General features: G+C 45.5%; 2 long non-coding RNA genes across 8 annotated transcripts; one reads left to right on the top strand and one right to left on the bottom strand.

Moving 5' to 3' along the window:
* Positions 1-70394: 70394 nt before the first annotated feature.
* On the bottom strand, positions 70395-122940 carry LOC119971173. Of its 7 annotated transcripts, XR_005461769.1 has the most exons (8): positions 122517-122940; positions 107753-107829; positions 107513-107621; positions 107030-107370; positions 90027-90239; positions 75875-75925; positions 73406-73769; positions 70395-70997 (listed from the first exon to the last, which is right to left on the bottom strand). It is a non-coding gene; the product is annotated as an uncharacterized LOC119971173 (long non-coding RNA). The 7 variants fall into 7 exon arrangements; XR_005461767.1 differs by having other exon boundaries at positions 70395-73769; XR_005461766.1 differs by lacking the exons at positions 70395-70997; positions 73406-73769; positions 75875-75925 and adding exons at positions 112779-112830; positions 121727-121788 and having other exon boundaries at positions 89909-90239.
* A 7423-nt stretch (positions 122941-130363) lies between these two features.
* Positions 130364-207110, top strand: LOC119971174. The gene is made up of 4 exons (XR_005461770.1): positions 130364-130675; positions 138513-138619; positions 140196-140304; positions 205704-207110. It is a non-coding gene; the product is annotated as an uncharacterized LOC119971174 (long non-coding RNA).
* Positions 207111-288358: the final 81248 nt, after the last annotated feature.

Genomic DNA, 288358 nt, shown 5'->3' with positions numbered 1-288358 from the left:
CTGACGAATGCCTCGGAGCTTGGATCTTTCCTCGGTCTCGGTAATTATTACGGGACGTTCCTTTTGAACTTGGCTACCACGTTGGCTCCCATACACCTTCTTCTGAAAAAGGATCACATATGGACTTGGGGCCGGCCGCAGGATGCAGCTTTTCAGTGGGTAAAAGAACTGTTGTCGTCTTCCGGGTTACTGGCCCATTATGATCCGGCCAAGCCCTTGCGCATCACATGTGATGCTTCCGCCTATGGAATTGGGGCTGTTCTGTCCCAACGACTGGAGGACGGAAGGGAACGGCCGATAGCTTTCACCTCATGAATGTTGGCTGTGGCGAAAAGAATGTACGTGCAAATAGCCTGGCGGTGATATTCGTCAAAGTGAATATTTATCCTCGTCGCCAGTTTTGTAAAGGGCAACAGAAGGAGTTCACATGAGTTGTCGAGAAAGACAAAACATTTTATTTAACACGTTAACTACTTTGTACAGCCAGTCTTCTCTAGTCAGTGCCTGACTGGCCGACTCTATTTATACAAAGGCACATGAACTGTGTTAAGGGACCCCTGTCCCCCTATAGGTAGGCGCTTGTATTCTGCGAGCTTCATGCGGTAGTGGATTATCCCTGCCCCCTAAGACCTGTGTGGGTTATAACAAACAGGTGTAATTTAAAAGAATTCACTTGCCAATTTAGTGAGTGCTTAACTATTTAAGTGCTTTGGTTGTAAGAAACACAGCGACAGGTTTTCTTGTGAGTTTTTAAAGAAAAGGTCATAGTCAGCGGGACCGCAATCCGCTGTGTGTTTCGTGGTGACCGAGGCGGCCCGCCATTAGCCAGTGGCCGGATCTTCCAGTCCCTCCGTTGCAAATGGGGTTTCCCGTTGAATGCACCCCCCCCCCCCCCCCCCCCCCCCCCCACTGCCGGGAAACCTGCAGTGGGGATGCGCGTCGGTGGCACCGGACAATCCGGTCGGTGCAAACAGCCAGTATTTATTGTACTTAACACCCAATCTAAATAAAAATGCTCTAACCCTCACTCTCACATATATTCAAGAGTTTACACACAGCCACTTAACTTACAAAGTGGGTTAAATTGTATAACGGTCCAAAAAAAAGTCAATTGTATACAGGTCCTGTAGATTGAAGGCTGGGATGATTTCAGACTGGGCTCGTTGGTCTTTCCAGAGTCTGCGTCGAGACTATTTAAAGATGTTGATGGATGATTTGCAAATAATCCAAATAACCTTGCATTGTGGCTTTTGAAATTTTCCCCAAATGTTAGGGGGTTGTGACCTATGTAGACTAAGGTCCCTTTATATTCATTTTTGACATTTATTACAAATTGCTTGAGAGCAAGTAGTAGTCTTTGGTCTGGGTTTTTCAGATGACAGGGCCTCTGTCCCCACCATTCAAAGAGCATTTGGGAGGAATCTTACCAGAAAATGGCAAAGTGCCAGTCCTGGCGAGAAAAACAGAGTGAATTGGTTGACTCTGTCAATGGGATTTCTCAAGGAATCTTGAACCTCTGAGAAAAAAAGTGAGTGGCCTTAGTTAACACCATCACTTGGGTGAGGGGGGGACTCTTAGAGCTGGGAGGCAGCGCCAAACAGATTGGGAAGCCATCTTTGAAGGGCGCTCAACCATCGCTGCAACCTAACAGTGCTCATTTGGAACACTGGATTAGCTTAGGAAGCCTTGACCAAGGAAGACCTGCTTCATACTTCCTATGGGCCATGTAAATTTCCAAAGAAAGTTCTGGATAGCCACACAACTACCTGTAGTATCGCTTCAGCCTCCTCTGTGGGGGCATATTTGGCAATGGACCAAGTTACTGTGCAATCAGAGAAAGAACCAGGAACTTTTTCCTCTAATTGCTTTGCCTCCCTAACCTCCCTCCGTCTCTCTATGACTACTGGGGAAGTTGCTACCATAGATCTGCCAGATCATTATCTAGGAGCAGGTCAATCCTGTCAATAGGTTAACTGCGAACAATCTCTATGGTAACCTGTCCTGAAATGATGTCACAGTGCCAGGGTGAATGAGCCTCCCCCACCCCCACACACCACCACCTCCTCCACACCCCTCCCCTGAGTGCTGCACTCACGTGAGCTCCTTTGGGAGGTCTACTTTCCAGGTTCATGCCTTTGGAGACTAGTCGGGTTTCACGTTGTTCTACCGGGCGGCATGGTGGCATAGTTATCACTACTGCCTCACAGCACCAGGGACCCGAGTTCAATTCCATCTTTGGGTGACTCTCTGTGTGGAGTTTGCACTTTTCTCCCCGTGTCTGCGTGGGTTCCTCTGGGTGCTCCAGTTTCTTTCATCAGTCCAAAAATGTGAAAGGATGGGGATAATTGCATCGTGCATTTTCATCAACGTAAAATGAGATGTTAGTTTTTTGTGATAGTTTCCACTCCCATCATCAAACCTGCCTGATGTAAACAGGAGTGGAAAATCCCAACCAATGTGTTGGGAACCTTCAAGAATTTGGTCAAATTCTACTGCACCTACAGTTTCATGTTTACAGGGGTTTACTTCTGGGGTCAGAGCCACAGTCTTGTCCGCTTTGATTTCTGTCAGGGTGCTTTGCCTGCACTGGTCTGATGCATCCCAACAAAACCAATTGGTTCTCCCTTTAATTTCCAACAATCAGTTGGGAGGTGACCTGCTTTCTTACAATGGAAACACACAGGCTTACGGGCATCACTCCTGTTTTCAGCACCTTCCTTTTGGCCTGAGGAGGGACCCATGCGTCTCCATTCTTACTTTCTTTTTGGAGGTACTAAGATACGGATTTGTGGATAGACTCCTAATCATCAGCCATAATTGCTGCTAGTCTGGCTTTGTAGGCCCTCTGCTCGTCAACATTGGCATTCATGGAAAGGGGGAGTGAGTTTTAGAATTTCTCGAGGAGAATCACATCTCTGAGGTTTTTGTACCAGGAATATATCTTGAGCACCTATATCCATTGGTTGAAAACAAGTCACTTAACCCTTTCGATCTCAATGCATGTGTGCTCAGGTTGATTCCAGGAACTTCCAAATGTTTTGTGAAACACCTCTGGTACCCAATCATATTCACTCAGGATGACATTTTTGGACCCCGACGTCATGTTGAGTCGGGGCCGGCGCGCTGAAGAAGTCCCCTGCACATGCAAATGTTGGTGCGGCCCAACTGCGCATGCACAGGTTGGCGTGGTGCCCATTTGGTGCCGGGAAGGGAGGCTGGAGTCACCGTGGGGGCCAGAATCGGTTGTCCCCGTGCCCGTTTCGCACCGTCATGAAACGCGACGGAGTTCACGTCGGCGCGGACACTTCATCTCCATTTTGGAAAATCGCCCCTGCATATCTCACTCTTTCCTGGAATTCTCCCCCCTCCTTTCTTTCCTTTCTCTCACTTAATTTTTCCTGGAATTCTCTTTCTTTTTTTTTTCCTGCCTTTCTCATTCCTCTTTTGTTGTGTGAAATTCTAAGCTCTAGATTCCGCTGCTCCAGCTAGATCTAATGCCGTATCTTTGCTTATGCCAGCCAGTCCATTTTTAGATTCCATGCACAACGCCTGTTCATAGAATCGTAGAATTTACCGTGCAGAAGAGGCCATTTGGCCCATCGAGCCTGCCCCAGCCCTTGGAAAGGGCACCTTACTTAAGCCCACACCTACACCCTATCCCCATAACCCAGTAACCGCACCTATCCTTTTTGGATACTAAGGGCAATTTAGCATGACCAATCCACCTAACCTGCACATCTTTGGACTGTGGGAGGAAACGTGAGCACCCAGAGGAAACCCACACACACCCGGGGAGAATGTGCAGACACCGCACTGACAGTGACCCAAGCCGGGAATCGAACTCCGGTCCATGGCCCTGTGAAGCAACAGTGCTAGCCACTGTGCAACCGTGCTACCCAAATGTTCTTCAGGTTCAGTTAAAATGTGAGTGGCCAAAGGTTTTCGGATTTCAGGTTTCCTTGTGTTTGGCCAAACATTCACTTCCAAATGTCTAGGCGCATTCCATGGCCCCGCAATCTTTCAATAAGGAACACATCCCCGCGGAGATCCACAGCCATTTTACACTCCAATGAGCATTGATTGGAGATTGGCAGACTTCTGCCCCTCACTTGGGGGGACATCCCACCTTTGAGAACTGTCAGCTAATCTGATTGGCCGGCAGGTCTCAAGTCCCTCCATGAACAGTGCTGCAGTGGCTGGAAGAGGCACTGCAAGAAGCTTCCTGAGCCTGTGTCCAGAAAAAGTTAAGTGTCGGGGTCTGGATGAGGAGGGTAGGAAAGGCCCGGGGTGTTCCGAGGGGGGTGATTGGGAGATAGCCTGGGATGGAGGTGGGGGGCAGGGCTGGGTAGGGTGATCTGCAGGTCACTGAACCTTATCAGCCATGATTGAATGGCAGAGCAGACTTAATGGGCCTCGTAGCCCAATTCTGCTCCCATGTCTTATGTTCTTATGGTGGCCTCCAGTCAGAAAGGAAATTATGATGGAAGCACCTCCCACCTCTTTCCCAGCCATCACCACCCCCTTTCCGCCCAGGATCTAACTCCCTTTATTTCCAGCCTCCCCCCCACCCCCCCCCCCCCCCCCACCCCCCGCCTCTAGGGATGTCATCCAGTCCTGAAAGACATGTTTGTTAGGTGAATTGAACATTCTGAATTCTCCCTCAGTGTACCCGAACAGGTGCCATAGTATGGTGACTAGGGGATTTTCACAGTAACTTCATTGCAGTGTTAATAAGCTTACTTGTGACATGAATAAAGATTATAATTATCATCTACCAGCCTAAAAATTGAAGCAGGGCAGGAAAAGGCCCTTAAATGGCCACTAAGGACCTGAATTGAGGCAAGGATAAGCTTCCCCTTCAAGACCCTATCCAATCCAGCTTAAAATCTGTACCACATTGGGCAGGCAGGAACCCTAACGGAATCTACTTCAAGCAATTTTGCCCTCCACCCTGCCTCAGAACCCACCAGAGGGAAGGAGGGCATAAAATTCTGGCCCAAGACATTTGATTCGGTCTATGAAGGCCTTGTATGTAAATATGTTAAGTATTCTGGCACTGTAAGCCACAAGAAAACCGGCATGGAAACACTTCAATACTTCTCGGGAAATTTGATTTCCCGCTGCTAATTCCTCATTGTGAAGTTGGTCCTGTAGCCCATGTGAAGGAAGGGAAGTAACCCACAATTTCTGTGATGATCAGGTGAGAAATGATAGAGTAACTCTCCTCTCTTTTGTGGGCAGCACGGTAGCGCAATGAATAGCATTGTGGCTTCACAGCGCCAGGGTCCCAGGTTCAATTCCCCGCTGGGTCACTGTCTGTGTGGAGTCTGCACATACTCCCTGGGCGGAATCGGGAGGGCCGTCGTGAACTCAGCCGAGTTTCATGACGGCCTCGGAGGCCGCTCCTCACCCCCTATTCTCCCCTCCCGGCGGGGCTAGGAGTGGCGCTCTGTAACTCTCGGCCGCCGGGCAGCGCGCCGGGAGTGACGCGACGGTGGTGCCTATGTGACGACAGCCGCGCATGCGCAGGTTGGCTGGCTCCAACCCGCGCATGCGCGGCTGACGTCACGATGGCTGACAACTCGAACCCGCGCATGCGCGGTGGCCGTCTTTCCCCTCAGCCGCCCCGCAAGACGTGGCGGCTTGATCTTGCGGGGCGACGGAGGGGAAATAGTGCGTCCGATTGAGACGCCGGGCCGACGATCGGTGGGCACCGATCGCGGGTCTGTCCCCTCCCAAGCACAGTCGTGGTGCTCATTCCCCACCAGGCCCCCTACAAGCCCCAAAACGGGCATCTCACGGCGATTTCACGACGGCAGCGACCAGGTGTGGTTGCCGCCGTCGTGAAACGGTCGCGGATGGCAGGCCGCTCGGCACATCTGGATCGGAGAATTGCCGGTCGCCGTGAAAAACGGCGAGCGGCGATTCTTCCGAGCGGGGGGTGGGAGAACCGTGGGGGGCGCCAGGCGGTCGTGAAATTAGTCGGGGTGCCCTCCCATGATTCTCCCACCCAGCGTGGGGAGCGGAGAATCGCGCCCCCTGTGTCTGCGTGGGTTTCCTCCTGGTGCTCCGGTTTCCTCCCGCAGTCCAAAGACGTGCAGGTTAGGTGGATTGGCCATGGTAAATTGCCCTTAGTGACCAAAAAGTTTCCGAGCGGTTATTGGGTCACGGGGATAGGGTGGAAGTGAGGGCTTAAGTGGGTCGGTGCAGATTCGATGGGCCAAATGGCCTCCTTCTGCACTGTATGTTCTACGTTCTTTTCACCCTCAGGTTGATGGCAACAGGTCTTTTTAAAGAATTTGCTTGTTAATTTAGTGAGTAACTATTTAAGTGCTGTGACTATAAAAGGCACACAAAGACAGGTTTTCTTGGAACACACACATTAAAACGGTGCAAAGATGTTGGTGGCCTTTTCTTCAGGAGTCAGGAGTTGTTGGGCTGATACTGAAGTCCCTGCCAGTGACATGTGGATGGTCATTTGATGATTAGCAGAATTGTTTTTTTATTCGTTCTTGCGCTGTGGGGGTTGCCAGCTAGGACAGTATTTTTTATCCATCCATAATCGTTCTTGGTAAGGAGTTGACGAGCTGCCTTCTTGAACTGCTGCTGCCTATGTGGTGTAGATAGTTCTGTTCGGAAGAGAGTTCAAGGGTTTCAACCCAGCAACAGTGAAAGAACAGCGATATACTTCCAAGTCATGACTATGAATTGGAGGTGAACCTGGAGGTGGCTATGTTCCAATGTGTCTGGACCCTTGTTCTTTGAGGAGGCAGAGGTTGCAATTTTGGAAGGTACTTTTGAAGGAGGCATGGGGAGTTGCAGCAGTGCATCTTGTAGATGGTGCACACAGCTGGACATGTACATTGGTGATGGAGGGAGTGAACATTTAGGGCAGCGGATGGAGTGCTGATCAGACAGCCTGCTTTTACTTATATGGCGTTGAGCTTCTTGAATGTTGCTGGAGCTGGATTCATCCAGGAAAGTGGAGAGTATTCCATTACACTCGTGAATTGTGCCTTACATGGTGGACAGACTGATGCGCTATCAATTGCACTTAAAGACTCGAATCGGTACAAGAGAGGCTTTATTACCGTGAGATGTTTATCCTCCGACTGCAGCTGGTAGAATGGCAGCTCAGGAGAACTCATACATATTTATACTGCTCCCTGTGGCCGGAGCTAGCCAGCAGGGGCTACCAACGAACCTGTAATACAGGTACTGCTGTACATCCCCTAATACAAGCACACACACAATTACACAGTGGTGGATCACCACACAGACATTGGAGAATCCCGCCCTATTTGTCCGCTCAAGCTATGATTAAGGTGTTAACAGCTGGTCAGGCTGTGAAATCACCCACAGGAGAGGCTGGGTCTGCTTTTAGTTTTTGTTCCTCAGCCCTGCCCTATGTCTGTTTTTGTTTCATTTTAGTCTTTTGCTTTGGGTTCTGAGCAAACGAGTGTTGTTTCTCAGACAGATTTCTGAAAGCTTCTCTCCAAGCATTTTGAGAATAAATCTGTCAGCCACAAAGTGCTAACTTTATTAATAAGAGGCATTTGACCTGTATGTATACTTTGTTTAATTGAAATTTAATAAGTAGATGGAAAAGGAAGCTCAAAGACCTTATTTTATTTTTTTCTCGAAGAACTGTTTAGCTGTTAATTGAAAATCTGTTTTTTCCTTGAGTGTTAATGGGGTTAATCCTGTGGCAATAATGAAGTTTGCTTTAATAACCAAATATCCCTGTTCATCAGTGGCATCACTCCAGGGGGTGAAGTATCCTTTCCTCAGTTTACAAATTGAAAAATTGCTGGGGTTTCTCGCCCAGTTTCCCAATATAAATTGGGGGTCTGGTCTGGTACCCGAACAGGTTTAAGATGGAACCTTTATGGCACAGCAGACATTGCAAGGGAGAAGCAATAGCATGCTGAAGTTAAATCAGAGAGGAGTAGAGTTATGGAACAAAAGCAGGGAAATTGAATTAATTGTACTACATTTCCAAACAGCTAGTATGAGCACAATGGGCCGAACAGTCTTATTACGTGCTGTATGATTCGAGGAATCAATGCCTTGAAGAGGTGCAGATGACATTACAGGTGTAAAAGTAAAATTACAGCTTTCAATTTCAACCCCACCAGCCCATTAGCTTTCCTTTACAGCCTTATCAACCTGAAGTGCTGCCTTTTATGTCATTTGAACCTGTATTGCCAAATCCCTCTGCTTTTCAAAAGCACCAAGTCTACTTTCATTTAGAACGTAATTACTATGTTCTTTTTCTCAACCAAAATTTATCATCTTCCCCTTGCTGACAATGATCAGCCCCAAACATTTTTAGCCCATCCCACCACCGTATCAATATCGCTTTGCAGCTTTGTCTGGTCTTCTAAATAATTAACTGCAACCCCTCTTTAGGAATCATCTGCAAATTTCAACATTGCTCCCTCTAAGCGTAAATCCCATTCATTAACATAGACAGCAAACAGATGTGGTCCCAGAACTGAATCATGTAGGACACCACTATGAAATTCCAACTGCTCTGAAAAATTTCAATCAATTCATACTCCATTTTCTCTCTTCCAACCAACTTTTAATTCAGCTTGACACAGTCCCTCTCATTCCTTGCCTACACAAACCCTCCCTGCAGCATGTATTGCTCCTATTGCAAATATCACTGCTCCATGTCTATTCAGATGGTGAAAGTGAGGAGTTTTAGTAAAGACAGGCCAGAATTTTACATTGCTCACGCGGAAGCATGGCCGACCTGGAAGCTCAAACGTCAACTTGCACGACATTCCAGTCGTTTTCAGCGTTTTTCCATTGCACTTTATTTTTTTATGGGTCTGCAGCTTCCAGGGACTGCATCTCAGTGGTTGTCCTCCTCAGGGGGCCCATTAGAAGCACCAGGCTTTCCTCCCTTTCCTCGGCGCTCGCCTTCTTAAGAACATAGAACATGCAGTGAAGAAGGAGGCCATTCGGCCCATCGAGTCTGCACCGACCCACTTAAGCCCTCACTTCCACCCTATCCCCGTAATCCAAGAACCCCTCCTAACCTTTTTGGTCACTGAGGGGCAATTTATCATGGCCAATCCACCTAACCTGCAAATCTTTGGATTGTGGGAGGCAACCGGAGCACCCGGAGGAAACCGTCTTCTCGCCCTCCCCAGCAGCACCGAGCCTTACTCAGCTCGTGCTGCATGATGGATGCCCGTTAATTGGCTAGACAGCGTGGCAATCACATTCCGGGCCAATCACAGCTCCTCGGGGATCACGGCTACCCACACAAGATGATGACACCAGTGCGGAGACCACAAACACCCACTAAGACTCGGTACAATGAGGCTCATGCTTTTGCACGTGCGTAGGTCAAGCAGCCGATAGGCCTGCTAAAGATATGCTCCAGTGTCTGGTCTGGTCAGACAGAGCCCTCCAGTAGTGTCCACGTACAGTATCCCACATCATCATGGTGCGCTCTGCACAAACTGGCACTGCAACGGGGCAGGTTTCTGGATGAGAAAGAGATGAAGGTGTTCCATGTCTCCTCTGATGAGGGAGGTGATAGTCAACCGCTGGAGGAAGGATCCCAGGTAATGACCAGGACTCGAATGGGGTGTAGGGCTAGGGACGCCCTGATCGCCACCTGATTTGAGAGGAACCGAGCTAGGGTGGCCAGATTTGTCCCCCCATGAGGTTTGAGATCATTACATTTCTGCTCAGCCAGTAGAAGATCATTGTCTTCATCACTCCTTTAATGGGCAGTGCGTACGATCCAATGATGCAGGAGAATGATGATGATTTGCAGTGAGGACAGAGAAATAGAACAGAGAACATACAGTGCAGAAGTAGGCCATTCGGCCCATCGAGTCTGCACCGACCCACTTAAGCCCTCACTTCCACCCTATCCCCGTAACCCAATAACCCCTCCTAACCTTTTTTGGTCACTAAGGGCAATTTAGCATGGCCAATCCACCTAACCTGCACGTCTTTCGACTGTGGGTGGAAACCGGAGTACCCGGAGGAAACCCACGCAGACACGGGGAGAACGTGCAGACTCCACACAGACAGTGACCCAGCCGGGAATCGAACCTGGGACCCTGGCGCTGTGAAGCCACAGTGATATCCACTTGTGCTACCGTGCTGCCCACACTTATTCTCTGCGACTGTTGGACTCCTGTCTGGCAGCCACGTGAGCGTGATCTGCCATTGAACAGGGTGATCTGGAGGTGATGACACATGTTAGCTGCTACTGCCTCCTCTGAGATAAGGAGTCCCGGTGTGTGTCTCCACCAACTGAGGAGGTGGACAGACTCTCAGTTTTCAGCCGATGTCTTCCTCATGTTCAAGGAATGCTGGTTGGTATGAGAGGCTTGAGCAATATTCAGGGTGGGGGGCTGACTGAGTTGGGGGATTACCAGGACCATCTTGACACAGTGGGAGGGGGGAGGACCGTTGAGCTTCCATTCTCTGAGGGAAGATGGAGGATGCACCAAACTTGTGCAGGGGTTGCCAGAGCATTCCATAATGAAGTGAGAGTGGGGAGGCATTTTATGGGTGATCAACGTGACATTGATTACATTAAATGGTTCTAACACCCGTGACCTATCTCTACTCATGCCCAGGTTCACCCGTGCCCACGATGTAACTATCGTTTCTTTGTTTTCCTCAACCTCCGGCTCCATCTAGGCGTATTCCCAGGATCAACAGCTGGGGATGAGGCGGCTGCTGATTTCTTGCTGCCTGAGGTGACGTTGGCTGGTGTCCCCTGGAGAACCAGGACTTTGAGGGTCCGGGCCTGCTTTCGGGAAACGTGTGTGTTGTAGTGCAGATGCCACCCTTGCAGTGTTGGCCTTGTTGCCTCGGAGTGATGGCAGCATCTCCTCAGACAGAAGATGATGGGACTCCTCCAGTCGGCCTTGCAGTCTTCGGGGGATGCTGACATCCCTTCCTGATATTGATGACTTTGCCTTTATAGCCCCAACAGCTCCGGGATGACCAGACTCAGGGGCACATCATCTGACTGGGGCAGAGCTGAGTCCTGGGATTCAGAATTCCTTTCAGTGCCAGATCTCCGGGATGACCCTGCCTCCACCTGCTCTATGAATTCAGCTGTGAGGTACTGACCAGTGAGTGACCCAGACGTCTGCCTACTAGTTAATCCCACCAAGGTGTGAATATCTGCTCTGGTATAGGGTGCAGGTGACAGCAGTGACTCCTCCTCGATTCTTGTTTCTGAGTTGTCTCCCTCGGAGTTGCTCGGGTCTGTGGTGAGGGGGAACAAGGCTGGTCGACTGATTGACCTGCAAGGGAAAGTAGGTGGCATTTGTGCGTCACAGGAACGGACTGAGAGAGGGAAGTTAACTCACGTGAGGCTTGTGCCATGGCTGGGTGTATTGAGAGTTCTCATTTTTGTCTCTAGCTCCCACTGTGCCCTCTACACAGATGTGGCCGTGCCCCTCACTGGCCAGCTCAAGGGCTCTTTCATCAATGGGGGTTGTCGTCTTGAGCTCGGTCATGACTCCAGCAGACTGTCGTTGGTTGTGCTCAAGTCTGTCTGCAATGAGGCAGATGGGAGTGTGCAGTCGTGCCACGTCAGATGGTAATGACATCTGGCATGCATGGGAAGTGAGTGGGAGTGGGGATTTGAGAAGGGTAATGGGGAGTGCGGACTGGGGGTCAAGGCCGCATAATGTGATTGGGAGAGAGATCACTGTGGAGCTCATAGAATCATAGAAGTTACAGTACAGAAGGAGGCCATTCGGCCCATCGAGTCTGTGCCAGCTCTTGGAAAGAGCACCCTACTTGAGCCCATGCCTCCACCCTATCCCCGTAACCCAGTAACTCCAGCTAGCCTTTTTTGGACCCTAAGAGCAATTTAGCATAGCCAATCCACCTAACCTGCACATCTTTGGACTGTGGGAGGAAACCGGAGCACCCGGAGGAAACCCGCGCAGACACGGGGGGAACGTGCAGACTCTGCACAGACAATGACCCATGCTGGGAATCGAACCTGGGACCCTGGAGCTGTGAAGCAACTGTGCTAACCACTGTGCCATCGAGCTGCCCACTTGTGTGAGCGGTGCAGTAGGATACATGAGGAGACTTTTTTACCCTGGCTGCACGAACAAGATCATTAATCTTCTTCTAACACTGTAGCCCCGTGCTCTTATGGAACAAGCTGTCACTCACTATCGCGGTCACATATTCCGTGGCGGGGCTGTGGTGACCTTGCTTGCTGATCGGGGTAGAGGCTGTCATGCCCCTGCGCCACTCTATCCAGATGTTTGATGGGGGCTCCCTCACTGGAATGTGGAGCAGTCTCCCCGGCACCCGACTGGACTTGGGACAAATATTGGGGAGGCATTTAAAAGGAGCGCCTCACTAATGGCAGAGATTAAGTTCTGCCAAACCGATCAAATCAGAGGAAAGCAGCCACGAGTGTGGTATGAAATTCAGAAAATATATTTTTTCAGTGGCTGAATATTTGGTGATTTTTCTCACCAGCGACGCCGGTCGGTTTCTCTCTGGTTTTCTCCCTGAGACCAGCATTTGGAGGGCGAATTTGCACTCGCATTTGCCATTAATGAGAATAGCGACTTGAGTGCAAAGTACCAGAAGAAACGGGAAATTAGGTTCTCGCTGCCTATTTTCACTGCCCTCGCCAGTGACAGAACGAGGATCCTACCCAGAGAAGGTGGGAACCTCATTTAAATACATTTTAATGAATCTGCATATTATTACAGGTCCAACCCATCACATGATTTCCCCCCTCACCGAATATTCAACCTTGCAAATGTGACGTCACATCAGCAAGGTTCACAATAGCTTTATAAAGATGGGAAAGAGTCAAGGGAATCCCAGGGACCCCTGGTGGGAGAGTGACATGCACGGGCAGTACCCTGGCACTGCCCTATGGAACATGCTGGCACTGTCAGCCTGCACCAACCTGGCAGTGTCATACCGTGCCAATCTGACAGTGTTAGACTGTGCCAACCTGGCAGTGTCAGCCTGCACCAACCTGGCAGTGTCATACCGTGCCAATCTGACAGTGTTAGACTATTCCAACCTGGCAGTGTCAGCCTGCACCAACCTGGCAGTGTCATACCGTGCCAATCTGACAGTGTTGGACTGTGCCAACCTGGCAGTGTCAGCCTGCACCAACCTGGCAGTGTCATACCGTGCCAATCTGACAGTGTTAGACTGTGCCAACCTGCCAGTGTCATACGGTGCCAACCTGGCAGTGTCAGACTGTGCCAACCTGGCAGTGTCATACTGTGCCAATCTGACAGTGTCATACGGTGCCAACCTGGCAGTGTCAGACTGTGCCAACCTGGCAGTGTCATACTGTGCCAATCTGGCAGTGTCATACTGTGCCAATCTGGCAGTGTCAGACTGTGCCAACCTGACATTATCAGCCTATGCCAACCTGTTCCAAGGGAACAGGGGCCTCACGGTAGCATGGTGGTTAGCATCAATGCTTCACAGCTCCAGGGTCCCAGGTTCGAATCCCGGCTGGGTCACTGTCTGTGTGGAGTCTGCACGTCCTCCCCGTGTGTGCGTGGGTTTCCTCCGGGTGCTCCGGTTTCCTCCCACAGTCCAAAGATGTGTGGGTTAGGTGGATTAGCCATGCTAAATTGCCCGTAGTGTAAGGTTAATGGGGGGATTGTTGGGTTACGGGTATACGGGTTACGTGGGTTTAAGTAGGGTGATCATTTGCTCGGCACAACATTGAGGGCCGAAGGGCCTGTTCTGTGCTGTACTGTTCTATGTTCTATGTTCTATGGAAGTGCCAAGGCTGTGCCCTCTAGGTAGCCCAATTGGGGGAATTCCCGTTATGTGTGGTGGGGAAGAGAGTGCTGAGGTCTTTGAAGTGGGGGACTCGGCAGTGACGGGGGAGTGGTCAGCCACATGTGGGACCTGGAATTGAGGGGGTGCCTGGTAGTGAGGGGGAGAGGCAGCAATACTGCCATGGTGGCTGTGGGGGAGCCCCCAATAATGGAGAGGGGGAGCCCTCGATGATTGTCTCGTTGTGCAGTGGAGGGAGGGGGAAGAGCTCCCTAAAATTGTGCCATTGGGGGAGAGAGCCCCAGAACAGGCTGGGGGGAGTTTAACCTCAGTGCACTGTTTAAATATGGCACCCTGATCTCTGTGGAGCTGGCCTTGCCAGGTCTATCAGGCTCACCAGATTGACAGCGTAACCCCCCCCCCCCCCGGATTTTCTTCCATCGGAGAGGCTCATGACCTAGTCTGAAAAGCTGGCAGTCCATCTAGAGAGATACCCGCCCACTTTCAGCCAGAGCCTCAGTCTGACAAATTCTGAGAAAATCCCACCCTTAGAAAAAATACCAGAAACTTCTGCCCATAGATAAGTTTAGATCTTTTAAATAATTGTAAACCATTCACTTTGCTCATGCAGTACATCCATTTTACCATTGATATGTTTTAGAATTATCCTTTCCTCATTATTCTTTTCTCTAACCTACTCTCTGTAGTTACCCTTGGGTGGGACTATCCGTCCCTCCATCGCGTGTTTTGCAGCGGTGGAGATGGCCCACCATTGGCCAGCGATGGGATCTTCCATCCCCGTCGGCGGGAAGGGTTGTAAAATTCCACCTCCTGTGCTCTTCTCCCCGTATCTAACTGGTACACTTTATAGTATTCCTTTACTCCATATACCATTAGCGTTATCTGCATGACTATTATCCTCATCTACTTCTGCCTTCATCATCAGGTACTGGTTAGCTTATATTTTCCTGAGGCCCCCTCTTCCACAGTTGAGATTTTGGTTGTATGTATGCACAATACATACAGGATAGATCCCAGCTGTCGAGGATTCAGTTCATAGCCAAACAAATTGGAATGCCTCCTCTTGACATCACATTAGCTTTAGCTATGCATTGGTCTCCCAAATATTCTTGTCCTTTCCTATTCTCGCAACATAGTCATCTTCATGTCACTAAATGTGAGGCTTCATTTCTAAACTTGTTTCTTCAGATGCATTTTTTACCTACATCGTTAACTGCTTCATAGGCCACAAGAACTATTTTCTTCCCCACATCTTGAACACTCTTTTCCAGTTCTGTAACATGTCCTTATCCTGTGAGATCCAGTGAGGCAACAAAGAATCTTGAACTGTTAGTCCCAACAAAGATCATGGCAGCTTATCCAACTCCTGACTCTCCTACCATGAATGTGTGTTAATACTCACTACATTTTTAAAACATTTTTTTCCAATTAAGGGGCAGTTTAGTGTGGCTAATCCACCTACCCTGCACACCTTTGGGTTGTAGGGGTGGAGACTCACGCAGACACATGGAAAATGTGCAAACTGCACACGGACAGTGACCTGGGGTCGGGATCGAACCCGGGTCCTCGACGTCATGAGGCAGCAGTGCTAACGACTGCACCACCTACACTCACTACTTTTTATAGTTACTACTCATCCCTTTGTTTGGAAACCATCAGTTACTAAATTATGTGTAGAGTTTTTCAAAGACTTTAAATCATGGGGATGGTAAAGCTGCTAAGTAGGCATTGCCTATCAGGATAAGAACTTGTGTTAATTGACTAGCAAATTGTAAAAAAAAAAAGGCACTAGGTGTTAGAAATATGAATTTGATGAGATTATGTTTTAGGATTGTCTCTTTAATTTAGGATAAAATGGAGCAATTCTGACTGACAACAAACCTGGATAGATTGGTTGTTAATTGTGTGAGAAGGTGTGAGATATTCAAACCTTTATTGGATAGTTAATTTGCATTTCTTCCTGGATACATGGACCATATGATTCACATAAAAACATAGGAAATAGTAGCAGAAGTGAGCCATTTGGCCACTCGAGTGTGCTCCGCCATTTAAATACATCATGGCTGAACTTCAGGTGAAACATCATTTTCTTTCATTATCCCCGATGACTTGATATCTTTACTGTCTAGAAACGTGTTGATCTCTGTCTTGAACATACTCAGTGACTGACCCTTCACTCTGCCGTAGAGAATTCCAAAGATTTACAACACTCTAAGTGGAAAATATCTACTTATCTGCGTCCTAAACTGTTCCTGCTCAAAGGATCGGGAAAGAGAGGGCAGTGATTGAAAGTGATTTGCAAAAGAAACAAATGTGATGTGAGAAGCATTTTTTTTTGCACAGTGACTGGTTTGGGTCAAGAATGCACTGCCTGGAAGTATGGTGCAGGCAGGTTCAATCAAGGCATTCAAGAAGGCATTAGATGATTATTTGATCAGAAACAATGTGCAGGGTTACGGGGTAAACATAGAACATAGAACAGTACAGCACAGAACAGGCCCTTCAGCCCTCAATGTTGTGCCGAGCCATGATCACCCTACTCAAACCCACATATCCACCCTATACCCGTAACCCAACAAACCCCCCTTAACCTTACTTTTTATTAGGACACTACGGGCAATTTAGCATGGCCAATCCACCTAACCCGCACATCTTTGGACTGTGGGAGGAAACCGGAGCACCCGGAGGAAACCCACGCACACAGGGGGAGGACGTGCAGACTCCACACAGACAGTGACCCAGCCGGGAATCGAACCTGGGACCCTGGAGCTGTGTAGCATTTATGCTAACCACCATGCTACCCTGCTGCCCCTACTAAAGGCAAGGGGAAAGTCATAATGCTCATTCGAAGAGCCAGTGAGGACTTGATGGTCTGAATGGGCTCCTTCTGCACCGTAACAATTGGGTGGTGACTCCGAAGTTTTCACTGAAATGGCCAATTAGTGGCCGGAGGGCATACCCAATTAAGGACAGTGAGTAGGCTCTCAAAACTGGAAGGCCAACAGGAGGACCTCCACCTTGGAAGGAGCTGCAGCTTGCAAGTTCAGAGAGAAAGAGAGAGAGAGCATGTCTATCTTAAAACATGCTCTCCCCAACTTCTGACACTTCCCAATTTGAAAATGGGCACAGCTCTTGGGGCACACGTGTGGAGAGGGAAGACTTCAATTTCAGTTGCTCTGTGTTCAATAGCTTTGCTTGGCCATTAATATATACAAATTTCCTATTCTGCACCGAATCCCACCTCCAGAAAAATGACCCTTGGATTACACAATGATGACAAAGCAATAGGCCAACGACAGGATTTTCACACCTTCCTATCTCCATACTCCCCCCACAGGGAGGCAGAAATTCTTCCCCCCATGTACTTGACAAGGCCATACATATTTAATAATATTCAAATAGCTTATGATGTTCCCAGGGCTTTGTTATTTTGATACACCATTTGATACCGGATTTAATTTCATGCATTCTTTCTGCAAACCCATCACAAAATTCCTACAATATTTTATTGGAGAGATGAAGTGCTACATAATACATATCTGGAAGTCTATCTCCTCAGCACATCTCTTCACTCTCTCCCCACCAGTGAACCAGGAGATACAATTTTGTTTAGTAATGCAATATGCCAAGGTAACGGCTTCTCCGCACAATTTTAATATGTTCTTTTGTACAAATTCATATAGGGTGCATAAATCAACTATGCCTTCAACTGTTACTGAACCACCGCATACCACAAATGATTAAGGAATCAGTTCTTGCATGCTGTTCTTGAGTCACTTGGACATGGTCCGCAACATGACAAACAAAACTCCTGACAAGGGTAGCAGCCTGTAAGTGGCCGACTGCTCGCTGTGCCATTTTATTTCTGGGAAACAGAGCAATCAGAAAGAATTTGCTGGAAAACAGTAGGAGTTCAAAATTCAGCCAATCTGGCAGTTTTGTTGGTTTTCTTATTATGTGTAATTCAGGCATGATTTTCCTCTAAAAATCATGTAAAATGCAGAGTCAAACAGGACCTGTGGAAGTTCTATTGTATTATCCTACAGCTAGCTTTCAGCTTTCCCCCCAATCTTTACTCATTATTTTCTGAAAATTGTATAAAACCTTTGGACCGCAAATGAAATGTATCCTTTTTATCTATAATATAGGAATAACTATTCTCATTGAAATTATGTCTCTCCCTCCTCCAATTATTCTGCATATTATGCTCTGCTACCTCGCAGTGACCCACTCACAATCCATCCCCGGCTCAGAAATCCCAGTCAAACAATTTATTCTCAACCTTCTGTCAATGCCACTTGAGGAGGTACATGAGGTAAGTATGACTTCACTCATTCTTCGATTGCTTTGCTCCTCTCTTTCCCATCAGAGCCGGGTTTGGGGACAGACGGGATAGGAAGGTCTTGGGGAGTGATGTTGGGTCAAGATCCTGACACGATCCTACTCTTCTTTTGGCAAAAAATGGATGCCTCACCTCACCCAACCTCCCTAATCGGCTTGCGAATGCTGGGGAAGGATGACAATCAGTTTGTTTCACTAAACAGCACCTTCCAGTTGAGAACGTCTGGTTCCCGACTCAAAGTTGGCCCCGCCATCGAAGCTGCGATGAAAATAAAAAGATTCCACCCCCACCTCCCCCCCCCCCCCCTCCCCCCCCCCCCCCCCCCCCCCCCACAAATGTCTCTGCTCAACACTTTCTGCAGAAGGCCTGGCAAAGACTGCCATTTATGTCTACGCTGAATTAAATGTTAACCGGTCCGCTAACATTTCACAGAATAGCATGCAATCTCATAAACTCAGGTGCAATACTTGGTGCAGATCCCACAACGTGAGTACACAATTTACTTTGACTTTTTATCTCCCTATTTTACAGCATTTTCCCTCCCCGCCCCAGGGGCTGGTTTAGCTCACTCGGCTAAATCGCTGGCTTTTAAAGCAGACCAAGCAGGCCAGCAGCACGGTTCGATTCCCGTACCAGCCTCCCCGGACAGGCGCCGGAATGTGGCGACTAGGGGGCTTTTCACAGTAACTTCATTGAAGCCTACTCGTGACAATAAGCGATTTTCATTCATTTCATTTCATTTTTACCTCTTCTTTGGTTAAACCACCAAACTCCAAGTACGGCCCTTTACAACATCAATGCTGTTCCCTGACTGACTGACCAGAAGCCAGGTTGAAAAATGCCGAAAGGGGTCCCATTCAATGTTGTTCTATCCCCCCCCCCCCCTCCCCCCCCCCCCGCCCGCCCCCACACCGCACCACCACCACCCTATTCCCAAACAATCCAATCTCGATTGTGGGATAATCCCCTGAGAAAGTTAAAATATAACTGTCATTTTTTTACACCCAGTTCCAGTTTGGAGACCAATACTGGAATAGTGACAAAACCAAGGTGCTAGAAATATGCAGTTGACAGGCCAGCAGCTGAGAAGTGTGAAGGAAGATTAATGTTTCATGTGGTTAACCTTTGATAAGAAAGCTGTCAGTACAGTCTCCAGCTGAAAAGTTAATCTGTTTTCTTCTCTCTTCCTCAAATGTTGACTGATTTACTATGCGCTTGCAACACTCCTTACTTTGATTTCAGTTTGCCAGAATTTGTACCTATCCCCCTTTATAACTGGGCATTGTAACTGCCAATCATTTTCTCAATCCAAACCTCAATGCTCCAATTTTGCTAACAAGGTTTCAAAGCATCGCTGCTTTTAAAACAGCTACTCGTAAAAATTTTGACCATGTCTTCGCGGTACAAGAAGTTATTTTACAGTTCAAGCTTACAGTTATGTATGATAAAAAAACACAGCCACTTATAATGTTCCTCCGAAAATGAAGTCCATCCTTCAGAACCTATCACAATAATAAACAGCATACCTTAATCACGGTAATGTGGAAAACAATGCTTCAAATAAATAAAGTGAAGCATTTCATGCTTACAATTAGTTTCATTAAATTGATGTTTCAGCTAAAAAATAGCTAATTTATCCATCCAAAATTCAAGATAATGTAACAATGTCACATACATGAATGATGTGGTCTGTGTAACTGGCTTAATGAATAAAAATCTCCTGTGGATTTTAATGGCTCCGATATTCTCACTATATGTAAATCAAGTACAAATATTGGGGTTTATTAGCTATTAAATCATCACAAACCAGTTAAATACACAGATAACATTTAAACAAATTGTGTACACTAATTGTTTTCTGCATGCTTTCAACAAAATCTATGCACAGGTGGACTTAAGTGATAAAACCACACATTGGTTTCCCAAATCATGGCATGCTATTGTGTAATCTAAAATTGGTCATAAACTATTGATGCACTTTCTACAGGCATGGGAGTTGCGTATGCAACATATATAAATGAAATCGATATATGCCTGTTTTTTAAAAGATTAATTTGATCAACAATGTAGTTAATTTTCCCTTTTCCATTAAATTGATGTTAAAATCTCACCGTACGTTAATTGTTGTTCCATAGAAACCATCAAATGTTTGAGTACTTTTTATGTCGTTCCTATATGTTCAGATCGAACTTTGCTTTATAAAATGTCATGCCCTCTCACATACAAACAACTTTTGTCCTTTGTAATCTCTCTTTGGAGTTTCCAAGCACAATGCATTTTAACATTTCTATGGCAAGTTAAAGCACCAAATGCGACTCAACTTCAACCCACCTTTTTCTGTGTGGTACAGAGAATCGCAAGCATGACTGTTCATTTTAGAGCATCAATTACTCCAAGTGAAATAATTAAAACTCCAGACAAAAGTCACCAGTGAATTTCTTAAAAGCCAATTTATTTCTCCACTTCAGCAGTAACAGATTTCATGCGCATCGCTTAATCACAATCAGATTTTAATTATTGGAGAACCCTTAATATACAAAATTATCCTATGTTTTTCTATTAATATTATGTGGAATTATGTGCATCTTTGATTTGTTTGGAAAGTCTTTCAAAAAGCTTGAAATCTGATAATAGAGTCCAGGGCAGCACGGTAGCATTGTGGATAGCACAATCACTTAACAGCTCCAGGGTCCCAGGTTCGATTCTGGCCTAGGTCACTGTCTGTGTGGAATCTGCATATCCTCCCCATGTGTGCGTGGGTTTCCTCCAGGTGCTCCGGTTTCCTCCCACAGTCCAAAGATGTGCAGGTTAAGTGGATTGGCCATGATAAATTGCCCTTAGTGTCCAAAATTGCCCTTAGTGTTGGGTGGGGTTACTGGGTTATGGGGATAGGGTGGAGGTGTTAACCTTGGGTAGGGTGCTCTTTCCAAGAGCCGGTGCAGACTCGATGGGCCGAATGGCCTCCTTTTGTACTGTAAATTCTATGATCTATAAGAACAAACATTACAATTCTAAAAGGCAAATTTCAATTTGAAAGAATTAGTTGCAGTTAAACTTTGCTACTTTTATATTCCATTCCCCTTTCAATAAATGATAACATTCCATTTGCCTTTCTAATCACATGCTGTACATGCAGATTAACCATTGTGACTCATGTACCAGGGCACCCAGATCCTTCTGTACCACAAAGTTCTGCAATCTCTTTACTTTTAAATAATGCACTACTTTTCTTTTCCGCCTGCCAAAGTGAACAAGTTCACATTTACCCATATTATACTTCTTCTGCCAGTTTTTTCCCCATTGCTTAACCTGTCTTTATCCCTTTGCAGTCTCTCTACCTCCTCTTAACAACTTGCCTTCCTACCTAATTTGGTGTTGTTGGCAAATGTAATTACCATACATTCAATCCTTTCATCCAAATAATTGCAGTAATTGCAAATAGTTAAGGACGCAACACTGATCCATGTGACACTTTCACAGGAGCTTTTCACAGTAACTTCATTGAAGCCTACCCACAACAATAAGCGATTTTCATTTCATTTTTCATTTCATTTCATTTTCACTTCATTAGTTACAACTTGCCAACCTGTAAAAGACTCATTTATCTCAACCCTCTGCTTCCTGTCAGCTAACCAATCTTTTATCATGCTAATGAGTTACACCCAACGCCATATTCTCTTACCTGATGAAGTAATAATTGACGTGGAAATTCAAGTATACCACGGCCAGAATTCTCTGGTCATTTGCTGATGGCAGTATTCTCTGGTCCCATTGGCAATGCAGCCCAGCCTGTGGGTTTCCTGGTGGAGTAGGATGGCTTTAATGGGTTTTCCCATTGACAGCGGCAGGAGCAGACAATCCCACCACCAACGAATGGCGCGTGCCTCCCACTGCCTGGAAACACATGGCTGGAGGGTCAGACAATCAGGCCCCACATCTACAGGCTTTCCATCATCCACTTTGCATATCCCTTTCTTAAGATATTTTAACAAATTAGTTAAACATGATTTACCTTTTACAAAGCCAAGGACCAGCAGCAGGGTCAGCAATAGCATCTGGAAGGCAGTGGCAGCCATGCAGGCAGCATGACCAGAGGACCGCTGTCCAATGTCAGACGATGACCAACGACCTCCACCGAGCTGCAAGAGTAAATTACCACCTCTCTGCTGCCCCCTACCCTCACAAATGGCTGGCCGACACTTCGCACCCTCCCCATATCTGATCTTCGTGCTTGTTCCTCAGAAGCCCCTGGTGCCCATCAACACATGTCCAGGTGCAGTGTCCATGTATGCCACCTGCTACAGACCCCCGTGACCCATCAAGCATGCGGCTCACGATGCCTGCTCTTTGTCACCTCAGGAGAAGATAGCCGATTATAGGCAAGAAACTGCCAAGGTCAGGGTGGGGGGGAGGGGGGGGGGGAACGCCAGAGAGTCCTCACCCCCTCTGAGGAATGGGCCTGGAAATCACAGGGTTGTTTGAGGAGAGAGCAGTCACTGGCAGCGGAATTGGCCTGCACCACAGAGGTGAAGGGGGTAAGGAGGCCAATGGGGAGGATAGGGGAAGAGGGGTTGAGGGGAAAGATGTAAATGGGGTGAGAGGTGATTGGAGATTTGTGGGGAAGGAGGGAAATGGGGGAAGAAGGAATGGGGAAGGGAGGGAAATTGTAGGGGGTTGAGCTCATAGACAGAGCGCCCTATGAGAATCTGGTGAGGGTGAAGGCCTCACCCATCCTCCGGGAATGTTGGACCTTTCCTCCGCCTGTCCTCCATCCTCCTACTCCTCCTCCAGCTCCTCCCCGGGTTCATTCTCCAGCTCCTCTTGGTCCACCTCCTCCTAATGTCATCCTGCTGCTGTGCCAGGTTGTAGAGGGCACAGCAGACCACCACAAAGTGGAAGACCCTCTGTGGGATGTACTTCAGTGCACCACCAGAACGGCAGTTATCAGAATCTCATTTTGAGCAGTCTGATGCACCACTCAATCATAGCATGGGTGGAAACATGGGCCTCGTTATGCGAGGTCTCCATGTGGGTCTCAGGCCTCCGCACTGGCGTCATCATCCAGGACTTCAGTGGATATCCCTTGCTCCCCGAGAGCCAACCCATCATCCTGTGGTCTTTGAAGGTTCCGGGGAGGTCCAAGTGCCCGACGATTTGGCTGTCATGCAAGCTCCCCGAGTAGCAGACACACGCATACGTGATTATGGAGGTGATGGTTGCACATGATCTGAACATTCAGTGAGTGGGATTCCTTCCTGTTAATAAAGGGCATTCGCTTCTACCATGGAGCACGCAGGGTGACATGCATGCCATTGATTGCCCCCTGGACCTTGTGCATCTCAGCAATGGCAGAAATTCCTGCAGCCCAGGCATCTTGGTGGGTCTGGTCCAGCTCAAAGGTGATAAAATTTGATACCCGGGCATACAGGGCATCAGTGACCTCCCGGGTGCACCTGTGGGGTGTAGAGTGTAAAATGCTGCACAGGTCCCCGCTCGAGCCCTGGAATGAACTGGTGGCATAAATGTTGAGAGCTGCGATGACCTTCCCGGCCATCGGAAGTGGATGGCCTCCTCCTCCACGGAGTGCCATGTCTGCGAGGATATGGCACAGGTGTCACATTGTCTCTTTATTGAGACAGAGCCTTCTGCGGCACATGCTGTCATCATCTCTTTGAAAGACCAATAATACCTGCACACCTTGAGCTGTTGCTGGCCTCCCCCTCAGAACTCATTGACGAGTTCCTCCTGAGCCTGATTGGAGGCCAGGTCTTTAGGGTGTGCGGTGGCTCCTGCACATGAGGTACCGCCTCCAGCCTGCGTCATCGCTGCTGCCGCCTCCGGCGTCTGGCCACCTGGGCTGCCACCAGCAAAGCAAGATGCTTTTTCGGAGAGTTGATGCAGACTCAATGGCCAAATGGCCTCCTTCTGCACTATAGGGAATCTATAAGGTCAGCATATTGACACAATGGTGAGCACTGCTGCCTCACGACGCCGAGGTCCCAGGTTCGATCCCGGCTCCAGGTCACTCTCCGTGTGGACTTTTCACGTTATCCCCGTACTTGCGTGGGTTTCGCCCCCACAACCCAAAAATGTGCAGGCTAGGTGGATTGGCCACATTAAATGGCCCCTTAACTGGAAAAAATAAATTTTTATAAAACCTATGAATTCTCTGAAAACTATTCCCAAAGTGACTATGTTTCCTATTTCTTATCTCTACGTAAACTGATTCTACATCTTGTTCTTTTGAGCTAAGGTAATCTCTCGTTACTGTAGCAATTACATCCTTAATTCCTGGTTTTCTATCTTTTTGAAATGTCAAGTATCCTTCAATGCTCACGTCCCAGCCCTGGACACCCTGCAACCATGTTTCTGTGATGGCTACCAGGTCATATGTATTTACTTCTAATTGTACTAGCAATTCATCCATTTTGTTATGAATCATAGAATCACAGAATCCCTACAGCGCAGAAGTAGGCTATTTGGCCCATAGAGTCTGTGCCAACCCTCTGAAAGAGCCCACCTATGCCCACTCTCCCGCCTTATCCCTGCAGCCCCCCCCCCCTCAACCTTCGAACACTAAGGGGCAATTTAGCATGGCCAATCCATCTAACTTGCACATCTTTGGACGAAGTGCATTCAGATACAGAAACTTAACTTTTTACCAGTTTTGCAATCTCTGGCCTTATCTGCTGGTACACACTTGAGTTTGAACTCTCTGAACCTCTCTGCCACACTCGGGTTATCTTTACTCAAATCGTTATGTATGCTGGCTAAAGGGGGCGGCCACAATTATTGTTATGAAGATGCTTACCTGTAAATATTCATGTTAAATTTTTGTGTTTTCCTTTTTTTTTCTTTTTTCTCTCTCTCTAATAACTTGTAATTTGTCATATATAAAATATGAAAACTCAATAAAAAAACATTTATAAAAAAAAATCTTTACTCAAATCGCGACCCAGCCCTGGTACCTAATTGTTACTCTTTGATTTACCACATCACCTATCACATGATCCCTTCCCCCCACTACTTGGTTGAAAACTCTCTCTACGGCCCAAGTAATCCAACTTGCTGGAACACCGGTCCCAACATGGTTCAGGTGAAGCCGATCCAAATATTACGGTTCCCACTTTCCTCAGTGCTGGTGACAGCACTAACCTTTGAGCCATGCATTAATTTCTCTAAACCTATTTACCCGATGCAAATTTACTTCTGGAAAACATACAGGAAATCAACTGGTTTATCCTCATAATGTACTCAATGTTAATGTCTTGTCAATTATATTGTTAAGATTAAGAGAAATGTTGATGGGTATTAATTGTCTTTGAGGACATATAAATAGGGATAGTTCGGACACTGGGGAGAGTGGGAGGAGAGCTGTGAGACTAAGCATGTCAATAAACTCTCTTAATAAAGAAAAGCTTTATGTCTTGCTTTCATCTTCACCAACCAACTTGGATCCATTAACACTGAAAACTGTTACGCAAGGCAGATTTGCGTTCTCATATAGTACAGAGTATGAACAGTAGTTAAAATTTCACCTGAGTTTTTCACATCATACCATGCACTCGTGACTGATATTATTGAAAAGGAGCACAAATATTTTGGTAGGTTTAAAATTTTAACATATCTATACCATAAAACAATATTAGATTTTTAAAAATCACCTGGATTGTATTTAATTTGTGTTTAATGTAACTAAAAAGATATATAAAATAACCCTGGAGGCAATAGTAAAATTGAATTGTTTTGCCAAGCCATTTAAGAGAGAATATAAATAAGTTTATGAATTACAGATCCGTACATATTCTAAATACATCAGCTTGTGCAAACTACATTTTAACAGAATAACTCTCTCATCCGGTTACAATTTCTTTGTGAGGAATGATATTATTTGCAAGAGTTTGTGGTTGATTTTATGAAATACAAGAGCAAGTGCTGCGATCCGGTGTTCCGAAAAGAGAATGGCACTCGAAAGAAGTGGCCTGTCAAAGACAAGGCTACAATTCGCCCTTTGAGTGTGGCCCTTGCTGGGAGTACTGATTTTACCCTCCAGTGATTATAGTCCTCTGAATGTATGCACAGCCTCAAAATTACTGTTGATCATTTTCGCAGACAAAAGCATCTGTTAACCATTTCTTGGTGCAGGCAGACAAAAGCTGTCCTTTGAGTACGATGCGAACAGTTTCACAGTCTCTCCGTTGTTTTAACAGAGGTGCTAACCTATGCCTCCAATGAAATAGTGAGCAGAGGAATGATATGCAAAAGCATCAAAGCTTTGCATCTGCTTAAATTGGCAACAACAGGCTCGTATCTTTTGTTTAAGAATGTATTTTTGTAGCTGCTGTCATAAAGTATGAGAATTGCTCAAATATTTTTATTTTTCTTTGTTGTAAATTTCTTAAACTAAGTGCACACACAGAATATGTTCTTCTCGGGAATAAATTTTGCTGACACTAAGCTATCATTATGAGTTATGAAATAAGAGAGAGGCTCACATCAACATGTACATTTCTTTACTAGTACCTGTCTGTTCTTAAAATACTTGTTAACTTCCAACCACCATGCAGAAATCACTTTCACAAACAGAAGACATTATATGATGCAGAAGAAATAATTTATTGAACTTTAGGTCAATTTTAGACAATTATCTCAAACTGTGATGAATTATTTTTTCTCTCTCAATAAATCTATGAGTAATTGAGCTGCTATTAATTAATAATAAAAAAGATCTGCTGATACCCTGGAGAATGGCATTAATTATGAATACAAAAAATTGTCATTATTAAAATGAAACATTTCCATTTCAAAGTAAGTGATAAGCATTTCTAATGCAAATGAGATTTTGCATTTTTATTTGTGCCATTTTAACATGATCACAAAAGATGTTTCGTTAACCATTTCTTGGTCAAGCAGATTGTCCTCCAAGTATAATGGCAACAGTTTGAGAGTCTATTAATTGCTACGATTTAAATATTGGCAACGTACACAATAGTGACAGCATGTTAAAATAATTGTCTGTGAATTGTTTCTGAGAAATGTGATAACACAATATTGGCGTGGGTTTTGTTGCACTAATAATAGTGGGGCTGTCAGCCTTAGAGGGTAATCCTGACAGCAACTTCTGGCGCCCTCCACAGGCTGCGTTGTCACAATCTTCACCAGTAGAATCTACATAGAAATCATTGCAATGCTAGAAACCCAGGATAATTACTAACTAGTCTTACCCTAAAGGCAGAGGGGGAAAAAAATGACGACTATGGCATCCGAGTCTAACTGAGTTTTTAATTGCATAATAAGTGATAATTACTCACGAACAGCCTCTCCGGCCCAGAAACAATATTACAAGTGTCTCTCTCAGGAGAGCATTAATATTGCATATGTTTTTAAAATAATAAAGGTATTTTATTTGTTTGTGTTTTTTCTCTTTTATGTTTTTCACTTAATCCCATGTGTGTATCTCAATCTTTATTTTGTTTCCCATATAATAATTTAAATGTAATTTACATGTTTTTTAAACTTTCTGCTAGCCTGTGTAATTCAGTAAGAATTCTTAAAGCCGATTGAGTGAACATCATCTTTTCCTTGTTTACATTTGCCACAGATCCCCAGTGGAGGATGCCACACTTGATCAGGCACCATATTACTCGTAATTTCACTGACAAGATCGTGAATATCTCTGGTCAACACTATGTGTGGTGAATGTGAAAGCCAGGCCATTATTTCAACACATGTCTTTCTTCTCTTGCATTGACAAGTTTGCCCGGCTTAAAAATGGCAAACAAATATGAGCAGAAATTGAACTTATCTCATGCTGGGAGATAGAGAGTGGCTGAAGAATGGGCATCATAGACTCTTTCAATCAATAGACTGCTAAGAGTAGATTGAATATTTAATCCACCTTATAGGTTCAAACTTTCCAAATATTCATTCCTGTGGCAAAGAATGTAAACTTGCTATCAGCAAATTTTATACATATTCTTATTAACCGGTTATCAACTACATCTTCTTTTAAAGAGTGATATCTGTAATACAACTAACATTTGACTCAACTTCACATATTATCCTCTAAAATTTGGGCAAAGTAGTTATGTAAACATTACTTTTAGCAGAGAGTACATACAAAATAGAAACCTCCAAACAAAGGGGCCTGGGATGATTGCTAATGATGGGAGTACCATTAAACACGTAGGGTGGGATTCTCCAGTCTCTGACGCCAAAATCGCGTCACTCATGCTATTTTCTTTCGGGATCCTGGCGTGGTGACTGCGGACTGAGTCTAGCACTGTCACAGTCGGGGGGGGAACCAATCTGTGGGCATGGGGGGCTTTGGCAGGGACTGGGGGCACTGGTGGGGGGTGATCGGGGGCTCTACACTGCATGCCTGTTCGCACCCCACCAGACAGAAAACCGGTGGAGGTTTTGCGCCATTTCTTTGGGTGTACAACGCCACTGTTCCCATGCAGGCGTCATAACGTCATCTCAAAATAGGGGAATCCAAAATAGGTTCTTTAACATAAACTCTTTCTTGACATCATGGAACACCCATCGGATAATGTTCAAGAATTGTTCAGGAACATGTTCAGGAATTACTCTTGGAGGATTAAAGATTTTTTTGAAAAAATGTTGATTATTGAGCGGAATATCGAACGATTGTTCCTCCTATGTAGGATGGGATTTTAGGAATTGTGAGTTTGGTGGTCCCAACAGCGCTTCCTGCCCTATCTAGCAATTCAGTATTGAAGTATCAAGGTAAAGAGTCTCTGAGATATAGGTAAGTTTCGCCAAGGCACATCAACAAGCAATCACAGTCGCAGCTATTGTATAAAATATAATGCTGGACTAACACAAGTAAGATCAAAATAAGGAAGCGCACTAGCTGACTTCAAAATAACTAAAAGGGGTCAATAAGCTAGAGAGAGTTAAAGCTTATATGAACATTATATTGCCATTTATGTTGCCATGGGAAATAAATACTGGGCCAGGGACTTTTCTCATTATCATTTATTGTGTATCTTTGAGTTCTTAAAACAAACATCACAGTAGCATAGCAATGGCTACCCATCATTCTAGTGAGCTCCAGCATCAAACTCTGAACTTGAATATTCAATGCTACAGTCTACAGGAGGCTGTATAGAGCCATCCAAATCTTATTTTATAAAATCTTGGTTAATGAGTAGAACATCATCATTCACTTATTGGACCTGGGTTCAAGCTGAGCTGAGATGTTGCTGAAGACGACTAGTAATCAAGCAAAATGGGGTTGTGCAGTGACAACTAATAGCCAGTAAGAATTAGTTTGCGCCAAAAAGTGCATTTTACTCATCACCAGGTGGTAGTTTCCCTCAACAGAGGCACACGTGCAGGTATCACGACTGCAGGAAGGGAAGATGATAATACTGGTGCGATGAAGTTGGCATTAAGGTGCATTGTACCCCTACTAGATTCACGTCGGTTCTATCCTGTCTGCTCATGTTACCTCTGTCCTAGGGCTGCCATAAACAGCACAAAGAAAAAAATAGCCAGATTGAAAAGTAGGGTTAAAGAAGCAGACCAAATGGGAGCGAATCAGTGGACATGAAACAAAGTGCCACAGAAATCCACCTGCTAGTTTTTTGGGCCACGGGGAGTTCCTCTCCACTGAGGCCACACTTTAGTGGATTTGTTGCACTGGCGAGCTGCAGGATCAGGTCCTCCCAGATCAGGTGCCATCTTGACTGGCTGCCACGATCTCAACACGCCCCCTTTCAGGAAGCCCACCCCCCACTTCCTGGACCCAACCCTCTCACCCCCCAACATTCCCGTGGCCCCTGTAACATCCCTCGCCCCCCTTTAATGGTCAAGGCCCCCATGGGCGCGACCCCTGGTGGTGTCAACCTGGCAAGGACACCTTGGCACTGCAAACATGGCATCCTGGCAGTGCCCCTGGCACCCTTGAAGTGCCACTGGGAAACCTGGCAGTGCCAGGGAGAGTGCCAGGGTACCACCCTGCCCTGTTCCCGCCCACCCGAGTGATCTAATAGCCTGCTCCATGCAGAGTGAGCTGGGTGACTTGCGATTGGCCTGACGCGATGACCAACCTGAGCCCCTCGTGGGATTCGCGCACGGCTCTGCACACGGTGCAACGCGGTGGCCGAATCCCGCCCATATAATGCAACTTAATCACACAACCTAAAAACAACACGGGAGTGAACACAAGACTTGGATTTCATGGGCAAAACCACAAGAAACAATAAAATGCTTACATTGAGAAAGAATGAAACAAAAAATTGGAATATAAAAGTGGCCTATGTAACTTAATAAAACGATTTTTAAACAAATATCTTTCTGAAATTTTGACTTGAAGAAATCAAACCCTCCTTTTGCAAGTTCTGCCTAATTTCAGAGTCATAAAAGGTGGACAGATGCGACAGTTAATTCATTAAATCTGACCCTAACTTGTATTGTTAGGAAAACAGTTGAACAACCAGTGGCAAAGAATTCACAGCTGCAGTTCAATAGGTTGGCACCATCTCAAAATAGTGGGCCTGATTGAAAAGGGAGAATATATAGTTCATTGTATTTATCTTGAAGTAAAATTGCCATGCATTTTTAATGATTTGATTTCGGAAATATGTGTATGAAATCAACTTGTCAATGATTGTGAGCCAGTTGAATAAATCCTTTCCCCAACACACGCCACTTTGAGCAAGTATATACATTTTCTTTTTTAGTTTTTAACATTTACCTTGTCATATGATCTTAATTTAATAAGCAGAATTGGCCTCAAATATTTCCCTCGGTTAGGCACATTTGCTGTCTGGATCTTTTCTGGGAGAACATTGAGTCAGACTTGGTATTCTCTTTGTTATAGATCCTGCTCTTTCACTTAGATTCATATTTCCCATAGATGCTTTGCAATTTTCAATCCAATTTGAAAAAAAGAGAAAATAGCAGGAAATATAAGTTCATATAGCAGGGGACTAATTGAATAGTTCTTGCAAAGGTCTAGCACAAGCATGATGGGCTGTATGGCCTGCCTTTTCATTTATGCACTGGATGTGGGACATGATTTTCCATTCAGCGATGCCGGAATCACGAAATGTGACTGGGTGGAGAATCGCAGGTCGGCCGAATATCGAGGTCAGTGCGGGCACTTGATGGAATGCCATGCTCCAGTGCCTCAACAGCGGCATCAATACATTCCACCCCACAAGTACAGTAAATGCTATTGGCATATCATTAGCCGGCCTGACCCGGTATTCCCTGGGGCCACTGCGATGATCTGCCTCCGGTGGGAGGAATTGCTGACAGCGGGTTGCACTTGTGGTTTAAAAAATTGGGAAACAGGCTCCGTGGCTGTTGAGGGAGAGAGAGCAAGTAGGACCTGCAGTGGCGCAACCATGGGCTGCCGGACCTGCCTTTGGCAGAGCTGGCTGGGGGTGGGGTGGGGGGGGTCTGGAGGGCCGGGGGGGGGGGGGGGGGGGGGGGGGGGGGGGGGGGGAAGCCCAAGGGTGGGCTGTGGGGTCAGAGTGGGGTTCAGGCACCGACCACCACTACTGTAGCCTGCAGGGCAGCCATCTTGCTGTTCATCCCAGTGACCACCCACCGTGGCACGTGGTTGCGCAGAATGACACCCACAGTAGCTCCTCCAGGAGGTCGCCGGACGGGGGCCATGGAGCATTCCGTCGGCATGGTAGGGCCAGTCACTGGTACTTCTGCCGGCAGGGATAGGTGCTGGGGCCAGAGGCCCCCCACAGTTCCAGCCACCAATGGGGTCAGAGGTGTGATGCGGAGGGCAGAGAGCCAGGGGTCTAGCTCGGAGTGGCGTGGGATGATGGCGGAGGAAGGGGTAGGACATGCGGGAGTAGGGGCTTCAGTGCAGAGGGGGGCCATTGCGTAGCCCATTGGACCTGGTTGGGCACGGGGCTATGCACCATGCTAACATGTCTGCCTTTCACCCCCTGCAGACAACGGACTTTGAAATTCAATCAGGAACAGTGGACTTCATCCTGCCCACTGCAGCCCCTGGGGGATATACGAGCATGAGCTGCTCAGGGAGGACCCTGCAGCAGCGGAGCCTGCCCCAAAGGAACAGGAGGCAATCGATGAGGATGGAGAACCGATCACCCAACAGTTGGAGAAGAAGGCGGGAAGGAGGTGCCGCATCAGGCCTCGCTTGTGCCGGCAGCACCTGTCATTCAAGGACCTGTGGACCAGGCATGTGAGCAGGGGCACAGTGTGAGGTGATTTATCTGCAAGTTCATGGCTCATCTGGAACCGTGGGCATATGGAGGAGGATACCTGCTCTCAATGGCCTTCAAGGTGACGGTTACCCTGAATCTTTATGCAACGGAGTCCTTCCAGGTGCCGAGTGGGAACCTGTCCGGGATCTTACAGGGATACTATATGCTTGGTCAGCATAACATGTCAGCTTCAATGTGGACTGAGTGCACCAGGATACCCTGGCAACAGGGTTTGCCGCCATTACGAGGGTGCCCCAGGCACAGGGGGTGATCGATGGGATACATTTCCCTCTACGAGCACCGGCCCACGACGGGCCGGTCCTCACATAGCAAAAGGGGTTCCACTCCATGAACGTGCAGCTGATGTGTGACCATGATCACATCATGCACGTCTGTGCCGAAACCCAGGAAGTGTGCACGACGCCTTCATCCCAGCAAACACGACCGTCCCTGACACCTTCGAGGAGGACCTCAAGGTTTACCGACTAGGTGGTCTGGCCAACGGCACAAACCCACCCACCACCCCACTCCCACACCCCCCCCCACCCACCCCCGCCTGGCCAACCACCCCTTCCCATAACCACCCATCTTACACCAACTGTCCCCGCCCCTGCCAGCAACCCCTTCCGTGATTCCAATCTGTGGTTGCGGCCCCTGGGTTGGCAGTAACGGGGCTGGATTCTCCGCCACACCGCGCCACATTTCTGTTTCACCCCGCTGGCGGGATGCTCCGTTATGCCTGGCCGGTCAATGGGGTTTCCCATTGTGGGGCACCCCACGCCGTCAAGAAACCCCCGTGCTGCCGGCAAAATGGATCATCCCACTGGCGGAGAATCCAGCTCCGCAGTCCCACCGAGCCCTTGGGGGACGGGGTTGGGCAAGAGGGAGGTGAGGAGTAGCGGGGTGACCTGCAGGCTCCGACCTGGAGGCCCCGGCCCATGACCACCCCCACCGTCCACCTATCTCTGTCCTCCCCAGCACAGCTCAATCTAGCCCAACCAATCCCTCACAACCCTTCCGAAAGAGCACCAAGGCAGGTTGGAACTTTTGTGTTTGTTTCATGAATAACAAGAACATCACTGTAAGGTTTGTTTCACAGTCCCTAAAACTATCCCAAGCCAACTTAACTGGTATCTACTTTTCTGGTCTTATGGGCCCTAAGACTATGTCTAGGTGGATCCCCAGGCGGTAAATCAGGAGTGGAGGCGGCCTGCATGTCAGCCAGTGACTGGGCAATGCCAACGACACCCTCAGCCATAACCAGTAGTGAAAGGTCGAAGCTCTGGAGCGCTGCTGCAATGTCCATGAGGTCCTTATACATAACTGCCTGTGACAGGGCAGCCCTGTCCTGTGCCTCGGCCACCGCCTGCACAGAGTGCCCCAGGCTTTGAATGTCCTGACCCATGGCCAATACCTTCACCCCAAGGCCTCCATTGTGGACACTACACGTGCGGTGTTGGTATGAGTGGCACACATGGTCGACATCGCCTCCTGCGCCTGCACGCGGTTGGACTCCTCCAACTGCACCTGCTGCCGCTGGATGGTAGCTGGCAGTCCCTCATGTAGTCCCTTCTTCTTCTAGGTGGTAACAGATATGGGTTTGGAAGGTGCTGCCTAAGAAGCCTTGGTGAGCTCCTGAATTGCATCTTATCAGTGGTACATACTACTGCCACTGTTCGTTTGTCGGTGCTGGAGGTGAATGTTTGTGGAACGGGTGCCAGTCAAGTGGCTGCTTTGTCCTGGATGGTGTTGAGCTTCTTGAGTGTTGTTGGAGCTGCACTCATCAAGGAAAGTGGGGAGTATTTCATTACGCTCCTGACTTGTGCTTTATGAACAGGCCTTGGGAGTCAGGAGGTGAGTTACTCACCACAGGATTCCTAGCCTCTGCCCTGCTCGTATAGCTACAGTATTTATATGGCTAGTCCAGTTCAGTTTCTGGTCAATGGTAAACTCCAGGGTGTTGATAGTGGGGGATTCAGGGATGGTAATACCATTGAATGTCATGGGGTGATGGTTAGATTCTCCCTTGTTGGAGATAGTCATTGCCTGGCACTTGTCAGCCCAAGCCAGGATGGTGTCCAAGGCTTGCTGCTTTTGGACATAAAAGAATGCTTCAGTTCCTTCTGTTGTGTTATGATTTGATATTTCTAAAAAAAAGTGGCATTCCTATTTCTAATTGAAATTATGAAACTACATAAATTTATCTTTAACTACCTTCTTTAAAAGAATGTACAGCACAATATTAGTAATAGATACATGAATATCTACAGATTCTAGGTGTATGCTTGTGGTTTTCCATTGAGTGCAATATAGTTTAATTCACCTTCCAAGGTCTAATATAGTGACATCTCTGGAGTAACCCGGGAGAGACAAAATGTTGACTATTACTTGGAAACGGAATTTGTCCTCATGGAAGTTTGGCTGATCAGGAGCTTTGTGGTCTTATTCTGGCAACCAGAATCACATAATCAGAGAATTAATCATAGAATTTACAGTGCAGAAGGAGGCCATTCGGCCCATCGAGTCTTCACTGACTCTTGGAAAGAGCACCCACTCAAGCCCACACCTTCACCCTATCCCCATAAACCAGTAACCCCCATCTAACCTAAGGACAATTGATCATGGCCAAACCACTTAACCTGCACATATTTGGACTGTGGGAGGAAACCAGAGCACCCGGAGGAAACCCACGCAGACAGGGGGAGAACGTGCAGACTCTGCCCAGGCAGTGACCCAATAATGGGGAAAGGGCTGAGAATTGCATTGGGAGACAGTGTGCATAAATACGTGAATCTGGTAAAAAGGAAGAAACCCTTAATATCAAGATGAGCAGTCACGAGTTTGTGACAGAGGAACTGTTTTATTGATTGTGAATCCTGGTATGCAGGCAGACAAAGTCTACCCAGCGAAAACATCTGGATACACAATGCATTACAATTAGGTTTACCACAAAAGATTGATGAGTGGCAATGGAAATAGAGCATCCCCACACTTTCACCATGGAATTAGTTCTGGTGGGTCATTGTTGAGATTGTTAACTAAGAAATTCATCGAAAAATAGGAATATTAATGTCAAGTAGCATATCTGTTACTCTTAGTGGATCGGAACTTCCTGTCCTTTTTATTAATTCTCGCAGGGTGTTTTTTTCTGTCATTGCTGAAGGGACAATTGTGTTTCCTTTAATTTGTGGAATAGTTTTCAAATTGACTAAAATTACTTTTGGAATTGCACAGAAACATTTTTATATCTTTTTATGTGGTGGTTTTCTTGTTCTACAATATCACCAAATCACAGAAAGAAGTGGACTCATTGCTCGATTAACAGGCAGTTACATTTTCAACATGTGCAAATATTTTAAACAACTTGTTCAAAACAGTAGGCTTCTGATAATGGCATAAAGAAAACTGAAAATAGAGGACAGGTATAAATAAGTATATTTATAACGATTAGTGGGGCAATTGGAAAGTGCAGTCGGGTATGCCTGTGCAATATTGAGCATGCTAAACACTGAATGTGTAATTAGCCATTTAATAATTGCTTTCTTTGTTGTGTTTGATGCTCCTGAGGATGTAAGAAGCCAGCTTGGGTGAGTCACTCTCACCTTAGCTTCAGCACAGTTAATGGCAAAGTAAAGCTCCCATTACTCTGCCTGAACAATATGACCACGGGAGCACAGTGGTTAGCACAGTTGCTTCACAGCTCCTGGGTCCCAGGTTCGATTCCCGGCTTGAGTCACTGTCTGTGTGGAGTCTGCACGTTCTCCCCGTGTGTGCGTGGGTTTCCTCTGGGTACTCCGGTTTCCTCCCACAGTCCAAAGATGTGCAGGTTAGGTGGATTGGCCATTGTAAATTGCCCTTAGTGTCCAAAAAGGTTTGGTGGAGTTGCTGGGTTACGGGGATAAAGAGGATAGGGTGGAAGCATGGGGCTTAAGTAGGGTGCTCTTTCCAAGGGCCAGTGCAGATGGGCTGCATTCGATGGGCTGAATGGCCTCCTTCTGCACTGTCAATTCTATGATGAACCTCCAATGCACAATACAAATTTTTAAAAATATATCTTTATTCAAGTAAGGAATGTACATAACAACATCTGAACAATCAATCAATAATAAAATAAACAAAATGAAATCCTCCTAATTTGAGATTTTTTTCCTCTTATTTCTATTAAACCATACCCTTTGTTCTCTCCTCCCCCCCCCCCCCCCGCCAAACACATAGCCCATCTCCCCTCCCCGCTTTAACCGCTGGCAACAAATAGATCTGTAAATAGAGATAAGAATAATTCCTGTCTCATCCAGAATTCCCCATTTAAGCCACAAAGGGCAAACTTAATTTTCTCAGGTTTAAGGAATTCCACACGATTCCCCAACCATGTCGATATTTTTTGCGGATCTTCGGATTTTCATTCTAATAAAATTCGCCTCCAAGCAATCAATGTGGCAAAGGCCACCACATCGGCTCTTTTCCCTTCTATTAATCCTGGTATTTCTGACACTCCAAAAATTGCCTCAAGGGGTCCAGGTAATATTTCCATCTCCACAATTATTGATACCATTTTAAACACCCAGGTCCGAACCCCCACTAATCGTGAACATGACCAGAACATGTGGACATAGTTAGCTGGTCCCCCTTTACACCTCTCACATTTATCTAATACCTCCTTGAAGAATCTACTCATTCTTTCCTCATATGGGCTCCGTGTATTATCTTGAATTGTATGAAGTTTATTCGAGCACATGAACGTAAAATATAGACCCTGTGTATAATTTCACTCCATAGCCCCCATTCCTATGCCATATCCAACTTTTTCTCCCACTTTTGTTTTATTTTTTTCAATTAGTGTTTTCTTTGTGTCCACCAGCCATCTATAAATGTTAGTAATTTTCTCATCTCCCACATAATCTGGAAAGAGCAATTTATCAAGGAGGCTGTTATCTGGTAGTCGAGGGAAAGAGGACAACTCCTTTTTCACCCACTTCTGTAATTAAAGAAATTGAAGCTTCTCCTCCTTCTGCATTTTGTGTTTTTCCCTCAAGTCTTCAAACTTCGCAAATCTACCTACCAAGTCTTTTATAATGTAAATTCTTTCACCTCTTAATACCAGCATTATCTTAGATCTCTCTAAATGAGATTGTCATATAAACACGAGTTTTGTGCTATGGCACATGTCTTCTCAAATCTATTTTGAGACCGTGCAAACTTATTTTTCACATAGTATTGCAGGACTCAGATTAGGAGAGGCTTTCATGGTTGTGAAATAATAGTGAATAATTAAAAATATAACCTTTTGGTTCTTGTGGATTGGTACCATATTAAACATTAGGTGATTACCTATTGAGCTATCAGAGGAGTCATTCAGGAGTTCTTTACGCAGAATTCTAACAAGAGAAGCGTCTGACTTACTAGTTTGCACTCAATATGCCTCCACATGCCATTGAATTCCACATGGCCACTCAAGATGGCAATAGGCAAACAAGAAGTACCCACAAAACTGCTAATGCTGCAAAAAATGATGTCTAAAGAAACTGGGGCTGGATTCTCCCCTACCCAGCGGGGTGCGGGGTCCCGGTGGGGGCGGGATTCACGCCGCCCCCCCGGCGATTCTCCGACCCGGCGGGGGGTCAGAGAATACAGCCCCTGGTGTCAGATCAAAGGCACAAAATTACATTTTGTTTTATAAATTTAGAGTACCCAATTATTTTTTCCAATTAAGGGGCAATTTAGAGTGGCCACTCCACCTACCCTGCACGTCTTTTTGGGTTGTGGGGGCGAAACCCACGCAGACACGGGGAGAATGTGCAAACTCCACACAGACAGTGACCCAGGGCCAGGATTCGAATCCACGTCCTCAGCGCCGTAGGCAACACTGCTAACCACTGTGCCACCGTGCTGCCCTACAAAATTACATTTACATGTTAGTCTCCCAATATCGAATACGATCCTAATGTCATTCGCAACAACGTGTTCCAAAATGTCAAAGATGCTAACATTGGTCAATGTTTTGCATACTTGGTATTCTCAGGACTTTTACTTTAAAGAAAGTCATTTTTACGTTTCTGTCATATTTCTAGATTTGTGTTTCATCTGCTGCAGTTTCCTGCAATTAATTTCAAATTTGAGTCATCTATGTTTTAATTTGATTCAAAGCATTGTGGTCTTCTGACAGAAATGAAGTATTATGTTTTACCAACTATGTCTCAAAGCCACCCAGTATAGTAATAAATTACGAACACTATTAAGCATTGGGAACACCTACTCGATGGCAAATGTGAGCTGCGTATATAATTGTCTTGCTTACCAACTAATGGACATGCAAGTGGACCTCTTTATTAAGCTATTTCAATATTATCAGCTGTCAGTTTTACTTTGACCCTCTTTCAATGCACTAACTGATGCAATTGCATTGGTGTCCCCAATCTCTGCACTTGTTTCAGTATGCACAGTTAGAGCCCATCCAACAAGCATAATTGACAGATTCCCCTTCTGGTACAGCAGTCCCCAGGAGCCAGCTAATACAACCTCCAACACTTTATTATTGGTCAATTTGGGTTTTCTGCCCACTTAAGTAGCAGAGGTGAGGGTCTCTGTGGCCAGCATAATCAATAAGACCAGTCACTTTCACGGTGTTTCAATGCTACTCAGCAGAAGGTAGGCATGTGCTGCCAAATCAGAAAATCAGAAAATGCACTGTTTCTTTGCTATTTTATTTTAAAAAGGCATACAGAACCAACAGGAAATTTCATCAAGCACTCTGAGTTGAGTCAGATAAATAACAGTTGCATTATTTTAAAAATGGCTCAAACTAGTTTTACATTCATGAAATTAATTCTGGAAATGCCAACTGATCGTACCTACGTTTGTTCCTCAGTTGAGGACTAACTACTGATGCTAACTATTAAACCTCACAGTTTATGAATTTAAGTTTTCCTTCAGATGGAACTATTGATTTCTTTTCCTTTATTTTGCATCAGGTAATTGTTTTGTTTTTAGCTATATATATGCATTCTTAAGCTTCCAATACATTTGAAATTGAATCTGTTTCAGATCTTCAGGGATGTGTTGTCAAATTCAAATATCTTGTTATATGTGAACTGATTTTAAAAATCTTTTCATCTAAGATTTGAACAGAAACTGAAATTTTTAACTGCGTCTTGCTGAATCTAGCTATATCTTGCTGACTGCTTTAATTTTTTTTTATATTCTTAAAGGGCATGATCACCACATATTCAAAAAAACAACAACACAATAAGGCATGGCCACAAAATTATGGCTAACAGTTCAATTCATGGTTTACATTTCATTGTAAAAAATGTACTATAATCAACATGAATAACATACCATTTAATCTGTTCATCTTGTAATCTTTATGCCCACATGAAAGTGTTACTTGAGGCATACCATACAGTGTAACATTGCTAAATATTAATTCAGTAAAACTAGATGAGTTTGAAGCTAGTTGTTGCAACATATTTGAAAGCCAGCAACATAGGTTAGCATTCGCAATCTCCCTGGTCGCTCAGTTTCCAATTACGGCATTGCTGTGTAGGTGCTTCATATCGAGTTCAAACCCAAAGGCAAGGAGAGTACAATCATTTACAGAGTTATCATCGGGCTGCTCTTGCACATCTCCTTATAACTACTTCAGAGTTGCACCAGATGTACAGGGCAGCTGAATAAGGGATACAAATCCCGAAGAAAGGCAAAGACAAATTTCAAAGTTAATACAAGATAAGGAAAGACAATGAAGAAAATACAAATGCAACCATTTAAAGCAGCAATATAGTTTATGACAGCAATTTTTTATTTTAAATTTAGAGTACCCAATTGTATATTCTTTTCCAATTAAGGGGCAATTTAGCGTGGCCAATCCACCTAACCTGCACATCTTTGGGTTGTGGGGGTGAAACCCACACAGACATGAGGAGAATGTGCAAACTCCACACGGTCAATGACCCAGGGCCGGGATTCGAACCCGGGTCCTCAGCGCCACAGTCCCAGTGATGATAGCAATTTTAAAGGCAAATTACATCTTACAACATGAGTAGCAACAAGGGGCACGGTCTACCTGAATGGGAACAGAGTCCCGTAATGCGTGCGATTATCCGGGTGTTTTTCAACGCCCAGAGCACCGAGAAACACCACAAAATTGGGTAGATTGGGGTTGAGAGTGGGGAATGTATTGCCGAGGTCGCACTTAGTCCCATTTCCTGCACTGCAGAGCTCTGCTCACCAGAATTGATATCGCAGGATCAGATCTCCCAATCTCCCGACGCAACCCCCAAAACCCCCACAAGCCCCAACGCACCTATAAGGGGGTCCTCGCCCCTCTTCCACACACCAGCACAGGTGTGCTGGTCGCCGGTCTGGGCCTAGTCTCCTTCACAGGAAAAATGCTGGCCTGGGACCCTGACAGTGCCCCTGCCAACTGGCAGTGCCACCTGAGCACCTCAGCTGGCACCCAGATGGCACTGCCAGGGTGCTAGTAACAAGGTGCCCAGGTTGCACCAGCAGTGCCATGGTGCCACCAGCTCTAGAGGGAAAGCACCTGTGAGCCTCCAATCCCCTGGGAGACCCTCATGCGTACCATTCTGTCTGGTCCCCGATTTTGGAGACCAGCACCAGACAGCACTCACATGTGGGGTCGAATTCTCCGACCCCCCCCCCCCCCCCCCCACCCCCCCCACCCCCCGGAGGGTCGGGGAATCGCCCGGGGCCGGCGTAAATCCCGCCCCCGCCGTGGCCGGAATTCTCCGCCATCCGGGAATCGGCGGGAGTGGGAATCACGCCCCGCCGGTCGGCGGGCCCCCCACGGCAATTCTCCGGCCCCGATGGGCCGAAGTCCCGCCGCTGTCGGGCCTCTCCCGCCAACTTGGTTTAAACCACCTCTGTGCCGGCAGGATTGGCGGCACGAGCGGGACCCCGGGGACCTGGGGGGGGGGGGGCTTGGGGCGATTAGACCCCGGGGGTGTCCCCACGGTGGCCTGGCCCGTGATCAGGGCCCACCGAGTGCCGTGCGGGCACACTTTTTCTTCCGCCGCCGCCATGGCGGAGGTGGACGAGACACCCTCTACCGCGCATGCGTCGGTGGTGACGTCAGCAGCCGCTGACGCTCCGGCGCATGCGCGGACTCACGCCAGCTGGGGAAGGCCTTTCGGCCAGCCCCGACGCCGGCCAGCTTAGCGCCAAAGGCCGTTGGCGCCAGTCGCCGGAGCGGGAGCCACTCCGGCGCGGGCCTAGCCCCTAAAGGTGCGGAGACCCACCGCCCCGCCGGATAGGGGAGAATTTTGCCCGAGGTCTCCAAGGCAAGGTGGTTAGATCCTTTGTGTAGATTGTGGGAGAGCATATTACAGTGAGCTGGCTGGCTCACTTTAATATGGAGATCTTTTAAAAAGTGATCATGCCCACATAGCGACATCTCACAAGATCAAGTTCGATGTCACGAGGTGTGGCAAGCCAGGTAGATCCTGGCAGCGGGATCTACCGGCCGTGCCACCTTTCGGGCGCTATGATGCCGGTAGATCTCACCCAAGAACTTATCTTTTTAACAGCACCATTCACATCATAAAACATCCCAACATGCATCAGAATTATCAATCAGGAAGAGCAGCACGGTGGCGCAGTGGATTAGCCTTGCTGCCTTACGGTGCTGAGGTCCCAGGTTTGATCCTGGCTCTGGGTCACTCTCCGTGTGGAGTTTGCATATTCTCCCCATGTTTGCATGGGTCTCGTCCCCACAACCCAAAGATGCACAGGCTAGGTGGATTGGCCACGTTAAATTGCCCCTTAATTGGAAAAAATGAATTGGGTACTCTAAAATTAAAAAAAAGAATTATCAATCAGCATTTGGCATGGAGTCATGTAAGGAGACATCAGGACGGATGACAGAAAATGTGGTCAGAGAGGTAGGTTTTAAGAAGCACCTTAAAAAGGTGAGAGATGTGGATAGATGGAGGCATTTCGGGAGGAGGTTCCAGAGTTAGGGGTCAATGCAATGAAAGCACTGAAGCCAATGGTGGAGCAATGAAAGTTGGGGATGTGCAACATGGCAGAACTGAAGGAGCACAGTGTTCCTGTCGTACTGGAGGAGGTTATAGAGATAGGGAAGGGGAAGAGGCCATGAAGGGATATGAAAACAAGGATGAGGATTTCAAAATTACGGCATTGCCGGGCAGAGAGCCAGTGCAGGCCAGCAAGAGAAGGGTGATGATTGAATGGGAGTTGGTGAGAGTTAAGACTTTAGATGAGCACACATTTATGTAGGATGCAAGATGGAAGGCCGATCAAGTCTCCAGGTAAGAAAAGGAATTGGGTGGGTTTCAGCAGAAGATGAGCTGATACAGGGTTGGAGTTGAGTGATGTTCTAGGGGTGGAAGAAAGTGGTTTTAGTGATGTAGCAAATATGTGGACAGAAACTCATCTCTGTGACAAATGTGACACCAAATTTGGGAGCAGTTTAGTTCAGCTTCAGATAGCGGTCAGGGAAAGGAATGAAACACTAGGGAACAGGCCTAGTGTTGGGGACCATAGGCAGTGGATTCCGCCATCCCTGTAGTTAATTCAAGTAGATAATAGCTCATCCAACACCGGATTTTGGACAATCAATATGGCAAACCAGAAACAGTGGAAGGGTGAAGAAATGTGATGGTAAAATGGAGCTGAGTGTCATCCCTGTACATATGGAACCTGATGTTGTGTTTTGGAAGATATCACCAAGGGACAACATGTAGATGAGAAATGGAAGATGGACAATGGAAGATTAGGGCAGCACGGTAGCACAAGTGGATAGCACTGTGGCTTCACAGCGCCAGGGTCCTAGGTTTGATTCCCCGCTGGGTCACTGTCTGTGCAGAGTCTGCATGTTCTCCCCGTGTCTGTGTGTATTTCCTCCGGGTGTCCGGTTTCCTCCCACAGTCCAAAGACGTGCAGGTTAGGTGGATTGGCCATGCTAAATTGCCCTTAGTGCCCAAAAAAGGTTAGAGGGGTTATTGAGTTACGGGAATAGAGTGGAAGTGAGGCCTTAAGTGGGTTGATGCAGACTTGATGGTCTGAATGGCCTTCTTCTGCACTGTATGTTCTATGTTCTATGTTTTAAAAAGGATAGATCTTTGGAGGATTCCAGAAGTAATGGTGCAGGGGTGGGAAGGGAACTGTTGAGGCTATCTTCTGGTTTTGATTCAATAGGTAAGAATGGAACAAGGCAAGGGCAGCTTCACACTGCTGGATAACAGAGGAACGGTGTTGAAGGAGGATAATGTAGTTCACCTTTTTGAAAGTTGCAGCGAGGATGAGAAAGACGAGGAGGGTTAGCTTACCATGGTCAATGACATAAAATGTCGTTTGCGATTTAAGTAAGGACTGTTTCAATAGTGAGGTAAATCAACGCCAGTGATGTTTTATTAAGTATATGTGGGAGGCAATGAAATATTGCCTGCAGGTGCGGCCACAATGCACAAGATACAGAGGCAGTGAAAACGATTCCGAGGAGACCAACGAGGAACTGTATGCTTTACACCAGAGTGATGGAGACATTAAGGAAATTCAATCCAGTGGAATAATTTTTAAAAACCTTAATTCAAACAGCTAAAGAAATAAAATGGAATTGGAGATGTATCTTGAACACAAACCAAACATCAGAACCAGAGAATATGAATTAAATTGAGAAATCTCCATCTTGACTTAACATCAGAAATAACTTGAGATGGAAACGTTGTCTTATGAAATAGACTGACAACTAATGCAGTAAATACTGACCCCATTGAAACACTCACTCGGGAATTGGATCAATTCTTGATTTATTGAGGGATAAAAGGGTGTGCATTTGGAGTAAAACATAGATTTTAAAAAAGGTCTTATCAGGTACAGAAAAGGAAAGGGAATGCAGACAAATGCCTTTATTCACTGCTGCATATTTATATTCTTCTGTGCAAGCCGCAGACTTCCCTGGTGCAATAGAAAGAGCTTTTACACCGGCATATTGCTTGTCTCAACCCTTCCGCAGGAGGAAACAAATAATTGACCTGATACCATGCTAATGGTGCCAGGTATTTTACCTTTATTATTTGGCAACATTTCGACACCACAGATACAAAGCGAAACTAACTTCTGAGAAGAGTCTTGATACCTCTAAATCTATTGGATCACATATGTTGGCAAAGTAGGTACACAGGCCGGTGAGGGGTGACTCTCAATCCCATTCTCCTTTGATGAAGCAAATATGATCAATTTCATAGCTCCTTATTGATATGGCTGAAAGATAATTAAGCATGTAAGGAATCATGCACAAGAACCTGAATTATAGGGCAGCACGGTGGCCTAGTGGTTAGCACAACCGCCTCACGGCGCTGAGGTCCCAGGTTCGATCCCGGCTCTGGGTCACTGTCCGTGTGGAGTTTGCATATTCTCCCCGTGTCTGCGTGGGTTCCGCCCCCACAACCCAAAAAATGTGCAGAGTAGGTGGATTGGCCACGCTAAATTGCCCCTTAATTGGAAAAAATAATTGGGTAATCTAAATTTATAAAAAAAAAAAAGAACCTGAATTATTGCTGTACTATACAGCATGTGCAGCAGTACTCACTAGGCAGAATCCTGTGGTTCTTCAAACATAATCGAGCATCGGAGCCATTTCTGGGTCCTAACCTCATACTAGCGGTTGGGGTGCAAATATGATAGATCTTCCCAGAGGCAGATAATTAAGAGTCAATCCCAGGCCCGTCACCCAATCAAGGGAAGCAGCAGGTTTCCTGACAATGCAGGCCCAGTCAGAGGACTTGCAACTTTGGAAGGACAGCAGCCGCACTGACAGTAGTGGGCGCCGCCGCTGCAGAACGGTGACTGCGAGGGCGCCCCCACCTAATTGAATGAATGGTGGTCGCAGGTGCCAGGTCGTCCCAATGAAGAGGAAGCCCCTCCTCAGGTTAGCTGGTGCAGGGCAGCAGCTGATGGCTGTGGCCAGGGAGTAAGTGTTAAAACAGGAGGCCTCAGAAGCCTCCCAGGTAAGCTGCTGTGGAGCAACACAATGAGGGGTATGCCTGGCACTGTGGAGATCGCTCGGAGGCGGGTACGTACCAGGCCGCTGACCCAATGTAGGCACTTCTCTGAAATTCCATGTGCGCCTGCTCTTAAGTTGCCCCACAGAACAGAAAGATTCTGCGCACAAAAAAGCGCAAGAAGAGGTTATTCTCCATTTGCCGCACAACTCGGAACATCTAAACTTTTCAGAACAGAAGTAAATTTTCTTCTAGTATCGCGGAGTATCTTGAGTTTGTTTTTAAAATATCCAAATACAGTGTCATATACTAATTGTAAGGTGAAAGTCAGATAACTCAGTAATATGGGCTGCAATAGGGCCATGCAACCCCAGAGGGCCCCAGGCCATAGGCATTAGGCCCAAGCAATGATAGGTTAGTTGAGCAAAATATAAGGGCCCTAAACTGAAGCTTTGCGCAGGGTGCACACACAAGGCAAACACTTCCTTTACAGTAATTAGCTTGTTCGTTTTAAAACCAATGCGTCTTTTTAGAAATTTAGCTCACAGGCCGAAATACATTGTTCAAGGTGCAACAAAACCAATATCAAATCTCCGAGCCAATGAAATAATCCAGCTAAGAGAAAAAAATATAAGTAATCCATATTTATGATTTCAAAGAAAAATAGTACTCTCTCTGGAAAACTTAAAAAAAACACTAAAATTCTAACATTTATAGTCATGGCACCTTTACAAAATCCTGATTTATTGTCTTCTGAATACAGAAAAATACAATCTATGGTCTGAATGCTTCCTTTGTTTAATCAAAGAAAAAATCCAAATCATTTACTACAAGCAATTTCACATGCTGTGATAATGAAGTATAAAAACCTTTAGTATCATTCAAAGAACAAATTTCCTACATTACTTAGTACCAGCCAAGCTCTTTGTGTAGCCCTGCAGCCGCACACATTCCATGTCTCACTCAAACAAAAGACGTACAAATTCATTAAACTATTTAATTATGTGTCTTTATTTTTCTCCATTAGCAATCCATGCCAGTACAAAGTAAATAAAAGCTGCCTAGTTTCTTGAGCAACAGCAGTGATTGAGGTTTTTATTCAATTTACAATAAAGGCCCTTTTTTCTCTTGGCCAGTTTCCTACAAGCCCTGCAAATGGGAGCATTCAACTGTACACACAGAGCAAGAATCTAAAACAGCAGTAGCACTCGGCATGGCAAGCACATACCATGCAAGCATTAAAGCTGCCAGCGCCAATAGCGGCAGAAAAGTGCTTCAGTTACAAACAGAAAGGATATTAGCTTTTTTCCTAGTAAATTTGCTTTTTACATCTATTTCTTTTCAGAAGGGTTGTTATTGAGCTTAGTGTCCACAAATGCCATTGATCTGCCTGTGACTCAATCTATACACTCTTACTTTGACAGAAGCTCAGCATGTAAGCAATACAAATCCTAGTTAGGCTACAAACTTATTGATTTTATAGATTTCTCCCAAAGTTGTGATAATGATATATCATTGTTAAATTTGGTAGAACAAACTGCTTTTCCAATCTGTCAATGCAAGCATGAAAACCAATTCACAGCCTTGTTTAGAGATTTTCCTTCAGTAGGATAACTACTGCAAGCGGAAACAGATCGCCAATATCCAGCTGGTGCAGCTGCTTGATGGATGACACCTTGTCTGATGCCCCTTCCGATCCACAGTGTGTTATGTCACACAGAGTTTTACTCACTGCCAATAATCATCAATGCAGTTTTTCATAATCTTTTCTTAAGCAACTTAAATTTAATATACACTCACATACCATTTATTTTCCTGGTAGATTTTCTGTGAATGCTTTACTCTAAAAATGAATGCTGATGGACGAAATTCAATGTTAATTACAGACTCACTAAGCAAAAATGAAAACACTATTTTGAGGGGGGGGGATTTTTTTTTGAGTCATTCTCGATCTATAAAATATTAGTCATTTACAGGGATTGTGCGATTTTTAGGATTGTGTGTTGTAGATTTTACAAGGCATAGGATAACTTGCAGCTAAAGTTGCTCATGATTTTTTTTTTCCCTAGGAATCAGGCACATGTGTTCTTGCACACTTCACAGCATCTGAGTGCACAATTAATTTTATGGTGGATGAGTTTTTCTTTTTCTGAAAATCTGTTCATAATTGTGCTGGTTGAATTTGCGGGAGCTTTCACAGAGAATGATGACTTCCCCCTTCCGGATTTGTTCTGCTCCTATGGGAGGTGCAATTTAGATAGTGCATTATCGATTTTTGCCATAATAGGTACAGAGGTACCTCTCTGGCCTGTTCAGTCTGCCCACTCACAACATCAGGATTGTCAGCTGCTGTGAGACAGCCTGTCATTATTTTTTTCAAGCAAATCCATCACAGAAAAAGGTGATGAAAATAAAATTATTTTCACCTTGCTACAGAGAAGAATGGCTGTGTCCTCCACTGAAATTATTCTTAATGCCTTCTGGTAACAAAGTAGAGGGTAATCAGAAAACAGAAGGAAATGGTTTGTGAAGGATAATTTACTTTTAATTTGCCTCAGACACTCCTGTGATTTTTTTTTGATGTCGAGTAATAAAAGGTGCTATATTTTCTTTAAAGGGATACTAATTAGGACGGCAATGTGGAACTTGACTAGTAAATCACTTACGGTATAAAAAATGAAGACTAGCTCTACCAGGAAGAAAATTTGAAATGAGATTTGTAAATTCGAACCCTTTCAAGTGGTAGCTTCGGAATGAAATGAGATCGTCAACAATTACTTGTGGAAAATAGGACATGCAAAAGTAAGAGCCTCAGGGCTTGTCATTCCTGACCCCTGGAAGATTAGTGAGTCTGTTGAAGCTCATCTACTAAAGCCCAACCCAGGGGGAAAAAAAATTGATACTTAAAAAAAATGTTGCCTCATTACATTAAACCAGCAAAGAGGCACTCAAAAGAGATTGTTTATAAAATTGTTTAAGAAAATCATCTGACTTTGTGTTTGTTAGACTTACGTACTAGTTAGTGGAGCACAGTTGTCTGTGTACATCAAGGAAAACAAAGAAAGAAATGTCCTTAACTGTCACTTTTAATAAGAGGAGTCAACATGCCTCTATTCAGGTTAAATATTGCCCTGTCACTTTTCAATTGAGTCAACAGATTTTTTTAAAAAGTCAAAGCATAGTGTATGCAAAAATCTGTCATAATGTGACAGATCTGTCCTCATTCAGCAAATTCTATTGTGAAATCTGAAAAGTAACTTTTCATAATCAGCAATGACATCAAAAGAAGCATTTGCATGAAAACAATGACTTTTCTAATTTAATGAAAGCTTGCAGGTCTCCATTGTAAAGTTTACAAAAACCTCATGCATTTGCATTTTCTGACAGAATCATTTGGCAAAAATATGGATTTATAGCAGAACTGCCTTGGAGTGAAGCCCCTTCATGATGATGACATGTAACATGGAGCAAAAATTGAAAATTAAGTTAGATTGTGATCTTCAGCGGAATTTCTTGCAGAACTTTGATTATAAAATGCAAAACCTTTTTGCTGTAACTATAAAGCAATACAAAACATTAGTGAAGCATTTTCCACGTTTGTTAAGTCGGTCGTTTAATTAATGTCACTGTTATTGATGAAGGAAAACAAATTTCTGATTAATTAACAAGGGTTGCAATGTGACCAGAATGCACGAAATATCAAAATATGGGCAGCTTGGGGGTACTTGATAATTATCTCAAAGCTGCCCATCTGTCAGTGATGTGGAAAAAAATTAGACCCAAACTTTTTTTTCAATGATCAAAATGATCAAAAAAGACAGACTCAATGGTCAAAAAAGACAAACTATCCAATCACAACAGCTGTATTGTCATGAAATTGATCTTTCCGAATGGTTGCTGAAAGACTCAAATCAAATCTCAAGAGTTGAAATATTATGGCAGATAGTTCTTTCTGCCATGGCATTTTGACTACACGACCAGAGTTACAGCAAGCTTTGTTTTTAGTTCTATTACTTGAGCTGTTATTAAAATCCCCCCCAAAAATCTGGACAAATAAAATGTTCATCCATTTACAATGAACGAGAACTAGTTTCATTTTTGTCATTATCATTTTTTTTTTGTCCTCTTAGAGAGTGCAAAGATTTCATATCCTTAAGGTCCCTCCACAAACTAAATCATTTTTCCTGCTGGCTATCATGTCTGAATGCGTATTGTTTTCAAATTTGCTGCCCTTTTCTGATGGTGAGCTTTATTTTTTCTGATCACTATTTCCTCAAGGATTTTTACTGAACTTATTACAAAGAGCATACTGTGGCAAGTCACTTAAAATTTGAAATCCACTGATTTCCTCATAGTTATCACATAATATGCATGTTCGGTTTTCAGATATTATTCCATTTGGTTTGTAAAAAGGGAACTCAAGCCTATTTGAAAGGATTATAAGTTTAAATGATTTACCCATAAGCATGATCCTTCAGTAAATGCTTTGAACAACGTGCAATCATATTGTGAAGAAGTCTAATTCATTATATATCACCCAAAAAAAGGATAGTTTGAGGTCAGCACTCCTCCATAATGTGAATTAATGGTCCACCATGATGCCATGGTAACATATAACCTGTACCTTTGCATAATTTTCCATATCTTTTTTCATTAAAATAAACAAAATATCATAAGTGATGGATTTTCAGAAGCATTACAAATACAAATTGATTTTTGTGCTGGTAAAAATGAGTTTTTTTTGAGAAGTATAATGTGTGTTTGCAGCATATCAGAGGTAGTTGCGGAAAATATAAGCGGGTAACATATTGGCAAGGAGGGAAGATTGGCTAGCTAACAGGAAACAGAGAGTTTGCATAAATGGGTCAATTCCTGGTTGGCAAGATGTGATGAGTGGTGTTCCACAGGGATCAGTGCTGGGGCCTCAAATTTTACAGTGTATATAAATGACTTGGATAGAGGAACGAATGTACGGATGTCAAATTCACTGACGATGCAAAGATGGGTAGGGAAGTAAATTGTGAAGAGGACTTAAGAATGCTACAAAGGTTTACCACAGATTGGTAAAATGAGTGGGCAAAAATCTGGCAAATGGAGTAATGTGGGCAAATATAAAATTGTCCATTTTGCAGGAAGACGAATATAGAAGCATTTTATCTAAATGACGAGAGATTGCTGAGCTCTGAGATTCAGAGGGATATGTGTGTCCAAGTGGATGAATGAGAAACGGTTAGTATGCAGGTACAGCAAATAAGTAGGAAAGCTAACAAAATGTTATTGTTTATTGTGAAGTGAATAGAATGCAAAAGTCGGGAGGTTATGCTTTCATTGTAAAGGGCACTGTTAAGACCACATCTAGAGTACTGTGGTAATGGTCTCCTTATTTAAGGGAGGTTGTAAATACGTTAGAAGCAGTTCAGAGAAGATTTACTAGACTAATACCAGGAATGGGCGGGTTGTTTTATGAGGAAAGGTTGGACAGTTAGACGTGTATCCAGAACAGTAAGAGGCAGCCTGATTGACACTTCTAATATCCTGAGGGATCTTGACCTGGTGCGTGTGGAGAGAATTAATATTGTCAGGGAATCTAGAACTGGGGTCACTCTTGAAAAATAAGGGATCGCTCATTTAAGACAGAGATGAGGGGAAATCTTTTCTCTCAGAGGGTCGCAGAGGGTTGTGCGTCTCTGGTACTCTCTTTCTGTAAAGGCAGTGGAAGAGTGTCTCTGAATGTTCTGAAGGCAAAGCTAGATTAATTCTTGATAAGCAAGGGGGTGAAACGTTATTGGGGTTAGGAGGGAATGTAGAATTGAGATTGCAATCAGATCAGTCATGATTTTATTTAGTGGCGGTGCAGATTCGATGGGCCGAGTGGCCTACGCCTGCTCCTAATTTGTATGTTTGTAGCAAAACAGCATTGCAAGTAGATAGTTTGAACTATTATTAAGAAAGGAAATAGTTGAAGGAGAGATTAAGGGCGCGATTCAGCAGCCTCGTCACACCCAACTTGGTGTCAGGATGAGGCCGTTGAATGTCGCGAGAGGCCACTCGTAGATTTGTAACGCTCAAAACGTATCGTGAGATTTAACAAAAGCATGTGAGACGTCACGATGTGGATTTTGCCCTCACTGGTCATGACCCAGATGTGCATATATAAATGAGCCATACGGATTCACCCAGTGCCCGGAGTCAATGGCCGTGCCTTGGAGACCTTGCCAGGGTGCTGTTTAGCACTGCTTCACACAAACATGAACCATGACATCTGGGGGGTCTCCAAGGCCATTGGAGACCCCTGGGTGGTCGCAATGTCACAAACTGCATTTCTCCACAAAATGGCAAGACTACGTTTGGAACGGAAGAATGGAATGAGTTTGAGAAAATTACTCCAGTTGATTATTTTCTAAACTGGGTAGAATTCTCCAATACCTCTCCCTTCAAATCTATAGATTTTTCACTGTTGCAGAAATAAAAAGATTGATTAAAATCATATCATGATCAACAATTAGTTGATTTTTATAAACATAGTAAAGGTTTCATATCCCGCACAGGAATTACGGAGTGGGAATGATTATCTTCTCCGTGGTTCTCGCGGAGGACGAGCGCCCCCGCTAAGGGGCAGGGCTCCTTCAAAAAAACTTTGTGCTGGAACTTGGCCCTGCCCACAAAGCTGGTCATGGGCCCCAGTTCGAATTAATCACATTGCAAGTTTCTGTTAAATGCATCCACTTTCAGACCCCATCCACCACCTCTCTCTTCCACCTGCTGAACGCCTTCTATCACTCAATGATTTCTCCAATAACTTGTCTCACTTCCTGAAAATTAAAGGTGTGGCTTTGGGTACCCGCATGGGCCCCAGTTACACCTGTCTTTTTGTGGGTAATGTGGAACACTCCTTGGGCTGGATTCTCCTCTACCCGGCGGGGAGGGGGATCCCGGCGGGATGGAGTGGCGTGAACCACTCCGGCGTCTGGCCATCCCAACGGTGCGGATTTCTCTGCACCTTTAGGGGCCAAGCCCTCACCTTGAGGGGCTAGGCCCACGCCGGAGTAGTTGCCGTCCCGCCGGCCGGCGTGGAAGGCCTTTGGCGCCACGCCAGCCGGGGCCGAAGGGACTTCGCCAGCCAGCGGAAGTCCTCGCATGCATGGGAGGATCAGCGGCTGCTGACGTCATCCGCGCGCATGCGCAGGGGCGGGTGTCACTTCACGTCGGCCATTGTGGAGGCTACGGCCGGCGCGTAGGAAAAGAGTGCCCCCACGGCACAGGCCCGCCCGCAGATCGGCGGGCCCCGATCGCGGGACAGGCCACCGTGGGGGCACCCCCCGGAGCCAGGTCGCCCCCCCCCCCAGGACCCTGGAACCCGCCCGCGCCACCTGGTCCCGCCGGTAAGGGAGGTGTTTTGATTCACGCCAGCGGGACCGGCATTACAGCAGCGAGACTTCGGCCCATCGCGGGCTGGAGAATTGCCGAGAGGGGGGGGCTCGCTGACCGGCGCGGCGCGATTCCCGCCCCCCTCCGGCGAATCTCCGACTGGTACCACTTCATGCTCTTGTCTGGATCTGGAAAAAAAATCTATCAATTTTGTTTCTAATTTCCACCCTTTTCTCACATTTACATTGTCCTTCTCCGTCACTTCTCTTCCCTTTCTTGATCTATCTCCATTTCAGGAGATAGACTGACCACCGATTTTCATTACAAGTCAACTGACTCCCACAGCTACCTTGACTACAGCTCCTCACACATTGCTTCCTGCAAGGACGCCATCCCATTCTCCCAGCTTCTCCTCCTCTGTCACATCGGTTACGATGATGCCACCTTCGAAAATGACTTTTCTGACATGTATGCCTGTTTCCTTAACCGAGGTTCCCCCAAACCTATGGCTGGCTGGGCACTCAACTGGATTTGACCCATTTCCCGCACCCCTGCCCTCACCCCTTTCCATCCCTCGCATAACCATGATAGGGTCCCCCTTGTCCTCACTTTGCACCCCACAAGCCTCCACATTCAAGAGGTCATCCTCTGTGATTTCCTTCAACTTCAGCATGATGCCACCTAGAAACACATCTACCCCTCACCCTCACTGTAAGCATTCTGCAGGGACCACCCCCTTTGTGACACCCTGGTCCACTCCTCCATTACAAGTAGATGGGTTACCGTCAGGGGAGGCAGAGGGAACCGGCAGGCAGTGCAGGGATCCCCTGTGGTCGTTCCCCTCTATAACAAGTATACCGTTTTGGATACTGTTGCGGGGGACGACTTACCAGGGGTAAGCAATAGGGCGCAGGTCTCTGGCACAGAGTCTGTCCCTGTTGCTCAGAAGGGAAGGGAGAAGAGGAACAGAGCACTTGTCATTGGGGACTCCATAGTTAGAGGAACAGACAGGAGGTTCTGTGGGAACGAAAGAGACTCACGGTTGGTGTGTTGCCTCCCAGGTGCCAGGGTTCGTGATGTCTCTGATCGTGTTTTTGGGATCCTTAAAGGGGAGGGGGAGCAGCCCCAAGTCGTGGTCCACATAGGTACCAACGACATAGGTAGGAAGAGAGATGGGGATTTGAGACAGAAATTCAGGGAGCTAGGGTGGAAGCTGAGAGCTAGAACAAACAGAGTTGTTATCTCTGGGTTGTTACCCGTGCCACGTGCTAGCGAAGTAAGAAATAAGGAGAGAGAGGAGTTGAACACGTGGCTACAGGGATGGTGCAGGAGGGAGGGTTTTGGTTTCCTGGATAATTGGGGCTCATTCTGGGGTAGGTGGGACCTCTACAAACAGGATGGTCTTCACCTGAACCAGAGGGGTACCAATATCCTGGGAGGGAGATTTGCTAGTGCTCTTCGGGGGGGTTTAAACTAATTCAGCAGGGGGATGGGAACCTAAATTGTAGACCCAGTGTACAGGATGTTGAGAGTAGTGAGGTCAGGGATAGGGTTAAAAGTTCGAAAGAGGGCACCGGCAAGCAGGACGCTGGTTTGAAGTGTGTCTACTTCAACGCCAGGAGCATCCGGAATAAGGTGGGTGAGCTTGCAGCATGGGTTGGTACCTGGGATCTCGATGTTGTGGCGATTTCGGAGACATGGGTAGAGCAGGGACAGGAATGGTTGTTGCAGGTTCCAGGATTTAGATGTTTCTGTAAGAACAGAGAAGATGGTAAAAGAGGGGGGGGTGTGGCATTGTTAATCAAGGAAAGTATTACGGCGGTAGAAAGGACGCTTGAGGACTCGTCTACTGAGGCAGTATGGGCCGAGGTTAGGAACAGTAGAGGAGAGGTCACCCTGTTGGGAGTTGTCTATAGACCTCCGAATAGTCCCAGAGATGTAGAGGAAAGGATTGCAAAGATGATTCTTGACAGGAGCGAGAGTAACAGGGTAGTTGTTATGGGGGACTTTAACTTTCCAAATATTGACTGGAAATACTATAGTTCGAGTACTATAGATGGGTCAGTTTTTGTGCAGTGTGTGCAGGAGGGTTTTCTGACACAGTATGTAGACAGGCCAACAAGGGGCGAGGCCACATTGGATTTGGTACTGGGTAATGAACCCGGCCAGGTGTTAGATTTAGATGTAGGTGAGCACTTTGGTGATAGTGATCACAACTCGGTTATGTTTACTTTAGCAATGGGCAGGGATAGGTATATACCGCAAGGCAAGAATTATAGCTGGGGGAAAGGCAATTATGATGCTATTCGGCAAGATTTAGGAGGTATAGGATGGGGAAGGAAACTGCAGGGGATGGGTACAATCGAAATGTGGAGCTTTTTCAAGGAACAGCTACTGCGTGTCCTTGATAAGTATGTACCTGTCAGGCAGGGAGGAAGTTGTCGAGCAAGGGAGCCGTGGTTTACTAAGGAAGTTGAAGCACTTGTCAAGAGGAAGAAGAAGGCTTATGTTAGGATGAGACATGAAGGCTCAGTTAGGGCGCTTGAGAGTTACAAGTTAGCCAGGAAGGACCTAAAGGGAGAGTTAAGAAGAGCGAGGAGAGGACACGAAAAGTCGTTGGCGGATAGGATCAAGGAAAACCCTAAGGCTTTCTATAGGTATATCAGGAACAAAAGAATGACTCGAGTAAGATTAGGGCCAATCAAGGATAGCAGTGGAAAGTTGTGTGTGGAATCAGAGGAGATAGGGGAAGCATTAAATGGATATTTTTCGTCAGTGTTTACACTGGAGAAAGACAATGTTGTCGAGGAGAACACTCAGGTTCAGTCGACCAGGCTAGATGGAATTGAGGTTCAAAAGGAGGAGGTGTTAGCAATTTTAGAAAATGTCAAAATCGACAAGTCCCCTGGGCCAGATGGGATTTATCCTAGGATTCTCTGGGAAGCCAGGGAGGAGATTGCTGAGCCTTTGTCCTTGATCTTTATGTCGTCTTTGTCGACAGGAATAGTGCCGGAAGACTGGAGGATAGCAAATGTTGCCCCCTTGTTCAAGAAGGGGAGTAGAGACAACCCTGGTAATTATAGACCTGTGAGCCTTACTTCGGTTGTGGGTAAAATGTTGGAAAAGGTTATAAGAGATAGGGTTTATAATCATCTTGAAAAGAACAAGTTGATTAGCGATACTCAACACGGTTTTGTGAAGGGTAGGTCATGTCTCACAAACCTTATTGAGTTTTTTGAGAAGGTGACCAAACAGGTGGATCAGGGTAAAGCTGTTGATGTGGTGTATATGGATTTCAGTAAGGCGTTTGATAAAGTTCCCCATGGTAGGCTATTGCAGAAAATAAGGAAGTATGGAATTGAAGGTGATTTAGCGGTTTGGATCAGTAATTGGCTAGCTGAAAGAAGACAGAGGGTGGTGGTTGATGGCAAATGTTCATCCTGGAGTTCAGTTACTAGTGGTGTACCGCAAGGATCTGTTTTGGGGCCACTGCTGTTTGTAATTTTTATAAATGACCTGGAAGAGGGTGTAGAAGGATGGGTTAGTAAATTTGCAGATGACACGAAGGTCGGTGGAGTTGTGGATAGTGCTGAAGGATGTTATAGGATACAGAGGGACATAGATAAGCTGCAGAGCTGGGCTGAGAGGTGGCAGATGGAGTTTAATGTGGAAAAGTGTGAGGTGGTTCACTTTGGAAGGAGTAACAGGAATGCAGAGTACTGGGCTAATGGCAAGATTCTTGGTAGTGTAGATGAACAGAGAGATCTCGGCATCCAGGTACATAAATCCCTGAAAGTTGCCACCCAGGTTAATAGGGCTGTTAAGAAGGCATATGGTGTGCTAGCCTTTATAAGCAGGGGGATTGAGTTTCGGAACCACAAGGTCATGCTGCAGCTGTACATAACTCTGGTGCGGCCACACCTGGAGTACTGCGTGCAGTTCTGGTCACCACATTATAGGAAGGATGTGGAAGCTTTGGAAAGGGTTCAGAGGAGATTTACTAGGATGTTGCCTGGTATGGAGGGAAGGTCTTACGAGGAAAGGCTCAGGGAATTGAGGTTGTTTTCGTTAGAGAGGAGAAGGCTGAGAGGTGACTTAATAGAGACATATAAGATAGTCAGAGGGTTAGATAGGGTGGACAGTGAGAGTCTTTTTCCTCGGATGGTGATGACCAACACGAGGGGACATAGCTTTAAATTGAGGGGTGAGAGATATAGGACAGATGTCAGAGGCAGTTTCTTTACTCAGAGAGTAGTAGGGGTGTGGAACGCCCTGCCTGCAATAGTAGTAGACTCGCCAACTTTAAGGGTATTTAAGTGGTCACTGGATAGACATATGGATGAAAATGGAATAGTGTAGGTCAGATAGGCTTCAGATGGTTTCACAGGTCGGCGCAACATCGAGGGCCGAAGGGCCCGTACTGCGCTGTAGTGTTCTATGTTCTATGTTCTATGTTCTACCCCCAACTCCCCATTCCCTTCCAACAGCACCATTCCTTGAAATCACAGAAGGTGCAACAACTGCCACTTTATCTCCTTGCTCCTCCTTGTATTGAAGGCCCCAATCATTCCATTCAGGTCAGGTGAAGCAGTGTTCCACCTGCATCTGCTTCAAATTGATCAACTTTATTTGATTCTCCCAATGCAGTCTCCCCTACCTTGGGGAGACTAAATGCAGACTGGGTGCAGCAAGAGGTAGAAATTTGCCTAGAGGCAGCAATCAGCAGTATTCAAAAAGCCCCAATGATATGCGTCTCCACAAGTTTAGAAGGAAATTTAGATATGAATCAAATATGAATGGCTTATGAGGAGAAACACCTTATAGACATTTGGGGCGATCAATGAGGTATACATATGTTAATGTAGAGTCAAGGAAGTTGATAGGGACAGACAGCCAAATACATGGAAGGCATAATCAAAGATGAACAAAGGTATAATTGGCCAAACAATCCGAAATCAAGTGCAGTTGACACCTCTCAGACTCCTAAGCAGACAAGATAGTTTTCCAGTTCGCAACCTAGAAGTCAAGTTCACATGAAACAAGCATCTAAGTCTCAAAGCCAAGGCAGTGCAGAAAACATTCATAACAGCAGTTTCAGATATCTTTGATGGACCAGGAAGAGACGTATCCAAGACTTGAGTACCATTCCTGTTTTGTGCTGTAACAATGAGCGGGTTATTTAATTTAGATGATGTTTGGAGAATAGGGGAACTCGTACAGGGTACAGGTTTCATAGATACATTTTGGAATAATACTTTGCATAAACTGTGTGTGGTGTGTGTTTAGTCATTCATAGACTGCAATTGTCTGAGAGTAGAGTAGTCCGCTTCATATGTATTTGTCTTTTCTTTACTTTAATAAATAGTATTTATGAATTTTTACACAATGACTAGACTGTTCATTCACACTGGGATTTCACTTCTCTCCTCAAATCAAAACAAAACTATACACCGGCACAAATTGGTATTCCAAATTAGGATACCCTCACAGTTAACATCAGTGTGCTTCATGGCATCTCATACCCACATACTGTGATGCTCCATGGAAGCCCAACGCAAACTGAAGGAGCAGCATCTCATCTTTCGACTAGGCATGTTACAGCCCTCAGGATTCAACATTTTGTTCAATAACTTTAGACTGTGACCTTTCCCCTTCATCTTGACCATTTTTTATATATCCAAACTGTCGTGTTGGCCGACGGCGTCAACATGGCCTCAGGGTCAGCCATTCTGGCACCTACAGGGGGGGGGGGGATGGCACTGGAGTGACCCTCGCCGCTCCAGCTGCTGATCCCGGCGTAAACTGGGCGCCGCAGGGTCCGTGTATGCGTGGTGGCACCGGCACCAACGCGGGCATGCGCAGTGGCTCCCTTCTCCACGCCAGCCCCGCGCAACATGGCGTAGGGCAACAGGGACCGGCGCGGAAGAAAGGAGGCCCCCAGCCCGAGAGGCCGGCCCGCCGATCGGTGGATCCCGATCATGGGCCAGGCCACAACGGAGGCCCCCCCCCCCTCCAGGGTTGGACCCCCCCTCCCCACCCCACAGGCCGCCCCCGGACCCTTCCACGCCAAGGTCCTGCCGGCTAGGAGCAGGTTAGAACGGCACCGGCGGGACTCGGGATTTTGGTTATGGCAGCACAGCCCATCCCGGCCGAGAATCGGTACACGGCCCCCGACCGGCGCCACACCGGCACCAGTTGTCCGCTCTGCAGGGAATCGCGTACAACCTCATTGAGCTTTCTGCAGCAAAATTCATCCTCTAGATTATCCCTGGCAGGAACTCAGCTTGAAATGAGGGAAGAGGGGTTGGAGAGGAAAGCACGAGACCCATGGTCACAGAATTAAGTTTGCTCATTGTGTCAGATGGCAGGATGACGGTGAGCAGATATTGAGAAGATTCCATCATCCCCAATGTTTTCAGAAATTTTAGATGCTATGGGTACCATTTCAGCTGGCACCATTGATGCTAATAGGCACTTCCTCTGTAGGGCTCAGGAGATATATGCTCAATTCTATTGTGTGCTACTTTGTCATAGAATCATAGAACCCCTACAGCTCAGAAAAAGGCCATTTGACCCATCAAGTCCATCTGCACTATCCCCGTAACCTTAACTAACATTTTGGGCTCTAAGGGGCAACTTAGCATGGCCAATCCACCTAACCTACACATCTTTAGATTGTGGGAGGAAACCGGAGGACCAGAAGGAAACACACGCAGGCACGGGGAGAACGTACAGACTCCACACAGACCGACACCCAAGGCTGGAATTGAACTCATGTATCTGGTGCGGTGAGGTAACAGTGCTAACCACTGAGCCACCGTGCCACCTGTCCTACAACAGAGAGGAAAGATTTTCAGTGATTGTGAGGCACAATGATGTGCTTGTCATGGCTGAATAGCTGGAGGTATGTGAATGCAGGGAGAGGTGGATGTCAGGCTGCCTGCATTGGTTAGCATGTGAGGGTGAGCTGGAGTATCTGGATGTTAGATACAAATTCTGATGCAAGGAATTGGTGCTTGGTACGTGTTGGGGATTTGGTGCATTAAGCACTGTAAGACTGTTGGTGGAGTGGTGAGTAGATATCAGGTAAAGATGTATTCTTCGGCCTATACCCCCATGTCAAGTCATTAGACTGCTGCCAGGTCCAGGGGTTGAAGACTGCGGAGGTTGAGCTTTCTAGCCACCTGCACCCATTCCATTCTGAGGATGTCCTGGAGTTTCTCCTTCTGCCCACATGCAACATTGATGTCTCCAGTGCTGCATCAGTCAGCCTGGATACTTCCGCCTGCTCTGCAATTCATTTTTATGGAGTTTCCACTACAGAAATCTGTTTTTCCAGTTTGCCTTGACGAGCAAGCAGACTGCCTGTACCACATGGTCAGGAATCAACGTTGATGGCGTCAGGTATGTAGGTTAGCACTGCTGCCTCACCGCGCCAGGGATCTGGGTTCAATTTCAGCCTTGGGTAACTGTCTGTGTGGAGTTCTCCCCGTGTCTGCGTGTGTTTCCTCCGGGTGCTCCGGTTTCCTCCCACAGTCCAAAGGTGTGCAGGTTAGGTGGAATGGCCTTCATCAATTGCCCCTTAGTGTCCAGGGATGTGCAGGTTAGGGTATGGGCATAGGGTGGGGAGTGATCCTGAGTCAAGTGCACTTTCAGAGGGTCAGTGCAGACTCGATGGGCTGAATGGCCTCCTTCTGCACTGTTGGGATTTTATGTAGTCTTCTATGTGGTTCCCCTGTGGAACAAGTACAGCAGATTTCCCAAGGGGAGATTTCCCAAGGAGAAGTTGTTCTTGTGAAGTTCCCGCAATTCCAGGTGAACGGACAAGTTGGACAAGGAACAAGAGAGTGGGAATTTTGGTAAGCCACAAGAAGGTAGCCACAACAGCCAAGGTCTGCAGGTGTAGGTGTTTGGATGGAGCAACCATGTAGGTTTCCCTTGTTAGTAACTGAATATTATAATTAGACAAGCATTTTGAGGCTGTAACTGATTAACTATATTCACCTGACATAAATGAAGTCATTAGAACTATTAACTGTAATTGGATATCAATGACTTCAGAAAAAATGTATACTTGTGATTAATATATGCAAATTACTTGTAAGATAACCAAAGGTATAATTACAATGTATCACTCAGGGAATCCTTGCACCATTTTGTGGACATGGTTCCCCTGCATGCTTGAATAAACCGGTGAAAAAAGAATCCTGTCTCCTCCTGGTCTCTTGCGTTGTGAAGTCAAACCCATGCAGCTGGATAGTCGGTAGTTCCTCTGACATGATCTGAACAGGTGGGTGAACAGGTGCATAATGACATTGTACGAGCCAGGCCCCAACCCCTTCAAATGCATCATCAAATAAGTCACATAAATCAAAGCTCAAATGTATCGTGACCACAGTGAGGGTGACGTTAGATTGCCCCTGAAAATAGCTTAGGAATAACCCACACCCGTTCAATGGAATGCAGGTCGCATGCCAAATCTGTGCTCCCGGCTCACTTGAGTGTTCTCTGTGATCAGTCAGTGCTGACACCACACTGTCCTCTGGCAGCACATCGGTCTTCAGAATCATACCTACCAGTGTGGCTAAAAGTTACACTGCACCTCTTATAGGGGTTGTGAATTGTGATTGGAGCAGATGTTGGGAAATTAATGTCACCATTTTTCCCTTTGAGAGAGAGCTGACTGCTGGTGATTTAACCTGAAGGTCACCGCACCTCAGGCAAGGGACAAGGTTGAGAAGGTGGGGCCTTCGTGCTAACCCCAACCAGCACGGGAATTGAGCCCACGCTGTTGGCATCGCTCTGCGGTTATCTACAGCTTTACTTGAGTGCATTGTACTGAAGTCACTCCCCAGCTTTTCAAACTGATTTTAAGTTAAAACAAAGTTACTGGTTTAAATTCTAGAGGTGGTTTCCAGTGACTACTTTTATTTCACTTTAAATTTACTAAATTAGTTGTATCTACGCTCAAGTTAATAAGCTTTACCAAAATATATTAAATATGTTGCATGTATGATCATAGAACCAAATGGTGTGACACGGTAAGATTTCCTGACCAAGCTGTAAGGAACACTTACTGAGAAAACATTTCATTGACATGTTCTAAGCATTTCTGAAACAGAAAATGTATATAGATTAAATTTTCACAATTAATCACTCCCATATCAAGATTATGACCCTCAACCAAAACAACTTTCAGTCCCAAAATACTTTAAATTGAAGCAATAATTCAACTGTAAACTTTGCCTAGACTAACAAACCTGCAAACTGAATTGAAGGGTGACCCAGCAATTATTCACAAATAGTTTCCATGGAGATACAGAATGTTTAATTTTCAATGAACATGCGTTTCCTTATGGGGCAAGAGTCCCACGGGAAATATGGTCCAACTGTGACTAACAAAAGAAGTTAGAGATTGCATTAAAGGAAGAGGTATAAAATGTTGCCAAAAACAATTGTAAGCCTGAGGAATGTTTGGTGAGGATGATCAAGGTTGATAAGAGGAAATAGAACATAAACGTGGATTATTCTTATCCTGTGTTCTTTATATGTCCTTTTTGTTTTACTTATTGTCATTGTCCTCCAATGCAACAGTAAGATAAATATTATCCAGTCCAAAAAAGTACAAATGGCACTCAAAGTTGTTCTAATGAGTTTAATTCAATGGAGTAAAAGCAAAATGCTGCGGATGCTGGAAATCTGAAATAAAAATAGAAAGTGCCAGAAAAACTCCGCATGTCTGTCAGCACCTGCGGAGGGAGACAAACAGAGTTTCTAGTTCATATGAAGAAGTCACATAGGACTTGAGTTGTGAAATGTGACTCTTCTTCACAGCAGAAGAAGACTCTGAGGAAGAGTCATCCGAACTAGAAATGTTGGGTGAGATTCAGCCAAGACATTTCTAAGGGCACGATTTAGCGGCCTCATTGTGCCCGACTCGGTGTTGGGACAAGGCCATTGAATCTTGCGATAGGCCTCCATCGGTAATTGCGACGCTCAAAACATTTCGCGAGATCCAATGGAAACTCGCGATGCATCGCAAAGTGGTGGATCTCACTCTCGCTGGGTGAGATACAGGCGCACAAATGCAAATTGGGTCATTTAAATGTGCGCTCGTCCAATTCATGAGGGACCCCGAATTCGCTGGCCTCGCCAGCGAGACCTCAACCATGTGTCGTTTGATACTGACTCACAAGGTCATGAACTAGGCATGATGGCACCTCAGGGTGTCTGCCTGGGGAGTTGAGGCCCCAGATGGTCGGGGACAGGGCAGGTTGGTACCGTGGCACTCCTCTTGCATCTGGGAATCATGACACTACCAGGATGCCCAGCTGGCACTGACAGGTTGCCAGGGCACTGACAGGCTGCCAGGGCACTGCCAGGCTGGCAGTGCCAAGGTGCCCAGGTTCCAGGTTGGCCATGCCAGTGATCAGCTGGGGGAGGAGGGGGCTCAAAGACCCCAGAAGAGGTGAAGTGGGGGGGGGGGGGATTCTGAAGCCTCGTTGGGGGCACTGAGGGGGAGAGGGGGTCGAATGATTGGGGCTGCCTTTAAAATTGGTGCCCCAATCCATAAGTACTCTTCAGATTACCTGTGCAGAAAATGACTTAAAGAGTGGGCTCAACAGGGAGACCCCTTCATATCCCTGGCACCCATGCCCCTCCCCACTTTTCCCTTCATGGGTATGGACCCCCTCAGCCCCGACCTTTGGCAGCACCACCATGGCACTGGACACCCTGCACTGCCAGCCTGGCATCCAGTAAGTGCTCTTGGCACTCTTGCAGTGCCTAATTGGCACTGCTGTATTAGGCACTGCCAGGGTGTCCAGTTGGCTCTACCAGGATTCCTGGAAGCAAGGGGGGAGTGCCTGCGTACTGTCTGTCCTGTCCCTGACCACCCCGGGAGGGGCTCCAATGAAATCCAAGACCCCTGAGTGGCCATCATGACTGGTCTGTGCTGGTGGAGACCAATACTAATCGGTGCCTGGTTGAGGCCTTGCTGGTGCGGCCAGTGAGTCCCAGGCGCTGGGTGAACGCGGCGTTGGCACATTTAAATGAGAAAATATCATCGTTTGGATCATGCCATCGTTGGCAGTGATCCATATTATGCTTGGCGTCATGAGTCAGGTGACTCACAATCCGCTCGGCGCCCGGCGTGAAACCCAATTTGAGCTTCTCCCGGGATTCACCCGTCACATCCAGCTCTGCGCCGGGCACAACACGGTGGCTGAAATACACCCATTAACTCTGTTTCTCTCTCTGTAGGTGCTGCAAGACCTGCTGGATTTTCCAGCACGTTTTATTTTTTATTCATTCAGTGGAAAACTGGTCGGACGATGACTGTAGCTCGTCTTGTGTTGTTAAAAAAGACTTTGGGTTCAATCATCTTCATCATCAGTAGAATGGAAGTGTGCAGATTTCTGTTGATGTATTTACAATATTTAGTAGTAATTATTAGAGAATAAACTAGCTCAACACATAAAAACAGCTTGTCACAGCTTTTATAAACATGTATAAATGAACAGATTAGCAAAAGTAAATGCGGATCCCTTACAAGCAGAAACAGGAGAGATTGTGGGGATGTGGGAAACGCCACGGTAAAAGGCAAAAGGGGCCACAGGTTAAGTATCCTTTATCCGTGCATCCAAAAACCAAACACATCCACCAGCCTCACTTTATTTGAACCTCATCAACCTTTAGGGTGGGGATATCCAGTTGTTTGCCTGCACTATTCGTCTGTGGTAAATATTACTTTTCCAGACATTTTATTTACTTTAGACTATAGCTAGCCTACGTTTAGGCTATCATAGTGTAAGTTTATATGCAGTATCTGAAAATCAAAATCATATGAAAACTGAAACGCAATCGGCCCCAAGGGTTTTGGATAAAGGATACACTGCCTGTAGCGTGGATCAGAAATCTAAGGGTATTATTATTATTAATATATAAATTGTATTGCAGAAATGATTGGGACTTCATTTCCCACATCCTAATGTTTCTGAAGATCAATAGATAGCGGTTGCATTGTTTTTGACATTTCCGAATTCCTAGATCTTTAAATTGTCCTCACAGATTGAAAGGTACTAAGAGTAATCCTAATATTCATGAAAGGAGAGAGAGAGAGAGAGGGAGAGAGAAAGGAGAGAGAGAGAGAGAGAGAGAGAAAGAGAGGCAGGAGGAGAAACTGCAGGTCAGTTTAAAAGTAAGGAAAATGCTAGATCTATTATGAGGAACATGGTAACAAGGAACTTAGAAAAACTTCATATAATATCTTTATTGTCACAAGTAGGCTTACATTAACACTGCAATGAAGTTACCATGAAAAGCTCCTAGTCGCCACATTCCAGTGCCTGTTCGGGTACACAGAGGGAGAATTCAGAATGTCCAAACTATCTAACAGCACGTCTTTTGGGACTTGTGGAAGGAAACTAAAGCACCCAGAAGAAACCCATGCAGACACGGGAGAGAAAGTGCAGGCTCTGCACAGAGAGTGACCCGAACCGGGAATCAAACCTGGGACCCTGTAACTGGAGAGTTAATGTGTGTTGGGTAATTGTGTTTAACAAACATTTTTTGAGGTTGTAACTAGTAGGGTAAATAAGGATGAACCAGAAAGGTATGATGATAATCTCGGGGGATTTTAATCTGCATGTAGACTGTGAAAATCAAATGGGCAAAGCGTAGATGAGGAGTTTATAGAAATTTTTTGGGATAGTTTTTAAAACAACACGTTCTGCGGCCAACCAGTGGGCAAGCTATCCTAGACCTGCGGCTGGATTCTCCATTATTGAGACTATGTCCCCATGCCGGCATCAAAATGGTGGAGTTATACTCCTGAAAATCCTGCAAAAAAAGTGAAACGAATTGATAGCCCTGCAGGGGGTTAGCAGGGTGCTGGAGTTAATCTCGCAACTTTTGCTGCAGATACGGGCCCCCGCACTTCCGGTTCAGAGGCCGCGTGTGCGCACGGCGGCAGCCTCCAGCGGCCGCGCCGTACTCCAGGTGGACTCGGACCGCGGAGGTAGCCCACAAAGGAGACACCCCCGATCGGCCGCGCGTCCGACCCTCAAACCATTAATTCCCCGGCCGCCTATAAGGCACACCCCCGGCCTCCGATCCGCTCGCCCCCGACCAGGGTGGCTGAGGACTGAGTCTGCAGCCGCCACGCGAGCATCCCTGCCGGCAATAGTAGGTTAGTTCCACACCATCGTGAACCCGGCCGGTCGGGAGGCGGAGGATTGCTGACCGGGCCTCTGGCAATGGCCCCTGGTGGCAAGGCATACTCCCCGGTGACTCCGATATCTGGTGCCTGGAGAATCGCCGAACCGGCGCTGGGCCCGATTACGGCATCAAACTGGATTCTCCGCCCCCGCGCTGGCCGCAATTTCAGCGTCTCGGTGCAGAGAATCCAGACCCTGGTATTTTGTAATGAGATAGGATTACTGATAACCTTATAGTGAAGGCACCCATAATTAGCAGCAATCATAACATGATTGAATTTTACATTCAGTTTGAGGGAAGAGAAGATTACATCCAGGATTAGCATTTTAAACATAAATAATGGCAATAATGAGGGCATGAAAGTGCAACATGAAAAAGCAAAGTGGCAAATGTGTTTAAGGGACATTTAAAGGGATATTTTAGAATACATGGTATAGACACATTGCAATGAGAAAGACAACTTCCAAGGAGAGGGCCCATCATCCGTGGTTAACTAAAAAAGTTAAAGACAGTAATTAACTTTAAGAAAAAGCATGCTGTGGGCCTGGGCTCACATGGCTGTGGATTGGGGCAACTATTTGCCAGTGTGACCCTGACACGGTTGACCACTCGGTGGGTCAAGGGGATAAATATTTAAGGTAGGTGCCCCCAAGCCCATCGGAGGGAACCCTCCCCCCGAATGCAAACCCTGCCCACCGACCCTTCAGCATCCCATCAGAACCCCCCACCTGAGAACAGCTCCATATCAGAGAACCCCATAACAGAGAAGGCGCCATAACAGAGAGACTCCCCATATCAGACACCCCCATATCAGACAACTCCATAACAGAGACCCCACCTTAACAAAGGACCACCCACATTCCCCCCTCCCTCCATCTGTCATCCCTGCCTGAAAGCTAAGGAGCAGTCAGGCAGAAACAGTGACAAATCATTGCTTTTTCACTCGCCTGTCCCTTACATTTGCTGCCTCAAATAGAGGTGTAGAAAGCGACAGCTGTTAGAAAGTCAAAACCAGGCCTTAAACCCCAAAGAATAATTTGATCTACAAGGCTTGTATTCATTTTCAAAGAGAAATAGCTTTCAATGAGCTGTAATTGACCGGGTAATAGCTTCTGGACAGCTATATGCCTGGATTGTTTATTTTCATTTCCATTTACAATTGAATGTATCTCAAGCACACTGTTATGAACCTAACTGCAATGTTTATAAACATCTAACTATGATTGACAGCTCCTGGTCACATTAAAAGCAGTTAAGTGTTTTCAGCTGAGAAAAACAGCAAGTTTATAAACATTGTGGTTAGGTTCACAGCAGAATAGTTGGAATGCAGTCAAGCATGAAGGGAAGTGAAAATGAAGAATCCAGGCATCTGGCTGTCTGGGATCTATTACCCTGTCGATTACAGCCTACAAGCAATGAATAGAAATCCTGCAGACCAAAGAATCTGAGCGGGTTTGAAGCCTTGTGATGTGTTTTGACTTTCTAATAGCTGCTGCTTTCTGGGCAGCTGAATGAAGTAGCAGATGTTTTTTATTCATCACGGGGTGTGGGCATTGCAGGCTGTGCCAGCATTTATTGCCTATCCCTAATTTCCCTTGAGGGGGCAGTTCAGAGTTTTCTGTTTTTATTTCAGGTTTCGAACTGCTGCAGTTTACTTTTATTCAGGTGAGTTAAAATCATTCAACCATTTTGAGTGCAACTTGTACTTTTTTGGACTGGATAATAATGATCGTATTGCAAGGCAGATATAAGCAAAATAAAATGTACACAGGCTATTAATAATCTAGATTTATAATTAGGTTCCTTTGATTTTAGTGTTTCAGTGAACTCTCCAATGGGTCTCCCTTCGAATGAACATTAAAGTAATTGAAGGGTAACCCAGCAACTGTTCATAAATAGGATCCAAGGACCCGCAGTATGCATGTGAAATCTCACACTTTAAATCACGCGGCTGTTCAATCTATCAGCTCAACCTGTTAAAACTCTTTCTAAGAGTAATCAGCTTGAAATATATTCCTAGTTGTGGTTTCAGGCAGTGGGAACTGTCGACCAACTTACTATGCAACATTCCCAAAATATTTCAGGACGTGATACATCTTGATTGGAGAGAACAGAGTGAGAATGCCCTGGAAAATGGGCAATCAGGAGACTAATTTTGTACGATCAATCATGGTACAATAGTATAATAATTGAAGCATAAATACCGCATTAATAGCAAAAACTGATTGGAGTGACACACAGAAGAGCATTGAATTTCCTCGCAGGGATTCACTCAATCACATAATTGAGGCATTATTTCATTTTTGTGTCGGCATGGTCACACTCTTGCCTGCGAGACTTCTGGGTTTAAGTCCCACACCAGTGCTAGAGCACAAAAATCGAGGTTGACCCTGCAATGCAGCCCTGAGGGGGTTCTGCATTGTCCAATGTGCAGTCTCTTGGATGAGCCATGAAACCGAGGCCCCATCCACCTGCTCAGCTGGATGTAAGCGATCCCATGGAACTATTTTGAAGATGCGGAGGCAGGTTATCCCTGGTTTCTTGGCCAATATTCATCCCTCAGTCAACATCATTAGAGCATGTTATATTGCTGTTTGTGGGAGTTTGCTGTGCTCAAACTGCCATGTTTCTTGTGATACAATACTTCAAAAGTGCTTCATTAGCTGTAAAGTGCTTTGAGTGATCAGGGGTCATGAAAAACACTATGTAAATGAAAGTCCCCTTCCTCGTTCATAAGACCCAATCAAAAGAAAATGATTCAAAACATTTACGTTGGTTATCATCAGTTTGTAATCAACTGCCATTTGTCCGTGGGGCAAAGTTTAGAGGAGATATGCAGGGCAGGTTCTTTACACAGAGGGTGGTGAGTGTCTGGAACGCATTGCCAGGGGAGGTTGTGGAAGCAGATACATTAATGGTGTAAAAAAGGCATCTCGACAAATACATGATAGGATGGGTATAGCGGGATACGGCGCAAGGAAGTGCTGAGAGTTTTGGCCAAGGGTGGCATCATGACCAATACAGGTTTGGAGGGCCAAAGGGCCTGTTCCTGTGCTGTATTGTTCTTTGCTTATGTTGTAATTACACACTCCCACCAGTAGTGGTACCAAAGTAGCTCAGCTTTACACCTCAGTTGCTCTGCCGGTCCTGCAGAGGAACATAAATGCTCGATCTAAGTCTATTTCCCCAATTCCCAAATGATCTTACATATAACTATCAATAATAAAGACAAATGGAATTGCACAAAAATGGGAGAATTTATGGCTGTAAAAAGGGGACTGAATAATACCTGTATGCCTGGTCCATGTCTCCCCTATTTGCTTTGCTGAACCTTACACTTGGCTATACCCCCCAAGAGATTTTATATGGGCCGTACCGGCTAAGGTTATTCACGAAGGCCCCGCCTTCTGAACCTTGACCCTTGCCTGAGGTATGGTGATCCCAAGGTTAAATCACCACCCGTCAGCTCTCCCCCCTCAAAGGGGAAAGTGGCCTCTGGTCATTTGGGACTATGGTGACTCTACTTTACATTACTTTATTCAACCCAGTTGTGACACCTTCCACTTACATGAATGACATGAAGCATCTGGGTATTTAGATCAACAGACTCAGCCCTCCACTTGGATAGCGGTGTCAGTGCAAGAAAACTGGTGAACAATAAATGCAAGAAGGTGAATTGGGAGACATACTGGGGAGTAAGGCTGAATAGGTAGGCATTGATCAGGCTTTTTGAGGCAGGGGAAAGAAGTCACAAAGTGGAGCGGCCAAATTGAATGCTCCACAATGTGGGGCTGAAAGACTGATAATCATCCAACACAGAAAAGAGAAGGGAGACTGAAAAGAAGGCCTGAATCAAAAGGCAGTGGGAAAGTACAGGAACAAGAACCTTCAGAGGTGGAAGGGACAAAGCTATGAAGTTAATTATTACAAGGAGTTTTAAACTGATGAGAGAAAATAAATCCAAATGCAATCTCCAACAAACTTCATAGCATACATGTGTTAAAAATCGCTGTATGAAGTGATTACCAATAGTAGTCTCACAGTTACGTCAGGAATAGGAGGAGTCAGCCATTCAGCCCCTCAAACCTGCTGTGTCATTCAAGTAGATTGTGGCTGATCATATACCTCAGTGTTTATCTTATAGACCAAGTCTGTCCCTCTTTCCAAATGGGCTGGTAATTGGCGAGAAACAGGAAGGAAAAGATTGGAAAAGGAGGAGGATCCGAAGAATGGAATTAGAGGAAAATGATATTATGTTCACACTATTGTCTTACTTTATTCACGTGTTATTTTCACTGTCAGAAATAAATCAGGAACACAAGGGCCCAACTCCCTAGTGAAAATGTGTTCCATAATCCATGGACATGCAAGTGAGTAGTAACGACCTTTTGCCGAAGAAGATCGGAAGTCAGAATTACTCGACTTACAATTTAGTAATCACACAAGGCAACAAGATCTTCCGAAGTGGTGCAATAAATTTTGTTTTATTTCTTTATCCTTTACATTCAGTTCCATTACTTCGAGAAAAAAATCATTTATTTTAAAAGTTCCTTTCATTTAATTATGGTAGGGTGGGACGGGAAGTACATAGAGTTCTGTATTATTTACTCCCGTAATCATGTAAACCAGCTTTCATCTCTCCTTGAAGATATTTGGTTGCTGTGCTGAAAATTAAGAGGGAATTTAGGTTAAACTATTTAGGCTGTTAGACTCCCACAGGGGAAGAGTTAAAACAATTAGTTCCATGAGTGAACAGCTTTTATTTTTTAATTAAACAAATGTTCGTTCATAAAATTGCTTGATTGTAGGACTAGATGGTGTACCAGAGTGCAGCACAGCAGAGTGGTAGGGTGAGGGTTTGCAGCTGTGATCATTTACATAGCAAATTCACAACATCGGGGAGATTTACCAAGTAATAGTTGGTGAGTGGGAGAAGATAGAAAAAGAAAAAAATACTAGAAGGTTGTAACATACTGAGCTACCCTGGAAGTCTTTGAACATCCAGCTATTAGAGTGATATTTATAAAGATCAGGGAATGGAGGAAAGCTGTACTGCAGAAAGACCTAAATAGGAGAAAAAGAATTGCATTGAGCAATGAGAAAAACAAGTTTAAAACATCACACGTCTTGCAAAATATTGTTCATGAAGGCAATACAACATTCAGTGTCCATAAGTAAAAGTTCTAGTCAAAATCAACCTAATCCTAAAGGCCAACATTTATTTAAAATTTCAATACACATTATTTCTTCTGATAACTCGGAAGTGCTTATTAGCCATAAAATACATTGTTAATTAGCATTGCGGTCAACTGTAATACTGTAATTGGACATGCAACAAGCCACATTGTTCAACTGCACATGGCATGTGGAAGTTTCCAGTTTACTTTCAGGAATGTTATTCACTGCCGGAGTGATATAGATCTCAAATGGGAGCTTTAAAGCTAATGGTCACAGAATATTACAATGGTCTTCAATGATCCCGTCACTGGTGCAGACCCAAGGTCTACAGGATGCAGCATCAGCAACCTTTCAGGAGCAGTCGAACAGCCTTGAGGAGCAGGAGATTGTGCCGACAATATGTGGCATTCAGGCCAACACTGAACAGATGGTATCTGCGGTGGAAGCCTTGGGTGAGAAAGTTGCAGCTGTGGGTCAAGGCAGCCAAGGCTTGGGGCACACTGTGTGGTCAAATGCAGAAGCTCGGACAGGGGAGCCCAGTCACAGGCAGCCATGTACTGGGCCCACATGGTCATTGCTGTGGCACTGAAGAGCTTGGCCCAATCACAAAGGTTCATGGCTGAGGGCATTGAGAGCATTGGCCAGGCGCCTGCTGATCTGGGCCAGTCACAGAGAGACATGACCGAGGTTCTGACAGCTGTAACTGAGGTGCAGAGGAACGTATTGCATTCACTGAGGGATATTACCCAGTCTCTGTGCTCTATGGCTGTGGGCATCGGGGTCCCTGGTTGAGACGAGAGCAGGCCTCCAGGACTGGCAGCACCAGGTGACGGTGGTGCCACCGGAGCTCACTCCGGTCTCACCTTAGTCCCAGGGAGCAACCCGGGGGCCATCGAGCACCCCTAGGGAGGAAGAAGGGATGGAGCCTGTGCCAGTGCCTCCCGCAAGGAGGTGCTGGAACACCTCAGGGCTTCTGAATCCCCCCCCCCCCCCCCACCTGACACTGGCACATGTCATGGGCAGCAGGCAGAACAGGGTGGCACCTTGTCACATACGACACCCGGAAGTCGGCCGGGCACATCCAGATCCAAGCCCTCCAGCATAGGTATATGAGCCCAGGAGATGGGAATGGCCAGCACACATGTAGGGACTATCCAGGCGAACAATGAAATGTAAAACTGAAGGCAGGAGTTAGACTTTGTCAAACAGTGAGCAGCACCAGAGCTCAACTCACAAGAGGCGTCATCGTCCTTCCATGCCATGGACAAGACCCGCTGAGACCACCAAGCCTGTGGTGATGCTAGTAGGAACCTCGGAGGGGAGTGGGGGAGTTGGGGTGGGGGGAATGCAGTATGGGTAGGTGGGACAGGGGAGGATGTGAGTGGCTATGGGTTGCGTATAGGGAGGTGGAGCAGGGAGGCTGAACTGCCAGTGACTAGGCCCCTAGCCGACGAACCTGGAGGCAATGAGATTGTCCCATGTGCGCCAGCCCTGGTGCACATGCTGGATGTCTTCCTGTGCCTGCTCTGGTCCAGGCCCTGGTCCTCCTGCCCATCATCCACCTCCTCCTCGTCCGATGAGGCCTGGTGTTCTTCCTACTCCTCTTCCAGCATGACCCCCATCTGCTTCGCGTTATGTAGGACGTAGCAGGTGACCACGATGTGCGAGGTCCTCCTCGGGCTACACCAGAGCAATCCAGGCACCTCATCGTAACTTGACGACGCCAATGCACCACTCAGTGACATACCTAGTTGCTGCATGGGCGTCGTTATAACAGTTCTCCGCATCAGTCCTGGACCTCCAGGCAGGTGTCATTAGTCATGGCCGCAGCGGACAACCCAAGAGCCAACCCATCACCCGAGGGCATGCTTCGAATGTGCTTGAATGAACCGACGAGTGCGCCAGAGTATACAAGTCATGAGTGTTGCCTGGATAGCGAGTGCATACGTGCATTATGAGCAGCTGCTGGTCACACACCAACTGAACGTTCAGGGACTGGAGGCCCTTCAATTGATGAAGGACACGCCCTCAAGAGCCGGTGCGTATAGGGGCACAGGAGTCGCATCTATCACCCCCTAGACCTGGGGCATACCGGCGATGGCAGTGAACCTTACTGCCCGGACATCCTGGTGGGCTTGGTCCAGACTGAAGTTTATGTAGTATATGGACCGGACATATAGGGCATCCGTAACGGCACGGTTGCACCTGTGTGCTGATGTCTAGGATATACCTGTCAAGTCCCCGCTCGGCGCCTGGAAAGTCCCCAAGGCAACGACTTCCAGGACGACCATTACCTTCATGTCTACAGACAGCAGGTGTCCTCCTCCATTCCCGTACCAGGTGCGCACTCATATGGCACTGATTACGCACAGTCCCCCTGCTCAGCCGGAGTCTTTGGTGGCAGGTCCGGTCTGGCAGCTCCTCAAAGGACAAGCGCTGACGGTATAAACATGGCCTGATGTGGTATCTCTTTCGGCCCTCTGCCTCGGCCTGTCAGACAACTGGCCCACTGGGTGGCCCTGCTCTTCTGGGGCAGGCTTTTGTTGTGCAGGGTCCCCCCCTGAGCAGCGGCTGTGCCTGTTGCCTCAGTGCTTCCGTAAGGGCAGCTACGGTGAGGTAGTTAGCAAGCATTCTTGGCTGACCTCCAAAATTCAATCTCTGCAGGGGAGTGGGCGAGTGGGGGGGGGGGGGGGGTGGAGAAGAGAAGACATGTTAGCAAGATGGCTATTCCCTTTCCCATCCAAATCTAATAGGCTACGGGTTGCACCTCAGTTCCACCCTGCGCATTTCCACCTCCACCCCCCCCCCCATTACACCCCCACACCTCAGCACCCACCCCCTCCCCTTAACAGTGAGTTGCCTTCCAGACTGCACCCCTGATCCCATCAGCGAGTGGAACCGGGGAGTATCCATCCTCACCCCGCCCCTGTTGACTGGGTTACGAGTGGCTGCCACAGCCCGTGATAGGCTCTGTGGCCCTTGTCCTTTTTCGCTAGTGGGGTCTACTGTGGGTGTCCTCACTGGGTGGGCCGTGTATTATCCTGCAAGCAGGGTGGCACCTGACTGTGTGGAGGAGAGGGTCCCGGTGTGCCACCAATCAGCTCCATGCTTCGGAACTTGTAAGTGGGCAGGTCCTACAGCTGGGATTGGACGAGTGGGGGAGGGCGTCTGCTGGGAACCTAGCTGCTGGTGGTGTGGGTCCCGGGTGTGACCTACAGGTTGTGACAACCTGCCCGGGGCAGGTTGGATGGGAGCAGGGGCGCAATTGGCAGACAGGACCTGGAGACAGCTGGCAGTCCTGCAGAGTGGACTAGTTGATAGTCTAACCTTTGAGGCCTGTGCCCTGAGCGGGGCAGTGCGGGCCAGCCATGGTGGTATGTGATGTTTGTCTGAGATGTTCTGTTCCCTGCCTCTCCTGCAGGGGGGTTGTGCTTCTGATGAGTGCACTGAGGAGTGGCAGCACCTGCAGTGCCACTGATTGAGCTTGGCCACGCCCATTCTGTTGGGGTCTGAGGCTTCCCAGAAGGTGGGCTCCCAAAGGGCCTGAGGCTCTGTGAGCGTCTAGAAGACACAATGAGCAGTCGGCAGAGTGAGCAGCCAGGGGCCTGCCGCCTGTACCAAATGGTTGCCGTGATAGCAACTCCCATAGCAATTGTGGTCCATGCCAGGCCACCCCGAATCCATGGGGCTCCAACTCCTCCCCCTCGTACCTGGCAGGCATCCTCGAGCAAGTGCTACATTTTGTATCCATGTATAACTAGTTTAGAAACTTCTCTTACCTCCTCCCTCTCCCTCAGAAGCCATGGTGCCCAGACCCCGCTTTCCAACACCTGCTGTGAACCACGCCCATGACACCTCTGCCTAAGAGGGGCAGAGAATCGCAGAGGCTGGTAATATACTGGGCCAAACCCGGTAGTGATATTTAAATGCACACAGATGCTCGTCCTGCATGCAGGCACCAGCGCAGGACATGGATCGCTTCACTGGGTCCTCTGAAGCATGGCATTCGGTTCGGTGCTGGACGCGGACCTCGAGTTTTGGGAAACGCCATATTCTCCGCCTGATTGCAGATCGCATTACTGGTATCAAGAGGTGTAGAATTTAGACCTGGGCAGGATTCTCTGTTTGGGAGACCCCTGCCAAAGCTGAATTACATCTGAAAACAAGAAGCGATTTCCAATCTCTAGTCGTGCAAATTTTTACATGGCGAGGATTGCAAGGGATTCCCTAGAGAATCCTACTATAGGCACACCATTTTTAGCGGGCGGCCTGATAGCGAGGTCCCGTGGCTCAGTCCCCCAATAACACATTTCAGCCCTCCTCCCCCGGACTTTCTGGGTCAACCCCTGCCCCATGTCCCCACCGGTATGGGAGTGACCAAATCCGCCCCCCACACAGTCCCCCCTCCCCAGCAGTACGGGTGACCTGAACGCCCCCACCAGAGACCCCCTAAATAGACTCCCCACAAAGACCACCTAAATAGATAACCCCCCACAGAGATCCCTAAATAAAGAGACCCCCGTAGAGACCCCTTAAATAAGGAGAACCCCCACAGAGAATGTCGAAGTAAAGACCCCACAGAGATCCCCTAATTAAAGAGAACACCCCCCTCCAGAGATCCCCCAGAAGAGAGACGCCTATCTGGAAGTCCCCCAGAAGCGGGATCTCTGTCTGGAAATCCCCCAGAAGAGAGACCTCCATCAGGAAGCCAGAGAACAGTCCAGACAAAGGTTGTGAAAAAAAAACGCTGCTTTAAAACTCACCTGTGCAACACATTTCCTGGCTCAGACACAGGAGGCAGCAGCTGTCAATTCCTGGAAAGAGAAAACCAGTCAGCGAAGATGAAACCCCCTCAGATATTTGAGCTGCAAGCAATTTATTCATTTCTCTTTGCTATTGATTTTACTAGGTTGTAATTGGCAACTTCCACATACACCCAGCTATCAACATTGATCCCTTTCATTCATTCATCTCCCTTCACCCCCTAGATAGATAGATAGATAGTTTTTTGAAGAATAAAGGGATTAAGGGTTATGGTGTTCGGGCTGGAAAGTGGAGCTGAGTCCACAAAAGATCAGCCATGATCTAATTGAATGGCGGAGCAGGCTCGAGGGGCCAGATGGCCTACTCCTGCTCCTAGTTCTTATGTTCTTATGTTCACTGTTGAGTAACTTTGAAGTGGTCAGCTGTGAAACTAAATGCAACGCTTATAAACATCAAGCTTTGAATGACAGCTCCTGAACCACTTCAATCAGGGTTAACTGCTTTCCATTCATCTCCCTTCACGGTCGAAGGGGTCAGTTGTGAAACTAACAGAATGGGGTTTAAGCCCAGCAAACTGGTTTTCTCTTTCCAGGTGCTGCTTCCTCTGCCTGAGCCAGCAGCTGCATTACCCTGATGGGTTGTGAAGCAGTGATTTTCGACAAGGTTACTCCAGTCGAGAGTATGGCAGCCGGGAGAAGATGATGACATTGGCCAACTGGACTACTGGCCAAGGACAGGGCGGTCACCAACATGGAGGTTGGCGGATGCCTGAGAGGTGAGAAACTGCTGGGCTCCACTTGGAGGACCTGTCAAAAGTGAGTACTGATTACTTTACTGACTGACCCATCCCTCCTACTGACCACATGTCCATTCTCCCGCAGGTCCTCTTGCCGACGGATCCGGACCATCCCGGGCACCCTCTCCTGACTCTGAGGAGAACACCTCGGTGAGGAGCTTCGAGGATGCAACCATGGTCGCGGCTCAGCTGTCACCCCTCACCTTCCACAAGCACAGATACACAAACCTCGGTGGGAAATATTAGTGGATCCCAGGACCCAGCTAGGTCCCAGCCTGTGCTGAGCCTCTGGAAGTGGGTGACCCGGAGCTGATGGAGAGGATAGGGTGATGTCAGCATCGCTCCAGCAGATCCATAGCTGCTTGGAAGAGTCCCAGAGGCTACAGGCCAGGAGATGGTGCTGGCAATGAGTAGCACTGAGGCCAAAACTGCTCGGGTGGTGACTGCAATGGAGACCCTGGTGAATGCGTCGGCACAATGAGTGAAGGTGTCAAAGGCATCGCGCTGCCGGTGACGGCCATTTCTGACGGTCTCAGCAGAATGCCTGCCTGGCTAGGGGATGAGGTTGATGAGGTTCTGCGGGCCATGTCCTGCTCTCAGGTGGGCATGGCTGAGGCACTGCGAGATTGTCCCAGTCACAGGTGGTATTGCCGAAGCACTGCAGCGTGGCCCGGTCACTGGGGAATGTGTCCCAGCCACTGAGGAGCATCGTCGAGGTTATCGATGCCACGGTGCAGGCCATAGTATTCTGGCCTATTCATATCAATTCTTCACAGCCATCTCCAGGCCGTGATTCTAGCCCTGCTTCATGGACCTAAGTTCACACCACGAATCTTTCAACAACCTTCATCATTCAGTAAAAACCTTCACCATTCAGCATAAGATAGTGGGAAAAGAGATGGCTGATATACAAGTCAGCATTTTGTAAAGGAAACACACGACTGAGTTCTATTAGGACTTATTTAGGACTTTGCAAACTGGCTTTAAAGGACAGGTGACTGCTCCATAAAGGGTGTACCATATATAATAAATAACACGGCTGCATGAATATCAGTAGACATTGGGGCCGAATCTCCGCTCCCGCCCCCTACAATCGGGAAACCCGATTGGGCGGAGAATCCTGCCTCAGACCAAAAGCAGAATCATCCTGAGTCTCCGATCCCACAGCGCCAGCCAAAACGGGCTACTCGCCTGCTCTGCTGGTTTATAAACATGCGTGTTCTGATTGGCAGCTGCAGGCAATTTCAAAAATGCTCAGGGTTTGTCGTTCCTCCCACGGTTAGAACAGAGGAACTGAAAGCATTTAACATTTTTGAAGTTGCCAGAAGCTAGCAATCAGGATGTTGATAAAAATTGTGGTTAGGAGCAATGGGTGGTGTCTCAGATGCATTCTAGCGTGAAGGGAAGCTAGATAAACAAACATCCTGCCTGCTGTTTATAAACCGTTAAGCTGTCAATCAAAGGCTGGTTAAAGGTATGCGCTATGAAATTGAATGAATACAAAGAATTTCAAAAGATCTAAGGGGATTTCAAAGCTTTCAAACTGTCGGGAACTTTCTAGGAAGGTTCAGAGACATCTAAAAGCTGCAGTGTTAAAAGCATGGAGCTGAGTGAGCAGATGTAAAGAAAGGGAAGGTACCTGAGGCTTCCTGGCTTGTATTTTCAATGAACCTCTGATCTGCTCATCAGTTTACAGACAGTTGTCAAAGCGGGAAGGCCATTTCAAAGCAGACAAGTGGCGGGATCTTTCAGCGGCGCCCACCCGGTGACCTGAAATTCCTGCCAGAGGTCAACAGACCTTTTACATGGTCCCCGTCCTTTCCATGGTGAATTTGCGGTGGCCGTGGCTGAAAAATACAGTCCAATGTTGATGATCTTTAACAGAAGGCTGCCTAAGATCACCGTGCCAACAATGATCTTCAGGTTCTTCACAGCAAGAAGGAGCAGTCAGACATGGGACCCCCATCCTGGGGGAGTCCTGAGCTCAACCCTCTACTGCCAGCCCCAGCCTACCAAACTCCCTTGGGTGACCCTCCCTCTGCAGCCTCGCAGTGGTAGAGTGGCACATGGGCAATGGATGGACCTCTTTGACATCCCTCAGGGTCCAACATGCCAGGCCAGATTGACACTGCCAGAAGAAGAGTCATCAGAAGAAATCATATGACAGCAAAACATTAAGGCTATATCTCTCTCCACGGAGGCTGAAAACCTACTGAGATTTTACAGCACCTTTTGTTTTATTATCTCCCAATTTTCAGTTGCCGATATACATTAAATATGTCCCAAAGTTCTATACAACTATGATTTGTTATTATCTAGGACAGATGATGCAATATTCTAATGTCCTTTTGGCAATGCATTGGTCACCTGAAAGGGTGTGAAAAAAGTCATTGATATTCTTAGCCTCTAGGAAACTGCTCGGCCTCTACTTCTTGTGTTGTGCTGTGCACTTGTTCTACCACTTTGCAGCACAGCTAACTGAAACATCAAAAAATGTCCCAGCAGAATTATACATTGGAACAAAGACTCAATTTTAACATAAATCACAAGCTGCATCTTTTTAAAAAACTTAGCCCAGAATTCATCTGATGTAACATTTGCTCCACAGCTCTTTCCATTGCCTACTGAAAAATTAATTTCTTTCTTACCCTCTTTTCTTCACAGTTCTGGTGGCCACTGGGTTCTGCCTGGCTAAGTGTTCCTTCCAGATCAATAACTACGTGGTTCAGGAGTGCAAAGATTGAGAAGCGGTGAAAGTTGCCATCTGATTTTGACTTATTTCGTGTGGGAAAGTGTGAGGACTGTCTTCATAGCAGCATTGAAACCAGGAAGGTCTGAGCGGTCACTCTTGGGTGTGGTAGCATGCCAATCAATTACCAGGGACAACATATTACAGGAGTGGGGGTGGATAATTCACCCTGGAAGCGAAGTCAGCCCTCTCCATACCAGCTCACGCTGCAGTCTTAACACATTGTGGGTGGGCTAAACAAGGGTTGAGTGTGACTTTAGCCCCTTACTGGTGAACAGGACTCACCTCGCGGGATGTGTTGGTCAATTGGATTGGCCTGCAGCTTCATGAGTGCCGGCAGCATCAAGCATTACTGAGCACTGTCAAGACTGTGAGAGGAAAGTGGCCCTGGATCTCCACTAAAAAGCAAAGTCCAGGGTCTTGGGCAGGCAGAGTTTGGGCAGGCCAGGAAAGGGGGGTGGGGGCAAGGTAGGGATAAGACTGTGGATGGGTAGGAAAAAAAAGTAAGTGGGGATTCAATCGCGGGTGGGGTGGGCCGGGGAGAGGTGGTGAGCCCATCCACAATCAGCAAACCCCAAAGATAAAACTCAACCCTCCTTTCCCGACCTTTGAAGGAATGATTGAAAAATCGGGCTGCCAATTCATGCCCAACTACCTGTGCCAATGGCACAGGCGCCATGTTATCAGTGTCAACTGGCTTGATGGCAAGCCTAATTGACCCTTTATTACCTGTTAAAATATGGCAGACAGGCTTCCAATGCCGGCTCCTCCCCTCCCGCCCCCGTATTATGGGTGTGATCTTGCAGTGGGTGGGAAGATGGCACCCACCCTATTTTATATCCCCCACCTCGCAAAAATCACACCCAGCATGGGCATATAAAACACTGCCCCAAGACTGCATAGCAGGAGCATCACCTCAATCTGTTGCAGAGGAAATTTCAACCTAAAATCTTTTGATCAAACAGCGCTTAACATATCTGATTCTGTTATGATCATGAAATAATTCATAAACTAAAGAGAATTGAGCATATTGCATTAACACTTCAGCGTTCAGATGACAGGTATAAACCATTTGTGCTTTGCACTTCACATTGACAATTCATGTCATCATGTCAAAATATTATGCTTTCCTTCCAAACTTTCAAGGAATTAAGAATAATGGGGCTGTCAATAAATTTCTAATCTGTTAGTGCTTTTGCAAATTGTAATCTTGGCAGATACACATTAATCTATGAAATAGTTTCTAAATCACACCAGAGATCTCTAAGTTGAGAGTAAAATTGCTATTTTTTAAAAAAGTAAAGTACACTTGCAACCCCGTTACAAAATGAGATTTTTCACTTGTTTAGGCCATCAAAACATTTTATAGTTTAATCTGTTTCATTGTTCAAAATAAATTGGGTAAATGTATCCAATAAACTAAAACACTGGTCAAGCTTAACCCAGAAATGACCAATCATGAATTAGATAATCCTTCTAAACTGTTATTTAGGCTGGTGACTTAACAATGAAAGCTTTGCTCCCTCGTCTATGAGTCTGGTTAATTTTAACAAATTTACCAGATTCTATGTTATCTACTAATATCTTCATATTTCTTCAGTTTGCCTCATAATAGAAAATCTGAATTATTGATGCATCCCTACTCTACGTACTTTCAAATTAATCAATGATTTCAATATACGCTGACCAAAATTGAAAGCAATAATCCAACTGTAGGCCTCTTTCAATAGACTTTAAATTGTTAATATCACAGCATGAAAAACTGTTACCATTTTCCATGTCTCCATTACAATCATGTTATGGTTCACACTGAAGTCTGAGTTACAACTGTTAAGGCAACTTATGAACGATACACCACCATGGACAGTTTGTATTCAGTCATGTGACTCACCTTCAGCAGTGAATTTGCACTTCCAAAGGCTGTTTTTCATAGTGCTGTCCAGGCACAGAAGTTGTTTGGACCCCCCCCCCCCCACCCCCCCCCCCCCCCACCACCCCCCCCCCCCCCCCCCCCCCACCCCCCGCCCCACCCCGCAAAAAAAAATCTGAATCAGCCAATGTGAGACAGATTTTCATCTGCTACACAGAGATCGCAATGGATCAATGATGTGCATTTGACTTCATTAGAACCAGGCCTGAACACCTTCATGTTCCACCATGTATAACATTTTACTTCAGCTCAAATCTGTGCATTTATGATGAAAACAAATGACATTTTCAAGTCAAACGCTTTCAATCAAAATTGGTGGATATATTTAATCAATTGCATTTTAGATAATTCACATTCAGAAACGCACTTTGTTTTGCAGAAGTATGCGGCCCATATGAAAGTGAAGGGAAGAATATATATAATTTTTTAAAAATATCTTCCTTAGAACCAAACAATAATTGTCAAAGGCAGAGGGAGAGCAATTCTTTGAACATTTAATGTGAAATTTCAAAAGATTGATGTGTTCCGAGACTGTCTTTAATTGTAATAGGTGGGGTGGTAAATAGTGAGGAGAATAGCCTTCAATTACTGGTGGATACAGATAGGCTGGTCAGATGGACTGATCAGTGGCAAATGGAATTCAATCCGGCTGAGTGTGAGGTGATGCACTTGGGCAGGACAACAAGACAAGGGAATACATGATGAACGACAGGACCTGGGAAGCACTGAGGATCAGAGGGATCTTGGTGTGCATGTACACCGGTCCTTTAAGGTTGCAGAGCAGGTGGATACAATGGTTAAGAAGGCATATGGTATTCTTCCCTTTATTAGTCGAGGCGTAGAGTTTAAGATCAGGGAGGTTATGCTGGAACTGTATAAAACGTTTGTTAGGCCACAGCTAGAGTATTGTGTGCGGTTCTGGAATCCACATTATAAGAGGGATGTGACAGCACTGGAAAGGGTGCAGAGGAGATTTACCAGGATGTTGCCTGGGCTGGAGAGTTTTAGTTATGAAAGAGATTGGGTAGACTTGGATTGTTTTCCTTGGAGCAGAGGAGACTGAGGGAGGACATGATTAAAATGTTTAAAATATGAGGGGCCCAGAGAGAGTAGACGGGGACAAACTTTTCCCCATGGTGGAGGAGAGGTCAATGGCTTGGGGGCATAGATTTAAGGTAAGGGGCAGGTGGTTTAGAATCATAGAATTTACAGTGCAGAAGGAGGCCATTTGGCCCACCGAGTCTGTACCGGCTCTTGGAAAGAGCACTCTACTTAAGCCCACACCTCCATTCTATCCCCATAACCCAATAGCCTCATCCAACCTTTTGGACATTAAGGGACAATTTAGCATGGCCAATCCACCTAACCTGCACATGTTTGGACTGTGGGTGGAGACTGGAGAACCTGGAGGAAACCCACATGGACACGAGGAGGAAGTGCAAACTCGACACAGACAGTCACCTGAGACCTGGACCCAGGTCCCTGGAGCTGTATGGCAGCAGTGCTAACCACTGTGCCACCCATTAGAAAGGATGTGAAGGAAAACTTTATTACCCAGAGGGTGGGAGTTTGGAATTCGCTGCCTGAAAGGATGGTGGTGGCAGAGACCCTCAAAGCATTGAAGAAGTATTTAGATGTGCACTTACGATCCTAGGGCATACAAGGCTATGCGCCAAGTGCTTGAAAATGGGATTATAATGGTTAGGTAGGTGCTTGTTTTGACCGAAGCAGACGCAATGGGCCGAAGGGCCTTTTCTGTGCTATATGTTTTGGGCTCTATGACTAACCTTACTTTCTGGGGTTCATTAACTTCAGGATCTGATCATCCATACAATGGAATAAAAAAATGAAGGGAATTCTGACTTGTTCACCGTGAAATACATATTCAACATTTAATAGCTTTACTATTTCTATATTTACCCTTGTTTATACTTTTCTCTGATTCTCGTGCTGTGAAATTATTTGACTCAGAAAATTCAAGGCTACCCAAATGAAATAGAGGAAATAACCCTGTAATTTGGTTAATGACCAGGGGAAAATTTAAATCAATTTGAACAAATTATTCATAAGAAATATTACAGATAAAGGGGTATTATGTTTCTAGAGAGGGCAAGGTTTTACAACCAAGGAAGAAGGAAATTAAGATGAGCTAAACAGATTATAGATCCATGGAACAAAAAAAATAAAATATTTCTTTGCATACCTAGTGGAAAATGAAATCCATTCTTGGAATGTATCAGAACCAAGTTTAAAAAGTGGATTTAGATTTAGAAAGTTAGATGCAGGCACCTCCAAAAAGCAAACTGGTAAAGGTTACTATTGTAATCCGCAAGAGTCTCACGGGGCAGGAATGATGCACTAACCTTGTGGAGCTTGCGGAGTATGAACTCCCCCCGATAAGTGGGCAGGGGACCGTTAACTAAGTCAATGTGCGTTTGTATAAATAGAGTCGGCCAGTCGGGCACCGACTAGAGAAGACCCAATAGGGAACTACTGGAGCCGCACATAATAGTTAACGTGTAAAGTAAAATAAGTTTGTTTCTCTCCTCTATTGTCCCTTACAAAAATTACTAAAAAACAAAGAAATTATTTTTGTTTTTCCAGACATTGGAGCAAAACTTATTTATTTCTTTTTTTTTTAAACAAACAACTTTATTGAGGTAGTTTTTTGGCATTGTAAACAGTTACAGACATCAACAGAAAGAAAGCAAAAAAGGCAAAATTGTGCAAACGTCCACGTACATTCAATACTTCAATCATAACATACTGCACAAGCCCGCCCCTCTCCCATCGGCACTACCCGCCAATTTATCCCTCCTACTCTACTCTAACCTCCCCCCCCCCCCCCCCCGCTGACGCTCACTCTCCCGCAAAGAAGTCAATAAATGGTTGCCACCTTCGGGTGGACCCCCGTACAGATCCCCTCAAGGCAAACTTAATTTTTTCCATACCCAGGAAACTCAACATGTCCGTAAGCCACAACTCAGTCTTCGGGGGCTTTGAGTCCCTCCATGCCAATAATATTCATCGCCGGGCTATCAGGGAAGCAAAGGCCAAAACATCGGCCTCTTTCTCATTCTGGACTCCCGGGTCTTCCGAAACCCCAAAAATTGCCACCCCTGGACCCATCGCCACCCTTGTTTTTAGCACCCGGGACATGATCCCCGCAAATCCCTCCCAGTACCCACTGAGCACCGGGAATGCCCAAAACATGTGTACGTGGTTCGCTGGTCCTCCTGCGCACCTAGCGCATTTGTCCTCTACCCCAAAGAATTTGCTCATCCGAGCCACCGTCATGTGGGCCCGGTGAACGACCTTAAATTGAATCAGGCCGAGCCTGGCACATGTTGCGGTCGAATTCACCCTACTCAGGGCTTCTGCCCACATCCCGTCCTCCATTTCCCCGCCTAGCTCCTCCTCCCATTTGAGTTTCAGTTCCTCCGTCTGGGACCCTTCCTCCTTCATGAGCACCTTATAAATATCAGAGACTCTACCCTCCCCTCCTTCCCCCCTAGAGACTATTCTGTCTTGGATCCCCAATGGCAGGAGGCGTGGGAAGGATGGGACCTGTCTACGGACAAAGTCCCGCAACTGTAGGTACCTGAAATAATTTCCCCTTACCAGAACAAATTTCTCCTCCAAGCTCCTCAAACTCGCAAAGCGCCCTTCCAGGAACATATCGCCCACCCTCACCACCCCTGCCCGCCGCCATGCCCGAAACCCCCCATCCATACTCCCGGGGGCAAACCGATGGTTGTCGTAGATTGGCACCCAGACAGACGCCCACATCTCCCCTACATACCTCCTCCACTGGCCCCATATCCGCAGGGTCGCCACCACTACCGGGCTGGTGGAGTACCTGGCCGGCGGCAGCAGTAGAGGAGCCGTAACCAGGGCTGCCAAACTGGGCCCCTGCACGAAGCCGCCTCCACCCGCTCCCAGATAGAACCCGTACCCACCATCCACTTCCTTATCATGGCGATGTTTGCCGCCCAGTAATAGTTAATCAGACTCGGCAGTGCCAGCCCTCCCTCGCTGCGGCTCCTCTCAAGCATCGCCTTCTTCACCCGCGGGGGTTTTCCCGCCCAGACAAAGCTCATGATCATCTTGTTAACCCTTTTGAAGAAGGACTGTGGGATAAAGATCGGGAGGCACTGAAAAATGAACAGGAAGCTAGGGAGGATTGTCATCTTTACAGTCTGCACCCTCCCTGCCAGCGACAGCGGGAGTGCATCCCATCTCCGAAACTCTTCCTTCATTTGCTCCACCACCCTGGCCAAATTTAACTTGTGCAGCCTGCCCCAGCCTCGCGCCACCTGGATCCCCAAGTACCAGAAATTTTCCTCAACCAGCCTAAATGGTAGCCCTCTCAATCTGTTCTCCTGGCCCCTTGCCTGTACCACAAACATTTCACTCTTGGCCATATTTAATTTGTATCCTGAGAACTGGCCGAACTTCCTCAACATTTCCAGTATACTTCCCATCCCGGCCAATGGGTCCGACACGTACAGGAGCAGGTTGTCCGCATAAAGAGAGACTCTATGTTCCACCCTGCCCCTAACCATCCCCTTCCATCCCTTTGCGGCTCTCAGCGCAATCGCCAGCGGCTCTATGGCCAGCGCAAACAGCAGCGGGGAGAGCGGGCAGCACTGTCTTGTCCCACGGTATAGTCTAAAATACTCTGACACTTCTCTGTTTGTCCTGACGCTGGCCTTGGGGGCCTGATATAATAACTTGATCCAATTCACCAGACCCTCCCCGAACCCAAACCGTCCGAGCACCTCCCATAGATTGCCCCACTTCACCCGGTGAAAGGACTTCTCGGCGTCCATCGCCACCACTACCTCCACCTCCCTGCCCGTCGGGGGCATCATTATCACATTAAGTAATCTTCTCAAGTTGGCCGACAGCTGTCTGCCTTTCACGAACCCTGTCTGATCGTCCCCAATCACCTCCGGTACGCAGTCCTCAATTCTAATCGGCAGTACCTTTGCCAGAAGCTTGGCATCTACATTGATCAGGGAGATTGGCCTGTAGGACCCGCACGCTTCCGGATCTTTACTCCGCTTCAATATCAGTGATATAGTGGCTTGCGACATCGTCAGCGGCAGGGTCCCTCTGTCCCTTGCCTCATTAAAATCCCTCGCCAAGACCGGGCCCACTAACTCAGAAAACTTCCTATAAAACTCTACTGGGTATCCATCCGGCCCTGGGGCTTTCCCCGACTGCATGGCTTTTAGGCCCCCCAATACCTCCTCCACTCTAATCGGGGCCCCCAGCTCATCCACTCGCCCCCCACCCACTGTTGGGAATGTTAACCCGTCCAGAAACCTTTTCATCTCCTCCGGTTCTTCCAGAGGCTCCGAAGTGTACAGCTTGCTATAGAAGTCCCGGAATACCTTATTCAATCCTGCCGGGTTATCCACTCTGCACCCCTCCCCATCCATCACTCTACTATTTCCCTGGCCACCTCCCTCTTCCTGAGTTGCTGCGCTAACAATCTGCTAGCCTTTTCCCCATGCTCGTACACCACGACCCTCGCCTTCCTAAGCTGTTCCACGGCCCTACTCGTGGATAGCGCCCCCAGTTCCGCCTGTAGTCTCTGCCTCTCCCGGAGTAAAACCTCCCCCAGGGACTCCGAATGTTCCTCATCTATCGGACACATTTCCCTGACCAATCTGTCCATCTCTGCCCTGTCCGCCTTGGCCCTGTGGGCCCCAATTGAGATCAACTCTCCCCGCACTATTGCCTTTAGCGCCTCCCACAGGGTCGCTGCTGAGACCTCCCCCCGTATCATTCACCTGCAAGTAGTTTTGCATACACCTCCGAAGCCTCCCACAGATCCCCTCCTCCGACAACAGTCCCACGTCTAGCCTCCATTGTGGGCGTTGGTGATTCACCCCTCCGACCTGCAGGTCTACCCAGTGCGGGGCATGGTCCGAGATAGTGATTGCCGAATCTTCTGTGTTCTTTACCTCCCCTATACAGTCCCTGCTTAGGACAAAGAAGTCTATCCTAGAATATACTTTATGGACGTGCGAGTAAAACGAGTAGCCCCTTCCCGTCGGCTGTCTGGCTCTCCAGGGGTCCACTGCCCCCATTTGCTCCATAAACCCTTTCAGCTCCCTTGCCATTGCTGGGAGTCTACCCGTTCTGGGACATGACCGATCCAGTGCCGGATCAAGGACCGTGTTAAAGTCCCCCACCCCATTATTAGCCTACGAGAGCACAGGTCCGGGATCTTCCCCAGCACTCTTTTAATAAAGTCCACGTCATCCCAGTTCGGGGCATATATATTCACCAGCACCACTCTTCTCCCCTCCAGTCTGCCCCTTACCATCAGGTATCTGCCCCCCCTGTCTGCGGCTATGCCCTCCACCTTAAATTGCACCCGCTTGTTGATCATGATTGCCACCCCCCTGGACTTTGAGTCCAAGTCCGAGTGGAAGACCTGGCTAATCCAGCCCTTCCTTAGCCTAGACTGGTCAGACAGTAACTTATTTATTTCTTATGATGAAAATGTATTTGTCGACAGAACAAATTGAACCCATTCACCACCACGTCTGAGAGAATAATGCAATAATGCAGGTAGACTGCCTCAAAACCTGCAACCTGGGGACAGAGTCCCTGCCAGATTTGGGATCTTGCCAGTTTTTGGGAGAATGTCTCCGAGGCATTTCACAGGGTCTGTCGTGTGATTAGTTAAAGATTGTCAGTGATCAAGTTTAATGTGGGCCGTGCTTTGAGAAGGCTACAACTTAAAAACTGTGTTCGATTCCGAGAGAAACACTCGAGATGGAAGTTGTGCAGTGAAGTGCAACCCCTTCCCCCCCTCAAACATTTCTGAGCCGGGTCAGGTGGGATAAAGAATCATTCTCGACCACAAGAAATGACAGGTGCATGAAGCGGCTAACTACTGCAGATGGTGCAACTCCCCAAACAAACCAGTCAGCTTTTCGTTTCACTCATTTACTCATATTTAAATATTTTACATGGCCTCCTTAAAATCATATTACGTCTTTTGGACACTGCCAGAAGTTGGGTTTGAGGTATTGCACCTGCAACACTGAGGATGTTGAAACCAGTATAATTACATTAATACACAGGCCTACTAACGTTCTCGGTGTACCAGAATGTATCTACATGTCTTTTGTGCAGCAGGGCTGAATGTCTTGTCAGGTGAGATTGCTTTTAATGTAAAAACAGGATGAGCCGAGGAATTGAATATTGGTGCTTCAATGCCAATCATAGCCTTTGATGTTTCAGTCAAACGAGGAAAGTGTCCTGCAGAAAAGCAAGGTCAAATTTTCCGATTTAAACTAACTTAGAATATTTTTGGCACTCCATAGGAAATTCCAAACAATAGTGCGTTGGGAAAGGTGAGCCAATTTAACTTTAAGGATAGTCATATCAAATAAGAAGGATACAAGTCTCCCATAATTAATTAGTTAGTTTTCCTCAGTCCATTATTTACAAGACAAAATTACACCAAATTTGGAAGAGGTACTAAACTGGCAACGCTGAAGTTCCCACATGTTCATCCTCTTTGATCTTGATTCTTTTTCATCTTGAATTAGAAAATAGGAACTATAATTTTCTTTCCAAATAATAGACATAGATCCATGACACACACAAATCGATGCAGAGCAGCATTGCAGTGTGCTCCTTACTTGACTTGTTAAGCAACAACCACGAAACTGTATTCAAAATAAATTCTCTACTCTCTCTGGTAGAGTGGAACTCCCTTAGCGATTGACCTTTATGTATTAATAAAATGAACCACCAATAGCCTTGTAACTGTCAGGTGGTCCACAGAGAATGCCAAGCTTATGTCCACACATCTGTCATACATCTGTGCACTTGCTGTATATAGGCATTCTTAAAATTTTAACAGTTCACAAAGTCAGGATTGTCTTAACTTCCAATGACATTGATCCAATTTTAAAACATTTGATTTTCATGATTTCAGGCTGAAAAATGGCTTCTAAATGAATTTGCAATATGGGCCAAATAAGCTTCATTAATGAATTTGGTCAATTTAGTGCTTCTGTCTTTTCCTTTGATATAATGGTGAGTTCACACCTTAGCATCATTTATAGGTCTGGCACTGGTGGAGAATGCATCAATGTTATTCGTGGTATTTTGATTAGTGTAACTTTGACCCATGGTGTTCTGATTGGCAACATGATGGCAAGGATGTGCTCGAGTTCTAAAGCGGCGAGGGTAAAAAACTTGTTCACAGATTTAAGTTTTGTGGAAATGACTTACGGTTTGCGAAAACGCTAACATTTTTGCATGTCCTACATGAAAAATGAATTCCATCAAGAAATGAAGCAATGCTATGTATTTCCAGTGCTTTTCCTTTTTAAAAGATGTAAATGCGCATAATACATAAAATATCAGTTACATCAATACACAGGTAGGTGGGATGCTTATAAAAGTTGTGGTTCCTAACAGATCTTAGAACAAGGAAGCTGAAAAGATGAGTACTGTAAGATTATCAGCACAATGGACCTCAATTTCTGGATCACAAAATATTAACCACCTACCAACATATATCTCTCTTAAAATTGCAGATTTTATTTATTTTTGAGTGGGAAAAACTGGTCTGCCATGCATCAGAAGCATTCCTGACTGAAAGTTACAGGTTTGAGCTCTGTGCTATTTGTCACTCACATTCACATACTGTTGTCGGGTAAGTTTCATTGGCTCTTGGCCAGATTGTCTAGCACATAACTCAGGGGGGACAAAAATAATTGAAATGATCTGTCCTGCCCTGCGTGAACTGTCCCCCACATGCCGGAGGATCATGGGCGAGCTCATGGAGGTGCTCATGCTCCAGACAATCCAAGCCTCCCCGCTGGAGAATAACGTTTCCTGGTCAGCAGCCTGAAAAAGGAAAAAAAAGGAATAAAAATAAAGGGTAAATATTCTATAAAGTTTAATTGTGCATCATTTAAATGCAATGCCATGAAAAACACATTAAAGGCTACATTTGCTCCATATAAAATTATTTCTCAAATGAGGCAACGCACAACAACACTGCACATTTTAAGCATGTAAACTGTACAGACTCTAGATCCTGCCAATCCTCAACTGCTAATACAAATGGGTTAAAAGGTTAAGCCGAGCATAAGCAAACTTTTTAAACAAATGGAAAATATGTACTTTAACCTTTTATAAACCAGTGTACTTATAATATTTTTAAAAATTTATTTTTATAGAGATTCCTAAACAAAAGCTTTCTGGCGTCTTAGCAGTTTCAACTCAACTACCACATGTGCCCCAGAAACAATGCCTTTTGTATTAAAAAGACTGTGTGGCTGGATCACAGATTTCAGGCTGCAGTAGTAATTTTACGGCTATGAACCTATTGTGGTCAATTCATACTGCAGTAGACAGAATACTTCTGGTCCTATGGATTTCATTTTATTATTTAAATAACACTGTTGTTCTGGTGTTATAGATCTGTTTGTAATTGCAACTGCTTCAGTGCACAAAAAGTTTTCCTATAATCTGTGCCTAAGTAGCCTATAAAATACATATTTTGACTAGAAACATTCCTATTTAAGAGTATTTAGAAATCAGTAATAAAGTACTTCAAACATAATGAAAATTGTTAATTATAATACATTGCAACCAATATATGCTGTTCTGATTAACTGAATTTGAACAGATATCTATTATTTTACCAAGTTTTCCATGGTACAAATTGACTGACAATGCAGTAATCAGAGTGAAGCATTGACATCAAAATTCTTTTAAGTATCGTCATATTCAAACTAAAGTTACACATTGCAGGTATCAGATATCGTTACAGGCGCAACCATCTTAAGCTGCTTCATCAATGGCCTTTCTTCCATCATAAGGTCAGACGTGGGGATGTTCGCAGATGGTTGCACCAATGTTCGCGACTCCTCCGATACTGAAGCAGTCCATGTCCAAATGCAACAAGATCTGGACAATATCCAGGTTTGAATTGGCAAATGGCAATTAGCATTCGTGCCACACAAGTGCCAGGCAATGGTCGTCTCCAAAAAGAGAGAATCGAACCATTGCCCCTTGACATTCAATGGCATTATCATTGCTATATCCCCCACTGTCAACATCCATGGGGGTTACCATTGATCAGAAACTGAATTGGACTAGCCATATAACTACTGTGGCTACAAGTGCAGGTCAGAGGCTAGGCATCTGCCGCGAGTAACTCACCTCCTCACTCCCCAAAGCCTGTCCACCGTCTTCAAAACATAAGGCAGGAGTATAATGGAAAACTCTCCACTTGCCTGGATGAGCACAGCTCCAACAACACCCAAGAAGCTTAACCCCATCCAGGACATTACTTAATTGCAACCCTTCTGAAAACATTCACTCGCTCCACCACCAATGAACAGTGGCAGTAGAGTGCAGCATCTACAAGATGCAGCACAGGAACTTGCTAAGGCTCCTTGTCAGCATCGTCCAAGCCCATGACCACTGCCAGCTCAAAGGACAAGGGCAGCAGACCTGGGAATACCACTACCTGGAAGTTCCCCTCCAAGCCATTCACCATCCTGACTTAGAAATATATTGCTGTTCCTTCAGAGTCACTGGATCAAATTCATGGAACACTCACCCCGAAAGCACCATGGGTGTACCTACATGCAGCAGTTCAAAAAGGCAGCTCATCACCACTTCCCAATGGGCAACTAGTGATGGGCAACAAATGTTAGCCAGGCCAGAGACAACCACACCCCATAAATTATTTTTTTTAAATACTTGTCAAGGAACATGCCTGATAAATCATTTCATGATAATAAAGCTGCATTAAAGTTTTAATAGAATGGAGGGAATCCACTGAATTCAATAAAAATGTTAGCCTTCTTCAGATCAGAAAGAATAAAATCAAAGGCATTTGATGCATATGTAATACAATGGAAGAGTATTCACATCAATGCAATAGAACGGGAAGGGGTTAAAACGTTTTGATGCAAGTTGTTTCTTCAATTGTGCTAACCTCTGTCTCGTTTTATCCCAAATAGTTGTTCTAACCTACTTTCATAGTTTGAACAATGTAATACTTTTAGTTTAATTTTAAATGATACATTTTTCAGTTTGTTTTTCCCTACAGTTCATCAATCTATTTTTTCTAACACTATTTCCTTTTAAAACAAATCTAATACTATCACAAATCACTCAGCATTGCATTACTTTAACATGGCTAAAACTGTCAAGACCTATGAATTAAGAATGCTTAATACCTAATTGCAGCTTTTCCCGAACTCGAGAGCTGCCTTTCTATACTAATCTCCTCAGTGAGAATGTTTCAATCCACATATACAGTCAAATCTGTGCTGCTTTGGTTAATTTACTTCGCATCTTTAAATTGTCATGAAGCACACAGATGTTATCTGTGAGGGTACCCCAACTTGGAACACTGGTTTGTGGGGACACATAGTTTTATTTTGTTTTATTGTGTAGAGACAAGTGAAAACCCAATGAGAATAAATAGCCCAGTCATCGTGTAACAATTATTAAAGACTATTTATTAAACTAAAGAAAAGACAAATACAAGCAAACAGGACAACCCTACTCTCACACAATTACAATGTATGAATATCTACAATAGCTGAACTCTGAAAGACTCCCCCTGTTCCCCAAACAACATTCAAATTAAATAACCATTTTCAGTTATCACACAATACAGGGATGATATCTGGGAACCGTCTTTTTCCTGGTCCAGCGAAGATATTTTAGAACAGATGTTCCGGAGGTTTTCTGCACTGCCTTGGCTCTGAGACTTAGAAGCTTGTTTGGTGTTAACTTGGCCTTCAGGCTTGGTGGCTGGAAACTGGCCTGTTCACTTCCTGAGATTGCTGGATGGTAACTGCCTCCTTTCTTTCTCAGAGATGGGTCAATTATACATTTGTTATTCTTTGATTATGCCTTCTGTGTATTTGACTATCTGCCCAATCAACGTCCTTGACAATAGATTAATATTCCTATATCTCAGGGATGTTCCCAATTGTCTATAATCTGCTTCTCCTCCATAAGATATTCACACTTGATTATTCTCTGAAACTGCCATTTAAAACTTGTTACTGGGAGAGATGCATACCAATTGGGGCCCTTTGAATACTGTCTATGCTATCGCCTGGCAAATTCATGGCAAAATACCTACTTCTACTGAAAGAAAACTCAAATTTAAATGTCTGACTTCAGGAAAAAAAGTTTGTGATGTGGGCCATTTAAGGCGGTTAGTGAGTGGGGAATCTGCCATCTTCCACCCCCTGTCCCAATTAAACCTATGGCGGGAAGGCCAATTGGCAGTCTTCCCATTCGCTGCCAATTGATATTTACCTAGTGTCGGGCAGGGGACTCACCATGCAGAAAGCCAACTCTGTTGCTTGGGGGCACCTCTCATGCCAAGACACTCAGCAACAGCCACTGCACCCCCGTGCTGCCAAGCAATGAAGAGTTGCCGGTCTCTGATTGGCCTGCAGCTCAAGGTGGCAGGACATCTGCCCCGGTTTCCTTGATCCTAGGAAAGGTCCAGTGCTGCCCAATTAACTGCCTAATTGGCACAATTTGGAAGGCCTTCCTGAAAGGGAGCAACACGGGACTCTGACCAGCTCTCCAACTGGACGGATGAGACTCCCCGGTTACCCCCACTCAATGTCTCACTGAAGATTCTTCAATCTGATAGCTCTTTTCACACACGTCAGGAATCCCCTTTCACTGCGCTGAAAAGCATCTCTCTTATGTTGCTCATCAAAAGTGTGTGAAATGTTTGTGAGCAGCGCTAAGTATAATGAATGCATTCATCGTTGACCGCAAAATCCAGGCCATGTTCTATTTTAAGTCATTTACTTTCAATGCTTGATCATGATTAATTGCACACCAATTAATTCTGCAAGAAGTTTTCAACACTGTCAGACTGTTGAAAACAGAGATTCAAAGAAACATGGGTTAATTACAAACCACTGACGTTAATATAGCCAGAAACTTTTTTATCAATTGAGATATCCAGAAAGTGAACAGTGCGATTTGTGGTACGAATTGGAAAATAGTCGTTCAGTGGTACAGAACTGGCGTACTGCTGAATCAAATTACATTTCCTGCTGAAACTTTTTATCCATAACACATCAGGGGCGGGATTCTCCCCTACCCGGCGTGGCGGGGGGGTCCTGGTGTAGAGGAGTGGTGTGAACCACTCCGGCGTTGGGCCGCCCCAAAGGTGCGGAATCTTCCGCACTTCAGGGACTAGGCTGGCGCCGGATGTCGTTTGCGCCCCGCCAGTCGGCGTGGAAGGGGCTTGGCGCCATGCCAACTGGCTCTGAAGGGCCTCCGCCAGCCGGCGCATGTTGCCGCATGCACAGGAGCGCCAGCGTGTGCTGGCGTCATCCCAGCACATGCGCTGGGGGGGTTCATCTCCGCGTCGGCCATCGCGAAGGACCACAGCGGCCGACGCGGAACAATAAAATGCCCCCCAGCACAGGTCCGCCCACGGATCGGTGGGCCCCGATCGTGGGCCAGACCACCGTGGGGCCACCCCCCGGGGCCACATTCCCGCGTGGTTCCCCCCCCCGAGGACCCCGGAGGTTGCTCGCGCAGCCAGGTCCCGCTGGCAAATACCTGGTGTAATATACACTGGTGGGACTGGCCGAAAATGGGCGGCCACTCGGACAATCGCGGGCGGGAGAACCACCGGGGGTGGGCGCTGCCAGCTGCCGCCGACCAGTGCGGCGCGATTCCTGGCCCCATCAAACCTCCGGCGCCAGAGAATTCGGCAGCCGGCGGGGGTGAGATGCACGTCGCCCCCCCCTCGATTCTCCAACCCGGCGGGGAGTCGGAGAATCCCGCCCCAGGACATTCACAAGGGTACAATGCAGAGGGATTCAACATTCTACATTATATTCTTGGGAAAATCCTGTGAGTGCAAGACAAAAATCTTTGACAAAAGAAATCTCAATGTTCAGCAATTGGAAAAGCGCAAAAGCATAACAACTCAGAGTTTGTTTATTTTTTTAAATTAATGTTAAGGAACAAACAATCCAATTGTGGTGAATAGAAGAACAAAGAACAAAGAAAATTACAGCACAGGAACAGGCCTTTCGGCCCTCCCAGCCTTGGCCGATTCAGATCCTTTATCTAAACTTGTCGCCTATTTTCCAAGGATCTACTTCCCTCTGTTCCCCGCCCGTTCATATATGCATATTAAATGATGATATCATGCCCGCCTCTACCACCTCCGCTGGCAAAGCGCTCCAGGCACCCACCACCCTCTGCGTAAAAAACTTTCCACTCACATCTCCCTTAAACTTGCCCACTCTCACCTTGAATCGTGACCCCTTGAAATTGACACCCCCACTCTTGGAAAAAACTTGTTGCTATCCACCCTGCCCATACCTCTCATAATTTTGGAGACCTCAATCAGGTACCCCCTCAACCTCCGTCTTTCCAACAAAAACAATCCTAATCTACTCAACCTTTCTTCATAGCTAGCACCCTCCAGACCAGGCAACATCTTGATGAACCTCCTCAGCACCCTTTCTAAAGCATCCACATCTTTCTGGTAATGTGGCGACCAGAACTGCATGCAGTATCCCAAATGTGGCCGAACCAAAGTCCTATACAACTGTAACATGACCTGCCGAATCTTGTACTCAATACCCCGTCCGTTGAAGGCAAGTATGCTGTATGCCTTCTTGACCACTCTAACAACCTGCATTGCCACCTTCAGGGTACAATGGACCTGAACTCCCAGATCTCTCTGTACGTCAATTTTCCCCAGGACCCTTCCATTGACCATATAGTCCGCTCTTGAATTGGATCTTCCAAAATGCATCACCTCGCATTTGCCTGGATTGAACTCCATCTGCCATTTCTCTGCCCAACTCTCCAATCTATCTATATTTTGTTGTATTCTCTGACAGTCCTCCTCGCTATCTGCAACTCCAGCAATCTTAATATCATCTGCAAACTTGCTAATCAGACCACCTATACCTTCATCCAGATCATTTATGTATATCACAAACAACAGTGGTCCGAGCACGGATCCCTGTGGAACACCACTTGTCACCTTTCTCCATTTTGAGAGATTCCCTTCCACCACTACTCTCTGTCTCCTGTTGCCCAGCCAGTTCTTTATCCATCTAGCTAGTACACCCTGAACCTCATGCAACTTCACTTTTTCCATCAACCTGCCATGGGAAACTTTATCAAACGCAACAGTTAAGATTGATTTTACCTGTGCTCAATAAACAGTCAGTCATATAACTGCATATTTTATAATAAAAGATAGCAAGGCAAACTATTCTCTGGTGGCAATTTTAACCTGACCTAACCAGTGGGAAACTGAGTTTGAAAGTACAATTGGCCTGAGTGTAAAACGAACGGCCAATCTGATCTCAGTAGTTTCCCATTGGCTGGCTTCAGTGAAAGTTACACTGCTGGTGTTCTGCTAAAGGAATTGGTTTCACATTTTTCATCGTAGTGTATCAGTATTGCAAAGAAGTACTGCCGAAGTAAACAGCATCACGGTGTCTTGCATCGCGCAAAATGTTATGGAGGAGCACTTTGATGCACTTCACTTTAGACACTCGATCGAATCATTGTCACAGGACTGTGAGATCGCTGTTTAAAACTGATTCCCGGTTTCCAGCAAGGCAATCAGTCTTAGAAACCAGATGTAGTGTTAGACAGGGATAGAGATTTATAATTATTTAAGAATCTCACTTACCACACAAGCCTTCCTTGTGGATCCATGTAAGAGACTGCTGATTTATCACATCAGCTATACAGGTGATTAAAGTACTTTTCCACTCCATGGTGGTAACTCTAATACTGATCAAAATATTCTGATGCAGGAATCAATAAATTTGAACAAGATTAGCATTTTATCGAAATGTAAATTTGCCGTGCACTTGTGCAGATGAGGCACAGTACTGATGCAAACTGATGAAAGGAATTGTAAATTCCATTTGTTTCAATTTCATTACAGCACAAACTATTTAAAATCATCAAACCCATTCTAGTTTGATGGGTTTCATTGAAACTGCGGTCACAGAAGAAAAGGCAGGATTGCAACAAACTCATAACGTTTTTAAATCTTCACGCAAACCAGAACCACTTTTTGTTTTGTTTGTGATATATTGCACCGCAGTTTTGTTTGACAGGTACAAGAGTTATTCCATCTCAAAAAAATTAACTACATTGCTATGGGGTGATGTTACCAACTAACCGTGTATAATAAGGAGTTATCGGTTTAATTGTCAACAGACTCAACTTGAATGGCAACTGAATGGTGAATGAAGAGAGTCAAAATTAAGGTTGTGATATTTTAATTCACTTTTAATTCAGACCATTTGGAAAAATCAGCATACTGAACAAAATGGCGCCTGAACTCTAAATCTAGCACTCAGAAAATGATGACCAATTCATAATACTTTTTGGATAGAGCTTGGATTGAACAATTATATGATTTTTTTTGTAGGAATGGAAGCTCCGCAGAATTTATAAACCCAGGAATTCTGAAAATAGCACAATCTGCAACGTCTACTATAAATGATGTCCTTTCGTGTTTCAATCTTCTTTTGCAAAAGACAGAAACATTTCCTGGAAAATGTGTTTGAATATGCTGCATCGAACATAATTAAACATTAACAAACTCAGAAGGATGCAGCCAATGGCTTGCCCCATTGATATCAATGAACTAATGAAGCAGAATAATATTAACATGACCTGAATAATGGAATTGTTTCACTGTGTCGAACTCTGTCCCTTGGAAAACATTATGTTACTGGCACGTTCAAGTGTTGTGCTCACTTTTCAGGGACATTCAAAGTTTGTTATTTTAACCATTTAATTAGATGACAATATTTGGAAATTAGCTTTCCCAAGTGGCCTGGTTTTTAAAAACCCTAATTTCCATCAACGGCACATCAATAGGCAACAGTTTAAGATAGAGGATCTGGATTGGCACAGGCTTGGAGGGCCGAAGGGCCTGTTCCTGTGCTGTAATTTTTCTTTGTTCTTTGTTCTAATACCCCACACCGTACATGTAATATGTAAAGCCAGTATACAGTTAAGTGTTTTCATGATTCTTTTGGCCATAATTTAAACATATCGAGAAAGAATGGAGATTTTATTTTACTGTATCAATTCTTTTGAACAAAAAGTTAAATGCATTCACAGATCAAATAAATTGACTTAATGATTTAGCACTTACCTTGATAGTCCTATTTCAAAATGAACATAGTGATAACTTACTTTTGATGGTGAAATATCCGAGTATATTTTTATTATATATACATAAAATCTATTCACACAACTGCAGACTGCAGAGATGAAGCACGCAGCTTTTATGGGTGAGTAGCATGTGAGAGCCATAAATCACGTGGATACCAGGTGATCAAAGGCCCACCTGAACCATTATTTTTCAGTCTAAGTGACTGGTGAGAAAAGTAGCATAAATCTATAAAATTCCTGATTGCCGACTCACTTGAATGTAGCAAAGATACGATGATCAATTGTTCATGGTTTTTGGTGAGGATCCCAGTGGAACAGTGCAAATGTCTTGGGGAAAATGACAGTGTAGTGTCTGGCAAACAGACTTGCGCTTCTGGACAGCATGGTAGCATTGTGGATAGCACAATTGCTTCACAGCTCCAGGGTCCCAGGTTCGATTCCGGCTTGGGTCACTGTCTGTGCGGAGTCTGCACATCCTCCCCGTGTGTGCGTGAGTTCCCTCCGGGTACTCCGGTTTCCTCCCACAGTCCAAAGATGTGCAGGTTAGGTGGATTGGCCATGATAAATTGCCCTTAGTGTCCAACATTGCCCTTAGTGTCGGGTGGGATTACTGGGTTATGGGGATGGGGTGGAGGTGTTGACCTTGGGTAGGGTGCTCTTTCCAAGAGCCGGTGCAGACTCGATGGGCCGAATGGCCTCCTTCTGCACTGTAAATTCTATGATAATCTATGGATGGGGGTGAGAGAAGGATGAAAAGACTTCAAGGTGCTGAACATGTATCATTCCAACCAAAGATAAGAGAGAACTTGATGTGTTTGCTTTATACTTTTATGTGTCTCTTGGCATTCCATCTCGAGAAGAGATGGAGTTAGGATGTATTAAATGATGAGATTATTTCTCTGGGGATATTCAAGATGTACCTTCGCTATTGTTCCACATACATAACTGAGATTCTTCAGGAACACAAATTAGGTTATGAATCCTTTCCGCGGTAAATAATGTTTGCAGAACACACCCTCTTACAGATGGTTTTAATATTTGAATATTATAATAATTTTTCCACCATCCACCAAGTATACCAAAACTTGATCACTTAACCACAATAGCAAAATGAAAATGCTTCTGGAATAACAAGGCTAAAACATAAAGGGTTGGATTCTCCATTCTAGAGACTATGCCGGGACAGAATCAGTGGTGCTTTACAGCCCCAATAGTGGAGCCGGTCCCGGAGCAATTCAGAACATGCTAATGTGCCACGTGAAACTAGTGCAATTCCAAACGAAGCCGGCTGGAGCTGCATATAAGCACTCCACACCCCAAACACACTCATTCCAGCCAAGAAACTGGCACCACAAAGAGTGGCCCCGAGCTGGAGACACTGCAGGGTGCCGTGGTGGAGAGGCGGGGGACCCTGCTTCCTGGGCTGTGAAGGAGGCTTCCACATGCACATGTCAACCAGGCCTGGACACAGGGCACAGAGGTGGTTAGCGCCGTGGGCCCCACCGTCAGGACTGGAGAGCAGCGCAGGAAGAAGCTGCATCATCTCCTCAGGGTGGCCCGGGTGTGTCAGCACCCCCATGCTACTGGCCCCAGCCCCGACCAACCCCCACCCACCCCAATGCGCCCCCCCCCCCCCCCCCCCGCCACCCCCCAACCAGCAGCATGGCTGACAGCCCACAGTTGAGCCTTTGGGTCCTTGGCTCTCACTCTCATCAGCCAAAGCACCCGATTCCTGATCTAAAATACCACAAGTGAACCATGCCTGGTGCAGGTGGGTCATCGGGAGGCCGGAGAATACCATGTTGGGCCCAGTAATGATATACTATTGGTAGTTACTGTACATTTTGCATGCTACGCTGAGATGGCTGTGCAATGCATCGTCGCTGTTATCGAGGTGCCGGAGCATGGTACTCCACGGGGGGCCTGGTGCGGCATTGATTTTCGGCTGATGTGCGATTCTCCGCCCAAATGCATTTTGCGATTCTGGCGACGCTAGATGGAAAATCCCACCCAAAATGTTTCACAATGATGCCTTTCGCACAGTTGAGCACAAAGTTCTGCTCCAACACCAATCCATTTTTGTCCAATTGGGTGGGGCTGGACCTCTCTGTTCCATTCTTATCTATCCAGTCACAGCCAGGGAATCATTTGCAATGTGTTCTTTTCCTGACCCCACACTGTTACCTCTGGCATTCCCCAACGATCTACTCCTGGTCCCCTCTCAACTACATGCAGCCGCTCAATGACAGTGCATGAAAACACAAAGCTGGATTTTAAGGGGAGCCAATCCCCCCCCCCCCCCCCACCCCCCCCCCCCCCCCCCCAACCACCCTCCCCACCCCATGCACTCCACTCAACCAGAAAGTTGGCCAAGAGTGTCCCCATAAAAATTAATACCCGCAGCTATTTTATGCTCGGCGGGGCATTCAGGGGCTAAGGGCAAGACTTTTTCTCCGATGGGAACAATAGAGCCCAAATTGAGGTGTCCCTCATCCTCGTCTAACACCTGGGCTACCCACTTGCTGTGGATCTCCCAATGCAGCAGGGAGAATACTGATGGAGGCAATGACAAGGCACTTAAATGACCATTAACTGACCACATAAGCGACTCAATGGGTACAAGAGTAGCTGGGCTACCCAATATCTGCACTGCACCATAGTAGAGGTGACAGATGAGGGGCAGGTGGGATAGGCACGCCCTGTATTTTACAAATGTCCCCTACCTTCAAACCCACCTGCGGGATGGGGGCACAAAATCCAGCCTACAGGGTCGGTGATCATAGCTACGTGAATGATACCAAGTTCAATCTAATTTGCACCTCTCTTGAACCCTTCACCGCCGCTAAACTGTCAGACTGCTAATCTGACATCCTGTATTGGATAATTCCTCCAATGAAATATTGAGGAGACAGTCCCTGTCACAAACTCCATTCCCTTGTCACGTGATCCATCTTTCTCCCCAGCAACCATGCTGAACTGGACAATTTGTAATCTCGGTGTCATATTTGACCCCATGACTAACATTCAACCGTATATCGGTGCCATCACTAAGACCGTCATCCAGTTCCGTGCCTTCCTCAACGTATCTGGTGGCTGCCACCCCCAACCTCCTAGCATTGTCTTTTCGAAACCTGATGTCATTCTAAACTTCGCTACCCTTGACCTAACTCACACAAAAGGCCAACTATTTGCTCCCAAGTTAGGTGTCCTGAGTCGGGAAAATTTCCAACTTCCCAAACCCGACTCAGGGCAAACTTCCCTCAAAGGGAGTCAGTCACTGTGATAATGACAGATTATCAAAGACGTCAAGGAGCACTAATCCTAAAATAGTGACCCTCAGGTTTATGTCAACCAACATCTATTGAAATTGCTAGCACCAATATTTTTTTCAAAAGTGTCATCGCAAGCAATTTTCTTTTAAAATTTATAGGGCAAAGAATTTAAATGACTTGACATCATAATAGTTCTATAGATCATATCCACATCCTGATATCACCAAAGAACTTCAGTACATTTAGATCTTTTCTGCAAACGTCTAAAGTCCCAGAGTCATGTTTCAAAAACCTGGGTGATGGAAATTATTTTAAATTGTGCTTCTGCCTCTCTGAAGCACCGATGTGTGAAATACTGACCCTCGCCCCACCCCCACCCGTCCAGCGTAAATGGTGGGTCCTGAGTCTGTAGGCAGGTCTTTTGTAATTGGGGTTCCAGTGTCATTTTGGCTAAGACATGGAGCCGTTCTGACTTTCTGGGCCCAATTCTCATTCACCCATCGTCTCCTGTTTAAGCAATGCCATGAGTCTCAAATTCTAATTCTTCTTTTCAAATTCTTTCTCAAATTTAGTCCCCCTTATCTTTGAAATATCCTGCAGCCTTACAACCACCCTAGCCCCACCTGCTGTCTACCTGGGATCTCTGGCCAACTCTTGCCCCTTGAACATTCCTGAATTTACACACTCATACATTGCTGGTCATGCTAATAAGTGCGATAATATATAATTGCAAGTGGTTGTTGTTGATGTTGAAGACAAATTAAATAATTATAAAGGGCTCATTTAAATATCCGGATGCCGGATTCACCCGGCATCTGGGAATCACCAGCTGTGTCTGGGAGACCTCACAAGGGCGTCATTTACTCCTGAGCCACACAACATGGACCAGTCATGACGGCACCTGGGGCGGACTCCCAAGCTAGTGAAGGCCCCCAGGGAATCGGAGACAGGGCAGGATGGTACCCTAGCACTCCCTCAGTTCCCGAGCCAAGGGCAGAGCCAGGGTGCCAGGTTGGCAGTGCCTTGCCAGGTAGGGGGGGTCCGGGGACCTACCCAAGGTTTGGGGTGGGTGGGATGTATCAAAAGAGCGTTGGGGGGGGGGGGGGGGTGACTGGGGTGGGGGGGAGGGTTTCGGGCATATTGGGCAGCTTGTCAGAAAAGTATCACCTGAGAGAGTTGTCGGCCAAACACATTGGCGGCAGCTCTGTAGCCCCAATAGCAGCAGTGGCCATAACTGGGACTACAAGCAGAACTCCTGGGGAATGATTTTGAGCCCGTGTTAGTGGTCTACAGGATCGCCAACGTGAGCAGGAATCCAGAGAGAATCTGGAAAGGCCACATTATCCCCCCCTCACTGAATATTCAAATTCACCGACGCGATGTACGTCAGCGGGCTTTATATATATTTATCTATATATATAACCTTTAGTATGACAATAGGCTTACATTAACACTGCAATGAAATTACTGTGAAAAGCCCCTAGTTGCCACATTCCAGCACCTGTTTGGGTACACTAAAGGAGAATTCAGAATGTCCAATTCACCGAACAAGCACGTCTTTCGGGACTTGTGGGAGGAAACGGGGGACCCGGAGAAAACCCACGCAGACACGCGGAAAACATGCAGACTCTGCACAGATAGAGACCCAACCTGGAAATCGAACCTGGGGCCCTGGCGCTGTGAAGCTATAGTGCTAACACCACTATACTACTGTGCTGCCCAATTGAAGATGTGAAGCAGTCGAGGGGATCTCCTGGGGTGCAAAGGTAAGTATATCCCCCAGGGAAAAAGGGACATGCCTGGGCAGTGCCTTGGCACTTCCCTCTGGCACTGCGCCTTTGCACAGAGCCAGGCTGAGTGCCAATGGGACAGTGCCAACTGGGAAGTGCCAGGGGACAATGCCAGGTGTGGGCCATCTGGGGAACCAGATGGAGGGGGATTGACATTATGTGTGGGTGGGGGAAAGAGTGCCAAGGACATTGATGATGGTTTTTCCAGGCACGGGGGGGGGGGGTGAAACAGGCAGTGAGGAGGAGTGGGTTTTGAGGGGGGAACTTGCAGGCGAGGGATGGAAACGGTCAGTGAAGCGGGGGGGGGGGGGTGATGCCAGCAATATGTCCATAGTGGGGGAGGAAGGGGGAGCAGGTGTTGATCTTGAGTTCTGATCGGGGCACCCTTTAAAGATGGTGCCATGGTCTCTGTGAAGCCAAGGCTGGCCGCTCTATCAGGCCCAGCTCTGCCAGAGTGACGGCATAAACCCCGACAACTCACTGTTTTTTCTACTCAGAGAGGCTGAAGTTCTGGAGTGAAAACTGTTCCATGCAGGTGGAAGGTTACGCACCGGTTTTCTGTCTGCGCCTGAAACTTTGAAAAAGCTATGGTAAGGTTCCGTCCCTGGAGTCCAAGACCTGGAGTCCAAAAGGTGGGGGAAGGGTATGTGGGGAGGAAAGAGGGTGTCGGGGAGAGCAGGGGCTGAGGTCAACTGGGAGTTGCGAGGCGGCATCGCCGAGTACTCTGCCAATGCCTTCCCCCTGATGTGGCAAGGGGGCCCTCGAGGGAGGCACCTCTGTCATCATGCCCAAGAGCTGAACAGGGTAACCAGCTGAGCTATCTCTAACCACTCCCCCCCCCCTTCCCTCCCCCTCCCCCGCCTCCACACCGGCCTCTAAACTCCTCCTCCTGTCAACCTCAAAATTGAGACCAGGCAGGAAGCGCCCCTTACATGGCTAGTATTTCGCAACTGAAGAGCATCAAAATGAGGGTGGACAAGCTGCCCAAAGTCTCTCCCACCCTTCATAAAATTGTGCACAGGTTGGGGCTGGGCGGAAGAATGGAGGAGGAGCAACCTATGGAGTTTTACGGAACCCCCCCTCCCCGCCCCACTGCCTACAAATGCACCAGTGAGGGGTTCGCCCAATTCTGCACCTTGATTTAAGCTAATGCAGAAAAATCACTTACTGAACAGTTCATAGCCAATGAGATTGGCAAACTAGTCAACATGGAATGTTTAAACCAGGAAATGGCGTACTTGCGCACATTTAGTCACCAAAGGTTTAAAATGTTGACAGCATGGATTTGAAATTCATTTCTGAAATTCCACGAGCTATCCATTTTGAAACATTTTTTCCCCGAAAATCTTAAACGTCTTTCAAGTGAGACATCTACACAAGTATTGAAACAGTACTTATGTTATATGTCTCACGGAAGATGGGAACCCTGTAGATATCCCACTTGTGAATCTTTAATGATAGGCATATCGTGACAAGGTGTGAGAAATCTGCAGTTTCTAATTGCCTCGTATAATAGTGTTTAACTTGTCTGCTAATAAAACTTTCTTTATAACACCAAACACATGCTGGTATCAACATGATTATAACCTCAACCTCGTCAAGTGTTGGTTCTATTCAAGTGGAAAACAATGAAATTATTTCTCTCCATATACATTTTTTCAAACACTTTAGTTGCTGTCATCTGCCATCATAGTTTCTTCTTCATCTGGTAGAGGCAGGATAGTTTTCCCCTATAAACTACTCTGTTGATCCTGTCAATTTCATCAACTGTTATATACATACAGACCAGGGGCGGGATTCTCCGACCCCCCGCTGGGCCGGAGAATTGCCGGGGGGGGGGGGATGGCGTGAATCCCGCCCCCGCCAGCTGCCGAGTTCTCCGGCGCCGGAGATTTGGTGGGGACGGGAATCACGCCGCGCCAGTCAGTGGCCGCTGGCAGAAGCCCCCCCCCCCCGCCGGCGATTCTCCGGCCCGCGATGGGCCGAGTGACCGCCCGTTTTCAGCCGGTCCTGCCGGCGTATGTTACGACAGGTACGCACCAGCGGGACCTGGCTCTGGGGGTGGCCTCCAGAGTCCTCGGGTTGGGGGGGGGGGGTGCGCGGGGGATCGCGGGGTGCCAGGTGTTGCCCCTATGGTGGCCTGGCCCGCGATCGGAGCTTACCGATCCGCGGGCGGGCCTGTGCCATGGGGGCACTCTATTCCTCCACGCCGGCTGGTGTAATGTTCTGCGATGGCCGGTGCGGAAATGAAACCCCCCCGCACATGCGTTGGGATGACGCCAGCACACACTGGCGCTCGCGCATATGCGCCAGCTTGCGCCGGTCGGTGGAGGCTCTTCGGCACCGGTTGGCTCAAACCACCCCGCTGCCGGCCTAGCCCTTCGGGTCCGCCCGACGCCAGAGTGGTTCACACCACTCCTTCGCGCCAGAGTTGCCCGCCCCGCCGGATTCAGAAGCATCCCGCCCCAGAAATATTCTAACTTTGCACCTCCCTTCAGATAATTACTTACTCTCCCACAAAACGTTTGATCGCAGAAAAACTCACCTACTGAAATGGTTCAATTTTAATCGTGATTTGAAACTTGTGAAAAAGACTCATAGAATCCCTACAGTGCTGATAGAGGCCATTCGGTCCATCGAGTCTGCACCAACGCTCTGAAACAGCACCCTACCTAGGCCCACTCCCCTGCCCTGTCCCCGTAAACTCATAACCCAACATAATCTGCACATTTTTGGACACTAAGGGACAATTTTGCACGGCCAATCCACCTAAGCCTGCACACCTTTGGACTGCGGGAGGAAACCGGAGCACCTGGAGGAAACCCACGCAGACACGGGGAGAATATGCAGACTCCACACAGAGAGTCACCCAAGGATGGAATTGAACCTGGGTTCCTGGTGCTGTGAAGCAACAGTGCTAACCACTGTGCCACTGTGCTGCCCATTAAAGTTATATTCCAGCAGCGAGACCTACTGGACTTCCAAACATGCATTGTTTAAATTTACCACACATTCGCAGCATGGAAGTGGAACTTATATGGAAGACCATTGAGTTCAAATTTAATAGTAGGCTTGAAAATATTTGCCTGGTATGTCCACCTTAGCTTTCTATAGAGCTTGCAGTCGTTAGTTTCACAGCTCAAGTCGGCACACAGGGGTATCGAAGCTGCTGGGGGGGGGAGGGGGCAGCGGGCGGCGAGGGTGGGGGGGGGGTGTGGCGAGCGGCAGGGGGCATGTGTTATCAAACTAATGGGGACTCCAAGGAAGCTGATCGGCAGGGGAAAGGTTTTTACTCAGAGGGTGGTTGGAGTCGGGAACTCACTGAATGAAAGAGTAATTCAGACAGAACATCTTGTATCATATAAGATGCATTTAGATATTCACTTACACTCCCATAAACTCCAGGGTTATGGGCTAAACGCTGGACAATGGGATTAGTGTCGTCAGATCTTTGTTGACGCGCGTGGACATGATGGGCCGAATGGCCTCCTTCTGTGCTGTAAACATCCACACAGTTCAGCAGAACCAGCGGCAACTTTTCAGGCGAGATTGCTGCGTGTGTGGGGGGTGTAAGCGTACGGATCTGCCGATTCTCCCACCCTTTTTCATGCATTCCGCGGGTGTTTCACGTGGTGCCGGTTCTAGCTCTCACCGGTAGCGGAATCGGTGCGGGTGTGGCACCGATTTTGTTCGTCGTGGAACACCACAGATCCTCCGTTGGCATCAGCGCTTGGACGCAGGAACAGAGAATCCAGCCCAAAGTATGTGAGAAAACGACAAAAAGAAATCATGTATAAAATGAAGAGAATGAGAGAAAATCAACATCTTGTTAAGAGGACAATGTTAACTGTTTCTATCATTGACTATTTACCTGTTTAGCTTTACTGTATTGGTGCTTTCGGTACTTATATCACTAAATGCTTCCATGAAAAACATCTGGCACATACTACGCACAGTAGTTGCAATATTTAATGAAATAACTGCAGAAGATATGGAAAACAGAATCATATCAAGGATATACTATATTCAGATTCTTATATTGATAGCTTGTATAAAAATTCTTTCAATAGATTTACAAATTGATAATATTAGAAATAGTTTTCATATTTACCATCATCTTGAAACAACTGCACTGAATCACTACCTCATGCAGAAGGGTGCTCATAAATCTGAATACCATTGTGCTTTCTACCAAAACAAAATTCAATAAAAACATCAGGAAAGGATTCAAACTAACAACATATTCTTCCATCAATTCGCCCAAACATTATCAAATCATATTCACATTTTTTATCTTGCCTTTCAGGCTACTAACCGATTGCACTTCAGACAAATTTAAAGTTTAATTGAATGAAGTATTAGAATTTAGGCAATATTATTAAACATAAACGCAAATACGAAGAGCCATTATTGGATTTTAATTAGAAAATGAAAAACATTTTTTTTGGCAAACGTACACTAATGAAAAAACTGACTGTTACGTTCTTATCCAAATAATTTGCCACACAGTTTCAAAAAAGCAATTTTGGGGGCTCTGGCAATACAAAATCAAAAATATGTTTGATTCTGTCCTTTCAGTTATTAATGCAAGTTTAACAGAAATGATTCATAAAACTGACCGTTGCTTAACAGACATCAAGGACGCAGTTTTGCATCAACTGTAGTCTTATTCTAGGTTTGGCTGTATGAAAATTGTGCCACTTTAAATTTGTTTTGCTGAGAGACACTTTTTTTTTTAAGCTGTCCAGGCATTTTTTAATTAACTCACCAAGCATTTACTCTAAGCATGATTCACCCTTTTTTTTTGTCACAGAAAGGCAAAAGTGCGTGCCACAATGACCCTGAACAATCATGTAATCAATTTTAAAAATATTCACAAGTGCCTTTTAGGCACTGTGGATGGATAATAATATGCAACTCCACTAATGCTCAAAGGATAGATCCGTGAGAATAAAATGAAATTAGGGAAAATGTGATGTTATTGGAGCGCTGTTCACATCTAGACCAGGGATTGGGATAAGGACGAAGTTAATTGCATTTCCAGATGACAAACCACTCACCTCGGAACTGAATGGCTCTTTATGAAAGCTATCAGTAATAAACTGTAAATCTCGGCTATGATTGCAAATAAAGGTCATGCCCCTTGTGCTGCTGATGTCCCCTGTCTTATTATATTCCCCGGATCCTTTTCAGTCCTTAAGGTGCCTAAGCTCAAAAAAGCAATCAATACTGAACACACTTTTTTCCCTTTTTTTTCCACTGTGACACCCATCCCTGTACTTTGATAATCATAAATATCTCATTTACAAAACAACAGGAATTTTGATGTTTGGGAGAAAAAAACCCCGTCACGATATTTAACCCTCAAATGACAGGCGCCTAAAAGACTCAGTAAAAAAAAAAGCAGTTTCGCAGCTAAATTAAAATGCACAATATTGTGCCTCGTGCCTCTTTTAGCTGATTTAAAAGATGTAGTCAGCCCTCCAATCTCAACTGCATAACACACTTGGAATAACGTCACATCAATATTGTATTCAACATGCATCTTTGTCCAGCAAGTTACAGAATAAGTTACAGGTAGTTTCATCGTAATGTAATTTTATTACGCTGTAAATCTGATGGGGTTTTGGGGTCTTACAGCTCATGATTGATGTGTTGTCTTCTTCTGGAACCACAACAACAAGCAACTTAGTAATGGACCTTCCCACAACCGCTTCGTGCAGACTACAGCTATAAATTACTTGAGAAACATCCAACATTGTGCCTGTGATGAATTTTGGCAGGATAGTTATCAAAACTTCATACATCAAAAGAGAGTGTCGGGCTGGTTGTGGTGGTGGGGGTGTTGTGTGAAGGGTTGTGGGGGTGGTGGGGGTGTCGACATGGCAATTACAGGTGTGTAGGAGGCTGCAAATATCTAACTGGGAAACATGGAATACCTGTGAGCCGGAGCAACACGTTCCTGTTTGATTTTTTTTCCCATGATGTCCCCCAGCCCCCTGGCAATAATGAGTCTTTTTCAGAATTATCATGTAAATCAAAGTGATATGTAAGACGCAATTTGTAGATCTAACAATTGCTTACAAATTCTGTTGCAGCGCTTTTCCTGCTCCTACCCCCACAAATCAAAGGTTAATTACTTATTTGGATAGTAGATTATTATTTAAATTAGAGGGGTTTTTGTTACTACATATACTAATGGAAAAATAAATGTGAGTGTCTACAGTACTATTTTGTAGCTACAAATCACAGGATGTAATGCTTGTTTCTCTTCTCAGTTTTAAAACTGCACATCGGAATCAATGTAATATCATTGCACAGACCAAAAGTGTTTTCAAAAAAAATAATCTCTCCATTAACCAAACAATCCTGTGCTTGACTTTTGTGATTTCTAGGTTGAAATTATTTTATAACAGAGGTTGCTAGCCTCTTCATAATAGACCCTTCTGTAATAGCTAATGAAGGTAATGAAATATGACATGCAGTTTGGACCCCTGACCATGGAATGCTACCCCCTCCCTCAGTATCTTGAACAAAGCCAAAACAGATGTAGCTACTTTGTGGTTTAGTGCTGACGTATGCTACTAGGCCAGGTCATTAAGTTCCCAGATATTAAAATCTGCACAGTGCAAATGTGCAATTCTCTGATTTAACAAGAGACTGTCCCAAACGTTTCTCAATACAGAGGAAAATCAAGTTAATGACATGTCATGGCCGAATCAAGAGGCCTATAATGACGCACAGTTCCATGGGTTTGTTATTAACACAGCTGCATTGGTAGTCTCAAAATGGCTTGAGCGTGTGCTGCATCAACCTTAAAAGATACCATTAAGACATGATATAGGTACTCAATTGATAATGTGTAAGGTTCATGATAATGAAAAAACAGAAGGCATTATGTTTTAAGGCACTACCTTTTAATTTCATTCGGTATTGCAACCTAGATATACTTTGGTGTGCTGGAATATAAAGGTTCTAAATCTTTAATGTCATACACCATGCTCCAGCTCAACACTTCCGAAAGAGGAAAAAAAAACAACATACTTCTAATCACTCTATACACAGTATTGCTCATGCACCTTTGTGGATTTCTACATGCACTTGTTCTTCGGCACTGTACATGACACATCTCATAAATAAATTATGATAAGACATTGCATGGCAAACCATCAATTTACATTTTGCTAATTTAAACAATACCTTAAAGTGCAAAAAGGATTCTTGCTGGAAGAACTAAATGCTGCACTGTGGATGACCACAAAGCAGGATATAAAACAGATAGAAGACTGTAAGACATATAAATTATTTCATGTTTCTGTCACCTCCTCAGCTCCTGGAGCACAAGGCCACATTAAATTTATTCTTTCAAGTGCTTTTTGGGCCCCAGAAAGGCCAGCTATGAAATAATCAATCTATTAAATAAATCATTCCATGTGTTAGTGATTGACATTATTGCAAGAACATTAGAAAAAATCAGGATTTATTCTTTTTTGAAACTGTTTATAGCTAAAGAGATGATTTACTGATTCTAAAATGATGCATTATGAATGAAACCATAAACAGGTTGAAACGCACTGTGAAGTATGTGCAAGCATTTTTAAGTTGCCCTGATACACTGCAACAGAAATTTAATGGTACTGGTAAAGTAATAGCTAAACAACCATATGAAGGTAATATGCCAACTTTATTCCATTCCCCCTTGCAGTTTTTTTTTTAAATGTTTCATTTTAATTGCGGTCATTTAAGACCCTCATTTTAAATGCACTTGAGTCTGCAGCAACATACTTAACACAGATATGATATTGAAACTTCCACCAGGCATAGATCAGCAAAAGGCTATTCAGTCTGGTCAGTTTTACCTAACGGAATGGCTGAACGTTGTGACTGTGTTATTAAAAATGCAAGCTCTACCTCCCTCCCCAAATTACATATTTTACTGTTTGACTAGATTGTATTAATCATAACCACATCAAACATCATGTACCCTATGGCCGTTGTGGTGGTTTTCCCTTTCTCACTAAGATTCAGCGACAACAGTATTTTAAGTTTATATTTTGCGAAGGTGAGACAAGAACTTCATTATCAAACCAGATGCTAATATTTATTCTTTTTCAATAAATTTAAATCCAGTGGAGAAAGTTCCACTCATCTGTTGAGGCTTGACTGATGCAGTGAAATTGCAAGTCATCACTTTTATTAATTTTAGATTTTCTGTACTGTTTTCAAATTATTGGACACAGTAAATAAAATATTGCCTTTTTGCTACGAGTGCTGTCTGAGGCTCTACTGCAGCATAATAGCTGTAATAATGTGAAATAAGCCCCCGCGAGCAGGCCTCAGTACCCCAGAATGAAGCATATTTTGGGCTGCTCAAATGTCAGTCCCAAGTAATGTACCGAAGGTTCAGGTTATATTTCAATAGCAACATTTTTTCACATCTTTTTGTCATTTCTACAGTTAGACTTTATTTTCTGAATTCGATAATCATTTTGAATCATCCTTGGCTTGAATAATTCCAGCTTCATTTTATTGTAAAAGCATTTTTGTTTCCCTTCTGATATTTTTGATGTATTTGGTTGTGCTTTTTATTTGGGGAGTGGGAGAGATTTTGTATTCAGATTAGAATATATTAATCATGTAACCTTGCTGCATAAAATGAAAAAAAAATGTAAATACATTTTTTGAAGCCGAAAGGATCAATTCCTATTCTATCAAAATATACATTTTGTAATATGTGGCATGTAAAAATGTTCAAACACAGAACATTACAGTTCAGCGCATGAAGGTTAAGACAACATTTTTGTGGATTGTGATCTTAAAGCATACATATTTGATGTATATTTGTATCCAACGGCCATCCTTTGCATTTTTGGTTGTGCACTAATATTAAATGAAAGCAGCCAGAAATGTGACAGCCAATGTTTTTCAGAGAGATATTTATTCTGCACTGATGTTGCTGCTTCTGCACGTTTAAACTGTGGTTTACTGCATTTCTGAGTTGAAAATTGCTTGGTATTTAATGCCTCTGACCTATAACCTGCACAGTACAGAATCCTGCATCCATACTAATACGAGAGTACATGATATTCAGCAAAGATATTGCTTGCGAGTTCAGAAAAAGTATAACATATACAAACCTTTCATAGCTTCACATCAGAATGGGAACTCTGCTAACACTGTAATTCATAGCTGGATAATAAAACAGGCACAGCAGATAAATAACTTAACAAATCACTGGCATTAAGAAAATAGCCGTTCTAGTGCACACAATTTAAATCAGTGCTTCTTAGTTTGCATCATGCGTTGAAACTCAACCATAAAGCGATTACCGCCTAGAAATTAATTTCTAAAATTTAAAAAAATACACTTATTGCTTTATTTGTGCAAGCAAAACAGTGATTCAGGGAAGTTAGAACACACTTTTATAACAAGGTCAATCTGCACCATTATTCGCTGCCAGCACACACCAGTGATAGTGTAAATATGCATGTTACACGGAGCCAAATTTTAAAAAATATGTTACAAGCTTATTCATTTATATGAAATAGTTTTTTGTTGGGCTAAGATGTACACTATATACATATATATTACATGTATATATTTAAAATGTATGTTTGTGTATATTCATTGCTTTCTGCACACTATTTCTATTTTGCATAATAATGAACACGAATAGGAAAGAAGGTTTAGAAATCAAATCATGAAAATGGCCCTAAGCGTGGCACAAACTATTTCTAATTGTTTGCTTATTGACACCAATTTATCACAGGGCACTTACTGAATAAAGGTTTCTGCAATACATGACACTTCGTTATGTCAGCTTTTACCTCATGTTACAGCCCACATTCGAAAGAAGTGCTGAAAACTCTCAGACCAGAAATGAGCAGCCTATTAAGATTTGAAAAGCTGTCATCCAAACTGAAAAGACTTGCGTCAGCCACAGAGGATATATTTTAACTGCCTGTCCACAAAAAAACTTTAATAATGCTGTCTTGCTCTAATCTGTGCGCGAAAGACAATTTTACTTCTTCTATTAACCTGAAGTGATTACAATGAGCTGATGGTGTTGCCTTATTTCATGCAATATTAAGTTCAAATTCTGCTCACTGTAAGAATGATAAAAGTAACTAGTTACTATACGCGCTCACCGCAGCCTCCCCCCTCCCCCCCCCTCCCAAAATAGCCTCAAGAGACACAAATGTTTTATTCTCCTTCCAAGTATGGTATAATCTAGGTCTATCCAAGGAATACGTTTTGCCAGATTAGTTTTAATAAATTAGGAGCAGTATATGAACATATAGAACATAGAATATACAGTGCAGAAGGAGGCCATTCGGCCCATCGGGTCTGCACCAACCCACTTAAGCCCTCACTTCCACCCTATCCCCGTAACCCAATAACCTCTCCTAATCTTTTGGACACGAAGGGCAATTTAGCTTGGCCAATCCACCTAACCTGCACGTCTTTGGACTGTGGGAGTAAACCGGAGCACCCGGAGGAAACCCATGCAGACACGGGGAGAATGTGCAGAATCCGTACAGACAGTGACCCAGCAGGGAATCGAACCTGGGACCCTGGTGCTGTGAAGCCACAGTCCTAGCCACTTGTGCTACCGTGATGCCCATATATCTGGTTACTATGTTTTTCATATCAAATACACACATCTTTGTTTGGTAATCCACATTTGAATAGATAGGAGCCATTTCAATGCAGTTAATTTCTTGCATTAGAATAAGGCGTTACTTCAAATGAAAGGACATATAGCAAGGTTGACCACTACTGCTCGGATTCATCCCTAGTTTACACTACTATAAGCTAATTATGCAACACATTTGGATTTTATTGGTGCTGTTATTGTGAACTGCGCTTAAATAGCTTTTTGCATGGAGGAAGTTGATACCTACAATGAACAAACAACATTGAGCTTCATGCTATTTATCGGATTAAAAAAATTTCAAAGTTAAAAGCAAGGCAATATTATTTGGGTGATCGTGTGCATATTAAACTGATGACTCAATGCTTTTTAATCATTTACAAAGCTGATTTGTTTTCATGAATGACCAAATAGACACCCATTGCCTACCTATCGTAAAATGGGCACATCCTTTTAAATGAAATGTTCTCCTGGACTCAAATAGAGTTACATTCCTGAAACAATCTCTAACTAACCAATTTCAGCTGCCTTACTCTTTTCTTCCAAAAATACTAAGTTACAACATTTAAAAAAGCAGTGTGCTTTAAGCTAACACTGTCTAAGCAATAAACACCAAGGATAACAGCCTACATTCCACCAGCTGTACTTCTTACTGGGCAAAACAATTCATACACATATATTTCAATTACTAAACAAATTGAACTGGGGGAAAATTATTGGGAGAATCTAACAAATATAAGATTAATATAGAATTATGACAACGACTGAAGCACACAATGAAAGGGATAGAATGAGTGGTGGAGTTCTTTGATGTCGGGATTCCAATTATACCCCTGACTGAGTTCAAAGAAAATATGAATAAGGTATATTTTAAAAGGCACTATATGCATCTTTGGTCTCAGCGCCAGCCCCTTTTTCACCCCTATTTCTTTCTGATACCTAGTGATGGCACTTCTTCCACCAAATTCTCATACTTGATTCATCGTTGACAAAGAAGACAAATGCTTTATCAGCTGTCATATTCCCTTCACTCGGTCCCATGAAAAAAAATGTTGGTATGAATGAGGCTACCAGACTCGAGGTTCATAATTTTCACACTCATTAGAACAAGTGCAACAAATGTGAGTCATTGAACACAACACCGCTCCCACAAAGAAGCCCTTCGCCGCTTCAGTCACTAAAATGAAGCTGATAATTTAAACTCTGAAAGTATACTTTGATTGAAATATATATTTCTAATAACACTGCTCATTAACATAAAGACAAACTCAATTGATCAATGACTATTTGGCTGAGCAATATGCAAAATCACAAATAACTCAAATCATGTACCAAAATACCTATTTTACAAATATGCAAAAGTGTAAGTACAATGCACCCATGTTAAGGATGTTAACATAAATATTTGCCCACTTATTTATAATTTGCGTTTTGATTTTTACACTTTATAATGTTGTCTAAAATTATTTCTCAGATGTATTTTATTTCAGAATATAAATTAACATGTAAAGCCAAATCTAAACCAAATCTGGAGTTTGGCATATAATAAACCAATCACCTTTTATGCTGCAAAGATGCTATTTGTACCATTTTTTTGGTTAAAATTCATTACACATTTTACCAGTAGATAATCAGTGTGTATTACACATCTTAATAGGAGCATAAAAATGAATGCTATCGAATGGTGTAGTTGCATTATATCCAATTTAGTCCTCAAGAAACAAATGTTAGAGCCTCCATTTTGTAGGGTGCTTCTCTACTGCAAATTAAATAAAAGAAGCATATTATTTTATGCTCATTGTTTAAAAAACAATATCTTCCCTTACATTTATCGTGATTTGACTTAATGTTTACAAAAATGTGATACTAAATATAATAAAACTTTACCCATACAGTAATGAAATGGATCAATCTGACATTTAACACAAAGGATGATTAGAGCAGCCAAATTTAGTAAGCAGATAGAAGTAGAAATAGCTCTGCAGAATAGACAACAGGGGCATGCTTTCTACTTCTGAATAAAGCATGGCATGCTAAAGCAAGTGGGGAAATTATTGCTAGCTAAATATGACAATTTCTGCTCAAGCCGGAGATATCCACTCTGCACCACAAAGCACTAACTGAAGAATTATCAAGAATTTCGTACTTAACGATAGAAACCTTTAGGTGGAAAGAACTTTGGGAAATAAATTATATTAATTTAAAGAATAGGAGAAGTAAATGCTTTTTTGACCTCATCCCAGTACACTACACGCGCGTTGTACAAAATCATTGTCATACAAAATAAAATTAATAGCAACCTCAACCGTGGGAGAATTCTTTATTTTCATTCCTTATATTACATATTTTTAGTACCTTCATTCAGAAATAAATCAGCACATTAGGTGAATGTGAAAAATGTTAATCTAAATTCTACAAACCTAAGTGTCACGACAAGCATGTATGCTGCATTGAGTATAACAAGACGAAAGGGGTTATTGACACTCTGTTGTCCCAAACCACTCTGAATACATTTCACATTTCATCAGTTTTGTCTCTCCTGCCACGGGTGAAGGCGATCAGAGCAGACACCCATTAGATTTTTCATACAATTTTTCCATGACACGTTGGCAGGATGATGGCAATTTTGAAATCTTACCAAATGAGAAAATGTCAAAAATTGAACTGACATCAATAGTCGTCAAGGAGACAGGCAATAAAAAAAAAATAAAGCTTGCTTAATTCATAAGTAATCAACATTTTCTTTATGACAGTAAGGAAAATTAGAGATTTTTTTAAAGGGGGGGGGGGGAAGGAACTATCTTTAATTACCAAAATACATCAAAATAGCTGAGAAATTCTTTGTTTCATTTAAATGTGAAAGTGTGATTCTTCATGGTCTCTATATCCAGGCTCAATATTAACAAAAAGACATAGTATAGGACACCAGGCATAGAAAGGTATTGCAGCTTAGGTCAAGCAATCCTAAATGTGACTGATGCTGTTTAAAATCTTGAAAATAATTAGAAATTACCCCTATATAAAACCCTGAAAGCAATCGAATAGAGGGGATGTTATTAAAATAAAGACACAAATTTTGAACAGGAATACAATTAGCTGAGGCCTGAAAAAAACCTCATAAAAATGTCCTGAAAACAGTTAATTTTTGAAAAAGTCTAAAGCTCTTCGAAGCTGCCTCTGTATTTAAAATAATAGTCTAATGTATGTATCATACATATGCATTGAAACCTGCAACTACAAAATCTTTCAAGGATAATAGTCAGAATGTTCCTTTGTTTGCATGAGTCGAATACAATATCTCTCTGTATTTATTGCTGTTTTAGGATTAAAATCATAAACAAAGAACATTTACAGTAGAGCAAATATGCCACTACCTCTCTAGGTTTACAAACTAAAAAAAAAATTACAGATATATCACTAGATTCCAATAAAAAACATCCTTTGTCTAAAAAGCTGTCATTTTACACAATAGTGAGATATGGGCACCCCTAAAATCAAAGAGATTTGATAAAGCAAAGAAGATAGACTGCATTGCCATCTACAGGCATCAAAATGTAAGGACAGCCATTTCAATTTACAATTTTAAAATTTAACATCCTTTGATTGAGGAAGAAAAGTGTGGGATGCATATATTTATAATTAGTTGATAAATACATCAATCAGTTATAAGTATTTCAGTAGTGAGCTAATTACTTAACAGAGGTGTCATTGGAAGTCTTTTTAGTTGAACACTGTTTATGTTGGAAGTGCGAAGTGTGGTGCATATCAACGTTGCATAAAGGAATCAACTTTGCAATTTGCTCTCCACTGAAATTTGTTATTTAGCACAGGTACTAAGGGTCCAATTCAACCTCACCGATTCAACTGAAGAAACGGGATGGTGCAAGTTCACTTGCAAAATTTCTGGTGCTGTAAATTGGGACAAATAATTAAATCCAAATTTCCAAAGGCGTCCAAGTTCCTGATAGGTAACTTTCAGTGACAAAACCCAGGGTCAAAAAGAGTTAAATAATTATACTGTAACCGAGGAAGGCAAAAGAGGTCTCACAGAGGAAAATCTGGAAGTTATTCAGTTGGGGTTGGCTGAGCCAGACTAGTAGTCAGTATTAATTTCCTTTCAGTTATTTTTTACGTAGTATCATTTTAGTAGTCAGGAAAAGGCTTACCCTGTTATTTTATGGTAATACAGTAATCATGGGCATGAAAAAGAAAGTGACTACCAGTGTGCAAGATGCACGGAGTTTAATAAAACTCAAAAGCTACAATATACATTAATGACCCAGGAAGTCGCATCTTCTGCTACATCCATCATCTACAGGAAAAAAATGAATTCTTTGACAGCATTATGGAATTGCTCCTGATCTTGTCAGTAACTTGTGGGTTATAATTATTGTAAAAAATTCTGGATCAAAACTGCACAAGAAAGATGGCTTTTTAAAAAAAAAACATGGTCATATCAAAAGAAAATTACTGTACACTTCACAAATTGTTCATGGCTGAAGTCTACATGAACATGCAGGAAACATGTAAGACAATGGAATGAAATTTCAAAACAGCCTGAGAGTGTATTTGAGGTGTCAACTGTCCTCCAATATATAATTGAATGAGATATTAAAGTTTCATCAGTGTAAAGTTACTGATTACAGATGTGTAGATTTATAAATAAGTCCTTGAAAAAGAGGAAAAGAAAAGGTTTACATGTGAATAAAATATGTGACACGCGATAAAGGAAGAGGCATCGGGTTTATTAAAGTTGTGTCTGTTTTTCTGGTAAATGACTCTTGCCGCTGTTTTTGTGTATCTGCTTACATTAATGCTCTCACAGACGTATGATTTGCCCACTAAATTGAACTGCCTGATCACACCATAACTTTGCAGCTTCTGCAATAGCTATCGTGGTGTAATATTAATGTTCAATTGCCTGCTTTCAGTGTAGTCTGATTTTACAATAATAATGGATCCACTCCTGTGAGTGACCAATGATAAATAATTTTGTGGAACTTCCAGTCCTACAGTTAAATGGTATGAAAAATTAGAAAAAGAAATTCCTTGAAGAAAATGGAAAATAAGGCATTCTTTTAGATAGAGCAAATAAGGATTTTTGAGCCTAAACAAAACCAACAAAATCTAGTATCTTATTATTGAGCAGCCTATCAAAGCAAAGCATTTACATTATCTCTGCTGGATATTCTAAAATACTATTTTTCTGTGTGTGCAATACATCGAGCCTGCTCAAAATGGTCAAGCCATTTTGTGAGCGGCAATATTATAACAATTGAATTGAAACGGTGTTGAAAATGCTACAGTCTTTAAATAATAGATGGAATTTATAAACAATATACAGGTGAATATTAATGTTTTGTTAATAAAAGTCAATGTCTTGTTTGGCCGTTAAAAATAATAGGCAGCAGAAACCATTTATGTTACACTTTATAAAACAGTCAGGGTTTCTATTCTCAAGTCGCTGCTGTTTGTATTGCAGTCATTAACCGTAGACAACAAGCAGAATTATCCTGCATTGGTTTTATGTAATGGCATAAGTTGCTATTATGTTAGTTTGTGCTTATTCAAAAATTCATTAATTTATGAATCATTCTTTACGGCATGTTTTCTGCATTACCACAGAAAAATTAATTTAAATATCCATTGCCACAATAGTCCTAAAAAAAACTGTAAAATGCATCCTTTATGCTACTCACAACAAATAGTCAAGAACAAATATTCATCACATAGTGATGAATATTTTGTGCTAAATATTAAAGTCCATACTTGTATTAAAATAATATTTAATCAGTAGTAGGCCTCAATTAACTCACTGCAGTCAAATCATTTATCTGAATAATGAGGCTCAGGTGTATATATAACTTGAGCCATTTATTGCTGTACAATGGGGATACTGTGAATAGGATCCCCTCTGTCATGATAAACAATGAAGACGTTACAGAAATGTCCTCATATTTAAATACTGTATTGTATATAATGTCAGTTCTGGACCTCAATTGTTTTGTGAAAAAGGTTTCCTGATTACAGGAGCTCAAATCGAGTTACTGCTGAGTGTCAACTGTTAGATCTGTAAATGAACTGAAAAAGCACAAGAACTGATCAAGGGGAGGTTACAACAGATGGGGCCGATACAGAACAATTGTTGTTACCTTTATGTGATAAGGTAACTAACTACTGATTCGTTATAGAGGAAATTTCTTAGTAGCATGCCAACTGAATAAGTTATAACCGATCTACTTTTTAATAGCAAACATACATGAATGTAAGAATGATGTCAAGTTCATGTCAAGAAAAACATTAAATCAATATAGCACAATAAAGTCTTTAAATTAATAAAATACTTGGTGGAAAATATTTTACCATTATATCTGAGACACCCAAATGCCTGTGATCCAAACCTGAAAGTACAGGGATACTAAGGAATAACGACCATAGATTTATGATTACTAAAGATCAATATCAGTTATTGATTCGTAAATTACTAATGAAATTAGATGGGTTTTCCTTTTGCATAGCATGTATGTGTACTTCAATCGGTGTAACATGCTTTTCAGATTTTTAACTCACATCAGTGTCATTTTGTTTTCGGTGGCAGGGCAGTGACTGATTAATTTTATATTTAACCAATAATAAACTGTAAACTTTTTTAAATATCCACTTCTGTTGAGAAACGATGGAGATGAAAGATCATACTGCAATGCATTTATTAATCCTTTGTCACTTTTAAAAGGCCAAAGTATTGTGCTTTCACCTTCTGAAATGGCTACTGAAATTTCTAAAAAATCTAAAATTACTATCTGAAGTTCTGATAAAGACACATTCTCATCAGCGACACCTCCGGGCAAGGCCATCTAATAGGGACAAATTGCCAATGACTGCCCAAGCAACTACCACAGACTGCTGATTTGTGGATTGATACTGATGTTTAATGATCCCCTTGGGTGGATCAATAGTAATAATCCTCTTTTCTGCCTTTCTTTCTTATTGGCACTACAGACTAGGGTTTTGGTGCGAGTTTTGTAGCAATTGCGAGGTTGCGGTGCGTTGTAAAACAAACATTCTACAAGTTAAAACACCAGGTAGAGAATAAACAGAATTTAATTGCTTTGCACATAAAAGAAGTTTCATTTTCCTTAATTTATATGAAAAATAGACTAATAAATGTCTGGGATTACTTCCATGTAAAACAAGGTTCCTCCACTCCCTGTTTTTCTCAATTTGTCTGAATTGCTACATTGTTCAATTGTGGACAATATTTTATTTTTTAAAAATTAATTCCACTTTAAAAATCAATTAAAAATTAAAATTTGGATACTTTTCAATCAACAAAAATAACAGTTGATCCAGCATTTAAATTAAATTCCATCAACTCTCAACAAATTTGCATGTGGGGGGCAGGATAGATCAGTACTTCAATTGCAAACACACCTCTGGTTAAGTCACTCCTGGCAGTATTACAATTTGGCTTCAGATTTTTTAAATGTAAAAGCCTGTATTGATAAATAAAAACATCGGTAGTAATACGAGCAGAAATATTTGTGTACCATATAATTAATTCAGCATATTTTGTTCACATAAATAGTGTTGTAGATTCTATAAAATTCAGCAATAAATGTCTGATTGTCAGGATAAGCTTCATGTTTAATGATCATAAAATCCCTTGCAAATATAATCAGGTTTAAAAATGATGCCGAAGAAAAATAAAAACAAATAAAACTGAAAAGTACAATCAAATCTTTTTTTTAAATAAAGAATGCATTCCGTCAGCCCCTGGCACTAATCAACCTTGTACAGTAAATCAGAAACCCTCTCCTGCTTACTTGCATAAGCGATCACATTCAATTCATTACATCATTATGTCATATCCATTCTAATCTCTGCCCTCACACCTCTGTGGCTTTGACATGCAAATGAGCTAGAAAAGCGCACATTAAAAAACAGTGCAATCATGTCATGATTCTGAGCTTCAAGCCCCCCTCTGCACACAGGGCTTGTGATCAGAAGAAACAACAGCAATCTGTTGAGGATCAGACACTGAGGCAAGGAGGAGGGGAGATGGATACACACATACACGTGTCACAAACGCAGCCTCTGTGCCTACTTTGCATATTCACATGATTTCCATGCTCATCTGCTTTGCCAGTCAAGTACAAGTTTTTTTTAAGTCTCGCACTATGAAGACATAAATAAAACGAGGTAAAGGATAGAACTGCCTTACCTCAGCTTGTTTGCCTTGTGCTCTTGCCTTGGAATTCCCTGTGGCTGCTTTGAATTTTGAGCTCCATCCTTCAAGGTTTTGCTTTCCCCTCCTCTCCCCGAGTTGTGACTGGTATATAAAAAATAAAAAGACAACTACATGTTAAGCCAGCAGGCAAGACATCATGAAGCCTTGGATAGGGGGAGGGAAGAGAGGAGGGGTGGGTCACAGTTAAACGCTTTACAAAGGAAAACCTGAAGGCTTTCACAACTTGTAAGAGTCACTTTTCCAGACGTTGCTCTGAGGAGTTGGTGGTTTGGGGTTAGTACCACAATGCAAACATATGCCTAGGGTTAAAAAATAGAAAGGAAAAAATTCTTATACATATATTCAAAATTGGGATCGCCAGGTACAAAAATAACCAAATAAATAAATAGTTTACAGCACAAATTCAAACCAAAATGTCACTTAAAGAGGTTGACTTTGGATTGATTGAACATCCAATAAGTGAAAGGTAATTTTAATCACATGTCTGCAGAACCTATCCTGTGCAACTGAATTTGATGAAAACATGTATGACAGGGGCTATAGCTACAAAAGAAAACCATAGCTAGGAAGAAATTGCATTCTTATTGAGAAAATTCAACGCTAAAATGTATTCCTGAAAGAAAATCTCCAAGGGATAATATTCCTAATTTTTAAAGAAGTCAGCCATATTGAAAGTAGCCAAATAAACAAAAAAAATATATAATGGTTTTTCATTTTAAGAAGAAATAAATAAGCAGGGGAAAACTTGGCTTAATTTGTCCGAAATGCGCAAACAAATTCGTAAAGATTTTAAACTTCATCCAAATTTAAGAAGTGTCGTGGAGAAAAATGAAGCAGAGATAAGATGATGCCCTTTTTTCTTTCTCTGTTGATGTACTTCTTTTATCTACTGTGCCCTGAACAGGAACACATGGTGCCGCAGATAGTGAGGGGGGGCTCTAGGTTGGGGGGGGGGGGGGGGGGGGAGGTTGCTTGGAGTGGGGAATGAAATGGAAATAAATATCCATTCTCACACACAGTCACAGATACACACACACGCACACACACATAGAGACATGCACACACACACACACACACACACACAAAGGGAAAAAGGACAACATTTGCATGCTGGACTGATCTGACAGAATCTTCAGCTTGCTTTCCCTGGTTTTTTAGCCTGAAGACGCATGACCCTGCTGTGGGGAGTAGCAGCCGTGGAGGTGACCCCATGCTAACCAGCCTGTTAGAACTAATAAGGTACACCCATAAGCGACACCACTGACATTACACTCTCTTGCAGAATTTGTCTATTTATGCACTAGCGGGAACTAAATTTGCTGTTTCTTGCAGTATTATGTATCATTACACTTCCAAGACAATTTTGGTTATTTCACACACTCACAGATACACGTCTGTGGGATAATTATCAACAGCATCAAACAGAGAGATTGCAAATGGCTGGCTGAAATGGAGGTCAGTCCAAAGATGCTCTGAGATAATTTTAATTCTTCTAATTTCAACACAAGTGACTCCAGAACAGCAATTTCTCCACCGTCTGTATGTCAGCAAAACATTTACATTTATTCTTGTTTCTTCCTCTCCCCTCGCTCTACTGAAATCCTCCATTTTGTGATCATCGCAGCTTCCTATTTGCATGCTATGAGATGGTGGCAGGCAGGGGAAAGAAAAAAGACAGTGTGAGGAGTGAATGTCAAAGCCCACTTCTGGCATTTGCTCATTTAAATTCAATCATGCAACCTTGCAGAAGCTGAAAAATAGATGGCCTGCATTATGAATTTCTGATCAGCAGACTGATAGGTTATGAGAGAGGACAGTAATCCTATTGAACAGTCTTTTTCCAAGCTAGGGCGTGATACAGCTGCCCTTCAGAGATTGTTATTTTTCCTTATCCTCCTATTATTTTAGCATTTTAGTCCATATTTTACTGAATGTGACATGAATTATAGCTGCTTATATTTACATCTGAACCGTCATTGATGTGCCGACATTAATCACGAACATCATTTTAAAATTATCTACATGCCTATTTTTTTGTTTACTCTTTAAAAGCTCATTATATTTCAAACCTGACTCTTCTTTATGATTTTTATTGTTAAAGATACAAAAGCAAGTACTGGAAAAATACTATTCATGTTTGAAGAGTCATTTAATTTGAATCTTTTTTTTTAAATAAGCGAACAGCTCAAATTCATAAAAGAATTGATCAAAATGCTTATTATTTCAACAAATTCATAGTAAGCATCACATGAGGGGAGGGGGAGAAGAAAAATTAAGTACTAGCTCGGAAATATTTTCCTTGTTTAACATGTAGCATGATGTTACAACCCTACTCTTAAACCTAAATTCTTAGCTTTGCCTATTCAGTGCATCTTACTTATATTCTGCTATTAGACAAAGGATTAAGGCAAATCTATAAATCCTAAAACACACAAATAAAGTAGATTAAAATGCAAAAAGCTATAAAGACATTAATGGAAAGCTGAAATGTTTCAATCAAATAATCTTTTTTATCGCTAGGTACAAAGTAAAATGCATTAAATTAAAAATAAATGATAGTCATGGCTTAGGATATTTTTAATACAAATAATGAAATCAGTCACCATCCAGTTTTCTTCTCTCCATATTACACTTGATAATGGCCTGTCTTTGGGAGTTTGTAGTTTGAAATATATTAAAACATTTCTTTTAGAATTATCACGTAAACCTCCGTCAGCTTGACAGAAAATTCCACATTATGTGAATAAAATCTGATCAAGCCAGTAATTATTTATGGTATTTGCAAGATATGAATGAAGGAAATGTTCCAAAGACATGTGCGTCAGCGCAATTCTATTTTCACAATGGTGTTACCACAAATGGAAGGTTTGTGCGAGCCAGAATGACCACGAGATTTCCCCTCCCAATGTTGTTGTAAATACAGAGGGTGAGTCATCGGCTATCATACTCTGTTTCACTCTCCGGTTGAGTAAAAATATTGTTGTTATAGAAAAGAGGGCTTTTTGCATTTCTGGGAGATATTTCTGAAAGGGTTTCTCTTCTCGACTGACCAGGAATAACGTGGGTTTCTTAAAACAAACATAGCTTAACAAACTTTTAATTGATGCAGCCACCAGCGAAAATGTATTGTAAGGTTGACGACGTACATATAAATTAATACTTGGGTATTTGTATAACGTGATGCTTGTTCTTTAGATATTCGTTTCGAATGTTGATAAATGGTGCTTGCATCTGTCAATTGTCTCCACATCTCTTGTAAAGGCAATTGCTGCTTTCAGGGGAATGGGTCCACAGGCCCCAGTTGCTCTTGCGTAGTGGCCTTGAATTCATGTACGAGAAAAGATGGCAGGCTATTTGGTCATGGGATGCCTCACAAGCAAGCCTAATCTTGTTGTTACCTGACATTCGCACATACCCACTTCCAGCAAGGGTCCAGTATGGATAGTGGTAAGCAGGGGAAACTCCGGCAATTTTCTACTTCTTAGAAAGAAATGCTGGAGCTAATTGCAATACCCTCCGACAGCCTCCATTGAAAGAAAGACCAGGGGTGGAATTCTCCCATTTTGAGGCTAAATCCCGTGTGGAGGTCAGTGGGAAAACACGCCATCTCTTCCAGCCATGACCTCATTAGTTAAGCACCCAGGTGTGTTAAACCATATTAGGTGGCGGGGTAGGCCTGGATACACATAGTCCACCATCGTGTCCAGGTGCCGTATTGAAAAGGAGCCAGCATCACTGACCCACCATTGAAGAAAGACGATGGACCGTCTGAAAATGAAGACATATCTCCAGGAACATTCTGAAATCTGGAGATGCATGCCCTCAAGGATACCAGGAAGGTCCACCTGCAGATGCTCCTCCAACCCACTGCTGTGCTGTTCCAGAGTTCAGGGTTATGGGCAGCCTCCATCCTGAACTCTGGAGGCTGCCACAGATGAGCCTGTGCACCATATTGATCCAGACATGTTTCACACTGATGTGTGCTCCTGTGGCATTGTGGAGAATTTAGCATGTGGGGTTGGGCCTCCATCTGTATCCCTCTGCATCCCATTCATGGGTTGCAAAGGAGGTTCACGCTTGCCATGGTGGGAATCAGCAAGAAAATCCTGCTGTAAATTCACACTGGCATGAAACCAATTTCTGTGTCTCCCGCCATATTCTCCCCCCATTGAACATGGGATCATGGGAGAATTCCAGCCTTGCATTTATAGATCATTGACCTTGAGTAAGTTTGACCAGGCATTTTTAAAAATTCCGGGCGGGATTCTCCGACCCTCTGCACCGAAATTGCGCTTGGCGTGGGGGCGGAGAATTACACAAAATAGGCTCCTACACCGGCACGCTATTCACCGGAGACCGGAGAATTGCCGCCATCCGTGCACGTGCGATTGACGCAGTGCCTGTCGAGGGGCGTTGGAAAAGGCCCCGCCCCCAGCGATTCTACACGCTCGACGGGCTGAGTGCCCACCAAGTCCCGCCAGGGTGGTTCTAACGTGGGGCGGGATTCTCCCCTACCTGGCGGGGCGGGCCGTTCCGGCGCCAAGGAGTGGCGTGAACCACTCCAGCGTCAGGCCACCCGGAAGGTGCGGAATCCTCCGCACCTTCAGGGGCTAGACCGGCACCGGTGGGGTTGGCGCCGTGCCAATCGGTGCCAAAGGGCCTCCGCCGGTCAGCGCGAGTTGCCACATGCGCAGGGGCGCAGTGTGTGCTGGCGTCATCCCAGCTATAATGCGCAGGGAGGTTTCTTCCGCCGGCCATGTCGGGCTGTTACACTGGCCGGCGCGGAGGGAAAGAGTGCCCCACAGCACAGGCCCGCCCGCAGGTCAGTGAGCCCTAATCGCGGCCCAGGCCACCGTGGGGGCCAGATCTCCCCGCATCCCCGTAAACGGGCTGCCACTCGGCCCATCGCGGGCCGGCGAATTGCTGGGGGGGGGGAGTCGCTGCCAGCGGCCCCGACCAGCGCGGCGCGATGCCCGCCCCCACGGAAAAACCGGCGCCGGAGAATCCGGCAGTCGGTGCCGGGGCGGGGATGCGGGATTCATGCCGCCCCTTGGAGCTTATCCGGCCCGGTGGAGGGTAGGACAATCTCCAGGGGGAACATGAATCCCGCTCTGATGCCGGCTGCCGAATTCCTCCGGCACTGGTTTTTCGGCGGGGGAGGGAATCGCTTTGCGCCGGTCGGGGGGCGTTGGCAGTGGCCCTCCCGGCGATTCTCTGCCCCGCGATGGGCTGAGCGGCAGCCTGTTTCCGGCCGGTCCTGCCGGCATAAATCAAACCAGGTCAGTACCGGTGGTACCTGGCTCTATGGGCTGCCTGCAGAGTCCTCAGGGGGGGCGCAGTGGGATCTGGCCCCGGGGGGTGTCCCCACGGTGGCCTGGCACATGATCGGGGCCCACCGATCCGCGGGCGGGCCCGTGTCGTGGGGGCACTCTTTCCCTCCGCGCTGGCTGCTGTCAACCTCCGCCATGGCCGGCACGTAGAAGAACCCCTCTGCGCATGCACTGGGATGAGGCCAGCACACGCTGCCGCTCCCGCGAATGCGTCAACTTGTGCCGGCCGACAGAGGCCCTTTGGTGCCAGCTGGCGCGGCGCCAACCCTGCCAGCGTCGGCCTAGCCCCTGATGGTTGCAGAGGATTTCACACCTTCCAGGCGGCCCGTCGCTGGAGTGGTTCACGCCACTCCTTGGTGCCGGTACAGCCCGCCCCGTCGGGTAGAGGAGAATCCCGCCCGTGGTTCCACCCCGCGGGAACACGGAGTCACGGCTGATGTGAGCGTTGTGGTGGGGGGGGCTTGGGGATCGGACACCTGGGGGGGGGGGGCCCTCGACGACTAGCAGGCCCGCGATCGGGGACCACCGATCGGTGGGCCATCACGATCTGGGAGCGACCTATCTTCCTCCATGCGGTCCTGCTGTGTGGCTCCGTAATGTCAGCAGCACCCATGCCAAGGTGGGCCGCTGCGTGCATGCATGGACCCGCTTGCGGCCGCGGTGCACATGCGCGGCCGCGTGGTCTGTACAGCAGGGCCCCGCAAGGCAGCCAGAGCTGCGGGATGTACGCCGGGTCCTGCTCGCCCCCTGGAAAATGGGGAATCACCCCGGACGTTCGAGGAAAAAGTCCGGTGTGATTCTCGCCCGTTTTCCGGCGGGCGTGGGGACTTTGTCCCCCAAATGGAGAATCCCGCCCCCCCCATATTTTCATTAGACAGTGAGGGTGGTTGATAAAAACCTGTCTGGATCCTATTGACTGGAGACTAATGGTTACCCATGATCCTTGAGGGATTAAACTTCCCCAATGAGGGGCAATCATTAGCAGTGCAGCCTAAATAGCCAGTGTGGTGCCGGCTAGAGAGGGAACCAGTAGTGAACACCTGGTACTTTGTACATATTGTTGTAAATAAAGTTACTTTCTGCTTGACTCTACAAACTCATGCTGGATTCTCCATGGCCGTCACAAAAGTGGTGAACAACATTTCTAAACACATTTAGCTGGGCATCTTGAAACCTGCGTTTTGCACCCTATTATCCGAAACAAATGATAGCCTGCCTTAAATGCAGAGAATTAAGTTCCACACTGGTCTGATCTACTTATCAACATTTACTAAAGAAAGTGGCCCAGGTGGGGGTCATATAGAAGGAAGGCAGGATTCTGCGGCCTCGTGCGTGGCGGGTCCCGTTGCGAGCAATAATGGAAAATTCAGTGTTCCAGCCGAACTCCATTCACTCTCAGCGGCATCGGAAAATCCCAGCCATGAATCAGACGGAAGATTCCGGCCATTATTTCTGCTATCATGTAGGATGTGTTTTACATTTTGGCAAAAGCTCAATGGTTTCCAGAAAAAAATGAATTTTCTATTAACTGTTACATCCCTGTTATTTGCATTATTTTATTCAGAAATTATGTCCATTAGAAGAGAAATGTTACCATAACATGATCTAACTTATATTTAATTCAACGAAATGCAACATCAGGTTTAAGAGTATCCATTTATTCTGACACATCATGGAATAAGGATTTTTGCTAAAACTTGATGCACTAGCTTCTATCGGAAGCATGTACTGCGCAGCACAGTATCCATGTCTACACTCCATTTTTCAACATTTAAATGCTGCACAAATCATCAGAGGACAAGATACGAAGAACTTTCGCAATCTCCGGCCCACTGCACAAATGAAGTAATTTTGTCTCAGCTCAGCTGGGCTTTTAAGTGGTTGAGGGACGCTGGTGTTAACAGTCAGGGTATCATTACACTTGCAGGCACTGCGCTGAACCTTACACCAGGAGACTATTTGGTAGCATGCATCTTTCTTAACAAGATGCAAAATAAGAAACACATTTGCCTATTATTAAACCCCACTCATAAGTGGTTGCAGGGCTTCCTTTTTTTGCTAAATATTGGGAGGGCCCAGGGGGGATTGGTGTATGGTAACTGGAGATGAATTTCAGACAGGGAACCTTTTAAACCAACAGTGGAGGAATCTGAAGCATCAGACCATGAACATCAGTTTTAAATGCTTTCTCCTTGCCAAAGGAGTAAACACTTAGTAAAAGAGGGGAAAAAAAACAGAGAGCTGACATGGATTGGATAAATACACTGGATGGATTGAGGACATTAAGCACGGTTCCAAATCTGGCAGTACATTAAAGGCTTACACTTCTTTTAAGATGGCACACAAGCCCACTTTATGCAATATGGGAAAGATTAAGGATATTAATTCATCTACCACCTAATCAATTATAGGTTATGTACTGGACTTCTGTTTCTGCACAGTATTTATCATCAAATTTACATCGGTCTGTCTCTGTTGTTCCACAGCATTTTAATACACTGGCAAGTGAGGTGCACAATAGTAATATGATATATTTGAAGAGGTTTTTTATGCTGCAAAAACTCGCAAGCAGTCCATCTTATCTTGGTGCTACTTAAGCACCTTTTCTTTGACATGGTTGATTACTGAAGCACTTTGGAGCCACTTTAGGATCTCTGCACCAACTAAGTAAAACAAAACTACAGATTGACGACAATCTATGTGGTAATTTAACACATTTCTCACCAATTTCCTAAAATCTACCAACTGGGCATAAATCTGGAGAAAATTGCAATGGTAACACAAGCAGTTTATTCATTCCAGGTATGTGCTTGTTTTATTTATGGCTCAGCATCTTTTCTGTCTGGGATTTCAACATGAGAAATTCAACTTTGTAGCCAGCTGCATGCGATTGTTGAGAGTAGCTACGGTGTGCGTTAACGCCTCCTGTGCGACAACACAATAATTGTACTCCTCTGAGTATCCTATGCACTGTCTGTGGCCCCAAAGCTCATCACTGTAACCTTTTTTTTTAATCCCCTGAACTAGTGGGGAAAAAAGTTTTCTATTAAGATCGAAATACAACCAAGACAGGGTTATTTCAACATCAGATGAATTTTACTTTTACATCTATATTCACCCACATGACCCGAGGCTGATCTGTGCACGAAGACAGCACACGGGTGAAAATACATCAGAGTTATCTATCCTAAAGCTAGCTTTAGTTTAATGATCACAGCCAGATATGAACTCACGAATCACACATATACCTGCTCACTATTTAGATGCTGACAAATTTAATAGCCTATTTTTATGATGGTAATTATTTATGCATTTTGACACACTGTAATCCAAAATTCAGTTTTATCAGATACTCTCGCCATTTCTGCAATAATATTGTCAAGCAGGCGGGAAAGGAAACATTTGGTATGATAGTTCTTCAAGGTTATTTTAAAAATTACATTCACAATGTAATTGAATAGGCAACCCAGTAAAAAAAAAAGCAGCAATGCTTTGGCACTTATTTGTTTTTGTCTTTTAATTTAAATGATTCTTTTTGGTGGCTGCCAGTATATGAAAGAACTTTAATTTAAACTATAGTTATTAAGATAATCACAATGTAATACATATTTATGGTGATTCTACCTTTTAGCATCAATTTAGGTTGCCTTAAAATTCCATAGACCCTAAAATGCCTTTTTAGAGTGTTTTTGCTCGTGTCTGGATGACACATTTACCATAGTAATCAGATGGAATAATCACTTTTGGCTAACACCTCAACTGCAAGATCAAGCCTAAAAATCCTATTTTCACGCATAAATATTCCACATTAACACACAAAGTCACTAATGCCTTGTAATGTACAGTTGCGCCGCTATATTCTTTGAAATTCACATACATTTGTCTTACAAACGTGTAATAGTTATGTTGTTTCAATCAATGTACTTCAGAATAATAGCTACCACATTTAACTACTGATAGTAAGCATAAAATATTAAGGGCTGCGGAAATATATGATCATGAGGTTTGGCCATATTCTCTAAAATACTTGCTCCTAAAAGATGGCAGCAAACTCATTAAATCGCAATACGTATGATATGGAGCTTAAACTGAAAAATACAAACAAAAATTATAGTCATTATATTAGACAGAAAGAACAGCACTAATGCTTTTATAATGTAATATTTAAATTACTGCTGGCTAATGCGGGGTGCTCTGTTCATTCCCATTGCTGCCTAGGGTTCAAGGGGGAAGAAAATTAAAGCAAATTTTTTTATAATCAAGGTACAACGGCCCTAAGCAGCAAGTGGTACTCATCTAAATAGCCTCTACCCCTATTATGTCTGTCTTTTATTCTCTGGGCTATTGAATTCAATATACAAAAACTCCATCATACAGCAATATAATTTCTGTGTCTGGATAAGGAAGGATTCTGGGTAATTGGTTGGCTGCAGTTCACTCATTGTTCACAGCTGCCATCAGGAGATTCATAGAGCGTCTGGAGAGATTTCCCCCTTGCGCTTATTCCACCCTAGGAAAAAAGTCATTTGTCTGATTTATTTATGATGCAATGAAGGTATGCTGAATGGATCAGGATAACCTAACACTGGTCAAACTGTCTGTCAGTAAAGATAAAGTGCACTCATAATCCAATGGGCACACAGTTTTTAACCATCTCCACACCTAAAACTACGGCCTCTGTATCGCCGTTTCCCGTAGAAGTTCCACCTTTGTGTAAAAACCAAAAGAAAAACGGAATTGTGCAGCTGGATGTGCTGTGCTGCAATTGTTTAAAATATCTGTGCTGCAGGCTTGGCATTCAATTCAAACCGTTTGTTGATTTTATAATTTTGCAAACCGGTCAGCAAGTGTAGATTATTAAAGTAATTACCGGCCTTTTTCTTTGCTCCCTCCAAATAGCCTTTAACATCACAGGTTAACTGCTTTCTGTCATAATGCAAACATTTTTTTTTACCAGGAGTCGACCAGGCACCATTCCCAAAGCATAAGAAGCGGTGATTATTTGTAGGCAAGACTAGCCCCTGCAGGCACCATCTGCTATTGCAATCACAGAGACATCAAACGGTTTGATATTCTGTTTTTGTAGGAAAAACCCACGGAGGGAGGATTGTTTCTCAAAGCAAACGCTTTATAAACTGGTTACATTTACACCCAAAAAAATAGATTGTATTCCATGAAATATGTCGAATTTAAAATAGCCATGCCATGAATGATAAAATGAAGCTTCACCCCAGCTTTCATTCAAGTATAAATTCTCTCTCTCTCTCTCGAGGTATCGTCCCACATGTCACAGGTTAAATTTGCATATTCCTGCCGCAGAGAGATTAGTAATAATAATCTTTATTAGTGTCACAAGTAGGCTTACATTAACAACGCAATGAAGTTACTGTGAATATCCCCTAGTCGCCACACTCCGGAGCCTGTTCGGGTACACAGAGGGAGAATTCAGAATGTCCAGTTCACCAACAAGCACGTCTTTCGGGACTTGTGGGAGGAAACCGGAGTACCCGGAAGAAACACGGGGAGAACATGCAGACTCCTCACAGACAGTGACCCAAGCGGGAATCGAACCTGGGACCCTGCCGCTGTGAAGCAACAATGCTCACCACAGTGCTACTCGCTTAGGTCAAAAAATAATACTCTGAATCAAAATGTGGCAATCAATAAAAAAAACGAACAAATACCGAAAGCGCCCAATTGCGAAGCAAGGTAACTTAATTGCAAAACAAGGAAATGGAAAATTTCGGCAAGATTTTCCATCCACGGGTGAGAAACGGTAGCCATGATCCTGAATGTTGTGCTCTGTGATATAATCGTTATAATGATATGCATGGAAAATATAGAGGATTTATTAACAAACACGTGGAAAAGATGACTAACGAACTATAATACAGACAGTGGCTTCTAAATGAATTCAGTGAATTCTCCTGGAGCTACTCTAAGTGCGACTATCTTCTTGTGTGACTCACTTCCAACTGGCGGGTGTCTCGAGTCATACGATAAACCTCTAGCGCCACCTGCTGGTCAGAGGTAATGCCGATAACTTTGCGCACCGATAAACAGCTATATACATTCATGTGTACGCATATCATCACATCCCCCTTCCTTTGGAAGTATTAATATTCACAAATGTGACTGTTAGAACATAGAACATAGAACAGTACAGCACAGAACAGGCCCTTCGGCCCTCAATGTTGTGCCGAGCCATGATCACCCTACTCAAACCCACGTATCCACCCTATACCCGTAACCCAACAACCCCCCCCTTAACCTTACCTTTATTAGGACACTACGGGCAATTTAGCATAGACAATCCACCTAACCCGCACATCTTTGGACTTTAAACGACCTGATATGCATGATTACTTTGAACATATATTGTACACAGTTTATTACAAGTCCAGTCTGTCAGGTTTGCGATGTAATCTGGTTGATCTCCTGCGTGATGGCTGAATTAGTGATCAGTTTCCACCTTCATTTGTTGTTGGCTTGTTCCACATTCGCTGCTATGGATGCTTCTCTGATCGCTGGCTTTGTTGGGTGGCCTGTGTCCTCCTCAAGTGCTTTGGGATTGCATACCAGCTCTTCTGCTGGGCTCAACACAAAAGGACGTTGCACTTTTAACAGCGCTCATCAGATCCTTCACAAGACTGAACCATCCTCAGTGAGAACCAAAAATGAATGTGGACCTGCCTGCTGCAATATCTTTGCGCGCCTTGACCATCCATTTCCATTGGCATCCTCGAGTCTGACCGTATCACCTGGATGCAGTGGCCGGAGCTTCTTTGCGGTTCTGTTGTAAAACCGTTTTTGCCTCCTCTTTTGAAAAAGCAGTTTCTGCTCCAGTCCTCAATCCCAGAGTGAGTTGCAATGGAAGGCAGGGTCATTCGCAGCTGTCTGTTCATTAGCAGCTGGTGATAACCCATTGACAAGTGGCACCAAACAATAGCTTAGCAGCGACAGATAGATGTCTTCCTGGTTTTCAATGGCCTTTTTTAACAGCTGTTTTACAATGTGCATACCCTTTTTTGCCTTCCTGTTTGACTGGGGACATAGAAGACTTGAGGTGATGTGCCTAAAATCATAGTGATGAGCAAATTCAGTCCACTCGCAATTGTGTTCACTTCCCCTGTCTAGACTACTCCCTAGGTTCCAGACAGGGGTCTTTTTTCTGGCAGGGTTCTCTGGGGGGTCCCTCTATTTAGAAGTCCCTGTTGGAGGGTCCCTCTGTTTAGGGGGTCACTGTGGGGGTCCCTCTAGTTAGGGGTCTCAGTGGGAGGGGGGGTTCCTTCAGTTAGGAGGTCCCTGTGGGTGGTTCCTTTAGTTAGGGGGTACTGCGAGGGTCTCCTGATTAAGGGGGCCCCTGGGGAGTCTACCAATTAAGGAGGTCTCTTGGGTGGGTCTCCTATTTTAGGAGATCTCATGGGGGCATTTGGTGATCTGGTGGAGGAGGATGGGCAGGTCATACATGTGATGATGGGAAGGGGGGAAGGGTGGCCCTTGGATAGGCTTTGGGGCCAACTCCCTTCAGGAGTTACCCCCTTGGCCCACCACGAGGACCATCATGTCAGGCTCATATTTAGTAAGACCTGTTGTGATTCTGGCCCATGCAATTACCGGAGAATCATGTAGGGCCGGAGAATAGGGTGCCCGAACCATTAAGTTGACATCCTCTCGCCGGTGCGCAGGTGTGAACCCCAATCCTGCCGCCAGCGGAGGGCCGGGGAGATCACAATTTTACAATTCTCTGCCGCATCGGGGCCCCGCTACCAATGGTGGGCAGCGGAGAATCCAGGCCAATGAAAGTCGCCAGAGTTCCAGAGGATCATAAGTTTCTCTCCTCTTTGAGAGAGAGAGCTAACTGGTGGTGATTTAACCTTGGCGTCACCACACCTCAGGCAAGGGACCAGGCTGAGAAGGCAGGGCTTTCATAGTCACCTCAGCTGGTGCTGGAATTGAACGCACACTGCTGGCGCCGCTCTGTCTGATGAACAAGCCATCCAGCCAAATGAGCTAACCAACCTCCCTGACTAATATAATGGTCAACCGTATGGAGTCATAAACAGAAGCAATTGTCTTACATGCAGGAAATATGCCTGGATATAGATTCACAGACATAGAAGTATTCCCAGCTCTGCAATTCTGGCCTTTAAAAAAGGCCATCCGCAGGTTGTATTTTCATTCTGGTGGGTGCAGGCTGGATTGGAAATTGAGCCCACCTCGCTTGGAGTGCTTGTGGAGGTCACCAGATTTTAAGGCGGGCTGGACGAAAGACCAGCCTTTGTGCTCCAGCACTGTGTTGGACTAAATTAAGAAAAAGGTTAAACCAAAAACAGCCCTCCAGCCCTTACCCCTGACACCCGCTCACCCCCCAACATACTCCTAATGCTCTACCCGTGCCAACATATCCCACCATGGCCTTTTATACTCTCATGCCAACTCATGTCCCTCTCCCATTTGCCATGACCCATCATAGCCCTATGCTTACACATTTCCATTGCCCTTCATAGTCCCTATGGCAAATTAATGCAAACCAATCACCCTTTGCCTTATCCCTTCCATGCAACCTCAACTAATAACCTTTGATAGTTCTTTGACAGTTGTAACTGATTTTGGCAGGTGCAAGTTTCTGACTGCTGGACAATTTTATGACAATTCTTTGACAGCTGGACAGTTCTTTGCCAATTCTCTGACAGCTGGAGAGTTCTTTGGACTTTCCCTTTCCAGCTGGACATGTACCAAATGTACCTCCTCACATTTTGCTCATAATCATGTTTACTTTTAACCACCCCAAAGGGTGTCTTGCCTCCCAAAGAGTGCCTTGGGCGGAATTCTCCACTAACCGGCGGGGTGGGCCGTACTGGCGCTGAGGAGTGGCATGAACCACACCGGCGGCAGGCCGCCCGGAAGGTGCGGCATCCTCCGCACCTTCAGGGGCTAGGCCAGCGGCGGCGATGTTGGTGCCACGCCATCCACCGCTGAAGGGCTTGGAGCTGCACCAACCGGTGGGCACTGATCACGGGCCAGGCCACCGTGGGGGCCCCCCCCAGGGCCAGATCCCCCTCGTGCCCCCCCCCAGGACTCCGCAGGCCTCCCGCAGAGCCAGGTCTCGCCGGTACGGACCTGGTGTAATATATGCCGGCGGGATATATTATGGCCCGCCAAATATGGATGGCCACTCAGCCCATCGGAGGGTGGAGAATTGCCGTGGTGGGGCACTGCCAACGCTCCCAACCGGCGCGACGTGATTCAGGTTCCATCTTCAATGGAAGTGTCAGCACATGCAGCTCAGATGGAGTTCCCACACGATGGCAGTCTTCCTGGGTCACAAGGCTGCAGTCAAAATATGCCTGGATCAGACGCTCCCTAATATTAATGGCAACCTGATAAGATCCCTGAGACTCATACTGAGTCTGGCCATCTCCCCATGCAGCAAGGGAACCATCGGGTTCTGAATCCTCTCCCTCAGCTTTCTTTCCCTCTCCCAACCCCTTTTCCTCCGCTTCCTTTGATGAGCTGTGTCCCTCCAGGACTCACTATCCTCAATGTCCACACGTCAATGGATGTCCATGTTATGGAGAGAACAACATAGCATCGCAACAATGCCCAAAATCTTACAGAGGTGTACTGCAGAGTGCTACTTGACCAGTCCTGCCATCTGAATATCATCTTGTCCATGGGTCAGATTTTCACATCGGGCACAGGAATCAGTAGACAGGGCAAATCCTACCATTGTGATCCCGCCTCGGTCTCAAAGCCGCTGGAAGGTGAGTTTGTTTTAGAGGATCCAAGCCCTTTAAAACTTGGAGACAAGGCTGACACCAGAGGTGGAAATGGAGCTGGGCCAAATCCAGATTGAATAGGTTAAAAGATCTACTCAGTTTCTAAAGCAAACTTGGCTGGTGCCTCCAACGCAATCAGCAGCTCATCTCTCTTTACAGTTGAAACTTACGACTATTTCAAACTCCCCCTCATTCCTCACCTCAATCCTCCTCAACCCCCACTTCCCCCTCAACCTCATCCCCTCACCATTATCCACTTTATGAGCAAAACTCGCAACAGTTGAAAATCATTGAATAGCCCATAAAAGTTCCTGACTGAACAGACACTTCAAATCTTCTGTCTAAACAAAGGCACACATTTGTAAAACCATTTGACAGTTGGATTGCAGATAAGATCCGAAAAATCTCCACAAGTAAACAGAGTTCAGAACCGTTATCTTAGCAGATATCTAAGTTTAATACATTAAAGCAATTGGAAATAACGAAACATTTCCACATTGTTATCATACTAGACTACCCTTTCAAGACTTTTTTATCCATTAGATTAAATTTTTTAAACTTGAAGGCTTTTCGACATTAACAATGTTGACCTTTTACTTCTAAAAGGTCATTTAGATCCAAAATGTTAACTCTGTTTCTCTCCACAGATGCTGCTAGACCTGTTGAGTTTATCCAACATTTTCTGTTTTTATTTTACGTTACATATTATGTTGACCTTTTATCTGACAGCTGGCCAGTTGACAATAGTAACAACCTGGCAAATACAATGGACCCAAATCTTCTGTTCAGGGTTGGAACCCTTATTTACAACACTGATAAAGAAAATAAGACACACTTACGTTCCTCCAATCTTTCAGGGCAATCTTCTGATGGAGGATCCTGCAGTCGGCGCAGAAACCTTGGTGACATCAACAAAGTGAATCCAATCAACAAAGTGAATCCATGCAGAGACCACAAAAAAAGGGTATAAATGTCCCAAAGCTTCTTTGAAAAGCTACAGAGAGAAGGACAGTGGGTGAGGGGTCGTGTGGTGAGGTAAGAGGGTAAGGTGGGTGACGGAATAGGGTGGGTAAATTCAGTAAATCGGAGCAGGATGAGTAAGGGGAGAGAATGGGTAATGTAAGGGGGTCCGGATAGAGTGGGGAAGGTAAGTGGGGAAGGGGATTGGATGTTGAAATCGGGTCAGGTTGCTTCAGCGGGTCAGAGGGTCATGGGATGAAGTCTGGAAGTCAAATGGGGAGTTTTGGGGGTAGGTGGATGGGAGCCAGAGCTCAGGTGTAGTTGGGTGGTGGAGGTTAGTCAGGTGGGGTCAAAGGGGAAGTCAGGGAGGTTAGGATGAGTGATTGAGGGGGGTCAGATCTATGGTTACGCAAGGATTTTTCTGAGTAATATTTCCTGGCTAACTATTCTGGAAGTCAGTCAGAAATGTCTGAAGTCTTTGACTCTAACTTAGGCTCTAACTTTCTGCCTTCAGTCCATGGTTCATGCCTCCATACATTTGGTAAAGTTTGGCCACCTCCCTGAAAATAAATACTCTTATCTGGGGTAGGGTCTCAATAAGCCCACAATGCTGTCAGTTGCCTCCTTTACAAGAGTGGGCGTGTTCCGGGACCCATTCCCTCCCTTGCCCTTGTAAAACAGAGGCGGGATTTCAGGGTGCACCACCCAGTGGTCATTTTTCTTTCTGGTCCTGCCTCCACTTGGTTCTGATCAGGACCATGGAACCTTCCATGTGCCGATGGTTTTGATTGAGCATGCTCCAGTCTCAAACTCCCGTAATGGATCAGCAGTCTCTTCAAGGAATATCCTTTGTCCATGGAGTTTTGGAGGGTTGAAATGAGACTGATGAAGGATAAAGGAGTCATGATAGCTGCCAGGAAAGTGAACACACAAAGAGTAGGATCTCATTTTGAGGTCACAGACCAGCTGGATGTTGAGGGAATGAAAGTTTTTCTGTTGATGAATCTCACTGGCAGGTCATTCAGTGCCTTGATGGCCACATCGATTTAATCAACGATGTCCTGAATTGTGGGAATTCCAGCTTAATAGAGAGAAGCGGACAAGAATATTTGTTCTTTAACCTTTCAGTTTGGTAGGCAGAAATCCAGCGATGGAAGCGAAACTCACCACCTTTCTGAGTGCAAGGACCCATCTATCTGCAATTGAATTTATTTTCTAGTTTTCACCAATACCATTGTGAGATGCAATTGTGTGCTCTCATTTGCAAGATGGCACAAAGGTCTACAGCTGAGCTTTGGGAGGAGCCAGAAGCAAATCAAGGCAGCAGTAGCTTTAACATCTGGAGTATGAGTGGTGTAAGGAAGGGGTGGCAGCTCCCATGAAGGTGCTGGTTTAACACAGGTCTAAATAGCTGGCTTTTAAAGCAGACCAAGGCAGGCCAGCAGCACGGTTCAATGCCCATACCAGCCTCCCCGAACAGGCACCGGAATGTGGCGACTAGGGGCTTTTCACAGTAACTTCATTTGAAGCCTACTCGTGACAATAAGCGATTTTCATTTTCATTTCATTTTTCATTTCAGGTAGGTTCGCCACACTCTTTGAAGTGGCTCATCCTGTCATCACCTTCACCTAGCTCCACCTGTGGCTTCAAGCACATGACATCAGCAAAACCCAGGAGGGCCAAACCAGGTGAGGGTGGCCATTGGGTCCTCTTCCTTATATGATTATCAACTATGTCATCAGCACAAAGAGGTAGAAGCAGATTGTGCGTGTAACAAAAGCCATGCGCGGCACCAAATGCAGATTGACCACTTGTAAACCAACATATTACTTACCTTTTTAATGTACAATCACTTTTAATGATGGGATTTCTTTAATACATCAATGCAGAGCAGTTGTGGTGTAACCCTGTTTGTCTTCCTCATTGTGGTAACATGGAACATTGGGGTGAAAGAAGAACCCAGACCAGAGGTATTTGAAGAACCTTCCTAAACTGTGGTGTGAGCTCAAAACGCAAAGCATGATGGTTAATTTAGTCAAGTCACAGACTTGCCAGGATTTGCAAAATGAATTAAACTGTGCAGGAGAACTGGCCTTGAACTGTGAGAAAGATAGACCCCTTTTGTGCTCGTTAGAGGTAATAAAGATGTCTGTCTGTACCTGCCTGACGATTGATAACTGTGTTAAGAGATAACAAAGCGGAGACGGAGTCAGGCTGGCTCTACTCTTTCAAGCATGGCCTTGTGAGGGGCCCAGGATATAAGAACAAGGGTAAAGATAATAATGTAATTGAAAACCAATTAAATGGGATGAAAACAGGTATTCTCTTAAATGGCACAGGGCCACAGCAAAAATTGATATAAAGAGAGAGTTCACAAAAACAGTTTTTCTGCAATGGATTAAAATGATTTGATCCGTCACTCAGAAGCTGCACAAGAATAATTTGTCATTGGGTTTATCACTGAGACAGACTCCAGCTTGCAGGGAAGCTAAGCAATGGGTATTATCGTGAGTTTGTACTATTGTTGAGTGGTGTAATAAAGGTGTATCACACTTGGTGGAACCTCATCCAAGTTATTGCTTTTGCATCGTACGACCAGCACAAATAAACCTGAAGCAATGTACCATCTTGCTCCAGGAAAGCACTATCTCAAGCCCAAGGTTGTAGTCCAAGATCAGAACTTATCAGCAGTGGATAAGCTAACTTATGTCAGCAGTAGACTCTCTCAAGCTGTCTGTATTGATGATGAGACATATGCAACAATTGCCAAAGCAAGTGTAGCCCTCGGCAGAGGGCAGAATTCGAACGTTGGACTGGGACTAAAGAGGAGTAAGTCTTCCTACCAAACTGAAAGTCTAAAGAACAGGGAATATTCTTGTCCGCTTCTCCCTACGCATGCGAGGCGTGGGACTGTGTATCAGCACCATGCCAAGAAGTTCGACCACTTTCACTCGAGCTGCCATCTGAAGCTTCTGAAGATTAGATGGCAGTCAAAATACCAGAGACTGAGGTGCTCACCCGAATGGGCATGCCAAGCATCCTTGCCAAATTGAGACAGTCACAATGGAGTTGGGCTGCTCCTTAGCTTACCAAAGTGAATTTTCCATGGAGACTTTGAGTCTGAGATGCACTCTCATCGCAGTCAAAGGAAGCACTAGAAGGACACCCTGAAGGCCTTACTTAGGAGTTTTGACATCGACTTCAAGTCCTGGGAGAAGCTCGTCCAGGATCACTGCACCTTGCGCAACCAAGTAAAAAAATTGTGTGACCTCCTTCAAAAGCAAACGCACTTCAGAGTCATGGAGAGGCATGAGCAAGGGACTCATCCAAAACTCAATCACTTGTGGTAACCTATCTTATTTGCAGCAGAATCTTCCAGGCGATAATCAGCCTTAGCTGTCACCTACTTCCCAAACAAAACCCCAGATGACAAATATGACCATCCTCACCTCAAAGGGCGAACAAGAACTTTAACATCTATTGGACGGGCATGACGACCAGCGTCATGAGATGTGAGGTCTTTAGCAATGAGGGAACAGATCTGTATGATGCTGTACCTGAAGAGTTGTAATATTCTGTGGTGCTGGTTTTCGGTCATCTCAAGGTAACTCCTTCTTTATTAGTAGATCCTACACTGAGGGTATAGATTCTATTTCTATCCTGGCCCTTGTCTCTCTCCGCTGCACTCCTCATGCTCAGGGAACCACCCTTCTTGCCGGTTACAATGGCCCTCATTGCTACTGGATCCAGAGTCTGAGTTGTGTTCCCATTTCTGGCTGCAGCCTTCCATGTGTTATGACAGTCCCCCAGTTGTTTCTGACAGCCTTTCCCCCTGTTCTTATGCCTCCATGATACAAGGAGAGCAACTGTGGTACACTAACCAAGCACTTACTGCCCACTCTCCCCACAATCCACACTGAACCAATGGCATCCTGTTTCCCAACGGCTGACCCCCCTCTGTGCCTTTCAGCCTCTCATGGGCCTCAGATAATTTATTGGGGCAGCCATGATGGACTTCATGGGGCCTCACGGTAGCATGGTGGTTAGCATCAATGCTTCACAGCTCTAGGGTCCCAGGTTCGATTCCCGGCTGGGTCACTGTCTGTGTGGAGTCTGCACGTCCTCCCCGTGTGTGCGTGGGTTTCCTCCGGGTGCTCCGGTTTCCTCCCACAGTCCAAAGATGTGCGGGTTAGGTGGATTGGCCATGCTAAATTGCCCGTAGTGTAAGGTTAATGGGAGGATTGTTGGGTTACGGGTATACGGGTTACGTGGGTTTAAGTAGGGTGATCATTGCTCGGCACAACATCGAGGGCCGAAGGGCCTGTTCTGTGCTGTACTGTTCTATGTTCCTGCTGTGTGTCCACCCCCATTCAGCTGGTCAGTGCCCACAAAGTGCAGGTAACTGTTATATTACTGTTATATTATGTGGGTTATTGTAGTTGTGCGTAATGTCTCTTTAAGATCATGTGACATCATCGGCTACTTTGCGGGCTTTTGGCGAGTCTAGTGAAGATCTATTCAATAAACCTCGGTTGAGCTTGCATTAAAACCACGTGCTTGGACAATCGATTTATCTTGTGCTGTTAGTTTAAGGATACAACAGTAACTCTCAGGCTGCTGTCAAAATAAGAACTCTCAAGGAACACATATCAATATTAATTGGTCTTCTTAATGGATCGTGGCAAGATCTCGAGGCTGCTCACACCCAGCCTGGTGAATCTTGCTCGGGTGCCCAGAATGGTGTTGAAAAGCAGGCACACCAACCAATGGTGGCATTATTGACCCCAGCCCATTTCCATTCACCCTCGGCTGGACTTGAAAACGCAGCCCCGAGTCTCTCATTTATTTATTTACCAGAAATTGTTCTCTGTTTTAAACTCAGTTTTTCTCCCATTAAGACTTGGGCCAAGTGCTGACAAATGGGATTAGGTCGGCATGTCAGGTGTCTTTCAAGTGTCGGTGCAGACTCAATGGACCGAAGAGCCTTTTCTGCACTGTATTATTCTGTGATTCTGTGAAATACAGCAGGTCAAAGCAGAAGGGGTGCCTGGAATATTCCTTTAGCAGTCAATTATTGCAACCACTGTAATTGATTGGAAACATTTTGTTTATGCTGTCAAGTCAAAAATTCAAAGCAGGAAACCATTTGCAAATATAACAAAAGATTGCTTTGTGGATATGTGATTTTATATCTCAAAGTACACATTTTGACTGCGTAAGTACTTGTGGAATGGGTGGTCATTAATTTAGATGTAATTTCATTAGCTTTAGCCCTAATTGATGATCATATATACAGGCAGATTTATCCGTCATTTACATCAACTCAACTTTGCAAAAAAACTAACAAAGCCAAGCTGGCTGTTTATTTAAAAAAAATAAATTGCATCTCACCATCAGCCTGTAGTCTAATGTATTAAATCTACTCTGGCTGCTTTTGAGTTGATCCTTCAGTTAATTATCGGGTATTCATTCATTTTAGAAATATAACAGTTTCCCATCAGTCTGAGAGAGAATGTCAAGGTTTTGTATAATTATTACCTCCTTGGTAACAAACCAGTTTCGTCTTTACTTCAGGGCCATTTGTATCCCTAGAAGTTTGACCATATTCCTGTTCATTCAATAAATCTTGGTTCAGAATTTTCGATCTCCTGATGGAGGATGTGCGGGAGGACCCTTTAGAGGTTTAAATGCACTGACTGCATGTAAATTGCCTGGGACATTGGGACTTTCGACGGGCAATTCCCGTGCGTACGAAAACCTCCGTGTCAAAGTCAAAAGACTTCAGATTGTTCTGACTCACTTAGCAGAATAGTTACCCAGGAAAAGTTAAACCAGTGAAATGCCTCAGTAACTAAATTGTATTACTGACCCCTGGATTCCCCACTAGTGCCCCTCCACTCCAACCACACCGCGACTACCCTGACCCTTGACCCCCTCCAACTCCTCATTGCCTCCCTTGACTAAACCCTCCCGACTCCTACTATCCCCCAATGGACACCCAGAGAAACCCCCACGACCACCCACCTATCCTCCAGACACAACTAAACCACCCCTCCTCCCCCCACTGAACCCCCATACTGACCTGTGATCTACTGACTATCCCGCGATCACCTGGCTACCCCCTCACTGGAGCCTGCTAACTACCCAACCCGATGTCCCAACTGTTCTCCAACCTCCTGGCTAAACCCTAACTGCCCCCCCACAACCCGAATGTCCTAACCCCTGGATACCCGTACCGTCGCCTACCCCCCACCCTTTCCCTCACCTATCTTCTTGTCACCCTACCTCCCATCACCCACTTACCTGGGACCTCACCCACTTACCTCATTCCTTTCTCCCCGACTCACCCTCCTGCCACCTTATTACCGTCACACAGTTGCCTGCCACCCTCCTCCCTCACCCACCCTCCTGCCACGCTACCCCCTCACCCACCCTCCTGCCACACTACCCCCTCACCCACCCTCCTGCCACGCTACCCCCTCACCCACCCTCCTGCCACGCTACCCCCTCACCCACCCTCCTGCCACCCTCCTCCCTCACCCACCCTCCTGCCACGCTACCCCCTCACCCACCCTCTTGCCACCCTACCCCATTCAACCATGCTCCTGCCATCCTACACACTCAACCACGCTCCTGCCACCCTACAACTCACCCACCCTCTTGCCACCCTAGCCCTTCATCCACGTACCTGACACCCTCCTCCCTAACCCACCCTCCTGCCACCTTATCCACCCTCCCACTTACCTGACACCCTCCTCCCTCACCCACCATCCAGCCACCCTACTGCCTCACCCACTTACATGCCACCCTAACTCATTACCCACAAGCCTGCTACCCTACCCCCATCACCCACCGTCCTGCCCCCTACTGCCACATCCATCTCCCTGCTACTCCATCCCCCCTCACCCACCCTCCTTTCACCCTACCCCCTCACTCACCCTCCAGGTACCCTATCCCCTTACCCACATTGGCCACCCTACCCCCTCACGTACCCTCCTGGTACGCTATGCCATCACCCACTGTTCTGCCACCTTACCCCTCACCAACTTACCTGCCACCCTGCCCCCTAACCCACCCTGCTGCCATCCTATCCCCCTCACCCACTTACCTCCCATCTGGCCCCTCATCCAGCCTCCTGGTACCCTACCCCCTCATTAATCCTCCTGCCACCCTATCCCCCTCACCCACTTAACTCCCACCCTGCTGCCTCAGCCACCCTCCTGCCACCCTACCCCCTCGCCCACCCTATCCCCTTTCACCCACTTACCTCCCACCCTGCCCCCTCACCCACCCTGCTGCCGCTCTAACCCCTCGCCCACCCTCCTGCCACCCGACCCTCTCGCCCACCCTCCTGCCACCCTAACCGCCTCACCCACTTAACCGATACACATACCGTCTTTCCGTCGCTTTTCAAAGTGGCTTTGGGACATTTAAACTGAAAGGAATACAGCAGTTAGTGCTGCAAAAAGGGGGCCGGTCTTGGCCTCCCACAACAATCCTGCATCATGAGGAAGGAGTCCCAGAGCAGGTACACTCTGCATTTCGTGAGGAAGTCCGGATCAGACGCCCAGGCCAGAAACGCAGAGCTCCGGTGCAAAATAAGTAAATAGGAGCAGAGTGGCAAACCGGCAACGGTGATTGCGAGTCCTCGGAAGATTCGGTCACTCACACAATTGGCTATAACGGAAAAGTATTTGATCTGAGCGTTTACAAGGTACTGCTCCAACGGGTCTTTGAAAACCAATTCCACAGGTTTAGCAGTACTAGTTGGGAATTCATTTTGATGCTTTAAAATTTCAGTGGGGTCCTAATGGCACCATCACCACTGCTTCCAAGCCGGTTGCCTAAACACAAAATAGGAGGCGAGTGGGAATCAATCAGGAATGGCGTGTAATTCGCCCAACGCTACTCAAACATCTGCTTTCACAGAGCAGAGCAAGTTAAAAACTACTGCTATCATCTGAAGGCTAATTAGCATTGATGGCCTTGCTTCCACTCCAAACTATGAAATTCCCTCCCTAAACCTTCCAACTTTTCCCTCCTCCTTTAAGGAACTATCAGCCTAAGTCTCTGACCGAGTTTCGGGTCAGCAGTTCTAATATCTCCCCCTATGAACCGATGTCAACTTACTTTTAGATTGTGCCTAAGTGAAGTGGCCTTTCAGCTACGTTAAAGGCACCTATAAATGTATATGGTTGATGGAGAAAATAACTTTTTATCAAATTTTCTTCATTAATTTCATTAATTGGTTTTGGAGGTTGGAGTGAAGAACGTGTAAAATTGGAAGAGTATGTTTTCATGTGACTTGCCTGCAACTGAGTTAAGAATTATCAGGTCAGTTGGATAGAAAACCATTGCCTTCATATTGTACAAGCTTGGATATATTTTCTATTCCAGCTTGTCGTTTATATTGCAGTCGGTTACAGGTCTGGCATGATGTTGCCGGATCCGATTTGCAAGTCCAAGCCCATCCCAGTCAACTGTCAGCTCACAATTTATTCACTTCCATCCAAGCTGCTCTCAGTACAGTTCCTGCACTGTGTTTCTCATCTGTACAGATCTATTGGGACTAATATCATCTACCTGCAGAGAACAGGAGTGAGGCCACACTCTCTTTATCCTCCTGTCTGTCCTCCTATCAGACTCTCCTTAAAATCCACTTCTTTGATCCAGCTTTTGTTCAATGCTCCCATCACCCCCTCCTATGGCTTAATGTCCATTTTTGTCTTGTCCCCAATCTGAGACACTTTGGGCGCGGTTCACCAACCTCGTCATGGCCGACTTGGTGACATGACAAGGCGGTTGTATCTCACAAGAGGCTTCTTGTGAGATTCACGATGTTTGAGACGCCTCGCGAGATTCAACCAAACCTCATGAGACGTCATAACCTGGATCTCACCCTCGCTGGCCAAGATCTAAATCAGTATAAGACTGCGCTGAATTCTCCTGGCACCTGGGAACTAACAGCCTCCCCGGCAAGTCCTCAACCAGGCATCATTTGATACTGGTCCACACAAACATGGACCAGGCATAACAGCACCTGGGTGGGGGGTAGGGGGAGTGGGGGCGTTCCAGGCCATTGGAGACCCCTGGGTGGTTGGGGACAGGGCAGTGTTCTCCCCCCCCCCCCCCCCCCCCCCCGGATCTCCCTTAGGTACCTGGGTACTTTGGCACTGCCAGTGTAGCCATCTCAGATGGCCACCTGCAAAGGATCATGGGAAGTATAGCCAAACCAGGACTCAGACACACTCAAAGCTTGTGTGTGCATTTGCAACCCAGATAGCTGGACGCGATCAAAATCCCGCTCATTTGCATTCTAATGGCCATTTCCCCAAAACAAAAGGACTGAACTCAGGTAACTGATACAGATGCAGACTAACCGGCACCACTCCCTTTGCTAAGAATGCCCAAACAGCCAAGGTCAATGACCGCTCAGGACACGCCCAGACATCAAGGCACCCGCACCTTTATTGGCCAAAATTGAAGGCAGTGTCCGAAGCCTTTGGATCCAAAGCTAAGGACCACCCCAAAGAGCGCAAAATTCCAGAGGGATAAAAAGAGACACAGCCATGTGTTCGGTCTCTCTTGGCCCCGGCCTACGCCTAAAAGCAAGTGTAGCATTACAACCAGAAGACAAGTTCAAGACCAGCGATCGCTACCAGACGGATGAGCCCAGCAGAAACGAAGCCACTTCTACCCAGCTACGCAAGATCCGAACAAAGGCCTTGTTCATCTGCAAAGAGCCGGTTACCCTTAGGTTAAGTATAGGTTATTGTAGTTGTTAGGTGTAGTTTAACTTGTAGTGTTTTATGTTGCATGTCGAAGTAATCTTTTTGTGTAAATAAACTATCTTTGAACTTGAACTGACTAACTGGTTGTTTGGTCTTTGATCGATATCCGGTAAAGCCTTGTGGTGGTATCATTTGATACCTGGCAACTCTGAAAAGCAATATTATCATTAATAACGGCCATATCTAGTTAATTTGGCAACATTATTGGTGATGCTCGTGGTATAGTATTCCACTCATTAAAAAGAGCAACATTATTGGTGTCTCCAGTGCCGACTGGCAACACCAACATGGCATCTTGGCACTGCCATTGTGCCTGGATGGCACTGCCAGGATGGTAGGGGCATTTCCAGGATGCCTGGTGGCTGTTGTGTGGTGTCCGGGTGCCAGGATGGTACTGTCAAGGGTCAGGGCCTGAGGGGTGACAAAGCCATGAAACAGGGGGTGAGGGGGGTGTTATGAGGTGTTGGGGCACTGAAGAGTGAGTATAAAGGGGCCTCATAAAGGTTTGGTGGGTAAGGGTGGGGGTCCTGAAAGGGGGGTCCCGAAAGGGGGGAGCGGAAGCCTGAAAAGTGCGGGAGCCTTCAGTGACCCCACAGTGGGGTGTCCCCGCTTGGCTGGATGTGCCCGTGTGTGGGGGGATGGCATTGCCCATGGCTGGGGGTGTGGGGAACCCTCAAACTCACTTAGAGACCCGGGTACCCTTTCAAAATGGCAGCCTGATCTGTGAGGAGCCGGTCTGGATAGTGAGTTCAGCTCCACCGTGATGAAAACACTTGTGGGCTTGACCGGGCAGAAACGCCCCAAGGCCCTAAAGAAAATGACTGTGCAGTTGAATAGCCCCATGGATCTCACCCAAAAGCCCAACGAGAAACACCCTGCCTAACTCGCCCATATCTTTTGCTTGAATTCCCCTCAATTTTTTAATATTAGGGTTCGATGTAAATGCGAGTTGTTGTTCGACTTTCTAATGAGTCTCACCACTGCGCAAGGAAATTTCTTTCTACATGGACTGCATTACGGGCCACCTTTTAAATCAATCTCCTGAGTTCTGTGTGAATTGTTCAAGATAAATTCTTTTGTTTGACACAACTGTTTTGCCAGTCAATGGGACTTACAACCTACATAGTTGGCATCACTCTGGTACTGAAACTCATATTCTGCATTGCTCATTGACGGCAGCATAATAATAATAATAATAATCTTCATTGTCACAAGTAGGCTTACATTAACACTGCAATGAAGTTACTGTGAAAAGCCTGTGAAAAGCATCCCCTTCGTGGGGCACACCACTCATTTTGCTACGCCGTGGTTACAGTGTGGAACAGCTGGCTTCACCTTTGCTTAGATCTTGGCACTGCTTTACCCTTCCAGGGTAATGTGCGGCGGACTGGACACTTTTCAGGACTACAAGTGCTGACCTTCGGCCCATTAATGAATTTGCGCGATATACTGTGAGCAATAATCAGCTCAGGGCAACCATTATCCCATGGGATGGTTTTGGTGCACCCTACTTTGGCAACAAGCCTGCAGAGCGAGCAAATGGATATTTAGCTGATACATTTTCTATACTTGGATCTGCAGCTGCGGGTAAGAATTTCCTTACAGTTAATGGATGAGACCAAAGTCAAAGTATGATTTTAATACAAATGGTTAGAGACTTTACACCACCACCCCGAGATATGATTAATGTAAAATTACTTTCAGAAATACTACCACCAGTCCTGCAGCTCAGTGTAGCTATAGGCTCAACCTCCAATATTTCCCGCAAAAGCAATGGCAGAAAAAGAGAGATCCAGTGGTACATCCATCACCATCAGAAATCAATGTGGAGTGAACGTGTTGGGCAGCCTTTGCTCTGAACTATTCTCCCCCGTGATTGCTGAAGAAAACGTTGCTGCCACAACCTAGCCTTGCTTGGCAAACATTTAAATAATAAGATGTGTTATTCCTCTGAATATGAGTGACACCTAAGTTAAAAACACCCTACCTGCTCCATGTAGACCATGACGTGATTTTATTTTGTATAAAATTAAGGGGAGAGGTGAAAACCCCTAAGTACAAACAAAACACCCGAACTTACTTCAAAGTTTATGATTTAGCGGCACCATAAATTTGTGTTTATACAGCATCTGTAATATAAGAAAACATCCCAAACTGCCTCACGAAAATATTCTTAAACCACATTTTACATCAAACTAGCTGAAGTGATTTTAGGGCATGTTACCAAAGATTGGTCAAAAACAAAGAGCTGGATTTCCCTGTTACGACACCGGATCAAGGTGCTTTGGGAGGGCTTTACAATAATTATCTTTATTAGTGTCACAACTGACTTGCATCACACTGCAATGAAGTTACTGTGAAAATCCGCTAGTCGCCACACTGCGGCGCCTATTCGGATACACAGAGGGAGAATTCAGAATGTCCAATTCACCTTACAAGCACGGACTTGTGGGAAGAAACCGGAGCACCTATAGGAAACACACGCAGACACAGGAGAACATGCAGACTCTGCACAGACAGTGACCCAAGTCAGGAATCGAACCTGGGACCCTGGAACTGTGAAGCAACAGTGCTAACCGCTGTGCTACCGTGCCGTGCTAAAAATGGTCAGCAGGATTTCAGAGGTTCATGGTTAACCAGAACCTGGTAGATGTTCAGCAAATGGAGGCAGGCCTTTAGCTGGCAATTCAGGTGTTAAGCCACCTCGGTCTCCAGCAGCATGTCCAAGTCCAGATAAGCCCCACTTATGCCAGATGAAAATAGCATTGGTGGACCCTACCAGATAGGAGGCCATATTGTCATGAGAATGTCACTTTAAGAAATGTTTGGCTGTTCATGTTACTGCAGTAATGTCAGTGTGGGTGGAGCTGAGCTCTGTTTTTTAGTTTCACTTTGAGAAAAGCTTGGGTGTGTTTGTGTTTTTTTGGTTTCATTTTCAGTGTGCTCGCTCCACTGACAGACATGCTCAAGAAGCGTAATAAATTCCAGTGAACAGCGGAATGTCAACAGGCATTTGATGGCCTGAAGGCTGTGTTAACCACTGCTCCTGTGTTAGCCATCCCAAATTATACAAAACCATTCAAAGTGGCGGTTGATGCGAGTGATGTGGGTGTAGGTGCGGTGCTTCGACAAGATGACAAAGAAGGGCTAGAGCAGCCTATTGGTTATTTTTCAAAGAAATTGAATTCTCACCAGATAAAGTATTCCAAAATTGAGAAGGAGACTTTGAGTTTTGTGCTGGCTTTGCAACATTTTCACATTTATGTGGCCAGCAATCCGTCTGACACCATTATATATACTGATCATAATCCGTTGAGCCTTTTTAAGCGATTCCAGAATAACAATGCAAGGCTGTTTCACTGGAGTTTATTGTTGCAGCCATTTCATTTAAAAATAGTACATGTGGCAGGATGAGAAATCGCGATAGCTGATGCTTTGTCATAATGTGATGAACAGAAGCAAGTTCAGTTGGAGGAAGAAGAATAAAAATAATGGACTATATTATTATACCAGTTTGCGGGTGTTGTGTTTTGAAACGAAAAAGTATATTTACTGTGTGCATTTCTTAAAGGATAGTGAGAAGGTAAAAAATGAAACCATCTTGAAGTTGATGGTTTATTTTTTTTTCTTGGGGGGAGGTGTCATGAGAATGACACTTTAAGAAATGTTTGGCTGCTCATGTTACTGCAGTGATGTCAGAGTGTGGGTGGAGCTGAGCTCTGATTTTTAGTTTCACTTTGAGAAAAGCTTGGATGTGTCTTTTTTTTTTCACTTTGTGTTGGAGCTGAAGCCAGACAGGGTGGGCGTACTGCTGTTCTCTCTGCCATGAAAAGACTACCTCTTGATCATTTGATAAATTCAGAATTATAAATATTCTCAGTAGTGAATGTAAACCTGATGTGCTTCTGTTAAAAGGTGTTTCTTTTGTCTTCTAGATGTTGTTTGGGACGTTATTAAGGATTACTTAGTGTTGTATTCTTTGGGGGTTGTATTTGAATTAATGGGTGCTAAGATGTTCACTGTATGTTTTTAAAAAGGTTAACTTGAGTTCATAGGATAAACATTGTTTTGCTTTAAAAAATACTGTTCCATTTCTGCTGTACCACACCTGTAGAGTGGGCTGTGTGCTCCCCATACCACAATCTATTAAAAGTTGTGGGTCAGGTGAACTCCATGATACACTTTGGGGTTCTCTAAACCCTGGCCCATAACAATATTGTGTTGTCGGGGCGTCTCCCGACTTCCGATTCCAGCCACAAAGATGAGAATCTGGTCCATAAGCTCCAATTGTCTTAAAGGGGGAACTACGGTGACTCCCACTCTGGCAGCACTTCAATTTTAAGTTCCCACTGTTACCTTCAAAATACCCAAAGATTTTGCCACCTCTTCTTTTCCGCAACCTCCCCCAGCTCTACAACCATCCCGAATCTCTGCGCTCCACCAACTCTTCAAAATCTCTTATTTCTGATCTACATGTTGCCCTTGAGCAACATCATCTGAAAGTAAGTCAGGTTCCACAGGCACACTGGCAAAACTCGACTCTGTAATACACCACACCCTTGACTCTTCCACTATCTTTAAGGAGATCAAGGGTGCGGTTTTTGAGCAGAGGGTGATGGCAATTGTGAAAGGGATTTTCTTTTTTGAATTGAAAGAGATTTGAAATAATCTCGATAAATGCTTGAAGGGAAATAATTTACACAGGCTGTACGCAAAAAGTAGGGGAATGGATTGCCCGACCAGAGAGCTGGCACGATTGACGGTGTGGCCTCCTTCTGTCCTGACACACTCTACTTTTCTAAACTTCTCTCTGTATTTGCTACTTAAATCATTATTAAAGTTTAAACAGGGCAACTGCTGGCCTCTCTAAGGCGTATCAGCAGGCAGAATCTCACTAGGTAGCTTTTCATATTGAAATACAGAAAGCAGTAAGATGGCTGGAAAGGAAATTAAAGCTATATTCAGGTCCTTTGTAGACTTGTTCCCACAGTAAATAAAAAGCCGACATTCGGATGACATGCTCTTGTCTTAAATGCAGGATGTAAACAAACCAATTCCGCAATCCAAATGCAAACACACTGGAAATGTCCGTTTATTTTTCTCACAAAGCATCATCAAGATGAAAATATGGCTACAATTTCGCTCTTTGAAAAATGTCCAATTCAAAGTTATTAGTTTTCTGATCACTGTACCAATTGCCGAGATAAGCCCATTTTTATGAGTGGGGCTAATGATGACATACATACTGATTAAACACCTCATTACATGAAGTTCAGATGATAATTACTTACTGTTGTTTTCGTAGATATAGAACTATATGCCAAGGGTCTCAAAAGATAACATGTAGCTACTCAGTTGAAACATTCATCAGAAATTCAATCTCTGTTGTTCCAGTTTCTGCATTCATCAAGATAAAACACATTTAAATCGGTAACTGTTTCAGTCATCAAGTTCCTCAACTGAAAATATCAACAAAATGCACACTTTTCCCTCTTATGCCCAGTTTTTCTTTACAGGGAATCAAAAATGGTTTGACTGTCTTACGTGGTAAAACTTGCTAATGCAGATTGACTTTACAATTTGAACCAATTATTAATTTGATGTTATCGCGGCAAGGTGGCAGTGCATACAGCTACCACCTGAAATGACTCTGAGTTAAATAAAAGAAAATTGCCATTGTGTCCTGAGCACTATTCAGGTACACCATCGGGAGATACATCCGGTGGATGTTCAATAAGGGAGACATGAGGTCTTCTACGCATTGCCAACTATGCAACCATGAGAGGCACCGCACCCAAACATATTGCACCACACCCATTGTCAAAGCTCCCGTGCTGCAGGTAACATCATCAAAATGGTGGGCAATAAGCTACTTATCCCCTGAGAGGCAACAATACTGATCACCATTGGAGTAGTCATTGCTGAGGCTGTGACCTCAGGAGGGCTGGGGAGGTAAGTCCAAAATAAATTTATTTCAACAACAGTAGTAAAGGCTGCAACGCGGATAATGGCTGAATGGTCCCAATCAGGGCTACCGTCCCAGCCAGTCCGGCCGGCTTTTATGAGGAGACTTCTGTCAGCCCCAGCTGAAGGGGGAACACGTATCACATGAGTTCTATGGGGAGATCAACTGTGGTGTCACTGTGGGTTTTGTGAGGGTTATTAAACCCTTCCCCCCCCCCACCCCCCCATAGCTTGAATGTCACCCCGTAGCCGGTTGTAGATGGAGTCTCCTTCTCCGTTTTGCCTGTGGCTGTGCTTCTTGCAACTGCGGGGCCGGGTCTCGGGCGCGTGTGTCGTGCCGGACAGTGTCCTTTTCACGCTGAACATCGAGAGGACCCTGCCAGAGCCCATAACTAACCGAGGAGGTAAATCCAAAAGATGTTTAATTCGACAACAAACGTAAAGGCCGCAAGTGGCTTACAGCTCCCAAAGTCCCAAACTGTTCTAGTTGGTCCCAGTCTGGGCTGGCTTTTATGTGGCAATTACTATGATCCCCAGCTGATTGGACCTGCCTGTGGTGAAACACTGGGCACAAGTTGCCAGGTCGGGGTCAAGGGTAGTTCAGCTCACTGCAGAGGAGTCAGCTGAGCACCTTGATGGTGCAAACCACAGAATAAAACTAATGGGTATGCACAAAATACCTGATGAGTTGGCAGGCCTGACAAAGAGCCTGCATGCAATGTCAAGGGTCTTAGTGGAGTCCAGCACCAACTTTGCACAGGACTTTGTGTAGAACCTGGAGCCCATTATTTCCAGCATGGGCGTGGTTGCCAATATACTCTACTAACACACTTGTGGGTTCAACAATGATGCCCGATGGCCAACATCTCAGTTTTGAATACAGCACAAGCAGAAGCCACTCCGCCCTATCCCCGTAGCCCCAGCTAACTGTACATCCCTGGATACTAAAGGGCAATTTTAGCATGCCCAATCCACCCACCCTGACATCTTTGGACTGTGGGAGGAAACAGGAACACCCGAAGGAAACCTACACAAACTCAGGGAGAACATGCAAACTCCAGACAGTCACCCAGGTAGGAATTGAACCCGGGTCCCTGGCAATGTGATGCAGCAGTGCTAACTACCGTGCCAGCCAATACACAAGGCTCTTTAGTTTACATTTGCATGAAATATGGCATACTTTGAAATAGAATTTGATTTGGAATGTTTACTTTATGATGGCTTTTATTTGAGTTCTAGCCGAGTGTACACAGCGATGATCGGTGACAGAGGTCCTGCGTCTTCTGATGAAAGGAAACTATATGATCTTTCATCTTCAACATCTGTGTTGCTGCAGTAACACTAGAAAACCATCTAGTTGTGTATGCCAAATAAATGCTGCCATTGATCAAATAGCTTGCGTGCGTTTACATTTATTTTATTGACTAATATGCATTACATTTAATCCAAATAGCCATTTGATCATGTCCTTGAGACTGGTTTCCATTTATTATGTCTGAATGTTTACTTTGCAGGCAGTTCAGAGTAGATTTACCGCAGTGATACCTGGAATGAGTGGGCTGTCTGATGAGGAAAGGTTGGACAAACGGGCGTTTCGAAGAGTGAGGGGTGACTTGATTGAAGTATTAAAGATACTGTGCGGTTTTGACAAAGTGGGTGTGGACAGGAAATTTCCTCTGGTGGGTGAGTCCAGAACTAGAGAACACTGTTTAAAAATGAGTGGTCGGTGGCCCTTATCACAGAGGGATGAGGAGAATTTCTATCTCTCAGGGTTGTGCAGTTTTGGAACTCACAGCCTTTGCGGTGCTGAATGTGGCGTCGTTGAATATTTTTAAAGCAGAGGGAGATGGATTCTTGTTGGGGAAGGGAATCAAAAGTTACTGGGGATAGATGAGAATGTGGCATTCGAAACTCAAACAGCTGAGCCATAATCTTATTAAGTGGCAGAGCAAGCTCGAGGGACAAATGGCCTACTTCTGTCCTAATACGTATGTTCATTGGTTTGCTGAAAATATCAGAAAAATTGTGAAGATACATGCTTTCATCACAGCAAAATGCAACCAAGCTTATTGGAAACTTCATGTGGTTAGTGAGGCAACACAGCTTCTAGAACGCTTGGATATCGAGTGTGCTTTCTATTATTCCATTTACAAGGGAAACAAAAAAATCCATTACTGTTGTGGTCACCGAAGGATATATTCAGTTTTTGCAAAAGGTAAATACTGAAATGTGGGCTTATTGATTTTTTTATAAACTACCGTGGGCAAAATTCAGAAGCATAATTCCTGTTTCATTCAATTTCCCCTCCACCAACAGTTCTGATGCTTCCCTTTGCTCAGTAACTGGCCATCACAGTGTTTGCTTAGCCACAGTGCAAAAATAAAAGCCACCACAAAATAAATACCCAGATGGCACTGGTTGCGCTGGAGCACGCCCATCCCTCTGGCTGGGGCTCAGGCCACCTAATGGGGTGGCCTGGGGGGGTGGGCCCTCATGACCTGTGGCACTAAGTTCACAGTGGGCAGTCAGCGGTGTGCGCAGCTGCATGGCTGCCTTGCAGGCTGCGGCAATGGTGTTCCGTGCCCGTCCACCCCAACCCCATAACCCACCTCTTAGCCACCCTCCGCTACTCCCCCAGGCCCTGACAGAAGCCCCCCCGATCAGCGGCACAACTGTCAGCAAACTATGGCGATGTTGGGCACTTTCCGTGCTCCCTCTCTCTCCCTGAGCAGTCATGGCTCCTGTTTCACGGTTTTTAAAAGCACAAGTGAACCTCGCCACCGGGAATTCTCCCCAGTGGCAGCAGAGAATTGCGGGGTCCCAGAGGATACTGGGTCAGGCCCGCTGATGATATACCAATGGTGCCTACTGTATGGGTGGAGTGAAATGCATTAGCGTCGCTGTCAAGGCACTGGAGAATTGCGATTTGACGTGAAAAAGGCACCCTGTAATAATTCCTGCATCAAAACTGATTCTCCATCCAATCCCGTTTCCCAATTCCGGAGAATCCCACCCGCTGACTTTCAGTGGAGGAGACTGCAGGTGGTCTTGGAGGATGATCCTTAACAGCTGTGTCCGGCTGTGGATCGCACCATCCTGGCATGGGCAACAGCAGCCTGGGCTGGTTGGCATGACAAGTGAAAGCGATGGCAGAAAGGTAGGAGTGGAATGATGAATGTTGTCATTCTGACAGAAGGCAGCAACTTTGTGCCCCTTGGAGTCATTAATACTCTCTTGGGGTGGTGCCTGAACAATCTAACTAATCTGCCAAAAGAGGAAGGCCCTTTGAACACTCACAGACTTGATGTTAGCAGCGTGAGCTTGCTTGGCAACAGTCAGATGTGAGGTGGCTTCTTCTTGTGCTGTGATGAGAGCTGAGTCATCGATCATTAAAAGCTGCACCTTGGTCGGGTCCGCCCTAGAAAGAATGGCTCCAAGTTCTGCACGGAACCCTGTGAAATGTTGATGCTGAATTCCTCCATGCTTCTTGACAGTCACACAGGCTTTCTGACAGGCCTGCCATTGCACCAAACGTTTCATTCTCTGTACCCAACAACCTTCTGTGGTTTTTCCAATTGGAATGTTCATCTGAGTCCTTTGCAGCCAAACTAATATGTGATCTTGCCTTCCGGGGAGCTGGTACATGTGCCACTCTTACGTTGCCCTGGTTGCATCCACTCATGTCTCGTCAATCATGACATGCATATCTCACCTCTAAGCTATCCACTAAAGAATTTACAATATCTGAGCTGGTCACTGAGTGCGATAATTGAGTGGCTTTGTTTCTTTATCGCCACTGCCTTCTTACTTTTCCACCACAACTTGGCTAAGTTGCAGCTTTTGAGAATGTGTCAGCAGGAAGCTGAGGGGAGGTGGGGGAAAGTTGGAGGAACATGCTTATTCCTTCTGCAACGTTTAAAACGGGAGAGATTGTGGGATGTGAAGGAAGTAAGATATAAGGAGGAGGATGAGGTATGACAATCATCTTTAATGCTTTCAGCCCCACCAATGGCCATGGCCTCTATCATAACTGCTCCAGGGGCAAGCACCAGGTCCTCCTTGGCGGAAGGTCTTGCAACCATACCTTTCCTGTCTCTAAGCATCTCCTGCCTCCTATTATGCACGACCTTGTCCTACAAGAGAGAGGGACGTGTGTCAATGAATTTGCTGCAATGTGATTGGGTGATGTAATTGTCATGGCTGAATAGCTGGCAGTGTGTGAGGGTAAGATGAGGCATATGAATGTTCCGTATGAGTCGGGATTGATAGAGATTGCTGGCAATTGAGTGATGGAGGTGAAGCATTGAGAATGTCTGAGGCTCTGGTGCAGATGATAGAATCTTGACCACTCATGTAAGGTCATTGAACTTCTTGCAGCATTGCATCCAGGTCCTTGATTCGTGGCATTAACCACATGGCTACTTATTCCCTTTGGTTTCCAAGGGTTTGTCTGAAAGATGCCTTGGTACCCGATGGTAAAGCACATCCCCCCTCTCTACACCCTCTTTGATTAAGGCCAGTTAATCATCAAAAAATCTTGGATTCCACTCTTTCGAATGGTGTCTTTCTCAGGCCAGGATCAGCTGTAGATTGATTTCCAGCACATTCCCCAACCATAAGGCTCCATTCCTTTACAAGGAGGAAATTGACTTTAAGTATTACAGACTAATTCTCACAAATGTTGTCAGTCTCCACCCTCACTACAACTACTGAGCTGGACCCACTCAACAGCAGGTTTAGCACTGGCTGTACGTCAATATCATGGCAACTAGTAGGCAGGTCAAAGTTCACATACCGCCTACATTGGATGTAACAGGCACAGGATTATCAATCAGATTTAAAGTATCCACTCCGTGAGAAGAGCTATGTGCTTCTCTTTCTTTAATGCACTTAAGTTTATCTACTATGATAATTGTAAGACATTCACACATTTTATATTTTTTGCAGTAACGTTATTATGTCTTGGGTTAAGAGGCATACGTACAGCACGATCATGGTCAAATGTCCAGGTTGCACACACAAAGCAGTGCGCCACTGCGCAACATGGCAGATAGAAGCAGGGAGACTCCGCTCCTGGCATTTACCCGGCTCACAACGCCTATCTAACCCTCATTCCATTCGATAGCGTTGTGTTTCTCAGTGCTGCGTGCGCAGGGAAACACATGGCTAAATGTGCTCGCTATGGAAGTTTGTTCCCTTTTAGTTAAATAGTGCCCTATGTCTTTAACAATGTGATTAAGGGGCTGTAAAAGTGAACTAATCATTGATTTTACAGGCAAAGTTTTCTGCTAAGAGATTTGATAACCATTTACTTGTTTACAGCTAGAAAGCTAATGGAATGTTGTTTATATTTAAAGGGCAACTAGGGTGTAGATGATTTATGAAGGGGTTTGTGTATGAACCTGCTGAATTAGGTTATAGAATATCTTGTGGGAGGAGACAGAAAAATGCCTTGTGCTTTGGGTACAGATTATATAATTAAAGGGAGAAGGCAGGTCCGTCTACAAAGTTAGTTCTTCCTGGGATTTTAATCTGAATGGTTTTGGCTCTGAAAGGTGGTCTCTCAAAAGATTCTGCACAGTCGAATAAGCAAGTCGAAACTTGGTTGTTAACTTTATTCATAAGTGATAATTGAACTGTATTGGTTTGCTTAATTGAAATATAGAGGCAGGTTTCGGAAGTAAGGTGATGTTTTCTTCTTTCATTTAAGATCTGCTGTAACTGTTAACTGTGAAGCTATTTCTCTGTTGTTAATGTGGTTAATTATGGGTTTTTAATTAAAGTTCTTTTGAACATAAAAGATGCCTATTGTTCAGTGTTACCTCTCCTGGGTTGCAGCAGCATTTACTCACAGTTTTACAAATTGCAAATACTTGGGTTTTCATCTGGGATCCTAACACTACTGTTTGCGACCAAAAGTCAAATCAGCAGATATTTTAGCATAGTTTCCCAGAACAAATACTTCAGATGTTTCACTAATTAGTCACTAATTTCAGTGCGACTGCCTGGTTGGCATGTTCCTTTCTAATTTTTTTTCTTCAAAGGTATCCATTCAAACAATTCTTCAATCATCATAGAATTTGCAGTGCAGAAGGAGGCCATTCGGCCATTGAGTCTGAACAGGCTCTTGGAAAGAGCACCTGACATAAGCCCATACCTCCAACCTATCCCCGTAACCCCACCTAACCTTTTTGGACACTAAGGAGCTATTGTGCATGGCCAATCCACCTAACCTGCACATCTTTGGACTGTGGGAGGAAACTGAAGCATCCGGAGGAAACCCACGCAGATACAGGGAGAACGTGCAGACTCTGTACAGACAGTGACCCAAGCTGGGAATCGAACCTGGGACCCTGGAGATGTGAAGCAACAGTGCTAACCACTGCGCTACCGTGCCGCTTGAAAGATATAGTCAATTCCTGAGGTTTTACAAGCAAACAATAAAACCATAGGACTAATTTATTTTTGCTGTCTGCTATCCTATTACTTTGCATAATTTCTTAGCAGGAAAACGCAGAGTTCATGATGGAGGCCGGCTAGTCCTGCTTTTTAAAATGTTAGCAGGTCAGTTGAATAAACATGTTTAAGTTAAGAGTCCGATGATATCATAGGTCCTAGGCATCAATGCTGTGTGACTCAATATTTGTCGCCATTGTTTCTTTAACCATCTCACAGATTATGGGCAGTTACAGGGTTGGAACTGGGCACAGTTGTGAAAAGGACACATATCTGCTCTAATTTAAATTGACGAATCTACTTGGCAGATCTTGTGCTTGTCTTTTTCATGGTTTTTTTTGATGCAGTATCGTGGGATGGAATCTTTTGCTCACTTGAGCGGCAGTCTTGGAGGTGGGAAAGGTATTTAATTAGGCAGGATGGGACTTCCAGTGACGGCGGATGGGAAGCAGCAGGTCACTAGTGGGCTCCCACTCAGGAATAGAAATTTCAGAGTTTTAACACCCGATCCCGAGAGCAACGGTGGCTGAAAAAGCTGTAAGAAGGCACAGGGAGGAGAAATGTCCAAGTTTGGGGAAAAACACAGCCGTGAAAAAGGGGTTAATGAAAGTCCGCCGGTGAGTGGAAAAGTCAGTGCTGGAACTTTAAGGAAAGCGGAGGCTGGAGCACCACGGGAGGCCGCATCGCTCACAGCAGAAGGAATTATCAAGGTGATGGCTGTGGAACTTGAGAAACAGTTCACAAAACACATGGAAGCGATGAAGAAGGAGATGGGGGTGGTATTGAAAGTGCTGGTGGAGGAGGCGATTGCCCCGGTGAGGGCGGCTGTATCAAGCGCAGCGGCGGAGGTGCGGGAGCAAGGTGAGACATTGAAGGAAGTGGAAGAGGCATTATCGCAGCACAGTGATCAACTCACCTCGATGGGGAAGGAGTTGGGGAGGGTGATAGAAACCAACAAGGGTCTGTGAGCCAAAATGGAAGACCTGGAAAACAGATCCAGGCGACAGAATCTGAGGATTGTGGGTCTGCCCGAAGGGGTGGATGGCCCATGGCCGACGGAGTATTTTGCCGGAATGTTGGCGAAGCTGTTGGGGGAGGGGGACGATCCCTCTCGATATGAACTGGATCGGGCTCATCGGTCCTGGAGGCCTATACCAAAGGCTAGTGAGCCACCAAGAGTAATAACTGTGTTTCCGTAGGTATAGCATGAAGGAGAAAGTCCTGGGCTGGGCAAAGCAGAAGCGGGTGATGCATTGGCTAGAGCTGGTATACATATATACCAGGGCTTCATGGTGGAGCTGGCGAGGAGGGAACTGCCTTCAGCCAGGTGAAGAAGGCACTGTACATCAGCAGGGTGCAGTGTGGCATAGTATATCCAGCTAAGTTGAGGGTGACCTACAAATCCAAGGACTTTTATTTTGGGACCGGTGGAAGCGGCGGAGGATGTTGCAAAGGCAGAAGGACTGTGGCAGAATTGAGAAATGGGACTGAGAGCGGGTCGTGTACTGATGTAGCCTCATGTAACTTTATTTTTCACTGTGTGTTGGTGTATGTACTAAATGAGTCGACGCTGTATATATTTGACAAGGGAAGAGTTGGGACTTTCATTTGCCAAGCTAGTTCTTTGGGGCCTGGGTGTGTATGCGGGGATTGTGTGCTAAAGGGGATTTCTTGGATTTCCTGGTACTGGGCAAGGGGGAAGGAGACCCGGGCGGGGGCCTCCACGCTGGCCAATTTTAAGCCGGCCAGTAAACGGGAGTGAGGTGGGGGGAGAGGTTGCGGCCATCGGAGCCTGGTAGAACAGGTTTTGGTGAGTCTAGCCGGGGTGAAAAGTTGGGGGAAGGAACCAAGGTTGAGGGGAGGAGTTTACAAGAAGACGTGGAGGGGAGAAGTCTGGGAGGGGAGGTGGGGGGGGTTGTCTACAATTCATGGGTGTCATTCACGGTACTCATTCAGGGATTGGGTGGCGTTGAATATTAGGGGGGGGGGGGGTGGGGGGGTGGACTATATATGTCAATGGTGACCATAGGCGATTCCTGATCCCTTTTTCTTTTTTCCTTTTTTTTCCACCTTGGGAAGTTTTGTTTTATTTGATGCTTATATTGTCAGGTGGGTCATTGTTTCGGATGGGGAGAGGATGGGATCGTTGTTGTTGGTAGGGGGATTGACATTGTATTCGTTACCGTTTACTGTTTGTTGGTGGGGTGTAAATTCTGAAGAAAATGCGAAAATGCAGAATAAAAGTATTCAAAAAAAATTAGTAAGGATGGTGGCATACCTAAACACTATTGCTTTCCCATTCCCACCAGAATCAAGTTCCGAGCGGGGAGGTCCATGCTCTACCTTACTGCATCGCTGCGACTTGAGGACCTGAAGTGACCAATTAATGATCACTTAAGGGCCTTAACGCAGCGCCCCTGGTATAACGCTGCAGCAGAGGGCCTGCTGCCATACAGCATGCACAACAGCTAAAAACGTGCAATCAGCTTGTCACCTGAGGTAGAAGAGGAGGTGGTCCCTTGATCAAAGGCATTCAGTGCTTTTGATCGAAGGGACTGGAAATCGGAAAGGGTACCGGTAGGGTGCACCTCCCTGGACTTTCTGCTGACTTCCCTGTAACCCTCTCCACGTGACCCCTCACCCCCTCTCCCCCACTCCCCGACAACACCCTCTTGCCCATCACATTACTTCCCCCTGAGGCCTGGGTCACATGACAATCCTGAGACTCTGGTGTCCATCCTTCCAGATGCAATCAGGGCCTCCCCATTGGCACTGCTGAGCACAAGGTCTCCCGGCCTATGATTGGTCATTAGCTCTCTGTCAGTGATACATCCATTCCCAGGCTTGTGATTCCAGGGGAAAGCACGCCATTGGACTTGCCACCACCCGATTGGCTTGTGGTTCAGTAGGCCTTCCCAAAATAAAAGTAGCCGGAGTCTCTTGCCACCTCTCCATCCAGCAAGCAAGGCCCCAATGCCTCAACAAGATTCTGCCCATGGTTATTTTTCTTTTGCTTATTGTGATTGGACAACCTTCAAGAAACTTAAGGAAATGTTCTTTTTTTGAAAATGGAAATCCTTTTGGTCATTCCAAAATGACCACATTTTGGTCATTTTGACCAAATATGGCACCTAGATATGACTGCGGAATTTGCACTATCAAACCCCGCCACGGGATACAGCACAAACCCCCTGCAGACAAAACCAGCAGCAAGGGGTACCCCGCCGGCGAGACCATAAGATCCCACCAGCGTAAACGGCCTGTTAACTCGCTTTCTCTCCACAATTGCTGCCAGGCCTGCTGAATCCTTCCAGCATTTTCTGTTCTTATATCATTCACCACCTGCTCATTCTGTAAATTGAATCCCACCTTGATAACCACATTAAATGTGGTAGCTGCGATGATGAACTCCTATATATTTTTATTTGCTTAAAATTATTGCTGGCCCTTTGATACAGACAAAATAAAAAAACAACTCACACAAAATAAATGTGCCTCATAATGCGTGCTTGTGTCAACACAGGTTTCTTTGTAACTTACTTTATTGCTTTCCTTGCGTTCCTTGACCAATGGCTCTCAAATTCATTTCTCCTCATACAAAGGACCGATAATTTATTGATATTGAAGGAAAGATTAAGTTCTAATTCATTCTCCATAGAAAACTAATAATGGGTAGTTCCCTTCCGCAGAGCGACATAAAAGATTCCAATAATTACAAGTCAAAATGTTGGTGACTGCAGGAAAACGATGTGAAAGGCATCAAACATCTTGCTGTGAACAGTAAAAGATAAAATGAAGCCTGTCTTTTCCACTACCTTCAAGGTGAAATTAATAATTAATTGGTAAAGAACGAACATGGAATGATTGTTATCAATATTTTAATAGATTTACTGTTAATTTCAGTCACCTCATCACGTTTTGTCGAGAGAAGGGCGAATGTGATTTATGCAGTTAAAAGGGGTGATCCTCTTCAATGTATTTCCAGCACGCGACATATAACTCATTTGCCTGTGGATCGAATTCCCTTTTAACATTCAAAGCAAGGTTTATTTCATTTTTTTTCCAATGTGCTTTTCTTAGAAGCTCAAAAAAATAATGAGCTCCTCAAAAAACCAATTGAAAAACTCCTTGTAGTTACAGTTGCTTAAAATAGCGTGTTTGCTTACAGTTCTGTAAGTGACTGCACCGACAGGCTGCTCAGATCACTAGCCTCGTGGTGGGGTAAATCTCTAACATAGTGGTATAAATTGACATTGTCAGGGAAAAAAAACAGAACAAAAAAGTATTTCACTTGATATGAAGTGTAGAGTGAAGGGTTTGCTTCAGGCTGCCCACATATTTTTAGTCTAACTGCAGTTCTACAGCGCCTTTGCGGGACATGCATCTGGAGTATTGTGTGTGGTTTGGTCTCCCGACCTAAAAAAGGATATACTTGCCACAGGGAGTAGAGCAAAGGCTCACCAGACAGATTCCTGGCATGGCAGGATTCTTGTAGGAGTAATTGGGTCGAATAGGCCTGTCTTCAGTGGCATTTAGAAGAATGAGAAGGGATCTTATTGAACTGTATACAATTCTGGCAGGGCTGGACAGATGGATGATGTTTCCTCTGGCTGTAGGGGAGGTTCCAGGAAAAGGGGTCACAGTCTCACGATGCGGGTTTGGCCGTTTACCACTGAGGTGAAAAGAAACGCCTTCACTTATAGGGTGGCGAACCTGTGGAACTCTCTACCACAGAAGACTGTAGAGGCCAAGTCACAGATTACATTTAAGAAGTGTGGTGGTAAGATTTGCATAGCTGTCTGCCATTGGTGCAGAACACCGGCTTACCATTGGTCCTGGTCGGTCATGCGCCTCTTGACCGATTGGTTGAGACCAGTCATGTGACGGCTCTCCGATTGGTCGAGAGGCTGAGTTAACCACGCCTCCATACCGAGGTATAAATAGTCAGAACGCCCGGCGGTCGTCCATTTTATTGTAGTCGACCGCAGGGCTAAGTTCTAGCTTATTAAAGCCTAACTTTTGTATAGTAACTCGTCTCTCGTGCAATTGATGGCTCATCAAGAAGGAAATAGATAGATTTCTTGACTCTAAAGGTGCAAAGGGATATGGGGAAAGTGTGGCTTTGTGACAGAAGATCAGCCATGATCATATTGAATGGTGGAGCAGGCTCGAAGGGCCGACTGATCTACTTCTGCTCCTATTTATACGTTTCCATGTTTGTGTCGCTACCACGGAACGCTTTGTTGCCCTTCACTTGTTTGTTCTTCTGGTTCAATGCAGTTTCATTAACTCGAGGGGTGACTTGGAGATAGTATTTAATTTTGCTTGAAACGGCTTATTTCAAACTATTTGCATCCAAGAGCGGGATGGTGGGTATGTTGTTCTCTGGACATGGGCTGTTCTGCATCTTGGCGATCTCTCTCTGATGTCATGTTTACATCATTGTCCAATCAGCATAACTATTAACTTCACACTTTAGGATTAACATCAGATACATACATGATACTAATAATTGGCCTGTAACTTCTTCAGAGTGGCAATCCCCAGAGGATTGCCACTCTCGATAGAGTTATCTTCGCTTGGGTTCCAAATGCCTGTCTCGCCCAACCTTCCTTACTCAGGCTGGGTGAGGCAGGAGTGGCAAAGCATGCCCTCGGCTGCATTGGCGTGGTGTAACTGGGGCGCAGAAAGGCAATGTAAGTCTGGGAGGGGGGTTGGCTGGACCAGAATAGGTGCCTTGGACTGGCGGCAGGGTGGGGGGGTCAGTCCAGGTCGGTGTCCAAGGGGGCGGAGTTAGGCAGGGGGTCAGTCTGGAGGTTGTAGGGTTGTGGGGGGAGGGGCTCAGTCCAGGTTGGGAGGTTTTGGACTGGAGGCGGGAGGGTCAGTCCGGGAGGGGCAGGGGGTTGGACAGGGTCGCTCCAGGAGGTGGCGTTGGACTGGGTTGTACTGGGAGGAGGCGATGGACGTATCATCACATGGGGTCGTACTAAGAGGGGGGGGCGTCAGCAGGGTCAGACTTGGAGAGGCATCAGACCGGGTCACACTGGAAGGGGGTGTCGGACCTGGTCGGACCGGGTTGCAGCAGGAGGGGGGCGTTGGGCTGAGTCACACCTGGAGGGGGGTGCCGAACGCCCCCTTCCCAGTTCTGAAGTTTTTAACAGAGCTGTGTGTTCTGATTAAAATAAAAGAAACCTGAATAATAAGTCGTATAGTGGTAAAATAACCCCAGGAGGACCTGGATGGAGGGGTTTGGTGGGAGGGGTGGGGGGGGGGGGGATCGGGCTGGTGTGGCTGCTTCCCCGAGGGGGGGGGGTCGCGAGGTCATATATGTCGGGGGAGTCCCATGTGAGGCTGTGCCTGGGTTTGTTAAATAGTTACTCTGAAGTTAAAAGTGATTTTTGTTTCCCCTAACTCTTTCAGCGTAACTGTCAGGGTTAAACTAGCAGAACTATCCAAAGTTAGTGATTTAAATCGCTTCAGTCGGATGGTTTCCAGCCCAGCACAATTGTCCAGGAAGTTAGCACTTACCGCATGCGGGCAAAAAATGCCGGCTTGGCATCAACAACCTGGCACCCTGGCAGTGACCTTGCCAGTTGACAGTGCCACCTGGGCACCTTGGCAATGCCAGGCTGGCACACATGTGGCACAGCTATGGCGCCAGGCTAGCACTGTCAGATTGCACTGGTGGCTCTAGCATGCCAAGGCACCACCCTTGCCAAAGGGCATGCAGCTGGGGGCCTCCAATCCCCTGGGAGACCCCGAAGAGGGCCATTCTGTCTGGCCCCTGTTTGTGGAGACCAGTGCCAAATGACAATCGCTCGAGGTCTCGAAGGTGAAGAGGATGAATCCCAAAGCCTCAGGTACCTTGGGAATCTGCACATTAAAGTGGCACAAGCTGTCTTGCTCTGAAAAGCAGATTTTCTGGAAAGTGAGCCTGCCCACATTGGGTGGTATTTACATCGTAATGTCTCGCAAAATCGCGTTGGGTCTTGCAAGGCATTGTGAGCTGGATAGGTCACGGGAGCGGGGTCTCCCAGCTTTTATCGGCTCTGCTGCGCCGCGGTAAGCTGCTTTTCAGCATGGCCGTTAGATCATGCCCTGAATTTCTATCCTGCTACAATGGTTCTGAATGGCATCAGGTCAAAAATGAACAAGTAAACCTCCTGTTAATTACCACCTACCACCCTCCTTCAGCAGTTAAATCAGCACTCCTCAATCACTCCAGACCTCAGGAGGTTGCATGGCTTCAGGTTCAACTTAAGCAAGGAAACATGCTGATTACTGCCTCTCACACTTCCTTAAATAATCTGTGCTCCTCCATTTTGAACACCGCATGGAAGAAATACTGAAAGTACAGCACGGGATGCACTGTAGTTGGGGAACTTCAATGTCCATCATCAAAAGGGACTTGGTAGCTACTGAGCAAGCTGGTTACTCTCCAGGGGTCTGTAGCAGGTGCTGAACCAGCATGAGGGAAGAAAATCGACTTGTCTCCTCTCTTTTACATTCTATGTCCCCCATGAATACATATGGTATTGTAAGCTCTATCTACATGCGCCTTCCTTGCAAATTTCAGTTTTGTTTTAATAACTGTTTGTCCACGAAACTCTATTCTTTAATGGACCCACTTCTCAGCTCACAGAACTATGGGCGGGATTTTCTGATCCTGAGGCTAAATGTTGACTACATCGTAAACGCCGTCGCGTTTCTCAACAGGGTCAACATGGCCTCAGGAGCAGCGATTCTGACACCTATAGGGGGCTCGCATGGAACTGGAGCGACCCACGCCGTTCCAGCTGCCGATCCCCGGCGTCAGGGTATGGGTTCAAAGACAAGGAAAATTAGGAGAAAAGTTAAGAGGAAATATAACTCAGGAGAGGTTACTGATCGAGGTATTAAGATTCAAAACAGAGGTACAAAAGCCAACACAGTGTACTTTACCTGAATGCTCGTAGTATTCGGAATAAGGTAAATGAGTTGATGGCACAAATCATCGTGAATGACTATGATTTAGTGGCCATTACTGAAACATGGTTGAAGAATGGTCAAGACTGGGAGTTAAATATCAGATCAAACTATTCGGAAGGACAGAGATGGTAAGGGAGGTGGTGTAGCTTTGTTATTTAAGGATGACATCCGGGCAATAGTAAGGGATGACATTGGTGCTATGGAGGATAAGGTTGAATCCATTTGGGTGGAAATCAGGAATAGTAAGGTGAAAAAGTCACTGATAGGAGTAGTCTAGAGGCCACCAAATAGTAACATTATGGTGGGGCAGGCAATAAACAAAGAAATAATGGATGCATGTAGAAATGGTACAGCAGTTATCATGGGGGATTTTAATCTACATGTTGATTGGTTTAACCAGGTCGGTCAAGGCAGCCTTGAGGAGGAGTTTATAGAATGTACCCGCGATAGTTTCCTAGAACAGTATGTAATGGAACCTACGAGGGAACAAGTGGTCCTAGATCTGGTCCTGTGCAATGAGACAGCATTGATTAATGATCTCATAGTTAGGGATCCTCTCGGAAGGAGCGATCACAATATGCAGATGGAGGATGAGAAGGTAAAATCAAACACAAGTGTTTTGTGCTTAAACAAAGGCGATTACAATGGGATGAGAGAAGAGCTAGCTAAGGTAGACTGGGAGCAAAGACAGTGGAGAACCTTCCAAGCGATTTTTCACAGTGCTCAGCAAAGGTTTATACCAACCAAAAGGAAGGACGGTAGAAAGAGGGAAAATTGACCGTGGATATCTAAGGAAATAAGGGAGAGTATCAAATAGAATGAAAAAGCATACAAAGTGGCAAAGATTAGTGGGGGACTAGAGGACTGGGAAATATTTAGGGGGCAACAGAAAGCTACTAAAAAAGCTATAAAGAAGAGTAAGATAGATTATGAAAGTAAACTTGCTGAGAATATAAAAACAGATAGTAAATGTTTCTACAAATATATAAAACAAAAAAGAGTGGCTAAGGTAAATATTGGTCTTTTAGAGGATGAGAAGGGAGATTTAATAATGGGGATGAGGTAATGGCTGAGGAACTGAACAGGTTTTTTGGGTCGGTCTTCATAGTAGAAGCTACAAATATCATGCCAGTGACTGATAGAAATGAGGCTATGACAGGTGAGGACCTTGAGATGATTGTTATCACCTAAGGAGGTAGTGATGGGCAAGTTAATGGGGCTAAAGGTAGACAAGTCTCCTGGCCCTGATGGAATGCATCCCAGAGTGCTAAAAGACATGGCTAAGGAAATTGCAAATGCACTAGTGATAATTTACCAATATTCACTCGACTCTGGGGTGGTCCTGGCGGATTGGAAATTAGCAAACGTGACACCACTGTTTAAAAAAGGAGGTAGGCAGAAAGCGGGTAATTGTAGGCCAGTGAGCTTAACTTCGGTAGTAGGGAAGATGCTGGAATCTATCATCAAGGAAGAAATAGCGAGGCATCTAGATGGAAATTGTCCCATTGGGCAGAGGCAGCATGGGTTCATAAAGGGCAGGTCGTGCCTAACTAATTTAGTGGCATTTTTTGAGGACATTACCAGTGCGTTAGATAACGGGGAGCCAATGGATGTGGTATATCTGGATTTCCAGAAAGCCTTTGACAAGGTGCCACACAAAGGTTGCTGCATAAGATAAAGATGCATGGCATTAAGGGTAAAGTAGTAGCATGGATAGAGGATTGGTTAATTAATAGAAAGCAAAGAGTGGGGATTAATGGGTGTTTCTCTGGTTGGCAATCAGTAGCTAGTGGTGTCCCTCTGGGATCAGTGTTGGGTCCACAATTGTTCACAATTTACATAGATGAGTTGGAGTTGGGGACCAAGTGCAATGTATCCAAGTTTGCAGACGACACTAAGATGAGTGATAAAGCAAAAAGTGCAGAGGATACCGGAAGTCTGCAGAGGGATTTGTATAGGATAAGTGAATGGAATAGGGTCTGGCAGATGGAATACAATGTTGACAAATGTGAGGTTATCCATTTTGTAGGAATAACAGCAAAAGGGATTATTATTTAAATGATAAAATATTAAAATATGCTGCCCTTGCAGAGAGACCTGGGTGTGCTAGTACATGAGTTGCAAAAAGTCGGTTTACAGGTGCAACAGGTGATTAAGAAGGCGAATGGAATTTTGTCCTTCATTGCTAGAGGGATGGAGTTTAAGGCGAGGGAGGTTATGCTAACAATAAGGTGTTAGTGAGGTCACACCTGGAGTATTGTGTTCAGTTTTGGTCTCCTTACCTGAGAAAGGACGTACAGGCACTGGAGGGTGTGCAGAGGAGATTCACTCGGCTAATCCCAGAGTTGAAGGGGTTGGATTACGAGGAGAGGTTGAGTAGACTGGGACTGTGCTCATTGGAATTTAGAAGGATGAGGGGGGATCTTATAGAAACATATAAAATTATGAAGGGAATAGATAGGATAGATGCGGGCAGGATGTTGCCACTGGCGGGTGAAAGCAGAACTAGGGGGCATAGCCTCAAAATAAGGGGAAGTAGATTTAGGACTGAGTTTGGGAGGAACTTCTTCACCCAAAGGGTTGTGAATCTATGGAATTCCTTGCCCAGTGAAGCAGTAGAGGCTCCTTCATTAAATGTTTTTAAGATAAAGATAGATAGTTTTTCAAAGAATAAAGGGATTAAGGGTTATGGCTGGAAAGTGGAGCTGAGTCCACAAAAGATCAGCCATGATCTCATTGAATGGCAGAGCAGGCTCGAGGAGCCAGATGGTCTACTCCTGCTCCTAGTTCTTATGTCAGGTGGGCGCCGTGGGTCTGCGCATGCGCAGTGGCACCGACGCCAATGCATGCATGCGCAGTGGCTCCCTTCTTTGCGCTGTCCCCGACGCAACATGGTGTAGGGCTACAGGGGTCGGCCCGGAACAAAAGAGTTCCCCAGCCCGAGAGGCCGGCCCGCCGATCGGTAGGCCCTGATTGCGGGCCAGGCCACAGCAGAAGCCCCCCCAACCAGGCTGCCCCGGATAGATCCACGCCGAGGTCCTGCCGGGTAATAGCATGTGTGAACAACGCCGGCGGGACTCGACTTTTTTGTGTGGCTGCTCAGCCCATCCTGGGCGGAAAATCGGCGGGGGGGGGGGGGGGGGGGGGGGGGGGGGCGTGTAGAGCGGCCCCCAACCAGCGCCTCGCCGACCGCGCCAGCACCAATGGCACTGATTCTCCGTAGAATCGGCGAACTGGCCTCGGGGGGGGGGGGGGGCGGGGGCGTGGCGTGATTCGCGCCCATCCCGGCGATTCTCCGGCCCGGCGTCAGGGTGAGAGAATCCTGCCCTAAATTTACTTTGTACTCTCTGCACGTCATTGCTAAGATTTCTTTAAGTTTCTTTAAGACAGAGATTGATAGGTTCTTGATTAATAAGGGGATCAGTGGTCATGGGGGGACCCGATGGGCTGTATTGCCGAATTCTGCTCCTATGTATTATGGTCTTATGGACGAGAACAATGCTCATACGCAAATTCTGCTCCAGGTATTTTAAAAGGCATTCCCAACTTTGATTGCAGGCTTTACTTTAATACTAAGTCAAAATTATAGTTAAAAATCACACATATTGCCCCTTAATTCCACAACTTGCTCCTTTACCCGAAGAATACCAACACTGCTCTCCAACATCAGCCCTGCTTTGTCGTTTATTTATTTTCCTCTCCTTAATCTCTCCAATGTATGGCACTGGAAGCAATCTGGAAATTACCATGTCTGAGATTGGCGTTCATTTGATCTTGTGCCAAATGCTTAAACTCTGCAAGACATCAGGCATGATGCTATCGATATCTGTAGTACGAACATGGATTATAACCTTTAAGTTGCTCTCGCTCTCTGGAGGTTTTCTCATTCATTCCTTTAGACAAGAAATAATGACAGTAAAAATGGTTGCTTATGTTCTGACTATAGAATCTCCCAGTACGCCTTACTGCAGTGTGTTGTTCTATGATGCTTACGAAAATTCTTCTTTGAGTCCCAATTATTGAACACCTCATACCATGACATAACTCAGAGTTTCCCTGCGCATTTGCGAGTCCTGCCTCCTGTTCCTGTGAAGTGTCACTCACTTCATTTCTTCCGCACCATTCCTGTGTTCTGAACTTCTCCAATACTTCCTGGATGATCACATTCTGGACAGTATGATTGATGACCCACTCATACCTTCTGATATTGTGGAGAGATTCTCTGCTGCAGAGAATCAGGTTTCCTACACTTAGTGCAAATGGGTTGTCTCTGTTGCTCCATGATAGTTCCCATATGAAATTTCACACAAATCATGAGGATTCTGAGCACTGTCAATGTAGTGTCTACCTGTCTAATTTTAAAAGGTTATATTATTACTAGGGCCAATTCTTTTTTAAAAAATCACTCATTCACTTCACTGAAGTATGCATTTTGAAAACAAAAACTCACTGACGAAACTTGGCCCTGTACCTTCCCATTATGTTTTCTAATATAATAATAATAATTTATTATTATTATTATTATTAATAATAATAATAATAATAATAATACCCCATGTTTGTGTTTCCTCAAAGGCTGATACTGGTCTTTCAGAACTATTAAAATAGAAGAGTGAAATATGTCAAAATCCTGCCACAAGGAAGCATCTTCCAACAGTCCCTGCTTTGTAATATACAGCGAGCGATGTTTATATGCCTCAGTATCGGTGAGTGAACAAGGAATAGAGGTCCAAGCCATGAGCCCATGTTGCTGCATTCAGATTTACTCTCTCCTACTCTCCCAGTGCTGTTAGGCGAATGATGAAGTGACCTTCCCAATTGCGATCTAAGGTTTGAAGTTTCTTGGGCTCTCTCTGGTTTTGCTGTACTTTCTTTTGTTATGTGTCATGCTGTTCTGTAAACAGACAAGCGGTTTTCAGATTTTGCTGGTGAAGGAACTGCATGCAGTGGTGCATCCACCAAACAAGAGGTCATAATCTTAGAATGAGAGGCAGCAAATTTTAAACAGATTTGAGGAAAAACTACTTCACCCATTCAGGTTGTGAATCTGTGGAATTCGCTACCCCAGAGTGCGGTGGATGCAGGGACAGTGAGTAAACTTAAGGAGGAGTTAGACACATTTTTAACTGGTAAATGGGTTGAAGGGTTATGGAGAACGGGCACGATGGTGGAGTTGAGGCCAGGATGGGATAATTATTATTATATCAGCCATGATCACGTTGACGGTGTTTAGGCTTGGGAGGCTAAATTGCCTACTCCCGCCCCTAGGTCATGTGTTCTGGGGAGGACATGCTGTGGCTGATTTTGCCATCCAGCTCTTTGTCTGTAACATTGTTGGCAGCAGATGAGGAACATATCAGCCACGATAGAATGGCAGAGCAGACTCCATGGGCCGAATGGCCTAATTCTGCCCTTATACCTTATGAACATGAACTTATAACTGTAAATGATCATGCGCCAATTAAAGTTGCTTTACAAGTGTCAGGGGGCTAAAAGCTTTAAAATAACTGAAGCCATGGCTCAAACAAAAGGAAAATTCTGGCATTCAGAGAACCTAACACTTCATTATCTCTGAAGATAGACTAATGACCCCTATGACTGCAGAGACCAAATTCTTAAGGGAACTGTACAAAGGCTATTTAGATTTTTTAGGCCAGACGTGGTCAATTGAGAGAACAAGTCTGCAAGGACAAAGGACCCTGCAACCACTTTTGACATCATTAATGGCTGAATCAATAATCGCTGCTATAATCCAGACACAGGAGTGTACATCCCTTGTCCAAACCAAAGTGGAGAAGTGGGAGTCATATCACATGAACCCCCTCGCTGGGATAACCAGTTGCTATGTCTTGCTGGGGCTGCAAAGCATATTGCCATCCTCCATCAACCAGCTGAAAGCCAGACTCTGTCCAGGTTTGAATGCCCGGCCCCCAACTACGCTGTTTCTACTAGAACTTCTATACCATCGCCTGCAGGACTAATTGTTTCTGCATGCTCATCTCATCATGACAGTCATCCCGACTAGATAAGGGAATTATCCAGCATCAGTCTTAAGCCTGCCGACACTGAATGAAGACCCCATTGGACTTTGGATCTGGACTCATGTGAAACAATGGTTCTTACTTTGTCATCCTTACCCTGTACCTCTTCCTGTTCTCTATCCCACCTTTATTGTATGAATGAAAAGAAGGCACATTACTCCCCTGCTCTTGCGGTTGAGAGCGTGCAAATAACCAAACCCTTTTAGTTTACCCTATCTCGCGTTGGCTGTATGGTTATTAACAGAGAAATGGATCACACCAAAACCCAAGGGTTGGGAAACGCGCCACTGCTTATAAAGGGGGAAAGCCAAAAAAATCAGAATACCTGTATGTTTACAAACCGGTGGTGGGTGGAAACAAAAGGGATGTTTAAATTGAACCCCCTCCTGTCCATAACACAAGGATAGAAGCTGACAAGATTTCTACTCGGGTAAAAGTTCAAACATAAGTAGCTGCTTGTACTCATCCCATATGAGAATGTGGTTACACATCTTACATCTCAGGTTGGAGAGAATAGGTTTCTCAGAATGCTTAACAAAATATAGCTTATGATGGTAGACTTTGTCGGAATGCATACTCAGGTTGGGTATTAGGAATAGAAAACTGTATTGCAACCTTGGTTTGGCAACTTTCTTCAGGTCAGCCATCTATTTCCTGACCTGAATACAGAACCACTAGCTTGTACTAACAACAGCGACTGTCACATACTGTCAAACGCTACAGTGATTTCACACACCTCTGAGAAATATGGTTAAAATTCTCTTGTGGATACAATTCTAAATTTCTCTCGCAAGTACTTGATGGGGGAGAGGAATATCTTGCAGTGTGATTTCAGAGCATCTTGAAAACAAAATTGCTTTGTCAGCTACTAGGCGTACATTCCAATCTCCTGCTCATTTGCAGTGAATGAGCCATGGCAATTGGGGAAAACACAATATAGAGATTCTTCTGAGGCATAAACACATGCTTCTGTTGCAAAATATAATGCAGCAAATTAAGTTGTAGCAATTTAAAGATGAGAAAATGTGGCCTCGGACTTGTAACTTGCTTTCTGTTTCTTTCTCCTTCTGTCTCTGTCACACTGATATGGAAATTTTTAATCTCTGACCCACAGGCATGCAGTGACTGAGCCCAAACTACCAGTAGGGTAAAGGTGAGGCAAACAGTTGCTTTGAAATGTAGCCGGTGTCCCTTCTGAAAATTCTGCATCAGATATTTTCAGCGTCCTTGGCCAGAATTTTCCGCTCCATCGTGGCGGGACCTGCATGCAGTGGTACATCCAAAAGTTCAATGCTGTTCAGCATTCAGGATTCGAGTGACAGACGGGGTTGAATCTTCCAGGCAACGGTCATCATTATCCGGGTTGCCACTCGACTCCTCTCTTCACACCGCAGGCTGCAGCCCCACATTTCTCGCCTGGACTTCCGATCCTGGCCTGATGAGGAATGTGGGGTGTAGCTGCTTCTGGTGTTCGGCAGTGTGGTTCAGAGACGCCAGGGGAAACATAGCTCTGACCCTTCTTACGGCATTAGCTGCCATATTCCTGTAAGTTTGAATGTCCCAGTCACTTTGATAAGAAAGGATAAGTGTGCAAGGTAAGTGGGTGATGGGAAGGATTGATCTGAAGGGATTGGGGTGGGGAGGTCAGATGGTCGGGAATGGGGTGAGGGGGTAGTCAGGGTGTCAGCAGGCCTAGTCAGTTGGTCAGGGCTTGCTGCGGGTAGTCAGGATTTGTTGGGGATTGGTGGCCAGGGATTGTAGAGTGGGAGGTTGGTCAGGGGTGGTGCAGTAATAAGGGGGTGAGGAGGTTAGTGAGGTGCTAAAATGGGGGTGAGGATGTGTGGGTGCGGATAGGGGATGTTGGATGGTAGTCCAGGAGTGGAGGGGTAGTTGTGTCTAGAAGGGGGTCAATTGTCTAGTTATCCAGGATTTTAATCCTTCTAACTTTGCTTGGGTAACTATTCTGGTCGGTGAGGAGAAACTATCCAAGTTATCTGATTTTAAATAGGAGCTTCAGAGGGTCCCTGCAAAATGTACATTGAAACTTCCCTGGTAATTCCCATACAATCCTGATGTGGGGACTTCTGAGGGGACCCTTTGCACATCTCATGGGATACCTCCAGGGTACATCCCTCTGGAGACTGGAAGATCTGGACCATTGTTGTATAATATCTAAAGCAGGCAGTGCTGTCTCTTTATCTTCTACATGAGTACGACACAGCCTGCAGCAGGTCAAAAAGGCTGCTCATCAATATCTTCTCAAGCATAATTAAGATTATACAATAAATGCTATCCTTGTTAGTGATGCCCCGATTCCATACACATATTATGAAAATGACAATGCGTGATAATAATTTGATTGGATAAAACAGTTTTAACAATGTGGCAAGTTTTTTTAACATATACAAATTATACTGACAGTTTGCAACTCCCATCACAAAACAATTTTAAGAGTAAGCCACTGAGTTAATAGAAACCTTTAAAATATAAAATACAATGTTGATTTCTCATTCAGTTCGCTGGCGACTAAGCTTAATGAATTAAGTGCGAGCTAACTCTCATGGGCATGCCGCACTTGTGAATAAGATATCCAAATCTTTCTCGTATTCAAAATGTTAGAATTGCATTATGCTGCAAAGCTTTCCCCTGATGCACTGCTTCACATGGGAAATGTAACGGGTATGCATTTCCACCTTAAATGCCCGTTTAGAATTTGCCAGACACACTTGTACTATTACATGTGTTTTAAAGCAATTTTAAGCACCCGACAAATTGCTCCACAACACATTTAAAACCGATCAGAATATTCTTTTATTTTGAAAATGCTTTAGATTCTGGCAAATTTCCAATGATGTTTCCTATTCCTTCTATTGTATACAAGCAGCAGGGGGCAATCTAACTCAGAAAACCTGCTGTGAGAATGTTCCAGGCTGCCAGTAATGATAACAGCCTAAACTCTATTACAACATGTCTCGAGGCACTCCGCAACATACGCAATATTTCAAGGCACTTTGCATTGTACACTGTTCTGAACTGCATGCCGAATTCAATTTTTTGCGTGTAAATTTTATGTTCATGCAGATTAGTTATTTTGGAAGTCTCAATATTGTGTCTCGCTTTCGTTTTATTTTTCTCTACATTAAATAGTGGGGTACAGTATAAAATGGGTGCCAATATTGCAGCTGACTTGTAAATGAATTTCCAATGTTAGTGGCTCATGCACCCCCAGACTTGTGAAAGATATTGGCCCAGATTTTGCTGCTGGAGGCAAACAAACACTTTTTGTCATCCACCTTAGGTTTTTCATGGGTATGTCAGGGGATAACACCTCTCTGCTGGCATCAGTTTGAATTCAGCACCCTCCACAGGAGATCTATGAAGTCCCTACACAGGACAAGCAGCAGGGAAATGATTCAACCGACCAGGATGAAGAATTTTCACTGACACATGTAAACAGCAAAAAGCAGGAAATATAAATTAAATTTAAATCATTGCAAAGAAAGCAAAGTATTGGGGAGTACAAATGGGATTAAGGGAAATATATAAAACAGAAAAACTGGAAAACTATATAAAAAGATTGTTTTTTAAAAAACCTGTAACCCTAATTGTCATCTGATGGTATGAGACACCATCTTATAATCCTTCAGAACCAGAGACGTTTTTCAGCTATAATTATCACTTAAGATACTGTTACTCCTTACTGAACACACCACAACATATTCAGCCATTTTGAAAACAAGAATAGTAGGTAATTTCCCACTCCATTACCGAGACTTCTGGTGAAAATTGCAACAGCGCAGTTTGAGGAGGAGTTGCATATCACTGGCAACGATGTCCAAATTTATATGCTTATAACTGTGCATATGCCGATGCCCAAAGTTGCCGTCAGTTGTATCCACAAATAAGGACAAGCATTGATAGGCTCAGCATTATTAACAGAGCAAAATCAGGTTATGGGGCGCAATTCTCCGCAAAGGCGGAGAGTCGTGAAGGCTGCCATGAAAACGGCCGTGTTTCACGGCAGCTTCCGCGCCCCCTCCCGGGACCCGATTCTGCTCCCCGGTCGGGGTAGCATCGCGGCCCCGTGAACTACGGCATCACGGGCTTAACGAATTTCGCTAAGCCCGCGCGCCAAAGTTAGCGACGGCTGACGCATATGATGACGTCAGCCGCGCATGCGCGGATTGGACGACTCCAACCCGCGCATGCGCGGATGATGTCATCCGCGCATATGCGTCAGACCCACGCATGCGCCATCCGTAATGCCCCTCAGCCGCCCCGCGGACTGATCCAGCGGGGCGGCGGAGTAACAAAGAGTGCGCGGGGTAAGTACCCTCTGCCCGCGATTGGTGGGCACCGATCACGGGCCCATGCCACCCTTGGCACGGCCGTGGTGCGGCCGTGCCAATCGGTGGCATGGTTGTGCAGAACGGCACTTTGGCGCCGTTTTCACGAACTTGTATAGCAGGTGTATTCAAATTCGTGAAAACGGCCGTAAAGGCCTTGGAAATCGGCCCATCGGCCAGGGGAGAATCGCTGCTCGCCGTAAAAAAACGGCGAGCAGCGATTCGTGTCGGGGGGCGGGCGTGGAGGGGGGGGGAGAATAGCGGGAGGGCGTCGGACCAGCGTCGCCGTAAAAATTTGCGCCGCCCGCTATTCTCCGCCCCGTCGTGAGTGCGGAGAATCGCGCCCATGGTCTTTAGGTCTTACTCAAGTGAAATTAATTTATATAATTGATCAAACCCCCGCTGTTTATAATCATTTCAGTTTATTACGTATACCAGATGACCTATTTGATGAGTTCGATGGAAGATTTTACGTGATTGCGGCTGGTGCGTTTTTCTTTTGGGTCAGTGTACCTTTCAAACCACGTACCACAATTATGAATGGCCAGTCCAATGACATTTCTCAAGCCAAACAAGAGACCCTTTGCTCAAGAGATCCTTCATTGCATCTGTTTATTAACATCCCTGTCATGAACCAGCCTAGAGACAGTCATAGACAGTATGCAAAGGTGCCACAATTGGTATGCGTCTCCCGGTGGCTAGTTTAAAATGGCAGTTTAATAAATAATCAAGTGTGAATAGCTTAACGAGGGGAAACAGATTAAAATGATTGGGAAAGTCCCTGAGATAAACATATGATAGAATCCTTACAGCGCAGAAGGAGGCCATTCCACCCCTCTAGTCAGCACCGACCATCTGAAAGAGCAGCCACCAAGGCCCATCAGCGTACTCCTTACAATGGTTACTTAGCAGCAAAAACATAATTTTGCTTGCCCTCCGACTTCAACTCTACTTTCTCCTTTGTCTTTCCACTTCAGAGAATTCATCCTAGAAGTACCTGGACCAAGAAAAAACTGTATTGCTAGAAGGCCCCTAACGAAAAATGAAAATCGCTTATTGTCACGAGTAGGCTTTAATGAAGTTACTGTGCAAAGCCCCTAGTCACCACATTCCGGCGCCTGTTCCGGGAGGCCGGTATGGGAATTGAACCGTGCTGCTGACCTGCCTTAGTCTGCTTTAAAAGCCAGCGATTTAGCCCAGTGTGCTAAACCAGCCCCTGGTTCCAACCGTTCCAAACGTACAGCTGAATCTACAAGCAGTTTCTAAAAGCCAGAAGTGATTTTAAGAAAATTTGTTTGAAAAATCTCAAGACTTGATTTAGATTTCAATTTCTTTGTAAGAGTTCAACCTGAATCGAACAGGAACTCTCACTGCCAGGCTTAACGTCCCCAGAAAGATTGAACTGGACGTCACGGTGGCACAGTGGTTAGCACAGCTGCCTGACAGCTCCAGGGACCTGAGTTTAATTCCGGCCTCAGGTGACTGTCTGTGTGGAGTTTGCACTTTCTCCCCATGTCTGCGTGTGTTACTTCCGAGTGCTCCGGTTTCCTCCCACCATCCAAAGATGTGCAGTTTAGGTGGATTGGCCATGCTAAATTCTTCCTTAGTGTCCAAAAAAGGTTTGGTCGGGTTACTGGGTTACGGGGATAGGGTGGAGGTGTGGGCTTAAGTCGGGTGCTCTTTCCAAGGGTTGGTGCAGACTCAATGGGCCAAATGGCCGCCTTCTGCACTGTAAATTTTATGATTCTATGAACCGCTGTAAAGGCAGAAATAAGTGGGCAGGAATCGCTGACATTTTTAACTTAATCTACGGTCACCCTTCTTTTTAAAGACAATTGCAGCAGATAACAGCCATTTAAAGGCACCAAGTTAAATTATGTCTGCAAGGCAATGGATCATAAGAAAAAGTTGTAGAGATAGAGGTTAAGAGTGTCTGTCACATGTGGCTAGTCAATTTCTTGAACGATCATCCAAGTTGGGTATAGGTGGTTTAAAAAAATGTAACATTCAGGAAGTAAAATGGATCTGATGGGGCCGGAGAGTCATTGTAAAGAACATTTAGTGACATGATGGAAAGTTATAATAATTGACAAAAAGTTTGTTTCCAGCAATTTGATTTGGAAACCAAAATTAAATATTTTATTCAAAGGCACCCCTTTCAGGTTGGGGCTCTTAAGTTTCTCCCCTTGCATTGCAAGAATGACGGAGTAGGAACATCGCGCCATGCCATCCCGACGCCAGCACGCGATTTACCACAGTGCGGCGAATCGGCGCCAGTGTGGTTGGCGCGGCACCGGTTGCGGGCCACTCTACGCGGCCGGCCTCTGGCCCGGCTGGGCCAAGCAGCCATAGGAAAAGAGCTGAGTCCCGCCGGCGCTGTTCTAACCTGCTCTGGGCTGGCGGGACCTCGGCATGTAAGGGTCGGGTGGCGGCCTGTGGGGGTAGGGAGGTCCGACCCCGGGGGGGGCCTCCGATGTGGCCTGGCCCACGATCAGGACCCACCAATCGGCGGGCCGGACTCTGTGCCTGGGGGCCGCCTTTCCTATGTGCCGGCCCCTGTAGCCCTGCGCCCTGTTATGTCGGGGCTGACAAGTTGAAGGAGGCCATTGCATGCGGGCGTTTGTGCCGGCGCCACTGCGCATGCCCTGGTTGGTGCCGGCGCAACTGCCTAATGCACGGATCCCGCGGCACCCAGTTCGTGCCAGGTTCTGCAGCTGGAGCAGCGTGAACCGCTCCAGCGCCGTGCTGGCCCCCTGTAGGGTCCAGAATTAGATGTGGGAGCGGCCCGTTAACACCATCGTAAAACGCGATGGCATGGACACTCTGCCGCAGAATTGGAGAATCCCGCCCCAGAACGTTCAGATGCAAGGATGGCTTGGAATGCAGCTTCATGACAGTGTATATGTTGAATGGTTTGGTTTATAGGTGTTAAAAGTGGAAACTTTACCTTCTGCTCTCAATAACACTCTTCTTCAGTTGTATGAATTGTTATGATTGTTTGAAATTTGGCATTCTTGTGATTGTTCTGATGAGTGCAGGACAAAAGGTTGCGGCAAACATGTTTCCCTTTTCATCAAAATTGCATTCAACAAACGTTATAGCTTTTTCACCTGTTTGATCATTAATTTAACTTGTATCTGCCATTTATAATATTGAATGGCTCCATAAAGGGGTGGATTCTCCATTGCCCGATGCCAGTAACAGGATTCCTGATCAGGCGGAGATTGGGCGACAAAGGCAAAATGGGCTTGGTGCCCATGATGCTCCAATCTCCAGCCAGTGGCCTCAGCACGTTACCCAGCCTTACGCTAGCGGGAGTATATAAATCAATGATGAGCATCCATTCCCATTTTATTAACAGGCTGGAAGCCAAAGTTTCCAACCCACCACCCCTCCCCCCATTATGCATTGATACCCCCCAGCAGGTAAACCTCCAGGCAGGCTTTGGTGCAAGGTTGCCTGAGCATCACCCTGATGTGGTGGGTCCTGCAGTGGGTCAAAGGAATCAGTGGGTAACTGAAAGCTGAAGAGCAGTCCAGATGGCAGAGTAAAAAATGACTGTGTTTTCACTTACCCTTCCCTACCATCCATTGACTCCATCTACACCTCCCGCTGCCTGGGGAAATTGGGCCGCATAATCAAAGACCCCTCCCACCCGGCTTACTCTCTCTTCCAACTACTTACATCGGGCAGGAGATACAAAAGTCTGAGAACATGCACGAACAGCCTCAAAAACAGCTTCTTCCCTGTTGTTACCAGACTCCTAAAGGACCCTCTCATAGACTGGCCTCATTAATACTACATCCCTGTATGCTTCAGAGGCTTCCTCAGAAGCCAGCTACACTTCAAAGGGCTTCAAATCCCTTGGCAGCCTTTGAAATGCAAAACTTCCATTCAATTTCACACACCAATACACTGCATTAGTTTGTGATTGATAGTGTTATTATTGCAGAGATAGCTGCTTCTCAGATTATTGATCTAGCTTTCAATTTACGCTTGAATGCATCTCCATTACCCAGCTTTGATGCTAACCACAATGTTTATCAGCACTCTTGCTATGATTGACAGCTGCTCACTACACCAAAATGAGCTAAATGCTTTTTGCTGTGAAAAAGAGGAAGTGAAAGTACTTAGCTGCTTTTGATGTGGTGAAGAGAACCAGGGAGCCAGCAGAGGCCAGTAGCTCTTCCCCACTGGCAGGATCACTTAAGCTCCAGAACAGTAAATCCAGGCCAATGATTTGCTATATTGCATCAATCATTTACTCACACGGCACCTAAAACTGATGTAGGACTGTCACAATTACTTGATGCTAAGCAAAGCATACACAACTTTCTTAGGGATTGATGGTAGCCATGATGTGAAGATGCCGGCGTTGGACTGGGGTGAGCACAGTAAGAAGCCTTACAACACCAGGTTAAAGTCCAACATGTTTGTTTCAAACACTAGCTTTCGGATTCACCTGAGGAAGGAGCAGTGCTCCGAAAGCTAGTGTTTGAAACAAACATGTTGGATTTTAACCTGGTGTTATAAGACTTCTTACTGTTCTTAGGGATTATTAACAAATGGGTTTCTTCTCCACAGATGTGTGTCACATAAACTAAATTAGTCCTGCACCCTCTTTTACTCCCCACTTTAATATTGATGCCACAGTCTACCTATTACCCGAGTAATTTCCTTCCCCCATAATTTTATATAATTCTAATACCTCCTTAGATACTTGTCCTTCCCCTTGACTCTAAAAGTGCACATTCATTTATTGTGCAGTCTGAATTTGAAACATTGTATACTAAGCCAAAATAGCGTGGATATGTTCTGCATGACCTCAACTACCAGAAACATTCGATTTCCCATAGTGCAAGCAGTCTCCCTTCAATTTATAGTTGCTTTATAACTGTAGCCATTGCTAATAGAGCTGCTGCCCCTCACCTACAGAGAGAGAAAGACATGTAATATTCCATAGGATCCAATCTTAAAACAATTTGTTTATATCCTTATTTGGCTAATATGCACACGTTATAATGTTAGTTGCAGAGAATTATTAAAATTAAAAATCAAGAAGCTAATATCAACAGTCTTTGGACGGCCTTGAAGACACATTGCATATATTATTGCAGTCTGTTTTAAGTAAATCGACCATTGAAGATAGATTTGTCTTAGCAAATGCAATTGAAGTTAAAATGTGAATATAAACAAACATGTACACAGAAAGGCAATTTCCTGCACTGAAATGTGGCCACTAAACACATGTACGATATGTCTGGATTGAAAATAAATAGAATCAATATAATCTTATTAATAACTATATGTACTCTCCACAAATCAGGTCCCAACAAACAGAGACAGATAATCTAATTCTCAATTTTAGGAGTACATGGCAAAATGCCCAGACTTACTTGCTTAATTATTTTCTTGTTCTTGTAGGGAAGCTTTGGCAACAATTTGATGTCTTATCCTATGGGAACCCAATATACTTTTTTTTTCTTTTTTTGTCCATTTATACAAAGAATGGTTTGTTAATATAACATTTCACTTGATAATTTGTACTTCAAATTTCATATGTGAATAATCCCATGTTCTGACTTGACAGTCAATCAAACGTCCAAGTTGCAGTTGCTTGCACAATTATCAGTTGCAAGCCACAGAAAAATATACAAACATATATTTTATCTTCACCCTCAGGTTTTTCCTTCCAAATAACAGTGCAGAAGAGAAATGGGTGCGTTACAAAGCAGTTTTTAACAATAAAGAAAACATGATTTTTGATAATTAAATCACAAAAGGTAAAATACAGATCATGTTAGAAACAAGAAAGGCAGTTGATGATATAGGCTGACACTTGACGGTCTCAAATATTTCTCATTGGTATTAATGCAATATTGTTTAAAAAGGATTATACGCTGGATCACTTCAAAATTACTTTTGCAACCAAATATAATCTGTACAGTTTCAGCAAATCTTTAGAAATGACACGAATGGAAAGTGGGCAAATATCATATTGCATCCCCATCAGGGAATAGTCCAGAAAAAGGGAATATAGGGAGTAGACCCAGAAGATTGTAGTGACACTTGTAACTTCACAATTGAGCTCTTATAAAATGACATTGTAACTGGTGAATTTCACATCGTGACCTCCACAGTAAGAAAAATTGCCATTTTTTTTAAAGAACAGATTTAAAGTTAAACTTGCTGTAGAATTCCATCTCTGTTTTACATAATATGAATAAAACAAGCTAAGTCCCCTGTCAAAGATGTCAGCACACAAGGCAATTATGTGTCAGTATTGCATTTTTTTATTCAGTAAAATTACACCTTTTTCTACTAATAGCAAATTATGTGCAGTAAAGTGACAAAGTTACTCATACCTCGTGATTCACTGTTACAAGCTTCAAAGGAATTTTATTATTTTCATCAGCCATTTCAATAAAAAATGCCTCTTTTAAGGTATGATTTATAATCCCGATTAACAGTAAAATAAAGACTTCTCAAGTGCAATTCAGATTCTAAAACATAATTTTCTCTCCAAATGCAATACTTTTGAAAAGTGGAAGTGATTATTTGACGACTGTTTCCATCTCTAATAAAATCACTTTCATTTTAGGACTAAGTTTTCTACAGATCATGAGGAACAGGAGCAGGAGTAGGCCATTCAAGCCTACTATTTTTTCCATTCAATAACATACTGGCTGACCTGACTCTGACCTTAACTCCACTTTCCTGCCTGCTCCACATGAACCTTAACTCCTTTGTCGATCAAAAATCTGTCTAACTCAGCCTTGTATATATTCAATGACCCAGCTCCAACTGCTCTCTGGGGCAGAGAATTCTACAGATTAACAACTCCGTGGGAGAACAAATTTCTCCTCATCTCAGTCTTAAATGGGACACCACTTATTTTTAAACTGTGCCCCTCATTCCAGCTTCCCCCTAACCTGTGAAAACTCCTGAAGATCTGATATGTTTCAATCAGATCACATCTCATTCTTCTGAACTTCAATGACTTTCGGCCCAATATGCTTAAACATTCCTCATAATACACAATCCCTTTATCCCAGGAATCAGCCTAATGAAACTTCTCTTTTCTTAAATTGAGACAGAGTTTTAAGTTGCAAGTTAGAAATTATTATTTAGGCCACCATGAACTCACAACATTCTAGTTGGAAGTATCATGCTGAAGGGACTTTACCATTTGAATCTTGCTTCCTTCAGTGAACTAACCATATTATTTTGCATCATCCTGAGTAAGATAGAACAATGTTATTTTAGCTACCATATATATCCATAATACTGTAACCACACCCCACAAAAAGACACATTAGCAATAAGGGATAAGTTATATATAGCTTGTTGATGTATATTGAAGTGTCCAACATCTTTCAATTTACTCAGCAAATCTGCATTGAATATTTATGCCTTATTTATAGTGAATCATCTGTGAAACAGACGCTTTTTTTCAGTGCCCAAAACATATAACACTGTTATGATATGATGTACATGGACCTTTAAGGGTACCTTTAAACTATTGCCAATCATTACACACTTTGACACAGGAAGTGATATATCACTCCCAAGACTCTGAACTCAGTCCACAGTAGTTAAGGTCAGATGTACCTCATAGCCTCCCAGTGAACATTATCTGTATATACTCTTATCTTCATATAAATAATCCAGATTATTGGTTATCAATTCTCATATGAGTGGTACATTTATGTCAGATACAAGAAGAACATAACAAATACAAGCATGTGTACATTCAAATGTTGCAAATCATCCAACTAAATTCGTGATTCCCAATCATGCAATATGATTTGATTACTTTTATCAAACTAAATTTAATATCATAGTTAATATATGCTACAATCACCATTACCTGAAGATATTATCATACAAACAGCAATGTTGGATTTTGGTTATGCTCTCTGGTACTCGCTGTTTTCCATACTAAAGTCAGCTTGGACAGAACACAGTACAACAACTCTTTATTGTGGCCCAGTCACCAATCCATATGTCAGCCAAGTCCTCACAGAAAAAGACCATTATTGTCGGGATAATAAGCATACATTTATAAAATTAGTCCTAATTACATCTATTACAACTCGAAAGCATTACCCCAAGCATGATAATACTGTTAAAAAGAAAGCTCCTTTTGGCTGATGAGCTTCTATATTTAGAGTTAGTCAATGGCAAGTCTGACATTACAGGATTCCAATAGAGTGGCTGTTTCAGTTCCGATGTTTCGACAATGTTGCTGCTGCTGTTGATCATGTGCACATAAAAATACCTGCCAGATCTCAGAACAGCTTTCAGGTCAGGATATTTGTAAATGGGAATCGCTTTCTAGTCACAGGGAAAATAAATCAAAAAGGCTTCAAAGGTTCAGGTCACTTTTCAGAATTAGTGGAGGTTTTATGCAGAAGGACCAAAACAGATATGCATATAAAATCTGAATATTCCTACCAATCATGGGTAAATGCAAATACTGTTAAGTTGATTTATCCCTGAACCTAGCTGTTTCTCCCTACTGTGTCAGCTAAATGTGATATTTTAAATTAATATAACCTTATTTCCAGTTAACCCACTATGTGGTACTTGTTTAACTGATATACATCACGTAATCAGAATTCTCAAATATTAAACTGATGTCGATGATAAGAACTGAAAGACACAGGGCTAAATTTAGTTCATTTGTACTAATGCACCCCTTGGTGCATTTAATATTTTAAACTATTTAAATTCTTAATGTACTTAAACCAGACCTATCAATCAAACCCAGGACAGCTTTGAAACAACCTATTCCCAAATATCCTTTGTTTGCATAGTCAGCAAGGTATATGAAAATTCCACATGTTGACAGCATGTGGATCAGGGTACAGCGGGGTATAACTGCAGATGCTTTCCAATATTAACTGCGGTGGTGGTTGATAATGAAAAAAATATATGTACACATGAACAAAAGAATCAGAGATGAGAAATACCATTGGGTTCATTGAAGTTCAGCACTGCAGGATATTAACAATTGCTTTTTGGCATCTAATTATATTCTTAAGTAACGCTCAATATTTTGTCTTTATTACATTTCTTGGTACAAACAGTTATCACTGAGTTGAGATTTCTTTTGTTCTTTGCATTCCAAATTTATTTTCACCACTTTGTCCTTATGTCCTCAGTTTATACTTCCTGATATACTTTGAAGTAAAATCTTTGATTTACCTTGGTTGGGAATCTCTGGTCCCCTAGCCGTGTATTTCTTGGGGACGCACAGTCTGCTGGTGGCAGGATTCCCTACTCCTGCCGCTTGTCAATGGGATTTCCCATTGAAGTCACCCCACGCCGGTGGGAAACCCATGGGCAAGGAGTGCGTGTTGGTAGGAAAAGTGAATCCCAATGGCCGGAGAATTCTGGCGCTTATCTATAATATCTATATTACTCAATAATTTATATATTTTGATGTGATCCTGTTCTTACCATCATCTTGCGTTTCAACTTGGCATCAGTGTTTTTTGATTTTCTACATCCGAATAATGTAACTTTTTTATACCCAGTAACCAAAACTGACAAAGTATTCTAGATATGACATAAACCAGTGCATCATTAAGTATTTCTGAAAATGTATAAGGGTCGTATTTTTTATTTCATGCTTCAGGCACCCAGACTTAACTGCTAATGGCATGGTATATTCATCAATATTAATTGATCAAAAATTAAGCGGCAGGCATGGAAAATAAAAATCTCCACTAACTGTTACCACACAGGGCAGGTATGTATCTTTGCAGTTGCTACTGAGGTAAACCAGCAGTTTGATTTTCCAATCAGGTTTGCTTCACACACACTGCTTAATTGGAGGTCAATAGCCTTCCCTGCTGTTAGCTGAGATCTAAAAAGAACAGCTTCGTCCATAGGATTCAATATCTCCTTTAATATATTTTCCCTTATCTGGCTTAATTTGTTTAGAACTGCACTCTCCCAGACTTAATTCCGTTCATCTCTCTGTTTTACCTTTTAAAACATGAAAGCAAAGTAAATTCACTTTGTCCACCTTTTCCATGACACCTTTCCTTTTCACCTTACATATCATTATTTGAATCCTGAGCAACCAATTCAAATGTATTCATATTCTGCACCCATTCTTACTATCTTGTCTCAGACAAACAACTGTTTGCAGTGTTCCTAGGCTCCTTAACATATCAAATGGATTAGTTCCATTCACACAGTCACTCTGTCCCTGCCTTAATTATCTTATTCACATATTGCCATAGCTTAAAAATATATGACCAGGACATAGCCAGCAGAAAATATTCCAATTTCTTGCCTTCCCCTGATATGCTCAATGACAAGATATATTAGATGTTCTGCTAGTTCAAGCACTTGGGGATGTTGCTCATGAGGGTGATGAGACAAAAGAATTCCAACAATTCAATGCCCAACCTTTGCTCAACAAGTGATAATTAATCCTATGTCCCAGGTAATAGAGTTATAGAATTTGCAGTGCAAAAGGAGGCCATTCAGCCCATTGAGTCCACACAGGCCCTCGGAAAGAGTACCCTATCTAAGGCCATACCTCCACCCTATCCCCACAACTCCACACTATCCCTGTAACCCCACCTAACCTTTTTTGGGCACGAAGGGCAATTTAGCATAGCCAATCCACCTAACCTGCATATCTTTGGACTGTGGGAGGAAACCGGAGCACCCAGAGGAAACCCACGCAAATACGGGGAGAACGTGCAGACTCCGCACAGACACTGACCAAAGCCGGGAATCGAAGCAGGGACCCTGGAGCTGTGAGCAGTTGTGCTAACCGCTGTGCTACCGTGCTGCCCACAGATGTAATGCCGCTGTTTTGACAGCATCTGATGGACAAGGGAAACAGCACAGCAAGCCACCACACTGGAGTTCCGTAGCGAATGTTTTGAATTCATACAGATTGGTCTATATGAAGTTGGTGGAGCAGCCCAGCAACTGTTGTCTTCCTAGTTTACACAATGCCATTGCTGTAAAGCCATGTTGAAGCGACAGCTCCCAAAATGCTGGAAACATCTGCAATTGTATCAACTGAGACTCTCTGACAGGAGTGGCTCATTTCCATAATACAATGGCATTTCCATAATACAATGGTACTCGCAACATAAAGCCAGTGAGAGCCCTATGGTTGAAACACTGGACACCAGAAATCAATGAGTTTCTGCCTGTGGAGTGCTTTACTTTTTGTTGCAGTTGGTAGCGTGCAAAATCCCAATTAAGTATTGGTAACCAGAAGCCTGTAGAAATGTGTGCCACAAATTAAGGGATAACTTATCAGCAGTTTTTGTTTTAATTTCTGGATTTCCCCTGAAGTGTGTATTCCAACAAATTAGGGGATGTCCCTGACTACATGTGGCAGGGTTAGATAGATTTTTTTCAGTTCAGTGTTATTAATTACTATTTTGGTGAGAAAATTCTGCATCCTGCTTTCTCTTGTGTTTTACTCAGTAATTGCTTATATGATAGCAAAATTGAGACATAATAATGCAATTTCCCTTGTCATACAGGATAGACAGTGTTCATCTCATGTGCTGATGAACACTTCAGCCGGCAGGGTTGATGAACACTTGGGTGTGCCAAAGTCAATGTCAAATTTTAAAACGTTATCGGAGAATACATGTGCATGGCAGTAATTCCAGGTATCTTTAATATCTATAATGCTTCCTGTAACATGCAAATCTACATCCCATATATGTGGGCTAAAATATGCTTTTCTTTCATTTTCATCACCATTTAGCTGTAAAAGCGGCTACGTTTCCATCCCCGTATAGGTCATAGCATGCCTTTTAATTTTATTTTTAATTCAGAGAGCCCAATTCTTTTTTTTTCAAATTAAGGGGCAATTTATCATGGCAATCTACCTACCCTGCACAGCTTTTTGGGGTTTGTGGGGGTGAGACCCATGCAGACATGGGGAGTGTGGTGATCCTCGCCTGAGTCACCAGGGGGCAGCGCGGGGACACCCATAAAAGGAACGCCGAAGGCCCGCCTCCGCCACTTGAAACCGGAGGGGTTGGAGTGGCAAGAGGTGCAAGAAACTGAAGGGTGCTAGTCTGTTTGGGGCCTAGTTGCAGAACATTGAAGAGCAGCCTTTTCTCAAGTGTAATCTGTAATTTATTGTGGGACACAATAAATCATCCTTAACCTAAAGACGACTTCGAGCATTCTTTCAAGAAGCATAACATGGTACAGGAGTGGATTCTCTGAACAGAGGGAACCAGCGCTACCAGCAAGACAAAGAAAGAAAAAGACAGCAGACAAAGAAGAAGCACCAGCAACAGGCAGGCCACCAGACTTTGCAGCCTCTCAACTTCAGACGACTTTCTGCAACAATGGAACACACGGTACTTCCAGCGCCAATGAGAGCTACAGGTAATTTAAATTATAATTGGAAAATGTTCAAACAACAATTTGAAATGTACTTGTTAGCTCAGGACTTACATACAGCCACCGATGGAAAGAAAATTGCACTTTTAATCACATCGTGTGGCCAGCAACTGGTAGACACATATAACTCTTTCACATATGCGGATACTGAAGACAAAACTAAGTTTCAAGTGATAATGGCAAAATTGGATGAACACTATAAGTCTCAATCCAATGAAATCATTGAAAGATTCACCCTCCGTCACAGACTCCAAAAACAAGGGGAGACTATCACCCACTTGGTCACAGAGTTACGCTTGCTGGCACAAGGCTGCAACTTTGGTGATTTAACAAACTCACTCATCAGAGATCAGCTAATCTATGGTCTTGCTGACAAAAAACTAAGAGACTCACTATTACTGCAAAACGATTTAACACTAAAAACTACCATAGAAAAATGCTTGTTACAGGAGCAGAAAATGCAGCAGGTACAGGAGCTATTTGAAAAACATTCCTTACAAAACACCCACCACGAGGACGATATAAAGATGGTGAATTCCCCTCACAGGTCGTCTCTTCCGTTTTCCAGGCCGTCTCTTCCGTTCTCTGGCCCCTCTGCGCATGCGCAGCGTCTTGAAAGACGCGAACCCGGAAGTGATCGGTCCGCGCATGCGCACTATGCACAATACCGGCCCTGGTCTGAAAACCGCAATGCGCATGCGCGAACGCAGCATACGCATGACGTCATGACGTGTCATTACTGCGGCTCCTCCCACTTAAAAGGGCAATGTCCTGCCCAAGGAAAAAGGTGCAGAAAGTGTTCAAAAATGAATCACTTCGCCTCCCAATGTCAATCCACAGCTAAATTTCACTCGTCCACTCAACGGCATGGCAACCTGAAAGTCCGCACAGTTGATGTCACGAACACTCAGGCTCCCGACGACAATTTTTCCGACCATGAAGAATTCAACTCCTGGGAGCACACGTACAGCATTGGCATTATTAATGCTACAGCGGGACCACAGGAGCTGACGACACAACCTCGACACGTGCATGCCATCAACTCTGCAAGTGAATGGACTGCCACGGTGCACGTACAGGACTTCCCCATCACGTTCAAACTGGACACGGGAGCCTCAGCAAACTTGCTAACGAGCAAAGATCTCGCATCGGTCCCAGGGACGCACGAGGTGTTACCTGCAGCATGCAAGCTCACTGACTACAACGGCAACCCGATCATCTCCAAGGGATCCTGCCACCTACAAGTTGCCAACAAAACTGTCGTAACAGGCCTACGCTTTGAGATTGTGGAAGACAACAGGTCCTCGCTGCTCGGCGCTCAAGCCTGCAAGGATTTGCAGCTCATTCAGCGGATTTTCATGCACACGGCTGCATCATCACGCATTTACGAGGACATACAGCTGCTACTCACCGACTACCCCGACGTTTTCTCGGGCATGGGTACACTGCCCTACACGTACAGAATCTTGCTCAAAGAGACAGCCATACCGGTTGTTCATGCCCCACGGAGGGTCCCGGCTCCATTGCGGGACAAGCTAAAAGCCGAACTTCAGCGTCTCCAGACTCAAGGCGTCATCTCAAGAGTCACACAGCCGACTGACTGGGTCAGCTCGCTGGTGTGCGTCAAGAAGCCGTCTGGTGAACTTCGGATCTGTCTAGATCCCAAAGACCTGAATAAGAACATTCGCAGGGAACACTACCCGATCCCCAAGCGCGAGGAAATCACGAGCGAAATGGCAAAAGCTCGCATCTTCACCAAGCTTGATGCCTCACAGGGTTTCTGGCAAATGCAGCTCGATGAGTCCAGCCGCCTGCTATGCACCTTCAACACGCCGTTTGGAAGGTACTGCTATAATCGGATGCCCTTCGGCATTATATCTGCATCCGAAATATTCCACAGAATCATGGAGCAGATGGTAGAAGGCATCGAAGGCGTACGTGTCTATGTGGATGACATCATCATATGGTCGGCGACGGAGAAAGACCATATTGCGAGGGTGAAGCAAGTCTTCCAGAGGATACACCACTTTGGACTCAAGCTCAACCGGGCCAAGTGCACTTTCGCACAGTCCTCTCTGACATTCCTGGGCGACACAATCTCAGAGCACGGGGTGAAGCCGGACGCTGAGAAGATCGCTGCAATTCAGAGCATGCAGCGACCACAGGACAAGAAAGCGGTTCTAAGGTTCCTGGGATTCGTCAACTTCCTTGGTAAATTCATACCCAACCTGGCAGCACGGACAAAGGCGTTGAGGAACGTGACAAGGAAGGACACGGAGTTTGCCTGGACCCAGGCTCACCAGGCTGAATGGGATGATCTAAGATACCAGCTGATGGTAGCTCCAACGCTTGCATTTTTTGACCCGGTGAAACCTACCAAGATCTCCACTGACGCCAGTCAACATGGGATTGGTGCTGTGCTACTGCAACAGGATGACCAGTTGGACTGGGTTCCAGTGGCTTACGCTTCACGGGCGATGACCGCCACAGAGTGCAGGTATGCACAGATAGAAAAGGAGTGCCTAGGGCTAATAACAGGAGTGACCAAATTCCACCACTATGTGTACGGTCTCCCCACTTTCATCGTGGAAACGGATCATAGGCCGCTGGTCAATATCATTGACAAGGACCTCAATGATATGACGCCGCGCCTACAGCGCATGATGATGAAGTTGCGCAGGTACGACTTCACGCTGGTCTACACCCCTGGCAAGGACCTTGTGATAGCTGACACGTTATCACGAGCCATGGACGCTGACAACCCGCCACTGGCGTCCATCAATGATGTGGAAGCTCATGCACAGTGGTGCAAGGAGACGCTCCCGGCAACGGACGAGAAGCTGCAGCAAATTCGTCAGGCGACACAGGAGGACGCCACCCTCCTTCAAGTCCTACACAACCTGCAGCATGGCTGGCCAAAGGGGCGGTGCCCACAGTTCCAGAATGTCAAGACTGAACTATCCGTGGTCGATGGCATTATACTGCGGAACGACAGGATCGTCATTCCAATGGCTCTCCGGGCGGACATCCTCCACAGGATTCACGAAGGGCACCTTGGTGCCGAAAAATGCAAAAGGAGAGCGCGCCAATCTGTTTACTGGCCAGGGATTAACGAGGACATCACCAACATGGTGCTCTCCTGTGACACGTGCCAAAGACATCGACCGGCACAATGCAAGGAGCCACTGCAGCAGCATGAGATGGCCACGTCACCATGGGACAAAGTGGGCATTGATTTGTTCCACTCCATGGGCCGCAACTATGTCCTGATCATTGACTACTTCTCCAACTTCCCGGAAGTCCTGCAACTCCCGGATCTCACAGCAGCAGCCGTCATCAAGGCCTGCAAAGAAACTTTCTCCAGGCATGGCATCCCACGGACGGTCATGTCCGACAATGGTCCTTGTTTTGCCAGCTGGGAGTGGACGGACTTCGCCAAGATTTACAATTTCCAGCACATAACGTCGAGTCCCCACTTTCCGCAATCGAATGGCAGGGTGGAGAAAGGTGTCCACATAGTCAAGCAACTCATCAGCAAGGCTGCGGACTCAAAATCTGACGTACACTTGGCCCTCCTATCGTACCGTTCGTCACCTTTGAGCTCGGGACTATCACCAGCTCAGATGCTTTTCAACAGGGATGTGCGGACAACTTTACCAGCGCTACACTTCACCAATCCTGATCACTCGCCTGTCCTGGATCAAATGCGTCAACAGCGCCAAGCGCAAAAGCAGCACTATGACAAGCAGGCCAAGGTACTGCCACCGTTGGCCATCGGCGACACAGTGAGGCTGCGAAACCCAGCTGGGGGTTGGTCCAAAATGGCGGTGGTCCTCCGCCTAACATCGCCACGGTCCTACGTCGTGCAGTCGGATGATGGAACAATGGTTCGACGAAATCGGCGAGACCTTCTGAAGGTCACACCTCGTCCACGGGTCCTTCCGACACTCGATCTGCAGGACACACTGGATCCACAGGACACGGTCATACATCTTCCTGACACCCCAGCAGCAGATGTCCGCACGGACACAAACGACCCTGGATCTCCAAGCCCACTCAGGAGGTCTACACGGATCAGACGTGCACCTGACCGTCTGAACCTGTGAACATGGACTGACAAATGCATCGCCCTGCCCTGTTCTGTGTATATATATATATAAACCTAACTCTTTACCTTTGTGTTTTACTACAGCTCTGCAACTACGAAAAAAAAAAAAAAAAGTGAAGAAGGGGGATGTGGTGATCCTCGCCTGAGTCACCAGGGGGCAGCGCGGGGACACCCATAAAAGGAACGCCGAAGGCCCGCCTCCGCCACTTGAAACCGGAGGGGTTGGAGTGGCAAGAGGTGCAAGAAACTGAAGGGTGCTAGTCTGTTTGGGGCCTAGTTGCAGAACATTGAAGAGCAGCCTTTTCTCAAGTGTAATCTGTAATTTATTGTGGGACACAATAAATCATCCTTAACCTAAAGACGACTTCGAGCATTCTTTCAAGAAGCATAACAGGGAGAATGTGCAAACTCCACACGGACAGTGGCCCGGGCCCTCTGCAGCGTGAGGCAGCAGTGCTAACCACTGCACCACCACGGTGCCCTCTTTTCCATTCCTTATTAGAAGAGGCCCCTGAACATGTGCGACTTTATTTCCTGTCCTGCAGGAAGTTAGAGGCTTCATCTTCCCTCTGTCCATGCATTGGCTTGTACAGCTGCCAATCATTCCTGTTGCTGCACCTTCCCCAGAAAGTAACTTCGTACAAACCTGAACTTAGATGTAATGTGCCAAACACCTATGTTCCAAGTGTTTGCGAGGAGCATCGAAGGTGAGTCCCAACAGCTCCTCCACCTCATTGTAAGAGGTGTTTTAAACAATTGCGAACTTGCTCTAATTTACAAAGCAGCATTAATCATATTCAAATCCGTTCTATGCAACCTTGTCAACATTTCTGAAATACAATTAACATCTCCTGATAGTAACTACTAAGCTTTTAATGAATCTTGTGCAAATATGCATCGGCCCCCAGTGACCGATAATAAATGTGAACTTGCCCACGTCAAATTCATTCTGAAAACAAAATAAAGGTCACTGGACATTGCATTAATCAGCCGTATTGTTTTAGCATGCCAAGTGTTAGAATGGACAACCAAACCATCTAGTTGTACTTCAATACACATTCAGCTGAACAATGAAATACTAGTCTAGTTCTCTCTCTTGGGTGGTGACTGGCCTTTAACCGGTTCCAGAATTTTCAATTATATCAGATTTTGAGCATTCATGGCTTTTCTTTTATCACAATTTGTCAATGTCTAAAAGAGCTGAATGTTGCAGAGTAGGCTAGGCTCATCAAGACCACTGGGCTTCCTGACTTTGGATCACATTAAGCTGTGGCTTTGTCTGGAATTACAAAGTGCTGTAGTTCAGCACTAATGTCAACACCATTCCTTGCGTTGCTTCAAAGTTTCCTTCTCCGCAAGAATCATTGACTGAGAACCTGCTGTAACTGCACTTTTTAAAATTAACACCATATGAGAACTTGGATTTAATCAAGTTATTTTTTTTAATACTGGAGATATTAGCAGGTCTCTATTTCATTATTAAATAATCACTGGATACATCAGTACACAGATTCCATTTAAAAACAGTATCCATTGTTCTGTTCCAACACCTAGGGTTGGATTTTCTAGACCCTCCACGGTATGTTTTCTGGCAATGGAGGCCATTTGCCATTGATCGCTAGAATATTCTTCTGGTCCCACCAATGTCTATGTTGTTTTGCATGGCTCGCCCATCCCAAACTGTTGAGATAATTGTAGCTTTTAAAATTTAGCCAAGCATTCATAATGGCATATTAATAGCCTTGGTGAAATGTAAATAATGAACTCTATTGAAACTGGGTGGCATGTTGGCACAGTGGTTAACACTGCTGCCCCAATTTCGATTCTGACCTCGGGGGCCTGTCAGTGTGGAGTTTGCACATTCTCCCTGTCTGCGTGGGTTTTCTCCGGGTGCTCCGATTTCTGAGTCCAAAGATAAGCAGGCTAGATGCATTGGCCATACTAAATTGCCCCTTAGTGTCCAAAGGTTAGGTAGGATTACAAGGAAAAGGCAGTTATGGGGATTGGGTCTGGGTGGGGTGCTTTTTCGGAGGGTAGGTGCAGACTTGATGGGCCGAATGGCCTCCTTCTGCACTGTAGGAATATGGAAACTTTGATGAATAGTATCATCGTGGGGTCTGCGTGTGAATCACTGGGCAGGTGGGGGCTGGCAGCAGGGAAAGGGAAAGGACACATGCATGTCAGCCCCTGACTGATGAGGTCACACGCAAGTTCTGTTACAGAGGGCTCAGCTGAGAACTTTGATGAAACAGTGTACAGAAAAAGCAGACACATGGAAATGCTTGGTGCACTGTTATTTTATTTGTTGGAATTTGTGCATTGCTGGCAAGGACAGCATTTATTGCCAATATCGATTCACCCATGAGAAGTTGGTGATGAACCACCTTCTTGAACTGCTCCCATCCATGCGGTGTAGGTATACCCATTATGCTGTTAGGAAGGGAGTTCCAGGAACCTGACCCAATGATATATTTACAAGTCAGGATGTTGTTTGACTTGATGGTGGATTGCAGGTTTACGTGCATCTGCCTCCCTTGTCCTTCTTAGTGGTAGAAGACGCAGGTCTGGAAGGTGCTGTCAAAGGAGGCTCGGAGGGTTGCTCGAGCGTATCATGTACATAGTATATACTGCTGTCACTATAGGGTGGTGAAGAGAGCGAATGTTTAAGGTGGTGCATAGCAATCAAATGGACTGCTTTGTCTTGGATGGTAACTTTGGTAGCGCACCCCTTTAAGGTAATCTCTGTTTTATCTGTGCCCTTCGCGACCCAGCAACTCAACGAAAATGTTTGGCTGAGACTCACCTGGACCTGCAAAAGCAGTCGAGATAGCCATTTCCCGCAGGGCGTCCATGGCTGCCCTGAATTTCGGCCGCCCGACCAACTGCTGTTCAGCTTTCCACGACCTGAGGAGATGGTGCCCCCGACGATGGGGCAAACTCCAGAGAAAAGCCAGCCCCCACTGCAGAGACCTTGAAAGCCACACACATTTTCCCCTGATCATAGATGTCAGCTATGAACCAGCATCGGTTGGTCGCTGAGACCGGAAAGTTCGGCCCAGCAAAGGCCCCCCCACTCAGCCCCCCCCCTCCCACAGCCTCTTGGCTGGGCACGATCACTGCTCATGTGACCGGTCCTACTTCATAGAGGAGGAAGACACCCCCTACCTGCAGCTGCACTGTGTGATGGCCCCACGGGTTGCTCTCATCTACGTGACCTCACAGGTGAACGGACATTCCTCCAGATGGAGCTGGATACCAGAACAGCGGTCTCCGTGGTCATCCACCACACTTTTGACGGGATTCAGTCTGGCCTCCAGATATTGGCCTAGTAGTTGGCCACGTTTACAGGGGAGCCTTCAGCGATTGAGGGCAAATTGGTGGTCCCCGTCACGTACGGTCATCAGTGAACAAGCCGACTGCTGGTAGTGGGGCACAGCAGTAGACTAAGCTTGCTGGGCTGCAACTGGTTGAGGCACCTACGTTTGGATAGGCAGTGGGTTTGGCGCGTGTACTCACATGGACCTGAAGGGGTCTTGGCAAAGATTTCTGACGTGTTCCAGGAGGACCTGGGCACCATACATGGGCCGTGGCCAGGATAGTGTGCCAGGTTTCTCATTTGGACCCTTCTCCTGTCCCCTTCATTGAGGACTTGTCTACGAAGCTCAGTGGTGGTTGCACGTTCACTAAGCTAGACACGAGCGAAGATCGTGGACCCCGACTCTCGGCGTTCTGTGATGGTCAACACAAACCAGGGCCTGAATGAGTACACCCGCTTGCCTTCCAGGGTCTCCTCGGAATGTGCCATTTTTCAGAGGGCTATGGAGAACAAGCTGCATGCATTACCCTGGGTCAGGATTTACCTTGACAATGTCCTGATCACGGGCTCCTCTAACCAGGAACATTTACAGGACATTGTCAAACTTTTCTGGTGAGTCCAGGAAGCTGGCGTCCGCCTCCGGTGGAGAAATGCGTCGTCAACATGGCCGAAGTCAAGTACTTCAGCTACCATGTGGACCACCATGGCCTGCACGCCATTGAGGACAGGGTAAGCGCAATTCAACAGGTTCCTGTACCAGACAGACTGACGGAACTCTGCTTCGTCCTGGGACTGGCCAATTACTATGGGAATTTCATCCAAACCTGGCCACCCTGTCGGCCCTCCTCCAGCAGCTGCTGAAAAAGTGCCAAATGTGGGAATGGGCCAACCCCAGAAAGCAACTTCTTCCGAAGTGCGGCGACATCGATCATCCTCCCGGCTGTTAACCCATTTTGACTGCTCCAAGCCTCTCTCCTTGACCTGCGCTATGTCGCCTTACAGGGTCAGGGCCGTCCACCGCATGGCCGATGGGTCAGAGCGCCCCATCATGTTCGCATCCAGGACCCTCACAGACGCCAAATGAAACAAGGCCCAGTTTGAAAAGGAGGGTTGGCCGTCGTTTTTGGTGTAAAGAAATTCCACCAATGTGGGCACATTTTTGATGGACCATAAGCCGTTGCTGGGTTTGTTCACGAGGATGGGATAATTCCCCCCCTTGCGTCTGCTGGCGTCTAGCGTTGGGCCTTGTTGTTGGCCACATATGAATATATACGCTGGAGCATTGGGCGCGGGTGACGATTTCCCATGCAGACACATTGAGTGAGCCGCCTTCCTACCCACCAGATCACCGACACCAGCTCCAGCCGACGAGGTGATCACTACCCTCCATTTAATGGACTCTTTGTCAGTCACAGCATTGCGCATCCGAATTTGGACCCAGATGGATGCACAGATGTGCCGCATCTGCCACATTGTCCAGTATGGGGCCCAGCACCAGGCATTGCCGGACACTTTGAAGGCTTTCATAGAATCATAGAATTTACAATGCAGAAGGAGGCCCATCAGTCAATCAAGTCTGCACCAGCCCCTGGAAAGTGCACTCTATTTCTGCCCACACCTCCACCCTATCCCATAACCCAGTCCCCCCACCTAAACTTTTTGGACACGAAAGGCAATTTAGAATGGCCTAACCTGCGCATCTTTGGACTGGTGGAGCAAACCAAAGCACCAGGAGGAAACCTACGCAGATACAGGGAGAAGGTACAAACTCCACACAGAGAGACCCAAGCTGGGAATCGAACATAGGTCCCTGGCACTGTGAAGCAACAGTGCTAACCACTGAGCTACCATGCCACCCAAGATCCAGGGGCTGAACACAGAGGATGGCATCATCCTTTGGGGAACTAGGGCGGTGGTTCCAATGGGCACGGCTCACTCCTGCAGGACCTCCACAGCAGGGTATCAAAAATAAAAATGCTGGCCCGCAGCTCCGTCTGGTGGCCGAGGATTGATGCCGACATTGGGCAGTTGGCCAAAAGTTGTATACCTTGCTAGGAGCACCAGAAGGTGTCCCCGATAGTGCCGCTGGTTTAGCACAGGTGCTAAATCGCTGGCTTTGAAAGCAGACCAAGGCAGGCCAGCAGCATAGATCAATTCCCGTACCAGCCTCCTCGAACAGGTGCTGGAATGTGGCAACTAGTGGCTTTTCACAGTAACTTCATTTGAAGCCTACTTGTGACAATAAGCGATTTTCTTTTCTTTTCTTCATGGGAATGGCTGGGGTACCCTTGGTCCTGCCTCCACATTGATTGACCAAGCCCCTTCCAGGGAGCCATGTCCCTCATCATCATGGATGCCCACTCCAAGTAGCTTGGAGGGGTCCCTCATGCCGTTCCACCAACGTGGATGACACTTCAAACTTCGGGGGGGGGGGGGGGGGAAGAAGGAGTGTTATAACCCTCATGGAGGACACGGGGGGCGCGATTCTCCCGAGTTACGAAAACTCGGGAAGCTGGCGTCAAAAACGGGCGTGTTTGATGCCAGCCTCCGCCCCCCCCGACCGGGAACCGATTCATCTCCCCGGTCGGGGCTAGTATCGCGCGGCCGTGAACTCCGGCATCGCGGGCTTAATGAATTTCGTTAAGCCCGCTAGCCAGAGTTAGCGACGGCTGACGCGTCAGATGACGTCAGCCGCGCATGCGCGATTGGACGAATCCAACCCGCGTATGCGCAGATGACGTCATGGCGCTTGTGCGTGAAACCCGCGCATGCGCGGGCCGTTATGCCCCGCAGAAGCCCCGCGGATGGATCCATCGGGGCGGCGGAGGGAGAAAGAGTGCGTGGGGTAAGTACCCGCTGCCCGCGATCGGTGGGCACCGATCGCGGGCCCGTGGCACCCTTGGCACGGCCGTGGTACGGCCGTACCAATCGGTGCCATGGTTCCCGAGAACGGGACTTTACGGCCGTTTTTACAAACGGTCAGAGCAGGTATGTTTTACGCTTGTAAAAACGGCCGTAAAGGCCTTGGAAATCAGCCCATCGGCCAGGAGTGAATCGCTGCTCGCCGTAAAAAAACAGCGGGCAGCGATTCGTGTTGGGAGGCGGGCGTGGGGGGGGGGGGTAGAATAGCGGGAGGGCGTCGGACCAGCGTGTCCGTAAAAATTTACGCCGCCCGCTATTCTCCGAATTTTCGTGAGAGCGAAGAATTGCGCCCAGGGTGTCCTCGGGTGCTCCGGTTTCCTCCGGGTGCTCCGGTTTCCTCCTCCAATCCAAAGATGCACATGTTAGGCCATTCCAAATTGCCTTTAGTATCCAAAAAGGTTAGGTGGGGTTACTGGTGTGGTGATATGCATCACTGTAGATACACAAGGGGTTAATGTAAATACACGTAAACTAGCTGACCTCCACAGAATATGAGGGGAGCCCTCACTGTATAAACACCCTGACCTGGGTGCAAGACAAGAGAGAGGAGTACTTGGGTATAGTTAATAAAAGGGTTTCATTTGCATCCTACTTGCCATTTCGTGTGCATTCTCTCGGCGTGGATACTACAGTTATTGAAATGTGTTATTCAGGGACTTAAAGGGAGAGTGATCTTGTAGCATGCCCGTTTAAGGGACAAACTCTCAGAGGGTCATCCATCCCGTTTGGCCAATCGGCTCAGCGTGTGCGAATCCTGGGGCTGAGCGTGGGTTTTCCTTATCAGTTTAGAGTCTGGTGTCGTGGAGTACGGTCGATTTTATCTCAATCTCTGTAAATAGTTACCTGAACAAACCGTTTATTCATTGGTCCAGCTGGTGGTTGCCAGTCTTACAGGATACCACAGTATAGAGCTTCAGTGCTGTTAGAGCTACACTCATCAGACAAGCGGAAAGTATTCCATCACACTGCTGACTTGTGCCTTGTAGATGGTGACGAGGATTTGGGGAGTCAGGGGGTGTGTGTATTCTCTGTATAATTCCCAGCCTCTGACCTGCTTTTGTAGCCACAGTATTTATGTATTTACAACGGCACGGTAACACAGTGATTAGCACGGCTGCTTCACAGCTCCAGGGGTCAAACAGGTTAGGAGGGGTTTATTGGGTTAAGGGGATAGGGTGGAAGTGAGGGCTTCAGTGAGTCAGTGCAGACTCGATGAGCCGAATGGCCTCCTGCACTGTATATTCTATGTTTGTTTGTGAACAGGTGCTGGAGAATGGCGACTATGGGCTTTTCACAGTAACTTCATTGCAGTGTTAATGTAAGCCTACTTGTGACAATAAAGATTATTATTATTATTATATGGCTGGCCTAATGCAGGTTCTGGTCAATAATAAACACCAAGATGTCGATAGTGGGGGATTCAGCTACAATAATGCCATTAAATGTGAAGGGGTGGGGTGATCATTTCCTGGCACTCTTTGTTGCTAATGTTACTTGCCCATTATCAGCAGAAGGCTAAATGATGTATGTCTTGATGCATGCAGGCACAAACTGCTCTGGTATTTGAGGAGTCGCAAATGGTCCTGAACATTGTGCAATTGAAAACATCCACACATCTAACCATATGTGGGTGAGAAGGTGATTAATGAAGCTGCTGAAGATGGTTGAGCCTCAGAAACTACCTTGAGGAACTCCCGCAGTGGTGTTCTGGGGCTGAGACGATTGCTCTCCAACAAACATCTTTTGAATTGTGCTAGGTATGATTCCAACCAGTGGAGACACCCCCCCCCCCCATCAACCCACAATTCTTTTGTCCATGTTTCGAGCAAGGCTGCAATAAAATCTGGAGACAAGTGGCCCTGGCAGAACCCGAAATGAACATCGGTGAACATGTCGTTGCCGATAGTACTGTGGGCACTACCTTCTATTACTTTGCTGATGATGGAATGTATGATGATGAGATAGTAATTAGCTAGATTGGATGTGTCCTGCTTTTTGTGACAGGACATACCTAGGTGTTGTGCCACATTGTTGGGTAGATGCTGCTGTTGTAGCCTGCCGGAAACCCTGTTGCATGGAGAAGCAGCGTTTCAATTTGCCACAGAGCTTTGTGCAGATATTGGAGCCCAAACTTTCTGCTGTGGAATCAGTTTCATCACTGTGCTGTGGTGCCAACAGAGTCACATTTGGAGTTGACAGCACCCTTAGGAAAGCCTCTTATCCTGGTGAATCATGTCATTCACCTGAGGAAGGAGCTGTGCCCCCAAAGCTAGTGATTCGAAGCAAACCTGTTGGACTTTAACTTGGTGTTATAAGACTTCTTACTTTCTCAAAATAGAGTATTCGAACATCTCAGTCCAGCAGGTATTCCTGAGTTCTAAGGGTATTTGAAAGTGCATTGAGAGCTGAGATTTTTTTTTGTTTTTTTGAGTGGGAATAAAGATAGCAGTTCAGGGCTATTTGCTCTATCTCCCTTTTATGCTCCAGCCAAAGGAGGTTACTACTTTGGGACTCTTGGTATGGAGCTATGGCGTGCCCAGGTCTCGTGCAGTCACATCTAATACCTTCCCCAAATGCAGCGCCACGCCCTGCATCCTTCGACTCTGATCAACTTCTCAAAACACCCAGCTTCCACAAGCCCAAACAGAACTGGTAGAAAATAATCAGCAACTAATCTGTGAGTTGTTGCTGGTCCCTTTAAATAGCACTGGTGAGTCCCTTCCTGATGTTGAACGGGCCGTGAACTGTGTACATTTAAAAGAGGAAGTTAATTCGAGTGGTGAGGTTCAAGATGGCTGCTCTGGCAGCAAATTGGCATTGCACGCTGACCAACATCATGATCTGCGCCCTCTGCATACTTTCTGTGCATGTTTGTAATCCCCACGTTAATACCATTACCAAAACCGTGTTCAACATAAACCATAAGGGAGGTGAACGAGGGTGGCCTGGATGTCACCTGGAAACCCGTAGTGCCGAAACTAGAGAATTTAATTTTCCGGCTATTGCATTTCTCGAGTCAAACAGGGTGGGCTAATTTATCTCCTAGTTTCTTTGATAAAGGAACTATTAAATTCATAAGAGTGGGAGACTCAATCTTTCGTCCCTCCCCCATCCACCCCTCCCCGGCACCTCCACAAAGTTGGCCAGGCTGAATTTAAACCCAAGTACAGAAAAGGTGCAGTGACTGTATTCAAATTCCAGTGTGCTCCCAGTATCCCACAGTGATCATTTATTAAAAATGATGAGGTTGATGGTAAGACTTGACAACCTTCCATTTTTACCCATCGACATAATTTTCTCACACACTGACAGCACTGAATAAATATCAAATTAACTAATGTCACTCCATCTCTGCATTTCACCCTGCTGACAGGTTTATTCACTTTATTTTACTTAGCATTATAACTGTAAAATTATGTTTTACACATGTGCTGTACTCTACAGTGAAAAAAGTGTTGTTCTACAAAGTCAAAAGAAATCAAGTCCTAATGCGATTTGGGAAAAGGTCTGTCATTATTTGGTCCATTTTTAAAGGACAGAAGATAACGTTAATATATTATTTTGGATGTATTTCCACCTGATAACTTTTCTATATTTGAATTGTTTATATTTGAATTGTTTTTGAGAGCCAGAAGCAGAGCAGAACAAAAGAGCAAAGATAGTATTTGATCTTAGTAAACATCCAGAGAAAAGTCTTTGTAATAAAATATTACTAATGGTCACCTTAACCACAGGATATTTTGCTTTAATCTTTTTTTTTTCCTCAGGTTAGACGGTTATTAACCTGTATCCTGGGGCGAAAGAGATGCACATCAATTACATCAATCGAATGGACAAATGAACTTTGTATTAAAAATTTAACAGCTTTCCCACACGGCATAGATGTTGTGGGACTTCTATCACTTCTTTGTCTGGAAAGGAAAAGAGGTCAAAAGTTTCTTCTGAGGTACTAGGTACATAAAAAATTGAACTGTGAAAGACACTAACATAATAGGTGAAAAGTCACTAAATCTGAAGTAATTCCACTGCCCGAAATTGTGAAAGACCCCAAGAACGTCACCATGTCAGAAGGGAAATTATGTGCGGCAATATTTTGCTCCCACTGCTTTTGTTGAATTTTATCCTTGCGTCAATTCAAGCAGAAGAGCTATTTACAATTCTTTTTCAAAATGATTACTCCACAGGCTAATTTGCACATCCACTCATGACTTAAGAGAGTCGGTAAGATTAATTAATTTCAAACGCTTAATCTATATTTACAATTTTGAAAAGGGAATTTCATTACTGACAATATTTTTACAGATAAACACAAAGTTAACAATGAAACAGTACACCTGGCTTTTGATAAACAGGTTTACTGCTTAAGAAATCCAAATGTGAGTCTCAGAAGATAAACACAGAACAGATTGCTGCAAATTTATAACGAGTCTGTAATGCACATGAACAATGTCATACAGTATGTTGGAAATCCCTAATTACTTTTAACATCACAAAACATTAAGTTGTTTGGTCTTGAAATGTTTCAGTAATATTTTTGTTAACCGCAAAGAAGCACAATGGACGTGATCTACATGAATGTGGACAGAATCCCATATTGTCAATTGTCATAAAAGCCCATCTGGTTCATTAATGTCCTCAAGGGAAGGAGACCCGTAATCCTCACCTCGCCTGGCCTCTATGTGACTCCAGATCCACAGCAATGTGGTTGACTCTTAAATGCCCTCAGGGTGAGCAATAATTGCTGACCCAGCCAACGATGCCCACATCCCATAAACGAATAAAGAAAAAATAATAATACTTTAGGGATTCCATTCCAATTCTCTTCCTGCACCTGGTGATGCTCTAAGGCAGACTTTTGTCTGTTTTCCTGAGCTAGTAATTCCCATAATGGGTCGCTAGTCTGCCACCAGAGGCTTATATAGCTTCAGGGGTGTCACTCCACATCAAGCATGGCTAACCAGGAATCTCTCCCACTCTTACCGCCAGCTATTGGTGTGTTGGAAGGATTTGCAGGTTGACACATTCGACCTGTTTGACCACATTATGAGTGCACCTTCCTTAGGCGGCACGGTAGCACAGTGGTTAGCACTGTTGCTTCACAGCGCCAGTGCCACAGGTTCGATTCCCGGCTTGGGTCACTGCCTGTGAGGCGTCTGCACGTTCTCCCTGTGCTTGTATGGGTTTCCTCCGGGTGCTCCGGTTTCCTCCCACAAGTCCCAAAAGACATGCTGTTAGGTAAATTGGACATTCTGAATTCTCCCTCTGTGCACTTGAACAGGCGGCGGAATGTGGCCACTAGTGGCTCTTCACAGTAACTTCATTGCAAGGTTAATGTAAGCCCATTTGTGACAATAAAGATTATTATTATTATTATTGGCCATTAAGTCCTGTGGTGGGACTGTAACCCAGAGCTTCTGGTTCTAAGGCAGGGACGTCACCTACTGTGCCACAAGCCCTATACCATAGGAATGAGGGATTTCAATTATGTTTCTGCCCTTTGGGAGATAGAAGGTTAATGGGAGAGTGAATAGAGGTGTTCAAAATTATCAAGATGTTGATACAATAAATAAAAAGTAATCATTTTGTCCTGCAAGTTGGTAGCCAGAGCTCAGAGATTTTTTTTTAATCGACAATAAGAATCAGAAGGGGGGGCAGCACAGTGGCGCAGTGAGTTAGCCCTGCTGCCTCACGGCGCCGAGGTCCCAGGTTCGATCCTGGCTCTGGGTCACTGTCTGTGTGGAGTTTGAACATTCTCCCCGTGTTTGCGTGGGTTTCGTCCCCACAACCCAAAGATGTGCAGGCTAGGTGGATTGGCCACGTTAAATTGCCCCTTAATTGGAAAAAATGAATTGGGTACTCTAAAAACATTTTTTAAAGAACCAGAAGGGGAAATGAGAAGACTTTTTACACACAACATCCAGTGGAAATGAGGAAGGTCTCACAAGGTAGTGTTAGAAACCCCACTGATGTTACCTGTGAGAACCTGTCAAAACACTGAAGGATAACGTGAAACAATGGTTCATTGTGGTGGATTTTTATTTGGAATAACATGAGGAACAATATACAACCCAGTGAGGAACCCAACCATTGTTGTGCAAACAATTAGTAAAGAATATTTATTAAAATAAAAGAAGACAAAAAAAAGACTAATATAATCACTGACACTTAAGTACGTTAATAATTAAGTTACCTCTTGTTCGCAAATAATATCCACAATCCCTGAAGTCACTTGAGACACATCTTTTCCCAAGCAACATGCAATTTTTAGTAACTCTTTAGGTCAAATCAAGCTAATATTTACCACACAATACCGCTTAGATGACCAAGTCTGGACAAAACGTTTCTTGGTTCAGTGAAGGTGGGAAACTGCGTCTTTTAGAGAAAAATATCCGCAATCTGCCAATGGCTTTAAATATTAGAGGGAACAGACCGCCATGGCTCGGATTACAGATGGAACTGGCCTGTCTGACTGTTGATGGAGAACTAGCCTCCTTCTCCAATGAGGGTGCTCGCAGTTGTACTGTTCAGTCTCTGATATTTCCCTCTGTGGATCCTGCTGTCTACATCTTTCAAGTTCCTTTCCTTTAGGAGTTACCATTCGTATAGCCCCACTGATCTCTGGTAGACAATATTCTTGTTATGGCCGTTCACACCTCAATGACTCGAGACTCCTGCGGGTTGTTACTGGACAAATTGCATCTTGTTATTCCTCCAGGTGCCTGCTAGTGTTGTTACTCTTCTGTTACTTTAGTTTCATCTCAGATTCACTGTTAACCTCATCCACAAGTAGTTGAGATGAATAGTATAGATGAATTAGAAGAGAAAGGATGGGAAGGATTTGAGTGGAGCATAAACATCAACATGGGCTGATTGGTCCTAAGGATCCTGTGCCGTGCAATTTATGTTAAACTTGTGAAAGCAAAGTTTTTAAATAAGCATATGAAACTAATATTGCCAAACTATTTAAAGGACCAGAAATAAATTTTGTGGAGTCTTCCTGAGAGTCATCAAATATATGGGGTGGAACTCATGAAATGGCCAAATCATATGCAACCTCAAAAAAAACCCACTTTGGCCATTTCTTCAAAGGTCTGCCTGATCGTCTGCTATAATTTCAGATGAAGATTAGCATAAACGGGGTTTCTGCCAAAGTTACAACAGCCGATGAAAAAAACCCCAAGAGAACCCACAGTAAAAAACTCCTTAGTTATTGCATCATTTCTAAAAATATATTCCAATTTCGAGAAATTGATCAACTAAAACAACAAATTAAGTTCCATAGGATAGAAACTGCATTTAAGTCACAAATAAAGACAAATGTTTCTGATCAGTTTGCACTATTTCTCTTGAAGTTAATAATGGGAAATGACTTCCTAAAAAGTGTGAACTATTTCTTCGCCATGTTGTATTCACAGGATATGTGCAGATTAATCCATCTACCATTGACTGATAAACAGCAAGATACTTGAAATTCTTTCCTGTTTCCTACTTAACATAGCCTATCTAGCAGGGCAGCAGTGTTTCATCTATTTGTACCTTTTGATGGCTATTTGATGATTAAACATGATGGTTCTGCGCAATACCGCCAAATGTTATATCACTTTGAGCTAAAACAGAAAATTTAAAATGGCCAAGCATAGATTTAGGTATGTGGTACCTGCCTTGAGGAATAGGTAGAAAATAAAGACAGGTCATCATAGTCATAAAGGCAACATTAAAGAGATTAATATCAAAAATCATTCACTGAGTAACGAGGCAATATTTCCATTATTTGCATATTTAATATATATATAATATATAAATGTACACTTATGACAGAATTACTAAATACAGAGCAGGAGAAGGTCATTTGGTCCAGCATGTCTGCACTGTCTCTCCAATTGAGAAATTCACCTTGGGCCAATCCCCTGCTTTTTACATATGCCACATAATGTAGCCTAGTTAATCCTCTTTTTAGGATTAAGCTTTTATTACCCTTCTCAGTGGTAATTAGGAATTAGTAAAAGAATTCTGGCCTTGCCAACAATGCTCACCCTATGAAGGAATTAGAAAAAAATTGATATTTTACATTTATCCCACAATCAACGTAACCACTATTTTATGATTCAGGTGTCGTGCTGGAATCTTTATACAAAATAGGTGGTCATGCAAGTCAGCTGAAAACAAGACATTTACCAATGGAAATTTGACATTTTCCACAGCATTGCTATAAAACATGAGATCAAATGATAAATTCACCTATCCCATGCTTTCAATATGGAGCTGAGTTTGAAGGATGCCCAGAACACAGATGGGGTTACACTGTGGCACTGATTTTCCAACTTGAGTCATACTTCCACTGGAAGCTGTGGTCTCAGTGTCTTTGACTGGGAGATTTTCCTAAATGTTCTCACAATCTTCTGCTGTAGGTTTGGCAGATGAATATCAGAAACCCAACCTACAGATCTGTAAATAGCATTTCTGCTAGTTCCTCCCACAGTCGAAAAATGTGTAAATTAGGTGGATTGGTCATAAGCAATAACGGGATTACGGGGATAAGGTGGGCCTAGGTGGAGTACTCTTTCAGAGGGTTGGTGCGGTCTCTATGGGCCAAATGGCCTCCTTGTGCACTGCAGGAATAGTATGGATTTCTACTGGGATAACCATAGCCGATTATGAGTTTATAATAATAATAATATAATAATATAATAATTTTTATTGTCACAAGTAGGCTTGCATTAACACTGCAATGAAATGACTGTGAAAATCCCCTAGTCACCACATTCCGGAGCCTGTTCGGGTACACAGAAGGAGAATTCAGAATGAACAATTCACCTAACAGCACGTCCTTAAGGACTTGTGGGAGGAGACCGGAGCACCCGGAGGAAACCCACGCAGACTCGGGGAGAACGTGCAGACTCCGCACAGACAGTGACCTAAGTTGGGAATTGAACCTGGGACCCTGGCGCTGGGAAGCTATAGTGCTAACCACTATGCTCCCATGCTGCCCACTAATGGCAACGGTTATTCAAAAAAGTTGAAATAAACAAATTGAAATCTTTACATGCATAATCTTCAAATGATTAACATTCAATTTTCACACCAGAGCAATAAACAGCAAATATAATGAATTTGATTTTCTCCATTGTTTTACTTGTGTTTATTAATTCTTAGGGTGTGGATATGGCTAGCAAGGTCAGCACCTATTGTCCAATTCTGATTATCCTCGAAGAAGTTGCTGGTGAACCTTTTTGAACCACTGCAGACTATATGCTGAAGCTGCCCCCAGAACACCCACTGGGGTGTGGTTGACTTTATAGTGGAATTGTAGATGATGATCTCTTCTGCCATATTCTCCGCTGTCAGGATTCTCTGTTTCGCCAGCGACCCAGGGGTTTCCATACGGCATGGAGCTGCCCACCATCAAAACCCCATTGACCGGCTGGCAAGGCAGAGTATCCTGGGGGCTTGCCATACCAGAAATCTGGTGCGGCGGGACGGAGGATCCCACCCAATGAGTTTGGGACGTGCTGCCAAAGAAACCCTGCATGTTGTTGCAGTGCATCTTGCAGAGTGCACAGACTATAGCCATGGTACACCGTCAACAGAGCGGGTGAATGTTTAGGCTAATGGTTGAAGTACTGATCATTTGCCGTATTTCCCTCTGTAAATCAAATTGCAGTCAACATCTATACTGACTTGCTGATTTAAAGTATAAACTCTCCTCAGAGCAGGCCAACGGGTCTGAGATTCTTGAGAAGTTCCAAATTATATTCTCAACAATGCAGTTATTTAACTGACAAGAGTTGCTTTGTTCTATATAAATGCACCTTGTTCAAAACAGTTTTATAAGATGTACTTTCGTACAACTTGACATCACCATTATGAAGACAATAACAAAGGAACACCTAGAACTTTCCAGAATAACTGTTCTCTGCATAAAACTCCTAATCATGTTAAATTTACTGATGTACAACACAATTCCTGCCATATAGTCCTTACAGGTTTGATGTTTCTTTTGTATTTTACAAACCTTTTATCTTTAAGTGAAGCTTAGTGCAAGGAAAGGCAAAAGGCACTGTGTTATTATAACCATCAAGCCATCTTTTGTAAATAATTCAAATGTAGCATTAGTATAATTACAACATAGTTCTGACACAGTAAAATTATAACACATTTCATTCCATAAATTATTAACTCATGTAACTGAAGAATGAGTCAGATAACACAGTAAGGACTGATTAGCATCTGAAAAGGCCATTTATTTTAAACTATGAAACAATCATTGTCACCTCTATGTAATGAATTGTGATGTGGTTTTCTATGGTACAGGGGGTAGCTCTTCCAGATAATTGTAGGGCTTGTGTGCCTTTTCAAAATGGAACAATAATACAATTATAATGTAGGATGAATTCATTTTTTGCTCTTTACTAAAAAGCGCTTCTGCAAATGATGCACTCAATTTTGATAAAACCAAATTTGACTTTAAAATCTAAACAAAATCAAGAAATGACTAGATGGATTGAAAATGAATGAATTCTAATTAAAAGGTTACTGAGTGATGCGTTAGTCTATATTTTAATTGTTATTATAGGAATCCATATTGATTTACATCAGAATTACAGAAAAAAACAAACAATGGACTATCTTTTGAATGTTGGTCACTTTTGCAATTTAACACCGCTCATTAAAAAAAGCAAAAATTACAGACAGCATGACAGTGCATCTTTATGTTGTTCACCCCATGTCAAACTTGTCCATGGAAGTTCAGCTTAGTGCTACAGTTTGTTTAATATTTTACAACTGGGACAGGATTCACTATAAGAAACATTTCTTTTGTAAATAGAATTCTCTTGACAATAACTCCATTGAAATGCCTTGGGTTATTTTATCACATTAAAGGGAATAGCTGCCTCTCAGCCCACTGTCTTCATCTACAGCAAATGCGGCAGTGGGACTCGTGGGCTGGATTCTCTGCCCCGCCGCGCCACATTTCTGCCCTGACCCGCCGGCGGGATTCTCCGCTGCGCCGGCTGGTCAATGGGGTTTCCCATTGTGGGGCAGCCCCACGCCATCGGGAAACCCCCGGGCGCTGGCAAAACGGAGAAACCCGCCCTCTGAGTCACGCCAGGTGATGCTAAATGCAGATTTGACCACTAGGGTGCAAATTATCATTTGCTGGTCACCTTGTGCCACAGAGTTCAACATGAAAACCTGCTTACCTTGGTCAAAACTGATTAGAGCCAACTGGTTTATGCCATCCTTAAACAATCATGTGTCCGGTGCCACCAGTTTCTCATGCGTCACTGACGTTATCCTGAAAGAAGGAGAAGGAATATTAAAATGAAAGTTGTTTTGTTGACAGATGCTGATGTATCAGTTGATACAAATTATTTAAGAAAAAGTACTTTTCTGAGTTATTGCCTAATCAAACTCTCAGTACTAATAGAGGGGATTTTAGCATTTGTACCTCTTTACAGAAAAGTCAAAACTGTATCTTGTTATGGGACAGTGGTCGCCATCCGAATTTTTCTCCAATTCCCATCTTGTGCTGGATTTGTGCATTATTCTAGCCAATTACATAAAATGCTGAATGCAATGTACAAATCAAGCGCATTGCATTTATGTCATTGAATGTATTTTGAGTAAATGCTGACAGCGTGATCTGCCACAACACTGCTGTTCATGCCTGTAAGTTATTTGTAACAGATGATACCTAACCTATTCCTAACTTCACCATAAATGGAATATTGAATCTGAGACAGAGGAGTCGATTTTGAGCCCTCTCTCTCTATCTGTCAGAACCTCAGAGTGGGCAATTCTCTCCGGCGTGATTGGAATTTTGTATCATCCCCCCCCCCCCGCCTCCGCCACCCCCAGCCAATGGAGTAGTAGGAATTGCAGCGTGGGTGCCCAGGATCCTCATTTTAATACAACAGCATGTCATTAGCGAGCATTCTCTCCAGACTTTCACCCCTCATGGAATATTTACTAGGCAGCCATGATTCCCCTAGCTCTTCACTGGCAGCAGGGTAGCATGGTGGTTAGCATAAATGCTTCACAGCTCCAGGGTCCCAAGTTCGATTCCCGGCTGGGTCACTGTCTGTGTGGAGTCTGCACGTCCTCCCCCTGTGTGCGTGGGTTTCCTCCGGGTGCTCCGGTTTCCTCCCACAGTCCAAAAGATGTGCGGGTTAGGTGGATTGGCCATGCTAAATTGCCCGTAGTGTCCTAATAAAAAAAGTAAGGTTAAGGGGGGGCGTTGTTGGGTTATGGGTATAGGGTGGATACGTGGGTTTAAGTAGGGTGATCATGGCTCGGCACAACATTGAGGGCCGACGGGCCGGTTCTGTGCTGTACTGTTCTATGTTCTATGTTCACTGCTCAGGGTGCAGGTCACCGACGGTGCTCCAGGAGACAAAGTCACATGACTCCTGGAGTGGCAAGGGGGGGTCTATATTAGTCACCTGGCCTCCCATTCTGGAAGGGGGGGGGGCTATCTTGTTGGTCTCGCATTTCAGACGGAGATATTGGGGGTGAAGGAGCCCCTGTCAAGCCTATTTCTCACATGATCGTCCATGTGGAGGGCATGGTTCTTCACCTTGTGAATGAAAAAAAAAAATGAAATGAAATGAGTGTCCACTCTCCCCTACTTGGCCAGCAGCAAGCAACATTCTTTGAACAACTGTCCATTCTTCTCAGCTCCATCGATGCGGGCAAGTCCATCAACCTTGGGGGTGATTTCAAATGCACCCTCTGGACAAGGGACTGTCTTGCTACCCAGTGCTGCATGCCAGCAGTGGAGAAGTTGAGGGACCTGGACATTTACCTTGACTTTATGGACATCTGGTGACATCTCCATTCTGACTCCAGTGTGTTCACTTTCCAGGCCTGGAGTTGGAGCATGCAGAATCAACCGTCTTTACATTTCAAGGGGGTACCTGGCCCACACTCCAACAGCTTCTGTGCAACAGGTGCCGTGCTCGGACCACCTTCTGGTGTGGGCGAGGCTTGTTCCATCTCGCGCTCAGACACGGTCCGCATACTGGCACTTTAACAGCCTCTCGTGGACAAGCGGTTCCTGGGCTCATTCTGTCACTTCTGGGTAGGCTGAAGAAGGAAAAGGGGAGGCTCCTGCTCCTTGAAGCTATGGTGGGACATGGGCAAGACTCAAGTTTTCTGCCAGGAGAATGCGAGTGAGTCGATAAATAGATGGAATTCCAGGTTCAGGGAGTTGGAAAAGGAGATGCTCGACCTGGAGTCACCTCTCAGTCAGCCCAATGATGATCCAGCCCTATGGCTGGCATGCAGAGAGAAGAAGGGCATGCTGAGAGACCTGTAACTTGTTGGGTTCTGCAGCATGTACGTGAAGTCGTGAATTCGGTTCCTTAAGGATCTGGACCACAGCTCCACCTTCTATTCACTGGAAAAAAGACATAGGGCTGGATTCTCCCAAAATGAGAATATATCCCCACACCAGTGCATAAACAATGGAGTTTTACTCCAGAAATTACTACCTTAAGTATAACTACTTTCAGCCCTATAGGGGCTAGCAGGGGCCCGGAGTGATTCTCGCAGCTTTAGCTGCGCATATGGGTCCCCGCACTTCCGGTTCCGAATCCACGTATGCACATGGCAGCGGCCTCCAGCGGACACACCAAGCGCCATGGCGGACCTGGACCGCAGACTAACATGGACAATGTTGGCCCCTCCCCGATCGGCCACGCACCGCTGCATTGGACCGGCCTGATCGCTGTCCTGGCTGTCCATCAGGCACCCCCCCCCACCCAGGTGCTTGATCCCCCGCCCGCCCACCAGGGCGGCCGCGGACTGAGTCCCGACCGGCCATACCACATTAGTTCCTTGCCGTCAGGAACTTGGCCGGTAGCAAGCGGAGTATCAATGGGAGAGTATCTGGAAATGGCGCCCAGCCAAGCGCCGTAATTCGCGGACGGGCGATTCTCTGGTGCCCGGGAAATCGCGGGAGTGGCGCCGGACCCGCTTCTGTCAGGAATTTTGATTCTCCGCCCCCGCGGCAAAGGCACTTGCGGCGCAGGGCTGCGGAGAATCCAGCCCATAGGGTCAGTCAGCAGCTACCTGCGTGGATCCCTTATCTCAGATCCGGAGGGTATCAGGACCCATGACCGGAACTTCTACATTGCCCTTTTCTCTCCATTGCAATTGACAGCTTCAAAACCATTTTTCCCACCTAACATCGGCTTTTGCCAATATGCAGAAAAATCTCGCCCAAAGTCAATGCCATATTTGCAGCATGTTGAAATTTATTTGGGCCTCTGGTGGGGTTGTACTTTGCATGCCATGCATAATTATTAACCAGAAACAGTTTTCAATAAAGTCTGACATTTAGGATAAAGTCAGTCGCGTGCAAGAATCTGGTGGCACCTAGTTCACTATTGTTTAAGGATGGCATGCACCAAGTAGCTCTCTGCGGATGTGACAAATGTAAGCAGGTTTCCATGTTGAACCCTGTGGCACAAGGCCACAGTGCTTGGTGTTCAGGTCGAGGGAGGTGCAATGCAGCGAGGGAAGGGAGGGTGGACAGAGTGTTAAGGAATGGGTTAAGAGACATTTCAATTAGTTGTCTCATTTATGTTAAGTGTTCAATAATTGACACTGATATGTAAAGGGACTTCAGGTGGCCTTTGTGTCAGGTGATGTGGAGATAGAGTTTTGTGCAGTCTGTTAAAGTGAAATAAAGGTGGTTGTAAAAGGAGCAGTACCTTTGACTCTTTCTACAACAGCAGCTAAACGTCTAACAAATGGTAGCACAGGATGGTTGCTGTGCCAATGTGAAGGTTTAAAAGATGCAACTTTTCCAGGCCAAACCAAGAAGTGAGCGAGAAGAAAAAGAAAGAAGATATATGGCTGAACCTAGGATAAAGATGGCCGGATATGACCAGCCCCCCTTATTTTCTGAAAGGAGATCATACGACCAATGGAGAAGTGCAGTAGTTATGTGGAATAAGGTAACTGTCTTGGGAAAGAGAAAACAAGGTATGGCATTGGCTCTTTCTCTACATTTTGACAGTAAAATCTGAAGCAAAGTGTTTTCGGAACAAGAATTGGAAGAGGTAGACTCAGAAGAAGGTCTGGAGACTCTATTACGTTACAAAAAGGATGACTTGTTAAGTGCATATGAAGCATGGTCGGATTTTGATGGGTTCCGGAAAATCGAGGATTTCTCCATTGAAGGCTATATAATGGAATTTGGCGGACTATATAAAAGGCTGCAGAAACACAACCTGCAATTTCCACAGTCTGTGTTGGCCTTTAAATTACTTGACTATGCTAGAATGAGCAACATGGATAGGCTCCTGGTTTTGACAGGAGTTCAGTTTGCGGATAAGGATACCTTATTCGATCAGAAGACAGGAGCTTTAAAAAGGTTTCTGGGGAAACATTCGATTCCGATGGCTCTGATGACCCAAATAGGCCAGTCTGCAATAAATCAGAATATGGAAGATACACTACTAACAGGATGGCAAAATCGCACGGCTACAAACAGGTTCCAAGACTATAGAAGGAGATTGGGACCTGGGAATTATGAGGTCAGAAACCCATTTAGAACCTATAATAGGAGGAGAGACATGGAGAATGGAAATAGGAAGATGAACCCCAGAAATGCCCGGGGTATGATAAATTGACGTTTTTGACGTGACTCTCAATACCATTATGCTTTCAACTGTCCAACACATTATAATAGTGTTTGAAGCGACACATGACATGGAAGAGTCAGAAGAGGAAAAAGATAGTGACCAGAAAGAAGGCATTGTCCTATTAACAAGCAATTTTACACCGGTAATGAGGGTGTTGGTTGCAGAATTCTTCAATTGTGCTGTATTAGACAGTGGCTGCACATCTACTGTGTGTGGAATTGCCTGGTTAAAATGTTACCTGGACTCCTTGAATGCTGAAAATCGTAACAAGGTTAAGGAATTTGAAAGTTCCACAAGTTTCAGGTTTGGGGATGATAATATTCTGAAGTCGCTGAAAAGAGTGGTGATCCCTTGCAATATTGCCGGAGTGAATCATTTCATTAGCACGGATGTTGTATCAAATGAGATACCTTTGCTTCTGAGCAGACCGTCGATGAAGAAAGCACACATGAAACTTGATATGGAACAGGATAAGGCAACAGTTTTTGGAAAGACGGTGGTCTTACAATTTACACAGTCGGGACACTATTGTATTCCATTACTGACAAATAATATTTCAAGTACTGTTAAGGATGTGTTAATGGCAGTTGAAAATGGACTTTAGCTGATGAAAAGCTTGTTGTATTAAAACTGCATTGGCAATTTGCTCATCCGTCTCCTCGGAGGCTGAAAAATGTATTAAAGGATGCAGGGGTAAGGGATGAAGACTATACTAAACTGATAGAATAGGTTAGTGATCACTGTGAAGTTTGTAGGAAGTACAGAAGGACACCAGCACGACCGATAGTAAACCTACCTTTGGCCAGAAATTTTAATAACATTATGGCCATGGACCTTAAGATCTGGGATAAAGCCAATAATATATTTATTTTGCATTTTGTAGATTTAGCAACCAGATTTATACAATCAACGATTGTACGAAGTAAAGAAAAGAGAGTAATTCTGGATCAAATCGTGGAAAAATGGATAGGGACAGGAATGGCCCACTGGCAAAATTCCTTACGGACAATGGAGGAGAATTAGCTAATGATGAGTTTAGGGATATGTGTGAAAACATGAATATCACAGTTATGAATACGGCTGCAGAAAGCCCATTTAGTAATGGTGTGTGTGAAAGAAACCATGCTGTAATAGATGACGTGCTCCAGAAAATTTTGGCAGCTAGACCAAACTGCAGGCTCAATTCAGCCTTAGCATGGGCAGTACATGCAAAGAATTCATTGCACATGGTTGGGGGCTATAGTCCCTATCAATTAGCGTTTGGTAGAAATCCTAAAATTCCGTCCATTTTATATGACCAGCCTCCAGCTTGGGAAGGGACTACAATTAGCTCTGCCTTTGCTGAGCATTTAAATGCATTACATAGCAGTAGAAAAGCTTTTTTGGAAGCAGAAGTCTCTGAAAGAATTCTCAGAACTTTAAGACATAATATATGGCCATCAAAGACCATTTTTCAGCAAGAAGACATAGTATACTATACGAGAGACAATTTTAATGAATGGAAAGGCCCAGGGAAGATCATAGGCTTAGATGGCAAAACAATTATTTTGCAAGATGGCAATCAAACTGTTAGGGTACATTCATCAAGGATAATGGGTACAAATTACAAATCTGTCTCAGGGAGTTGCGATGTATTTATATAGTTGGTGCAATAACGTTTCTGGACAATAGTGTCTCACCCCCCCCACCCTACACCCCGTCGCCAGGATGTTGAATGTGAGGGAATTTGACATTGATAATGCCACCAAATGTAAAGGGTTGCTGGTTAGACTCTCGCATGTTGGAGCTGGGAGTCATTCCCGGGAATATGTGGCTTGAATGTTATTTGCCATATTTTAGCCCAAGCACGAATGGTGCCCAGGCCTTACTGTATGAAGACATGGGTGACTTCATTATCTGCGGAATTGAGAATGGAATTTAATATTGTGCAATTCGCAGTGAATATCCACAATTCTGCCCTTATGAGGGTTGGTCATTGATGAAGTAGTTGAAGATGGTTTGGCCTAAAGATCCTACCTTGAGGAACTCCTGCAATAATGTCCTGTGACTGAGATGATTGACCTCTAACAACCATTTCCCTTTGCGTTAAGTATGACTCCAGCCAGTCGAGAGTTTTCCGCTGAGTTCTCAAATATTTTTGAAGGAACCATTTTCCATTTATCTTTTATACATCCTAGTAGTGACATAGTTAGAAGCAAAACACATTGCACTAGTACCAACAAGGGCATCCACTCCCTCATTTAAGTTTACAATTTCTGTACGAATGAAAAAATAATAGTTGAAAATATTTAATTTCACATTGCTGTCCATAGTATGATAGAAAAAGTCGTACTTCATTCTTATTAGAGCCTACATTTTTTGATCATAACATAACTATAATAATAACTATCAGGCAAGGGCCATCCATAGGATAAAAAGATCCAAATAAAAATGTATCCAATTTAATAATATCAGTCAGGCTCCAGGCTCACACTGTAGCTCATTTGTGCTTGCTGGTAGCCACATATATGCATATGCAGGCAAAAGGAATATATCCAGACATTGCACATTTTTGAATGAACAAAATTATGGTGGACAATAGTTCCCTGGTACAGTCACTATGGCGATTTCATAACTAATCATATCCAACTTGCCAACCAATCAGAACTCCTTTTTGCATGCGGTGTAAATTGAAAATGAAAATGAAAATCACTTATTGTCACGAGTAGGCTTCAATGAAGTTACTGTGAAAAGCCCCTAGTCGCCACATTCCGGCGCCTGCCCGGGGAGGCTGGTACGGGAATCAAACCGTGTTGCTGGCCTGCTTGGTCTGCTTTAAAAGTCAGCGATTTAGCCCAGTGAGCTAAACCAGCCCCTGGTGTCCCCTTTGAAATTTGGCCTTCTTAAGTCTGTCCTGATGAGTACAAAACACAAAACATCGACAACATGTCTCCTTTTTCAGCCAGACTCAGGTTTTATATTCCCAAGTGACTACTTAAAATAAAATTATTGCCTGGATTTAATTTATACAAAATGTTAATTTCATCACATTGAAATGTTCACGATATAAACAGATTAAAAGCTTCAACCTTAAAGAGGTGCAACCTTTTCCCAATAAAAACATTTTAAACTGAGAAAATGCAAACGCATAAAGCTTATCTGCATAAACTGGGAAGCGCCTTCATATAATTTAAAATAGTATTTTACCTAAAACATTTCAGATCAGATAATCCTCTTTGAAGCACCAAGAACATGTTTACATCTATTCTCCTCCATCTGTCCTGCATCTGGGAAAGAGGATGGGGAGCAATGGAATATCGTTCAGAATATCGATAAGTTTTGAAGCACTCCCTCCTTCAAGTAAACAGCATGTATGCATTTTTGCCAGTGAATCTTTTCCTTTAGTGCTCTTTTCTCTGAAGCTAAAGATCAACATTTTAAAAAAGTGGTATTCAGTTTTTAACCGCAATCTATATCATTCAAGTCCCGTACCAGTATGTATCTTTCGCATTACAGCTTTCAAAGTCACCACAGCTGAAAATTTGGACGCTGGGACAGTACAAGCCCAAAAGAAGAGTCAGAAATTATTGAAACGTGAACTTATCTGTTAAGTTTGGAAACAAAAACAGAATTTCCAAATTTGCGGGTGCCACCAAATTGGAGGGGATCGTCAATACTGAGAAGGACTGCAGCAAGTTTCAGATGGACATTAATAAACTTACAAAGTGAGAAATAATACCAAATTTATTTTGACACAGACAAGTGTGATGTGGTACATTCTGATCGGAAGGATAGGAAGGTTAATAATACTTGGAAGGTAAAAGTCTAGGTGGGTTAGAGGAGCAAAGGAATGCTAGAGTACAAATACATCAATTACTAAATGTTGCACCACAGATAGGCAAGGTCCAAGCACTGTTATGATCTGGCAAGGGACCATTTGGAATACTGCGTGCAGTTCTGGTCGCCACATTACCAGAAGGATGTGGATGCCTTGGAGAGGGTGCAGAGGAGGTTCACCAGGATGTTGCCTGGTATGGAGGGTGCTAGCTATGAAGAAAGGTTGAGTAGATTAGGATTGTTTTCGTTGGAAAGACGGAGGTTGAGGGGGGACCTGATTGAGGTCTACAAAATTATGAGAGGTATGGACAGGGTGGACAGCAACAAGCTTTTCCCAAGAGTGGGGGTGTCAGTTACAAGGGGTCACGATTTCAAGGTGAGAGGGGGAAAGTTTAAGGGAGACGTGTGTGGAAAGTTTTTTACGCAGAGGGTGGTGGGTGCCTGGAATGCTTTACCAGCGGAGGTGGTAGAGGCGGGCACGATAGCATAATTTAAGAAGCATCTAGACAGGTATATGAATGGGCGGGAACAGAGGGAAGTAGACCTTGGAAAATAGGAGACAGGTTTAGATAAAGGATCTGGATCGGCGCAGGCTGGGAGGGCCGAAGGGCCTGTTCCTGTGCTGTAATTGTCTTTGCTCTTTGTTCTTTGTTCATTAATGTCTGAAGAAACCCAAATGCACAGTAATATCGTCAACAGAACTATGTCACGAGATTCTGCATTTTCTAAAGAAACACAGTCATTATATATAAAATAATGAAACAAAATAAGCGGTCTTAACATTATAGGTTATAATTATGTATGTTGTACAATCAGTTTTACTCACTACCTCCCCCCAAACCTTTTCCTTATAAGACATCTCTAAATAATCATAAAGTTACTGCAATAGGGGCCACCCATTAGTATGTCACAGTCCTCTGGAAACTACTTTAATTCTATTCAATTCCAGATAATTCCAACAGTAAAAGTCAATTATCTCTTGACTGTGGACACATCAGACCCTGGTTCTGGTCCCTTTCTCAATAGTTCCAAGCTAATCATCTGTTTGTTTTCTTTTGCCTCAAGACTCCGTGAGGACCACTGTAGATTTCTTCATTAGCTGCAAGTGAGAACACATCTTCCAATGTCTGTTCCCACACAAAATCCAAATGGAGATTCCAAATGCTGAAGGATGAAATTAAGCATTTCCTCTGCTTAAACTGCAAGCCCAAATAACGGTCATTTACCCTGGCTGTCTTATCTCAGTCAGCTGCACCACACAAAATCCAGGTTGCAACTAAAATAAACTGTCTTGCCAAATCCCCATATCAATCAAAACCAGAGAATTTCCCGAAGCTCCATCCATCTCCATGGTGATATGGCATACACGGGATGTCCTAAAACAGATTTTTAAGTTAGGTATCCTTCATTTAAAATTACTTTTTTGACCTAAAGGGCAAAATTGATTTTACCACCCTTCAGGGTGCTTTTAAACTAATTTAATTCTAACTCCCAACAAAAGCATCTGTCAAGACTGCAGATGCCTTGTCTATATCAAGATGCTCATGGATAGGTCAGTCGTTGTTTAAATTCCTCCATCGGTTGTTTTATGACTATTACCCTTTTACTCTCACCTTCTAGGGTAACATGGTCCAGCCTGTCAATAAACATGATCCATTCTTCGAATTATAATTAACTTCAACTTGTTTAAGTTGCATTCACATCAGATGTGCATTCACTTTCACATTTCCTAGTTTTAAATTAGGTTTTCCCCAATTCACTACAGTTAAACTTTAATTCTTAAAAATCACAGTTGTACTTTAAAATATATAAATTATGAACAAAGTATTCCTGACAGTAGTAAGCTTTACTGTCGAGGAATAGAATTGAAAAGCAGGGAGCTAACACTCAATCTATATCAAATCTTAGATCAGTGCAGTTCAAGTCACCATATTATTAAAAGGGTACAGTGACCATTGGAGAGTGTGCAGAGAAGATTTACAAGAATGATAGTAAAGATGTGTGAGTATACATATCAGGAAAGTATAGACAAAGGAGAACCAGTGGGCATGATTTATTTAGATTTCCAGAAGACCTTTGACAAGGTGCTGCATAGGAGACTGTTAAGTTAAGAGCCCATGGTGTTAAGGGTAAGTTCCTGGCATGGATAGAGGATTGGATGACTGACAGAAGGCAGAGAGTGGGGATAAAGGGGTCTTTTTCAGGATGACAGCCGGGGACTAGTGGTGGGACCACAATATAAACTAACGATCTGGAAGAAGGAACTGAAGGCGCTGTTGCTAAGTTTGTGGATGATACAAAGATCTGTAGAGGGACAGGTAGTATTGAGGAAGCAAGGTGGCTGCAGAAGGACTTGGACAGGCTAGAAATGGGCAAAGAAGTGGCGGAGTACAATATGGAAAAGTATGAGGTTATGCACTTTGGAAGGAGGAATGAAGGCATAGACTTGTTTAAATGGGAAATGCTTAGGAAATCAGAAGCACAAAGGGATTTGAGATCCTTGTCCAAGATTTTCTTAAGGTTAATGTGTAGGTTTAGTCGGCAGTTTGGAAGGCAAATGCAATGTTAGCATTCATGTCTAGAGGGCTAGAATACAAGAGCAGGGATGTACTTCTGAGGCTGTATAAGGCTCTTGTCAGACTCCATTTGGAGTATTGTGAGCAGTTTTGGGCGCATATCTAAGGAAGGATGTGCTGGCCTTGGAAAGGTTCCAGAGGAGGTTCACAAGAATGATCCCTGGAATGAAGAGCTTGTCATATGAAGAGCAGTTGAGAACTCTGGGTCTGTACTTGTTGGAGTTTAGAAGGATGAGGGGGGAATCTTATTGAAAGTTACAGGATACTGCGTGGCCTGGATAGAGTGGGCATGGAGAGGATGTTTCCACTTGTAGGAAAAACTAGAACCAGAGGATACAATCTCAGAGTAAAGGAATGATCCTTTAAAACAGAAATGAGGAGGAAGTTCTTCAGCCAGACGGTGGTGAATCTTTGCCGCAAAAGGCTGTGGAGGTCAAATTACTGGGCGTGGTTGAAGATGCATTTATTGGGAAAGCTTGACAAGCAGCTGAAGGAGAGATGAATTGATGATAACAATGGTTCTGTTAGGTAAGAAGAGGGGAGGAGGCTTACAGCACAGCATAGCATCAACATTGATTGATTGGGCTGAATGGCTTGTGAGTGCAATTTAATCATCGGGGGGGAGGGGGCGGTGGGTGAATAGCAGAAAAGGCAAAAATTCAGATCCACGCCAGGCGCTAACGAGTTTGCAATTCCTCCGGCTTGCTCCCGAAGGGGAGTTCCGGATCTCACCTAAAAATGGCGAGCATATTAGCATTCATTTCAACCTCATTAATTGAAGTTGAAGCCGAATGCAGCGGCGTCCCAGGAATTGTCCAACTCCTCAGCGAGAAGTCACGTGGACATCTCCTTTAGTACTCCTTTTTAAAAATGTGAAGCTGACGCAATGGCTTCTGAGGGTAAGTGAGGAGGTGAGTAGACATTTCCATTTTCCAGCATGTAGTTCAAGGGCACTGGCTGCTGTCCCAGTTCCGGGGGTGGGGCGGGGGGCAGGGTGTTGGGATTGTCAGGGGGCTCAAGCGTCCAGGTCGGGGTTCGCCCTTGAGCTGGGGGGGTGAGGAGCTTATTGCAAGTGAGGCCTTCAAGCCGCCTTTCATTATTGTGTTGATCCATAACAGGGGCAATAACATCTGCAGCCTGTCTATCCTATCAAACACTTCCAGGACAGACCCCCTGCTGTGGCTTCTATCCTGAAAGTCAATTTCACTCCTTTTGACTTTGAGAAGCCTCTAGCTTCACAGCTGAGGGCTATTTCGATTGAGGAATTAGCCTTGCTGGTTGTTATAGCATTCACACTCCTCAACTCTGAAGTGCCTCCTCAAGGGCACATGTGCCATGTCTCAGAGGATGATTAGTAAACAGCATGTCAAGAAAACCTTGATGCCTGATCAGTGTGCCTGAACTCCATAAACATCAGCACCACAGAGGCAGCTGCCAACAATCAATCACTAAATATCAGGGCTTCAGCACTGTGGACCTTCTCTCGACCAAAGGGTAAGTGATGTTCCCGCCAGAGGTGTTCAAGTCTGACGACCCTGACCTATATAAGAAATCCAGGTACGACATACGGAAAGCCATCAGGGATGCAAAAAGACAATACTGCATCAAACTAGAGTCCCAGGCCAACAATGCTAACCCACAACATCTATGGCAGGGCCTACACAAGATCACAGGCTATAAAGCAAGGCTAGGCAGAATATCTGGGGCTGGAGCATCCCTACCCGATGATCTGAACAAGTTTTATGTCCGCTTTGAGCTGTCAGCCAATGCATCAGTGCCACCTGCCCCAACAGCCCTGGACACACCCATACCCACTATTACAGCCTCAGAGGTAAGAGCTGCCTTCTTGAAAGTGAATCCGCGGAAAGCGATGGGCCCCGATGGAGTCCCTGGGCGAGCACTTATAGCCTGCACTGACCAGCTGGCGAGTGTATTTGCAGATATCTTCAACACCTCACTCCTCCGCTCTGAGGTCCCCACCTCCTTCAAGAAGACCACCATAATACCAGTACCAAAGAAGAACAAGGGAGCCTGCCTCAATGACTCCCGACCGGTGGCCCTGACGTCTGCTATAATGAAATGTTTCAAGAGGCTAGTCATGTCGGATCACTGCCAGCCTCCCAGACGGTCTCAATCTGCTGCAGTTTGCCTATCACCGCAACCGGTCCACAGCAGACGTTATCTCATTGTCTCTGCAATCAACACTCGAACACCTCGACAACAAGGTCAATGTAAGACTGCTGTTCATCGACTACAGCTCCGCCTTCAACACCATTATCCCGACAAGACTAATATCCAAACTCCGCAATCTTGGACTTGACCCCTCCCTGTGCAGCTGGATCCTTGACTTCTTCACAAACAGACCGCAATCTGTCAAGATGGGCAACAGCACCTCCTCCACAATAGTCTTCAACATCGGGGCCCTCCAAGGATGTGTGCTCAGTACAGTCCTCTACTGTACTCCCCATACACACATGACTGTGTGGCAAGTTTTAATTCCAACTCAATCTATAAGTTTGCGGATGATACGACTGTGGTGGGCCGTATCTCAAACAACGACGAATCAGACTACAGGAAGGAGATAAATCAGTTGGTTGCATGGTGTACTGAAAACAACCTCTCTCTAAATGTCGGAAAGACCAAGGAACTGATCATCGACTTCAGTAAGCGTAGGACGACACACACTCCCATCTGCATCAATGGCTCCAAAGATGGAGATGGTCGAAAGCTTTAGGTTTCTGGGGGTCACCATCAACAACAGTCTGATGCAACAGTCAAGAAAGCCCAACAATGTCTTTACTTCCTACGGAAGCTGAAGAAATTTGACATGTCTGCATCAACTCACAAACCTCTACAGATGTGCGATAGAAACATCCTATCCGGCTGCATCACAGCTTGGTATGGCAACTGATCGGTCCCAGATCGCAAGAAACTGCAGAGTGTGGTGAACTCAGCCCAACGCATCACACAAGCTTGCCACCCTCCCATTGATTCTGTCTACACCTCCCGCTGCCTCAGGAAGGCAGACAGCGTTATCAGAGACCCCTCCCACCCAGGCATTGCCTTCTTCCAGACCCTTCCATCAGGCAGAAGGTACAGAATTCTGAAGACCCGCATATCCAGACATAGGAACAGCTTCTTCCCCACAGCTACAAGGCTCCTCAACTGATCTGTTCCCTGTACGCACACTATTCATGACACCCTATGCTGCTCTTGCTCATGTATTTGCTTTGTTTTGCCCCTTGTTCCGCACTGCAGCCAATCACTGTTTGTGGATGTACCGTTTGTCAATATACTCTGTCGATTGTTCTTTTGTCTACTATATACGTACGTTCCCTCGGCCGCAGAAAAATACCTTTCACTGTACTTCGGTACATGTGACAATAGATTAAATCAAATCAAATTGCGTGTGCATCAGGAGAGGGCACCTGAGCAGTTTCCCTAATGTTCCTGTCAGAGGTCTAGGGTCTGGGGTCTGTGGTCTCGGGGCTCCTGACATGGCCAGGAGTGAGTGTACACAACGTTTGTCAGAACAACTGGCTCACTGGATGGCACTCTGAGAGCAGGTGGGGGACATAAGGGTGGGGGAGGCTTGGGGGATTGGAGGGTCCCAGGATGGAAGCCCCAACTGATTGTTGGTCCCTCTCCCTCTCCAGTTCCTTCCAGATCCAAAATGGTTGCTGGAGTTGAGCCCACAGTCCCTGCCCTCGCGCTGTTCATGGAAGCCCAAGCGGCCAGATGCCGGAGATGGAAGCAGCAACAACACAGGTTGGAGGCGACACTCGACGTGCAGGTGGCCACCACGTATCCTGAAGACCCAGCCGCCCATCAGGCTGAGAAAGGACCCAAAGGAGAGGCCAACAATGGGCCAAGGTGTCCTGGCGCCGTTGGTCATTCAGTGAGATGACGAAGACAATGTGATGCAGAACACTGTCTCAGCAGAGAGATAGCGTGGCACCTGTGCCATGTCCTCCCGGACGTAGCACCCCATGGAGGAACAGGAAGTCCGCTCCCGGTGGCTGTGAAGGTCACAGCAGCTTTCAACCTTTGTGCCATCCAGTCATTCCAGGGCTCGAGTGGGGACCTGTGTGGCATTGCATTTCGTAATCTACAGCTCACAGACGCAGCTGGAAGGTGATGGATACGCTGTATGCCCAGACATCAGACTAGGTCACCTTCAATCTGGACCAGGCCTGCAAAGGTGCCTGGCTGCAGGATTTGCTGCCATCGCTGGGATGCCCCAGATCCAGGGTGCCATCGATGGCACGCATGTCATCATGCGTGGACCGGGGCATCAGGGCGTGCCTTAAATTAAGCGGAAGGGGTTCCACCCCCTGAATGTTCATATCATCTGTGACCACCATCTCCGTATCATGCATATGTGTGCCCATTACCCAGGGAGCATGCATGACAGATACATCCTAGATCACCCACAGTCTTCGAGGACCACCCCAGGATGATGGGTTAGCTCATGGGGGACAAGGGATACCCACTGATGTCATGGCTGAGACTGAGGCAGGGTCCTGCTATAATGAGGCCCTCATTGCCACCCATGCTGTCTTTGTGCGGTGCATGAGGCTGCTGAAAATGCAGTTCCAATGCCTGGACCACTCTGGTGGTGATTTGCAGCACAACACCCAGAGGGTCTCCCGCTTTCTGGTGGTCTGCTATGCCCTCCACGACCTGGCACAGCAGCGAGGCAATATGCTGGAGAAGGAGGAGGAGGGACATGGGCCTGGTCTGAGGAGGAGAAAAAGGCGGACCAGAAGGAGGCAGACGATGGAGGACTGGCAAAGACCCAACATACCAGGAGGACCAGAGACACCCTCATTGTCTCCAGATTCTCATTGGACGAGGCTGTGTCCATCAGCTCAATCCACCCACATTTCCCTCCCTCCCCCATTTCCCTCCTTCCTCCAATCTACCCCATTTCCCTCCTTGCCCCCAAATTCCCCATCCCATTTCCCTCATCCCCGATCCCCCCAATTTGCTTCCCTACCCCAGTACCCCCACCATTTCCTTCCTTCCCCCATCACCCCCTCCCCCAACATCACACTGTTCCACCTTCCAACATCTCTCCAAGGTGATGGGCCTGTGTCGGCACTGTCAGCGGATCACCTCACACGACTGGAGAGTGATGATCACTCCCTGTGAGGAAAGCTCTGGTGCTCCTCAGTTTCTGCTAAAGTCTGACTCCTGTCTTTCTGCTGACCGCGCGCTCACACCCATCCTCTGAACAGGGTCTGCATCAGGGGCTTTTTATTTTGACCACTGTGCCTGGGGGTGGGGCCAAGCTGCATGGGGTGAGAGCAGCGGAGGGCAACGGAGGTGGGGCTGCAGGCAGGCCCACTGTGAAGATTGATGTGTCAGAGCTCCACATGTATCAGGTGTTACATGTTTTAATAATGAACATTTTACATTTCCATTTTCCTTAGCTACACATAGTAACCCCTCCAGTGTCCACTCTGTGCCCCTTACTCTCCTTGGTCTTTTGTAGTCCAGTGCTATGTCAAGGTGTGTCACCAGGATGCACTTCAGAGGTGGAGGTAGCCTGCTGCTTTCCGCGCCCTGTGGTCTTTGATATCCTTGGCGGACGTCCTCTGGACGGCCTGGAGACGGAGGACCCCAGCTGACTTACCAGTGTCACAGGCTTTGCCATGCCACCCAGTTCTATGTGCTGCCCTTGAGACGCTAAGGAGTCAGGAGGGGGGGATTTAGAAGAACTGGAGACCGTTGTTGTGTCCTTGGTGGCCGGGCCCTGGTTGGCCTCCACCATTTCCTCCTCCCTGATGGTGTCCGTAGGGCCCTGGGGGACTCCGTGGGATGGATGGGCAGCTGGAGTGAGATCTAAAAGCCTCCGAGTCATCTGGTGCATTGTCTGCACCAGGGTGTCGATGCTCTCAACGATGCTCCTCAGTGACATGCCACGCTCTGGTGTGCCTTGGCAATGTGCACCTGCATCTGGAACATGTCTCTCATCAACTGGGATATGATGTCGAGGCCCGCCTGATTGTCACAGACTGAGCCATGCCTTAAGCACCACCACTCAAGATGTGGGCGTTATGCTCCAGGTTTTCCACTGCGGTCGCCACCCTAGCAGTGTTGGCCTCTGCCATGCATTGTCGGCACCATCTCTTGTGTTCAAAGATTTTGGGACTCCTCCAATCACTTTGCAGTCATTGGAATGTCGCTGACACACTCTCATGAATGTCAGGGCTCTAGCCTATCATCTGCATCAGCTCCTGGCGAACCTTGTCCAGAGGCTCGGCATCTGACTGGCACCCAGCTGTGTCCAAGGATCCAGCAGACCTCCGACTGCTGTCTTCCCTGGATGTTCCTGCCTCCACCTGATGTCCAGCAGCAACTGTGTGCTGCTCATCAAATTGTGCCCCAGAATCCTGTTCACTAATGTCGCTCACCAAAGTGTGCGTCTCTGCGCTGGTGGAGGGTAGGGAAGATAACTGTGATGCCTAAATGGAAGTCTCTTCGGAGTTCTCCTCCGAGGTGGTCTCTTGGGTGGTGGGGCGTGTCATAGTAAGTATCCACTCATGTATATCATGAGATGCAGACAGGCAGTGATTGACACACAGGATAACCAATGAACACACACGACACGACACAGAACAACCAATCACCAGACAGGACACCATCACTATAAAGCCCACAGGGCATTAAGGCTTTCTCTCTCTCACAGGACACGGCTGTGCACAGGCCAATGAACATCCTCACCATTCTTGTTAGTAGCGAGAAGCTGAGGTTCGAGTATGGTGAATCAAACGGTAATGTTGAGAACCTCGTGGGGATTCATTTTTGGCACTAAGTGCCGTTAAATACGGGTTGTGATCTCGCCAAAGCGGCTGTCAAGAAAGACACCGCCAAATGCGCCCAAAATGACTCTGAAATGTTTCCGTTTAAGCGCGCCCTGTGTCTGTACTGCATCACCTATATATAGGTAACATGATGTAATTTACCAATTAAATATAGTTAAATTAATATGAGGAAATAAATTCTCATCTGCCACGAAGGGACAATGAGGAATATGTGGGCAGCACGGTAGCAGTGGGCAGCACGGTAGCATGGTGGTTAGCATAAATGCTTCACAGCTCCAGGGTCCCAGGTTCGATTCCCGGCTGGGTCACTGTCTGTGCGGAGTCTGCACGTCCTCCCCGTGTGTGCGTGGGTTTCCTCCGGGTGCTCCGGTTTCCTCCCACAGTCCAAAGATGTGCGGGTTAGGTGGATTGGCTATGCTAAATTGCCCGTAGTGTCCTAAAAAGTAAGGTTAAAGGGGGGGGGTTGTTGGGTTACGGGTATAGGGTGGGTGCGTGGGTTTGAGTGGGGTGATCATTGCTCGGCACAACATCGAGGGCCGAAGGGCCTGTTCTGTGCTGTACTGTTCTATGTTCTATGTGTCAGCTGTGACTTCATCGATAGCGCACTTACCCCCAGAATCACAGGTCTGTGTTCAAGCCCTATCCTAGGGCTTAAGCCCAAAATTCAAAGCTGATGCCCCAGTGCTGATACACTGTTGTAGCTGAGGTTAAACTGAGGCCCTGGGTAGATGTGAAAAAACTCCATGACACTATTTTGAAGAAGAGTGGGGGAGTTATCCCCAGTGTCCTACTTAGCCAATCACTCAATCAACATCTCAAATAGAAAGATTATTTGGTCATTATCACATTTCAGTTTGTGGAAGTTTGAGCATAAATTAGCTGCTGCATTTCCTACATTACAACAGTGAGTACACTTCAAAAAGTACTGCATTGGTTGTGAAGCACTTTGAAACATTCGGTGTTGTCAGTACAAATACAAATCTTCCTTTCTTCAGCTGAAAAATCTAATTTTGGTGTTCAAAGATTCCAGCCTCTAACTGGCAAGATGCTGAATCCAATTATATTGCTCAAATAATTCAGGGAAATTGGTTTGAGGAGTCATCTTGATTTTTCACATAATTAAAAACTGTTTTGAGTAGCATTTATGGCACAAGAAACTGAAAAAAATTAACTGCTTATTGCAGTGCCTATTTAATTTCATAAATCCCTGTAAAACATTTTCTCAGCAAAGCCGACTGCCAAGATTGGTGCCCAGGGCTCAATTTGAAAGAGGTGACTTGATTCTTAATTACCGAGTTGCATTTGCATAACTTAGTTCAGCTTGATTTTCTACAGTTTCTGCCCCCTAGTACTTGTACATTCCCACTCTCCTCAAGTTCACCCAATGGTTCTATACCACATCAACACAATTCATAACCAACCACGAACTCCATTAACCCATCAAAACTTGAATGCCATCTCCTCCCAGTCTCAAACTCCCCCACCCCAACAATTGCCATTTATTTCTTCTGCTCTTTCTCATGCTCCCCAGTTGCACCCGAAACTCTGGGAGTGTGACCCTTACCAAAAAATGGTACTGTTTCAGGTCTGATGAGACAAATAGGATTTCTCGTGGAATTTTGAGCCTCTTAAACAGCATTTTTTTTTTTCCTCACTTGGATCAAGCCATGCTCTTCGCACACTCCCACTTATTCACTCAACCCGGTGAAACGTAATCATTGCAGTCACTGGGATGCTCCATATAAACACCCCCCCCCCCCCCCCCCCCCCCCCCCCCCCCCCCAGCACTTGTTCCAGATCCATTGCAGGCGAGATGGCAGCCAGGAAACTGGCTCTAAGATTTTCAGAGGGAGCCCTGACCAGGCTTTTGGATGGACTTCAGCAAAGGTGGGATGTCCTGTACCCGGATTCCAGAAAGCCTTCCACCGAGTTGTATTTGCATAACTTAGTTCAGCTTGATTTTCTACTGTTTCTGTCCCAGTACTTCTACAAGGTGAACACTCCTTGCCTGGGAGACCAAATTGGCATCAGTGAGTGGCCGCTCACTCCAGAACAGGACGAACCAGCACTGCAGGAAGAAAATGAATGGTTTTCTTTATGTAGTCAGGGTAAGTCTGCCGCCAGTTTCTCACTGCACCTCCTCAACCACCCCTCACATATCCAAGGTGATCGCTCACCCAGCCATCTTGCGCGTTCCCCACCTGCCATGAGGCTCTCTTCCCCCACCCCCCATCAACCCCCATGGTAACCCCAAATCTCATCTCAGCTGCTCACATCCCTGTTCAAGTCCCATGCATGCCACTCCTCACACATCTGAACTGGCTGGGCTGTCGCCTACAATCTACCCGTCCGTATCCCTGTAAGACAAAATCAAGCATGACTGGCATGAAAGGGCACCACCACCAGGAGTAATCAGGGAACTCCGCAACACTACCCCACATGAGGAAAGAGCCCTTGAGCTGGCTGGGGAGGAGCATGTCCACACCTGTGCGAAGTGGGTCTGAGAGCAACAGTGAGAACCCTAAGGACACCAGTCATTCCTCACACCTCACATGAGTAAACGTTTCATGTCATTGATCCGCAATCCGACAAATTAATTCCATCAACATTCCCTTGCAGGGCAATCAGACTAGCAGCCAGGACCATCCTCACATCCCCTGGAAACCACACACCCAAGCAGCTCCAAGGGGGAATTCTCAGACATCAGCAAAGAAGAGGTGTTGCAGCTGTCACCTGCACCCCCCAGCAGTGCGGATACTCACATCTTGGTGGGATTAAGAAGAAGTCAGGTTTCTGGGTCACTCACTGGTGAGCGCCGCACAGTTGAAGATCCACAGGAGGTGAAGGCAGGGACGTCCCAGGGATCCGGCACTCAGAGGGAAGCCCAGGCCTCTGCAGAGCCCCTGGCCGATGACGTGCCCTCTTGGACCAGTCATCCCCGAGCTGGTGGAACTGCAAAGGCAGAATCGCGAGGATCAGGAAAGGATCACAGCACCCCTCCTCAGACTGCATGGCCGACTGGAGGAGTCCCATTGGTTTCTGTCTGAGACACAACGCGGCCAACACAACAAAGGTGGCGACCACAGTGGAGACCGTGGTGCAGGACCTGTACTCCATGGCAGGGAATGTTCACTCCATGGTTCAGCTCATGACCTCCATGGCTGAGTTCCATGGTGCAGGACATCAACTGCGTGATGCAGGCACTGGTGGGGATCCACGAGTGTATACAAAGGGGATCGATAAAGAGGTGGAAATCCAGGGTGGAGGAGTTGAAGAAGGAGGTGCTCAAGCTGGAGTCACATCTAGGTCAGCCTGATGAGGACCCAGCCCTGTGGCTGGCATATGAAGAGAAGAAGGGGGCGCTAAGGAAACTGCAACTCATCGAGTCCCGCGACAAGTATGTGACATAATGGATTAAGTTCCTTAAGGATCTGGACCGCGGCTCTCCATTCTTTTATACTCGCTGGAAGAAAGATACAAGCCCGTCAGCAGCTCCGGATGCTGCTGCCCAATGACGGTTCCGCTACACTGTCTTCTTTTTCTGGCCATGATGTGGAGATGCCGGCGTTGGACTGGGGTGAGCACAGTAAGAAGTCTTACAACACCAGGTTAAAGTCCAACAGGTTTGTTTCAAACACGAGCTTTCGGAGCACGGCTCCTTCTTCAGGTCCTGAAGAAGGAGCCGTGCTCCGAAAGCTCGTGTTTGAAACAAACCTGTTGGACTTTAACCTGGTGTTGTAAGACTTCTTACTGTTCTTTTTCTGGAGCTGTCCAGCAAGGTTGCTTGCAGAGTTTTGTGGGAGGACCTGCTGCCTGGAAGGTGTCAGAAAACCTGATGCCCCTCTCAGCCTGGGGAGCTGACTGCCGCCCTCGACAGCCTCTGCAGAGGAAAGGCCCCAGGGCTGGATGGGCTGACCGTGGAGCTCTTCTGGGTGTTCTGGGACGTCCTGAGGAGCGACTACAGGAGAGTCCGAGGGGAGAGTATTGCCTCTTTGTCGACCCCCCTCGTATATTCCTGACAGAAGACACGCACTTGAGTCTTGCCCACATCCTACCATAGCCTCAAGGAGGGGTGGCCTCCCTGCTTCCTTCTGCAGCCGGCGCAGAAACAACAGAATGACCCCCGGAACCGCTCGTCCTCCAGCAGCAGGTTGTGGAAGTGCCTGTATGCGGATCGCGTCTGACCTCAAGACGGAATGAGTTTCGCCCACGCCAGATTGATATTGATGGTTAAGATGGAGAGGGGGGGAGAAAGCTGTCAGAGGCACTTTCCCCCAGGTGTTAGAACTTTTCAAGAAGAGCGTGGAATGGAGAAAGAAAGAGGGACAGAGGGAGGGGGAGGGAGGCACATGAGGAATGATGGAGGGTGGGCACAAATGACACCAGGTGCCCCAGGTTCAGTGGAGAGGAGGGGGTTGGCCTTCCTGGTCTTCTTTAGACAGTCGGTGGTTGGGAGGACAGCGTCATCAGCACAGGAAGTGCCCAGCAACAAGTCCACAATGATTGATTGTTTCACCTCCCGCCTGTGTCTTAGCACAATCAATAAATGAATAAGGAACCAACCTTCCTGACTTCCTGTTCCTCCCTCTTCTGTAGACTGTGAGGCCTCCAGGCCCAAAGCCCTAGCTGGGAAACAGCTGGGAAACAGTGGCAGTCTCTTACTCGTCTATCTGCTGCGGGTTGCATATGTTGTCGCAGCAGGCAGTCTTAAACCCAGCCTCAGGGCCTCACCTGTAGTCCTGCCTCTCTCGCTCTCTTCAGCTCCCTGCGATACTCTCGTCCATGAAAATTTCCCAGGTCCAAAGAAAAAGGAGGTGGGTACCTTCACATGTGGTGACAGCCTCCTCCTGCCCAGACAGCAGGCAAAGAACGATCCAGTCACAGCAGCAACAGCAGAAACAACAGCAGCAGAGATACCAATTGCAACAGCTGCTTCAGGGCCCCCAATCGGTTCCAGTGAACTTTAAAATGTTGCTATCCTTGTCCCACACCTTTAAATCCATAGCTACTATTTCAATAAACTCTTGTGTTAATTAGAAACTTGTAATAGGCCACGATTGTGTCCTTCAATGCTTTATTCCTCTGACATGTTTTTCACTAATCTCTCCAATCATAGAATCCCTACAGTGCTGAAGCGGCCATTTAGCCCATCAAGTCTGTACCAACCCTCTGAAAGAGCACCCGACCTAGGCCCAGTCCCCCACCCTAGGCCCACCTAACCTTCACATCTTAGGACACGAAGGAGCAATTTAGCATAGCCAATCCAGCTAACCTGCACATCTTTGGACTGTGGGAGGAAACCAGAGCACACGGAGGAAACCCACACAGACAGAGGGAGAACATGTAAACTCCACACTTCCAGTCATCCAAGGCCGGAATTGAACCGGATCCCTGGCTCTGTGAGGCAGCAGTGCTAACCATTGTGCCATCGTATCGCCTCAATAGTGAACTTAAGTAGATTGCATTGGCATAATTGACCTTTCAATGAAGGGTTAGGTAGCATGCATATCATGCAAATGATAACCTCTTGTGACAGATGAGGCAAAGCTGAATAGAGTGAAGCCTGCAATTAGCATGATGGAGCACCTCATCCAAGTTACTTAAGTGTTCCTGTTTGGTCGCCCCATAATCAACACGTCATCTAAATACACTGCCACTCACGATAATCCTCATATACGTTTTCTATCACCCTCTGGAATATGGCACAGGTCGGCAACAATCCAAAGGGTGTCCTGGTGTATTCGTACAAGTCCCTATGCATTTTATGGTGTCATACAGGAGGCCAAATCCAATTCCAACTGCAAATATGAATGCCTCATATTAAGCTTGTTAAATGAAAGTCCACCGGCCAATTTTGCGTATAGGTCCTCGATTTGGGGCATTCGGTAACGATCCAATCGGGAGGCCATGTTACCGTTAATTTCTTACCTCTGCACAATCAGACTGTCTTATCAGGTTTGAGCACTGGAACCACCGATGCCACCCACTCAGCAAAACAGACTGGCCTGATGATCCCAAGTTCTTCGAGCCGACTGAGTTCAGTCTCGACCTTTGCCGACAAGGCGTAAGGGACGGAGCGAGCTCTAAATTATTGTAGTTGTGCGTTCGAGTCAACTTGAATTTTCACCACGACCCCTTTTATTTTCCCCAGTCTGGGCTGAAAACCCTCAGGGTATTTTCCGAGCAATTCATCCAGACCCCCAGATCCCATTTGGAATATCTTGTGCCAGTACAAATGTAGGCGTTTGAGCCAATTGCAGCCTCGCAGGCTGGGGCGTGTCCTTTGACAATGATTAACGGAGATATGCCGACTGCTGTCGGTAAACCATCGTGGTCATACTGGTGCCTGGTTCACCAGAATACGTCGCTAATCCCCCGCCTGTGTCCTTCAGATCCAATTGTAGCACCCCCGACTTTATCCTATCAAACATCTGCTTTCCAACAACGGAAACCGCAGCTCCTGTGTCTAGCGCTATTTCTAATGGATGTCCAGTTGCCTGCACAGTTATTTAATGTGGATTACTCGGGATGACACAACACAATTTATTGCTCCTCTCCTGGTTCTTCCAGGTGGAAAGTACGAAGCCTCGGTTGCTGCCGACCTTGACCGGAGTGCCTGGATCTCCGGCTGGCTTGTAACTTATACGTGTCCTTCATTATTTGTCCCACAACATCCTGGCTGTCCCTGTATAGATTCCGGGTAGGTATCACATCAGGGACCAATGGACCTGGCCCCTACAGTGCTTGGTCCTGGGCGCGCTATTAGTTTTGGGGAGAGGGCTACTCGCCGGGAGGGGGCAATAACCTAGGGTGTTTACTTCCATCCCCAGACCTCCTGCACTCCTCTCTCAGCACTTTTGCAGGAAACCGAAATTTTTACGGCTTGCTGTAGATCTAGGGTTGATTCGGCTAGCAACTTCTGTTGGATTACGCCACAGACCAAACAGTCGCACAGCATTTCTGAAAGGGAAGTTCCATATTTGCAAAATTCTGTTATTTTATTTAGCCTTGTCAAAAACGCAGTGACAGACGCTCCAGGGGTCATTTCTGCCTTATTGAAACACTATTGCAATATCTCTGCACTATTACGGATGGCCTTGGATTGAAGTGTTGACCTACTAGGGTTACCAATTGTTCAAAGCTTTTAGTATCTGGACCTGCAGGATATGTTAGGCCTATAATCACTGCATAAGTATGTGTGCCATGGGCAGTTAGCAGTACTAATGTCTGTCGTTCATTCTCCGTAATATTATTCCCCCGGAAAAAGTACCGCATGCATTCTATGTACTGTGTCCAATCTTCTAAGCTTGCGTTGAACACGTTCCAGACAGAGGCATATTGAAAGAAAAAACATTTCCAACCTTGATCCAGCAGAGTAAAGGAGGTGGTTTGCCCGACGGTGTAGCAGCGTCGACAGTAATCCAGTTTTATCCTTGTCGCCAGTTTTGTAGACCACAAAGCAATTTGGTTTATTATTACGCAAAGGTCTTTACAATATACGTCACAACCTAGCCAGATCTATCCTGCCGGTTCCATACTTGGCCGACTTTATATGGAACTTAACCATGATCAACCTCAGCTCCCCGTCCCCTTATCGGGGGTGCTGATAATCTGCAAGACTCACGGAGGTAGTGATAGCTTCCACCCCGTAAGTCTCATGCGGGTTATAACACATACATGCTGTCTCCTAATATTCATCATCGGCTCCCCATTATCAAGAATGTGGCTATCATCATCTCCCCTGTCTAAGTTTAATGGCATTCCCAAGGTAAAAGTCCCACTACAATAACAATTCTGTATGATTATGTTTCTCCTCCAGACAACTTTTTTTCTATAAATTTAGAGAAACCATTAGTTTTTTCCAATTAAGGCGCAATTTAGTGTGGTCATTCCACCTACCCTGCACATAGAATTTACAGTGCAGAAGGAGGCCATTCGGCCCATCGAGTCTGCACCGGCCCTTGGAATGAGCACCCTACTCAAGCCCATACCTCCACCCTATCCCCGTAACCCAGTGGCCCCACTTAACCTTTTTGAACATGAAGGGCAATTTAGCATGGCCATCCATCTAACCCGCACATCTTTGGACTGTGGGAGGAAACTGAAGCACCCGGAGGGAACCCACGTAGATAGGGGGAGAATGTGCAGACTCTGCACAGACAGTGACCCAAGCTGGGAATCGAACCTGGGACCCTGGAGCTGTGAAGCCACTGTGCTAACCACTGTGCTACCGTGCCACCCCCTTTAGGTTGTGGGGGTGAAACCCACACAAACACGGGGAGAATATTCAAACTCCACATGGACAGTGACCCAGGGCCAGGATCAAACCTGGGATCTTGGCGCCGTGAGGCAGCAGGGCTAACCACTCCTCCAGACCACTTGACACCAATACAAAATGGTGAAAAGATCCTACATTGTTCATTGCTATCCCTGATAACGACCAAATGTTGTTTGTTTCTTTACTGGGGCCCCATCATCAGCAGATTCCCTACAGCTAATAACTTCAGCTAAACAGCTGAAGTAATACAGATCAATGAAACAGAGTTTTAACCCCTTTAGCACTTAGCGGATAGCTGGAGTTTAAAACTAATTCGGATATCATGTCTAAAACTACATTCTTTCAGACAGGTGTAATTGTGACAGGTATATTGGTGAGGAGAGTTCACATACATAATTATGTAATATTGGTTCTCTCACCACCTGTCACAAGCCCAATCTGACAACTGTGTCTTTCAGGACTTCCCCAGCATTGTCCGTGTTGGTACCAATGAGCTACTCTCAGTATTGGATGTTGACGTTGCCACCTAGATTGTGCTCTTGCTATCCTTAGTCATGCCTCTCAGTGGCATTCTACATGGAGGAGCATTGATTCAGCAACTGATGGAAAGCTGATGGAAGTTTCTTTGCCCTTGTTTGATCTGAAGCCATGAGACTCATGGGGTTAAGAGTCAGGGTTGAAATTTCCCAAAGCCACTCCTATTGATCAATTTGTATGGCAAGTGACTGGAGATGGGGAAAGAAGGGAATGAGAAGAGGTTGTACATATCCATAAAGGCTTCCATCAAGTAAACACGCCTTAGTGCAAAGTGCAGGGAAAAAAGAACATTAGGGATGCTCACCAATGTATCATCAATATTGAAGTCAGAACACAATGGAGTTTAGTGAAGCTGAAGATGGTAAAGGCTATGCAATGCAGGGAAAGGGATTTAGACATGCAAACATATACATCATTATAGTGGGTGAAGAGGTCAAAATGGTAATAAAGAAGGCAGATGGACTTTTGCAATTTATAACTGAAGGGAATTAAAAATAAAAGGAAGAGGTCATGATGACTGTAATATGATGCTTGGGCCACACCTGGAATACTTATCTGATTTTAAGCTCCTCATTGAGAGAAGAATTCTCACTCCGGAGAAAATGAAAAGCAGATACACCAGAGCAGTGAAGGGTTTGAGTTACAGGAAAAGGTTATAAAGTCTAAAGCCATATTCTCTGGAACTGTGAAGATCAAGGAGATTTGGCGGCGATCTGCGAAATAGAATAGATAAGGAAATAGGAGTATTACTAATAGGAGGTAAACTGAATACGAGAGGACATGATCGCAAGATAAGTACTATATGCAAAGCGGGAGATTAGAAGGAATGCCTTCAGAGAAAGAGTTGTCTGAATGTAGAATGTTTTGCCATAAGTGATAATTAATGGTGGGGGAATTAATGTTGCTAAATTGATTACAGAATTCAAGAAGGTATTTGCTAATTGCTTTGACAATGGGGAAATTATGAAAAACTAAAACGACTGCATGGGGGGTGTGTGCGGGGGGGGGGGGGGGGGGGGACATGCGAAAAAGAGAAAAACAAATCCAAGATATCACTGCACATATTCATGGAGCAAAGTATTTACGTATATATTAATCTTTGGAAATCATTAATCGCGTTCACTGAAAGTAACCGACACAAATCTTCACCCTTGCATGAAGAATTTTTAGTTACTGTCAGCTGAGAGAAGTTTTGAAGGCTAGCAAACTTCAATTTAAAAAGTTGTACAGTGATATAGGCGTCATTCTGGCAAAATGGAATGACCCGCAAAAAAGGCCCCGATTCGGCAGAATGCTTTGAAGAATTACAGAACGTTCAGCGCAACTTACCCAAAAATAATAATGTGCCAATTCAATCAGAGTCGCTTCTTTAGCAAAAAGAAAGCATTTCATTCTTCCATTTATAAGAATATTTAGCATGCAAATTAATTTCTGCGTTGACAAATGTTAGAGGTGAAAAGTCTTAAACCCATTCAAACAATCTTGCAATAAACGATAAGCAGGGTATTAAAAAGCAGTGTAGAAAATTAGCTGGACTTACAATACCTGTCAGATAAACTGTTTTATTTTGCCTGGAGGAATTTTGTTACAGATGAACTAAATTAACATCCTGTCCATTAAATCGTCTTGTCAGACAGAATGTCTTTTTCCTCAAATGCCAGATAAACTCTCACTGATCTCATTTTGTGTTTGATTACATTTTTAATGACAGTTGTGCATTTCCAGCCTAATTTCATTGCTTCCTCAATGGCAAATTAACATATTTGATAAATTGTTAAGACCGAGAAAAGTACATTACCAGTGAACGTGCAAATTACTTCAATTTCCCAAGGAAGAAATAATGTGAACATTTCTCACTTGACTTTGTTCAGACACCTGATGGGAACAACATTTTGTCAAGAAAAAATAATTTCTATAAAAAATGGGTCCATCAGCATATTATTGTACTCTATATTGTCATTAAGACTATAAAAGAAGCAATCAGCGCTTACTCATTGGAAACTGTGATTGTGTAAAGTGGGATGTAAAAATATATGTAGCACAGAGCTAAATAATACTCTCTTATTCAAACCCCCAAAAAAGAATGACAGGCCAAACTGCTGATATATTATCTGCAGCAAAACATATACAAGACGTGCATAGCGTGGTCAACAGGCAGAATCATTTACATTAGCAGTTTTGGGCTGTCACTCAATATTCCAAAAGGTTTTTGGTAACATGCTGAATCTCTCAATCAACATTGCTAAAAATGGAGAAGTTGACCAACATTAATATTTACCAATAACTGTTTATGCAGGATTTTAAGAAATTGAAGTGTGTCCTTATTTTTATGTTATTAAATGGTATTAACTTGTTTTAGTTTATTCTCAGGAATGTGGCATCACTGGGCTAGCTGGCAGTGCCTCATTGGCATGAGACATTGATGGGGGAGAATTCCTCTTGAGGTGTTGCAGTCTGTGTATTCTTTGCAATGGTTTGATGTAATGGAAACGCTTAGCCCAGAGTAGGTAAGGACGACAGATTGTCATCCTGAGAGGGGATGAATGCAGGGTATCTCAAAGTGTGGGTCGTGACTCGCGGGTGGGTTATGGACGGGTGTCGAGAGGGTCGCGGAGCAATTGGTTGCAGCGTTCCCACGGTGGCCCTGATCGCGGGAGAAGTGCCCAACTGCCGTGACTGGCATTTTTATTGAGAATGACGGCCGCTGCTGCCTTTTAAATGAGAAGAATTAAGCCTGTGTGCAGTCTTTTGGCCAAAAGCAGCAGCAGTGAGCAAGTTACATGCCGTGCACGTACACTTGACTTCAAGCGCCTTCTATGTATATGCTTTTGGTGTCAAATCACAGAGGAGATCTTATTCTATTTTCTAGCAGCTGACAAGCAAGGCAAGAGGACTGTGAAGATGAATCATTTTCTTGCAAATAAAACAGCCAGAGACACATATAGGCAGTGTACATCCTGGCCAAGATCACACATCTGAATCTGCTGGACAGAGCTGCTAAGGAGAGTCCAGGACAGGACAGAGCAGTCAGTGCTAGTGTTAGCACTGTATAAAGCTTCAAGGCCTCTGGTCAACAGTCAACAAAGAAGCAATGTAACTCGGTAACAAAGCAGTATAAAGATGATTTCTTGAGGTATGTTTTTTTCAATTGTGCCAATGCAAATAAGGGTGCAAAGCCCATGTGTGTTATATGCAGAAAAGTGTTGGCAAATGAGAAGACAAGTTTCAGATTTTGAAAGAGAAGTGATGGATGAAAAATTCCTTTTGAGGTTAAGACCCCAGACTTGCAGCTGTCTCCAAATGAAAAGATTATGCTGCTGTACATGACCTGTGATAGCATATTAAAAACACACAAAAAGTCCATAAGGCTGTTGGGATTCTGGAGTAGCATCTCCCAGGAATATCTAGTGCTGAGTAAAACAAGAATGTTGTTGCTAATGCACTTCAAGATGACCCACATGTGCGAGGTTGGACTTTCCATTCTGACAAAGATGAAGATGGCACAAAGGAACTGGCTGTAATCTGATCCTGGTATGCGCATTGTCTTCTCCTCCTGTGAACCTGATTGGAGTGAGATCATGAGGACCAAGCAAGCTCCCCTTTTGCATTAAAGGTAAGCGAACGTGGAGTGTGTCGTGAAAATCGGCTGGCGTGGGTTGCGAAGGTCGGCCAGCGTGGGCCCAGAAGGTTATCATGTCGGCCAAAGTGGGTCCCGGGAAGAAAGATTTGAAAAACACTGGATTAATGAACCAGTTGTATTTTTCATAACAATCAGACAACTTCATGATTACCTTTACTGATTCCAGCCTTTTGGTCACCTTTTTCTTCCATTGTCATATTTGCCATGGAAGGCTTTTGAATTTGCCATCTCTGGACTATTAATCCAAACTTCTGAGTTGCTAATCCTGTAACATAATCACTATTCTACTGTGGCTAATGTTTCGGGTCCATGAACAACATTAAAATTTTCAATTCTGAATAAAGAGTATATCCTCAGGCATAAACTAAATCAGTAATCTGGAGCCAAGTGCAAATAAAATCTATAAATCCCTGTTAATGACACACACAGATAAATAAAAATCAACACATCTCTCAACATGTTAAATTGTACATAAAAGCAATATTCAATCGAGGCAATAATTAACTTTTTGTCCTTAAGAGAGCAGTCATCCAGTGGCATAGGGAGTACCTACATGTCTTCATTGCTTATCAAATTCTCGAGGTTGCTCAAAGGATTTTAAACATTAAATAGGTACTGAAGTTTGCCAACTGCTCATACGGGTGCAAATAACAAAGCTGAGTGAGCAGCATATGGAGCTTCATTTAAACATTAAAGTCTGTGTTATGTCTATAGTTAAGGCTCCAGCTGGGCTCAGTGTAGAATCCTGAAAACTTAGCTGCCAAAGTGGCTTTCTTCTTCAAGGAAAAATATAGTTTTTTTTTAAGGTTTTGCTGTTCCTTGCTACTTTTTTCCTGCATTATGTCCTATTCATTAGTTAGTTTTGCCGGAGAGTTCTCTGATGATGCATTTATTCTCCTATTCAACTTAGTTGTTGTTGCCTTTGACATTGCATTTTACAAATGAAAATCTCTTAAAGGTCTTAAACGCACGACATGATTGCGAAAAGAAGGTGATAGCTCAAGTTCAACAATCTCTGAGGCATAACGATCGCATCCAGGATCTGTACTTTTTCTTTCAATGGTCAGGTAGCCATTCCTAAAAGATGGTGTTGAGCTTTCATCTTAAACCAGCAGAATCTTTCTTGGCATTGTGTTCCCACAAAAATAGGGACTTCCAGATTTTTTAACTAACGACAATAAAAGAGTGCCAAGAGTTCCCATGTCATCTATTGTTTGCTAAGAAAATACCTATCCAATTTCACATTTCAAATAGTTGCTGAAAGGGAAGCTAACATTGACTTTCTTTTGTACAATAAGACACTCTTATGTCCTTAGTACAGGTGATTCCCTACCCTGTATACCCCTAGCACTATTACAAAATCCTGTATTCATTTTATATTACTGCCAACAAACTGTTGAATGCTTCCTGCTTCAATATTAAACCAGACAGGAAAAATGAACATGACACTCAATGAGCAGAGCGCTGACAAGGTGGATATTTTTCCAAGTGATTATGCTCACGCTGATGTGTGTCAAGGTTAAAATGCATCTGGTCATGTGACATGCCAGTGGAATACAACAGTGGAAAGTTTTGAACCACAATCAAAATTTTTAAGTTACTTATACTTTTACCAAGTTTCTCAAAGTTACTAACTCTTTCTCGTGAATGATTTTTACCCAATTGAATAATTTTGATGGACTTGCTTCAGAATAAACCGCTAGACAAGCCGACAATCAATTCTCAGTCAACAATTACAGTTTGGCATTCATTGTGTTTGAAGCTATCTTTACAAATTAGCATTTCAGACAGAGTCTCTGTTTTCTAAAGAAAAATCCCAGGAAGTTGGCGTCGTCTGCCTTTATCTAATGTTTAATTTCTGAGTAAATTGATTTTGGTTTGGTCGTTAAATTTAGCCAATTGTCAGCTTCACATCAATGAATTGATATCTGATAAAAGGATAAAAAGAGACATTGATGTTTCGACATGGATTAAATCACTTAGTAATAAATGTAATTATAGTGTGATGTGGTCATGAGAGAATTTGAAAGATTCAAAAGGAACACAACGTGACTGGCCATTCCAGAAAGATAACTGGGGCAATTCCACACGGTCTTTTCTGTCGACACAATCTTGTTGGGCCAGAGTGTGAGTCAGGGATATAGGGCTGCAACGTGAAAGTCTTGATGTGTGTTTATGCTTAGCAAGGCTCAACACCATTAGGGGAGCTTGGCAAAGTTAACCTCTTCATTCTATAACAAGAACATATCACATTTACTGGAAAATAAGATGGAAGATCTTTAGTAATAATTTTAATAATAATCTTTATTGTCAGAAGTAGGCTTACATTTACACTGCAATGAAGTTACTGTCAAAAGCCCCGAGTCGCCACATTACGGCCCCTCTTCGGGTTCACGGAGGGAGAATTCAGAATGTCCAAATTACCTAAAAGCACGTCTTTCGGGACTTGTGGGAGGAAACCAGAGCACCCGGAGGAAACCGACGCAGACATAGGAAGAATGTGCAGACTCGGCACTGACAGTGAACCAAACCGGGAATCGAGTCTGGGATCCAGGCGCTGTGAAGCAACAGTGCTAACAACTGTGCTACCGTTTAATGTCACATGAGAATGTTGATCTTATTGACAGGTGATGAGGACTGAGAAATAGCAAATCTTAAAATTTATGGATTAATGAGGGCAAGATATTTTGGGCATAAAAGTAGGTGAGTACGCACAATAAAGCCCACCTTTGAGATCACAGTTATAAATAATTGGGTTTTCCACTCAGGTAAAATCGCTAGCTGGTATGGTGCAGCACATTTTGTGTTGTTCATTGGAAAACTGAGTTTAATAGAGTTTTGAGATTGGCCTAATTTCGATATTGAGGTTGAGCTCCTCGTGTGGTGAAAGTCTTCAGCTGGAAGTTTGTTTTTTTTGGAACACAGGAATTAGTGTGTTGCTGAGGAATTGAAAGCTTTACAGGAGATCTGAGAACCTCACAGCCTCTGTATTTCTAATTGTCAAAGTTAAAACTTTTATTCTCAAAGAATATCCGTGAGATTTGTGAAGTCTGCGGATACCCCAGACATTCATGAATGAAGCAGTAAACGTGCTTGTGCGTGGAATGAGGCAGAGTAAGGAGGCACTGCTTGGATCAGCGTGATCCCCATGTTCCATCCCCAGGTAAAACAGCAGCAGCCTGAAGAGTGTGAGCAGGAATGTCACCCTTTGCAGTGGAACATTAGTGCTGGGAAAGATTTAATGACATTACCAGAGCAGTCAACATAAAATACATCAATCACAGCTCCGAAGAATGCATAGCATTGAACATCTCAGACACTTTTACACAATGTGATTTTGTTTTCAATCGATTCCCAGAAAGTGACAGGGTGAAGCATTAGAGCCCAGCTTTCAATAAGAGTATCCACCATTCAACTTTGTATATAATTGTCCCAATAAAAGACTGAAATAGAATCAAATTGATGGTGCTTACGCCTTTCTAATCCTAGCTGCTGCCTTCACCCACTGCACCCCCCACCCCCAAATATGGGCTGCATTCAGACACCTAGGATGGAATTTAATGTGCTTTGATCTTGTGAAAGGTATTTAATCAGATGGCAGGTTGGCAGATGGGGACTCCACTGTCTTTCCACCTTCACCCTGGTTAATTTCATGGTGAGAAGGACCACAGACGGCCTATCTGCCTTGCTGCCCTTAAGTGGGCAATTAATGGCAGCTTAAGGGCTTCATCTTGCCACCACTGGTATTAACCCAGCAGTAGCAGAAGGGGGCGGGGGTGCATACCAAGCAGAATGCAGATGAAGCAACCCCAAGATGCTTATGGGCTCCCAAAGACACTCAGTTCCTGATCAAGAGACCCAACAATGCAAAAAGGGCCCACTGGGAGCCACCTGCTGCCAACTCAAGTACCCTGGAGCCTACATCCCATGAGCAAGCCCCCACACAGCCTCACTCACCTGTGACCTGGGACCTGTAGTATTGAGGGTGTTTAGGTTAGTAAGGCCACAAACGAGTCCAAAACAATTTGGTCAAAAGAAAACTTTTACAATATACATCAGATCAGATCCCAGCCAGGTCTGCTCTGTCGGTTCCATACCAGCCCGACTTTGTGCTGATCCCAATGATGTATGTCCTCAGGCTCCCCGACTCCTTAGCGAGGGAGCTCTTATTCGGTGAGACTCACGGGGAAACTGATTGCTCCAATCCCATAGGTCTCATGCAAGTTATAACGTAAGGGTTAACGTGTGACTGGTCAAATAGTAACATCCGCATTATGACGTAGAGAGTTACATGAGAGTGGACTGAGCACAGATGTAATCCAGCAGAAACTAGCAAGGGAGGTACCTTGGAGATGTACAAAGTTATTCCTTACCAAGGACACATAATGTTTAGCAACACAAACGTGCAGACCCTTTGGTGAGACATCAAAAAAACAACCTTACAACATGGTGACAGCCAATGAACAAACCCATAACCTCAGTGAAGCTGGAGAAGGAGCTCAGCGAATGAGAAATGAAAGAAACTGCAGTCTGACCTGTGAGAAGAGCACCTGAATCACAGACATGGGCAGCAATTGTCTTAAAAACCTCCATGATCAGGTCTGATCAAACGCAGAAGCAGAGGACCTAGCCAGATCACAAAAGGCTGAGCAAAATTCCGAAAGGGAATAAAGGAAGAAGGGCAGAGGAAGAATCCACTGTGCAGGTGAAAAGTCAGACCTGATCAAACGCAGGTCCAATGGACCCAGCCAGATCACAAAAAGCCAAAAAGGAGAGAGGAATCTGAAGGGAGAAGAAAAAAGCTCCACTGTGCAGCTAAGGATCTCGTGGAGGTTCATTGTGAGTACCAATCTTTTGCAGAGTCAAAGAATTCAGTTTGAAGCCAGCACTCGTTTTAAAGATCTTTGGTGTTTTAAAAAATCAGAGCAGCCCATTTGCAGACCCATTGCATCCTGCTCAGGTTCAGAATATCCTACGATATCATGCAAAGGCCCCAAATCATTGATTTAATATATTACTACAGAAAATAAATCCCAACGAGTTCAGGACCCCAATTGCAGCGGGATCCCATCAGGACCCAACAAGTGTGCAACGAAGAAATAAAACGGCTGCTGCTGTGCCATCTTTAAAGCTGCACTCTCCTGTTATGTAAAACAGTCCTGGATCATAAATTAGAACCACCAGATCATGCAAGGGCCAGACCAGATGCAACATTAGAGATCATGGAGAAGAAAGTTTTTAGATCACAGGGGTACACCAGGATTAAGTAGGAAATCAAAGGAAGTACAAGTTAATATATTCTTGTACTTATTTGATGAAATGGCCAACAATGTAATCATAAGGCAAGGTATAGATGAATCTTCAACCACATTTGGTGAGGTATTCAAAGTCTTTAACCAGTATTTTAAACTCTGGGTTGTAGAGAGTCCAGACCTTAAATAATGGTATAGAACAATCCCAATAAAGCACCAAAAGGGCAAAGCGACCCCAGGGCAAGGGAAACAATACCCATGCAAACCAAACAACAGTGGCAGAATGTCAGCGCAATGAAGTGCACAGCCAAAAATAATTTAGTGCAGAGGAAAAAAAGAGGCTGAGAAGAAGGCAAGAGACTAAAATGGTGCTTTTTGAAAATGTTGACACGGTATCCTAACTATATCAGCAGGTGGCAGTTCGGGGTAAGCAGTTGGTTGTGAAAGCTATCTGATGTCAATCAGAGCAATAACTTTGCTGAATGAAAAGGTCAATAGGCTTGAAAAAGAATTGGAAAACAAGAGAGTACTGAAATATTTGGCTAAAATTGTGAAACTTGTGGAAATGGAGGCTCCATTTTGGAAACATCTACATTGGGGAAGATCATGGTGGATCCCATGGAAAAAGAAATCCCAAGTCCACTCTATAAATGAACAGAGAAAGCATTCCCTTTGGAAGAAATAGGACAAACAATGTAACTGAACATTGCTGTGGTTAGCATTGCTGCCTCACTTTGCCAGGAACCTGGGTTTAATTCCGACTTTGGGCAACTCTTTGAAGTTTACACGTTCTCCCCATGTCTGTGTGGGTTTCCTCCGGATGCCCCGCTTTCCTCCCACAGTCCAAAGATGTGCACGTTAGGTGGATGTGCCATTCAAAATTGCCCCAGAGTATCCAAAGATGTGTAAATTAGATTAAGGGGTTATTGGGATAGGGTGGGGAAGTAGGCTTGGATGGTGTGTTCTTTCAGAGGGTTGGTGCAGACTTGATGGGTCGAATGGTCTCATTCTGCACTGTAGGGATTCTATGATTCTAGGAAAGCAGATGGGTTATCGATAAAGAGAAACACAAGTCTAAGCACCAAAAGCAATTCAGAAAGGGACACCGAATACTCCGAACCAACAAAATCTGCCCAAAGCAGCTAAGTCTAGAACTCCTCTGAACATTGCAGGAACACGATCTGGAAGAATTCTAAAGACCCCAGACCATCTGAATTTGTAAAGTCAGAGACTTGATGAGGGGGCAGGAGGGAGGAGAGGTAGCATAGAAATAAAGATTGTATTGTAAAGATATTTGGGTAAAGACTTGGAGAGGTATAGTATAAGGATTAATGTAGGACTGGCAAACAGTAATGATTTAGAGTGTCACATGAATGAAAAATGAATGAAAATCGCTTATTTTCACAAGTAGGCTACAAATGAAGTTACTGTGAAAAGCCCCTAGTCGCCATATTCTGCCGCCTGTTCGGGGAGGCTGGTACAGGTACATGATAGTGATCTGAGTACAGTAAGAGTCCAACAGAAGCCAACATGAGGACAGAACCTAGAAAGGGCAGTATCTTGGAGGTGTATAAAGTTGTGTTACCAATAAACACTGTGGGCGGAATTTTACAGTGGGGGGATTTTACGATCTGCCAGTCAATGAACGTTTGAAAGGCTAACACCGTTTTATAGCCTTGCTGAAAGGGCTGAAAAATTTGCCCTTAATGTTCAACCACGCGAGCCACCAGACCTTTTAGTGAGGCACTGATAAAACAACTTCACAACAGGATCAAGATACTAGGCCTCAGGCAGGTTTCATACCAACACTGCAGTATGTCTCCCTGGTGTTGTTGCCTTTCAGTACGGCTGCCGAACTCTGGCTGATGGGCAGGACTTCCACTCCGGGTCCTTGGGTTGTCTGCATGGCAAGGTAACAGAAATAAGCACATACTATATTTTGTTTTGTTTTTTATAAATTTAGATTAGCCAATTCATTTGTCCAATTAAGGGGCAATTTAGCATGGTCAATCCACCTAGCCTGCACATCTTTGGGTTGTGGGGACGAAACTCACGCAAAGACGGGGAGAATGTGCAAACTCTACACGGACAGTGACCCAGAGCCGATATCGAACCTGGGACCTCGGCGCCGTGAGGCAGCAGTGCTACTCACTGTGCCACCGTGCTGCCCTAGCACATACTATGTTAAGGAGTGGACAGGCTGTTGCAGCTAGGAGAGATTGGGGGCAGAGACTGAACTGCGAAACTCAAGAATATCCACTCCATTCTGGAGATATAGACAAAAATGGCAAGTGCAGAACTATCCACCCCAATCATGGGAATGGAGCATTGAAGATCCTGGGATGACAGGAATGGACAACAAGTCTCAGCTATAACTTCATGGCAATATTTTCTAAGTCTATTGTATCCTACATTGCCTGTCGGTGCATAATGGGGGGTGTAGAGGGGGGCAGAAGGAAAATTAGTGTGTGGTCCTTGTGTCGTGCTGAGAGGGAGGTGCAGCAAAGTTGCCAACAGGGTATCATGTCCCTGTGTGAAAGGTGAAAGTTGTTAGCAGGAGAAGCAAAATGCTTTCCAGTTGCTACTAGGTAAAAACAAAATGTTGTTTGCACTTGTGAGGGCAGTAGCAACAGGTGAATGTATGATTAGAATGAGGAGAGATGATGCAGTGACCTCTGCTGGAAGTGAACATATGTGAAGAGAATCAGGGATGGCTGCACTAGCTCTTGTGGATCAACAGTGCGCCAACACTCACAATATAGACTCGTAAGTTAAGAGACTGTCATCCATGGAATGTTCAACAGGAAGCACTTAATGCTTCAGGGGCAAAGCGGGGAAGGAAAGAGGACAAAAAAAGATTTAAATTGCAGACTAATCTACTGCTTCACAGTTCTGCGATTGATGTTTATGTGGCAAATATACATTTGCAGGATTTGATGTGCAAACAGTTGCAATTGCAGAGAAGATCAAGTGTTTAAAACTGACAGATTATCTTGTTGAATGCTAGATTTGTAATATGTTTCATTAGAACTACCTGAAATTTGCAGTGATTTATGCTGTCAATAGAAAATCCAACAGCTAATTCCAGAAATTTTAAGTGAGCTGGCTTTTCACAATGCAAATTCCAAGGTGTATTTTTGTTTCGGTCTTTAAGCTGCAGAATTTCGAGACATACAAAAGGCTATATATATAAAATTCTGCACTTGCCATTTTTGTCTATATCTCCAGAATGCAGAGAAGGATCACTCGGCTGATTCCTGGGATGAAGGTGCTGTCTTATGAGGAAATGTTGGACCTATATTCATTGGAGTTTAGAAGAATGAGCAGTGACCCTGAGGGAGCTTGACGGGCTGGATGCTGAGAGGATGTTTTGCCTTGTGGTGGGGGGGGGGGGGGGGGTGTCTAGATTTAGCAGCTACAGTTTCAAAATAAGAGGTGTCCCATTTAAGACAGAGACAAGGAGAATTTCTTCTCTCAAATAGGTCATTAGTCTTTGGAATTCGCCCTCACAGAGAGCAATAGTCATTGAATATATTCAAGGCTGAGTGAGAGAGGTTTTTGAGTGACAAGGGTTATGCGGGACAGAAAGGAAAGTGTAGCTATGCCACAATCAGATCAGCCATCATTTCATTGAATGACAGCAGGCTTGATGGACTGAATGGCTCTCTTTGGCTCCTATAGCTTGTGACTTTATGATCTTAAGGGCTGGTTTAGCTCAGTCAGCTGGACTGCTGGCAGAACAAGGCCAGCAGCGCGGGTTCAATTCCCGTACCAGCTTACCCGAACAGGCGCTGGAATATGGTGACGGGGGGCTTTTTCACAGTAACTTCATACTTGTGACAATAAAAGATTATTATCTTATGAACACGGCAGGCCTCAAAGTCTAATTGCATTTCGTGGAAGAAAATTATATCCACTACTTTTTCTACATGCGACCTTGTAATTTTTGTTCTTGTCAGCAGAAGCTCTGTTGAAACCCTCAAGGAATCAGTTTCCCCATGCGACATATCTTAATTCTTATCACTGGATGGTGCTGTAGTGACCTTCTGTGCTGAAGAATGTCGTACCAAGACGAGCGACTAGGTGGCACTGTCAGAAGCTGAATTACAACAGACAGCACAGCCTGTCGGTGTTCTGAACACTAACTGTATGCAATTGCACACAAAATAGGATTCAGTACGTTTCAGTGTCAATATTTAATGCATCATGACCCAGCAGCAACAGTCAAATAACGTTCTGCAAAAAGATAATGGCATTTAGTATCCTTCTGGGTTTCCCAGCACTTTTTTTTTTGACTGGTGCAAACATTAAATGAGATGAATGAAAGAAAGAATAGTCATTTAAAAGAAGAGAAATGCATTTAATAAAAGAAGCAAAGTGGGATGGCAAGGAAGTCATTCAAAATGAAAGAAAGATTACAAAAAATAAACAATTACGGCTATATTTAATTTGTGTTAAGTTTGGAAAATGTAAGCTGACCTATTTTGGAAGGAATAATCCTCAATCTGTGGCACTTCTTTTCAGTTTTATTTTCCATGATCAATTTAACATCTGGAATAGGAAAATGAAATAAATAATTGTTCTCATGCAATGTTTGAAAGATGCCATTCTCATTTAGCACTTGTATCGGACTGCGTGATTGTCAGAGAAGGAAGGGAAGATTCTAGGATAATATAAGGAGTGCCATGAATATTCCAAAATTGATGACCATCTGCCTTTCTTTAGCCCCAAAGCAGACTTTTTGCCAGTTATAATAAAGTAAAGGGTTAGAAGAGCAAAACGCCGGTGACAATAAAATACAAAGATACAAAAACAAAGATTATGGGCGCAATCGAATGGCCATGTTGCGTCCGATTTGGTGACGTGACTGACGCACAATCAATGAACATGAAGCGTAGATGAGATCCGAACGATAGGCTTTAATGCACAAGAAGTGTACCCGGCAGCAGACGTACAGAAGAAAGGCCGACTGCCGGGAAGCACGGGTTCTTATATCCCGCCTCGTAGGCGAAGCTACCTACCTCTCAGCCAATCGGCTGAGAGGCACATGACTGACCCGGGCCAATGGGCAGCGAGAACTCTGCACCAATAGCAGCTCACTTCCAGGTACCGTAATACCCCTAGTTCACCCCTTGTTGAAAAAGACCTGGGGGGGGATGGTATGGGAAACGCAGGCATGGGGGGGGGGGGTGTCCCGTGAGTACGTGAGAGACTTGTAGTATGACTAGAGATGTTAAGTCGTACCATTGCATTGATGGCTGCCCACTGGCCCGCAATTATGTGCAAAATACAACAACTATGTACAGTGTATAAAATTGGGGGGGGGGGGGGGGTGGAATGGAGAACAGGAAAGGAAAACAAGAGTCCATCCGCAGGCAAGAGTCGACCAGTAGGTCACATCGATTCAATCAGCCGATTGGGCGCCTTCACCTGCGTAGCTGTGCCGGCGATGTCGGAGCGGTGGTCGTCCGTGACTCCGGGAGCGATGATCCTGTTCCTGTGTCCATACCCCTGGTCGGAGCTAGCGGGTGCCAGGCCGGGGGAGGGGTGTCCTGTCCTCTGGGCCGTGGGGGTGTCGGTGGGGCCGGGGGGGGGGGGGGTGTTGCTGGGGGCAGTTGGTGTTGGGGGGGGGGTGCTGGTGCTGGGGGGTGTGGCCGGGATGCGGCGGGTGCCAGGTCCCGAAGGGAGACCGTGTCCTGTCGGCCGTCAGGATACTCCACATACGCATATTGCGGATTTGAGTGGAGCAGCTAGACTCCTTCACCAACGGGTCCGACTTGTGCACCCGCACGTGCTTCTGGAGCAGGATGGGCCCGGGGGTAGACAGCCAGGTCGGGAGCGGGGTCCCTGAGGAAGACTTCCGTGGCGGGATGGACGAAACTCTCTGTGCTCCTGGAGTGCAGCAGGCAGCTTGTCTCGTGGCCGTTGAGAAGGATCTTCGTGGTTGCCATGGACAGCGTGCGGGGCCGCGGCTGGTCCAATGTTATTGAGGCGAGTCGTGGCAGGAACTCCGAGTCGTCATCTGGCAGAGAGCAGTCGCCTGCGGGGTCCTCGGTGCCGATCCAAGATGGCAGCGCCCTCGGCCGCATGTGGTGGGGGGTGAACAAACTGGCGGTGCCCAGGGGTCGCACGTGGAGTCGGGGGCCCAAAACAGCAGTGCCCGGGGGTCGCACATGGCGTCGGGGGCCCAAAGCGGTGGCGCCCGGGGATCACTCATGGCGATGGGGGGTGGGGGCAGTGAGGTCCGCGGGCTGCACGGGGCCCTTGAGGAGAGCGGGGGGAGGACCGCTCGGGACCGCAGCGACCGCTTTGGAATGACAGACGGCCGCAAAGTGGCCCTTCTTGCCGCAGCTTTTACAGGTTGCAGTGCGGGCCGGGCAGCGCTGGCGGGGGTGCTTTGCCTGGCCGCAAAAGTAGCAGCGGGGCCCCGTGGGTTTATAGGGGCGACCTGTGGTGCAGGCCTGGGGGGGGGGTCCGAGTCTGTGGGTGAAGGGGGTCGCATTCCATGCTGCCCAGGGGGCCGCCGTGCGGTCAGGAGCGTCCGTGCAGGCGTTACGATTGGCGACATCTAGGGAGGAGGCGAGGGCCCGTGCCTCGGTGAGACTTAAAGTTTCTTTCTCTAAAAGTATCTGGCCGATCTGCGAAGATTGCATACCCGCAACGAAAGCGTCTCTGATTAAAAGTTCGGTGTGTTCGGCTGCAGAAACTTGTGGGCAGCCGCAGTTCCTCCCCAGAACGAGGAGGGCCTGGTAAAATTCATCTAAAGACTCACCAGGGAATTGCTGCCTCGTGGCCAGTAAGTGCCGAGCGTAGACCTGGTTCACCGGCCGGATGAAATGTCCTTTAAGCAAGTCCATGTCCGCGTTGTAGTCTGTCGTGCCCTCTATGAGCGTGTACATGGCGGTGCCGACGCACGCGTGGAGGATGTGCAATTTCTGTTCCCTCGTTGGGACGTTCTCGGCTGTGCTCAAGTAGCTATTGAAGCAAGCCAGCCAGTGTTTAAATGCTGCTGTTGCATTTGCTGCGTGAGGGCTGAATTGAAGACACTCCGGCTTGATACAAAGCTCCATCCTTTAAAATCTTGTGCATTAAATTGATGCACAATCAATGGACACGAAACGTAGATGAGATCCGAACGATAGGCTTTAATGCACAAGACGTGTGCCCGGCAGCAGACGTACATAAGAAAGGCCGACTGCCGGGAAGCACGGGTTCTTATATCCCGCCTCGTAGGCGGAGCTACCTACCTCTCAGCCAATCAGCTGAGAGGCACATGACTTACCCGGACCACTCTGGAACTCTGCACCAATAGCAGCTCACTTCCAGGTACTGTAATACCCCTAGTCATACTACCACAGTGACAAGGTTGTTCAATCTTGCGAGAGGCCTCTCATGAGATTTGCAATGTGCTGAACGCCTCGTGAGATCTAGCGGGACCTCATGAGATGTCATGATCTGGATCTCACCCTTACTGGGCGAGGTGCAGGCATATATATTTGAATGAGCCATTAGACTCATTTAAATATATTGGCGTCTGATTCTCCTGAGATCCAAGAACAAAAGCCCACACCTGGGTGTCCTTGCCATGGCATGGCACCATTTAGTACTGGTCCACACAAACATGGACCTGGTGTAACAGCACCTGCGGGGAGGTTCCCAGGCCATTGAGGACCATGAATGTGGGTGGGTTGGGCAGGCATGAAAATGGAGCGGCCCTCAGCAACCCCATAGCGGGGTGTCCTCATTTGGAGGGAGTGGGGAAATGCCCATGTGTGGGGGAGACATTGCCCATGGGTGGGTGGATGCGGGGGACCCTCAAGCTCACTTAGAGATCATGGCACCCTTTCAAAATGGCGGCCTGATCTCTGAGGAGTTGGTCGCGCCAGCGAGTTCAACTCCCCATTGCTGATAACATTTCTAACGGCGCAATTTATCAGCCGTTTTGTGCTTGAGCGAGAGCACAACACAGCCGTTAGACCGCAGGAGAGACCAAAATCAGGAAACCCGGCAGACGCCGATCTGTTTGTGATCTAACCAGCCCTTCCCCGTAGCCAAGAACCAAATCCCACCGTGTCTTGGCGAGAAACCAATAATCAGCAATCTCCATAGCAGTAACGGTGCGGCACCCTATCTAACGGCCTCCCGTGATTTAACTGCCTCCCTAGCAAATGGCCACCTGCGCACCGATTAGTACTTCTTTTTAAAAATCTGAAGCTGTATGGGTCCTGGGGAGGTGAGTAGCCATCTTCGATCCTGGGCAGTGAGCTTGGGGGCATTAGAGTTGCCGCCCAGTGCTCGGTTGGGAAGGTCGCCCCTTTGTTGTGGGCGTGTTTGTGGATGTCTCAGAGCCCACCTGTCTGCCATACCACCCACCCCCCTGGATCATGTGTACCCCTGACGGGGGCAACTCCAGCTCCTGCCTGTCTGTCCCACTGACCAGCCATCACTCCCACTGGCTGTGGCAGCCTCTGGCCGGATGGTTGAATGCAATTGCTAATAGGGAATTTGCAATTGTAGTAAAGTGAGCCGTTCAGAGCTCCCAAGTGGATTCCCGTGGGTAGGCGTGCCATGCCGCAGGTGGGAGTTGTTGCTTAGCATCCCAATCAGACCGGGAGGCCTGAACACTGGAGGCTTCAACACCACAGGTGCAGCAGCCAATATCCAAACACCCAGGGGCTGGGCCTCAGCACTGGTGACATTCCCGGGACCGGAGGGTGGATGTTTGCATCAGGGAATGAACCAGCGCCCGGACAAGGTAACATTACCAGCGGGTCTGGGGACTACACGGTCTGGGGACCAATGCCCAGGGGTCTGGAGTGCATGGCAGAGCGATTTGGATGTCACCCTGGGGTTGGAGGGGACAGCTGTTGCTGATTGTCAGACATTCAACCTCTCCAATTCCTTACAGATATTACGCGAGATAGATTATATCTTGGAACCTGCCCTCATGGTACTGCTGGCAGGCCAGGCGGTCACACGCCAGAGAAGGCAGTGGCGACAGAGGCTTGAGGCGGCAGCCCTTGTGCAGGGCTCCGCCCCACACCGTGAGGGGCTGGCCACCCATCAGACCAGGGATGGACCCAGAGATAGGAGGCTGGTGACGGCCCAAGGTGTACAGATATCACTGACCTTTTGAGATGATGATAGGCAGCGTGTGCCACAGGAGGCTCCGCCTCAACAAGGGGATGATGAGGCACCCATGCCAAGTCCTTGCAGACTTGGCACCATGTAGAGGAGGAGGATACCAGCTCACAATCCTGAACTTTCATGCCTCAGAATCATTCCAGGGCTCGAGCAGTGACTTGTGCGGCACCTCACAAACTACAGCTTACAAGTGCATCTGTGAGGTCACGGATGACCTTTTTGCCCGTGTATCAAACTATAAAAACTTTGATCTGGACCAAGCCCAACAAGATGTCCGGGCAGCAGGATTTTCCAACATTGCAGGATACCCCAGGTCCAGAGGGTAATAGATGGCACACATGTCGCCTTGTGCTCAACAGGACTTCAGAGAGTGCCCTTCATCAACAGGAAGAGATTTCACTCGCTAAACATCCAACTTGTGTGCGAACAACACATGAAGATCATGCACGTGTGTGTGCGCTTCCCCAGGAGTGTGCACCACAGCTACATCCTGGTGCTGTCGGAGAACCCCTTTCGAGGACCACGCCAGAATGATAGGTTGTCTCTTGGGGGATAAGGGCTACCTGCTTAGCACCTGGCTCAAGACATCAGTACGGAGACCTGATATAGCGAGGTCCATGTGACCTCACGGGCTGTCATTGACCGGTGTATTGGACTGCTCATCAGTTCCAATGCCTCGACCACACTGGTGTCAGAATGTTGCCCACTTTGAGGTGGTCTGCTGTGCCTTCCATAATCTGGCACAGCAGCGGGACGACGTGCTGGAGGTGGAGGGGGGTGGAACACGCAGTCAGCCCCGAGGAGGAGGTCGAGGAGGTGCCGGACCAGGTGGGGCTGGAGGAGAAACCCTGGAAGGACCCACAGGACCAGTCAGAGGATGGACGACAGGCAGCAGCGATGAGGGTCTGGCATGCCCAGAGGCCCAGGGAGGCCCTTATCCTTCCCCGCTTCACAAAGGACGAGGCTTTGTTCATCATCTCATCTCCTCCCCCGCCCCTCCCACCCACCGCCCAACCACATCCATACCTCCAACCCCCACCTGACCCGCAACTCCGCCCCCCCCCCACCTATTTCACCCGCCATTCATTCCCTCCTTTCTCCTAACCACCCTGCTGCATCCTCCCAAGGTCTGTGATACATCACCGCAGGGTGATAGGCCAGTGTCGGCATTGTCAGTGGGTCGAAGGCAGTGGGGTGTTGGGAACCTGTTGTGAGCTAAGCTCTGGTGCCCCTCAATCTATATGATGGTCTGACTCTTGCCTGTCTGCTGAGTGTGTGCTCACACCCATCACCTGCATGCGGTGTGTTGGGGGAAGGGGGCGGGTATCCAAGCCGACCATGACTGGGGGCTGGGGCAGGGGCTTGGAGGTCAGCCCACATTGCGGAATAATGTGCCAGAGGCTTCATTTGTCTTGGGTGCAACGTGTTTTATTGATGTACAATTGTGACCCCAACTGCCCCTAGCCCCCAATGGTGTCACCCCCCTTGGAGACCACCATCGTCTTCTTGCTGGCTGGAACCGGGTTACCTTCCAGCGCTCTCTCCTCCCAGGGATGTCCACAGGGCCTCGGGGTCTACATTGCATGGAGGGGCAGCTGGAGTGAGCTCCAAAGGCCTCTGCATCATCTGGCTCTGCCAGTCCTGGTGGCTCCCTTTTGACTGCACCATCATGTTGACACCCTTAGCAATGCTTCTCAGTGGCTGGGCTATGCTCTGGAAAACGTTGGTAATGTTCAGCTGCATCTGAGATGCATTACTCAGTGACTGGGACTTGATATTGAGGCCCTCAGCCATGGTCATCATAGACTGAGCCTTGCCTTGGACACCACCACTCATGACAAGGACATCGTGCTCCAGGCTTTCCACTGTGGTCACCACTTTAGCAGTGTTGGCCTCTGCGCTGATAAACATTGGGACTCCTCCAATCACCAGAGTGTCGTTGACATCCCCTCCTGAATATCACGGTCATGCCTTGCGTCTGCTTCAGCTCCAGGATAACCTTGTCCAGAAGCTCGGCGTCTGACTGGGACTCCGCTGAGGCCTGGGATCCAGCAGACCTCTGACTGCTGATTCCCTTGGATGTTCCTGCCTCCACCTGATGTGCGACAGCAAATGTGTGGCGTTCCCCAGATTGTGCCCCAGAAGCTTGTCCTCTAATATCGCCCACCGAGGTGTGTGTCTCTGCGTGAATGGAGGCTGGCCCAGCCCTACCAGGTGGAGATCCTGCAAGAGGGGGGGCATGTCGTCAGTGAGTGGGAAGGATCATTTTGTCTGACATGCTCACTTGAGACAGGAAGGGACAGTGGATCCTCACCTTTGGAGCGCAGGCCAACCTCGCTGTTGGTGACTACACTTTCCTCGGCCAACCCTGTGATCTCCGGGGACCATTCCTCATAAGGGGGGAGGAGCCTGATGTCCATAACCTTGCTGCCTGTCTGGGCTCTTTCCCGCCTCCTATGGGTCATCTTCTCCTGCGGGGGGGGAAGGGGGGGGGGTGCAGAGTGGGGGCATTGTGATCCGCACGCCTGATGCATCAGGAGGTAAATAGTAGGTGGCATGTGTGGGCGCCACTCCTGGGCATGGAGGCATTGATCTGGTGGGTGCCAGGGTGTGCTAGGGCACAGCACGGTGATATCTGGGGAAGAGGCGCAAGGTGCCAGCCACTGACCTTTTGGAGACGGCGGGCTGAGGGCAGGGGGATGGCAGGTGCGACTAATGCCAGGGGCCTGGTCTTAACTTACCTTGTGGCTGGATGGTTGGTCTCCTTAGAGCATTGTACGGCAGTCCTCCTGGTCATGCTTCCCAAAATGATGGCTGCTGCCACTACCTGCTCTTCTGACTCCCTCGGGGGAACAGGCTGTCCCGTGTCACCTCCCCGGCGTCCAGCAACCTGGCCAAGTCGCTATCCCCAAAGCATGGAGCAGTTCTACGTGGTGCCAAGGGTCTTGTGCTGCCTGGGATTTAGTTCTGAGGGAGAGTTTATAACCTGTCTCCCCTTGATAGTGGGGAGCTGCCGGGTGGGGTCCCAATAACAGCTGTCGGGACAGCTAGTTCTGCCGTGAGGCTCATGGGGGACCATTTCCAGCACTAAGTGCCATGAAATACGGGCTGCAGTCTCACCGACTCAGCCGTCAGGAAGCACTCGGGAAGTCGCGCCCGATATGACACTTTGAACTTTCCCTGTTAAATTGCGGCCACAATCAGCATATATAACAGGAGGCACCACATTTATTACTCTCATCCAATAGATTAATGGCATTTTCACCTATTAAAATTAGCTCTTGGTAAAGTTATTTTCCCTCATAAAACGAGGGTTAGGAAGGTGGAAGCCAAAACAAATACCAAAAATTCCAAGATGATAAGATCGTGGAATTATATATAAACAAAACTTAGTGGAATAGCAGAGGGACAATACAATTGCTTATATCTTAAAACTTGATTGCCTTTTACAGTTTAGTTTCTCAAAATAAAATGTGAGAACAGAAACTAAGGATAACTACTCAATGCTGGTATGCAAGATGGTAGCTATGGATTAGCCACAACACGGTGGTCACTTTGCTAAACTTTCAGTTCCACCTCCATGTCCACAGTGAGTGCAATTTGGCTTTGTGGAGGAAAGGTTCAAGACTCTTTAGCCTCAACTGCTACGCTGATGTAGCTTATTCTGCTATTTCACATTCTGATCATTTGTAGCATTTTATTTTATGCCCACTACATTCTGCACTTGTTTAATAAGTTCAAACTATGTCCAAGCTATGATTAAATAACAGTTTGCATGTAAATATGTTATAATGTAAAACAAAAGGTTTACAATGTCAATGGACACTGTTCAGTAACTTCAATCCTGCAACTTCTGATGCTGTTACTTTGAGGCTAACTACTAATTAAAGAAACAATACCCTCCCCACATTTCTTCATTGCAACCGATACGTCAAATTTTGTTTTTAAATGTATTCCACACTTGTAACATTACCTATTACATACCATTCTATACAGATCATACATAACAACATTAGAACATGTGTATTAGTTATGCCTAACGTTTGAACAGCTCTGCCCCTCCAGAACAGGACCATAAAATTCTGCCTTTATATGATACTGACCAGAATTTATAGGCGGGACTTTCTGTCTCCGTTTTCGATGCGTGGGAAAGGCGGAGTCTCAAAGTGGCGTTTTACGCTGGTGGGATTTCCCGTTGAGATATTCCCGTCCCCTACCAATAACATAATGGAGTTTCCACCATGAAAGATTGCGGGCGGGGTTTACGACAGGTCATAACAAGCGGTGACCTGACAAATGGTCCCCACCAGGGATGCACAGGTAAATACAGACCCCAGTGGGGAGAGGTTCATGCTGTGTCACTGCCGGGGGGGGGGGGCTTCCATTGGGGAGATCGGCGGGGACGTGGGGGAGCATTCCCGGTCAGGTATCATGAGCGTGATTCTCCGCACCCGCGAGAAATCGTGAGGCTGGCGTCAAAAACGGGCGGGTTTGACGCCAGCCTCCGCCCCCCCCGACCGGGAACCGATTCTGCTCCCCGGTCGGGGCTAGCATCGCGCGGCCGTGAACTCCGGCATCGCGGGCTTAACGAATTTTGTTAAGCCCGCTAGCCAGAGTTAGCGACGGCTGACACGTCAGATGACGTCAGCCGCGCATGCGCGGATTGGACGACTCCAACCCGTGTATGCGCGGATGACGTCATCACGCATTTGCGTGAAACCCGCGCATGCGCGGACCGGTATGCCCCTCAGCCGCCCCACGAATGGATACAGCGGGGCGGCGGAAGGATAAAGAGTGCGCGGGGTAAGTACCCGCTGCCCGCGATCGGTGCCCACCGATCGCGGGCCCATGGCACCCTTGGCACGGCCGTGGTACTGCCGTGCCAATCGGTGCCATGGTTCCCCAGATCGGGACTTTACGGCCGTTTTTATGAACAGTCAGACCAGGTGTGATTTACGTTCATAAAAACGGTCGCAAAGGCCTTGGAAATCGGCACATCGGCCAGGGGTGAATCGCTGCTCGCCGTAAAAAAACGGCGGGCAGCGATTCGTGTCGGGAGGCAGGCGTGGGGGGGAGGGAGAATAGCGGGAGGGCGTCGGACCAGCGTGGCCGTAAAAATTTACGCCGCCCGCTATTCTCCGCCCCGTCGTGAGTGCGGAGAATTCCGCCCCATATTCATGCAGAGCAAGGTTCCGTGTCTGCCCGGAGGAGGGGGGGGGGGGCTTCTATTCTTCATTTTTATTTGATCTGGGAACCCGTTAAAAACAACCCCAGTCTGTCAGGAGCTGAGATTGTTGCCAGGACGGACACATTCAGAGCCTGCCCTGCAGGCATGATGTTGTGGGATCCACTCCTTTACATTTTATTCTAAGTGTTTGAAAATATGGTGGGAAAACTCAGCTAGGCAACGGGCTACCTACTGCTTTTCCTGCCAAAGACAACACGAGAAAAAGAAAAGGAAAATACCGCCCGTAATATTAATATGAAGAAATTGTTGTATCATTAAGCTGATCTTAGTTTCAGTAAGGTGGTTCACCGAAGCTTATCCAGATGCAGCAAAACAATAAAAGATACAGGGCAAGATTCTCTGGCCTCACCCGCGGCGTGTTTCTCAGCAACGGGAAATGGTCCCGCCATTCATCTCGCCCCGCCGCATGCAGTGGGATTGCCCATTGAATCCACCCCACGTCACTAGGAGACCCGCGGTGGGAGTGCACCATGGGCGGGACCGGAAGATCGCGCCAGCATGTTAAAAGTTCAAATGAAATGGTTAGCCAAAAAGGTGACCAAATAAATGCAGCATTGCCCGCATCCCCATTTTTCTATCCATCATTATCAATAATTTCATATTCTTTCAATCAATATTGGTATTGGAGTGCAAGCAAACTCTGAAGCTATAAAACACTAATAATCTGATACTAATCGTTATTAGAGGCTTTTCACAGTAACTTCATTTGATGCCTACTTGTGACAATAAGCAATTTTCATTAGTGTCACAAGTAGGCTTACATTAACACTGCAATGAAGTTACTGTGAAAAGCACCTAGTCACCACACTCCGGCACCTGTTCGGGTACATGGAGGGAGAATTCAGAATGTTCAAATTAACTAACAGCCATCTTTTGGGATTGGGGGAGGAAACCGGAGCCCCCCAAGGAAGTCCATGCAGACGCAGAGACAGCAAGAACATGCAGACTCCGCACAAACAGTGATCCAAGCCAGGAATCAAACCCAGCGCTGTGAAGCAACTGCACTGCCCAAATGTAAAGTCACCATATCCCAGATGACCTTAGGCTGGGGGGGGGGGATTTATGCATTGATTGCCCATCTCTAATAGGCCAGATCAGGTTAAGTCAGCAAATTTCCTCTCCTAATGGAGATTAGTGAACCAGTTTTTACAACACTTTCAATTCCTGATTTTTATTGAATTCAAATGTTACCATCTGCAGTGGTGGGATTTGAACCTGGATCCCCTGAATATTACTCTGGGTCTCTGGTTCATTAGTCTAGTGACAATACCACTACACCACCAGCTGACTGCAATGGACAAGCAGTTTAAATAAGGCAAATGGAGTTTTCTTTTCATGACTTTTGGTGGTCAGTTAATATTAAGCATTTAACTGGATTCAGGTTTATCAGCAGAAGTAAACATTACGGTTCTACATGTGGAAAGGTCCTCAGTGATGAATTTATGGAGTCAAATTTAACTGGACAGTTATGATTACTGGGAAAAATTAGGTAGCTTTAATTAGATTTTTAAAAATTAATGTCAAGACGTTTTGACTACGATTCATCAGATAGCTTGAAATTTGAAAGATTTACATTTGAACATTTGTTTTCAAGTTGGAGGTTCCATGGAAGATATAGAATTCAATCAGTGTGAATAGAACGATGGAAAATATAGAAAGATTTTTGAGTAAGGAGTAAGACGGAGAGAGTTATTTTATTCATTCATGACAATTAAGCATGAATGAACAGGACGTAAAAATGAAATGACAACAATTTGTATTTAATTTGACAAAATAAAACTCCCTCCTTTGACCATTCACAGGAATGGTATGTAGCAAAATTTGAAATGAGCAGCTCCTGAACAAGTGAATTGGCTTAACAATTAAAACTGAAATAAATTGTCAATTTATTGAGGACCTGTTACGTTTGAATGAAAATTGTGCTGTATTCTTATATTTAACATTCAAGTCTTAAACCACCCAAGATACACTCATCAGATGGCAACAAGCCAGACAACAGATTGCTCATGATCTCCGCAGAGAAGCTGGGCAATGCCTGAAATGTGTCATTATATTAATTAGCCTGTCATCCAATTAAAGTGGCTTTACATCTTATTTTAATACGATCTTGTGCAGGCAATTAATACTGATGTATGTATTTGTTATCTTGTTGTAGAGGCCATAGAAATTAACTTTACAATACACTGAGTTATTTGTCACAGCTAGTGTTGTGCCATGGTTAATCCAAGAATCCAGCTGTGTTTTGGGGATTTTGAATCTGTTGATTACAAATTACTATCCATTTTGCTCATTTATCACTGTCTTCTTGTGTTTCAATGCCGTTTTCCACAGTGTTTGCATTGCCGCATCCCTAATTTGATGTTGAGTCATGAATTATGACTTTATTTTTCTTTATCCCTTCATGGAGTATGGGGATCGCTGGCAAGGCCAGCGTTGGAGGCCATCTCTAATCACCCTTGTACAGTGTGGTTGCTCAGCCACTTCAGAGGGCATTTGAGTCTGGATTCACTGGTAGGCCAGGTAAAGTTGGAAATTATCTCCTTCTCTGAACCAGATAGGGATGGAATTCTCCGACCCCCGCAGGGTCGGGGAATCGCCTGGGGCCGGCATAAATTCCGCCCCCACCGTGGCCGGAATTCTCCGCCACCCGGGAATCGGCGGGAGCGGGAATCACGCCCCACCAATCGGCTTTCCCCCCGCGCCGATCGGCATGCGCCCCGCGGCGATTCCCCGGCCCGCGATGGGCCGAAGTCCCGCCGCTGACAGGCCTCTCCCACCAGTGGGAATTGGAGCACCTCTGGTGCCGGCGGGATTGGTGACGCGAGCGGACCCCCGGGGTCCTGGGGTGATCAGATCCCGGGGGGTGCCCCCACGGTGGCCTGGCCCGCAATCGGGGCCCACCGATCGGCGGGCTGGCCTGTGCCGTGGGGCACTATTTTTATTCCGCTGCCGCCACAGCCTCCACCATGGCGGAGGCGGAAGAGACCTCCCCTATCGCGCATGCGCCGGTGGTGACGTCAGCGGCTGCTGACGCACCGGCGCACGAGCGGACCGGCGAAGGCCTTTCGGCCAGCCCCGACGCCGGGCGACAGGCGCCAAAGGCCATTGCCGCCAGTTTTGGCGCCGTCCGGCAGAGCAGAAACCACTCCGGCGCGGGCCTAGCCCCTAAAGGTGCGGAGAATTCCGCACGTTTGGGGAGGCCCGACGCCGGAGTGGTTGGCGCCACTCCGCTACACCGGGACCCCCCGCCCTGCCGGGTAGGGGAGAATCCTGGCCCTTATTCATGAACCAGATAGGATTTTACAACCATTAATGTAAGGGGCGGCATGGTGGCACAGTGGTTAGCACTGCTGCTTCACAGTACCAGGGACCCGGAGTCAATTCTGACCTTGGGTGGCCATCTGCATGGAGTCTGCACGTTCTCTCCGTGTCGGTGTGACATTCCTCCGGATGCTCCAGTTTCCTCCCACAGTTCAAAAATGTGAAGGTTAGGTTGATTAGCCTTGCTAACTTGTCACTTAGTGTCCAAAGGTTCGGCGGGATATGAGGGCGGGGGTGGAGTGGGCTCGCTAGGGTGCTCTTTTGGAAAGTCAGTGCAGACTCAATGGGCCAAATGGCCTCCTTCTGCACTGTAGGGATTCTATAGTGGTGACCACTATTGAAACTCTCCATTCCAGCTTTTATTCGCTGAATTTAAATTACAACAGCTCCCATTGTGGAGTTTAAACCCATCTCACCAGAACATTCAGCTGGACCTTGAGATTAATAATGCAATGATGCAACCACCACCACCTCCCCCTCTAATGCACTAATAATTTTTAACTCAGAAATCAGAAATGTAAATTGTGACACTCCATGGTCCTAGTTCTGACAGTTGTGTAAAGCACCACTTCCCATCTTTTGCCAGTCTGAATAGCTGATTATTTCATCAAAGTTGTATGTACTACCGTAGTTTTGTATTAAGTTAAATATATTAGTCTGTAGTATATAAAGTGTTCTGTTGAGTGGGCAGCATGGTAGCACAAGTGGCTAGCACTGTGGCTTCACAGCGCCAGGGTCCCAGGCGCTGTCTGTGCAGAGCCTGCACGTTCTCCCCGTGTCTGCCTTACAAGTCTTATTGACTTCTTTGAGGAGGTGACCAAGCATGTGGATGAAGGTAAAGCAGTGGATGTAGTGTACATGGATTTTAGTAAGGCATTTGATAAGGTTCCCCATTGTAGGCTTGTGCAGAAAGTAAGGAGACATGGGATAGTGGGAAATTTGGCCAGTTGGATAACAAACTGGCTCACCAATAGAAGACAGAGAGTGGTAGTGGATGGCAAATATTCAGCCTGGAGCCCAGTTATCAGTGGCGTACCGCAGGGATCAGTTCTGGGTCCTCTGTTGTTTGTGATTTTCATTAACGACTTGGATGAGGGAGTTGAAGGGTGGGTCAGTAAATTTGCAGATGATATGAAGATTGGTGGAGTAGTGGATAGTGAGGAGGGCTGTTGTCGGCTTCAAAGAGACATAGATAGAATGCAGAGCTGGGCTGAGAAGTGGCAGATGAAGTTTAACCCTGACAAGTGTGAGGTTGTCCATTTTGGAAGGACAAATAGGAATGCGGAATACAGGGTTAACGGTAGGGTTCTTGGCAATGTGGAGGAGTTTGAAAGTTGCCACTCAAGTGGATAGAGCTGTGAAGAAGGCCTATGGTGTGCTAGAGTTCATTAGCAGAGGGATTGAATTTAAGAGCCGTGAGGTGATGATGCAGCTGTACAAAACCTTGGTCAGGCCACATTTGGAGTACTGTGTGCAGTTCTGGTCGCCTCATTTTAGGAAGGTTGTGGAAGCTTTGGAAAAGGTGCAAAAGAGATTTACCAGGATGTTGCCTGGAATGGAGAGTAGGTCATACGAGGAAAGGTTGAGGGTGCTAGGCCTTTTCTCATTAGAACGGAGAAGGATGAGGGGCGACTTGATAGAGGTTTATAAGATGATTAGGGGAACAGATAGAGTAGACAGTCAGAGACTTTTCCCCCGGGTGGAACACACCATTACAAGGGGACATAAATTTAAGATAAATGGTGGAAAATATAGAGGGGATGTCAGAGGTAGGTTCTTTACCCAGAGAGTAGTGGGGGCATGGAATGCACTGCCTGTGGAAGTAGTTGAGTCGGAAACGTTAGGGACCTTCCAGCGGCTATTGGATAGGTACATGGATTAAGGTAGAATAATGGAGTGTAGGTTAACTTCTTAAGGGCAGCACGGTAGCATTGTGGATAGCACAATTGCTTCACAGCTCCAGGGTCCCAAGTTCAATTTCGACTTGGGTCACTGTCTGTGTGGAGTCTGCACATCCTCCCCGTGACTGCGTGGGTTTCCTCCGGGTACTCCGGTTTCCTCACACAGTCCAAAGATGTGCAGGTTGGGTGGATTGGCCATGAAAAATTGTCCAAAATTCTATGATTAACCTAGGACAAAAGTTCGGCGCAACATCGTGGGCCGAAGGGCCTGTTCTGTGCTGTATTTCTCTATCTATCTATCTGCGTGACTTTCCTCCAGGTGCACCAGTTTCCTCCCACAGTCCAAAGACGTGCAAGTTAGGTGGATTGGCCATGCCAAATTGCCCTTAGTGTCCAAAAAGGCTAGGAGGGGTTATTGGGTTACGGGGATAGGGTGGAAATGAGGGCTTAAGTGGGTTGGTGCAGACTCAATGGGCTGAATGGCCTCCTTCTGCACTGTACGTTCTATGTTAATCTATGTTAAATGAGTGTGGGGTTGTTATAACAGTTTCAGGGAATATGCAAATGAGCAAGCAGCTAGGATGTAGAGCAGCATGTGACCAGTAGTGAGCAATGTGTCATGTGCATGCAGCAAGTACAGCAGTGTTGTCCTTATGAGTAATAGTTACTAAATCGTATGAGTAATAGTGGTTGAGCTTCCCCATGCTGTATCTTCAAATAAAGCAAATCTACATTCAGTTTACCAGTCCTGGTGTGAGTTTGTGTATTGGGCCAAAACTTCCTAGTTTGCCAGCTTTGGGGGGGGGGGGGGGGGGGGGGGGGGGTGCATCGCAAAGATGTGCTGGGGAATCCCTCTCGGAGGTTCCCACGTAAGGGTTTATCCGGAAATTGTCCAGAAGGGCTTCTTTCCTCTGGGAAATTGCTCTGGGCTGGGAACCATCGACAAAGATATTCAAATCACTAACTTCAGAAGGTTCTGCCAGTTTTACACTTATAGTTCTTCTGAAAGAATTAAAAGAAAAAAAGCAATTGTAACATCAACTATTTTAAACACCCAGATTGAGGCCCACACGGCACTAGCCCCACATCCACAACACCCTAGGGGTTCATGTTAATTCCCACCCCCCACCCCCACCTGCATGAGGTTGCTCACCTTTCCCTTGGCCTGACCACACCCCCCCCCCACCCCCCCCGACCCAGACCCCCACCAACCCGAATAACACCCTCCCTTACCTGCCTTTTGTAAGGGGCAATGAAGAGTCCACACCAAGTTGAGGGAGAAAACAAAACTTACTTCCCCCACTGGGTTATCCCTAGTCAGTGCCTCACTGGGCGACAGTGTTTATAGAAGATCAAGTGAATATTATTATCGGTTCCCCACCCACTTGCCAGGCTCATAGTCTGTAAGCTCCACAGCGTTCTTACCCCAAGACCCATGCGGATTATGGTATCTCACCCTGTCAAAGTCCGAAGAATCTGCCGAAAACCGCGACCCCCTTGACGTTTCATTGGGTTTTGGGTGGCATACATCTTGAGACCTCATGGCAGCTGCTGTCCGGAGGTTGTGGATCCAAGGGTTCCCCGTCGGAGATCGCCTGTGTTTCCATCTCTAAGTCAGAATCAACGACCTCAGGCATTTTGGCGCCCTTGACCCCCTTGGGGTATCCTGGAGGCCCGAACACCCACAGGCGCGGTTCTTGAAGAGGTTTCTGAAGACAAGGTTCTGCAGTGGCATGATCAGGCAGTAGATGTTGTTTTAGAAGAAGTTTCCGAGGATGAAGGCATTTCTGAAGAAGGACCTAAGATGCTTTCCCATAACACGACCCTGGGCTTGCACCTGGTAAAAGACTGGCCCTGTTTGATGGAAGATTACGTCAGAGATTCACTGGGCTGCATCAGCGAAGTTTCAAACAAACACAGAATCACCTGGTACAAAATGCCTGGAAGGTCGACATCGAATGGGGCAACACCCTTGCTGCTCCTGGTTGTGGCGCACTTTTGCACCTATGTCTAGAAAAATCATGCAAAGGCAGATGTAAAGTCTCCAGCTCATCAGCAGTTCCGCGGGGCAGCCCCAGTTATTGCATGCAGAGTGGTCCTGTAGCTAAAGCGAGACAGCCTGGTGTCCATTGATCCCAATGATTGTTTCTTAAATTCATGGTTAAAAGTTTGCGCTGCTCACTCCACTGAACTATTTGATGCCGGGTGGTATTTGGGTGGTACGAATATGCCACACCCCATTTGCCTTCAGAAAGCTGGAGAACTTCTCACTTGTAAAAGGAGTGCTGTTATCAGTAACATACACTTCAGGGAGGCCATGCGTGCAAACTGATAAACATAAACTCCCAATGGTCGCCCGGGATGTGGTTCTAGTCATCTTGTGTACCTCAAGCCACTTTGAATATCCGTCAATGACTAATAGTAACATGGACATCTGAAATGGGCCGGCAAAGTCGGCATACAATCGCGCCCACAACCGGCTTGGCCAATGACAATGATGCAGGGATGCGATTAGCAGGAACGTCTGGTGCTCTTGGCAAACAGAGCATTGCTGGGCCATCTTCTTGATGTCCGCTTCGAGGCCCGGCCACCATACATAACTGCTTGCCAGCATTTTCACCTTGGACATGCCTGGATGATCATTGTGGAGGTCTTTCAGGATTAGTTCCTGTCCCTTGTCTGGGACGACTATGCACATACCCCACAGCAGGATACCATCCTCCACACAAAACTCAGACAGCTTGGAGGAAAATACCTCCAACTCGCCTGGGAGCTGTTGATGCTGTCTACCATATAAGACCACGTGCCAAACTTTGGAAAGAATCAAGCCTGTTTCGATCCATTCACGGATCTGCGACACCGTGACAGGCATGAGTCCGAGAAATTCAGGGTCGTGACCACCTTGACCTCCATGGGGGTCAACAAGGGGCCAGTTAATAAAGGCAATTGGTGCAGTGCATCTGCAACTGCAATTTGGCCTATGCTCAAAAGAATACTCGGAAGCCGTTAGTCATAGAGCTCAGCGATGGATGCGCGTGGAAACAATGGCCGGAATCATTTTATTCTCTCTCAAGAGTCCGAGTAAATGTTTATGATCCATAATGAGAGAAAAATGGCGGCCGTAGATATATTGATGAAAGTGTTTCATTGCGAACACCACTGCCAGGCCTACCTTCTCCATCTGCGTGTACGTTTTTCTGCTGCAGCCAACATATGGGAGGCGAAAGCTATTGGCTGTTCCCTTCAGTCCTCCAGTACGTGGGACAGGACAACCCCAATACCATAGTCACATGTGATGAGCAAGGACTTAGTGGGATCCGGAAGACGGCCACTGCTCTTTTACCCACTGAAAAGCTACTTCCTGCCGTCGGCCCCAAGTCCATTTGTGATCCTTTTCAGAAGGAGGTGTAATGGAGCCAATGTGGTACCCAAGTTCGAAAGGATCTTCCCGTAATAATTAACGAGACCGAGGAAAGATGGAAGTTCCAAGGCATTCGTCAGGGACGGTGCTGGCTGGATGGAGCGCATCTTCCCCGCGAGGGGGTGGAGATGAAAAAAAAAAATGAAAATCATTTATTGTCACGAGTAGGCTTCAATGAAGTTACTGTGAAATGCCCCTAGTCACCACATTCCGGCGAGGCTGGTACGGGAATCGAACCGTGCTGCTGCCTGCTTGGTCTGCTTTAAAAGCCAGCGATTTAGCCCAGTGAGCTAAACCAGCCCCTATCTTCATGATCCACCAGATAGCTGTGGTAGACTACCTCCTTCGCATTAAACATGCACTTGAATCTCATGAGGCGGACACCAGCTTCAGCAAACTGCTTCAACATGACCTCCAGGTTATCCAAGTGCTCTTGTTAAGAGGCACCCATGAACAGCACATTACGTAAATAAACAGCGACACATGGGAGCCCACTCAGGATGCCCGCCATCACGTGCTGTATAATAGCCCAGGCGGAGGTCACTCCGAAAGGCAGTTGTGTATACCCGTATAGGCCCCAGTGTGTGTTAATGGTGACGAGAGGCAGGAACCAACTCAAGCTGCAAATGGGCATGGTTCATGTCGAGCTTTATAACTTCATGAATGAATGCCCCGCCCCACAAATTTCACATAGAGGTCCACATGGGTTAGCGGTTCAAGTGTGAAGCCCTGTTCACCGTTGATTTATAGTCTCCGCATAAACAAACCTGTTTGTCCAGCTTTGTGATCGGTACCACCGGTGCTGCCGAATCCGAGAACCGGATGGGCTTAATGATCCTCAAGGATTCCAAGCGACCAAGTTCAGTCTGCACCTTTTTTGAGTAAGGCATGCCCGGAAATATCGTGGCAGGGCTTCCAGGTCAACCTGTATGAGGGGCACAGCCCCTTTTATCCTCCCGAATCGGCGGGGAACACCTTGGGGTCTTTCCCAAAATCTCGGCCAAACTATCTGAATTTGCCTGAAGAATGTGCGGCCTCTCCAGCTGCAGCTGATGCAGCCAGTTGTGGACCAACAAGCTTGTCCCATACAATTTATGAAGATGAATGGGAGGCGGGCAAACTGGCGCCCATAAATCACCAGGGTCAAAGTTGTACCTGCAATATCCAACGGTTCTCCCATATAGATAGTCAACCTGGCTGAGGTATTTGTCAAATCCAGGGTCTAAACTCCCATCTGAATGCGGTCAAATGCACGCTGACTGACTGCGCAAGGGTTCAACACCATATCGACTAGGTGCCCATTCACTCGTACTGCGACCTTAATGGGGGTCACGCTTGGGGGCTGCTATGTAACTGCCTGCAGGCATCCTCCCCTGACTCATCTAAGTGGAAAGTGCAAGCCCTGGGCTGCGACGGTCTCTACTGGTTTACCCATTGTGGTGGTATGATTTGCATAGCTGTCTGCCATTGGTGCAGAACACCGGCTTACCATTGGCCCAGGTCGGTCATGTGCCTCTCGACCGATTGGTTGAGACCAGTCATGTGACGGCTCTCCGATTGGTCGAGAGGCTGAGTTAACCACGCCTCCATACCGAGGTATAAATAGTCAGAACGCCCGGCGGTCGTCCACCTTATTGTAGTCGACCGCAGGGCTAAGTTCTAGCTTATTAAAGCCTAACTTTTGTATAGTAACTCGTCTCTCGTGCAATTGATGGCTCATCACCCATGACCTGTACTTGTGCCGGAATCACAACGGCCTGGCTCCCCCTCTACGCACTCTGGGAAGATTCCCGCCGGGAGGGTCCATTCTTCGGTCACTGGGTGGAGCCTTTATGACAATAGGTCCAGGGCAAGGCGGCAGAAAGGGGAGGGGCCCTAGGACAGGAGGAGACAGCCCTAAGTTGTTCACCTCAATTCCCTGTATCTTCTGCACTCCCCGTTCTGCGCTTTCATGGGAGAGGGCAATCAGGATGGCCCATTCCATAGTTAGGAAAGGTTCAACTAGCAGCTTCTCCTGTGAGGCCATATTGTTTGTGCCGCAGAGAAGGCCGTGCCACATTCACAGAATTCTGCCGTTTTCCACAGCCTTGATAAAAACTCAGTGATGGACTCACCCGGGTTTCTTTCAGTGGTATTAAACCGATAAGGTAAGGTAAAGTCGCCATAGTCCCACATGACCATAGTTTCCCCTTTGAGGAGGAGAGTTGACTGGTGGTGATTTAACCTGAGGATCACCACACCTCAGGTGAAGGGTAAGGTTGAGAAGGCGGGCCTTCATGAATAACCTCAGCCAATACAGGAATTGAACCCACGCTGCAGGCCTTGCTACTGCTATACTATTACTAACGGGGTCAGATTAAAATATTTCACAACTAATCTGGGGCCATTGGGTAGGTATGGCTCCTATTACTCCAAATGCATGTGCGCCACAGGCAGTGAGCAAAATGTCTACCAGGCGGTCGTTTTCCGCTACGTTGTTGGCCTGGGAAAAGTAATACATCCTTTGTGCGTACAGATTCCTATCTTCCATCAAACATGCCCAACCATCTGAAGAGAGGCGGAATTGAAGGAAAACTCCAACCTATGTCATAGAAAGTTGGGGTGGTGGCTCAGCAGCATCAATAGCGAACCAGTCTTTATCCTCGTCGCCAGTTTTATAAGGGGCAATGAAGAGTCCACACCGAACTGATAGAGAAAACAAAATGTATTTATTTTACACTGAACTATTATGTCTAGTTCCAGTTGTTCCCCACTAGGTCTTCTCTAGTCATTGCCTTACTGGCCGACTCTATTTATACAAGGTCAAGTGGACATTGTTAAGGGTTCCCCGCCTTCTTATCAGGGGACCTCATATTATGTGTGCTGTACAGGGTAGTGGATCATTCCTACGGGCTATAACACCGCCCCAGACCCAACACCCCCCCCACCAAACCCCCGAACCTGAATGACAACCGCCCTGACGTGGCCCCTCAACCTGACCCCACGCACTCAACGGCACTCCCCTGATGTCGTACTCCCTCTAGCCCCCTCATTGTCCAAACACACCACCTCCCCAATATCCAAAACCCCACACCCCCCTTACCCGAACATGCACCCCCTGATGTCCGAATGCCCCCAGATGTCTGGATTCCCCCATGCCCAAATATCCCCTCCTGCATGTCTGTATGCCAATCCCCATGTCCGGATCCACCCTCCATGCCCGGATCCTATCATTTCTGTCTGGGTTCCATTCCACATGTCCAGATCTCATCCCACTATGTCCCGATGCGCCCATCGATGCCCGTGCCCATAAGGTGCCCCGCACCCCACGCCCCCGCATTCCATTCACTTACCTTAGAAACTTGCCTTTTCCCATTCAATGGCACCTTTAAACTCACCTGCTTTATGGAAGCTAGTGCATGTCTCCCTTCACTCCGCTCCTTCTGTACTTCACCGATGCAGCCAAGGACGTGCCTCACTTCTTCAATCTCACCCAGCCTGAGTAAGGAAGGTCGCTAAGACAGGTGCTTTACATTCTATGTGCAGTTGAGGTGCTACGGAGTTGCAACCTACCACTGATTGCCACTCCAAGGAAGTTACTGCCGATTGAAACATAACATTTGGCTCTGCAGATTTCTTTATTTCAATATATAGTGACCATTTACCTATCATAGATAAACCTAAATCCTGATCCACGTCCCTGTCCAAAAAGGCACTTGAACAGACAAGCTGAACATATTCTTAAAACTACCCCATATTTTTAAAATATGGTGGCTCCAGTTGGGCTTACAGACAATGAAGTGCCACACCAGCCTCTGTGCTGCAAGGTAATAATAATAATCTTTATTATTGTCACATCTAGGCTTATATTAACATTGCAATGAAGTTACTGTGAAAATCCCCTCATCGCCACACTCCGGCGCCTGTTCGGGTACATGGAGGGAGAATTCAGAATGTCCAATTCACCTAACAGCCTGTCTTTCACGACTTGTGGGAGGAAACCGGAGCACCCGGAAGAAACCCACGCAGACACGGGGAGAACGTGCAGACTCCACGCAGACAGTGACCCAAGCCGGGAATCGAACCTGGGAGCCTGACACTGTAAAGCAACAGCACTAACCACTGTGCTGCCATGAGCAGCAGATTAAAAAACCAGTTGGTTAAGTTACTAATTTAGCTGTCAATAAAACCTGCATTTTCAGGACTTGAAATCAGGAAATAGATGCGGCTTTCAACCCAGGATCAAGACAGTTCATCAATATGGAGACGAGAAATGAAAGCAACTCGTCAGCTGATTTCACAGATAAAAATGAGCTGGAAATGCGTGATATTGAGAGGTCCATTTTTAATGTGTTAAAGAAAACTCCAGACTGGAGTGGTACTCAGTAAAATATCAAGAACATCAATTAATGTGAAATTATTACTGTTTAATTAAAGTGTGCAGCTAAGCTATATCATTTGGAGGTCAAGCAAATTTATTCACCTAAAGGATATACAGTTTCACAAAACAAAGGTTAAAACTTTCTAAAACACAGATGTAAAGGATTAGGTCCATGGATTCTGGGTGCCATTCCTGAGGAAGGATGTGAAGGCATTGGAGAGTACAGAGAAGATTCCCAAGAATGATTCTAGGGATAAAGAACTGTAGCTATTAGGATAGACTGGAAATGTTGGGACTGTTTTCCTTGAAGAAAAGAATGCCAAGAGGAGACTTAGTAGAGGTATTGAAAGTCATGACGGGTATGGACAGGGTTAGTAGTGAGAAACTGTTCCCTCTCAAGAACTAGAGGGTACAGATTCAAAATAACAGATTCAAAAGGAGTTTAAGCAATGTGAGGGCGTTTTTCACCCGGAGAGCGGTTGCATTCTGGAACGTTCCTGAGAGGGTGGTGGAGGTAGGTTTGGTCGAGGTATTCAAAAAGAAAAGATGTACAGCAGGTGGGACAGCACAGCGGTTAGCACTGCTGCTTCACAGCGTCAGACACCCGGGTTCACTTCCGATCTCTGGTGACTGTGTGGAGTTTGCACTCGCCCCTTCCCCCTGTCTGTGTGGGTTTCCTCCGGGTGCTCCGGTTTCTTCCCATAGTCCATAGATTATGCAGGTTAGGTGGAATAGCCATGCTAAATTGCGCCCTTAGTGTCAAAAAGGTTAGGTGGGTTTACGGGGATAGGGTGAGAGCCTGACCCTAGGTAGGGTGCCCTTTCAGAGGATCAATGTAGACTCAATGGGCTGAATGGCCTCCTTCAGCACTGTAGAGATTCTATGACTACAAGGTTACATGGAGAAGGCAGGAGGGTGAGATTAGGTAGAATGCTCTTTCAGTGTGCCAGTGCAAACATGAATTAAATGGCCTCCTTCTGCACTGTTAAGATTATATGATTGCAGTGGTCATTTCTTTTTTTAATAAATATTTTTATTAGCTTTTACAAATGTTTTTACATAGTTTACATTACACATATTGAACTAACATTTAGCAAGTCCTCCCTCAACCCGAAAACAATACATCAACTAAGTAACTACCCCCCCCCCCCTCAAAAGCTATTGACAGATCCAATCCCTCAGTGTGAGATATGTATGGATGCCATCTTTTGTGAAACCCCTCCTCGTTCCCTCTTAAGATAAATTGAACCTTCTCTAAGCTCAGAAACTCCATTAAATCTCCCAGCCATATTGAGGCATAGGGTGGAGCAACTGACCTTCAATCTAATAGGATCCACTTCCTCGCCACCAGCGAGGCAAAGGCTCAGACATTTCCCCCCATTCCTGTCTGGAGCTCCGGCAAGTAATCTCTAATGGTGTCTGATCATTTATGTGAATCAATAGAATCTAGATTACCATGTAAACTCTCAACGAACTCCAAATTCGAGGATTGCAGGGATACATAACCAACCAACACCAACAGTACATCAGAATCAGATTGCACAGTAATGTTAATTTCTGTGGTCGACACATCCCAAGAAGAGAGAGCCCTACAATCCTCGGCCAGTAAGTATTCCAGAGCCTGTATAATGATTCATGCTATTGTGACAATTGCAGCCAATCAAATGTTAGATCTTGATCACAATGGCCAGTTTTATTTCATGGAGTGCAAATATAGTTAATCGTCCATCCACACCCCCCAGTGAAACGGCAGTTTTTCTTTTGGGAAGGGGAGCCTTTGTGCTAAAATGAGGGAATTTCATCTTTACTTTGCAAATGCATGTGTGTGAATGCCAGCTCTTAGACATGGAGGATTGCTCTAGCAGCCTGGCACCTTTCCATAGACTCCCCTTGTGAACCTTCCAGCTGAACATATTGACAACCCATTGGTAAGCACCAGGAAAGACAACTGGTAAGGACAACTGGCACAAAGTCTGCCAAAGCTTTTGTGGTAGCATGAAAGAAAGAGGTGAAAATAGCAAGGCTAACATCAGAGATGGTCGAAAACTTCAACTTGTATCAACCTCCTTGTCTGCAGCTCCATCCCAAAACTTTGCCAATTTTTTGTCTTGAGTTAGACTTATCTGCAAACATTCTTGTTGTTGCAGTGTATCAAGTGACACTCGCCACCAAGACAAAGGGGGAAATTTTTGGACCCCGTTTTCAGTGAGCCAGACCCTTTGGTTGATGTTCCTGCAAAGTTTGGGGACATGGTTTTAATACATGAACTGGTCAAAAATACACATAACTCACTTGAGACTGGATGAAGGTGCCGTGGCTCCTCACTTTTCTCTCCCAGGTCTACCTCACTCTCAGTGCAGGCCTGCTTCTGATCCCCTCCTGTGAGCTGCATGGCTCTCTCCTCGAACAGAGCCAGGATCCTCAGCTCGGGCATTCCATCACCCGTTTTCTCTCGCTAACGGCGCTGGTAGGCGAGCTTCTCCTATAAGAACACAAAGGGGATAATGTGAGCTGGGCGCCTGGCGGGTCAGAGGCCGATGACACCTGACAATTTTGGGCACTGTGCCTAAGCAGGGAGGGGTTCTGATGAGGAGTGCCAGGGGTTTGGAGGATGAGAGGTCAGGTTCTGGGGGACCCTGATTTCCACCAAATATTATCCGTTCCATCTGAACTGCACTTCAAAACTGGGATGTAACAGATACTAAAACCAAGGCCAACATCTTCTCCACAAATATTAGCATTCAGAGCGCTTGCGATGTAATTTTATCAGCCGAAACATGAAACTATCAGTCACACACAGCTACAAACATTATCTCGTCAGAGTTCTGGACCACTTTAGGAGTCACTTGACCATCGTAAAGTGCAAAATGGATAAGAGTCATATGTTAAATGTACAATTTTACATAAAATTGTTGTGTTTTGTACTTGTGGATTAAAAAAAGGAATTGCTGAAGCAATAATCAAGAGGTTTATTAGATGGTTGTTAACTGTACAAAGGCTAGGTCTAAACTGATTCTGAGCCTGGGAAGTAGCCAATGATGTCACGGGCTATCATGTGATTCAGCTCTTAAAGGGACTGTGCAACAGCACAAAAATGTCAACCCACATATATAAAAATCCCTCTCCTTTACTTCCAAGTCTTTACTACTCAGTGTTATTTACACATATACAGAAGGGTAGGCGCTTTATTATTACACAGTGGCAATGCAGTCAACAGGAAAACAATCCAGTGGGTGTCCATTCTGCAATGGCTGCCTGCGCACTTCAGGGATATGATTGTTCTTGACCTTAGATGCATTCTTAGGTTCATCTGTGGATGTCTCTCCCCTTGAAGGTGTTACAGTCTCTTTTATAGAAGGAAGACTAGTAACAGCAAGGGACTCTTCGGCAATCACTGCTTCAGTGGATTGACCAGAAGTCACAATCACTTAATCTGGCTGTGTGGATGGTGCTTCTACTTGAGGTAGTTCTGATGTATATGGCACTGACACATCAATACGTTTAGATAGCATCTGATCTGCACGTCATCTCCGCACTAACTCTGGGGCTGGTTTAGCACAGTGGGCTAAACAGCTGGCTTGTAATGCAGAATAAGGCAGCAACGCGGTCCCGAACAGGCACCGGAATGTGGCGACTAAGGGCATTTCACAGTAACTTCATTGAAGCCTACTTGTGACAATAAGCGATTATTATTATTGTACGGATAAGAGATTGGACCAGTTTGAGCCGATACAGTTGCAGCAACCCACTTCTCACCAGTGGTGTAGCTGGTGCTGACATTTGTTCTCCTTGTTTAAACAAGTGTCTTCTCAAATTATCTTCTCTTCCTGAACTATTACCTCAGACGACTCCTGCAGTAAGAGTAAATCAAAAATAGTTCTCAGCTTCCTCTTCATTGGTAATAAAGCTGGGGAACTGTGTCGTCGCATGTGCGGTGTTGCGATATGTCGCCAAGAAACCTTTTAAGTGGCGATGTAATGAACATTAGTCCTTAGCTATCAGTGCATGCTGAACAAACCTTTCAGCCAACCGTTTGTGGGTGAGTGGTAAGGCGCTGATTTTATGTGTTAAATATCACTCATGTTTAAGTGATCCCCAAACACCTGAGCCATAAACTGTGGACTGTATTCGCTCATGATTTATTTTGGTTTCCCAAATCTGGCAAACAATCTCATTACATTTTTCAATGGTTTGTCCTGCGTTCAGGGCCATCTCAGGTCACTTGGAATGAGCGACGACTATGAACATGAACATGTGCCACTCATCTGGACCAACAAAGTCACAGTGTAGACGCTGTCATGGCATTTTAAGCCACTCCCATGACTCCAATGGGGACAACAGCAGCGCATTCCTTACACATGCACTTGATTGGCACAGTCCTTTTTCGTCTATCTGGACATGGATTCCTGGCCACCAAAAGTACCTCCATGCAAGTTCCTTCATTCGATCAATACCTGGGTGTCCTTCATGTAATTGTTCCGATACTCTTTTTCGCAACTTTGGAGGAATTATTACTCTCATCCCCCACAACAGGCATTCACCTCATACTGTCAACTCGTGTTGCCTGGAAATATATGACTTTAATACAGGATACGTTCCTGCTATCCTCCCCTTTAACACCATTTTCAGTACCTTCCCCTTCACAGAATCATTTCCAGTATGTCGCTGGACTTTAGCTGCAGTCACTGAAAAGTGTTCAATCTGCGCACAGCGGAAGATATTTTCATTACTGGGTGTTTTCTGACCAGCGCAAAGGTAAAGGCAACTGTGACAATGCACCAGCATTGGCATAGCTCTCTGACTGTCGGCATGAATGTGTGGATAGAATCAAAGACCATTGTTGGAGTCTATTTGCTGCCAATGAAGGAATACCTTTATTTGGCCTAAAAATAGCTGCTAAAGGCTTGTGATCTCTCAACAGTGTGAAGTGATGACCATACAGGTATTGGTGAAATTTTCTCACAACTAAATAATACTCAGTTCTTCTTCCTTCCAACTGAGTGTGGTTTGATTCAGCATTTGTTAACGTACATGATGAAAAAGCTATTGGTTTTTCTTCCCCCTGAAGGTAGTATATGTGACACCACCCCTTCAACTCCATATGGCGAAGCATCACAAGCAAGATGTAACTTTGGGTTGAATGTACCAACACTTCTTATTTCTTTAGTGGTTGTTGAGCTGATACACTTTTTTGCATTCTGGTGTCCAATGCCAAGCTTGTTTCATGCACAATAACGTGCACAGTGGTTTGAGTAGGGTTGCGAGCATTATGACACCCTGGGCTAGTGCGCAGTCGATACCAGCCCCACAGACCGCAGAGCCCCAACACAAGTGAAATAACCAATAATCTGTCCAAAATGTCCGGAATCTTTGGCCCTTTGAGTGTTCAATAACTTATAGCCACCAGATTTGAAAGTTGAACACAATAACTGTTTATCAATAACAGGAGCAATGTTGAAATATGCAATGACTATAATAGAATAATGGCCAGCTAATCTACACTCCCCTTTTACCATCCCACCCTCTACCTACACACAAGCCAGACACACCTAGAGGGAGTTGAAGGGGTAAAATGATAGGCATTAAAATGGAAAAAAAGAGATGAGTGTCCTTTTTTCTAATACTGAAGTTGTTGTAGCCCCGAATGTGGAGCATTTGAAACCACCAGTTGGATTGTTAACGAGAATCCTCTGGTGGCTGCATTCAGTTAGGACTCCCAGGCTGTAAGATTTCCTCTGAGCAATCTTTAACTTTTATTAACCTGAGCATTCAATCAAAAGAACAGCCTCAGGCCTGTGTAATCCTTATACCTTTCCAACTCCACCAGAAGGACCAACAGCCTGTCTGAGATAAGAACAGAGTTCCCCACACAAGAGTTTAAAAGGGGCTTTTAAACAACTGTCCCGACCTGTAGCTGCTGCTTTTCTGGATCTCCTTAAGATTGTCTTTGTCTCCCCTCAAACTCAGTTCTTGGAATGGACTGTACTCTTACTTGGTTTCCAGACTCACTGGAACGTGCTCCAGATTCACTGAGAAGAAAACTGAGTCTCCACATGGGTGTCTGAGAGAGATTTACCTTCTCAGTGAGAGAGGAACTTTATAGAGACTCCTTCAGCTCTGAGTTCACAATGAAACTAAATACCAGATGAAGCCTCCCTGCCTTTGGCAGAACATTCTGGAACGGTCAGCACCAATCAGCATAGATTATCAGCTAAGAGCCCGGCAAAATAAACAACTCATTGGCCAAAAGCCAAGTCCATCAAGTTGAGTCATCCCTGATGTGAGACTAAACAGCGCATCCTGCTGGATTCATTTTTTTAAATAAAAGGGGAGGTCCATCATAAAGACACAGATGTGATTAATTGTCTAGGTAAAACAATTATAAAACCTAAACAAAAGAAAATAAAGGGAATACATAGGGAAAACAGGAGGATCCTTACACTAGATTCAGGATGAATATCTAATAGTAGTTAATTAACTCTAGGAATGATCTTAACATTCATTGGTCGTGGATTAAAGTTTCCATCTTCTTAGGTGCCTTGTGTAAATCCTTACTATCTATCACATGGCCTAAATATTGGACTGATGTTTGTAAGAAATCATACTTACCTTTTCTCACATGAAGAACATGCATCTGAAGGCATTTCAATGTGGCTTTTAAGTTATATAAGTTTTCTCGTTCATTAGTGCCTGGAATTAGTATATCATCAAGGTAGCATTCTAACCCCAGTAAACCACTAAGGATCTGGTCCATGGATCATTGAAATAAAGCAAGTTCTGATGTTATTCCAAAATGTAACGTCTTATAAGAAAAGGCCTTTATGGGGGACAATTGTAAGATTCAGCTGCAACATTCATTTGCAGGTAAGCCTGCGTGCAATAGGTCGATCTTTCTGAACTTCTATCCTCCTGGTAAGCCGGTAAACAAATGAATTAGATGTAGGAACAGGCGACTCGGCCCCTTGAGCATGCTCCACCAGTCACTATGATTATGGCTGATCTGATTATAACTTCAACCCCACATTCTCCAGCCCTGATCAGATATCCCAAACCCTGGCATCGGACAGGCAACACAGCAATCTGGACTCATGCTATCAACTGCAGAGAACAGTACCTATATACCCCTGACTGTGCTGCCTCCTTTCCTCCTCGCTCCTTCCCACTTGAATGACATCCTTCACCATGGTGCCATGGTCAGTTCGCTCATCTACCTTGAAGTCCTCCTCATCCACACAAGTAGGAAGCACCTCGCACCTGTTGCACAAAATCAGGGCCTGAAGCTCATCCATCACTACATGCCATACCTCCTCACCCGCCTGACTCGCAGTCAGATCCTCCTGTCCCTGACTATTAACCCACTCGAAAGTTCAGCCTAGCTTAAGGGGAGTGCCTCCTCCTGGAACAAAGTGTCCAGGCAAGTTTCTCCCTCCCTGATGCCCTGAAATGTCCACTACTAAGACTCCAGCTCTCAGCCAAAATTTCCCTAAACCGCAGACACTTTCTGCAGACATGGTTTTCTGGGATTGCAGGACATTGCACAGATTGCCACATGTTACAGTCATGGCACACCACTAGCCCCGCTGTTTCCAGTAAACTTGAATAATTTACTCAGAAAAAGTACTATGAGCTTGCATTCAACTTGGAGACAAGAAATTACTGGAAGTGGCATGAAGTTGCTTGGAGACAAGAAACTAATAGAGGCTGATAAGAAGTACAAAAAGGAACACCTCATTCCCTCTCTGCCTCGAATTCCCATCTGAACCAAATCCCCAACACCTCACTCAATCTACGTCTCACTCGGACAAAGTCTCCTGTCCGCCTGTCCCTTCCAAGTGCCCGCTATAAACAATTTGCATAATCGCAAATGTAAAATATTCTGCGAGCCAGTGTACCTGGCTAGCATAACAGATTTTATTCTCTCATATTAAAACTATTCCTTGCTGTAGGTGGGAGTGGGTAACCTGATGCAGTTTTATTAAAACAGCTGAAAATTAATTTATCACAAAAGATCAGCTGTTTTAATAAGGCACTTTCCAGTCCTTCATCTGTTAGCAACCGTGTTTAAAGTCACTGAAATTGTTTTTGAAATATCCTGGACCATTTACTATTTTCAATGGTACATTCATTGTTTTTTTTTGTAAATTAAATATTTTTAGATATGATAAAACTTTTTTTAAATGGCTTTTTTAAAGTGCCTAAGAAAATGAGCAGAGTTGAAAAGACTTCCCTAACCCGCGCAAATGGAGGAAACTTGAAACATCCACCCGGTCACTTTTGTGGGCAGGGTGAATGCGAGTATTCTGGGGTGCAACTCACATTTAGAGTTATTCAATCATTTGTGCTGTTTCAGGCGATTTCGCCCAGGTTGCACTGATATTACGACCATCAATCAGAGGAAAGTCTACCCAGTGAAAGTGATTTGAAGGACCTTTGAAAAGTCAGGAAGATAGTGCCACTTGATTGGCACCTCACTCACCAGTTTGGACATTCATTCCCTCCATTACTTTTTTTTAAATATAAATTTAGAGTACTCAATTTTATTTTTCCAATTCAGGGGCAATTTAGTGTGGTCAATCCACCTAACGTGCACATATTACATAGAATTTACAGTGCAGAAGGAGGCCATTCAGCCCATCGAGTCTGCACCGGCTCTTTGAAAGAGCACCCTACCCAAGCCCACACCAGCACCCTATCCCCATCACCCAGTAACCCGACTCAACACTAAGGGCAATTTTAGATTTGTGGGGGTGAAACCCACGCAGACATGGGGAGAATGTGCAAACTCCTCACGGACAGTGACCCAGGGCCGGGATTCAAACCCAGGTCCTCAGTGCCGCAGTCCCAGTGCTATCCACTGCGCCACATGCCACACTCATTCCCTCCACTACTGACGCACAGTGGTAGCAGTATGTACCGTATAGAAGTTGCAGTGCATCAACTCATCAAGCCTCACTCAACAACACCTTCCAAATCAGTGGCCTCTACCAACCAGGAGGACAAGGGTAGCAGATGTTGTGGGAACTCACCGCTTGCAAGTTTCCTCCAAGCCTCTGTCACTGGATCAAAATCTTGGAACTTCCTTCCGAACAAAACTGTCGGTGCCGATATCACTCGAACTGCAGTGGTTCAAGAAGATTGCTCACTGCCAGCCTCTCAAGGGCAGCCATGGATGAGCAGTAAATGCTGGTCTACCCAATATTTCCCATAAACGAATTCAAAAGTTCCATGGCAGATTTTGTTTTTGAAGTACAGTAACATTATGAAATAGAAGTACGTAATTTATAGGCAGATGGAAAAACAAAAATCATAAGACATCCAAATAAATAATCCAGCCAAAAGGGAAAGTATCAGGTTTATGTAAGTTATATTGTACATTCCAAAATGGATGAACATACTGCAATAAAGCATTTGGAATAAATTACTATCCCTCAATCACCAGTGCTGTTAAATTTTGAAGAAACACTTGTCGCCAATACTCCCAGATGTCACATGTCAAATCACTGACAGAATTCAGAAATGGCATAATTGTTCAATTTAGACGACTCTGAATATGCAAATATCAGTATGGGCCTTATATGCTGTATTGGGACCATCTTCAGCACTGAGCTATTAATTTGATCCTTGATGATTCACACAAAATGTTCCACGAATGTGTCCACAGCAGCAACAATGAGAAGCAGTGATCATGGGTGATGTGGACCCACTTGTTAAAAAGCAGAAGGCCAGAGTGATAGGTGCCCATCTAAACTGGGCATTAGATACAGACCTTAGTTTAACTGGTAATGGGTTGAAGGGTTATGGAGAACGGGCAAGACGGTGAAGTTAAGGCCAGGATGAGATCAGCGATGCTCGAATGGTGGAGCAGACTCGATAGGCCGAATTGCCTAATGCTGCTCCCATATCTTATGAACTTAGTTAACAGGCTTTCAAAGAGAGAACTATAACATGTGGTCGATGTTAAGCACTGGAAGGTAATGTGGTTAGGTTAGCTTAGGTTGAGTACACAATTATGCCAATGGCATCCCAAGTGAATGCCACACATACAGGTCATAGGAGCAACTTGCATAAATGTTCATACGGCTACAGTAAAGGCTTTGGATTGAAAGTCAAGGTGGTGCATGACTTGCAGGGGAACTTGGTGTTCTCATGCTTCTGCAGCCCTTGACTTCCTATGGGTCAGAGATCGGAGGTTTGGAACGTTCTGTCGAAGAACATCTGGCGAATTGCTGTAGTGCATCTTGTAGATGCTATGCATTATTGTTAGCGTGTGCTGATAGTGAATCATTAAAATGGCGAATTCAGTCTTCTGTCTTTCTCAGGCCAGATTCAGCTCTCGCAAGACTAGGAGAATCTGTTCCTGACACAATACAGCTTCCCTTTAAGAGGTCCAGGCTGGTTTTCATTGCTGCTCTTACAGAGTCCAAAACAGGAAATTTAAAGCAAAATATATATAAACTACATTTAAACAATGTAAATAATGTGCAATAATGATGAGGAAATACACATAGATAAAGGGATAAAGATAAAACAGACACACAGGGAAAGTAATTTTTTGTTTTAAAATTTTTTAATTTGGCCGGAATTTTCCGATCTTGCTTGCGGTGGGCATCATGGCAGGCGGAACGAGGTGGCAGGACAGAGGCAAGGGAAGGGGTTTTAGGAAAAGGCTTGACTGGCAGGGACTTGAATGAAGCCCGGGGAAAAAGGGAGGACAGAGGCAGGCGGAGGGGTGACTCGGGAAGGGGTGACTAAGGAAGGGGAGCACAGAGACACATGATTGGGGTGGGGCAGTTAATCACGGCCAGAAAGCAGAGACAATCCTGGTGCACTGCGCACCATGTTTTGTAAGGCTTCGCACTCATGTCCAAGTCCCAGTCCAGGGGGGGAAATGGGCTGTCCGTCCTGTGTCAGTCATGCACAGCATTCAGTGAAGGGCATAGGCATTCCCTCAAATCCTTTGGTCCTGAAGGTTAGTGACTTGGTACTGGGATGCAGATGACACAGACACAATCAGGGGAGTCATCTGGAGCCTGTAGATGAGGAACAGGTAATACAATGGTCGGCATTTGATGGTCTCATGGGGGTGGGCTCAGCTGTGCATTGAGCCTTAAAATAGGGAGGGGTCAGGTCAATATGGGGCATCGGGACATTCACAGAAAATGGTTCAGGGGCATGACAGGGATATCAACAACAAACGCATGTAATCCAAGGTTAGAAGGGGAAGAAGGAGAGTGGTCGGAGGGAGGTAAACCTACACATGATGCTCTTCCAGAAGGAAAAGAGGGGCGTGGAGTATGATATGAGGGATTGGAAACCGGTCTCGCAGTAGAAGCGGAGCAACATTATTTTGACAGCTGACACAATGGCACAGTTGAAAAATAACCTCGGAAAACAATTATCAGCGGAGAGTCCTGGGGGCTTGCGGAAGGAGTTGACTGCTGCACTTTTGAGTTGATTGAAGGGGTCCTCTAATAATTTCTGTTTAGCACTAGGAAAGGAAGGCAGAGGTACCCGGAGAACACTTCCTGTGATTCTTAACACTGCAGTATATTCTGCAACACGCTCCTTGATTGAGCAGATCTTTGACATGTTGAAGTTTTGTATCAGAGATCTGGACCAGTCAGGCGATGCCCTCCAGTACTCTCTCCAGAGAGTTTCCTGTATCATTGTGCTTCTACATAACATGACACTCCAAAGGGGAAATGAGTTGCCAAATGAAGATTTAGAGGAGCTGCATATCTCCTCTGATTAGGAGGACATCAAGTGGAATGAGTTGGATGAGGGTGAGGAAGTTGAGGCTCCTGAGGAAGAGGCCATAGCATGGGTCAGATGCAGCAGACATGCCCACAAAGTCGTTATAGCCACAAGGTTCCAGGATGATGATGATGACTAGCTTGTACAAGCCTTTATCACTTATGTTCTCCGTGCACGCTCAACATTAACACCTTCCTTCATATCCTCAGCGTCTCAATGTTGGACATCAATCTCCGAATGAGTAGTTACAATCTTGCATGATGATGGCCTCATCCTTGAAAGGCTAGGCAGCCTCTGGAGCATGTGGTCATTCTGTTATGGATGGGAACTCCACCAGTGCACACTGTGAAGAAATTAGACATGGTGCAGTTTTTAATCAAGCATCACACCAACATTCCGCTGTCTATGGCAGCCTTCAAGAGGGCGGAACAGTACTACAAACCTCAACGCACACATGGCACTGTGCTTGGATCACAATCATCAATCATGTTTTCTCGCAGTAACTGATCTGCCTCATCATTATACTGAATCCTGAGCTTGTGATCCTTCTTTAAGACTCTGATATTTCACTCTCAGTCATGGATGTGTGATGAATGTAGGAATTTCCGAATATATTGTACTATATGTATTTCGTGCAGTCAGGGTTAAAAGTTTGGGCAAGTGTGCTTAGGGACTGATTCAGTGGTGCTTT

The sequence above is a fragment of the Scyliorhinus canicula genome, chromosome 9 (assembly GCF_902713615.1).
Source record: "Scyliorhinus canicula chromosome 9, sScyCan1.1, whole genome shotgun sequence".
Lineage (NCBI taxonomy): Eukaryota > Metazoa > Chordata > Chondrichthyes > Carcharhiniformes > Scyliorhinidae > Scyliorhinus > Scyliorhinus canicula.
This window is presented reverse-complemented; position numbering and strand designations above follow the sequence as displayed.